This window comes from Rhinopithecus roxellana, chromosome 12 (assembly GCF_007565055.1).
Source record: "Rhinopithecus roxellana isolate Shanxi Qingling chromosome 12, ASM756505v1, whole genome shotgun sequence".
Taxonomy (NCBI): domain Eukaryota; kingdom Metazoa; phylum Chordata; class Mammalia; order Primates; family Cercopithecidae; genus Rhinopithecus; species Rhinopithecus roxellana.
The window spans coordinates 55586426-55863158 of record NC_044560.1 but is presented as its reverse complement, the minus strand read 5'-3'; the positions used below and the strand labels follow the sequence as shown (position 1 = coordinate 55863158).

At 49.3% G+C, this 276733-nt stretch overlaps 6 protein-coding genes and 1 pseudogene across 19 annotated transcripts; 2 read left to right on the top strand and 5 right to left on the bottom strand.

Moving 5' to 3' along the window:
* The first annotated feature begins 10472 nt into the window (after positions 1-10472).
* Positions 10473-34191, top strand: PODN (podocan). The gene is made up of 11 exons (XM_010372208.2): positions 10473-10672; positions 18591-18957; positions 20311-20404; positions 23364-23428; positions 24620-24729; positions 25958-26114; positions 26332-26447; positions 27006-27663; positions 29403-29551; positions 30653-30863; positions 33206-34191. The coding sequence occupies exons 1-10, from the start codon at positions 10584-10586 to the stop codon at positions 30834-30836; spliced, it is 1989 nt and encodes a 662-aa protein (XP_010370510.1). The 5' UTR covers positions 10473-10583; the 3' UTR covers positions 30837-30863; positions 33206-34191.
* On the bottom strand, positions 21865-22781 carry LOC104669669 (annotated as a pseudogene).
* A 1711-nt stretch (positions 34192-35902) lies between the features above and the next one.
* SLC1A7 (solute carrier family 1 member 7) lies at positions 35903-86430 on the bottom strand. 4 transcript variants are annotated; one of them, XR_748968.2, is made up of 11 exons: positions 86107-86430; positions 78200-78279; positions 58653-58868; positions 49900-49942; positions 47488-47710; positions 42198-42297; positions 41293-41526; positions 39332-39498; positions 38520-38654; positions 37618-37720; positions 35908-36950 (listed from the first exon to the last, which is right to left on the bottom strand). XR_748968.2 is itself a non-coding variant. In XM_010372215.2 (11 exons), exons 1-11 carry the CDS (start codon positions 86281-86283, stop codon positions 36732-36734), a joined length of 1902 nt encoding a protein of 633 aa, XP_010370517.2. In that variant the 5' UTR covers positions 86284-86430; the 3' UTR covers positions 35908-36731. The 4 variants fall into 4 exon arrangements, 3 of the variants coding, with proteins under 3 accessions (XP_010370530.2, XP_010370517.2, XP_010370525.2); XM_010372215.2 differs by having other exon boundaries at positions 39332-39703; XM_010372223.2 differs by having other exon boundaries at positions 39332-39526.
* A 57778-nt stretch (positions 86431-144208) lies between these two features.
* Positions 144209-161704, top strand: CPT2 (carnitine palmitoyltransferase 2). The gene is made up of 5 exons (XM_010372251.2): positions 144209-144894; positions 148513-148593; positions 150111-150217; positions 157551-158855; positions 160766-161704. Exons 1-5 carry the CDS (start codon positions 144740-144742, stop codon positions 161095-161097), a joined length of 1980 nt encoding a protein of 659 aa, XP_010370553.1. The 5' UTR covers positions 144209-144739; the 3' UTR covers positions 161098-161704.
* On the bottom strand, positions 161605-168265 carry CZIB (CXXC motif containing zinc binding protein). 3 transcript variants are annotated; one of them, XM_010372245.2, is made up of 8 exons: positions 168203-168260; positions 167894-167977; positions 166503-166559; positions 166057-166138; positions 165815-165846; positions 164338-164415; positions 163545-163610; positions 161605-162242 (listed from the first exon to the last, which is right to left on the bottom strand). In XM_010372245.2, exons 1-8 carry the CDS (start codon positions 168206-168208, stop codon positions 162165-162167), a joined length of 483 nt encoding a protein of 160 aa, XP_010370547.1. In that variant the 5' UTR covers positions 168209-168260; the 3' UTR covers positions 161605-162164. The 3 variants fall into 3 exon arrangements, with proteins under 3 accessions (XP_010370547.1, XP_030797770.1, XP_030797769.1); XM_030941910.1 differs by lacking the exon at positions 167894-167977 and having other exon boundaries at positions 161609-162242; positions 168203-168265; XM_030941909.1 differs by lacking the exon at positions 164338-164415 and having other exon boundaries at positions 161982-162242.
* A 7012-nt stretch (positions 168266-175277) lies between these two features.
* Positions 175278-187571, bottom strand: MAGOH (mago homolog, exon junction complex subunit). The gene is made up of 5 exons (XM_010372257.2): positions 186685-187571; positions 183896-183954; positions 181913-182023; positions 177021-177103; positions 175278-175531 (listed from the first exon to the last, which is right to left on the bottom strand). Exons 1-5 carry the CDS (start codon positions 187181-187183, stop codon positions 175432-175434), a joined length of 852 nt encoding a protein of 283 aa, XP_010370559.2. The 5' UTR covers positions 187184-187571; the 3' UTR covers positions 175278-175431.
* Positions 187572-191158: 3587 nt separating this feature from the next.
* Positions 191159-276326, bottom strand: LRP8 (LDL receptor related protein 8). Of its 9 annotated transcripts, XM_030941900.1 has the most exons (20): positions 276051-276200; positions 275128-275247; positions 238068-238190; positions 229976-230104; positions 226087-226476; positions 225027-225149; positions 222011-222049; positions 220636-220755; positions 220437-220562; positions 215880-216054; positions 213560-213787; positions 211840-211958; positions 211461-211600; positions 209857-209998; positions 207777-207929; positions 206700-206924; positions 204492-204560; positions 199710-199882; positions 198162-198338; positions 191159-195834 (listed from the first exon to the last, which is right to left on the bottom strand). In XM_030941900.1, the coding sequence occupies exons 1-20, from the start codon at positions 276163-276165 to the stop codon at positions 195796-195798; spliced, it is 2925 nt and encodes a 974-aa protein (XP_030797760.1). In that variant the 5' UTR covers positions 276166-276200; the 3' UTR covers positions 191159-195795. The 9 variants fall into 9 exon arrangements, with proteins under 9 accessions (XP_030797760.1, XP_030797762.1, XP_030797767.1 ...); XM_030941902.1 differs by lacking the exon at positions 198162-198338; XM_030941907.1 differs by lacking the exons at positions 222011-222049; positions 226087-226476 and adding an exon at positions 224087-224207 and having other exon boundaries at positions 220636-220772.
* Between the last annotated feature and the right edge of the window lie 407 nt (positions 276327-276733).

The following is a 276733-nucleotide window of genomic DNA, read 5'->3' as shown; positions in this document are numbered from 1 at the left end:
CTGTTTGCTAAACTGTTAGGAGATTTAAGTAGATGATCCAAAGGTACCTTCTGCTCCGAATCCTGTGAGTTTCCTCAGAGCCCAGTAGAATGGGTTGGGAATTATCCAGGCCCCACCTTGCTGTTGTTGTCATTACTTCACCCAAAGGTGGGCAGAGGTAGAAAACAAGCTGGTTTCATTTGTTTAGGTGATTGGAGCCCTTGCTAATATAGTCAGGACTATGGATCAGGTCTCCTAAGACCATTTAGCTTTGCATGTTCTGTGACCAGCAGAACAGCATTTGGTGGTAGGGCAAGAGGTTACGTTAAGCCAATAGAAGTTGATCCCAAGTTCCATAAAATGAATTCAGAACACAGACCTACTTCCTAATCATAGTAGTTTCTTACTCTGAGAAGAAAAAGACTTCAAGAAAAGAGTTTCAACAAAATGTCTGATTTCTCTGTAGTTTGGATTCGCTGCTTCATTCTGTCCTCACTTGTCCCACGTAACAAGAGATACCTGAAATAAGCTTTAGGATAAACCTCAAAAACAAAAAGGAAAAACAAAAACTGGTTCTCAGGGTAGGAATATGTTCATATAGGATGTAATTTGTGTGCATGATAGAAAAGTACTTAGTGATAAAATAGTTTGATTTTTTTCCCCTTCTGGTATTACGGTTTGGAGGAAGGAGATTAAGTTTTAATTTGAGTTAAAACTGCCGTTACTAGTTGTGCTGCTTGAAAAGATCAAGTCTCAGTTGCCTGATTGATAAAGTGGAGATACTAATATTGGCCTCCTAGGATTACGAGACGCTAGAGAGATAACACGTAAAGTACCTACAGCAGTTGCTGGTTGAGGGTCGTCATTCAGTACATGCGAGTTCCCCTGCTCTTCTCACCATTAGCAGCACCACTTGCTCCTGGGATATGTGGCTCCTGGGATATGTGATTCCTGGGGTATGTGATTCCTGGGATATGTGATTCCTGGGATATGTGATTCCTGGGGTATGTGATTCCTGGGATATGTGATTCCTGGGATATGTGATAATGATGTTTATAGTGTTATGTCCCACTTCTAGAGTCTTTCGTTTGTTCATTTAACGGGTATTTATTGAGTGCCTACCATATACAGAGTGCTATATAGAAGGTATAATCTCACCGGAGATACTAGTCAGCTCTTTTTCTCAAGGTGCTTACATTCTAACGGGGGAGACAGTCAGTCAAAGAGACAATTACTATTGACTATGAAGTGCCCAGCAGGAAATGGTTAGGGTGCTGTGATAAGCAGTCATAGTGAGGGACCTTGATAAAGTAGTTAAAAGAGAGGTCTTCGAGGAAGTAATTTTTAAGCTAGGATCTGAAGGTTAAGAAGGAGCAAACCATGCAAAGAACATTGCATGAAAGGGTAGAAACAGGCTTGACTTGTTCCAAAAACTGCGAGGGGACCAGTGTGAGTGGAATAGTGAGCAGGAAGGACAGGCCCGAGATCAGATCAGATAGATACACAGAAGCTAGTTTCATTGGGATTTGTTCATTATGGTAAGGCTTTTTTTGTATTTCATTCTTAGTGAAGTCAGGAGCTGTTGACAATACGCTTTACAGGTGTTTATTTCTTAGGGTACATATTCATCTTGCCATCATATCCTAGGTCTGGAACGCAGACTAATGGAGTAGCCACTACCTGGAATATCATGACCATCATGGCAGATGAAGAGAAAAAGGTGAAGTGCATGTTGGCTCTTAAAGCTTCTGCCTGAAGTGATACATACCACTTTTGCTCCCATCTCCTTGACCAAAGAAAGTCACATGCCCCACCTAACTTCAGAAACTTAACATGTACCAGAAGGAGAAAGTAGAGTTGGAATATTGGTGAAGAGAACTGATGACCACCAGAAGGACTGCAAACGGGAATGAAATAATTTAACACTGTAGCTGGTGTATGGAGAATGTACTGGTGGCAGAGGGCTAGAGAATGGATGTTGGGGTACAAGAAGATGGCGTCCTGGACTAGGGTGTCAGCAGTAGAGATAGATGTGGGAAAACAGGCAGAGGTAGAGCTGACAGAACTTGGTAACTGAATGTCGGGGGCCAGGGGGAGGGGGGCGGTGACAAGAATGACTTCTAGTGACGGGCCAGCCGAATGGTGGATTGTGACTGGACTGGCAGTGAGACAAGCAAGTTTCAGGGGGAGTAGTTGAAATAAGCTCTGCTTTTGAAATTTTAACTTGGAAATGCCTGGGAGATTTGCAATTAGAGATATTGAGGAGACAGTTGGATTTGACGAGCTTAGAGGTGAGGTCAGCTTGGAGATACACACTTGGAAGTCATGACTATATGGGTTGAATTTAAAGCTACAGGAATGGATATTACCTGGGTTGGGGAAAAGGAAGGTTGGGGTAATCCTTGAGAACTTCAGCTTTTTGAGGTCTAGTAGAGGAGGACAAGGGGCCAGAGAGGTAGAGGGAGAACTCCAAAAAGAGAGTATGGCCAAAATGGGAATGGTCAACTATGTCACTTGACCTCAATAGAGAGGTCAAGTAGGATGATCTCTGAAAAGTGTCTACTTGGTTAAATTTGGCAACACGAAAGTCACTGGTGACCACTGCAAAATCAGTTTCAAAACAAAAAAACCAGTAGAGCAGTAGGGATAAAACTATATTGGAATTGGTTTCATAAAGTTCTACGAAAAATAGGAACAGAAGAGTTCCATTTGGTAGCGATATGCTCAGTTTCCAAGTGACAAATATAGAGCAAGCACATTAGCTAACTCAGGTCTAAGCTGGGTCATCTTGCACACGCTGTTCTCTGCGCCTACCCTCACCACTCTGTCCCTCCCCACTCTTCCCCCCCACCACACAGTTCACTTGGCAAATTCTCTTCATCCTTCAAGACTTAACTTAGGTACCTTCGCTTTCAGGAAGCTGTCCCCGTTTGTTACCCTGTAGAGCATCATTCCTTCCTGGTCATTTGTTTCTGTCTCCCAGCCAGTAGAGAGGTTCTTAAAGGAAAGGACTGCCTCTCATGCATCCATTTTGAGATCTCCAGCATAGTCTTGGCTGACTGTTGTTAAATGAATGAAGGAGATAGATGAATAACAATTTTATATTCACAGAGGGAGCATTTCTGAGGATGAGAGCCTAGTCACAGAATTGCATTCTCCATTACAAAGACTTTTTGTAGCCCTGATGATGAAAGAGAACATTAAACATTTTTCCCTTAGCCTAACTTTTCCTAATTTTTCTTTGAAAATATTTGCAGCTTCCCATAACAATCTTTCAATTTCAGACTGAAACAATTGGAAGTAGTAAGAAAAATCTGTTTATTAATGTCTTACTATGTTTTTAAAAACTAAGTGGCAGCTGGGCGCTGTGGCTCACACCTGTAATCCCAGCACTTTGGGAGCCCGAGGTGGGTGGATCATATGAGGACAGGAATTCAAGACTAGCCTAGCCAACATGGTGAAACCCCGTCTTAATTAAAAATTTAAAAATTAGCCGGGTGTGGTGGCACACACCTGTAATCCTAGCTACTTGGGAGGCTGAGGCATGAGAATCTCTTGAGCTGGGAGATCGCTGCCACTGCACTCCAGCCTGGGCAACAGAGTGAGACCCTGTCTTAAATAAATAAATAAATAAATAAAAAGTTGCCTGGTGGGTTCTTTCTGCATTAAAATTGTTAGTCTTGTTGCTGTACTTTTTCAGATGAATTCACACTCTCAGATTTCTACAATTTTTGTTGGATGTGTAAAGGAAAAATAGTGGAAAGCTTTACTAGCATGTCAAGTCCATGTAGAGGTGGGGGTATGACAAAGGAGTCACTGAGGAATTTCAGGTCAAAGAGTCCTGTCTCTGCCTCCTGGAAGCTAAGTTAGGGTAAGGCATTCAAGCCTCACCAGCATTTAGTTTTCGTTTCTTCCTCTGCAAAGGAGGGACACTGTTGAATTTTTTTTCTTTTTTCTTTTTTTTTTTTACAGTCACTCTCATTAGACTGTATACATCTTGAATGTAGTACCTCTGTTACTCATCTCTGTGTCTCTAGTATTAATGCAATGTCCACCAGAGTAGCATCAGTAACTGTTTCTTGGACAAATAAGGGTTAGACAACGATCATTAATGTTATTTTTAAATTATAAAATACTTTGTGAAAGGTTCAATCACATATAAATATAAGTTCCCTCTGTTTTCCCCCTATATGTCATCTTAGGAAAAAATATGAAATTAAATCCTACAATTAACAGCTTTATCTTCTGAAACTTTAGCAGTCTCAGAAAATGGTACATTTGGCCAGGCTCAGTGGCTCACGCCTGTAATCCCAGCACTCTGGGAGGCCGAGGCAGGTAGATCACGAGGTCAGGACATCGAGACCATCCAGGCTAACATTATGAAACCCCGTCTCTACTAAAAATACAAAACATTCACTAGGTATGGTGGTGCGTCCCTGTAGTCCCAGCTACTCGGGAGGCTGAGGCAGGAGAATCGCTTGTTCCCGGAAGGTGGAGGTTGCAGTGAGCCGAGATTGTGCCACTGCACTCCAACTTGGGCGACAAAGCGAGACTCTGTCTCAAAAACAAAAAAGAAAAGAAAAGAAAGAAAATAGTACATTTAGAACAGCCTGGTATAATGAGAAAACTTTGGGGCCCATCAGATGTGGGTTTTGGTTCTACCTGTGGCACACACACAACTTTGGGACCACCTTGAGCTAATAATAAGGGAAGACTCTGAGACGGTTTCTTCCTCTGTGAAAAGGGACTCATAACATCTGCCTTCCTGGTTGTTAGGAGGATGAGCAATTGTAGCTGTAATATGTCAAGCACATAGTAGGTTCTGAGTAGATGCTGCAAAATGTTATTTAAGGAATTTTTTTAACATGAAATTTATTCATTGGAACATTTTGTGATAATCATTTTTTTTTTTTTTTTTTTTTTTTTTTTGAGATGGAGTCTCGCTCTGTCACCAGGCTGGAGTGCAGTGGCGTGATCACTGCTCACTGCAACCTCCACCTCCCTGGTTCAAGCAATTCCCCTGCCTCAGCCTCCCAAGTAGCTGGGACTACAGGCATGCACCACCACACTCAGCTGATTTTTTTGTATTTTTTTAGTAGAGATGGGGTTTCACCATGTTGGCCAGGATGGTCTCGATCTCCTGATCTTGTGATCTTCCCGCCTTCTGCCTCCCCAAAGTGCTGGGATTACAGGCGTGAGCCACCATGCCCGGCCAGTGATAATCTTTTGAGTTCACATAATCAGCTGGCTTCAGAATGAGGACAATTTGCTTTTATTAACTGTTTACATCCTTATATTTTCCTCAAGAAACATTAAAATTTAATGGTCTCTATACTTAAGTGAATGGATATAGAATTAATTTAGTTTGACTTTCAGAAGGTTTGCATTTTAGCCAAAGATTAAATTCTAGCTGCCCATGCCATGATTACTTTGTGAACAGAAAGAAGTCACTGATGTTATTGACCAGGAAAAAAAGTGGTAATCAGCCAGATTGTACCTCTGGGCAAATTACCCTGTGGGAGTAAGCTTGTTTAGAGACCACACTGATACGAATTAGGAATGTTGGGTATGGTACTAAATAGCTAATGAGGGGCCTGAAATATTTACGAGCTATTAGGAACCACAGCCACGTCTGGCCAAATTTTAGAGTTTTTCTCAATAGAGAGTTACAAAATCTTCTGGAACAGTCTCATATTATATCTATCTGGAGACTGCTGCAAACAAACAGCTCTTTAGTTCTTGGTAAGAACAAAGAATATTGGACCAGATTTCTGGCCCTTAAGAAATGTGGAGTCTGATTCCATCTGGCTGGAAATTTAATTTGGTATGGAATTTTAGCCAGACTTCTAGGGGAAATAATTTTTTTAAAATGTAACCAAAATTTATTGCAAAAAGTCATGGGCATTTGGTCTATCTATTCTATTCGTGCTCATTTAAATATTTTGTAAATATTCACAGTACTGTTTCCAGCAGCATGTAGTAAGTGCTTGACCTTTTGGTTTCTGAATTTATGGCCATAAACTTTTATGTAGAATTGGGGGAAATTGATTGTAGTCTGCTGTTTATTTAAATTTCAGGTAGTTGTCTAACCAACTACCAGTGATGGTTTTTCTCTCTCTGGAAGTTGTTGTGTGATTCACCTTTTAGAATATGGCACCTTCTGTTGTGTACAGAGCACTCCGTTCAAGATTAGACACTTTATTAGAACAGAAATAGAAAATAATTAGACATGAAGACACAGTATAGGAACAACTGACTATGCAGGCTGAAAGAAGCCTTAAGCTTGGCAAAATGATACCCAGACGCAGGGTGTGATATCAGTTCACGAATATTCAAGAGATGGAAAGACCAAAGAGGGAGAAGAATTATTTGCTTGGTTATTAGAAGTAAGGGGAAGAAATATAGAAAGATAAATTTCAGACTGAATACCATTGAATTTCCAGACAGTAAAAATCGGTCATGAGTGGACTAGAAGCTCCAACCGCAGAGATGTTCCTAGACCCAGATGGCAAAAATGGGGCATTTCATTGTGGGAGATATACCTTAATAGTGGCTGAAAGATCATCTGAACAAGAGAAAGTGGTATTTCATTGACAGCTGCTCTTGAGGATTTCTCCTTTTGCAGTTGATCAAAATCTTTTTTTCTTCTATATGCTAGAGAGAAGACTTAAGATCTTTTTGCTTACTTGTTTATACCCTGACTGGTTCATAACTTACTTTGGAAGAAACATGACATACCTTTGGAAGAAACAGTCTTCAAAAGAAATGAGAATTCAAAAGCTTCAAGTTTTTGTAGTATGAAAGCAGTCTGAGTTTGTTTTTTGTCTTTTTTTCATCCACTTTTATTTAGCTTAAGGTAATAGCTAGTTGGCTGGCTACAGTGTGGGAGACAACTCTCACTGGAGTTGGAACCTGAAGACTGAGTTTGAATTCTGACCCAAGCACTCATTAGCTGGGTCACCTGAGCAAGTTGCATATCCTCCCTGAGCATCCCTTTTCTAAAATAAGGGGGCAGTAATACCATCATGCTTGCCGTGAAGATCAAGTGAAACGGTGTGTGGGAAAGTGTGTACCAGTTTTAGTTATTCATGTTTGTTTTATTTTCTATTGTGGCTGAAACAAATGATCACAAAGTAGTGATCACAAATTTATTATCTCACAGTTCTGTAGCCTAGAAGTCTGGTTGGGTTTGACTGGTTTCTTTGCTCTGGGTCTCACAAGGCTGAAGTCAAGGTGTTGCTGCCCAGGGCTCCTATCTGGAGGCTCCAGGTTAGAAGATGGCTCTGCTCCCGTGTTCATTCAGATGCTGGCAGAGTTCAGTTTCATGCTGCTACAGGACTGAAGTCCCTGTACCCTTCCTGGCAGCCTATGGGTGTTTCACCTTCTAGAGGCTACCTTATTCCCTAGCTTATGACCCCCTTCATCTTTAAAGCTAGTCAAGTCCTTTTCATGTTTCAAATGTCTCTGACCTCTTCTGCTTCATCTCCTCTCTCTCCAGCTAGAGAAAGTTCTCTGTTTTTTAGGGCTCATGTGATTAGGCCCATCAGGATAATCCAGAATAAACTCCCTATTTTGAAGTCCATAATGTTAGTTACATCTGCAAAGTCCCTTTCACCATGTAACATATTCAAAGGTTTTAGGGATTAAGGTGTGGATATATTTGGGGCGGGGTAGGGTGGTATTCTGCCTATCACAGTGGTATTTTATGGTGAGAGAGGAGAGCTTACAGAACATGAGATTCTTGCCCTGGAGGACTCACAATCCAGTGGGAGAAAGAGGAAAAACAGCAAGAAAGTTCCAATAATAAAGAGTCTGTATGAGATGTTATAGGAGCCCAGGAGACTCCTTGTGTACTTGACTTGGACTGAAGTTTTTTTCATTATTTTCTTCTTGTTCCCTGATGAGTCTTGCCTTTCATCAAAGTTCTTCAGATGGAATTCATATACCCCAAACACCACCATGTAATTGGATTCCTTAAATGTCCAGAAAATCAAGCTGCTGCCATAGCTATTTGGGACTCTACTGCTTAATAAGGTCTTCAGCCCTCAGCTCAAAGTAGGAGGAATTATTTTCTTCTCTGATGATGAGGCATAACAAGAGCTCATTGTTCCTCGTCTCCTGTTTCCCATCATCAAACCCCACTGAGTCTTCTAGAACGTTCTTTACTCCTAGCTCTCTCTACCGTATCTATGTATGTCTTTCCTCCCTCCTCTTTGGAGTGTTCTTGTTTCTTACTGTTTTGATTTAGAAGACACTTGTCCTGGGCAGTGCAGAGGTTACTGTTTAATTCTTGCCACTTGCCATTTGTATTTTAATAATGTTCCCTGGCTATTTGGTCAGGTCTGGGTGATAGTTTTGCAGTAATAGCTACCATTTACCGAGCACTTACCATGTGCCAGGTACTATGTAAAGTTCTATGCTTGCATTTTCCAATTTAGACATACTGTGAGGTGTAGGCACTATTTTTATATTCATTTGAACCTAGCTAGGATTTGAACCCAGCTCCAAGCTTAAAGCCTTGTACTTGACACTGTGTACTTCAGTAATATCAAACAGGAGCTGAAATTGAGGGGCAGCATGAAGGAACTGAAGCAGCACAAGTAGATTCAGGGAACCTCAATTTCAAACTCTACCTTTAAAATCCTTCTGAAAGAGGATTTGCTTCTAGAGCACCAAGATTGCCTCCATTTTTCCACCAGAGGCACTCAAAATGATTCCTCCTGCAGCTTGTGTCTATAGTAGCAGCCAACCACAAAGCACACGTGGGCATTGGCTCAGCATTCCACAGAAGAGCCTATTTCTCTGGGAGGTGGTGGGGACTGGATGTGTGATGTGCCGTGTAGCTGGCCCCTGAAACACCCTGGCCTTAGCAGTTAAAGGTATAGAGAATATCTTCCTCACAGGGTTAGGATGATTAAAATATTTTAAGGATTTAGGATGCTGCCTATCACTTATTGGGCACCCAATATGTGCTGGCTCTCATTGTCCTAAAAAATTTTTAGTTCATAAGTATTCAAGCTGGTAGAATCCTGTCCTTTTAGCTCTACTTGAATCTAGGCTCAATGTTCAGGAGAAGACACGAGATGTATCTCTGTGTTGGTCCAGGTCCAATTCTGTGAATCATACCAACTCTTATAAGTTTCAGCTCTGAAAGGACTGGAATTTGAGGCCAAAGAAGGCAAAATATTTTCCCTCCCCATTCTTGCTAAGTGCTTGAGTTATTGGTGTAATGGAAACAGAGAGTCCTGGGTTCAAATCTAGGCTACATTTGCCTGCTCAAGTTACCTGCCTGTTTCCATCATAGGAAGAATTTGGGCTGTGGAGAAGGGTAAACCTGGGTTCAAAACCCCAGCTCTGCCAGTGAATGGGCATTTTACTCAGTCAAGTATCCTTTCTGAGGCCATCTCTTTTCTATGAAGTGGAGCAGCAGCAGTTCTTCCTTTGCAGAGTTGTGAAGCAGAGCATCATGCATGTGGTATAAGCACAGCATCATGCGTATGGTATAAGCAGGGCGTCATGCATGTGGTATAAGCAGAGGCTGCCATGGGGGCGCCAGCCAGTGAAAGGTCTGGAGCTGCTTTACAGGGGCCATTCATTCATTCATTCATTCAGGGTAAGGTTGAGCAAGAGGTCCCATGTGTGACTTATGTATCCTTCTTCCTCTCCAGTGGGAGGGCAGCCAGGTGAGGCAGGTGTGGGTGCCCTGCCCACAGGCCAGAGCAGGTAAGGGGAAGAGGCTTGCTACACAGTGGAGGTGCCAAGTACCACCTAAGCCCAGCCCCATTGCCTGTTCCACCGCCGAAGCCCCTGGCGCCAAACAGTGTTGCTTCAGCTGGTAGTAGTTAATGCTCCTTTACTTGGAAACATTTGCAGCTCCTGGGAGCAATATGGTGGCGTGAGGTCTCACTGTTCACCCGCCCTATTTTTCTGTGACTGGGATCTGCATGCCCCCGACTCCGGCCCAATTTACCATTCTTCAAGGCTCACCAGGCTGTGGGCCCAGGGCCAACAGGGATGGGAGTGGAGGGTGGGGTGGAGCGTGGAGAACTTTTCCGGGAAGAGGCCCAGCAGGGTCTTGGCTGACGGCCCCATTAGCCACGGCCCAGGACCCCAGGGTGGGAGAGTGAACGGAAAGGTACTCGTGCCTGGAGCGTTGCAACATCCTCTGTAATGAGGCAGATACAGCTCAGAGGCACTGGCTCGAAGGACCCCTCTTCCCAGCCCTCCTTTCAGGTGTCGGGGCCTAAAGGGGGTCCAGTTCCAGTGCGGAAGGCTGGGAACTAGGAAGCGTCGTGGACTAGACAGCCCGCCTTCCCGGTCTCCCGGGTGGGGGTTCGGGGGGCGTGGTGCGGCTGCCGGGGCTAAGAGGGGTCGGTGAGACTGCTCTGCCTCCCCGGAAAGTGGGGCTAGGCCAAGTCCCGCGCGGGTAGGGGGCAGGCCTTCTCTTGCCCGCGCCTGGGGGGACCCTACGCTTGTGTCCGAAGGAGGCCGGCGTCCAGCAGATGCTCGCAGGGGGTGGGGAGTGGGGGAGGGGGGCGGGAGAGAGGCGGGGAGGAGAAAACCCACAACAAAACTTGCGTCGCGGAGCGCCCTGCTTGACTTGAATGGAAGGAGCCCGAGCCCGCGTAGCGCAGCTGAGACTGGGGGAGAGCGTTCGGCCGGCTGGGCGCGGCTCGGCGCTGGGGCGCAGCAGGTACAGGGCGCTGGCGGCCAGGGTGGGCCGGGGGGCCGGGGGCTGAGCCCGGGCAGCGCACTCAGACTTCCTCGCCTCTCCGGATGGCTCCAGCAGCTGCCTGGGGCGGAGCCGCCGCATCTCACCCCCTCTGTAGGACCCTGCACTGAGGGCACGGCCGGAGATCTCCTCCTCTGGAGTGCGACCCCTGCGCAGTCAGGACCCAGGCAGGGGCCTTCTCCTCTCTGAGCAGAAGCAGGTCCCCGTCCCCAGGCCCCTCCCGCTGCGCACATCTGGAAAGAATCTGAGGGCGGATGGGGGCGGGGGCTGGAGTGGGAGGACTCCGGCGGGCGACAGGGAATGTGGGGGGCAGGTGGAACTGTGTAGGGGCGGGGACCCCTGTCAGGAGAGCCTGGGCCCGGAGTAGCCCGCGTCTTTCCACGTTGACTCTTCAGGCCCCCTAGCGAGTCCAACCTCCACCTCTTTATAGATAGAGAAACTGAGGCCCGGAGAGGGGCAAAGATCTGGCTCCAGGGCGCGTCGGCCGCCGGATGGGTCCCCTCCGGGGCTCGGCTTCCCCGGCCACTGTGCCGCCCCAGCTTGGTGCCAACCACTGGCGGCCTGGAGTCCGTCTGTCTGTCTGTCTACTCGGCTGCTTCCCAGCCGGTACAACTGGACGGAGGAGGGGGTGGGGGTCCGCGAAGCGCTAGGAGCAAGGTCCGCGCCTTTCTGCTAATGCAGCGGAAGCCCCAGGTTCCAGGTCCCCGAGCCACAGCCCGGCCTGGGGCGGGGGATGAGATCGTGGCGTTGGAATACCTGACGTGCCGTCAGGTGGAAGAGGAGGTGGTGGCGGGACGGCGAGGCTCCTGGCAGCCTCGGGGGCTGGGGTTAGGAGAGGGCGCCGCAGCCTTCTGGAGAGGAGCAGGCGCGGCAGCAAGAGGCGAGCACCCTGGCCCGAGTGCGCGCGGCACTGACTGACCTGGTCCGGGAGGCGCGGAGGATGCGCCCCCAGCGCTTGGAGTGAATTACTGACCTGTCTGCCCTTTCGATTACCGGCTGGCCAGGGAAGGGGAAGCTGTGGTCTCCTCCACTCCAAGAGGCGCCACTGGTGTGAACCGGGAGAGCCCCTGGGTGGTCCCGTCCCCTATCCCTCCTTTGTATAGAAACCTTCCACAGTGGGAAGGCAGCGGTGAGGCAGGAGGGCTCATGGTGAGCAAGGAGGCTGGCTGGCCTGCAGGTGCACAGCATTCCGAGGTAGGTCACTCAGAAGAGCCTGGGGACTGCCCTGGGAAAGACCCGTGGGGACTGGTCTGGGGGTTCTGCTCCCTCATGTCCACTCTTAGGGCCCAGGACCCAGTCTACTCTAGCCTCAAGTGCAAGTTAAGAAGTGTCAGAGTCACACGACTGTGTTTCATGTCATCTGTGGGCACACACTTTATCCCTTCTGCCTGAGTCTAGGGTAAGGGATTACTAATGGTGGCACTTTTAGGCTTGGTGTAGTCATACATGAAAGTGCTGATCGTGTCCTGCTTGGAACCCTTAATGAGTCCCTGTCACCAACGCTAGCATGGTGGTGGAGGCCCTTGGCCACCTGGGCCTCCCACCCTGTCCACCCTTCCTTAAACACACATCCCTCTCCTCTAGCCCCACCCCTGCCTTTTGATCACACCCTGCCTCTGCCTAGAGGGCTGTTTCTCCCACTTTGTCCACTTGGAGAACTCCTGCTCAGCCTTCAAGACCAACTCAAGCCTCTGGGCAGGAGTCAGAAGACCCACATTTTACTCTTGGCCTTGGCTTTAACACACTAATTTGCAAACTGGGGGAGTCAGAGCAGATCATATTGCAGATCTTAAGATCTTTTCCAACTCTGCCTTTCACAAAGTCATTCATTCAGCAAACATTTCCCCAGCATCCACTCCAGGCTTGGGGAGACAGGGGAGGCCCAGCTGAGACTTGAAGGATAAAGCTGGCCAAGGTTGCTGTGGAAGCACCCAGAAACACCCTAACCCAGCCAAGGGGGCAGGAGAGGCTTCCCTGAGCAGGGGCATTTGAGTAGGAGCTTTCTAGGGATGGGCAACAATGCCAGACCTTTTTGCTTGAGCTCCAAATCTGCAGAATGGGAAGACAAACATGTAGTCCCAGGATTTCTATTAGAGTCAGTAAGATGCAGCTGTTTGGGGCCCAGCACAGAGCAGGTGGTCAGTCGATTTGTACTGAATTTGGGTGTAGAAGGAAGGTAGTGCTGGGGGCTGAGGATCCGCCTCTTGATTTGGGTCTCCCTTTCCCTTCCTTCTTCTAGTCGTACCTTAACCTCACACTTTGGGCCTTGAGGTTTCGTTCCCTGGTGGGGGTTGGAGGAGACGGTGGGTCCCGCTTACTTTCTCAGTAATAGTAACCCCTGCTATGTCACACCTACTTGGTGCCAACGGTGACAGGCTGAGCCTACCATTTCATTTAATTCTCACAAGTAGCTCCCAACTCCGTTTCTTAGACTAGTGAACAGAGGCTCTGAGCAGTAAAGTGACTCATCCAGGCTTACACAGCAGTCAGAATTGGAACCCATGCCCTTCTATCTCTAAAGCTCTCCACATGAGAAACACTCACTGCTGGCTGAGCTGCCCCTCTGTCCAGGGGTCTGAGTTCTTCCTCACTAGGTGGACTTGAAACTCCTGGAGACCAGGGAGCTCCCCTGCTCTTCCCCACACACCTCCCACACGGCTGGGTACACACAAGGGGCTTTAGGGGGCTTATCTTGCTCCATTCTTAGAAGAGCAAGGCTGGGTACAGTGGCTCATGCCTGTAATCCCAGCACTTTGGGAGGCCGAGGCAGGAGTCCAGAAGTTCAAGAACAGCCTGGGCAACATAGTGAGACCCCATTTCTAAAAATAAAAAATTAGCCAGGTGCCAGATGTGGTGGCACATGCCCATAATTTCAGCTACTTGGGAGGCTGAGGTGGGAGGATCACTTGAGTCCAGGAGCCCAAGGCTGCATTAGCTGTGATTGTGCTACTGCAGTCCAGCCTGGGTAACAGAGTGAGACTCTGTCTCAAAACAAAAACAAAAACAAAAACAAAAACCACAAGTAGGAAAATTTAGATGCAGATGGGTCAGTGGTATGGCCAAGGTCACACAGCTAGTAGGGCTGGACCTGCCCAGGGCCTCACAGCCCTGAGAGTGGCTGGCCAGGCTGGAGGGACCACACTCCATGCCCTGTCTGTCCTTCCTACCTCTCCCTCCATTCCTGCAGCCCAGCACCTCTCTGCCAGGGTGAGGCCCCCTTAGCCCTCACCCACCCCAATTGCACAGCCTCACGTCCACCCTGTGTCATGCTCCTGCCCTTCAGTGGTCCTCATCTTCCAGTGATAAGGCTCACACTCCCTAACCGGGCCTTCACATCTCTCCTTTGTGGCCTGGGCTTGTTGTGGCAACTGTACCTGTTTGTATCACTCCCAGTCCCTATCCCCCACCAGACACCCCACGGGTACTTGGCTAATTTTTTATTTTTAGAAATGGGGTCTCACTATGTTGCCCAGGCTGTTCTTGAACTTCTGGCCTCCTGCCTCGGCCTCCCAAAGTGCTGGGATTACAGGCATGAGCCACTGTACTCAGCCTTGCCCTTCTAAGAATGGAGCAAGATAAGCCCCCTAAAGCCCCTTGTGTGTACCCAGCCGTGTGGGAGGTGTGTGGGGAAGAGCAGGGGAGCTCCCTGGTCTCCAGGAGTTTCAAGTCCACCTGGTGAGGAAGAACTCAGACCCCTGGACAGAGGGGCAGCTCAGCCAGCAGTGAGTGTTTCTCATGTGGAGAGCTTTAGAGATAGAAGGGCATGGGTTCCAATTCTGACTGCTGTGTAAGCCTGGATGAGTCACTTTACTGCTCCGAGCCTCTGTTCACTAGTCTAAGAAACGGAGTTGGGAGCTACTTGTGAGAATTAAATGAAGTAGCAGGCTCGTGAGTGTGAACTGTCTTGCTTCTGGGCCTTCGCACACACCGACCCCCTTGCTTGTATGACCCTTTCCCTTTTGCCTGGTAGTCACCTCTTAGAATGGGATTATAATACTCAGCTTATGCATAAAGCTGCAGACCAGCACTGTCCAATAGAAATATAATGTGAGCCACAAATGCAAGTCACATATGCAATGCAACATTTTCTAGAGGGGCCATTTTTTTTTTCTTTTTTGAGACAGGGCCTCACTCTGTTACCCAGGCTAGAGTGCAGGGGTGCGATCACGGCTCACTGCAGCCTCAACCTCCTGGGCTCAGGTGATCTTCCCGCCTCAGCCTCCTGAGTAGCTGAGACTACAGGTGCATGCTACCTCACCTGGCTAATTTTTTGCATTTTTTGGAGAGATGAGGTTTCACCATCTTGCCCAGGCTGGTCTCAAACTCCTGGGCTCAAGTGATCTACCTGTCTCAGCCTCCCAAAGTGCTGAGATTACAGGCATGATCCACCTTGTCTAGCCAGAAGCCACATTTTAAAAAGTAAAATGAAACTGGTAACATTTATTTCACCTGTTCAAAATATTATCATGTAATCAATATAACAATAAATGGGATTTGATGTCATTAATATTAATATTAATGAGGCATCCTACATTATTTTTTGTACTATGTCTTTGAAATCCATGGACACTACATTTTATACTTGCATCTCTATGTGGACCAGCCACATTTCAAGTACCCAGTAGCCACGTGTGGCCCGTGGCTAATGGAGTGGCCGGTGCAGCTGTGGGTCTCTGGAGGGCAGAAGCCACGCTGAGTCCTCTGTCTGGGTCCCCTGCTCCCCGTCGTGCTTGGCCTAGGGGAGAGCAGCATAGCATTGTTGATGTGATGTGGGCTGGGAGCTCAGCTTTGCCACTTAACAGCTGTTCACTGGCTGACCCCACTGGGCCTCAGCTCCCTCAGTTGTAAAGTGGTGATGATAACATTTTCAGTATGGTGCACAATGTTAATATAAATTCAATATTTTTATGGATACAGTTTACAGATTTTTACAGACACCAAACAGAAGGCGAGGAGGCAGAACAGCCTGCCTGGTGTGTGCACAGGATATGTGAGACCAGAGTTCCTTCCCCTGGATTCTTCTCCTTGGCCTTCTGCCCTGATTGAATTTGGGGCCTGGGCCTGTGCCCACACTCCCACTCTCAGAACACCAGACTGCAGTGGGGTCAGATGGGCAAGGGGCTTCCGGCTGTTGAGCTGGCTGTGGAGTTTATAATGTGCTGTGGGAATGATGGTCTGTAGACCGGTGTTGGGTCAGGGGGCAGGGGCAGCAGGGGTGTGGTGGAGCCAGCGTAGGGCTGGGCTGCTGTGGGTGCTACTCGCTGCTACCGACTGATCCCTGGAGCCTGGAAGCTGCAGGTGTGCCGGGCTCCCTGGTTCTCTGCTGGGCCAGTGGCTGAGACCTGAGTCTCCATAAACCATGTGGATCTGTAGGGTCAAGCAAGTCTGGCTGCCACCCCTCCTGTCTCCTCTAGGACCTCCTACTCCTTGGGACCCCTTTTATGCTGCTCCGCCCACCCCCAGTCTGGGTGGGGAGTGGTTGTTGGGACCAGGGTCTGCTGCCCCCTCCAGATGGAGGACAAGGATCTTTTCCACCTCACCTGTGTCCCAGTGCCCAGTACAGGCCCAGGCACAAATGGGCCCTTACTTCAGATAACTGGCTGAGCCACCAAGTGAGGCAAAGTGGTATCTGAAATCCCACGGCCACACAGGGCAGCAGGAACTCAGACGCTGCTACAATGTCTGCAACATCTTCTGGGAGGAGGTGGGCCTGAGATTGGGTCAGAAAGCACAAACGAAGGGCCAGGCGAAGTGACTCATGCCTGTAATCTCAGCATTTTGGGAGGATCACTTGAGGTCATGAGTTTGAGACCACCTGGGCAACATAGAGAGACCCCATCTTTACATAAAATTAAAAAATTTGGCTGGCATGGTGGTATACCCCTGTAGTCCCAGTTGCTTGAGAGGCTGAGGCTGGAGGATCATTTCAGCCCAGGAGCTCAAGGTTACAGTGAGCTATGATTGCACCACTGCACTCCAGCCTAGGTGACAGAGTGAGGTCTTGTCTCAAAAAAAAAAACCCAGCAAGATCTACAAGATCTAGACAAAGGAAGGAAAAGGAGCAGGAGCAGAGGATTCTGGAGTGAGCAGTGGTATGGCAGGGGTGCAGACCATGCCCATGGAACAGACAATTAGTGAGTGGCAGGAAAAGCTAACGTTTATTGAGCACTTACTGTGTGCAGTACATGCATTTCACTGACCCCTCCCAGTCTTCCCACAAGGACAGTGCTGTTATCATACCCAAGGATGGGGGAGAAAGCTGAGGTTTAGACGATTATAGTCACGTAAGAGCCAGAGCTGAGGCCAGAGCCAAGGTTGCAGCTGTGGCCGCTAGCTCCAGACATTAACATCATTGTCAAGCTCCCCATTTACAAAACCCTGTTAGGCCCAGGGTCTTGCCAGACCCTTCTAGCTGCTTTATGGTCATGGTTTCTGATCTGGTGGTGGGGAACGAGGCTCAGCCTGAGCCAGGCCACTCAGCTCAGGAGTGAATGTCCCCCGTGCTGGAGGCGTCCCTAGCAGGTCCTTGCCGCTGTCCCTGCTGCTCACTTAGTGCGGCATGTTCCTGTGCATGATTGCTGCAGTGGTGACAGCAGCTCCTCATCACCTAATAGCATCACCTTATCACCTCGTCACCTAAAAGCCAGGTGCTTTGTGTCTTATCTTACTCCACAGAAGCTGTGTGTTTAGATGTATTATATGCATTGTACAGACAAGGAAACTGAGGCTCAGCAAGTCAGAGGTGGGACTCAAACTGGGATTTGTGGGACCTGAGAGTCAGTGAACCTGAGCTACTAGCATGTCTTATCACAGCCCAGAGATGTCTGAGTCCCGGTAAAGAGAACCCAGGAACCCACCAAGAGCTAAGCGTACGCCATGGGACTGCTGGGACAATGGCATCTTCTAGCATCTTCCTCTGTGGGCTTGAGATCATCCCCCGTACCTCATCCTTGCTGGACCCGGGGGCCATGCCTGGGAGTGGTCTCTGGCAGGCAGTGGTCACTGAGTACATCAAGCCCTGGTGAGGGCAGCTGAGGGGATACCCATCAGGAATGGGACTTGGGAGGCCATGAGGGCAGCAGCAGCTGTAGTCACTGATGTTTTCTCTGTGCCGGGCACTGGGCTTGACCTAGTGACACAGAGAGTTGCTCACAGCTCTCTGTGGGAAAGACACCTTTGCTATTCAAAACCCAACCCAACTAATGCTAAGCTCTGGGTGAACGCAGTCACGGGGAGCCCCAGGGCATCGCAGCGTCCTGCTGCTCCCCCTCTTCCCATGTCCATAGCACTGAAGTTGGTTCCTAGAAAAGAAAATGCTGATTGCACAAGAGAGAGGAAGGGCACTCTAGGCAGAAGGAACAGCATGTGCAAAGGCCTGGAGGGAGGAGCTATCCAATAGTCCTGTAGAACTGGGGGCAGTTGAGGGGACAGTTGGAAGAGAGTCAGGACCAAGTCAGGAAGACCTGAGAATGGCAATCTGGAGAGCTGGGACGCACCTTGCCGGCGCTGGCTTACCATGGCCTGTGGCTGCTGGAGGAGGCACGGGGTCTTCCCACACCACCAGTGCCAGGATAGCAAGGGCTCAGCACAGTCCAGCTCGTGTCTCAGCTTCCCCTTCTAGGAAATAGGGGTACAGACTCCTTAGGGTCAAGCCTGCTGAATGAAGGCTGCAGAAGGTTTTGCAGACCTGCCAGAGGACAGGGCTTTACCTCGTCCCCCGCCTCTGGAGGGCAGCCTGGTGGGGGTTGGGCAGGTGCGGAGAGTGGCAGTCAGTCATCGGCTGGGCTCTGAGGACGGTCCAGAGTGGGCCCTGCTTTGTGCTCGGGAGGGCCCCATCATGACTTTCGAGGGCCCCAATTGTGTCCACTGTGTCTCACAGGTTCCCTCAGCCCTGGCGCCCAGGCGCATCTGACTCGGCACTCCCTGCAGGCACCATGGCCCAGAGCCGGGTGCTGCTGCTCCTGCTGCTGCTGCCGCCACAGCTGCACCTGGGACCTGTGCTTGCCATGAGAGCCCCAGGATTTGGTCGAAGCGGCGGCCACAGCCTGAGCCCTGAAGAGAACGAATTTGCCGAGGAGGAGCCCGTGCTGGTCCTGAGCCCTGAGGAGCCCGGGCCTGGCCCAGCCGTGATCAGCTGTCCCCGAGACTGTGCCTGTTCCCAGGAGGGCGTCGTGGACTGTGGCGGCATCGACCTGCGTGAGTTCCCAGGGGACCTGCCTGAACACACCAACCACCTGTCTCTGCAGGTGAGGTCGGCGTTGCACCCGTGGTCACGGGGGCTGCCCACACACCCTTGGCTCCCATCCCAGAACCCCGATATTCCCAGCAACCTGTTCACCCAGAACCTCCAATATGTGCCGCTCTCCACTCCCAACCACAGGGTCAGATTCCTGGGGCCCTGGCTGCACCAGGTGACACCCCTCCTGATGTCCCAGTCATGGAGCACTGTGTTAGTACAATAAAACCCCCTTTGCTCACTTAGCGTCCTGGCTGGGCCCAGTAAGTTGAGCCAGGCTCTGTCTGAAAATGGACACAGACCTGCCTAGCAGCTGACCCTTTGAATGCACAGCCACTATTACAGGGCCAGGAAAACCAGAGCAAAGTAGACCTGACAGAATACGGAGGGGCCTGGGAGGATGGAGTGCTGTCTCCAGCCAAGGGGCAGGCTAGAATTTGGAACCTTGAGAGGTGGGACACAGTGTCCAGACCGGGAGCACCCTGGAGTGCAGGCGCACCCATCCTTGCCTTGTGTGGCCCAGCAGCCCTTGGGAGATGGAGGGGCTGCAGCACCCATTCCCAGAGGCGATCAGGCCCAGTGCAGGAGAGCGACTTGCCTTCCGTCATCCACACTGGTGGGTCTGAGCTGGCGGCCGTGGTAGCCCAAGGCCAGGGCAGCTACTAAGAAAAAGGGCCATGCTGAGCACAGCTCTTACTGTCACTTTCTTTCATCCACACACCAGCTCTCTCAGGCGCCTGCATTGGGCCTGTGGTCGTGTGTGGGGGCTGGGCATGGAGGCAGGGCTCAGCGTTCCCTGCCCTTTGGGTGCTTACAGTCAGTGGGCGAGGCAGAGACTTAAACAGATAGAGGCACCAGATGGAGATGGAAGGACTGTGTGTGGGGCCCAGAGCAGCCTCCTAATCCAGCCCCAACCCAATCCAGGAAGGCTTCTGGAGGAGGTGGTACCTGCCCCAGCTTTCCATGTGTTCCAAGGGAAAAGGGGACTGCAGGGCCAAGGAGGGGAAGGAAAAGTGATTTCTGGCTTGGGGAGCAGCTGTGGCTGCCTGTCACGAGGTGGGAAGGCTCCAGGAGCAGGTCTGGAGGAGATAGCATGTCTAGTTTGAACTGCCCATAGATGTCCATGTGTGGGCTCCCTGAAGGCCGGACCCACACAGCTGTTGTGGTCACTGCTGTGCCCCAGAGCCCATATCCAGACCTGGCCCAGAGCTGGCACTGGGGGTCTGCTGCCATGGGGGAGAATTCCAAGGGAGGCACCCAGCAGGTGGACTGGATTCTAGGACTGGAGCTACGGGTAGCGAATGGAGTCCAGGGCACACTCCACTAGGCTGATGCTGCCTCCTCGCAACCCCCTACCCCCTAGAACAACCAGCTGGAAAAGATCTACCCTGAGGAGCTCTCCCGTCTGCACCGGCTGGAGACGCTGAACCTGCAAAACAACCGCCTGACTTCCCGAGGTGAGGGGCCACCCAGAGCCCAGGGTCAGGGACACCGAGTGGGGCCTTGGGGGCCTGAACAAGGCTGGGTGCCCAGGGGGAGAGCTTGGCCCTGTGGATCTTGGGGTGTGGATGGAAGAGAGCAGGCCTGGGCCGGTCTAGCAGTGGGGCTGCATGAGAACCAGCTCCACATGGGCAAGGGGCTCCCTCTTCTTGCCTGAATACCACACGGGTATTTCTCTTCTTCTTCTTCTTTTTTTTTTTTTTTTTTTTTTTTTGACATAGTCCCTTACTTTAATAATACATACACCATGTTATCACCATGGAATGTAAATTCAGGTTAGACAAGAGAATTTCACAAGTGTAATAACATTCTGTAGTACATGAAAGTTTGTGTATACTGTCTGGCCAAACCAGCATGCTCATAAGTCATTCATCAATTCCATTACAGGTCATTTGTTTAGTTAAATGTTTATAATTCTTAAGGAGAAAATAAGCAACACACACATTTTTAAAGTGTTCACTTACCTTTGCATGAGTTAAAATACATGATTCTGTTTCAAGATGACATTTCAAAATGATTCTAATACAACAGCAGCAAAAATATAATTCTGCAATTACAAAAGAACTAAACTAGAATCCATAAGTTATTTTCATGTTTACAATTGTGATTCTTTAATAAATATTATTATTGTGCAATTCTATCGCAAGCTTTCTAAATTTGGTTTAAACACACACATAGGTAATATCAGTTGTGGGAGACTTTACAAGTTATATTCCATGCACTTTTGGACAGAGTTCTAAAAGAGCCAGCCAGTCCACAAGACAGATAGAAAAAAGATAAATTAACTGGGGAAAATAGGACCCTTATATAACATCCAAAACATGAGATTCTGCAGCAAACTGGGAATACATCAGGGTTGGCCTGGACAACCCCGGTGCCCTCCGATCCTTGTGTCTCCAACCCTTTCTATTCCTTGCACTTGAGACTCAAAGGTCTGCCTGCCTCCTTGACATATCCCCTAGACGTCCCTGTCTTCTTTACAACTAATTTCATCTGAACAGTTTAAGAAGGTGGACATCATCAAGTGCATTCAGGTGACGTGTTTCAAGATGTCTAACTAGGCCAGGTGTGGTGGCTCATGCCTGTAATCCCAACACTTTGGGAGGCCAAGGCAGGTGGATCACCTGAGGTCAGGAGTTCGAGACCAGCCTGGCCAACATGGTGAAACTCCGTTTCTATTAAAAATACAAAAAATTATCCTGGTGTGCTGACGGGCGCTTACTCAGCAGCCTCCGAGCTACTCAGGAGGCTGAGGCAGGAGAATCGTTTGAACCCCGGAGGTGGAGGGTGCAGTGAGCTGAGAGCTTGCTGTTGCACTCCAGTCTGGGCAATAAGAGTGAGGCTCCATCTCAAAAAAGAAAAAAGCTGTCTAACTAAAGCAAGCTCCTCCAACAAGACCAAGAGAGGCTCTCTCCTTCTAAGGCTTAGGATTTGCCCAGAATTCCTGATACATGGACTAGCCCATACCAACAGTCATGGCTCCTACAACAAAGCCTTGGGCTGCCACATGCATGTGGATCAGATGAAGGGACATTTTCATATTTCCTCTGCTCTTCAATTTGTGTAATCCCTATGCAACAATGGCTGCAAAGTCTGCCATTCCAATGGGACACATGGTGCCTCTTTAGCTTTCTGAAGAAGTTTGGATCCCTGATCTTCATTATGTGAAAACTGGGAAACCTCTGTGTCTGTTGATATAGTGATTGCTTGAAGAATCTCCCTAGAGTGAGAAAACCTCTTACACGCCAACCAGCTTCTGATCCCTCCTGTGCGCCCCAGGCGGGTGTTTCTAAGACCTGGGGGATGCACAGGAGAGACGCTTCAGAGAAGCTGAGCTTCCAGAACCTTGTCGCAGGTTCTTCGGTTCCGAGGGCCTTTAGAACCCAAGAGTTGTAGAGTCCTCACATTTTAAAAAGATTTTGTTTTTCCTGATCATGAAAATAACATCTGATTGGGATAGAAACTTTGTAAAACAAAATAGAAAGAGAAAATTTCTCCTAATTTTGCCACTTGGAATTAACTACTATTGACATTTTGGTGTATCTGTTTCCAATTTTTAAAAGGCAGCTTTCTTGAAGTATCATTTATATGCCATACGATTTACCCAATTCAAAGGTACAATTGGCTGAGTTGTAGTTAGTGGGGCAGCCATCACCACAGTCCAGTGGTCTTTTTTCCTTTGTGTTTTAAACTCGTGGCTGAACACATGCTATGATATCACAGCCTGCTCTGTTTCTCTTCGCCGTTCAGCTCGGCCGCCTCTCTCGTGTTGCTCAAGCCTCTCATTGACCATCCTCTTACACAGCGGCAGCAGGGTGTTCCGTGGAGAGACATGCCAGTTTATATAACTGTTCCCTCTTGTTAGATATGTGGGTGAGGTCCAGCATCTGGGGGTCTTGCAGCCGGGAAACGAGGGTCAGAGGCCAGCCTGGCAGGGCTCCCGGCAGCAGTCGAGTCCTGACTCATCTGCCAGATGGAGCTGGGGTGAGCCAGGTGGTGAGGAGGCCCAGAGCTGCAGCCCCACCCTGCGTGGAGCCATTCCTAGCCCAGCCCACCTGCCTGTGGACGGGGCTCTGACCTTCTGGGGCTCTCCCAGAGGGGAGCACTTCTTCCTGGCAGAAAAGGGTCAGGCTGGGTGCTCTGCCGCTGGCCTGACCTCTCAGGGGTCATCCCCACTCAGAGCGAGGAGTCAGTCTCTCAGTAGATAGTAACTGCCTGCTCCTCTGAGCCTGGGCTCCTGTGAGCAAGGAGAAAGAACAGGGCTGGGCGGGCCCTGCCAACTGCTTGGGAGGGGATCTGAGCTGCCTCTGCCTCCCCAGTCCTGGCAGGCGGCTGGCGGAGGAGGGTGGGTGCTTGCTATGCTTCCCTGTAGCGTCTCCTTCATCCAGGGCTCTGACCGATGCCTGTCCTTTGAAGGGCTCCCAGAGAAGGCGTTTGAGCATCTGACCAACCTCAATTACCTGTACTTGGCCAATAACAAGGTGAGGGGCTCAAGGCAGGGTGGGGGGTATGCTGCCCTGTCCTCCAGGCACTGTCTTCCCTGAGTTCCATGAACTTTCACCAGGGCCTTTCTGGACTGGCTGCTGGGTCCCTGTTGCTGCTCAGACATGGCCCCGGGTCAGGGGTGGGGAAGACCCTGACCCCATGCCTATCACTCAGGGCATCAGAGTGTGTCAGGTTATGAAGACAGAAGCCAAGGCCCACAGGAGTGTAGAAGGGGAAGAGCTTGTCCCCACTGGGGAATTCATACCTGGAGGGCTTCCTGGAGGAGATGGCATTTGAGCAGGGGCATGGAGGGTAATAGGATTCTAGGCAGGGGCCCCAGGGTAGGGGGGCACTGCAGTACAAGGAACGTCATGAGTGAAGGCACAAAGATATTCATGTTCAAAATATTTGGTATGCTCCAGAGCTCTGTCCCAGCCCCTCCTCTCTCTCCACTCTCTGGAGGTTACCTGTGCCCTCCCAGACTCTGTCTCCCATCTGCATCATGGCCATGTCCAGTGGCTGTCTCCAACCCTTTCTACTCCTTGGACTTGAGACTCAGAGATCTGCCTGCCTCCTTGGCATTTCCCCTAGACATCCAGTGGAAGGAAGCTACAGCTTCCTGCCCATAGTCCCCAGACCCAGTCCTCCTCTGTCTTCCCAGCTCTGTAAGGGGCATCTCCAGCCACCTACGACCTCACTGGTCCAAGCCACAAATGGTGCCTCTGGGCCCTGAGCTTCCTCACCATGTCTAGTCCCATTGAGGTCCTCAGCTCTTACCGCACTGGCCCCCATCCCTCACCTGGACGCTTGCCTCTTCACTTGCTCCCCATTCTTCGAGCAGCCAGAGCAACCTTAAAGTCACACCCATTGCTTCTTGGCCTTTTGGCTAAGATCAGGTATAAAAGTCACACCCGCCTCTACCCCTTATCCACTCGGGATGAACCCAGGAGGACGGGCAGGGCAGGGGACAAGTCCTGAGGGCTTTGAATGCCAAGCTGAGTGCTGAGGAGATCCAGAGAGGTTTGGGTTTTGTTTCTGCAGGGGGGTGGGACAGGTTTCAATTTGAAAAAGATGGCCTGGTTGCAGGGAGACACAGTGAAGGGGCCCCGGTGGTCAGCAGGCAGCGGGACCCACAGCTGGCCTCTGCTCCTCCATTGCTCTTTCGGCCCCAACTCTTCCCTTCCCAGCTGACCTTGGCACCCCGCTTCCTGCCAAACGCCCTGATCAGTGTGGACTTTGCTGCCAACTATCTCACCAAGATCTATGGGCTCACCTTTGGCCAGAAGCCAAACTTGAGGTCAGAGGTCGGGGGTGGTCTGGGCTTGGGCTGGGGCAAGGGGAGGGGCTGAGGTGGAGGCTGCCATCCTGTGTGAGGCAGAGACAGGCCTGGAAGGCGGCCCTGTGCTCAGGGCTGTGGTGAAGGGACACCCAGGGGCCCTAACAGAGGAGGACAACTTGGGCCAGGAGGCGAGGACAGAGAGTGTGGTCTACAGGAATTGTGGGGAACCAGTGAGGATGTCCCCACTTTCCCAGCCCTGGGGGGAGGGGAGCATCTTTCAACAGGCAGAACTGCCCTTCGCTGAGCTGCACTGGGAGGAGCGACCGCCCCGTGGCATAGGTGTGCGAGAGAGCAGGGTGGTGCGGGCAGGGTGGGGGGGCTGCTGGGGAGCCACCCCCAGGACAGTTTGGGGGCTAGACAACCCCAGTGCCCTTCCGTCCCTGCGTCTGCCGTCTCACTGACTCTCCATCTGGCTAAGGACCCCAGGGCCACTGTGCATGGCCCCATCCCACACATGGAGGTGCAAGAGAGGCCACACAGCAAAACTGAGCTGTGTCTGTCACAGATGACCCTTGTTCCTTGTCTTCCCTCCTTCTAGTATGTTGGCTGCACGAAGGCAGGGTCTGTCTCATTGGTTGTGTCCACTATAACAGTGGACACAGCCCTCAGTCTAGATCAGCTCTGGCATCTCGTATATATATTTATTTATATACCTCATATATGTGTATGTGTATATCTATAGTTAATATATTATATTACATAATATATTCACTATATATTTGCTGAATGGATGAGGGTCACCTCCTCTGAGACAGACCCTGTGCTGGCACTAGGGCCAAAGAGGCAGGCAGAGATAGGCCCTGTGTTTAGGAAGTCCTAGGAAGTCAGAACCAGGCTGCGTGGGGTTGGCAGGCAGGGATGAATGGGCCGCAAGTCAGGCAAGGACTCCAGGGCTGAAAGGGTCAGGGGTCGACTGAGACCTTGAAAGGTGTGGGGAGCCTCTGCCAGGGGTCAGGAAATCCTATTTCTCCCACTAGCTTATGGGACCACCTGTGGTGGGGCACGGCCCCCTTCTGGTCCTTGGTTCCGTCAGCTGTGTAGGCAACATCTGAGGTCCTTCTAACTCTCTACTCTTGAGTTTGGATGGAAGGAGAGCAGCCTGGGCAAGGGTTTGGAGGCTCACCAGGTTAGCTGGCGCAGGGCCTGGGGAGCCCAGGTGGGTGAGGACCTGTGCCTCGACCCGCAGGTCTGTGTACCTGCACAACAACAAGCTGGCGGACGCCGGGCTGCCAGACAACATGTTCAACGGCTCCAGCAACGTCGAGGTCCTCATCCTGTCCAGCAACTTCCTGCGCCACGTGCCCAAGCACCTGCCGCCTGCCCTGTACAAGCTGCACCTTAAGGTGGGCAGGGGAGGGGTAAGGAGGGGCACAGCAGACCCCACGGCCAGGGCACTGGGGCAGGGGCCTGTGGGGGAAGAGCTTAGGCCCACATGGGTACAGGTGCCCACATGGGTCCCTTCCTGGTGGCTTCCCAGACTCCTCTCCACACCTCATCCCGAGGCCCTGACCTTGCCCTCAGTCCTCCCTCACATTCTCCTCCCTTCCCTTCATCCCCCAGAACAACAAGCTGGAGAAGATTCCCCCAGGGGCCTTCAGCGAGCTGAGCAGCCTGCGCGAGCTGTACCTGCAGAACAACTACCTGACTGACGAGGGTCTGGACAATGAGACCTTCTGGTGAGTCCTTGTCTCACCAGGTTCTTGGCGTGACCACGGGGCCGTGAAGCTCCTTCAGGGCCAACCACCCAGCCCAGCCCCTCACACATGTCCCCTGTCCACCTTCCCTGGAGAAGGAACTTTAAGCCTTGTGCTTCTGTTGACATCTCTGTCCCTGGGAACAAGAACTATGTAGAAGTAAGGACTTCCAAGATTCCAGTGAGATAAAGAAGCATTGGCAGAGGCTGGCTTCTTGGTACGAAATATAGACTTAAGCATTCTTGTTGAAGGCAAATACATTTTCATTTTTATAAGGGATCAAGGTAGCCATAAAAGGCTATCAAAAGGTTAAACAGTGGTCTTCAAGTAAGCTCCTGTATGTCAGAAAATGCTGGATCCTTCCTACACCAGAATATCATTGAGTAAACCCAAGGAGCGAGGACTGAGGGCCCACAGTCAGTGAGTGGCAGAGCTGGGAGGAGCTAGTGGCAATTCCCCAGCCACTTCTCTTGGGAATCGTGGTGGAAACGAGCACAATGTGGGCTCCTGCCAACCGTCTTAATTCCCTCCCTGCCCCAGGAAGCTCTCCAGCCTGGAGTACTTGGATCTGTCCAGCAACAACCTGTCTCGGGTCCCAGCTGGGCTGCCGCGCAGCCTGGTGCTGCTGCACTTGGAGAAGAACGCAATCCGGAGCGTGGACGCGGACGTGCTGACCCCCATTCGCAGCCTGGAGTACCTGCTGCTGCACAGCAACCAGCTGCAGGCGCAGGGCATCCACCCGCGGGCCTTCCAGGGCCTCAAGCGGCTGCACACGGTGCACCTGTACAACAATGCGCTGGAGCGCGTGCCCAGTGGCCTGCCTCGCCGCGTGCGCACCCTCATGATCCTGCACAACCAGATCACAGGCATCGGCCGCGAAGACTTTGCCACCACTTACTTCCTGGAGGAGCTCAACCTCAGCTACAACCGCATCACCAGCCCGCAGGTGCACCGCGACGCCTTCCGCAAGCTGCGCCTGCTGCGCTCGCTGGACCTGTCGGGCAACCGGCTGCACACGCTGCCACCTGGGCTGCCTCGAAATGTCCATGTGCTGAAGGTCAAGCGCAATGAGCTGGCTGCCCTGGCACGAGGGGCACTGGCGGGCATGGCCCAGCTGCGTGAGCTGTACCTCACCAGCAACCGACTGCGCAGCCGGGCCCTGGGCCCACGCGCCTGGGTGGACCTTGCCCATCTGCAGGTAAGCGGAAGGGAGGATGCTGGGCCATGTCCATGGAGGGGGGTACTGGCATGGCTGCCCAGAGCCCACCTGTCTGAAGGGTGAGGAGAAGGGCTGGGTGGTAAGGGAGGTTCCTCTGGTATGGCCAGACTGAGCTCATTCACCTTCAGGTATCTGCTGGGTGTGCTGGCTAGGGCGAAGCTAGGTCTTAGGGGAGGCAGGAGGTGGGTCAGGCAGAGGGTGTGGCTGGCCTGCTAGGGTGAGCCCAGCCCACCTGCAGGTACAAGAGTGAGGGGCAGAGTACAGCTGGTATGGCCAAGCTGAACTCACCACCTGGAGATACAGGTTTGAGAAGGGCTGCGGAGGCAAGGAAGGTCATGGCTGCAGGTAGGGGCCCCAGGCTCAGGGGGACCAGGGGCCAGTTTAGGTGGTATATATGGGAGAGTCAAGCTCACCCCTTTGCAGGCACAGGAGTAGGTGTGTGGAGAAGTCTGGGCTTTGGGATGGGAGGTAGAGGGGCCAGCTTGAGCTGTGGGCCCACCTCACCAGTCTGCAGAGGGCTGGAGGTGGGGATCTACTCATGCTTTCTGGGGCTGGCCAGTCAATGTGGCTGCTGTGACCACATGGTCAGAATTAGGCAGGGATGCCTGGGCACATAGTTCACTTTGGTAACAAAACCCCCAACTCAACCAGTGTGGGTGAAAGAGAAATCCACTGTGTACGCTGGCTCATGCCTGAATCTCAGCAGTTAGAGAGGCTGAGGAAGGAGGATCACTTGAGCCCAGGAGTTCAAGGCCTGCCCGGGCAACATAGTGAGACCTCGTCTCCACAAAAAATAAATTAAAAAAATAATTAGCCCGGTGCAGTGGCATGCACCTGTATTCCATTACCCTGGGAGGCTGAGGTGGGAGGATCACTTGAGCCCAGGGAAAATGGAGCTGGCAGTGAGCTGTGATCACGCTACTGCATTCAATCCTGGACCACAGAGAGCTGTGATCGTGCTACTGCACTCGATCCCGGACCACAGAACGAGACCCTGTCTCAAATTAAAAAAAAAAAGGAAACTCATCAGAGAACCTGGGTGGGAAGGTGGGGTGCTTCCAGGTTAGGGGCCGCCCAGTGGCTTCAGCAGCTCCCTGTGGGAACCCACTTCCCTGACTGTCCTCCCCCGGATGCCAGGAATGTGATGATTGGAGAACGGCCTGGGGCCTGGCTGTTGTGCTGGGGTCGCTGTGGGTCTTACACCCTTGCTCCTGGCCTCTGTACATGTGGCCCCTGAGGTCCATAAATGGGCAGTCCCACCCAAGCACCTGCTGTGGCCCCCATCCAGGGCCAGTGGGGTGAGATTCAGAGTCTGGAGGATCCCTGGGCTCTGCCCACTTGAGATCTTTGGGAATGACAAAGTCTAATGGGAATGACAAGTGTGTCAGGAGGTAGGACTGTGACACCCAAACATCTTGTCTGTGAGTTTATGTGGGAAGGCACAAGAAGCTGGGTAGGACATTCATCAATTAGAATACCGGTTTGGAGTCAGGCACACCCGGCTACAGCCTTTTACAGGTTATGTGATCTTGGAAAATCACTGAACCTCTCTGAGCCTCTATTTCCCAATCTGGTAAGTGGGGATAGTTATAGACACTCCCTCCTCCACACAGGGTTGTTGTTAGATTTAGATAGGCTGGGGGCTTGGTGGGAGTTTTATAAGCTGTTAAGTGCTTTGCACAGGTGGGAGTCCCTGACTCCCTTGGTCGCCCCTGCAGCTGCTGGACATTGCCGGGAATCAGCTCACAGAGATCCCCGAGGGGCTCCCCGAGTCACTTGAGTACCTGTACCTGCAGAACAACAAGATTACTGCGGTGCCCGCCAATGCCTTTGACTCCACACCCAACCTCAAGGGGATCTTTCTCAGGTAGGAGGCCACTCGAGGCCCTGTACACACCCCTGTGGGGCCTGCCCCAGCTCCAACGGGACAGCTGATGCACGTGGGAACAGCTTGGCTCCACTGCTGACTGTGTAACCACGGCTCAGCTCTCAAGGGTGGGGACAGTCTGGCCAGGCCTGATGTGGTTCCTAGGATTGTCAAAGGGCTTTGGAAACGTTAGAAACCAGTGTTCACGGGTGTTGTGAATGTTACTGTGGCAGAAAGGGTGCCGGACAGCATCTTCCTGGTTTGCAGCTGAGAGAGCTGAGGCCCTGAGAGCGCAGGTGACTGCTGTGTCTGCAGCCATCCAGGCTAGGCCCGGGCCTCACACTCAGGGATAGATGTTCAGGTCCTCCCTGGGTTCTGGGGATGGAGATTTGGAGTGATTCAGGGGATGCAGCTCCCTGAGGATATGAGGGGCTTCCATGCAGCAGAGCCAGGATGGTTCTTCCCAGCACTTCCCATAATCCCTGCCCCCAAATCAGAGAGAAGGAGACGGGGCAGAGAAGAGCAGTGTGTGCTCCCAGGAGCTCAGTTGCCCAGAAGGCCCAGGGCTTGATGACATCAGGATGGCTTGATGTGTGCCTCAGGCATCTACAGGGGAGCTGAAGCACAGAGAGTGAGGGGCCTGAGATCAGAGCCACAGCCTCCACCTTCCCACCCCTGAGTATGGCCCTGGCCCGGCTCAGCACTGGCCTTGCCTGTGTGCCACTCCACATCAGGCACTGCGGTGACCCCTGGCTACCGCAGCCCAGGAGCCTCAGGCCTTGGGGTTAATGCCAGGGACGGCATAGAGACAGCTCCCAAAGATGTGGCTTCCAAAATAACAGTGAGAGTGTGCACAGAGAGAGACCCCTCACTTTGCAGACTGGCCCAGTGCCAGTCCCACCACAGGCTGCGGCTGCGCTGACCAGCCTGTACCTTCCATCATGCACCGCGCTCTCAGCCCCTGGCCTTTCCAGCCTGCTGCACCACTTTCCAGGAGGGCCGTTCTCTCCCCTGTTACCTTCTGGAGAGGCCACTTGGGGGAAGGGAGGGTTCCTTGGGGGTTGGGCTCCTGGCACTGACTCCGCCTTGATGCTCGCACAGGTTTAACAAGCTGGCTGTGGGCTCTGTGGTGGACAGCGCCTTCCGGAGGCTGAAGCACCTGCAGGTCTTGGACATTGAAGGCAACTTTGAGTTTGGTGACGTTTCCAAGGACCGTGGCCGCTTGGGGAAGGAAAAGGAGGAGGAGGAAGAGGAGGAGGAGGAAGAGGAAGAGGAAACAAGATAGTGACAAGGTGACCCAGATGTGACCTAGGTATGTGGCCTGTGTGGGGCAGCACACACTTCTGCTCACTGCTCTTTCCCCTTCCTGATCCCGATATAGAGTCTTTCTGTCCATTCTTCACCCTCCGGCCTCTGCTTCATCTGCCCATTTAGCAAATTTATAAGAGCACTTGGGATGTACCAGCCCTGAGTGAAAGGTTGAAGCCTATGGGAGGCCCACACCTTCCAGAAGATTCTCACCCAGGGTGTGGGTGCTGTCACGGGAGTGCCCGGGGGGCACTGAACATGTGGGTCTGGGCTCAGGAGTGAGGTCTGGTCAGGAGAGAGGGCTCCAGGCATTGTCAGCCTTGAAACAATCACTGAAGCTGCAGGGAGCTGGGGAAGCTTGCCGTGAGAGAGTGAGTGAGGGGGTCAGGCAACGTGGGAGAGGAGACTGAGACAGAGCAGTTAGGAAAAGAGGTAGGAAAACCCCAGACTGCCATGGCCAGAGGGCATTTGCACATGTATGTAAAACAGTGCACATATGCACATGCACACAAATGCACACAGATACACCAACACACATACATTCATGTGCACACACATCTCAACATGTACACACATCCACAAACCATGCACAGGCAGAATACACACACCACACTCATGCACCCAGACACACATGCATGCTTGTACTCCATGGCATACTTGCAGGCCTAGACTATGTACATACTTGCACACACATGTGTACATGCATGTGAGTACATGCACACAAAACACCCACGCATACCCACACACACAGGCCCTTACGTACACACCTGCATGCCCACATGTACACATGATGCATGCATGCACAGGCCTGTCTAGAAGTGGGGGACTTGGCTGTGTCAGTGCTGCTGAGGGGTTGAGGGAGCTGAGCACTGAGGGAGCTGAGCACTGTGGAGTGCCCACTGGAGTTTTCCACCTGGAGGTTGTCTGTGACTTTGTAGCCACAGGGGAAGCTGGGGTGAGGAGAGTGGCTGGAAAGGAAGTGGGTCCAGGCACTGCAGACAAGCCTTTTGAGAAGTTTGGCTGTGAGAGATGAGAGAGGGCAGAGGTGGGAATGGGGTGTGAGGTTCAGGAAACGCTCATTTTCTGAGCCTCACAGGAAGCAAAGGCCTCTCGAGGCAAGCCCTGTGTGAGGGGCTCTGGGAAGATGCCCCAACACACACATGCATCTTCCACATGCATCCATCCTCTTAACGGAGGGGGCCGGCTTGGGCGCTGGTGGGAAGAGGCTGGCCTGAAGGGGGAGTTACCAATGTAGGAAAGAGCTGACTGTGAGGCCCCCTGTGGGAATGGTAGAAGTTGCAGGCTTTAGCAGGAGGGACAGAGGGCAGGGTGCTGCTGTCACAGGCAGGTTGGTAGCTTCGTGGCCGGATGTGAAGCCATGTCAGCCGGGTGCCTCCAGTCTTCCGTTTTCTCTGTGCAGCAGGGAGGTGCTCCGCAGACCACAGGTATGGAGAAGACGGACAGGTGGATCCACCCACAGCTGGGTTTTCAGCTAAGAGTTCAGGACAGGAGGGCAAGGAACAAGGGAGTGTGTTGGCTGGAGGCTGGCTGCAGGCGTGGGTCCCAGGATCAGGCTGGGTAAGGAAGGAGGTGCAGACAGGAGGGCTGGTGGGCAGGGACTCAGAGAAGGATGTTGGAGAGGAGCCAGGAACGATGGTGTGGTCTGAGGACAGAGGAGAGGTGGTGACGAGTGAGCCAGGCTGAGGGTCACAGGGCCAGGGCGTAGCTGTGGGAGGGGCTGCTGGGCCACTGTTGAGTGTTGACTGAAGTAGGGCCTGGGGCAAAGAGGAACCAGAGGGGGCTGTTGAGGGCCCCTTGGGTGGGTGACAGAGGGAGCTGGGAGAGGGGCGCAAGTTGATGGCGAGAGAAGAGTGTACACAGGGGTGGGTATCCACATGTGTGGAGGGGCTGGCAAGAGGCTGAGCTTGGGGGTCACCTTCTTCAGCTCCCAGAGCCCGGGAGTATGAAGGTGGAGCCGTTCTCTGAGGCATTGTCCTCACACAGAGTTGGGGTTGGCGACAAGATGACGGGCCATTCAGTGAGGACACCACAGCCCTCATGAGAGGGGCTGTGGAGTCCTGGGGTGGGTGAGAATCTGCCCCATCTCAGGTCAGTTAGTGGGGCTCTGGGAGAGGCCCCGGGGAGTGGCTGGTGGCACCCAAGGGCCTTCTGGCATGAGCACCCCACTGGTTTTGGGCTCCCAGGGCCAACGCTCCCTCCCTTCTCACAGTAGCCTGGCCTGTCCAAAGCCCCTCCAGCTAGGCTCACACAGCAGGCCCCCCTCAGGCTGCTTGGGGTGGTGGGTTTCCCCTGAGCTAGCCCCTGACTCTCTTTCTTGTTCTGCAGGACGATGAACCGCCGGACTCCTTTCTGCAGCACACACCTGTGTGCTGAGCCCCCCACTCGGCCGTGCTCACACAGGCACACCCAGCTGGACACACGGGGCATCCCACATGACACAGGCTGACACAGTCTCATATCCCCACCCCTTCCCGCAGCATGTCCCACGACCAGACACGTGCACACATGTCACACCCGCACACACCCAGCTCAGCCACACACAGCCCGTTACACACTGCCCTCCAAACCACCACAGTCTCTGCCACTACCACTGCCACACCCTCTGAATCATGCAGGGAAGGGTCTGCCCCTACCCTAGCACACACAGGCACCCACTCCCTCCCCCTGCTGACATGTGTATGTGTGTACACACCACGCACACACACATGCACAAGTCATATGCAAACAGCCCTCCAAAGCCTACGCCACAGACAGCTCTTGCCCCAGCCAGAATCAGCCACAGCAGCTTGCCGTCTGCCCTGTCCATCTGTCCGTCCGTTCCCTGGAGAAGACACAAGGGTATCTCCATGCTCTGTGGCCAGGCGCCTGCCACCCTCTGGAACTCACAAAAGCTGGCTTTTATTCCTTTCCTACCCTTTGGGGACAGGAGCTTTCAGGACTGCTGGCCTGGCCTGGCCCATCCTGCTCCTCCAGGAGCTGGGCAGTCACTCTGCTAAGAGTCCTTCCCTGCCATGCCCTGGCAGGACACAGGCACTTTTCCAATAGGTAAGCCCAGTGGAGGCAGGACGGGAGAGCCCCTTGGGTGCTACTGGGGCCTTGGAGCAGGAGTGAAGCAGAGGCGATGGGGCTGGGCTGAGCCAGGGAGGAAGGGCCCAGCTGCACCTAGGAGACACCTTTATTCTTCAGGCCCGTGGGGGAAGTTCCGGGTGCCTTTATTTTTTATTCTTTTCTAAGGAAAAAAATGATAAAAATCTCAAAGCTGATTTTTCTTGTTATAGAAAAACTAATATAAAAGCATTATCCCTATCCCTACAGCCTGTGGCTATGTCTGTGCGTGCTTCCTGCCAGGTGCTGGGCTGGTGCCGGGTGGAGGGGGCAGGGTACAAGCCCCTCAGCGCCCCGGCCAGACCAGCAGGCATCAGTGGAAAGTTCAGTTATCGGGGCCCGCAGAGTAGCTGCACAGGCAGGCATCCCGGAAGAAGAGGGCATAGCCCCCGGTGAGGGGGCCTGGAGATGTGTGCAGATGGCCCAATTGGGAATAGCAGGTGAGGCCTGAACCAGCACACACGGCAAGGGAGCTCACTGTGCATTCCCAGAGGTGGAGCATCCAAGCAAAGGACCTCCTGGGCTTTGGGCCTGTTAAGGGCTCACCTGGAGGGTCATGGGTCATCTTCACTGAGGGGGCATTACCAGTGGGTTCTGTCCCTTAGAGGACAGCAGGGGACTGGAGGCAGGCCTGGGAGCTGGAGCAGAGCTGACGTGGGGGCCCAGGTCTCTGCAGACCTTACCAGGAAAGAGCTAACAGATGTATTCAGTGTGCTCCCCACCCCAGTGGGGGGCAGAGCTGGGAGTGGGAGAGGAAGCCACTGGGAGGTGGTACCCAGCTCTGAGCTAAGAAGAGCCTCTGATGGGCAGAGCTGCCCCACGGTGGATTCAGATGCCCGGGAAGTGGTGACCTCCCTGCTGCTGGAGGAGTGTGAGGATGCGCCTATCAAGTCCACTAAAGAGCAGACTCCTGCCTTGTGCTGGGACAGACTCGATTGCTCAAGGGGTCTCAGAGATGTGACACCAAGAAGGGGCTGGTAAGCCTGTCCGCATGAAGGTGGAATGACTCATTGGATGACATCTAACCTCTCCCAGGTGAGGAGGCCTCAGCAAAGGAAGGATGCTCTCATGGAGGCCTACAGCCCCCAGCCCTGCAGTGGGAGGAGGTGTCCTGGGGTCATGCTCTTCCCAGACTCCTCAGACTCTGCCCCTGGGAGGAGGGCGGAAGGCGTTCAGGAGTGGGGCGCTGGGAGCAGGTGCCCTCCTGACGCTGGTGAACTGGAGGAGGCCTGTCCCCTCCCTGGGCCTCAGTGTCTTCATGGGCATCATGGTGCAAGCCCCTCCAGACCCAGGAGCTGTATCTTCTCCCCAAGGCGTATCTGGAACAGGCTGTGTGGCCAGGGCCCTTCTGAGTGCCCTGCAGGCCTTCTGGAGGCAGCCTGGGGTGGGAGAATGAGGGAGACCATCTGGAAATGTCCCTGGGCACGTCCCTCTCTAAAGCAAAGCATTCACCACAAGGAGCCAGACTGGGAAGGAAATGTGTTTCTTCTTTGGGGACCGATCTCAAGGCCCTGCCGGCAGAGCAGAGCCTAGACCACAGCAGAGAGGTCTGTCCACACTGGACAATGCCCTGCTGCCCTGTGGTTATTGAGATAGGCTCCTGGGTAGGCTAGCTTGTACTCTGTCTTCTGCATGTGACAGCTCAGACAGGACTGTCCTTACTGCAGCCACCAGGACAGACTCCTCTGCACTCTGGCTGCCCATACACTGGCAGGCCTGTCCACACACTGGCAGCCTGGATAGACCTGTCTATACTCCAGTTACATGGACAAGCCTGTTAGATTCTGGCCACCTGCATAGGCCTGTCCATATCCTGGCTGCCCAGACAGGCCCGTCTGCACTCTGGCTGCCTGTATTAATTAGCCCAGTAGCTAATATCATATTCACTGGCTAGCATAAGGTGTTGAAGCCCACAATAAGTAAAAAACAAAATAACTTTATTTAGTCAACACTGAATTTGCAAACACAGAAAGGAATAGAAAACCTGACTCCACTTGGATGCACAGGCCTTTGGGGAGTTCTGACACCAGGGCTCCATCGGCAGGTCCACCAGAGCATCCTGGCTGCACCTCCCTCCCGGAGTCCTGGTTTGCCTACCTATCCCGTGGGAGGCTGACCCGGATGTGTCACGGGGGCCTTTCAACTCTAGTAAAGACATCTATCTCCACATCCAAGGAGCTTTGCAAGAGACACGTGGAGGGACAGGAGACTGGATGCACTGTGGCCTGGGGAAGGCAGTGGGGCTCGGCCCTGGGCTGCTCCCCATGGGGAGAGCTATGTGGCTGAGGCCACCTGTTACGGGGTGTGGCCTGGGTCTGGACACAGCTACAGGCTGCCCTGTCCTCCAAGAGGAGAGGCGAGGCTTGAAAGATTTGAGTTAGTGTCTTGACCTTAACGTGAGACCTTGGACAAGTGTTTTCGGCTCTCAGGGCCTCAGCTCTGTCATCCAGAAAGTGGGGCCGGATAACCCCTGCCAGCTGCCCTCACCGGGCTCACACCGGGGAAACTGTCACAGCGGGGCCTCGGGCAATGCCGGGCCCATCACTCCCTGGTTGGGGCTCCCCAGTGCGGCCTTTCCCTTCTCTGAGATCCATTTTCTGTCAAGCGGGGTAAATTCCAGCCTCTCAAGGGTGAGAAGAATGTGTGGTCCTGGCCCCTGCCGGCTGCTCAGGAGGGTTGGAGAGTTGAGTTTCTGCCTCAGGACCCTGCCCCTGGAGGCCTCACCTGCCCCTGCAGCTCCGCAGGCTCAGACATTGGTCTCCAGCTCACTGATCTGGATGGTGCAGTGGTCCAGACTCACAGCGGGCGGCTCCTCGTCCTGCTCCACTTGAACGGGGATGTGGTGGGGGCAGGTGGGGCCCAGGGTAAGCTCGGAGGCCTCGGCCACACTCTTCACACAGCCATTCTGCTGGGCTGCCACAATCTCCTGGAGGCTCACTGGCTTGGTCTCGCAGGGCAGCAGTTTCTGGTGAAGGGAAACAGGCCTTGGTAGCAGCAGGAGGGAACAAGGTTAGACACTAGGGAGGACTGAGGGCCAGTGGGGCAGAATGAGCTCAGGGCTAGGAACCACAAGATGGATTTTCCTACAGACATGCCGTGTGACCTTGGCAGGTCACAGCCTCCCTGGGCTCCTGTTCCCAAGCTGTCCTGCCTCCCACTAGAGCTGCCTTAGTAGAGGAGGGGACTTAATCCACAGGGTCCAGCTGGGGAATCAGTGGCTCCCCTGCCTGACCTCAGCTTCTTCCCCATGATGCGGGGACAGCCTTCTCCATTTGCCTGTAGAAGGAGCCTGAAGCCCACACAGCCTGCACAAACCTACAAATGCTCACATCGTGGCTAAACGGGACAGACCATCCCTACACTAGAGTGTAAGTTCCATGAGGGCGGGGAATTTTATCATATTTTGTTCCAGTGTTCCTCCTGTGTCTGTATCAGCACCAGCCACAGCGGGTGCTCAATAAATAGATGTTAGAGGAATTAGTCACCCTGTAACAGATGAGGAGACCGAGGCCCAGAGGCATGAAGGGAGGGATTGGCTGGAGGCTGCCCAGCTGGTTGGTGGAAGATCTAGTGCCCTGCCCACCCCGCCTGGCTCCACCCTCCTGGCGGCCTCTGGACCTCACTGCGCTCACCTCAGTGCCCGTGTCCCGAGCAAAATCCTTCCGACATATGTGGGCCATGATCCCCGCTGCCAGCGCATCACCCAGCACGTTAATCATGGTGCGGAAACGGTCCCTGGTGAGCCAAGGTGGGGGATGAGTGGTGGGCACTTGAAGGGGAGCTGGAAGAGGGCAGTGCTCAACCCACCACAGCACAGCACAGCCGGTGATCAGCTGTCATGCAGAGCCTGCAGCCAGATGGCTTCCTGGCTCCTCCCAAGCCCACCCTTTGGCATCATTGAAGCAGTTTCTTGTGGCTGTGGGTTCGACAGGTCCCCATGCTTAGAAGTGTCAGGCTTGGTTTAATCCTCTGCTGTTTCTGTCCTGACATTCTTTATAGGTTTTTTTGCTGTTTGTTTTTTGAGACAGAGTCTTACTCTGTCACTCAGGCCGGAGTGCAGTGGCGCCATCTCGGCTCGTTGAAACCTCCATCTCCCGGGTTCAGGCAATTCTTTTGCCTCAGCCACCCAAGTAGCTGGGATTACAGACACATGTCACCACGCCCAGATAATTTTTTTTTCTAATTTTTAGTAGAGATGGGGATCTTGCTATGTTGCCCAGGCTGGTCTTGAATTCCTGGGCTCAAGGAATCCTCCTGCCTTGGCCTCTAAAAGTGCTGGGACATATAGGCGTGAGTCATCATGCCTGGCCTTTACAGTTTTTGAACTGGGTTCCACATTTTCATTTTTGAACACTGGACTCCTCAAACTATGCAGCCAGGCCTGTGCTGATGAGTCGCACACTCCCATGGTGCCAAGCAGGGCAGTCCCCAGCCTTCTACCCTGGGGAAGACACTCAGCCCCTCACCCTGATCCCTGCCGACCCTGAAGTCAGCCTCTCCCAAAGCGCTAGAGCTGGAGATAAAGTCCACTCACAGAGCCCAGTCAACGGCAATGATGAGGGTGATGTCATCGGTGGGCAGTCCCACGGAGGTGAGCACGATGACCATGGTGACGAGGCCGGCCTGGGGGATGCCGGCTGCCCCAATGCTGGCTGCAGTGGCTGTGATACTGCAGGGGGTGGGAAGGGGAAGAGGAGCAGCAGGAGGGGCGGGGTGCATTGTCAGGGTCTGGCTCCAAGGAAGAGGTGGAGTGTCAGGGCCTCTGGGACAGCCATTTGGGGTGGGGGGTGGGTAGGAATGCCACACCAGGAAGCTCTCAGGGACAAGTCCCTCCTCACAGTCCTGCAGCCCCATGGACCCCCATTCCTAGCCTCAGGAGAACCCCTGGGGGATGTGCAAACACCTGTGTCTGGAGCTGTGTCTCTGTGGGTTCCGGGAAGCTATATTGCTATGGAGCTGCCCAGGGACTCTGATTGACCACCACGTGGCTCTGCCTGCCTCCCTCTGGGGCCTGGCCTCCAGGGTCAGACCTGTGTGCTTGGCTAGCCTGTGAGGGCTCCGTCAGCCTCAGCCCCACCCCAGCACCCCTTCCTCAGCTCCTGCAGCACCGGCTTCCTCTCCGAGGCCCTGAATCCTGTCCCTGGCCTCTGCTTGCCCTGTGCCCACCAGCAATGCCCTCCCTCTCAGCCTGTCCTCCAGGCTCGGAGCTCCCAGCCCTGGTCCTCTGCCTACCATGCCCCAAGCCCAGGTTTGCTCATCTCAGAGACCCCTCAGGCGTCGGAGCCTGGGAATCCTCAAGGCCTCCAGCCCCCGCCCCATCCACACAGGTGCAGTGTCAGGGTGCACCTGATGGTGATGATCTGGCCAAAATCCAGCTCGTAGTTGTTGACCTGGGCGATGAAGATGGCGGCCACGGCCTCATAGAGCGCAGTGCCGTCCATGTTGATGGTGGCACCCACGGGCAGCACGAAGCGTGCGATGCGCCGGTCAATGTGGTTGTTCTCCAGCAGGCACTTGAAGGTGATGGGCAGTGTGGCTGAGCTACGGTTAGAGGGGCCGGTGTCTGCCCAGCACCCTCTTCCAGGATGGCCAGGGCCTCCGTTGGGAAGCTCACCCCACCCTACGCAGCCACCCCGCCAGGAGTGTTTGTGCTCCTGTGACACTGCTCCGGCAGGAGGGAAGGACCACTGGCACTGCAGTGCTCTCACTTGGTTCTTCCTATGAGGGAGGTGTTTGGGTGCATTTTACAGATGAGGAAGCGGACGCCCAGAGGGCGGGGCTGACTCGTGTCACACTGCTGTGCCAAGGGATATGGAAGTCTGAGCAGCAGGGCCCTGGGCCAGGCTGCCTGGGCTTAGATTCCAGCCTCCTGTCAAGTGGCCCTGGCAAGTTCCTGAACCCTGTGCCTTAGCATCTTTGTCCCAAAAAGACCGGGGTCACAGAGCTACTAGGAGGATTAAATGACTACAGGCTTGGACAGCACCTGGCCCGTTGAGCCCACTCAGTCGATGGTGACCATGGCTATTATTGTTACTATGTTTATCATGAGAGTTCCTAGTGGCAGTGCTGGGACTAAAACACAGGCTGGTGTGGCCCCCGAGTCTTCCTCTCTCCTGGGCCTCTGCCTGGAAGGCCAGTTCTACTCGTCAGAGCCTCTCAGGAGCTCCAGACCTGTTGGGCTTGAGGCTGCGGTTCCTGCTGGCGGGAGATGGCCAGGGGGCTGCTGGCTCTGGCAGGCTTGGCCCCTGGCATGAGAACTGGCATGTTTGGGGCTTTGTCCTGCCCCCGACCCCCTATCCTCAGGAAGGTGTTCCTGGCAATGGCTCCTGGGCTTTTCTTCACTGGAATCTGCTCCTCCTGAGTCCTGCAGGAGGTGAGTCTGCTGCCAAGGGTGGGTGTCATATGACTGCCGCGTACAGAGGCCTGCAGGGCATTTTACAGATGGAGAAGCTGAGGCCCAAGTGAGGGCTGGAGGGAAGAGTGAGGACTTCAGTGCCAGAAAGATGTGGGGTAAGTTCCTGTGACTCCCTTAATGTGGAGCTCAGACACTTGCCATGGGGAGAGCCACCCTGCCTTCACAGCACTAAATGCTCCATGAGGGACCACTTCCTTCCTGTCCCCTCTACCAACGACGTGGTTTGCACAACTCTAAATTCCCGAGGTCTCTGCATTGGGCTGTGGTTTGGGATCCTCGAGGCCAAGTGCTGGCTCACCTGGCCCAGCCTGGCAAGGAGGAGCTCAACCTCCACAGCAAACCCGTGAGCTGGAAGCTGGAATCTCCCCCAGTTTGTGCATGAGGAAAGCAATGCCCAGGCACAGCAAGTGTATGACAGAGCCATGGCTCAAATCAAGTCCCTGAGGTCTAGCAACACTGCCAAGGTTGTGACAGGGCACCCAGCCAGGACATCCCAGCAGCAGTGGACAGGCCCAGCTCCTAGAGCAACACAGGGCCCAACTGCAGGAGAAGCACCCTGTGGGGCAAAAGGCAGCATTGCTGATGTGATTTCCCACAGAATCCACTGCACTGTGTGTCTGCCCTGGCGCGGAAGCTGCCCCCACAGGGACTCAGTGAGCTTGAGGACTGGGGCCATCGGGGACGGGGAGGCCTCGAGAGAGGCCGAAAGTATCCCCTCCCCACCCCCCGCCCCGTCGGTCTTGTTACCCTAGCCCCAGCCATCCCCGTGTTTGTGAGGTGGGCCACACTGGTGCTTTGGTGGTTCTGTGGCTATGAACACATGATGACTGGCCAGACGGACAGGACTCAGCCCCTCCCAGCTCCCCATCGTCCTGTCCGTCCCTGGGGCTACCTGGAGGAGGTGGCCAGCGCGATGAGCAGGGCCTGCAGGATGCCGCGGATGAAGATGATGGGGTTCTTCTTGGTGATGAAGAAGTAGAGCAGGGGCAGGATGAAGAGCCCGTGGAGCACCAGCCCGCACACAACGGTGACTGAGTAGAAGCCCAGCTTCTTGCCGACGGCCCTGGGGTCATCCATCTCCAGGATCTTGCCGGCGATGAGGAACACAATGCCGAAGGGGAAATACCTGGGGGCGGCGGGGCAGCCAGACTCAGGAACCAGGCAGGCAGGCACACCTCAGCCCCAGCCCTACATCGCTGTGCGGCCTTCTCCCTGAGCCTCCTTGGGCTCCTGCGAGGACAGAGCGAGACTGTGCCAAGGTGCCCGGCCCAGGCTCAGCATATGGCGTCCTTCATACCGTTACCTCCACCGCCCCAGCCCCGGACAACCTCTGCCACTCCTTCCCCTGCCCTGCCTTCAGGAGGCCCCCATTTTAGGCCCAACAACACCAGAGCCTACACAGTGAGCCTGGGCAGGCCTACCTCTGTGTTCCCCACTGAGCTCCTGAACTCTGAACTCTGGACCAAGGAATAGCAGCTGGTTCTCACCGCCAGCTTTCCTTTCTGCAGAAGCTGAGCTGATAAGTCTCCACGTGATGGAGAAACTGAGCCCAGGAGAGCAGCAGAGCCGGGCTGAGCTCTTAGACCAGGCTGGAAGGGGCAGGGGGCCCAGGGCTGGAGCCAGGCCTGGCTGGGGCTGGGGGACCCATGGAAACACATGTAGCTCCGGAGGCCCTGGCCCAGGGCTGAGCCTGGGCGCAGCTTTCTGCTCACTTTAGGGGAGAAGAGGGTGGGGTCATGTCTTCCCTCCATCCACCCAGGGTTGGCTGGGGTGAGGTGGGTAAATGAGGAGGCTTACCACACAGCCACTGCCACAATCTTCATGACCGACTCATTGAGGCACTGGCAGAAGCTGACCAGGGGGGCCCCGCTGTCACCCATGCGGCCCAGCATGATGCCTGCGGGTCACAGACACAAGAGCATGTCACGGTTGCCCCATGCGGGGGTGCAGACACACTGTGGTAAAGCGGGGACAGACCCACAGGCCCACATGGGTCTCAGCATGGCTGGCTTCCCAGCAGCCTTGATGCTCCAACATCCCCCTCTCTCCTTCTCTCCCTCTCTCCTCCTCCACTCCACCATCGACCCCACAGTGCTCTCACGTCTTCCTCCTCTCTCACCTTCCTCCACGAAGCAGCCAATGTCATCTCCTCGAGATAAAAATGCTCCCTGCCAAGCGCGCCCCGGCTTTGCTGTGCACTTAGGCCATGACAAGCTCCCCACTGCCTCACCCAGCTTGATGCCTCAGCCCCACTCGAGTGGGCCCTGCCTGCCCCTCCCTCCTTCTCCTGCCCATCTCACTGTGCCCTGGCACCACTGGCCTTCTTTAAGTTTCTGGAAGGAGGGAGTCCAGCTCTTCACTGCCGCAGGGCCTTTGCACAGGCTGTTTACAATGCCCCAGGCACTGGCTGCCCGCTCTCCAAACAGCTTGGAAGCCATCCCCACTCCCCGTTGCAAACACCCACTTATTCTTCAGTATCTCACCTCTTAGGGCCTCTTACAACATAACTGTCTGGGTTCTTCCCCGTCTCCTCTGCGAGGTTAGCTCAGCGAGAGCAAGAACTGCATCTCCTTAGCTGGAGCATGTTAGATGCACAGTGATCAATGGTGAGTGAGGACTAAAAGCCCTCCCTGATGCTCCTGGTACCTCCCCCGGCATTCCAGGCCTTCCTCCCCAGCTCGCACACACCAGGAAAGGGTGGTGTGGGAACAGCTCCGTGGGGTGAGCTCCATCAGGCCAGTCCTGAAACACGGACTGAGTGGCTGCCCTGGCTCCTGGTGAGAACGACGAGGGGAGCAGGGCACCCTCTGCAGCTGCCGTCTGAGGCCCACTGTCATGGTGCTGGGGCTCAGCCAGGGAGGCAGGGTGGGATTCAAACCATGGACTGTGGGACACCAGAGAAGGGCTCTTTCCCTGTCCTGAGAAGCCTGAGCCACACAGTCCTTGGAGCAGCTACCCTGTGGTAATGGGGTGAGGTGGGGGCCCTGCCAGGGTGGGTAAGAGAGGCTGGAGTTGGAGGTGACCCTGGGCCTACCCCTGTCCACCTGTCTTCCTGCCACCTGGCTGATGTGGAGCCAGATTCCCCTGCCGGCTCCACCTTCCCCAGGCTCCACCACCACCACGCACCGGCTTCCTGCCCCTCCTCAGGCCGATTTGGATTTTCTCAGGGGCATCCAAGGACTGGCTGCTGGGAGCCAGTGTGCATGGAACCCTGATGTGGTGAGGCGGCTCCCTCACGGCAGGGCCAGCAGGACCTTAGCACCAGCCATATCCCAGGGATAGCGTGGGGAAAGGAGGCTGGGTTGTGGGAACCAAAGAAAGCCCTGCTCAGAGCCGCTCTACAAGTGTGCTCACTCATACACATGGGCAGACACTGGTATCTGTGCCAACAGGCACAGGCACCGGCACATGTGGGCATTGACAGGCACAGGCACACACAGAAGCAGGTGCACACAGACACAGGCACAGAAAGACCAGGCACATGCTGATGCAGGGACGCAGGGATGCAGCTGCACACAGACGTGAGCACAGGCAGATGTGGGCACACGCAGGCATGAGCACACACAGACACAGGTGCACATAGACACAGGCACACATAAGCCAGGCGCACGCTGATGGGGGAACACAGGGATGCAGGTGCACACGCACAGACACAGGCACAGACAGGCCAGGCACACGCTGATGCAGGGACACAGAGACACACGTGCACACAGACACAGGCACTGGCAGATGTGGACACACAAAGGCATGAGCACACACAAAGCCACACACTGCCTTGGTACACTCACACCACCTTGGTACACTCACACACTCTGCCTCGTTACACTCACACTACCTCGGTGCACTCACACAACCCGCCTCGGTACACTCACCCTGTCTCAGTACACTCACCCTGCCTCAATACACTCAAGACACCCCGCCTCGTTACACACAACCTGCCTCGCTACACTCACATGGCCCACCTCAGTACACTCACACACCCCACCTTGGTACACACATACACACTGCCTTGGTACACTCACACATACCGCCTCAGTATACTCACACACACCACCTCGGTACACTCACTCTGCTTTGGTACACTCATACCGCCTCAGTACACTCACATAACTGGCCTTGGTACACTCACACATACCGCCTTGGTACACTCACATTGCCTTGGTACACTCACTCAACTTTCTTCGGTACAGTCACACAACCTGCCTCGGTACACTCACACACCCTGCCTCAGTACACTCACACACCCCGCCTTGGTACACTCACACCGCCTTGGTACACTTACACACTCCACCTCAATACACTCACATACACTGCCTCGGTACACCTACACCACCTTGATACACTCACTCTGCCTCATTACATTCACACTGCCTTGGTACACTCACACACTCTGCCTCGGTACACTCACCCAACCTCGATGCACTCACACACCACCTCTCATTACACTCACACTGCCTCGAAACACACACCCTGCCTTGGTACACTCACACAAACTGCCTCAGTACACTCACACACCCCGCCTCGGTACACTCACCCCTCCCTCGATGCACTCACACACCTCGCCTCAGTACACTCAACTGCCTTGGTACACTCACTCACACCACCTTGGTATACTCATACACCTCGCCTTGATACACTCACACACCCCGCCATTATACCCTCACTTTGCCTTGGTACACTGACACATACTACCTCAGTACACTCATACCCATTGCCTCTGTATACTCACACTGCCTCAGTACACTCACACCACCTTGGTACACTCATACACCTTGCCTTGGTACACTAACACCACCTCGGTACACTCACACACATTGCCTCGGTACACTCAACCGCCTTGGTACATTCACACACACCACCTCGGTACGCTCACACCCCTCGTTACACTCACACACCTCACCTTGGCACACACCCTGTCTCAGTACTGAGGCACTGCCTCAGTACACTTACCTTACCTCAGTACACTCACATATCCTTCCTCGGTACACTCACACACACCACCTTGGTACACTCACACCACCTTGGTATACTCACACACCCCAACTCAGTACACTCAGAAACCACGCCTCTGTACATTCACACACCTCACCACCTCGTTATACTCACACCATCTCAGTACACTCACACACCCCATCTGAGTACACTCACACACCTTGTCTCGGTACACTCACACTGCCTTGATACACACACATCCTGCCTCGGTACACTCACATACCCCCACCTTGGTACACTCACATACACCACCTCAGCACACTCATACACCCCACCTCAGAACACTCACACATCCACACACACCCACCCACACCGCCTTGTACACTCACACACACTGCCTCAGTATACTCACACAACCCACCTCAGTACACTCACACAACCTGCCTTGCTACACTCACACACACTTCCTCGGTATGCTCACACACCTGACCTTGGTACACTCACACACACCACCTCGGAACACATACACACCCCGCCTGCGTACACTCACACGCCCGCCACAGTACACTCACACTCTTTGTCTTGGTACACTCACACTCTGTCTTGGTACACTCACACACCCCGCCTCGGTACCCTCATACGCCCCACCTTGGTACACTCACACACCCCGCCTTGGTACCCTCGTACGCCCCACCTTGGTACACTCACACACCCCGCCTCGGTACCCTCATACGCCCCACCTTGGTACACTCACACAAATGCTCATGGATGCACGGACAGTTACACGTGCACAGTGAACACTCAGTGAGTTAAGTCCAAGGGTCTCCAGTTCTTTTGCTCTGCCAGTAGATGCCCTTTTCTTGTGCTCCTGGCCCTGAGAAAGGCTGTGTTTGGGGATTGCTTGTCAGATGTGCTGAAAGGCACTTTCAGACATTGTCGTTTCACACACTTGGCTCACTGAGGCCCTGGCCCCTCTTCACGCCTGGCATTTTGGCCCAGATGAGAAGAACTCCATTACCCATTGTCACCCAGCCACCCACCCATCTCCCCACCAGGTCTGCTGAGTGCCTGCTCTGGCCATGGCAGCAGTGGGCTCTGGGGTGGATGGAGACAAGCCCATCTGCCTGCGTGGGGCTGGTAGTGGCTGTGCAGACAGCAAGCAATGATATCCTCGCAATCTAGTCTAGTGCTCACGGAATAACCAGGCAGTGTAGCCTGGGGCACTCGGCCTAGTCTGGGGAGGACCCTCCTGAGGGCATGGCACTTGTGGGGAGCACCCTGAAGATGACAAACGTGGAGGGGGAGTGGCAAAAGCAGTCGGGCTCAGGGAGGCAGTGGCCGTGAGTAGCGGGGCTGTGCTGAGAGAACACGGGCCAGTCTCACAGGGCTCTTCAGCTGGCACTAGGGGTTCAGTCCCTTTCCAGGGGCAATGGGCAGAGCACGATCAGACTTGTGACCTCCTGAATAGGAGACACCAGCAGGGACAGCCTTGGAAGCTTTCTAGGCAGCTTTCACTGGAACCAGGCAAGAGACCACACGGCCTTGACCCAGGCAGTGATGCCGAGAGGAGGGAAACATGTGGCTTGGAGAGGACCTTGGGGGCAGACCCGACAGGATGCAAAAGTGGGGGCCAAGGCATAGGATGAGGTAGAAAGTCACTCCCAGAGTTTTTGCACGAACGAGGACGGTAAGGTCTTTTCCTTGACAAGAAAACCTAGTGGAGGAGTCGGGGATGGCAGGCAGGACATCTCCACAGGCTTTGTGGGGTCTGAAGCTTGTATAATTTGGGACCCCTCTTTAAGAAAAATAACACAAAATTTAAAAACCAAGGTGTGGGCCTCCAAGTTGCTTGCATAGGTGAGGGACTTGGCATCCCAGAGGAGGGCAGCAAAGGGAAGGGTGTGGCAGGGATGCCAGCTGTGGGCCTAAGAAATGGCCCAGACAGGTCTGAGCGGGAGGTGCCAGGGAGAAGTCTCTGGGGTGGGGTGGGGAGGTGCGGGATTTAAATAAACAGGGCTGATCAGTATTTCCAGTTTTTCACAGTAAACCTCTCTAGCATTCTCCCCAGACCTCAGTAAGAGGTGGAGGAGCAGGCTGCTAGGAGGGGCTGGGGGCCCGGCTCCATGGCACCACCGGGCAGGTGGGCAGCACGTACCCATGGTGGCGGAGAAGAAGACGATGCCCAGCACGTTCATGCCATCGCTGGTGCCCGGCTCTGACTTGTAAATGACCTCGGGCGGTGGGGTCAGGTCCAGGGCGAAGTTCTGCACACGAGAGCCATTCTCCTCCTGGACCCCGTAGATGAGGATCCGCCGAGGAGGGGTCTCCTCTGGTGCCACCTTGGGGGACTTGACAACTGGGGTGGTCTTCGTGCGGTACTGGTGGGTGACACCCCACCCAGAGAGAAGTCAGGGCCAAGGGTTGTTAGTAATATTAACAACAAGAATAATAGCATCTTGAAGGCACATTTGTATCCATTCCTATCCTACTTGATTGACAGTAACCCTGTGAGGCAGGCAGAGCAGGGATTGCTATTGATATTTTATCCAAAGAGAGCTGCAACTCCTTCCTCTACCACCACACCACCCAGCCACCTTGCCTCCTGCCTTCATTCCTCTTCTTCCTTCTACACCTCATCACCCCATCTGAGTCCCTCTTAACTGCCCACCCAGCCCCTTATCCACCCAGGTAACCCTTCATCCACCCATCTGTCCCCTCCCAATCATCCAGTATCCATCCACCTGGTGGCCCACTGGCCTTGCCGCCCACCAGGTGGAAACTTGGACCTTCTCTTTGAAGAAGCATAGCCTGCCCCAAGCCTTGTTGATGAGATGAAGCCCATGCACGAGAAAATGACCCTCCTGAGCCACGTACCTTTCCCTCTCTGCCCCCAGAGCATTCATGGGTCTCACCCCCTCATCCCTCAGGTACTGGGAGCCCAACAAGGGAGCTTCCTCTCTCTTCAAACATCACTGCATCGATAAGACCAACCACCCAGGAAACACATGAGACCTGAAGTCTCTGCTTTCTTTTCCTCCTCTGTAAAATAGCATCGTGATAGCATCTACCGCGTGAAATGAAATGAGACGATGTATATAAAGTGCTTGCAACAGTTCCTGGCACATGTTAAGCCCCATGGAAGCATTACTGCTACCATTATCATCATCATCATCATTATCATCATCATCATCATCATCATCCTGTTGAACACTCTGTGCTGGTTGCTGGAGATACACAATGAACCTGACATGATTTCTGCCTTGGGGAGGGAGTGACTAATTGGCTGAAAGAGATAGACAGCTTCACGAAGAAGGGGACATTTGACCTGAGTCCTGAAGGATGGGTAGGAGTTTGCCAAAAGAAAAAGGCCATTCCAGATAGTTACAAAGTAGAGTAGTTACAATGATAGTTACAACATTGTTTCTCTTTATTTCTCATACCCTCAATGATTCCCAATCACAGTAGAAACTCCCTAGCCTAGGATTCGGTCCCCTTCACAATCTGGCTTATTTCATACATGTCAGGAGAGACGCAGCGACTTGCCGAAGCTTTCACAGCTCCCTATTCAGAAGCCTTCTCTCTACCCCTCAGCCACTTCCTTGTGTCCCCAGGCTCAACGTAGGGCCCAGCCCAGGAAAGGGGTTCAGGAAACTCTGGATTAAGTCAACCAACAGCTGACAGTTTAGAAAGGGAAACAGAATTGGAAATTATTCAAAGGGCAGGCAAAGACTGATGCACAAGGACATTCACCACAATTTCAACAAAGGAAAAACTTTGAAAACAACCTAAGGGAACACTGAAAGGGGGAATGGGCAATAAATGGCAGCCTAGCCTTATCACAGGCCATTATAGTACCACTAAACATTATACTTTTAAGAAATATTTCATATCTGGGCAAAATGCTCATGATATAATGGAAGTGAAAAAAAGCAAGATGAAAACTGTATATGCACTATGATTATAATATTATCTTAAAATATATAGAGGAAAAAGACTAGAAATATGCTGTCTGCCACCAGGGACTATGTACTAGAACTACAGATGATTTTTGTTTTCTACTTTGTATTGTTCAGTATTTTCCTATTTTCTACAGTGAACATCATTATTATTCTTGTTGGGGGGAAATGATTACTTTAAAAAGAAAGAGAAGACAGGCTCAGAAGATAGGCCTGGGTTTACCTACTGGCTTTGTTATTTACTAGTGGTATAACATTGGGCAAATCATTGAAATCCTCGGAGCCTCAGTTTCCTCATCAGGAAGTGGGGCTAGTGCCGAGTTACTGTGAGGATGGGCGAGAGGGTGTATGTGTAAGCAGAGCAGGCACTCAGTGAAGGCTTCTCTCCACCCCCACACTTTTTCATCATGAAAACCGGAACCCAGGACAGGGATGTGGCCATGGGGGGCTCTAAGGATCCCCAACGTGCCCTCCCCTCTAGCATCCCACCTCCAGGAGACAGCGTGACTGACCGGCACACCTGTCACATCCCAGCCATGCCACTAGCCCTGCTGCCTGCCCTCCTGCCGGCTGCCCCTTCCCTCCCGTCCACCGCCCATGGACTCACTCACCTGTTTGAATGTGGCTTCTACTAGGTTGGCTGGGAACATGTTCCTGGGAAGAGAATCAGCAACTGAAAAATTCCAGAGCCCTGGACAGGAGGGCCCTGGGGGTCGTGTCCTTGGGGTCATCTGAACATCTCCCTTGGTGGTCGGGCCTTCCTCAGGCCAGCCTCCTCTTAGGTCTCACCCCCTACATCATGGACACTCCACACCACCAGCACCTGCCGCCCCCAGACTGTACCACATACTTTCCAGAGCCAGGCATTTGTCTATACTGTTCCCTCTGCCTGAATACCCTGCCTGCCTCTCTGTCTGGTGAACTCCTCAAATCTACCACAGATCAAGCACCTCTTCCTCTGTCCAGCCCTCCCTGACTGCCCCACAAGACTCTGTGGCCCTTCTGTGTGTGGGTCACTGCCACTCCGCAAACCACCGTGCGGTCGCTGGCTCACCTGTCTGCCTCCCCCACACAGTGGCCGCCTTGCAGGTGGGACTTGGTTGTTCATGTCCTATCTGTGGGGTCCAACACGGGACCTCTCACATAGGTGGGCTCATTATTCTTAGTAACATATTTTGTTATAAAACTAAAGGTGGAGGAGTCTTTCCTACCAGATAAAAAACTGTAAAGATATAACTGTCAAAACTGTGATACTGACACAGCAGTCAATGGAATAGTCCTTGTAATGGAAGCTGTAGCCCAGAAACAGAACCTAGCACATCTAAGTGTTTCGTACTTGATAAAAGTTGTTTCACAAATCAGTGAGGAAATGAAGGATTCTTTATAGAATACTGTGCAGCTGACCCACTGTTTGGAAAAATAGATGTCAGATCCTTACACCAAAATGAATTCCAAATGGTTTAAAGAAATAAATCATTCTTTGAAAAATGAAACCAGCCGGGCACGGTGGTTCACGCCTGTAATCCCAGCACTTTGGGAGGCCAAGGCAGGCAAATCACCTGAGGTCAGGAGTTTGAGACCAGCCTGGCCAATATGGCGAAACCCCATCTCTACTAAAAAATACAATAATTAGCTGAGCGTCATGGTGCTTGCTGTAGTCTCAGCCACTCAAGAGGCTGAGGCGGGAGAATTGCTTGAACCCGGGAGGTGGAGGTCGTAGGGAGCTGAGCTTACGCCACTGCATTCCAGCCTGGGGACAGAGTGAGACTCTGTCAAAAAAAAAAGAAAGAAAGAAAAAAGAAAAAGAAACCATAAAAAGCTAGAAGAAATACGGGTTGAGATCTTATCAGGTCTCAGTATAGGAAATGACTCTCTAAGAACAAAACGAGCAATAAATTAATAGATTTTACTACATGAAAATAAAGAAATCCCGAAGCGCAACATAGCATCCTGGATTGGATCCTGCAACAGAGAAAAAGGACATTCGTGGAAAAACTGATGAAATCCAAACGAGATCCGTAACTTAGTTAATAATGTTGTACCAATTTAATTTCTTAGTTTTGACAAACGTACCCGCGTTATGTAAGCCGCTAACATCAGGGGAGGCCAGGTGAAGGGCGTGTGGGATCTCTCTGTATTGTCTACAACTTTTCCGTAAACCTAAAACTAGGCTAAAATGGAAAGCTGAATGCTTGAGAAGCTCTCTAAGACATATTGCAATACAGCTGAAACCACAAAGTGAGTGACGAGCTGGACAGACTGTGTGACCAAGCACTTCCATCTTAAATCTACTAAGAGCTTTTACAAATCTTGGCCTGGTTTCTACCTTCACTAGCTCCTCTCATCAGAATATCAGCTCCCTGGAGGGTGGAAACTCTGTGTTTGTTCACTGCTGTGTCTCCAGCCCTGGGAAGAGTTCCCAGCACATACCAAGCACTCGGTAAATATTTGCTGCGTAAACCAATAGACCACAAAAACCCGACAGGAAAATGATGGAAAGATACGACCAGGCAATTCGTGTTACAAAAGAAGGAAAGTCAATGGCCAAAAATGCTTTTTAAAATGTTTAGTTTCATCAACAAATTCAAGATATTTCCACCTGTCAAACTGACAAAGTATTTTTAAAACGACAATGCACAGTGTGGGAGGTTTGGTGAGATGGGCACCCTCACATGGTCCCGGCAGCAGCCTTTCTCTAAAAGCATTTATATCTTTGTCTTCACAGTCCCCTTCTAGGAGTGTGTCCTGTGAGAAATGCCACCTCCGAGGTTAGCATCTGCTAAGAGGTTTCTGTTGCATGCCTGCTCTTCCTCCAGCCTGCGGCCCCACACCCACACACTGCCTCCACCTGGGTTGCCTCCTACTCACTCTTGTCCTCAGTTCCTCTCTTCCCATCTTTCAAGACTCAGCTCACACGCACATGGAGAACATTTGGAAGGTCATAAGAAGCCAAATGGAACTTGTACCTGTATAGACATTTATTTACAACTTCCTTTACAGTTACAATCATTTTAAATGTGGGCCCTGGCAGGGTTAGCTAGTTGCCTACGCAGTCTCCCTTCTCCCATCCTTCCTTAATAGAAGTCCTGTTATGTCATGGGGACCAAATGGGACTGCCATCAAACCCTGATTCTCTTGCTAATAGGGTGGCCATCAAGAAGTGAGTGAAAGTTGTTGGGTGGTGATTCCTGGAAAACTCTTAAGGAGGTGCCCATTCAGCCAGGACCCTTTGATCCGTTCCTCCAACTTTCTTCTTTTATGCCTTGAACATGGAGATAACAGCTAAAGCTTGAGCAACCTTCGTGGACCATGAGACTCAGATGAAAGCCAGGTGCTAAGCATGGCACAGCACACGGGTGGGCGGGGCACGGGACCCTGGCGACTGCCAGCTGCCCACCTCCCATTTCTGGACTGCTCTTCAGGAACAAATGCAAGCTTTTACCTTACTTAAGCCTCTGCTGATCTGGCAGCCAAAAGCAAGTCCTGACTTGTGTGTTCTCATACTAATAACCAATGAATTTATCCTGCAGATTTTAATCAAGAATTATACCTTTGATTATTAAATGGGGAAATATACTTTTTTTTTTGGCTTTGAGCCTTCACGGGAAGACTTTTCTGCTTGTCCCATGAGGTCTGTGCTCCTGGTGGCAGCTACATAAAACACAGAACGTGCCTGGGGACATTAATAGCCATGCCTATCAAATACCCACACACTCTGCCCTGTGCCTCCCTGCACATTTTCCAGGCAGAGCCAGTGTGCATCTCTCAGCTCCCCTCTTCACTTGCTACTTGCAAATTCTCACCGAGATGCTTCCAAACCCACCCCTAATAACATGTCCCCAAACCAAGTTCTAAAGGTGGGAATTGTCCTTCCCAAGCACAGCTCCTGGAAGCTTCTTCCAATCCCTGAGAGGGTAGTTGGAAGCTATAAATAGAGCCCAGTCATTACTTAATCTCCGTGGTGTTTTAATAAGATTGGAAAAAAAAAAAAAAAAGAGAAGGGGCCAGCCGTGATTAGTGCTCTGCTTGGGTTTCTGTTTTGCGCGCTGCACTGGGAGCAGGCGCCAGCGTTCTGGAGTCCCCGCTGGAGCCCTGGAAAATGAATTCCTGTCTTGGCGGGTCATTCAGGGACATGGCCCATTGTGTTCCTCTGGAATCATCTTTGAGACATAGATGCAGATCTTTGCCCCTGAGGTGTGCCTTATGTCCCCACGCAGTGGGCTCCCACTTTTCATTTGTCCCACTTGCCCTGGTTCTCAGTTCTCTGCCTGGTCATCTGTGCTTCTGTTCAGTCTTCAGTGCCTGGTAGACACCTGCTCTGGGCCCGGGCAAGGGTCAGGAGGCCCCTGGTCCCTCACTGCCAGTGTCCCCATCTCCTTCACAGCCTCTCAAAGCATCAGGAGTGGCCATCAGTGCACCCACTTGTCCATCTGTCCTGAGATGGTGGGCAGCCCTGGGGTGGGGGTGTGAGGGGCACTTGTGCTTGCTTCCCAGCTCCCAGAACAATGTCTTCACCCAGAGCAGCAGCTAAATACAGGGGGGCTGAATGGAATGGAAGTGACTGTGCCCCTCCCAGGGCACCCCATCCACGCCTCTGCTCACCTTCTGTCCACTCCACCCTGCTCTAATCCATCCTTCCCAAACCCACCAGCTTCCCATTCTGAAAGCCTAACAGCCAGCCCCTCAACCTGGGCTTCCTGTCTTCGAGGTTGGACTCTGCCCAGCCCTCCCAACCTCATCTCCCAGAACCCTCCTCCAGAAGCTTCGGTTCACGCCCTGCAGCCTCCTCACTGGCCTTTGAGTTTCAGAACCACAGAGCTAGGTGGGATCTTGAAAATCACTGGGGAAACTGAGGCCTGGAGCAGGGAACTGGCCTGCCCAGGGCCACACAGTGACTTATTATTGTCAGAGTGGCGATGAGGCCACAGGTCTCCTAGGTTCTGGTTTCCTGTCCCAGGACACCTGTGTTCTCTCCCTGCAGCCCCGCTCTCTGACCAAGAAACTGTGAGAGCGAGGCCCAACACCCAGCTTTGCAGAACAACTTGCCTCAGGGTTGAAAGCGGGTGGGGTAGGGCTGGGGGGTAGGGGGTGCGGTTCTAAGCAGCAGGATCAATTTTCTGTTCTAAGCAGCAGGATCCATTTTCACCATGTGAAAAGCAACCCAAGAGCAGGAAACACTCTGGAACATTTGACTGTGGCACGTGTGTTTGATCCGGAGCCCCGGAGCCCCTGAGCAGGGGCAGGCAGCGGTGAGGCAGCAGCACCGACACCTCCTTCCACCACGTGGAGAAGCCATTCTGAATCATTAAGATCCAAGAAACCATGAATCACCACATCCTAGAAATAACAGATCTTAGAAACAAGGTTTCTTGAAGTTCCTCTTTCCTCGGTTTCCAGGATATCCACTCGCCCAGTTCTCCTCCTGTCTCTCTGCTTGCCCCTGCTCTGTTTGCTGTGCAAAGCCCACAGTGCGGCCGTGAGCCAAGGCCTGTCCTAGGCCTCTGCACCTGCTTGCTGGGCACGTTCTCCCTGGACCATTCCAGCTCCTCCTGGGGGTCAGACCCCAATGCCACTGATGACCTGAAACCCATATGTGCATTCAGCAAACTCTGTGCACCCACTCGGTGCCAGGTGCTGTTCTCGACTCCACGATACAGCGGGAACAGAGGTTAAAGAGCCAGGCTTCACAGGGCGTGTTACATTCCAGGGGAGGCGGGAAGAAAAGAAACACATCGATGTGGTCATGTTGGGTACTAAGAAAGGCTATGAGGAAAAGTGACGCAAGAGAAGACAACAGAGAGACAGAGCCTCGGAGGCCCCAGAAGAGGCAACACCCAGGAGAGATGTAAACGGAGTGAGGGAAGGAGCTGCATGCTTTCTGCAGGGAGGGCCATCCAGAGAGGCGGCAATGGCACCCAGATGGGAAGGACAGCGAGGCGGGCGGGGCTGGAGCCAGGGCAGGGAAGGGGAGAGTCGGGGCAGAGGTCAGAGGCTGACGTGTGTCAGCAGGTGCCTGTAAGCCGCAGTGCAGGCTACGATTTTGTTGCCATGTGCTGGGTTGAGAGCAGGTTTTGAAAAGGATGCCTCTAGCTGCAGTGCTGAGAACAGACCACAGGAAGCAGAGAGGAAGCGGAGGCCAGGCCGGACACTGGAGGGAGCGGCAATGGCGGCAGTGGCAGGGGAGGTGGAAGGTCCATGGCTTGGGATTTCATTTTCAAGGTGAAATTTGCTGAAGAACTGGCTGCAGGGTATGAGAGAATGAGAGATGTCAGACCAGACAGGCAGGGTGAGAAAAGGGCAGATTTATGGAAAAATCAAGAGTTGAGCTTGGGCCTGTTAATTTTGAGATGCCTCTAGACACTTTATGTGAGAATCTGGAACTCAGGTGAGAGGTTTCCCGGCTGGAGACTGAATTCGGAAGTGCCGGAGTCCAGAAGGTGTTCAAAGCGCTGGTATTGGATGAAGTCTCGCTGGCCAGGTAAGCACTCACAGAACAGACCCTGCCTGGATCTCTTTCTGGCTCCAGATTCTATAGGTGACAGCCATGCGATAGGAACAGCATGGCAAGCATTTCATGATCCTTAGTTCATCACACACTCTCAAGGGTAAAGAAGAAGCTGAAGATTTTCCTGGAGTAATGAAGGCAGTGGTAGACTGATTGCATTGATGGCCTTGGTTTGTAGACTCCATTTCCCTTATAACATTGTGGTTCCTTCCCACCTTGAGTCTGGACTTGGCCACCTGACTTGCTTTGGCCAAGAGGATATTAGTGGACTTGCTGAAAGCAGAGGATTGAGAAACATTTGCATGTTTTGATTTCCTCTCTTGCTCCTCCACCTTTGTTATTAAAAAAAAAATGCCTGGGCTAGCTCTCTCCTGGAATCCTGTCACCACCATGAAATAAATCTAGGCTGGCCCGCTGGAGTACAAAGACCACAAAGAGTGCAGCTGAATCATCTCAGCCAAGACTCCCCTAGACCAACTGTTCCCCAGTTGAGCCACCAGCTGCCTGCAGACATGTGAGTGAGCTCAGTCCAAATCAGCAGAACTTTCCAGCTGACCTGTAGACTTGTGGCTGTCATTTTAAGCTGATACATGTTGGGTTGGTTTGTTATGCAGCAGTAACTAGCTGATACAGGGAATGAGAGTTTCTTTAGAGAGCGGGTGGGAGCCTGTGTATGGGCATCTATCCCCACGGGGGAGGAAAGGAATGCTTCTCCACAACCTTAAGCCAAGAGAACTTCAGAGACCTTGGCTTGAGTCTCTTAGGATTTGAGGAATGTAGTGGCTGGTGCCTGACTCATGTCCAAAGGCCCTGGGAAAGGCCAGCACTTCCAACAGGGATATGTATGCTTCCCATGGGCCAGATATGACCCAACAGGGTCACCCAGAGGGGTGAGGTGACCCCAGTAGAGGAGTCAACCAGAGCCCCATCTAGGGAGGACATTGTAAGTAGCCAGATGGAATAGACTGCCTGAGCCCGGGGACAGCAGGTGAGAGATGCGAGAGAGAGAAGAGGCTCCAGAGGACCCACAGAAGTACTCTTGGAGAGACATGACCAGGGAGCACCTGCTCCAGCTCACCCCACTCCCAGTCTGGGCAACCCTTCCTGGCCAACTCCCTCACCTCTCACCAGGGAGCAGGCAGAGCAGGAAAGAGAAACAAACACCATGACCCTCTTCCCACTGCAGCTTTCCCAGTCTGAGTCAGATCCAAAAGACTAGGATGGGGTTAAACTGCATGAGTTTGGGGTTTTAATGTTAGGCCTAGACTTCTTAGATCTGAAACTGATCGGAAAGTGAGAAGTCCTAGAAGGTGTTCCCTGAGCGCGTTTAGTGGGGTAGCCTGTGGAGCCCAGCAGACCATTCCTGGGTGGGGCTTCCCAGGCTCCATCCCAGTCCCTGCTCTCTCACCACCTGTCCTGCAAGAGCCCCTCTGCCACTAGGGTTGCACCTAACACCTCTCCCTGGTGATTTCCAAACCTCTGTCTCCAGCTTAGACTCCCCCATGAGAGTTACAACCACTGGCCAACCATCAGTGGACACCTACCCCGGGATGCCTGCTCCTGCTCCAGACCATCCATCGCTTGGCGACCACACCACCAATCACCTGGATGCATGGGCCAGAAACCTTCTTGCTGGGTGATCAGCAGACCTCACCTCTGTTTCACCCACCTCCTGCTGAGGGTCCCTCCTGAGCAGCCCTGCCATCTGTCTCTTTTTCCATCCCCAGAGCCACCACTTGGCCCTGTCCCTGGCTCTGCCTTCCCCTCCAACCTCTCCCGCAACTCTGACCCCTGGTCAGAGTGAAACTTCTGAATTGGATCATGCCGCTCCTTTGTGTAAAACCCATTTCCTGTGGCCTTTAGGATAAAACTTAACTTTTGGCCTGGTTCACGGTGCCCTTTGAGGTCTGCCCCACCTGGATTCTCCCGCAGGAGTTTCTGCCTGCCTCTCACCCCTTCTGCTCTGTCACACTGATTGTGCGATGCCTTCTCCCCCACACGGTTCCCTGCAGCTCAGGACCTTTGCACAGCTGTCGCCCCCAGGCCTGCCCTCCTTGCCTCCCCATCTTCCCCTCCCTTAGAAGGGCAGTGGCTTCCTGCTCTCAGCGGCAGCCCCAGCTTCCCCATTGCAGCCCCAGGCCCCCACGTTGTCCCTGTCTGCTCCAGGGTCTGATCACTCCTGCAGGGCAAGGGCTGGCTCTGAGTCCCCTGGTTCAGGGCCAGGCACAGAGCTCCATTGGTGAGGGAGCGAATGCATGAAGGAGAGGAGCAGGGGTGGCCTGCAGGGGACCCAGGGAGAGGGAGTGGAAGGTGGCTGTGCCGCTGGGTCTGCAGTGCTTCCCTGGAGAGGGAGCCTAGGAGTGAGAAGCAAGGTCAGCTGTACTGCCGTGGCTAGGGGCTGGCACCGCAGGGCAAATGGCACCGTCCTTGGAGTCAGACAGGCCTAGGTTGAATCCTGTCTCCATTACCTACCTACTGGTGACTCTGGAAAAGTCATGGCACCTTTTTGAGCCCCATTTCCTCATCTGTGAAAAGAGGACCAATAAAGAAAGGGAGGGGCCAACAACTGCCAGCCTCCCATCCTATAGGCTGGGCATCAGCAAATGCTCACAGACGCCTGCTCTGCGCCCAGCCACAGGCAGAGAGGGGCAGACCCCGTCCTGCCTGCAAGGTGCTTCCAGCCTGGTGGGGCAGATGATGCAGCATGATCTCGGTGGGCAGCCCAGAGCTCAACCCCCAAGGATGATCATGGCCTCCATGATCACCCCCATCCCTATACCCCGTTCTGGCCTCTGGGGGCCCTGGCAGGGCAGGCTTGGGCCTGGCGTTCCCGAGCGGGGTGTGGGTGGCAATGGTTACCGGATGAGGTCCAGCAGGGCATCAGCTGAGCTCATGATGGGCTTCCCGCTCTGCTCCGTGGTCTCCTTCTGGGCCGCGCCGCCTGGGTGGATGATGGAGACCATGAAGATGCCCACGATGACAGCCATGAAGGTGGTCCACAGGTAGTACGCCACAGTAAGGACGCCCAGGCGGCTGGAGGTCTTGGCATCGAGAGAGGCAAGTCCGGACATCAAGCTGGGAGGGCGAGGGGGTCAGGGACTGTGGTGGGGAGGCCAGGGCCTGGCCAGGCACTCAGTGCTCACTCGGCCCCACCTGGCCATGCTCAGCTGCCTCACAGTGCTCCAGGGAACCCCGTTCCTCCAACAATCCAGTCCTGTGCTCCTTCCAGCCTCTCTTTCTGCTCTGCCCTCTGCCCTCTGCCCCACGCCCTGGGGTGCAGGCCCCGCGCCTTGAGACCGCTGCACCTGCCGTTTTCCATGCTTGGTGTCCTCTTAGAAGCTTCCTTCACTCTCCTAACACCTGCCCACCAGGCAGGATCAAGCTCGGGCTACCTCTGAGGTCTACCTGCCTCTCCCCCAAAGTGAGGAGCCCATTCCAGGACTCCCACAGCCCCTGGTTGCTCCATCAGGACCCTGCCTGTCTGTCTGTGAAAGGAGGGATGGGTCTGACTTCCCTGTGGGTCCCGAGAGGACGGCACTGCAGGCAGTTCCTGCAGGCTCCTGGACCAGCTAATGAGGGAGGGAGTGAGAGCGCTGAGCTGGGGACTGGTGACCCTGGTCCTAGTCCCAGCTCTGCCAACTGGCTGTGTGGCCTCAGCAAGCAAGTCACTCCTCCATCTTTGGGCCTTAGGATCTCCATCTGTAAAATGAGGCCATCTTGGGTTTGTGCCTGGGCCCAGGTTCCCTGTCATAGGTGGCTGTGTTGAGAGGGCTGTGGGTCTCTCTCCTCTCGGCTCCTCTCCACCCCCATCCACCCTGGCCTGGGTCTCTGCCTACCAGTGCAGGTCAGCCCCAAAGTCCTGGAGCCCCGGAGCCCCAGAGTGACTCTTCTTGCAGCTGTTGTGGGGGTGTGGGATGGTGAGAGGCATGGAGGAAGTGAGAGATTAATTAAGGAAATGCTTGTGCTTTGCTTTGTTGCCAAAAGGATTTTTCCCCAAAGCCCTTTCATTCTTTCAGATAAAGAAGTATTTGTCTGGTTTTAATCATGTAAACAAGAGCAGATAATCCCCAGCCACGCTCCTCTTATCATTAGATTCGGTGCAGCAGCATCCAGCCCCAGGCTGAGCGTGAACACCGGCCCCCTCCCACAACGGGAGCCACTGCCTGTGAGGGCCCTGCCCTGCCTGCTCCCTGGCACAATGGCTTACTCTTCTGGTAAGACAGAGTTTGAGCGTCCCCTCCTCCAGGAAGCCTTCTCTGAGCACCAAGCTGAGTGAAGCCTCCTTCTCTGGTTCCACAGTCCCTGTGCCTCCCACTGTCCCTGCCCCCACCCCACTGAACTGTGAACTGTTTACCGGAAGCACCTCCAGGGTTGGGCCAGGTTCTGATTGAATGCTGGGTCTGCAGTTTAGTAGCAGACATGCTGAGTGAAGGAGTGAATGAATGAATGAATGAATGAGTGTTTACAATCTCTGCTTATCCTCATCTGCCAGGATGCCATATGTTAGTGATGGGCTTAGGGTGGGTCTTAGACATAAATCCTGAAGGGCTCATAATGGGATTGTGCAGCCAGAGGAAATGGGGGGCTGCCCTGCAATCATTATCCAAGAGAGATTATCCCAGGCAGGGTCGGTGCATCAACCCCAGGGCCAAACAGTCCTCCCACCATGACAGAACCCCCACAGTGGGGTCCAGCTGTCTCAGGCCACAGGGAAGCCATGTCCCCGAGAGCAGGCCCTGCCTGAGGTCACACAGGACAGCAGTGCCCGGCTGGGCCAGAACTCAGGGCCAGACCCAGGCCTGTCCTCCTTCATTCATATGTGTTCAAACCTTTCTCACATGCCCACTCTGTGCCATGCCCTGTGCCCACAGAAATAAATCAGAACCTGTCCCTGACCTCAAGGAGCTCCTAGTCTGCCAGGGAATGGGGAGGGAGATGGAAACGACACTGGGCCACAAGTGCACTCAAATGGCCCCTGGACTATGTGGGAGCATCAGAACCACAAGGGAAGGGGGGACAAGGAAATGCTGTCTTTATTCAGAGAAGGGGGAATCACTTCAAACTAGGGAAGTCAAGAAGGGCTCCCTGGAGGAGGTGGCATTTGAGCTGGCTCTTGGAAATGGGAGAGGATTCGGAGATGGGGCAGACATGCCCAACAGTGAGACAGCACAAGGCAGAAGGGAGGCTGGAAAGTGTGAGACACCGTGCTGTTCGCTGTGGTCTGAGCTCAGGTAATATCTGAGGATTGGTGACAGATTGGTGATAGAAGGGATAGAGAAGATAGGCTGAGCTCAGGAATAGGGTGGCCTTGTGGCATTCAGCACAACTCAGGCGGCAGAATTTGCTGAATGTCTAGAACGGAGAACTAACAATTCCTTAGATTTGAGAAGATCAACGTAAACATGGTGTACTGGGAGGGTCACTGAAGTAGTATTTGTAAGATCAAAAACTCCACCTAAGAACTCACCAATGCAGATTAGATAGAAAGGGATGGCATAGCAACCATCAGGAGTGATCATGTCCCTGGAAGGATGTTCCTAAATCAACGCTAAGTGGAAAAGCAAGTTACCAGATCGTTTGCATCTCTGCAGTGAGCCCTGGAACCTCCTGGGACGGAGGACCCCCCTCTGGATTTGCGGTCTAGGCACATAGATGTGTCTGAGGGATTGCGTGGAGTGGGGCGCAGGTGAGGACTGGATTTCAGAAAAGGATAAAGGCCTCTCAGAAGGCCCCTCCGGGGAAGAAGAGGCCTAACACAGGGGTGGCGCCAACTCAGGGACAGAATGAGATGTGGGAGGGAGTATAGGTTCTAGACAGAGCAAGAGGGACCCCTGACGGCACCCTGGGGCCCCCATTGGCTCTGGACAGGAGAGCACCCATGGACGAAATGGAGAGAATCCTGGGACCCAAGTCGTTCTGTGTGGAGCCTCCCTCCTTCCCCACATATGGCGGAAGGGAGAGGTGAACAGCCGTGGAAACTGCTGGTGACAGCTGGCAGCATAGGTCAGCCTCCCCCAGAGTGCCAGGGCCATGGCAGGTGAGGGCAGAGGCCAAGAAGAATGGGGGCTGGGCATGCAGAGGGCGTGGCTTCCACAGCCCTCACAGGCACAGAAAGGAGGTGTAAGGCCCTGCCCTTTGGCTTTTTGAGGAGTTCCTCCCTGCTGAGGCTCCTCAAGGTCCCAGGCTTCAGGGCCAAGCTGTTAAAGGTGACTTTTCTGAGAACTTGCAGCTGGTGCCCAGTGGTGGTGGGAGACCAGGTCGCACGGACGGGCACGGAAACAAGCAAACTCTATAGGAAATGTAACCGTTATCTTTGGGTGTTATAAATAATTTTTGTTTTATTTTGAATAGTCCTTCACATTCTCTGTTCTTTCTAGATTGAGCCCGTCTTCTTGTGTGATGGAGAGGACACCTCCTGGAGGACCCAGCAGCCTCAGAAGCCATCATCTCTCTGGGACTTTACTGTTCCCCAGACACCTGAACACCCAGCTCACTGGATCCTTAAACAACCTTCTGAGTGAGGCGCTGTGGATTTCCACTGCGAGCCACATTTGTAATTTAGAATTTTCTAGTAGTGACATTAAAAAGTGAAAAGAAATAGGTGAAATTAGTTTTTTGGTGAAATTAAGTTTAATACATTATTTAACCTAGTTTATCCCAAATATTATCATTTCAATGTGTCATCAATATAAAAATGTTTAGGCCAGGAGCGGTGGCTCACGCCTATAATCCCAACACTTTGGGAGGCTGAGGCGGGTGGATCACCTGAGGTCAGGAGTTCAAGACCAGCCTGACCCACATGGTGAAATCCCATCTCTACTAAAAATACAAAATTAGCTGGGTGTGGTGGCACATGCCTGTAATCCTAGTTACTCGGGAGGCTGAGGCAGGAGAATAGCTTGAACCCACGAGGCAGAGGTTGCAGTGAGCCGAGGCCATGCTGTTGCACTCCAGCCTGAGCAACAAGAATGAAACTCTGTTAAAAAAAAAAAAAAAAAATTATACTGCTTCAGGTTTTAAATTTTAACTTAAATTAATTAAATAAAATTAAAAGTTCAGTTCCTCAGTTGCACTGCCTGCATTTTGGGTCTCAGTAGCCTCCTCTGACTCATGGCTGTTGTATTGGACAGCCCAATACAATAGTTCTGAGTTACAGACGCGGAAAATGGAGCACAGGGAGGTGGAGGCAAGTGGCGAGGCCCCCCAGTTGGTGAACCATAGCGTCAAGATTGGAACAGGGATTTCTGATTCAGAACCTTGTGGGGTTCCCCCTCCCACAGTGCCTCTCTGTGGTACAGACCTGGTTTAACTCTGGTGGTGGGGGAAAAGATCTGGTTTGGGCTATGATTTTATTTTTTATTAATTCTTTGAGACAGGGTTTCACTCTGTTGCCCAGGCTAGGGCTCAGTGGCACGATCACGGCTCACTGCAGCCTTGACCTCCTAGGCTCAAATGATTCTCCCACCTCAGCCTCCCAAGTAACTGGGACTACAGGCACTCAACACCATGCCCGGCTAATTTTTAAAAATTTTTAGTAGAGATGGTGTCTCTTGATGATGCCCAATCTGGTCTTGAACTCCTGAGCCCAAATGATCTTCCTGTCTTGACCTCCCAAAGTGCTGGGATTACAGGTGTGAGCCACCCAGCCCAGCCAACTATGATTTTAATGTGATCCAGCCCATGTAAAACCTTTGTAGTTCAATCTCAGAGTTCACAGCCTGCCTGTGGTAATGAGCCTCAGATTTGTGGTGGGGAGTTTCCCATTGTTGGAGGCACCTAAGTGGATCCTTGATGGCCACCTGTTGAGATACTGGATGGAGGCTTCCAGATAGAGTGGGAGGTTCCATGAGGATGACTTCAAACATTCCTTGTGGCTCTGTGATTTATGGTGAGGGGAGAATAGGCAACCACCTCTCTCCCACTCCAGGCTTGGCTGGGTGCTCCTGGGAGCACCTGAGGTGTTTGAGGGCCCCAGGGAAGAGCCTCTGGGAGTCTGGAGGCCGGGAACTCCCTCCTAAACCATCTGGCCACCACTCAGAGCCCAGGGATTGTGGATCAAGAGATTGTGGTGATTAGAGACATTAACCGGCAGAGGCAGTGGGGAGGCCCAGCCTGTCTCAATCTGGTAATTGTTCCCCTTGCAGGGGTGGGGGAAGGGAGGCGGTGGCTGCCAGGCTCCCCATGGAGGGAGAAAAAGGCCGCTGACTGATCCTCCCCTGGTTCTCGCACCAACCCCCGAGGTGGGACTCCTGACCCCATCTCACACTGGGAGGTGCTGAGCAGCTCTGCCATTTGCCAAGAGCTGGTTACAAAGGTGAGGGATTAGAAACCACGCCCCACGAAGTCGAAGTTGAAGTCGCACCTCCCTGCAGAGAGAGCCAAGAGAGCCTGCAGGCTGCCCGGCTGCCGGGTGCCCCTCCCCCAGTTTTAAGTCCTCCAGTGACTCCCCATTGCCCTCCGCAACCATCCCAGCTCCTTCCCTCCCCTGGGTCCAGTGTGGCTGGGCCATTCTCCTCCTCGTCCACTCTGCTCCTGGAAGTACCTTTGCACCGGATTTTCCTCCTGCCTGGAACTCTCCATCCACCATCCCTTCCCCGACCCCAGCCCAATGTCCCCAACCCTGGGTCAGCTTAGACATCACTGCCTCTGGGAAGCCTTCCCTGACTGCAGTCATCTCACCCACTTCCCCAGGGCAACCTGTGCTTCCCAGTTTGTTATGGACCACCCTGCCAGTGGGCTCAACCCGAATCCCCAGGGCCTGACACAGTGCCTGGCACAGGACGGGCTGGCAGGGAGTGCCGGGAGCCCAGTCCCCACCTGCTTCTCCTTTCCTGTCCTCTAGACGCAGCTCAGCTCTGAAGTCTCCACTTAGGCACCACCGCCCTCTGAAGGCCTCCCTGAGCCCCTAGGCAAGACAAGGAAGCTCTCGTGAGTAAGCATCCCTCACTCGCTGGAAGACCCTGGGCATGTGACTGAGCCTTGGTGTGCCTCTGTTTCCACTGAGGATGAATGGGGATGATGCTGGTTTGCTGTGAGGTTGAATCTTGGTTTGGAGTGGCGCCTAGCATGTGATAAGTATGCACTGCATTTCAATTGTTAGAATTTCCTCTGTCGTCTGTGACCACCTGCCCCAGCAGACTAGAACTCCTCCAAGGCAAGGCTAAGTCTAGTTTGGCTCTAGGTCCTCAGAACCCAAGGTCTTATACAGGCCTGAGTGCAGGGTTGCTGATGTGTGTGATGCTAAACTAGGGTGACATTCTAGATCAGACTTGAAAAGGACGGCTTGTGTGCCCTGGTGACTGAGCAGCCATTGAAGGTTTCCTGAGAACAGATCACCAGTACCAGCCTTGGTCCCCCTGATGGGCTTAGGGGAATGCCTGTGGCGTTGTGTGTCTGTGTGACATCGAGACAGTTAGCACCAGAAATCTGGGAAGAGATGGGAGCTTGGTGAAGGGACAAGGAGCCAAATGACTGTCCTGGGCAGTAGAAATGGGTGTCTAGAGGTGGGCCTCAGGACTCTGCTTTCGGCCCTCTCCTTTCTGGTCATTTTAATCAATGGCTTGGCCAAGGCCCCCGACAGCATGTGGAGCAGATTTGTAGAGGACGGGAAGCTGGGAGGAACAGCTAATGTGTTGGATGAGGGAGCTGGGAATCCAAGCAGACCCCAGCAGGCTAGGGACCATGGGCCAATTCTGCCACAATGAGCCTGAACACAGACATGTGTTGGGCCACACTTGGCTTCCACAGCTTGGAGTGCACAAACACCGGGGTGGGAGGGGGAGGCTGAGCCGTGGCTGCACACGTGGGGAGGGGACTTTGGGTTTTGCTTGCTGCCAGCTAGTGAGTCACCTGGGACGCAGGGCTGCCAAAGGGCTGGCGGGCCCCCCGCCTGTGGCTTCAGAAGCCCGGGGGCTGGTGGAGGCTGCTGCAGACCTGCCTTGACTCACTGGGAAAGAGACAGGGTGGGGTGTGTGTGTCCTGTAAAGGGCAGCTGGGGTAGGTAGCAGGTGACAGAGGCACGTGCCTGGTTGTGGGGAGCAGATGGGAGGCTGGAGGGCAGGTGCTATGTGGTCCAGAGCACAGCAGACCTGGGAATGCTGTGAACGACAGGAAAAGCCCTAGGGCTGTCAGCTCGGCACCAGGAATAACTTTCTGGCAGAGCTGTCCTGCTCTGGCAGGAACTACCTTGAAAAGTGGTGACCTCCCAGTCACTGGAGGTGTGCAAGCAACTTGCTAAAGTCACACAGTAAGTGGGTTCAAGCCCTACTCTGCTAGCATGACAGCATCCAGTCACAACCTCCTGGCACTGGGAAGACCTGAGGGACAGTGAGGAGCCCCAAGCCCTGCAGTCAAGTCCTTGGGCTCTGGCCTCGGCTGACCCAGCCGCACAGGCTCTCCCCAGCTGGCCCTGGGATGCAGCTGCAGGAAGTCCACCAGACAGGCCGCAGGAAGGAGGCTTTGGGGGTTTGTGGGCAAGAGGGGTCCCTTCAGTCCACCTGAGCATCATGGCTTACTCTTCCTTTCCCCCGAGAAGAAAGCAGGCCTAGCAGCTGACAGCCAGTACCATGCCCATTAGCGCCAGCTCCAAGTCATGCTTCCCAGACGGCTCTGCCAAAGCCCCACGCTCAAGCCGACTCCTCCTGAGGTCTGAGGCAGCGTGCCCAGACTCCCACTTAGCTAAAGTCTGGGCCATCTGGTCCCAGCACCCCCTCCCAAGGGCAGAAATTCCTCCACCACCTCTGCTTGCATATCTCAGAGGACAGAGAACTCACTACCTTCTGAGTCAGCCCCTCCACTATGAGCTGGTGATGCTTATTAGGAAGTCCTTCCTGGTGTCACAATGAAATCTGCCTCCGAGGAAGAGCATTGGGCCACATTGGGCCCAGCCAGCCCTCTGGAGCCACATGGACCAAACCTCTTTGCCTCCACCTTGAAATCCATGGAGGGAAGGTGGGAGCGAGGGCGAGGCTCAGAGTGTGGGCAGTGGGTGCTGCTACCCCGGCATGCCCTGCTGTCCTCTGAAGGTCCCTCCTTCCCAGGCCTGGGTGCCAAGAGGGCACTCCACTGGGACCTGTGCAAATGACAAACTTGAACTGGATCAAAAGCAAAAGCTGGAGGAGCCACAGCTGCAGCCCTCAGAGCTCACCATCAGACTTCCAGCCATTCTCAACCATTCCCCACCAAGAAGGCTGCATTCCCTAAGGTAATCAGGGCCAGGGCCAGTTTCCAACTCCACGTGAGCTGAACCTCTCACTCCTTCCTTGCCCATGGGGCAAAGACCGTCAGGAGTCAGGGGAATTCAGGTCTCCTACCTCCCCTCCCTGCACCAGCAGGGTCCCTGGAGTCTGCCCTGCACAGGGCTCAGGCGGGACCATCCTGTGGGCCTCTCTCCAGCACAGTGGTTCCCCACAGAGAAGGGCGGCAGCACAACAAAACCTCACCCACCTCCCCAGGTTCTGAGACATGTGCCCACCCTGCCCGGCGTTGAACATTTGCTCTGGGTGCTGTGGGGCTCAGAAGTGAATGAGGTGGGTCTGTGTTCCTCATGGAGCTCTGGCCAGCAGGTGGGGAGACCTGCAGCAGAGCAACAGCAACCCGGGGGTGGGGGTGGCTGTGACTGAGCGGCCAGAGCAGGGCCAGTCCCCCGGGCATCGGGCTGGGCCTCCCAGAGGAGGGCATAGCTGGACGGAGCCTCGAAGGCCAAGTAGGAATTCTCTAACTGGAAGGGAGTGAGAGCCTGGAAGTCTGTGGTGCAGGATAAAGCCTGGGAGTTTTTCGGAGTCACCAGGCTAGAGGTCTGACCCCACCCGCAGCCCACAGCGGGCCACGTTTCCCCTCTTGATGAGTAAGGCAAATCATCTGACTGGGCAGGAGGGCCAAAGGCAGGTCCCAGGGCTCACACCAGAAGGTTCCGTGGAGCTCGCCGAACTGTGGCTGCCCCGTGACTTGGGGGGCAGCGTCTGAAGCACAGGCTGTGCCGGTTTGGCCCTCTGGCCACCCGCTCCTCTGCCTCCTCCCGCTCACGGCCTGTCCTAGGGAGTCCAGGCAGCCCCCTGCACACTGGCTCCCAAACCAGACTTTGACGGCTGCTTGGCCCAGGCCCATTTCCAATAAGTTAGAATGTGGGTGTTGGGGAATTTTCTGCCAAACTAGAGTTCCTCAGGAAGGGGAGAAGGGAGTGTTGAGTTTCTTTGGCCAAACATGATTTCCTGATTCTAAGAAAAATCAGTTTAAAGTCCTTACAAGAAATAGGAAGGAAAACAATACACACACAATACAACACACACACACACACACAACACAGCTTCACAGACAACCCACACCCACACTTGGCTGTCTTTGCTGTGATGTGGAGCTCACAGAACACTCTACCATGCGCAGCCCTAGTGAATCACAAACACATGGATTCAGTTTCCCCGGAACGACGCCTGGTTTAAGAAACTGAAGAATGAGGGGAGAGAAGGGTTTGGCAAAAAGCAAGCGGACAATTGGAGGCTCTAGCTGGATCCAGATGCTGGTCTGACCTACCCCTAATTCCTTGTGTCAAGCTTGTCTGAGGATGTGTGAAAACAAGGCTGAGTTGACTTCCCAAGGTTAGGTGCAAACTCTAGCCTCAGTGGAATGGGGCCATAAAGGGCCACACACACACACACACACAAACACACACGCACGCAAACACACACATGTAGCACCTGCCGGGACCTGCTTTGTAAATTAGCAGACAGCACTGTGCCTATTTTATGGCTGAGTCTAACAGGGTGAACTCAAGATGAACCCACAGTTCTGGGGCAGAGCAGCTCCCCCAAGAGTCTAGCGGCCTCCCAAGTGTCTTATGACAAGAAAAGGGCTTTGCAAACTCTGTGCCTCCCGAGTGGGAGAGTGACACAGGATCACCAAGGTGAAGGTGCAGTGTGGAAATTATTATGGTATCATGTTGGGGGAAAACCAAAGCAAGCAGGCTACAGATTTATTTTTGTGGAAGATACTTTGTGGGTTACACTGTAAGTTGAAAGCAAAAAGGATTGGGGTAGTGACAAGTGGCCTGCTGGGGGGAGAATGGGAAAGTAAGGCTCCCAGGCCCTAAAGGCTTGACTTTTCTAAATGAAGATGTAATTGGCACGACGTTAGTGAACTGTGGCAGCACATGGAAGAGAGCTGAGGAGGGCAAACCCATGGCGGGGGGCCCAATGCAGGTCCTGTCTAGACGATTCGTTCCTATACTAATGTAATGTGAGGCAGAATTTTCTAATTTTTGTCCAAGGCTTCTCTGTTCATGGGTGGACAGAGCAAGTTCCCCTGCAGGCAATTTTATTTTGCAAAGAATCTTTTGAGCAGCAAATGTCAGATGAGAAGGCAGCACTGTCCAGGCAAGGGAGGTGCTGTTGTGGTTTGATGGAAACCCCCTCCTTGAGAACTTGACATCTGCAGAGTTATGGAAAACTGTCCCATTTGCACCAGAGGATCAGGGTCTTCGGAGAGGAAAAAGACTAAGACCTGAGCCCCAGTTCCCTGTGATTTGAAGTTAGCACCAGGGTTCGCTAGAGTCCCCCAGCCGAGATGGCCTGGCACTCAAGGCCCCCAAAATGAACCCAGTAGGAGGGAAAAGGGAATTGGGGCTCGACTCCCAGGAAGCTGATCTCAGGAAATGACTCAGGCTGCTTTAGGAACAATTATCGGGCACTTTGGGGTGACTTGGGGTGACCTAGGGGTCTGGAGGCATCTGTGGCCTGAGCAGCGTTGTGCACATGCAAGGGGCAGTGTGCAGACGTCCACCAGGCCACGCAGGACCTGCGTTCCACAGGGCCACCACATGGAGGGAACCAGAGCAGCAGAGCTGGTGGCAGGACCCCATGTTCCAGCTCTGTTTACACCAGAAGCTACCACTGAATGAAATAAGCTGACTGTGGCCATGGAGTGGAGGCCTCCAGAGGGAGACACTGGGCTTCCTGCTTGTACAGGGGAGTAGGACCATATTCAGTGTATTCAGTTTCAATAAAGCAAAAACCAAGTATGATTAATTTTGCCCTTGAAAATCTCTTAAGTTGCCCATGGAGTCCAGGAGGTATGGTTTTGTGTAAGTTCATTCAAGACAGTTTTCCTTCCAGCCTTGGAGTGGGTTGCTGTTTCTTTAAGCAAACACCAGATGAGACCGTCAGCATACACTTAGAGGCCTGATGTAAAACACTGCCCCTCTGCAGGCCCTAGAAACTCCCTGGCTTCAGGGAGGTGCTCACTGTTTGGCAGGTTCTTGGGCACTGAGGCCAGTGGAAGCAATTCAGGCCCTCCTCTCTCATGGCCCTCACCTGGGGCAGAGCCCTTGGAAGGAGGAGTCTCTTGTCTCATTTAAATGATTTTCTCCCTTTTTCAGAGCACATGTAATTGAATTCACTTAAGTTAAATGCACACGTGATGGGGCTCCACTATAAGGCGGGGGTGGTGGGGAGGGCTGACATAAACTGAAAATGGCAAACCTGGAGTTACACTGGGTTATACCATTCAATGATTAAATGGACCCACCAGCAAGCAGATTTAACCAGTGGGTTCCCTGCACGGTGAGCCCATAGAGAGCCTCTAGCCAGACCCTGCATATGACTGTCCTCGCTGGCAAGTGTCTTGATCTCTGGGAATGAATAAATCAGTATTTGTCATATTTGATTGCCCCTTATAGCATCGGGGGACAGACCCAACCAGCTCTGAGGCCCAGACAGTTGGGCTTCTGATCCCATCAGCCAAGGACCTCACCCGGCATCTGGTGAATTCACCAGAAAGAATAAGAACAAACTTTATGGAGAAGAAATCACAGTGGCAGAATTAGCAATATGGAGAGGATGATTTCTTCTCTGTGATCCAAAATGTTTGTAATTTGTTTATCTAATTTTTTTTTTTTTTTTTTTTTTTTTTTTTTTATGAGACAAGGTCTTGCTTTGTTGCCCAGGCTGGAGTACAATGGCATTAACATGGCTCACTGCAGCCTCAACCTTCTGGACTCAAACAATCCTCCCACCTCAGCCTCCCAAGTAGACAGGACTACAGGCAGGTGCCCACCATCATGCCTGGCTAATATTTAAAGTTTTTTGTTTTTTTTTTTTTGTAGAGATGGGGTCTGTCTCACTATGTTGCCAGGGCTTTATCTAATTTTTTAAAACATGAAAACATTTTTAAAGGTCAGCTCCTAACTGTCTTCCAGGGCCCATTCAAATGCTGGTGGTGAGGCTTTCCCTGAACTCTGCTGCCACTGCCCTCCGCTGCTTCTTATTCATTGAAAATGTATTGATCAGGCACCGGCAGTAGCAGGCCCTGTACGGGGCAATGAGAAATCAGATGAAAGGGAGAGAGTTATATTGTTCAGAATTACTTTTACAGTAAGGGAGCAGTCCTTGTTCAGAAATTTCTTGATGAGCTACTTGGACAGAAGCTGAGCAGAGGCTCCACCCAACCCAAGCCGGCTCTAGGGAGAGAGGTGAGCAGAAGTGACTTCTGAAAGACATCCGGCTGCTCTGGGGACAGAGGAAGAGAGTAGGAAGATTCCGGGAGAGAGAAGGAGGTGGACACGCACTCAGGCGACCCTGACGACCCGAGCCCTGGCATATCCTCCTCCCCCAGTGTGGCCGTGCCTGTGACTTCTATGAGAACATGGCAAGGTGGTGGGATGTCTCCCTGTGGTTATGTGGTAGAAGACTTTGACTCAGAAGAGTGGCGAGGACAGGGCTTCCCGCTGGCCTCGATGACCTATAGTGCTACGCTGTGAGCCGCCTGTGGAGACGGCTGGGGCGGGGAGCTGCAGGCAGCCTCTAGGACCTGAGTGGCTCCACAGCACAGCTGTCAATGCTGGGCCCTCAGGCAGCAGCCACGGGGAACCACTTCTGTCCATACCTGAGGGAGCATGGAGGCAGATTCTCCCTGGTTGGGCCTTCGGATGAGAGCGGAGCCAGAGGACACCTCGATTGCAGCCTGAGACTCTGAGTTAAGGACTCAGCCAAGTCCGCCCAGACTGCTGACCTAGGGACTGAGGCAACCATGAAGTATGTTTACGTCACTAAGTTTGTGATAATTTGTTACACAGCAATGGTAACGAATACACAGATACACAGAGGACCAGGAGACAGCTGAAGGTACTACTTGGAGCAAGGAATGCTCGTGTGAATGGGAAGCTGATGAAGGCCGCTTGGTTGTAGGAGTGAAGGGCAGAGAAAAGCAAGAGGCAGTAAGAATAGGAATTGGGCCGGGTGTGGTGGCTCACGCCTGTAATCCCAGCATTTTCAAAGGCCAAGGCAGGAGGATTCCTCGAGCCCAGGAATTCGAGACCAGCCTTGGCAACATAGTGAGATCCCCATCTCTACCCACAATTTAAAAAAATTAGCTGGGCATGGTGGCGTGTGCCTGTAGTCCTAGCTCCTTGGGAGGCTAAGTCGGGAGGATCGATTGAGGCCAGGAGTTCAAAGTTACAGTGAGCCGTGGTCATGCTACTGCACTCCAGCCTGAGGACAGAGCGAGACCCTGTCTCAATTTAAAAAAAAAGAAAAAGAAAAAGAATAGGAATTCATGACAGATAAGGAGGCTTTGACTGCCATGGCACAAGCAATGGCTCTGGGCGTCAGGTGAGTGCATCATGGAGAGGCGCCGGACCTGGCCAGTGCCCCCACGGAGGCCCTGTGGATGTGCAGGTGTGCGCGACTCCGGTGAAGCAGGGCATGCTGCACGGCCTGTACTGGTGTTGAGGGAGCACCTGGGTGTGCCTCAGTCAAGGGTGGCTTTCCAGGGCAGGGGACAGGTGAGCTGCAGCTGCTAATTAGAACCATGAAGATGGAAGAGGCCATCCAAGGGGCTTCCTGCTGAGAGCAGGGACAGAGGTGGCCACGGGCTGGGGGAGCATTCATGACACATCTGAGGAGCCTGGTGATGCTTTAATAAGTTAGAAAAACATGGGACATCTGCCAGGCATGGTGGCTCATGCATGTAATCCTAGCACTTTGGGAGGCCGAGGTGGGTAGATCACCTGAGGTCAGGAGTGTGAGACCAGCCTGGCCAACATGGTGAAACCCTGTCTCTACTAAGAAATGAAAAATTTGCCAGTCGTGGTGGTGCGCGCCTGTAATCCCAGCTACTTGGGCGGCTGAGGCAGGAGAATTGCTTGAACCTGGGAGGCGGAGATGGCAGTGAGCTGAGATCATGCCACTGCACTCCAGCCTAGGCAACAGCGTGAGACTGTCTCAAAAAAAAAAAAAAAAAGAAAAGAAAAGAAAAGAAAAAGAAAAGGAAAAAGAAGAAAGAAAAACATGGGACATCCATAATGTACCAGGAGCCATGCTGGGTCTTCATGTACATTCTCTTATTTACTTTTCATAATAACCCTGTGAGGGAGGTATTCTTCCCACTTTATAGGTAAGGACACTGAGGCTCAGATGCTAAAAGGCTTGTTTACGTTTGCACGTCTAGAGAGTGACTCCAAAGCCCTGTTCCTGCCCTGTAGCCTTTGCAGATTTCAGCCACCCTCGCCCATGCTGCCTGCTCTCCTGCCACACTGTGACAGATGAAGCCACCACTGGTCAAGCGTGGGCTGCACTCAGCTGGACTGAAGCACACCTGTCTGAGGAAGGACTTGGCCCAGGGGCCGGGCCAGAGAAATTCTAGAAAAAAGGAGCCCACAGCTGGAAGATGCCAGATTATGGGAAGAGTGACTGAACTTGGCTCCAACCCTCCTGGCCCCATTGCCCTCCCACTGGGCCTCCCTTCTCCAGAGCAAGGTGTGTCTGTGACCGCTCCATGGCAGTCCAGGGGCCTTTCAGCCCTCACGTCCACCCTTGCAGTCACCCACACTTCTTTACACCTCACCACCTCCCTTTGCTTGTCGTTTAGCTCTCCAGCCTCTGAACGAATCTGTCACGCTGAGTACCTGGCAGAGGTCAGTGTGAAAGACAGGGGGTCAATGACCTGATCCCCTCCTGGGATCTCAGACAAAAACAAAGATGCACATGACCCTGCCCACAGAGGGGGCCACGCCCCCCCGGCCTGACCCCTCAACAGGGGCACTTCTTGTTCAGTGAGATGAGTGGCTCTTCCACATAGGGATGCTAGTTTGTTTGCTCGCATAGACGTCACTAGTGGACTAAAAGATGCCTGTCTCCCATTGTGTGGCATGCCAGCTGCAACCGCGAGGTCACTGAGCTAACGACACTCAGCTCATGCAGGTCACACACAGCGTCAGCACTGGAGACAGGTCATCATTCATTTTACCAACCAACGGGGAGGTGGAAGGACTTCCCACACAGAACCTTGAGACAGGCCTTGAATACAGAGTGAGACTTTAAATTAAAAGAGGGTGTGCATGGCAGGGGCTGGGCAGGAACAGGAGTGTGGAGACAGACCCTGTGGCATGCTGCGGGACTAATGGGTGACCAGCCTCGTTCCAGGGCTTGGTGTGGGGAAAGGGTGGCTGTTTGTCCTGGAGAGAAGGTGGGAACAGATGTCATGGGAGCCAGGCTTGGAGGCCCAGACCTGCAGGTGGTTAGAACTGGAAGCTGGTGAGCCCAAATGTAACCCCTGCCCTCCCGCCACTGCCCTGTAGCCAGGTCACACTGCAGAAAACCTTGCCTTCCTGGGTCACAGCTTGGAGCCCCTGGGGATGGGAGTACCACAGCCTCCTGCTGGGCTCCGAAGATGTGGAGCCAGAAGGTCTGACCCCAGGACAATCAGGAGGTTTCAAATCCTCAGAACACTTTTGGAGCTCTGAAAGCAAACCTCTGCTTGGACACTTTGGGGTTCTGGTTCAGTCAGCTCAGGGTCAGGCCTGACATCTAAATTTTTCAAAGCAGCTCTGGTGATTTTGCTTTGCCCTGAGTAACAACCTCACACCAGAGTGGCTGTTCCTCAAGCATAGGGACACCCAGCCCTGGGCTGGCCAAGAGCAAGAGCTCAGGGGACAGTGTGGATGGACTCCTGGCCAGCATGGATAGTAGGCCATTTTGAGGCCAAAGGAGGGAGAGTTCAGGAACGAGGGGTTTTAGGGCTCAGAAATGTGTCATATTTCCCCCACGAAGGTTTAATTCTCCCTTCGTAGGAAAATGTGAAAGCAGTTCCATTTCTCAGTGACACGGTTGCTCTGCACCAGTCCAAACTCTATAACAAACAAATGAAATGTATGAACACATCCTGGCTTTTCTCAACTTAATACCACATGCATTTCCAGCCAAGAGAACACTGAGTCTGGTGGAGGGAGACCAGGCATTTGAGAGCCAGAAAGTGGAGAGCTGGACGGGCCTTTGTTGCTGGGTAAAGAAGCCCAGGGTTGGGGCCTCACCTCAGATCGCATGATCGCTTGTGGAGGAGGCAGGTTGAGGACCCAGGCCTCTGACTTCTGAACAGGATTTTTGTGTTTTGTTTTGAGTGACTTGTCCAAGGCCACACAGGTAATACATAGCAAGGCCAGGCTGTGTGACTCCAGGGTCCACACAACGGCCTCTAAGGTGCCTCTGTTCTGAGAGAGGGGCAATGCCCAGGCAGTTAGGACAGTCAGCAGGAAAGGGCAGACAGAGCTGCTGCCAAGGGTCCCAGCTTCCTCTACCAGTGCACTTACTTAGCTGTTCAGTGATTGTCTATGTTCCTGTCAGTCTTCCCAGCAGTCTGTGAACACCACGAGATAGTCTCTCCAGAGACAGAGACAATCTCTCCATCATCTCTATGTCTGCAGCACCCAGCACAGGGCCAAGTGTCCAGAAAGCACAATGCATGATTGCTGGATCCATTAATTAATTCACTTGACCAGTATTAATAAGCACCTACTATGTGCCTGGCACTTGGCTAGGTGCTGACAACACAGAGTTGAATCTAGGCAGAGTAGCCTCGTTAACTTTGCAAAGCTGACAGCCCAATGGGAGATAAAGAAAGAAACTAATCAACAAGTGAATGCATGTAGAATGACAATATATGATACGGGAACAAGGTACAGTGAGGGAGAGCCAGGGTGGTGTGAAGGGGTCAGTGGGCAGGGCCTTCCTAAGAAGATGATGTGCAAGTTGAGATGGGAAAAAAGAGGAGGAAGAAGAGGTGTAAGATGTTGGGGAAGCGTGTTCCAGAGGAAGGAGCAGCATGTGTGGAGGCTCTGAGGTGGTAAGGGCTTGGTCAGCTTAGGGAACTCGAGGCTGGTGGGGACTGGAGTGTGTGACACGGGATGAGGTGGGGCGGGCAGGGCAGATCACGCAGGGCCTCCTAGACCAGGTTAATGGTCTGCAGATTGAGTCTACATGTCATGGAAGCCGTTGAAGTTAAATGAGGGGCAGGGCCCAATCTACTTTTCTCGAGATCCTTCTAGCCACTGGGTGGAATGGATGGGAGGGAACAAGAAGTGAGGCGAGGAGACCAGTGAGGTGGCGGTGGAGTCCGGATGTGAGAAGAGAGTGCCTGGGCCTGTAGGGTGGGGAGGAAGCTCCATTCTTCGACCGAGTAGGCAGAATCTGCTGGAGCTGCAGATGGGGCTGTGGGGTTGAGAGAAAGGGGATAGCCAACGACAGGCCTGATGGAAGACCTGGGTGATGGAGCTGCCATTTGTGGACAAGAAGAAAACAGGAAAAGGAGGCAGTTTGCTGGGTAAAACTTCAAGTTGGTGACATTAAACTTGAAGTGTGGCTGGGCACAGTGGCTCATGCCTGTAATCCCAGCACTTTGGGAGGCTGAGGCAGGTGGATTGCTGGAGCTCAGGAGTTTGAGACTAGCCTGGGCAACATGGTGAGACCCAGCCTCTACAAAAAATACAAAAAAATCACCAGGTGTGGTGGTGCACGCCTGTGGTCCCAGTTACTTGGGGGCTGAGGTGGGAGGACCACTTGAACCCAGGAAGCCGAGGCTGCAGTAAGCTGAGATTGTGCCACTGCACTCTAGCCTGGGCAACAGAGCAAGATCCTGTCTCAAACAAAACAAAACTTGAAATGTTTGTGAAACATCCAAGTGGAGATGTCAAATAGGCAGTTGGCTAATGACGTGTGGAGCTCAGAGGAGAGGTCTGGGAAGATCTCCATCTGGGGGCACTGGGCTTGTAGGTGGTACATTAAAGCTATGAAATTAGATGAGAAAAGGCTGGAGAAACTGAATATTTGGAGGTTGAGTAGAAGGAGAGAGACCAGGATGGATGGACAGAAAGCAGGCAAAAAGTTAGGAGAGTGTGAGTCCACAGGGAAGGGCATTTCATGAGGGCAAGAGTAATCAGCTGCACCCATGGCTGTGGAGAGGCCATGTGGAAGAACTGGACGTGTCGTACAGATTCAGCAACATAGAGGACTACTGACCCTGAGAGATTCACTGGCTCAGTGAATGACTCCAAAGATGTAGTAAGAGGAGACGTCACTAGAGTGAGTTGAGGAGTAAGGGAAGGCTTCCTGAGGGAGGTAGCATTTCAGCAGAGCCTTGAAGGCTGAGTCCTGAGAGATTTAAATGCTGCTTGCAAAGGCCTCTGTGCAGAAAATATAAAGCGCCCTTGGCCTGGGGATTATCTCCACTTCACAAAGGGGAGAGGGCCGAGGAGCTGGCTCACTGCTCAGCAGCAGGGAGGCCGGGAGGCAGAGCCCATGCAGAGGCTCATCCTCTTTCCTCTCTGCAGAAGAGTCCTGGAAGATGAAGCTTTCTCATGGCCTCAGAGCAGAAGGTTCTTAGACACCACCTGGAGCAGCCACTCATTATACATCTGGAAAACTCAAGGCCTGGACAGGGATAGGGTTGCTCAAGGTCACCCTAGCATATCAGTGAAAGGGACCAAGTGATCTCCCATGATTTCTGTGGCCCACACCCTACTGGGTGAGGTCTGAATTCTTCAGCCTGGTGTTCAACGTCTCTCATGACTGGGCAAGAGCTCACCCTCCAAATTCATCTCCCACCGTCCCTCTCCTGTCCCAAGTCCCAGCCACCTGAGTGCTCAGCATACTCAAGCACTTAGTCTTCATGAAAACCCTTCAAAGTAGGTGTTGTTATTCCCATTTTACAGATGAGGAAACTGAGGCGTAGAGAGGTGAGGTAATGTGTCCAAAGTTACACAGCCGAGCCAGGATATTATCACTGGAATATCATCAGAGTTAGTTCTCTTTTCTCCAGGCCTTGCTGCGTCACCATGAACAGCCCCTCCTCTGGGAAGTCATCCCTCAATTCCCTGGCCTTGAGTTATCTTGGAGTCAGGTCATGTCCTTTGACTCCAAATCACCTGTTCTGCCCACTAAAAATTCTACTGGATGGAACCAACAATTGGGGCCACTAAATGACTCAGAAGCCAGCAGCCCACAGCACTGTTCATAAAGGCCCTGAAGTCACACTCCTCCCACGGCCTGTGGTTGCTGTCCAGCCACCCACAGCAGGAGCAGGGCAGCAACAGAAGCCATCCTCTCCCCTCCTGGTTCCAGACCGCCTGGCCGAAACTCCACTCTCACCTGGAGACCACCAGTGGCAGGATCATCATCTTCAGCATCCTCATCAGGAGCTCTCCAGGGAACTGGAAGTAACTAATTTCCTGAAAACACAGTAAGAACTGGGGTTATAGCAAGAGATGTAGACTGCACAGTGGTTCCATTCTTCACAATCTTTGAAGCACTATCCCATCTGACTCCCCTGTCTAGCACATGGCAGTGGAGTCCATGGAGAAAGAAATGGCTTTGGAGCCACAGAACTGGGTTCCAATCCTGGTAAACATCCCCCCACCACCACCACCACCAATCCACCACAAGCTGTGTGGCCTTAAGCATCTTCTGTGACCACTCTGAGTTTTTGCGTTTTTCTCGTCTATAACATGAGGGTAATAGCTACAGTAGTCCCTGCTTATTCTCAGGGGACATGTTCCGAGACCGCCAGTAGATGCCTGAAACCACAGAGACTAAACCTATGGATGTTGTTTTTTGCCTATATGTACATACCTGTGATAAAATGTAATTCATAAATTAGACACAGTAAGAGATTAACAGTAACTAATAATCAAATGGAGCGATTAGAAGATACTGTAATAAAAGTTATGTGAATGTGGTCTCTCTTAAAATCGCTTACAGTACTGTTCTCACCCATTTTCAGACCAATGGTAACTGAAATCATAGAAAGTGAAATAGCGGATAAGGGGGGACTACTCTGCCTCACTGGGTCATTGAGGGGCTTAAACAGGAGAATGCACGCAAGCACTTAGCACAGCGCCTGGATGACAGTAAATGTTCAGTAATCCTGTAAATAACAGCTCTCCTCCCATCTGTACCACGCATCTGCCTAGCCATGGAATAAAATCTCTCTCATGTAGCAGATGGCAAGTGACGAGAGGAGAGAGCCGAGTACTGCTCACGCGTTCATTCAACGCGCATCACGCCAGGCATCATGGTGGGCACCCCAACATGAACTAGGCAGGGTTCCTGCCCCGAGAAATCCCCAGCCTAGCTGGTGAGGAGACCCACTCCTAAGCAGACCATGGCCTTCTTGCAAGTCAGTTTCTCCATCTGTTTTGGGTCCATTCTCTAGCGCTTCTCCCCGAAAATGCTGAGAGAGAGGATCAGATTGAATGGGTGTGACACCATGCAGTAGAAACAGCCCCCTTTAGCAGAGTTCTTAGGCCTGACTCCTTCCTAGGCCGCTGGCTCCAGCCCGTCCACGGATCTTTGACTAAGGAGCCAATTCCTTGCCCAATAAGCTGTCTCCCCAGTAACAGTCACGTGACCAGGACCTGACACCTGAAGCAGAAGGGCTGCTAAGCCCAGTTAAATCTGACTTTCAGATAACAACGTGTAATTCATTCTTATACTAAAAAAAAAAAAAAAGTGCTGTTTATCTGAAACTCCAGTTTATCTGGGTGTGCTGTTTTTAAAAATTTTTTAACTTAATTCAGTTTTGCTACTCTGGCAACTCTGGCGTGGGGCCACTTTCTTCAGAGGGTGAGGTTGTGGGCGAGGCAGGCAAATGGACTTTCAAACATCATCCAAGTTAAATTGTTGTACTTGCAACTTTTTTTTTTTTTTTTTTTTTTTTAACCAAAGCCAAACATACTTGGTTAATGATCTGATGCTTTAAAAACCTCCAGATCATCGAATGTTGGTGCTGTGAGGGGACTCTTGAGATCTTCTAGCCCAGCCCACTCATGTGATAGATGAGGAAGCTGAACCGCAAAAGGGAGGTGACGGGCCCACCCAATGTTAACTGCAGCACAGGACCAGGAATCAGGCCTCCTATTCCTGTACTGCTACCATTTCCAGTGCACCAGAGAATCTGCTTTTTAAAGAAATATGCCCATCATGACTCTCTCTCTCTCTCTCTCTCTCTCTCTCTCTCTCTCTCTCTCTATATATATATATATATATATATATATATAATTTTTTTTTTTTTTTTTTAGACAGAGTCTTGCTCTGTTGCCAGGCTGGAGTGCAGTGCAGTGGTACCATCTTGGCTCACTGCAACCTCTGCCTCCCGGGTTCAAGCAATTCCCCGGCCTCAGCCTCCCAAGTAGCTGGGACTACACGTGCCACCATGCCCGGCTAATTTTTTGTATCTTTTTTAGTAGAGACGGGGTTTCACCATGTTGACCAGGATGGTCTCAATCTCCTGACCTTGTGATCCGCCCTCCTCAGCCTCCCAAAGTTCTGGGATTACAGGTGTGAACCATGCACTCTGCCAACGATATATTTTTAATTAACTTTAGTCCACATATATATATATTTTTCTTTTATTTTTTGACACAGGGCCTCGTTCTGTCACCCAGGCAGGAGTGCAGTGGTGCGATCTTGCCTCACTGCAACCTCCACCTCCTGGGCTCAAGCAATCTTCACACCTCAGGCTCCCGAGTAGCTGAGACCACAGATGTGTGCCACCAAGCCCAGCTAATTTTTGCATTCTTTGTAGAGACAGGGTCTCACTATGTTGCCGAGACTGGTCTCAAACTCCTGGACTCAAGCAGTCCTCCCAGCTCAGCCTCCCAAAGTGCTGGGATTATAGGCGTGAGCCACTGCACCTGGCACCCACATGTATTCTTTACGTTAAAAGTGCTCTAATAGTCAGGCTTGGTGGCTCATGCCTGTAATCCCAGCACTTTGAGAGGCCAAGGTAGGTGGATTACTTGAGGTTAAGAGTTTGAGACCAGCCCAGCCAACATGGCAAAACCCCGTCTCTACTAAAAATACGAAAATTAGCTGGGCATGGTGGTGTGTGTCTGTAGTCCCAGCTACTCAGGAGGCTGAGGCACAAGATTCGCTTGAACCCGGGAGGCAGGGGTTGCAGTGAGCTGAGATTGGGCCACTGCACTCCAGCCTGGATGACAGAGGGAGACTCTATCTTAAAAAAAATAAAAATAAAAATAAATAAATAAATAAATAAATAAATAGAACAGTGCTCTACTGATAAAAAGGCAGCTCTTTCCTCATCTCTCTCTATCCCTATCTCACAACTTACCAGTAGTGAACATGCTCAATTCTTCTAGCTGTTTCCCATAGTATCAGTATTTCTAGATAATATGGTCATAATGCTATTTCTTGATTCATCATTTTGACATCTATCAACTTCCCTGCCATGATTGATGAAAACTTAGTTCTTACTCCCTTTCTCTCCACCTATTTCACCATTATATTTATATCAATTTTTAGGTAAATCAATAGTCAAGATTTACAATGTTTTGATCATCAAACAGTGTTTACCGTTGAGCCAAGTAATGTACTACAACCATGCCTCCTTGCTTGTAGCCTAAAGTTAATTGACTGATTTTTATTTGTCTTGCTTTCTGGGAATCACCCACTAATTTCTTCCAAACATTTTAACATGTCTACTAAACTACCTAATGATAGTATTTTCTGCTCTCTCAAGCACATTGGTTCTCTTTTATCCTGCCTGGGACCTTGGTCCGTGAGCTCTGCACCTTCCTGCTCCAGTTTGGACTGACTGCTCTCTAGGCCCAGTGCTTGTCATGGTTCCCTTCTTGAGTGTCATTCTGGGACTTATCCTTTAGAGGGCCCCCTGTTTCTGGGATCCCTTGTCTTCTTGGTTTACTTCCTTGTTTTGCTGAAACATATCCTTTGGGAGCTTTCTGAGTAATAGTGGATGGGAGATAAACTTTTCTGAGTCCTTACGTGAGTAAAAATGCCTTTATTCTACCTTTACCTCTGATAATAGCATATGTGAGATATTTCATTGGAAATAATTTCCCCTCAGGTTTGGAAGATGTTTCTCCTTTGTTTTCTAGCTTCCAGTTAGCTTAAGGTGTTCAAAGTCATTCCGATTTCCTGTTCCTTAAATGATGTTGGTTTTATTCCACCAGAACCATCCAAAGATCATCTGTTTATCTCCACTTTTTGGTAATTTCATGGTGATGGGCCATAATATGGGGTTTTCTTTCTTTTTTAAACAAAATTGACAGTGCTATGCTTACCTTTCACATCTGAGAAACTGCTTAGATTCTCTGCAAACTGTTTCTCCTCTATTTTTCTTCTCTTAGCTCTCTTTCTAAAAGTGTCATTAGGTAGCTGGGCATTGAACATTCTAATTTTCTTATGTTTTCTTTTCTATTTTCATTTCTTTTTGTTCTAGTTTCTGGGAGATTTCTACAACTTTATCCCAGTTATTGACATTAATGGTTTTTTTTTTTTTGGAGATGGGGTCTCATGCCATGTTTCCCAGGCTGGTCTTGAACTCCTGGGCTCAGGCAATCCACCCGCCTTGGCCTCCCAAAGTGTTAGGATTACAGGTGTGAGCCACCAGGTCTAGCCAAAGTTTTTCTATTAATATATAATATTTGTACATATTTATGGGGTACAGTTGGTATATTGTTACATACACTGTGTAATGTTCAAATCAGGGTATTCAGGGTCTCCAACACTTTGAGTATTTATCCTTTCTATGTGTTGGGCAGCTACTCACGTTTTTATCTTAGTTCTTCTATTTTTAATTTCCCCAGATTCTTTTTTGTTCTCTGATTGTTCCTTCTTTTTGCATCCCCTCTGTTATACGGTAACTGTATCTTCACTCTGGAAAGCTTAAGAGGAGATTTACAGAGCTTCCTTCTCCTCCCCGCCTTGTCTCTGCTTCATTAGAGACCCCCTTTTCTCTTTGTTTCTCTCATTAGAGACCCCTTTTCTCTTCGTTTACTCTGTTTCACGTTAGCAGTCTCCTCACGTTGCTGGTGGCGTGGCTTTCAGCTCATATGTAAGTTTGAAGCGCTAAACTTCTGCGTGTGTGAGTGGGGCTTGTCAGCTGACGGTCCTCAGGGCAGGGCGACAGGTACTGATCTGGCTTTTTCACTGAGACTGTGTGGGATGGTAGAGGAGTCTCCTTTATAGCAGAATTTAGACATCTTTTCTCTGAGGCTTCAGTGAGAGAAGTCTCTTCCTGCCTTTGCCTGAGGAATGACATGGTGCCTAAGCTCAGCTGACAGCAATCTGAAACTGTGCTGGGGACCCCACTCAGATGAAAATGTCTGCTAATTAGTTTGAAGTAGGTGCCTCAGCATGGCTGTCTCCCCAACACACACAGGGGTGGCCCAGTACCCCCAAGTCCAGCTTCTCTGGTTCTTTGGGGCAGGCAGGGGGGTGGAGATGGGTGGATGAGTCCCCCAACTGAACTGGAAGGTCCCTAGGGGTCTAACTGCTCTGGTTACAAAATTCCAAACCATGCCTGGGCTTTCAACCCCAGCCTCACCCTGCCTAGTGCAGCATCTTGCTCTTTTATGTTCTGGAGTCTACAAGGCAAACTGACTTGGTATCGACTTCCACAGACTGACTAAGATGCCAGCTTTCTGTGAACAAGGTCATAAGCTCCATCCACCTCCATATTGTCTAATTTGTCAATTTCTCTTCTCAACTGTCTCCTTTTATATTCTCTTTATTCTTGGTGATTTTATCTTTTAAAAATCCCATTACTAAAATGTTAGTGGAATTCTAGGAAGGAGGGAAAAAAATGAATACAACTGTAATGCACCATGGTTTAACTGAGGTCTCAAAATGCTCAGTATTTTTAAATGAGATACTCATATCCCAAGACAAAAATCCTGTGATTTTGTAAATTCTTTTCACAAATAGAACATTCTACCATTTTCCAAATTATTTATGATTTTTGCCTGTTGCATAAGCTTACAAAACAAGAAGGGTTTAGTTTCTGAGTCACAGGCAAAGAGATCAAACAGAGAAATCCCAGATTTCAAAGTAAGATGCTGAGAAAGCCAGTTCCTGCCAAATAATTGTTCTAAGCCTCTACATCCTTCCTTCAATTTATCTGGCAGGTTAATCCAGACCGGAATACATTTGCATTTCCAAACAGATGGGAAAGGCAGCTTTGGCAAAGGAGGCCCCAGATGAGTTTGGCTTTTAATAATAGGCATTCCAATTTGTTTTCACAAAATAATCTTCCTGCAGGAGATATATTTTTGTTGCTGAGGAAAATTAAAGAGAACAGATTGCAGATTTTTTGTTCCATTGCCAGTTTAATGCAGCAAATAGTTGAGCGTTCTCTCGGTGCCTGACACAGGGCTAGGCTCAGGTTTTGGTTAAAAAAAAACAAACAAACCCATATGTTGTTCAGCAGTGTGCAGCTTGGTGGGAGAAAGAGACACCCACATAGCCAGCTCTGAAGCCAGGTGGCCAGCAGTGGGGTTACAGTTACTTTTCATCAGCTATGGGAGATGAGATGGTTCCTGATGTAGACAGGACTTTAACAGGTAGATAAGGGAGAGAGGGGGAAGTAACATGTAGTAAGCACCTACTGTATGCTGGGCACTAATGAATCCTTGGTTTATTCCTCATAACAATTGCAGTAGACATATACTGCCCCATATCCCATTTTACAGATAAGGAAACTGAGGCCCAGGGAGGAGAGAGGATACTGCCCAGCCATTTGCTAGCAGAGTCAAAGTTCAGGGTTTCTCTGCCTCCAGAGTCCACACCTCTTCCTAAATAACTGCTCGAGGCTTAACAGGGTCACCATAGTCGTGGCTCAGTTCTCCAGGAGTGGGTGTTTTCCTTTCAATGGAAGACAAAGTCTAATGCCTGAGCCCCATTGTAGAGATAGCATTAGACCTTAGTGAGCAGGGAAGAGGACTTTCTGGGAATAGGGACTCTTCCAGGAGCCCATTGACAAAGACTCTCTCCTTGACCACACTTTAGATAGTCTCCTCTGAACCCTCTTTTCCACTGGGCTTTGTCCTTGGGCCTTGTCTTTGGCCTGCATAGTCCAGCTATAGCAAAAGTCCTGCCGAGTCAGTTTAGTGAGGATCCTTCACCCTTCAGCACCCCGACACTGGATCAGATTCCCCATCCCAGATCAATGTCTGGTCGCCCTGGCCTGCCTTCAGCAAGAATCCCCCTACCCTGATGTCTCCTGCAGCCATTTGCTGTCCCCGACCCCCTCCCTCTGCTCACTGGCTGTAAATCTGCAGCCGGCTTTGTTATCTTTGTGGTTGGGTCCCATCTCTCTCCCCAGGAGGTCTTGACACCTACCCCCACCACAGTAGTCCTGCATACAGCCTTCCTTACCAGTTTCACAAGTGGCAGAAGGATTTTTTCTTTAACACCATGGGAATGTCGCTCCCTCTTCTGTAAGAGATGGGGGCTGACAGGGAAAGGGGCTCTTTCCCAGGCAAGGCAGCTTCCCCATGGCAGTTACACAGGCTGGAAACCCGGGACCTGGCTCCCCTTCCTGTCCCCCAGCCTACATCCAATCAGCCCCCACATCCTGAAGCTTCTCCTTTTGAAAACAGTTCTCACGTCTGTCCCTTTTATCTGCACTACCAGGTCTCCCTCAAGCTGCCCCTTACTCAGCCCCCTCCCTGCCTCGATACCATCCCCTCTCCACTCAGCACCTGAGGGGTCTCCCAAGCTCCAACTGGCCTGTCGCTCTTCTGCCCAAAAGCATCTCATGGTTGTTGCAAGCCCACGCATGGCAATGGGACCTATGGGCCAGCTCCCCTCTGTGTCCGGCCCCTGCACCTGGCACCTGCTGTCACCTCTGCCTAGAGCGCCCTTCCTGGATCTCTTGTCATTTGAGCAGCCTTTAGGTGGTGTTCTCTGGTGCCTGTTTGAACTCACACATGACCCCCCTCTTTCCCCGCCACAACTCTTGGCCCTGTGTTTGTCATCATGAGGCACCCTTGCCTCTTCTCACCTGGTGGTGCTAGGTTTGTAATCACTCCCCAGCCACGTGACTGGTTCCTCCCTCTAGTCCTGCAAAGTGTTTATCACACCCATGTTACAGATGAGAAAACCGGGACCCAGAGGGGCAGAGGGACTTACACACTGTCATGGCACCAGGGAGCTGTGACACGAGACTGTGACCCCAGATCCCTCAGGCCCACACACCCCTCCTGGACGGGTACCCCGAGATGCTCCGGGTGGCTGACCTGTGGTGAGAGGTGCCGGGTCCTCAGGAAGAAGCCGAGGAGGCAGCCCACAATGACAGACAGCACAGACAGGATGAGTAGTCCATTCCGCCTGCACACATCCCTCCCCCGCGCCAAGATGGCATGCAGCACCATGGCAAGCCTGGCCTGCTGGCAAGGGGCACAGCACCATTCCATGCACAAGAGGCCGGTCGGGGGCACAGGGTCTGGGCTGAGGGCTCTAGCCCCTCAGTAGGCAGGTGGTCAGAGTTGCTTAACACCAGTCGCCAGCCCCACGGCCAGGCCTGTGTGGCCGCCCTAGAAGGAAGCCACAATCCTATTACCAGCTGCATCATTAGAAGCTGGGAGCAGATTAGGGCCTGGGAAATTAGAGCAGACCACGTGGTCTGGGAGTTCAGCCCTCAAAGCCAAGCGTTCCTTTTAAACAGTTGAGTGGACCAGGTACTGGGAGGAACAAGAGGAACATGCGTTTGCTTGGTTTGATCTTTACCCCACTTCCTTCCAGAAAGAATCGAAAACAAGACAGTAAGACATCAGTTATCCTCAACATTAATTAAGCATTTGCTGTGCCCCAGGTGCCATTCTAGAAGAATGTTACATGTACCGGCATATTTAATCCTAACACCAATCCCAAGAAATAAGTACTATCAACATCACCATTTTACACATAAAGAAACTGAGGTGAGTGAGTGCATGTGCTGTGGGCCAGGCCTGTGCTGGCTGCCTTACCTATGCTAATCACAGGGAATTGTCCCAAAGACCCCGGGGTTCCCACCTTCATTTTTCAGAAAGGGAGGCTAAGACCCCAGGAGCCAGTCCCTTGGCCATGGTCACAGAGGTCAGAAATCGGGGCTAGGCCAGTCTGTTTCCACCACATGAACAGGCAGATAGGTTCATGGGTGCTTGGCACTATTGCGGGGAATGTAGATTCAAGTCCAGGGGACCTGAGTTCAAAGGTGGGCTGTGCCACTCACCGGGAAACAGGACATAGATGCTTCAGGGCTGTTTCAAGCCTGGTGCTGGGCACCCTGCAGGCTCTCTGGACCTATTATTTTTTAAAGATGACAGAGCCCAAGAGACTTACATTCAGGTCCCAGCTCTGCCACTTACTGGCTGTGTGACCTCAGACAAGCATTTCATCTCACTGTGCCTCAGTTTCTCCATCTGTAAAATAGAGATGATAACAGCATCTACTTTGTTAGAGCTGGTACAAGATTCCACCCAGAGGGTATTTGGAAGTGCAGTGTGAACCCTGGCGTGCTGAACAGGGGAACAGACTCTTAGGGTCATTATCTCACTTAGTGCTTTGGAGAAAGGGTGTCTTTTTCCTATTTCTCGTGGCCTGGCCTGCCTTGTCCTGTAAAGCCAGGGGGAATTAACCCTCGTCTATTTCACCAGAGATCTGCAATCTCATTAGGGGCAGTCAGGCGGCAGGCAGCAGGGAGAGGGAAGTGCAGTCTGCAGTGAGGGTGGGAGGTAAAGGGTGGGGTGCGCACAGGGGCTTCCTACTCCTGACATAGGAGACAGGGGCAGAGGATAAAGAGGACAGGGCCAAGGCAGGGCATGGGGGAGAGGTGGTGAGAGGGGACTGGGGCACAGGCTCTGAAGTCATGGACGGTGCTCCCAACTGGGAAGATTCTGATTCCAAATTAATCAGCTCTGTGACCTTGCCGTCTCTGAATCTCAGTCTTGTCTTTTTCAGAATGAGAGAAATGGGCCCAGGTACATTCATCTAAGGAACTTCATTTCAACAAACCAAGCTTCCAAAGCCCCTGCTCTTTGCAGTAGCTTGGGGGTGGGGGGTGGGGATGAATACAAGTCTGAGAGGTTTTTTTTCTCTGACTTTGACTCTTAAAACCAAAAGTTTCTTGCTACACCTTCAACTCCAACAAATGCCTCATTTTCCAAATAATCAGGTGGTTAGTTACTTCCTAGAAGAGAAAACAAACATTTGGATTTGTGTTTTTCTCAACTCCTGGGCTCAAAGAATCCTCCCATCCTGGCCTCCTAAAGTGTTGGGACTGCAGGCATGAGCCACCACACCCAGCCCAGACCTGGCCTTTACCTGTGCCATGATATAGGTGAGTCTTGCTTTCTACTCCAGCTCCATGACTCCAATTCCCAGGACATGCCCCACAGCCACCACTGACTCCTCTCTCCCACATGCTGACACTACCACTACCTGCCTACCAGACTACAACCTTTCTTTCCACTGTTCCTACGGTCTTCAACAGGAGAATTCCAACTCATTCTCGCAAATGTTCTTATAGCACCATTTAGTGCCACACCTCCTGGGTACTAGGAACACAGCAGTGAATCAAACAGTACCTGCCCTGCCCTCAGGGAGCTTATAAGAAAGTGGAGAGACCCCAAGAAAGGACTAATTCACACTAAAATGTAAGTGACTGATAATGAGTTTACTAAGAATATTTGCAAATCAAATCAAGTCTCCTGGGTCAGAACCCTATAATAGCTTACCATTGACAAAGAATCAACTGCCTTTTACAATGTCACTAGATGTGCAAAACAATTTTTCCATAATTACATGAAAAGGAAGTTTGGGAAATGCTGGATGAAACAAAAAGTTCAGCAGGTTATTTCCTCTGAGACAGCTCAAAGCCAGATTGCTAGAGTTAAAACCTCAGCTCTACCATCAACTAGCTGTGTGACCTTGGGAACACTTCTTAACTTCCCTGTAAAATGGGGATAATGCAATAGTACCTAGATTATAGGGTCGTGATGTGGGTCATACAGTGCTGCATGCACCATGGTTACAGCATGGCCTGGTGCCTTGCAGATAGCCCCAGGTCGTTACTGTGAAAGCATTTGCAGCAGCAGCCATGTCAGAGGAAGTCTCCACGTGGAGAACAGAGAATCCCACCCCTCCTTTGGAGCAGAGAACTCCCTGGGCCTGGTGTTTGCAGGACAAGCCTGGGAAACCCCAGCCTCCAGCACTGAGTCTATGCTCCCCTGCAAGGCACTTTCACCCTTTTCCTCACCCCTTCAGCATTACCTCCTACTCCTTCCGTCACCCCTCCAGCTCCTATGACACCAAACCACTGCAGGGTCCTGGAATGCTGCATCCTGTCTCAGGCTTCCGCACCTTTGCCCGGACTATTTCCTCGGCCTAGAATGTCCTTGCTTGTCACTAAAGTCACAGGTTAAATCCCCCTCTTCTTCGAAGCCTTCTCTGATTACCCTAGATATAATACCCTCTCTTTTTCTCCCTCTAACTCAGGCCCTGCATAGTCGCCAGCTGAGGATTCTCCTAGCTCCCTTTTAAGTGGCTCTGACAAGGAAATAAGAGTCTATGAAAATAAAATCAAATCTCTGTTTGTTACCATGTCATTTGAAAACACCTCAATGGAGAATCCTCAAAGTTGGAGGGTATATTGGCAGGGGCAGGGGGGTGCTAGGGATAGCCTGAGGAGCAAGGAGTTGTCTAATGGGCAGTAGGTGGCCTGAGAGATGCCTCTGGGGAAGCTTGAGCTGCACAGACTGAGATGCTATGGCAGAGAAGAGACATTGTGGTGGCAAAAATGAGCGCCAAGTCACAGGTGCAGCTGCCTCACCCTGTGGAAGTGGCGTGCAGTTGAGCTGTCCTTCATGGGGCCCTCTGCTCGGGTTATGCTGTGGGGAGAGCGGCAGGGGTTGACTTATTTGCTAATGATTAATGATTAATGATTCGCCAGGGCTACAGGCGGGGCCAACTCAGCCTGGGAATGCGGGGATAGGAAGGCTTCCCAGAGGAGATGAGATGTGGTTTAGTCAGAGGCCTCAATAAGCCAGGGAAGGGGGTGCTTGCTGGTCAAGGGAGAGGGGAGAGGACAGCCTGATTTAGGCCGGAGGTGTGACAGTAAGACCTCCCAGGGCTAGCAGTGTATCATCGGCAGGCTGCAGTGGCCATCCGGGCTGGGGCCTCACACCTTCCACCATGTATCAGAACGATTTAGTTCTGGCCGGGTGAGCTCCCATCTGGGTCTGTCATGACAACAGCTCGGGGTATGTTGGCTGCTTTCCAGAGACATACCAGAGGCGCCTTAATCTCCCTGACACGTCTTCCCAGTTCGCTGGAAGCTGGGCCCTTCTGGGAAGGTTTTCTCTGGGCAACAAATCCAGCTGGGTGTGGATTCCTGTGAGCTTTAGTCACCAAGGGGCTGCCCTGACCTCGCTGAGGGCTAGTCCTTTCCCACATTTGCCTCAGAGGATGGGGGAAAGTGATTCTGTGATGGCAGCTCACACACACACCTTCCTTCTTCCCTTCCATCCCCCCGTTTAGATCTGTCACTTAATGGAAAGGAGGCCTGGGTGCCCATAAGCCCCTCAGCCGCTCTGTGTTGAGCACTAACTGTGTACCAGGCTCTGGCTGGGTACCCTGACACCTTCACCTAGAAGGGCCCTGACCAGAGGGAGCCAGGGAGCCCTCCACATTCACTGGGTCAGTCAAGCCTGGGCGTTCTAAGTCTGTGCAGTACAATTACATAGCATCAGTTACACTACTTAAATTGAAATTAATCAAAATTAAATAGGACCAGGCCCAGAGGTTCATGCCTGTAATCCCAGCACTTTGGGAGCCTGAGGTGGGAGGATGGCTTGAGCCCAGGAGTTTGAGACCAGCCTGGGCAACATGGAGAGACTCTGCCTATACAAAGAATTTTAAAAATTCACTGGGCATGGTGGTGTGTGCCTGTGGTCTCAGGTGCTTCAGAGGCTGAAGTGGAAGGATCATTTGAAGCCTGGGAATTTGAAGTTGCAGTGAGCTATGATGGAACTACACTCTAGTCTGGGCAACAGTGTGAGATCCTGTCTCAAAAAAAATATTTAGATAGTTTAGAATTCAGTCCCTCAGTTGCACTAACCACATTTCAAGGGCTCAATAGCCGTATGTGGCCAGTAGCGGCCATGTTGGACAGCATAGTTACAGAACGTTTCCATGATCACAGAAAGTTCTACTGAACTCTCTACAGTCACCCCGAACCAAATGCAAAGCTCAGCCCTTTTGCTTGGAAGCTGTGCGACTTTGCCCAAGTTAGTGAACCTCTTGGAGCCTCTTTTCTGTGCCTGTAAAAGCCCGTGCCCTTTACATTGCATCATACTTCCTCTCATTTGCATATAAAAGTTAGGACAAAGTATAAAGTTAAACCCTCCAGCCAGTTCAGATTAGGTTTCCAAATTAGTTAGGACTTTTGTTAATAAATACTAGGAAACTAAATCAAGCTGGCTTTGGTAAAAAGGGAATTTATAAGCAGGACTGACTATATAATTTGTGGGGCCCACTGCAGAATGAGCACGTGGGGATCTTCTTTCAAAAAGCAGGAAAAAAGTGCATCAAAAGCACTAAAATACATAGCTTTGTTTCCTCCACAATTTTTCTCTCTCAACTTATCATGATGCTTTTTATTTGTGATTTTGTCATTCTTAAGTAAATAAAAATAACAATTTTAAATTACTAGCATTAACTTTACCACTCATCTTTTTTTTTTTTTTTTTTTGAGACGGAGCCTTACTCTGTCACCCAGGCTGGAGTGCAGTGGCGTGATCTCAGCTCACTGCAACCTCCGTCTCCCAGGTTAAAGAGAATCTCCTGCCTCAGACTCCTAAGTAGCTGGAATTACAGGTGCACACCACCACGCCCGGCTAATTTTTGTATTTTTAGTAGAGATGGGGTTTTGCCATGTTGGTCAGGCTGGTCTCGAACTCCTGACTTCAAGTTATCCGCCCACCTCGGCCTCCCAAAGTGCTGTGATTACAAGCATCAGCCACCGTGTCCAGCCCCTGATTTTTACATTCACTGTGCAATGCCAGTTTTAAATGCAAATATAAGAGCATTTAACTTACATGCAGAGTCACCAAAGTTATACAGTTTGTATTTTGCAGCTCATACATGCATATGTGTTTCATTTTTACCAGATGGTGGAAATGCTGCACAAAACTAATCCAACTGTTTTTATTTCACTTCTCAATGCATATCCATTCCGTCCGTCCTCTCTACCTTTGACTCACTGATGAGTAAGGAAGAACGGAAAAGAAAAGGAACTCTGGTGGTCCCCTCATTCCCTTGCTGTCGATGTTATCATTTTCAGTGTTTAAGTAGTTGGCTAATGCAGGTGAGTAACACTAGTAAGAAAGGATATCATAAGATTCCTTGGTCGTTTGCATTTTTAGAATGCAATTTTTTGTTCTTCCTGTGTTCGAAACAAGTTCTGGTTTGAAGAAAGTGAGGCTTCTCATGAGTGTTAGTGCCTCTGCTTACTTAGTTGTAGACAGAACACGCTTACCTGACACCTATTTGAGTCTTGCTGAACTCCCCTGTGTTGCCAGTTTACTGGAATTCTGTGCTCATGGGGCATCACACATGCTGTATGAGGATGGAGTGGCAAGGACCAGTGGCAGCATGTGTATTGGACGTGTTTTCTCTGTTTGCGTGCATGCTCCATTGTCCCATCATACTTTGTTTATAAGACACAAGTTCAAAGATAAAATTATTAAGAATTTAGTGATGGTAACAACAGAGCATTAAACCAAGCACAGGGGCCCTTCTGAGCATAGAACCATGAAACCGGTCCAATTTATAAGACCAGGTGAGCATGAGTTTCACAGAACCCAAGGACAAGAGCAGAACTGAGCTGCAAAGACCCTCTGAACAAGGTACTTGATTGTTAATGGAATTATCTCTCGCACCAGCTCTCCTTTCTGCATATCTGATTTGTCCGTTCATTCTTCATTCAACACATATATATTGAGAGGTGGCATAAGGAATTGATTCAGAGCACAAACTCAGGAACCAAATGACTTGATTTGACTCTTAGGTCTTTCACCTACTCCTTTTGGAACTGTAGGCAAGTTACTCTGTGTCCCAGGTTTAGTTTTCTCAAATGGAGTGTGGGGATAATAATATTCTACCTTATAGGGTTATTATAAGGAGCAAATGAATTACATGTATGAAGCTTAGGACGGTTCTCTGATCGTAGTAGGCACTATCTATCTATCCATCATCTATCTATCTATCTATCTATCTATCTATCTATCTATCTATCATCTATCTATGTTACTATTATTATTACTATATCCAGGCATATTCTAGACACTTGGAATACTGTAATAAACAGAAATAGACAACAATCCCTGCTTTTATAGAGCCTACATTTGGTGATGATATTTGTGTTACATTATTCTTTCTCTAATGAACCCATCTCCACTACTGCTGTGGTCCACAGGGAGGAAGCATGGCCACCGGCAGCTCTGTTTCACTCCAGTGCCACAGTTCTCAGGGAAGGTTCTGATTGGCCCAGTTTAGACCAATCACCTGCAGCAGTAGGAGCAGGGGGCAGGGTCACATTATTTACAGTTGCTGCTTCTATGGTAACTCTGTAGATGTCTGTAGTAGCAATTAGAAAAGTGGATACACGGGGCAGACACAGCAAAATATCTAGTACATTGTCCCAGGCACTCAGCTCTTGGCATGGCTTGCTTAGTAAAACCTTGGTTTTCTGTTCTTTCTTGTGTAAAATGCCTAATATCTTATCTCCAGTGAGGTTGCTCTAGAACTTAGGGTCAGCGGCTCAAGGTTCCTTGTTGCTTGTCTTCTCTGATGTCTGTCTCGCCCCTTTATGGCAGCAGGCACCTGGGGCCTCACCCTTAGAGCGCACAGAACAGACTGTGGTGCAGGTGATTTCTCACTGCTTCTCAGCCCACTGCTTCTCTCTTGTTTGGGCTCTCACAGCCACCAAAGCTCTTGGGAAGTCAACCTCTCAGAGCTTCAGTTTTCTCAGCTCAAAGACTCCTTCCTTCATGAAGCTACAATGAGGCTGCAAGGCCAAAAAAGTACATGGTCAAGACCCCATCTCTAAAAAGAAAAGCCAGTTGTCACTGAACTGTAATTAAATCTCATCTTTACTCCTTAAGTCTAGGGCTTGTTAATGCATTGATTGATTGATGGTGAATGTGGTACCTGAGGAAGACAATTTGGCAACAGTCCTGAGAATCTTTAGCCATTAGCTCTGGAGTCCAGAGGTCAAGGTCAGGGTCTGACTCCTGTTAGGGTGAGTAAGGCTGGCTTTGCCCCTTCCTCCTGACAGCATACAGACTCTTGGGAGGGGGTTAGGTCAGGGCAATTTCACTCTGGTGGGGGGCCATGTGCTTCCCTTGGCCCCGACCCCAGACTATAATCAATTTGAGAGAATCAACATCTTTATGATATTGACTCTTCCAATTTGTGAACATATCTTTCAATTTATTTAGATCTTGTTTCTATAGTTTTATTTTGCTCCATGAAAGTGTTGAATATCTTTTAAAAGATCTATTCTCATATATCTTATTTTTTATGCTACTATAAATAGTGTTCTGGTTTATTGCATTTTCTGTTTTTTGCTAGTGTATACACATAAAATTGATTATTGCACCTTGATTTTTTTCTTTTCTTTTCTTTTCTTTTCTTTTTTTTTTGAGACAGAGTCTTGCTCTATTACCCAGGCTGGAGTGCAGTGGCTTGACCTCGGCTCGGTGCAAACTCCACCTCCTGGGTTCAAGCGATTCTTCTGCCTCAGTCTCCCGAGTAACTGGGACTACAGGCATGCACCAACATGCCCTGCTAATTTTTGTACTATTAGTAGAGATGGGGTTTCACCATATTGGCCAGGCTGGTCTTGAACTCCTGACCTCGTGATCCGCCCACATTGGCCTCCCAGAGTGCTGGGATTACAGGTGTGAGCAACCGCGCCTTGCCTGCACCTTAATTTTGTATTCTGTTGACTGACTATATTCTCTTAATCTTTGGGGTTTTCTATGTAAATAAGCATATCATCAGCAAACAATAATAGCTTTACTTCTTCCATTTCAATCCTTACACCATATTTTATATATATATATATATATAATACATATATAAAAATAAATAAAATATATAAATATATATGTATATATTTTATTTATTTTTTATTTATTGCTTGCTTGCTTGTTTGTTTGTTCACGTTACAGCCCTGGCTGAGTCCTCTAGTACAAAACTGAATAAAAATCATGATGTGAGGCACTCAGGTCTTGGTCTTGATCTTAAGAGGAATGCTTTCAACATTTTACCATTAGTATTGTCATTGCTATAGGGGTTTTTGCCCATGCCCTTTATCAGAATAAGAATGTTCTCTTTTATTCATACTTTGTTAAAAAGGGGTTTTGCTTTTTGGTTTTTTGATGTTGAATTTTATTTTATTTATTTTTATTTTTTAAGACAGGGTCTCGTTCTGTCACCCAGGCTGGAGTACAATGGCATGATCATAGCTCACTGCAATCTCCCACTCCTGGGCTCAACTATCCTCCCACCTCATCCTCCCAAGTAGCTGGAACTACAGGCATGCACCACAACGCCTGGCTAATTTTTGTAGAGACAAGTTTCACTATGTTGCCCAGGCTACTTTCACACTCCTGGCCTCAAGTGATCTACCCACCTTAGACTCCCAACGTTCTGGGATTATAGGCATGAGCTACCGTGCCCTGCCAGATGTTAAATTTTTGACAAATTATTTTTCTCTTTTAATTTATTAATGTGGTGAATTATACTAAATAACTGTAAAACATTGTAACAATCTTGTATAACAGAAATAAACACAACTTGGCCATGATTTCTTCTTAATATTATTATCATTATTTTTATTTAAGCGTGGTTGCTTTATATTGCACTTTTAAAATTGACAAAAAGTTTTACAATATCTGCATTCCTCTAGTTAATCATCAAAGCTTTATGTAAGACAACGAAAATTTTATTTCATCAATTGGGCATACTAAGAAACAGTGGAAAACTAACAAATCTTGTTTTTCCTCTTTCACCCCTCAATGTTGTCCTCTTCCCTAAATATTCTAGTCCCAGGATTCAATTCTTTTCTTCCCTTGGGACAGCCCAAGGGAAGAATCAGGGGAGAAGGGACGCAAGACCCCAGAGGCATGCCAAAATGTACAACCCCAAGTCAAAGGTGAAATGGCACACTTGATCTCTCAAGTTGCCCAGGTGGCTCTTTCCCGAGTGTACTTTACTTCCTTTCATTCCTGCCCTAAAGCTTTTTAATAAACGTTCACTCCTACTCGAAAACTTGCCTCAGTCTCTCCCTCTGCCTTATGCCCCTCGGCCAAATTCTTTCTTCTGAGGACGCAAGAATTGAGGTTGCTGCACACCTGTACAGATTCGCCGTCACTAACAATTTTAGAAAGAAAAAAAGATGAGCATGGATTAGGAGGTCTACATGTGGGGAAAAAATTACAACTAAGATATTTTAGAGAAGCCATCTCTAGTACAAAATAAAAAATGGGCCCGGCAATCTCAGCACTTTGGGAGGCTGAGGTGGGTGGATCCTGAGGCCTCCCCAGAAACAGATGCTGCCATGCTTCCTGTACAGCCTGCAGAACTGTGAGCCAATTCAACCTCTTTTCCTTGTAAATTACCCAGTCTCAGGTATTTCTTCATAGCATTGAGAGAACGGCTAATACAGTAGCCATCCCTGGGGGGATGTCGAGGAGGCTGTCATTCTCCTGGAAGTCTTTCCAATACATATTATCCTCAGACCATAGTTCATCTCTTCTATAAGCCACAACTCTGGGCCACCAGGAACCCCAGTACATGTAGCTGTCTGCTCGCCACCGCTCAATTTTTTATTTTTATGCATTATGTATAACTATGTATGTTTTGTAACTTCCCAACATAGGCTTTTTTGTTCCTTTTATAAACAAGCTTTATTGGGGTATGATTTACATACCATATAATTTACCCATTCAAAGTGTACACTTCAATAGTTTTTAGTAGGTTTACTGAGTGGTGCAATCATCATGACAGTCCAATTTTAGAACACTTCCACATCACCAAGAGCCCCTCATGCCCACATTTAGTCAATCCCCATTCCCATCCCCAACCCCAGGCAATCACTAATATGCTTTCCATCTCCATAGATTTGCCTCTTCTGTTCATTTTATAAAAATGCAGTCACACAGTCTGTGTTCTTTTTTTTCCCTCATTTTACGCTGCATATGTTCTAGGCTCATCCATGTTTGCAGCATGGATCAGTAGTTACTCCATCTTAGCGTTGAACGGTAGGTACCACATTGTATGGACGTGCCCCATTTTTTTTCTATTCGCCGATTGATGGACATTTGTACTCACATTTTGGCTTTTATGAAAATGCTGCTATGAACGTTCATGCAAAAGCTTTTCTGTAGACATATTTCATTTATCTTGAGTAGCTACCCATGAGTCCCATTACTAGGTTGCTTGATACATTTATGTTTACCTTTTTAAGAAACTGCCAAGCTGTTTTCCAAAGTGGCCGCACCATTTTACCCTCCTGCCACCAGTGTATGAGGATTCTGATTTCTCCACAGCGTTGCCCACAGGTATTATTGTCTGTGTTCTTTATTACAGCTGTCCTAATGGGCATGAAGGGGTACCTCATTTTGGTTTTAATTTGTATGTTACTGATGACTAATAATGTTGAGCATCTTTTCATGTGCATATTAACCATTCATATATCTTCTTTGGTGAAGTGTTTACTCAAATATGTTTCCTATTTTAAAAATTGGGGACTGGGCATGGTGGCTCATGCCTGTAATCCCAAGACTTTGGGAGGCTGAGGTGGGTGGCTCATGAGGTCAGGAGATCGAGACCATCCTGGCTAACACGGTGAAACCCCATCTTTAATAAAAATACAAAAAATTAGGTGGGAATGGTGGCACACGGCTGTAGTCCCCGCTGCTCAGAAGGTTGAGGCAGGAGAATTGCTTGAACCTGGGCAGCAGAGGTTGCAGTGAGCCGAGATCATGCCACTGCACTCCAGCCTGGGTGACAGAGCAAGACTCCATCTCAAAAAAAAAAAAAAAAGAAAAAAAAAAAGTTGGGTTGCCTTCTTCTTATTGAATTGTAGGAGTTCCATATATTCTGGATATGAAAGCTTTTTTGTTGTTTGTTTTGTGTTTTTGTTTTTTGGAGACAGGGTCTCACTCTGTCACCCAGGCTGGAATGCCAGTCATGTGATGATAGTTCACTGAGGCCTCAAATCAGTTCCTGGGCTCAAGCAATCCTCCTGCCTCAGCCTTCCAAGTAACAGGGACTACAGGTGCATGCCACCACGCTCGACTAAAAGCCAGGCGCAGTGGCTCACACCTGTAATCCCACACTTTGGGAGTCCGAGACCAGCGAATCACCTGAGATTAGAGGTTTAAGACCAGCCTGGCCAGCATGGTGAAACCCCGTCTCTACTGAAAATGCAAAAATTAGCCAGATGTGGTGGTAGGCGCCTCTAATCCCAGCTACTCAGGAGGCTGAGGCAGGAGAATCACTTGAACTCCGGAGGGGGAGGTTGTAAGTGAGCCAAGATCATGCCACTGCCCTTCAGCCTGGGAAACAGAGCAAGATTCTGTCTCAAAAAAATAAAATAAAATAAAATAAAAAACCTTTATCAGAATTAAGATTTGCAAATATTTACTCCCAGTCTGTGGCTTATCATTCTCATTTACTTAATAGTGACTTTTAAAGTATAAAAGTGTGTTAATTTTTATTAACTCCAATTTATTGATTTTTTTATTTATGAATTATACTTTTAATGTCATATTTGAGAACTCTGCTTAATTGGAGGTCAGGAAGAGTTTCTCTTGCACTTTCTTCTAAAAGTTTTATAGTTTTAGCACTTAAATTTAGGTCTACAATCCATTTTGAATTAATTTTTCTGTGTTGTATAAGTTAAGGATCTAAATTCACCTTTGTGGTTGGGTGTGATGGCTCACACCTATAATTCTAGCACCTTGGGAGTTGAGGCAGGAAGATGACTTGAGGCCAGGAGTTTGAGACCAGCCTGGGCAACATAGTAAGACCCCCATCTCTACAAAAAAATTTTTGAAATTTAGCCTGGTGTAGTTGTGCATGCTGGCAGTTCTAACTATTCAGGAGGCTGAAGCAGGAGGATCGCTTGAGCCCAAGAGTTCAAGGTCGCAGTGAGCTATGATCATGCTACTGCATTCCAGCGTGGGTGACAGAGTAAAACCTCATCTCAAGCAATAAATCAATCAGCTCATCTTTTTTATGAGGATAACCAATTGTTCCAGCACAATTTTTGGAAAACCTTGTGTTATGGTTTGGATATTTGTCCCCTCCAAATCTCATGTTTGAAATGTGATCCCGAATGTTGGAGTTGGAGGTGGGCCTAGTGGGAGCTGTCTGGGTCATGGGGATGGGTACCTCATGAATGGCTTGGTGCCATCCTCCGTCTCAAAAAAAAAAAAAAAAAATCGACCATTCTGAAAGTGGATTTGTCTTTTTCTATTTGTAGTCCTCTTGAGCTGTAATTTATATACTTTAAGGTCATGTAATTGAGTTTCATACCTGCTTTCCTTGTGATTTGATCATTTTATCATTATGTAGTGAACCTCTTTATCTCTAACAATACTTTTTCCCTTGAGGTCTATTCTGGGCCAGTTGCGTTGGCTCATGCCTATAATCCTAGCACTTTTGGAGGCCAAGGCAGGAGGATGGCTTGAGCCCAGGAGTTTGAGACGAGCCTGGGCAACATGGCAAAACCCCCTCTCTACAAAAAATACAACACTGAGCTGGGCGTGGTAGTAGTGTGCGACTGTGGTCCCAGCTACTCAGGAGGCTGAGGTAAGAGGATTGCTTCAGCCCAGAAAGTCAAGGCTTCAGTGAGCTGTGCTGTGATCTTGCCACTGTACTCCAGCCCAGAGTGAGATCCTGTCTCAATAAAATAAAATTTAAAATTTAAAAAGTCTGTTCTGCCTGATAGTAGTATCTTTCAGAGAGAAAGTCCAGGGACTGTATACTTGGAAGAGTTGACCTGGTGAGGTAATAAATACTGTCTAAAACCTAGTGTCTCTGCATAGCACCTCTCCTTCCCCTGCCTTCCCAGCGAGGCTCACGTCCTTACATGAATCTGAAGACTTCCTAATCGAGCAGGCAGCATCTTTTTCTTGGAATGCCAGAGAATACTACCAATTTTTAGTATGTTAGTAAAACCAGTTGATGTTTGGTATAAGAAAGCAAAAACATGACAGAATGATCTTCCATTCAAAGCCAGGCACATCTAGGAAACTTCTGTATTCAAATAGAAGTATTTCTGTGTACCAGAGGAATGTGAAATGTCTTGGGGCTTAGATCTCCTGTTTAAGGTACTCTACCTCCAGATATGTGGAATGTAAATCATAGAAACTGGTGCCCCTGCCAGCTTCTCCTGCAATTTCACCTGAACGCCGTAGAAAAGCATATACAGCCCATATTCAGAACAGACTCAGAGGCAGTTGGACCTGTCAGGTAAATGCCGGTGAGATCTTCTCCCTGCCCAGACACCCAAGGGAAGGGCACCTCCTCCTCCCTACTGGTTGATGCTCAGTAACTTTCTTGGGCTAGGAGAGGAGACACCTGCAACCTGACAGTAACAGTCTCCTCCAGTGTGGATGAAGGCTGTGGTCTCAACCATACACCAAGAGAAAACCCACATATTCAGCACCTATTCTGTGGCAAGTCCTTTGACTCCATGAGGAAGGTATTATTGTCATCATTTTATAGAAGAGAACACTCAGGCCTAGAAAAACTGGCTTGCCTGTGGGCACTCAGCTAATAAGCAGCAGAGCCAGGATTTGAACCCTGTTCTTTTTACCCTCCTTGTTTGAGGGAAAACCAGAGAACTTGACCTCTGTAGAGAAGAGTTTTTGACCCACATAGTGCAGCTGGGAGAGCTGGTGGGGGCAGGAGGAGGAGGTGCGGCCACCTTGTCTCCTACTCTCCTCTGAACCCTGGTAATTGGCAGAGGGGACATTGAGGTGGCACAGTGGGCTCAGGAGAAATGGAGACCCACATATGAATCCTGCTCCACCATTCTACCAGAGGGCAACATTGGGCAAGCCCCTTAACCTCCCAGGAGCTCAGTTTCCTCATCAGTAACTAGCGGGGCTGGTGCAGATAATTCCTCCTTCACAGGGAAATCGCAAGCATGAGGCAGCATCACACATGAAAAACACTGAGCGGTTTCTGGCCTTAGGAGGCTTTCAAGAATTGCTAGCCATTACGGTTACTATGATTGTTCTTCTAGGCCTGGGCGCCTACTAACGATGTGACCATCAGCAAATTCCTTTTCCTTTCTGCGCCTTTGTTTCCTCATCCTTCAATAAGGATTCATGTGACCCCAGCTTCAATGGGATGAGTTTGAAGATCAAATATGTAAAATGTAAATATTAGTTTATTTTCTCTTTTCTTTCTCTATCCCTTTCTAGAAGGTCCAAAGTGTAAAGATTATCTTGGCCTCATGGTGGGTGTCATGGTCAAAGGGGGCTTCCTAGCCGAAGGGGGTGCGGGAACTCTAATGGTGAAGAACTCTGGATGCCCCAGGACTGACAGTGCAGAGAGGCCATGATCTGGACGTGAAAAGGCCCTCAGCCTGGGGCCCTGCCGCAAGGATGTGGCTCCGGGCCCAGGCTTCTGAGAATGAGTTCAGAGAGGGGCTCCAGACCAAGGGACCAGAATGTGCACATACATGGGCACTGAAGGACAAAAAGCGTTGGATTAGGTCACCTTCTCCATGATTCCTTCATTAGTGAGTTGTCCCCAGAAGTATTTTGTGAGCACTGTGGGGACTTGGCCTCTGCCTTCTCAGAGCTTAGCATTGAGCAGCAGATGGAAAATGTACCACCAACCCAGTTACAAATCTGCAAATGGGCTGCCTTCTAGAATTTTACTTGTAAATCAATATTTGGCTATTAGAATAATTTATTCTTTTGGGAAATAAAAAAGTTATACACTCTTCTGTATATTGGATTCTTAGCTCCATTGTGGAAAAACATTTCTTCCTTTAGACATAATTATTTACAGCTACTTATGATGGGGTTATGGCTCAGCAAATCCATCATAAAGTCAAAGAATGGTTTCATCAAGCCATCCTAGGTTGAGAACTACCTATATAGTGATATATATTAATATTTATATTGAAAAAGTATAGGAGAAAACATGTAGCTCAAAAAAAATACTACTTTATTTGTGTCTGACACAGAGTGGATACTACATAAATATATGTATACAAACATTACAGATAAAACTAACTTTCTTTCAGTATCTGTTACCTTCTCTAATCTTCAAAGTGGATGCATAAGGTGGATTAAAGGAAGAAAAGGTAGTTGAGGGCCACAGGCAGGAGAAGCTGGTTCCCTCCCTCAAGTCCAAGTGGAGGGCTCAGGCCAGAGATTGGAGATGAGGCCAAAGAGGTCTGCTGGACCCTGAAGCAGAATCAGAACATCTGAATGACTTCTGAGCAGGGCAGGGCCCAGGCATCGTTGCTGCCAGTCACATGGGGTGTGGGAAGCCTGGCCTGGGCCAAAGGTCCAGGGCCAGAGAGTATTGTCCTGTGAAGGCAAGAAGGCACCTAGCCCTGAGCCACAGTGGGGTTGTGCACATGCTCACTTGGATTCCACAGGGCAGAGGTCACATAGCTGAGGCCATAAAGCTAGTGTGGGGAGAGCCTGGTGTTCCCCCAGCCACCTGACTATTTCCACTCCCTGTGGCTGGTCCACAGGGAACCATGGCATCCTGGTTGCAGGTGCCCACTCAGAGAGGAGTAGAGGGGAAAGGAAAAAGGGATGCCTTTTCCTTGAGGGAAGGGGCCTGGTCATTTGCTTCTGATAGGCCCTCATCAGCCCTGTAATAAATTTTGAATAAGTTACTAAATTCTCATTTTCAAGAACTAAATTCTAGGTAGAAAACAATATTAAAAATTAAAAGTCAAACCAAAATTAAAAAAACTACTTAAGCAGCCAGGCATGGTGGCTCATGCCTGTAATCCCAGCACTTTGGGAGGCCAAGGTGGGCGGATCACGAGGTCAGGAGTTTGAGACCAGCCTGACCAACATGGTGAAACCCCGTCTCTACTAAAAATACAAAAATTAGCTGGGTGTGGTGGCGCACACCTGTAATCCCAGCTCCTTGGGAGGCTCAGGTAGGAGAATTGCTTGAACCTGAGAGGCAGAGGTTGCAGTGAGCCAAGATCATGCCACTGCACTCCAGCCTGGGCAACAGAGTGAGACTCCATCTCAAAAAACAAAACAAAAACTACTTAAGCAGAAGTCAAAAAACAAGAGACAAACTGGGAAAAATTCTTTCCAGCTCATATCACCAAGGATTAATTCCTTTAGTACATAAAAAACTTCTAGAAATAGAGAAATACAAGATTATTAATTACTGTGGTTTGGCTGTGTCCCCACCCAAATCTCATCTTGAATTGTATTATAGTTCCCATAATCCCCATGTGTTGTGGGAGGTAATTTAATCAAGCGGGTGGTCACCCTCATGCTGTTCTCATGACAGTGAATGAGTTCTCATGAGATCTGATGGTTTTATAAGGGGCTTTTCCCCCTTTTGCTCGGCACTTCTCCTTGCTACTGCCTTGTGAAGAAGGACATGTTTGCTTCCTCTTCTGCCATGATTGTAAGTTTCCTGAGGCTTCCCCCACCATGCTGGACTATGAGTCAATTAAACCTCTTTCCTTTATAAATTACCCAGTCTCAGGTATGTCTTTATTAGCAGCATGACAATGAACTAATACATCAATCTAACAGAAAAAAGAGCAAAAGACACAAAAGGGCAGTTTACAGTCAAAGAAATACAGATGGCTTTAAACATATGCAAAGGTGGGCAACTTCATTCAATAAATATAGATCAAAACTATACTAGGTGGCTGGGCAAGGTGGCTCACACCTGTAATCCCAACACTTTGGGATGCCAAAGTGGTAGGATTGCTTTAATCCAGCAGTGCAAGACCAGCCTGGGTAACATAGAGAGACTTCATCTTCACAAAAATAAAAAATTAACCAGGCACAGTGACTTGTGCTCGCAATCCCAGCTACTCGGCAGGCTAAGGTGAAAGGATCTCTTGAGCCTGGAATGTCGAGGCTGCAGTGAGCAGTGATCATGCCACTGCACTCCAGTGGGGACAAAATGAGACCCTGTCTCAAAAACAAAACAAAACAAAACAAAGTATACTAGGCTACAACTTTTCACCTCACAGATTGGCAAAATCCCAACACAGTGTGTCGGTAAGTTTGTGGTGAAACAAAATGCTCTTATTCATTGCAGATGGGAATCCTTAAGGAGCAACAATTTGACAACATCGATGACATTTCCAAGTTTATTTACCCTTTGATCCTACATCTCACATCTAGGACTTCATCCTCTGATATGCGCAAGCAGGAAATGACACATATGCAAGGTTAGCAACTGCCATAATAGCAAATAGTAGCAGCAAAAGATGGAAATAAGCTACGATCACTCAGTGGGAATTGGTTAGTCTGTGATACATCCACACGATGACGTGATAGGGATGTATAGAAAATAATAAACTTTGTACTTAAATGGAAAGATCTCCAGCATACATTAAATAATAAAACTACGGTGCAGATTAGTAATTGTGTAAGAAAAGAGAAAACAAGAATGAACATCTTTGTGACCGGTATTTATGAAAGAGACACTGGAAAGACACATAAGAAACTAAGAGGAATCTGTGTTTATTAGACGAGCAGCGGTTCTCAAACTTCAGCGTGGATTAGCACCACAGTGGGGGCTTGTTAAAATGCAAACCACTGGTCCCACTCCTACAGCTTCTGATTCAGTAGGTCTGGAGTGGAGCCCCAAAACCTGCATTTCTTTTCTTTTTTCCTTTTTCTTTCTTTCTTTCTTTTTTTTTTTTTTTTTTTTTTTTTTTTTTTTTTTTTTTTTTTTTTTTTTGAGACGGAGTCTCGCTCTGTCGTCCAGGCTGGAGTGCAGTGGCCGGATCTCAGCTCACTGCAAGCTCCACCTCTCGGGTTTACGCCATTCTCCTGCCTCAGCCTCCCGGGTAGCTGGGACTACAGGCGCCCGCCACCTCGCCCGGCTAGTTTTTTGTATTTTTTAGTAGAGATGGGGTTTCACGGTGTTAGCCAGGATGGTCTCGATCTCCTGACCTCGTGATCCACCCGTCTCGGCCTCCCAAAGTGCTGGGATTTTTTTTTTTTTTTAAGACAGAATCTTGTTCTGTCACCCGGGCTGGAGTGCAGTGGCGCAATCATAGCCCGATGCAGGCTCAAACTCCTGGGCTCAAGCAATCTTTCCTCTCTGGCCTCCCAAAGCTCTGGGATTGCAGGCGTGAACCACCATGGCCTGCCTCAAAATGTGCATTTCTAACAAGTTCACAGGGGTGCTGACGCTGCCAGTCAGGGAACCAAGTTTGGGTCAGAAAATGGAATGGAGTTAGAGGCTGGAGCAGGTCTTCTCAGGGTACATGTTTTCTATTTTGATTTGTTTAAAACTTGCAAATCTATTACCTACTCAAAAATAAGATTAATTCAAAAAACATTAAAAATGTTCAATGAAATAAGCTGCTCCTCAGTCATTCCCTAGTTCCTTATTTTATTTTTCTTTATAACAATTAATGTTATACCTAAAATTATGCTATTTTTTTTTTACTTTCTCCCCCAACTAGAATAGGGTAAGGACATTGTCTTATATTCCCCTCTATTTCCAACACTAATATTGTGCCTGGCACATAGTAGGTACTCAAGAAATAGCTGTTTGGCCAGGCATGGCGGCTCACACCTGTAACCTTTGGGAGGCCGAGGTGGGCGAATCACTTGAGGTCATGAATTCGAGACCAGCCTGGCCAACATGTATTTTTCTCTACTAAAAATACAAAAATTAGTTGGACATGGTGGTGCATGCCTGTAATCCCAACTACTCAGGAGGCTGAGGCAGAGGAATCTCTTGAACCCGGGAGGTGGAGGTTGCAGTGAGCCGAGATCGCGTCACTGCACTCCAGTTTCAGTGACAGAGCAAGACTCTGTCTCGAAAAAAGAAAGAGAGAAAGAAAGGAAGGAAGAGAAGGGAGGGGAAGGGAAGGAAAGAAGGAAGGAAGGGCTGTTGAATGAATAAAGTGAATGAATGAATTATCTCAGTCTTTAGTAGATCAGTGATCTCTGTAAGTCACTGGAGAGCTTTTAAAACATACCCATAGCCCCATCAAATCCCCAGTTTTGAGCGAATTGTTTGGGGGTGGGGCCCAGTATTGAGTTGAGGGTGATGGGAGCCCCTGGACTAAACCACAGCTATGTAGAGACTTATGGTTTGGATTATGCATATAAAATGAGTGTATTAGTATATAGACCTTGCTGTGTTTTGTACATTGCTTTGGGGACTGGTTCTGAGGCTCTTTTTGATCTGGAGACCCTAACATCCTTTCCCTCTCTTTTCTCTTTCAGTTGCCTACAGATCTGGAAGCCTTGCTGAAAAGACACCTTAATAGCCTACCAGTTCTTTTAGGCAAGGACCAATTCAGATGTTGAATGATGGAACACAAATACCCGTAGCAGGCACGGTGGCTCACGCTTGTAATCCCAGCAATTCGTGAGGTTGAAGTAGGGGGATTGCTTGAGCTCAGAAGTTTAAGACCAACTTAGGTAACATAGTGAGACCCCATCCCTACAAAAAATCAAAAAATTAGCTGGGAATGGTGGTGCATATCTGTAGTCCCAGCTTCCTGGAAGGCCGAGGCAGGAGGATCTCTTAAGCCCGGGAGGTCAAGCCTGTGGTGAGTTGTGATTTTGCCACGGCATTCCAACCTGGGTGACAGAGCAAGACCTTATCTCAAAAAAAAAAAAAAAAAAAAAAAATGCATTGGTGTTGGTGTTAATGGTCTTCATGTAGGTTTTTCCCATTGTGGAGGAGGGCAGGACAATGAGTCTGGATGCTGGCCCCACGGCATTTTAGTTCTGCAGTGAAGTTGTGGGGCCTGTGGGCTCAGGTGACAGTGTGCTGCGATCATGCTGTGTAGTCAGAGTGGAAAAAGATTGGGTTAGGGAGTCACAGAGTCACAGCATCCAGCCCCATTGGTCATTCAGCAATTCTGTGACCTTCCATCTCCGGTCAGTTACCTCATCTGTAAAATGGGGATGCTAATGCCTGTCTCTTAGGGCTACTGGAAGAATCACATGTTAGTTATTTCTCAGCTTTTCAGTTGAGTTATTGCATCAGCTACATCCATAGTTTTCCCCCTTGGTTTACTAAGTAATAGCTGTAAAAGTTTTTAACAGGTCACGAATTGGCAACACCCTTGTTTTGATTGGCACTCGAAGTGACTTACAAAAACTTGACTTAGTTGCCAACTTTAAAAAACTAGGGATCTTATATAAAAATCTGGATTTGTGGCTTCATTGGAAACATCTGCATGACCACAACTGCTGGAGCTGAGAGTCAGCTGCTTGTTCCTGATCCCAAACCTCATGACTCCTGGCCACCTTCTGCCTCCCACCCCTCATCTATCTGGATTCCCTCAGTGGCTTGCTGCTGGAGGCTTTGAATCCCTAGTTTATACCCCTAGTTGATAAACTGCTTTCACCTGCTTCATCTCATTAGCCTTTTACCTGTGAGGGAAGGTGTTAGTATTGTTCCCGTTACAGGAGAAGAAACTAAAGCTGAGATATTACAGGACCTACTCTGGGTTAGTAATAACAGCAACTGCAATAAATAGTAATTTGTACTAAGTGTTTACTATGTGCCAGGCATTATTCTAAGCACTTTACATGTTTAATTTAATCCTCTCAATCTCATTAGATATTATCCTTATTCCTAGTTTACGAATAAGGAAATTGAGGTAGTGACAGGTCAAGTAGATTTCCCAAAGTCACACAGCTGGAAAGCTCAAAATAAACTGAAGAATTCTGGGTCCTAATCCATACTTGTTCAGAGTCCTGCAGTGCAGCCTTTCCCACCTTTCTCTCTTTCTCTTCTTTAAAATGGGTGAATCCATGGGCCCAGCTTCAGGTGAGGGATTGTAAGTGTTGTTTGGTGGGAAAGGTTGGCTCGTATTTTGCAGGATTTGTTCCCTGCTGCCTCCTCAGTACCTACAACAATGCCTGGCATGTGGCAAGAGCACAAGAAAGAGTGAAAGCCAATGGCAACAGGGCAACATCGGCAGCTTTCAGGACCCCAGTGTCTCTAATAATTGGCACACAGGTGAAGACCTACTACGTGGTGTGCAGTGGGTGAGCTCCCAGCTCTTGAGCAGCTGAAGTCCAGGTAAGAAACACTGACAAGTGAAATTCAAATATGGGGTGTGTGTGGATATGAGTCATTTGCCAAAAAGTTACCTTTCCCCTTAAAAACAATCAATGACCCACTTGTGATATTAGCATTAAAGGCTAAAAATTGAATCAGGGAGGTCAAGGCTGCAGTGAGCTGTGTTTGTACCACTGCACTCCGGCCTGGGTGACAAGACAGAGCAAGACCCTGTCTCAAAAAGGAAAACAAAGAAAGAAAGAAAAAGTCCGCCAAACAAAAACCACTCAGATTTATGATTCACCTTTTTGCTTTAGGAAAACAAATTATTGGCCATAATTCTCAAAATGAAGTTGGAAACTGAGCTGCTAGCACTGGATGACCTCCATCAAGAAACTAGCTACATCTCAGGAACAAGATAGTTTCTGTTCAGCTCAGCCAACCCAAGCTCCTGCCTGGGCTGGGCGTTGGGCTGGGCACTAAGGCTGCATAGCTGCTGAACTCTGGGCCTGCCTCCAGGAGCTCAGTCTGTGGGATATGTTCTGCACAGAGAGAGCTCGGGACTCTAGACATAGCTCGGAGGGTCAGGGAAGGCTTCCTGGGGGAGGTGTCAGCTGGGCTGAGTTTCTATGAATGAATGTTGTCCAGGTGAATAAGGGAGAGAATGGGTAGAAAAAGAGCAAGGCAGTAGTGAGACTTATGAGAGATCTGGAAACTTCACAGCTTCTGTGGTTCTCCATGGACTTGCTGTTGTCTTGAGTGTCCACACGAGTGAAGGTGGAAGAATGGGTGTGGGCTCTCTGTCCAGGCAGGTGGGGTCCCATCAGGGATAATCAGTGTCTGCCCAGTAATGAAGGTTGTTTTGACACATGCAGGTGGTGCTGCACTCTTCTCTCCAACCACTGCCCATTAGGGGACAGGCTGAGTCAGTTTGTGCCTATCTTGCCCTATCTCCTTCAATGAAGAAAGAAAATACTGCAAGTAATACATGTTCATTGTTAAAAACTAAGAAAAATGTAAATGAAAATACCCCATAGGCTGGGTGCGGTGGCTCACACCTGTAATCCCAGCACTGTGGGAGGCACAGGTGGGTGAATCGCCTGAGGTCAGGAGTTTGAGACCAGGCCGGCCAACATAGTGAAACCCCATCTCTACTAAAAATACAAAAAAAAATTAGCTGGGTGTGGTGGTGGGCGCCTGTAATCCCAGCTACTCAGGAGACTGAGGCAGGAGAATCGCTTGAACAGGAGGTGGAGGTTGCAGTGAGCTGAGATGGCACCATTGCACTCCAACCTGGGCAACAAGAGCAAAACTCCATCTCAGAAAAAAAAAAAGAAAGAAAAAAAGAAAATACCCCATAATCCAACCCCAGGAAATAACTTTTTAGTTCATATTCCCAAATATTTTTCTATGTCTAAATTTTTTGTTTTGGAGAAACATACATATTGGTTTTTTTCTTTTCTGTTGGGGTAGAATAAACATTTACAAAAATAGCAAAGTCATGGAACCAACCCAAGTGTCTACCAGTGGTTGATTGGATAAAGAAAATATAGTATATACCCTGTAGAATACTATGCAGCCATGAAAAGAATGAAATCATGTCCTATGTCGCAACATGGATGGAACTGGAGGCCATTATCCTAAGGAACTAACTGAGAAGCAGAAAGTCAAATATTCCATGTTCTCACTTATACATGGGAGCTAAACAATGGGTACACATGGACATACAGATGTAGATAACAGACAGCAGGAACTCCAAAGTTGGGGAGGATTGACAAATTCCCTGTTGTGTACAATGTTCAACATCTGGGCAAAACTCAATATGGTGGGGATTGGGCTTCTAGTGTACCCATCACTAATAAAAATAAAAATAAGAAGCAAATTCACACTACACACATACAAATTTGTGACATGATGGATATGTTAATTAGGTTGATTTAATCATTCTGTAATGTATACATATATCAAAACATTACATTGTACCCTGTAAATATATACAGTTATTGCCAATTTGAAAAATACATTGTGGGCCAGGCATGGTGGCTCACACCTGTAATCCCAGCAGTTTGGGAGGTCGAGGCAGGTGAATCACCTGAGGTCAGGAGTTCGAAACCAGCCTGGCCAACATGGTGAAACCCTGTACCTACTGAAAAATACAAAAATTAGCGGGGCGTGATGGTACATGCCTGTAATTCCTGCTACTGAGGAGGCTAGGCAGGAGAATTGCTTGAACCCAGGAGGCAGAGGTTTCAGTGAGCCGAGATCATGCCATTGCATTCCAGCCTGGGCAACAGAGCGACTTCCTCTCAAAAAAAAAAAAAAAAAAGGACATTGTGAAATTAAAAAAAAAAACTTTCCCGTAAAATTTACAATCTACAATTTTATCCATTTTTTTTCTTTTTTCTTTTATTATTATACTTTAAGTTCTAGGGTACATATGCATAACATGCAGGTTTGTTACATATATATACTTGTGCCATGTTGGTGTGCTGCACCCATCAACTCGTCAGCACCCATCAATTCGTCATTTATATCAGGTATAACTCCCAATGCAATCCCTCCCCCCTCCCCCCTCCCCATGATAGGCCCTGGTGTGTGATGTTCCCTTTCCCGAGTCCAGTGATCTCATTGTTCAGTTCCCACCTATGAGTGAGAACATGCAGTGTTTGGTTTTCTGTTCTTGTGATAGTTTGCTAAAAATGATGGTTTCCAGCTGCATCCATGTCCCTACAAAGGACGCAAACTCATCGTTTTTTATGGCTGCATAGTATTCCATGGTGTATATGTACCACATTTTCTTAATCCAGTCTGTCACAGATGGACATTTGGGTTGATTCCAAGTCTTTGCTATTGTGAATAGTGCCGCAATAAACATACGTGTGCATGTGTCTTTATAGCAGCATGATTTATAATTCTTTGGGTATATACCCAGTAGTGGGATGGCTGGGTCATATGGTACATCTAGTTCTAGATCCTTGAGGAATCGCCATACTGTTTTCCATAATGGTTGAACTAGTTTACAATCCCACCAACAGTGTAAAAGTGTTCCTATTTCTCCACATCCTCTCCAGCACCTGTTGTTTCCTGACTTTTTAATGATTGCCATTCTAACTGGTGTGAGATGGTATCTCATTGTGGTTTTGATTTGCATTTCTCTGATGGCGAGTGATGATGAGCATTTTTTCATGTGTCTGTTGGCTGTATGAATGTCTTCTTTTGAGAAATGTCTGTTCATATCCTTTGCCCACTTTTTGATGGGGTTGTTTGTTTTTTTCTTGTAAATTTGTTTGACTTCTTTGTAGATTCTGGATATTAGCCCTTTGTCAGATGAGTAGATTGCAAAAATTTTCTCCCATTCTGTAGGTTGCCTGTTCACTCTGATGGTAGTTTCTTTTGCTGTGCAGAAGCTCTTTAGTTTAATTAGATCCCATTTGTCAATTTTGGCTTTTGCTGCCGCTGCTTTTGGTGTTTTAGACATGAAGTCCTTGCCCATGCCTATGTCCTGAATGGTACTACCTAGGTTTTCTTCTAGGGTTTTTATGGTATTAGGTCTAACATTTAAGTCTCTAATCCATCTTGAATTAATTTTCGTATAAGGAGTAAGGAAAGGATCCAGTTTCAGCTTTCTACTTATGGCTAGCCAATTTTCCCAGCACCATTTATTAAATAGGGAATCCTTTCCCTATTTCTTGTTTCTCTCAGGTTTGTCAAAGATCAGATAGCTGTAGACGTGTGGTATTATTTCTGAGGACTCTGTTCTGTTCCATTGGTCTATATCTCTGTTTTGGTACCAGTACCATGCTGTTTTGGTTACTGCAGCCTTGTAGTATAGTTTGAAGTCAGGTAGCGTGATGCCTCCAGCTTTGTTCTTTTGACTTAGGATTGTCTTGGCAATGCGGGCTCTTTTTTGGTTCCATATGAACTTTAAAGCCGTTTTTTCCAATTCTGTGAAGAAACTCATTGGTAGCTTGATGGGGATGGCATTGAATCTATAAATAACCTTGGGCAGTATGGCCATTTTCACGATATTGATTCTTCCTATCCATGAGCATGGTATGTTCTTCCATTTGTTTGTGTCCTCTTTTATTTCACTGAGCAGTGGTTTGTAGTTCTCCTTGAAGAGGTCCTTTACATCCCTTGTAAGTTGGATTCCTAGGTATTTTATTCTCTTTGAAGCAATTGTGAATGGAAGTTCATTCATGATTTGGCTCTCTGTTTGTGTGTTACTGGTGTATAAGAATGCTTGTGATTTTTGCACATTAATTTTGTATCCTGAGACTTTGCTGAAGTTGCTTATCAGCTTAAGGAGATTTTGGGCTGAGACAATGGGGTTTTCTAAATATACAATCATGTCATCTACAAACAGGGACAGTTTGACTTCTTCTTTTCCTAACTGAATACGCTTTATTTCTTTCTCTTGCCTGATTGCCCTGGCCAGAACTTCCAACACTATGTTGAATAGGAGTGGTGAGAGAGGGCATCCCTGTCTTGTGCCAGTTTTCAAAGGGAATTTTTCCAGTTTTTGCCCATTCAGTATGATATTGGCTGTGGGTTTGTCATAAATAGCTCTTATTATTTTGAGGTACGTTCCATCAATACCGAATTTATTGAGCGTTTTTAGCATGAAGGGCTGTTGAATTTTGTCAAAAGCCTTTTCTGCATCTATTGAGATAATCATGTGGTTCTTGTCTTTGGTTCTGTTTATATGCTGGATTACGTTTATTTGCAAATGTTGAACCAGCCTTGCATCCCAGGGATGAGCCCACTTGATCATGGTGGATAAGCTTTTTGATGTGCTGCTGAATCCGGTTTGCCAGTATTTTATTGAGGATTTTTGCATCGATGTTCATCAGGGATATTGGTCTAAAATTCTCTTTTTTTGTTGTGTCTCTGCCAGGCTTTGGTATCAGGATGATGTTGGCCTCATAAAATGAGTTAGGGAGGATTCCCTCTTTTTCTATTGATTGGAATACTTTCAGAAGGAATGGTACCAGCTCCTCCTTGTACCTCTCATAGAATTCAGCTGTGAATCCATCTGGTCCTGGACTTTTTTTGGTTGGTAGGCTATTAATTATTGCCTCAATTTCAGAGCCTGCTATTGGTCTATTCAGGGATTCAACTTCTTCCTGGTTTAGTCTTGGAAGAGTGTAAGTGTCCAGGAAATTATCCATTTCTTCTAGATTTTCTAGTTTATTTGCATAGAGGTGTTTATAGTATTCTCTGATGGTAGTTTGTATTTCTGTGGGGTCGGTGGTGATATCCCCTTTATCATTTTTTATTGCATCTATTTGATTCTTCTCTCTTTTCTTCTTTATTAGTCTTGCTAGCGGTCTGTCAATTTTGTTGATCTTTTCAAAAAACCAACTCCTGGATTCATTGATTTTTTGGAGGGTTTTTTGTGTCTCTATCTCCTTCAGTTCTGCTCTGATCTTAGTTATTTCTTGCCTTCTGCTAGCTTTTGAATGTGTTTGCTCTTGCCTCTCTAGTTCTTTTAATTGTGATGTTAGAGTGTCAATTTTAGATCTTTCCAGCTTTCTCTTGTGGGCATTTAGTGCTATAAATTTCCCTCTACACACTGCTTTAAATGTGTCCCAGAGATTCTGGTATGTTGTATCTTTGTTCTCATTGGTTTCAAAGAACATCTTTATTTCTGCCTTCATTTTGTTATGTACCCAGTAGTCATTGAGGAGCAGGTTGTTCAGTTTCCATGTAGTTGAGCGGTTTTGATTGAGTTTCTTAGTCCTGAGATCTAGTTTGATTGCACTGTGGTCTGAGAGATAGTTTGTTATAATTTCTGTTCTTTTACATTTGCTGAGGAGTGCTTTACTTCCAATTACGTGGTCAATTTTGGAATAAGTGCGATGTGGTGCTGAGAAGAATGTATATTCTGTTGATTTGGGGTGGAGAGTTCTATAGATGTCTATTAGGTCCGCTTGGTGTAGAGCTGAGTTCAATTCCTGGATATCCTTTTTAACTTTCTGTCTCGTTGATCTGTCTAATGTTGACAGTGGAGTGTTGAAGTCTCCCATTATTATTGTATGGGAGTCTAAGTCTCTTTGTAAGTCTCTAAGGACTTGCTTTATGAATCTGGGTGCTTCTGTATTGGGTGCATATATATTTAGGATAGTTAGCTCTTCTTGTTGAATTGATCCCTTTACCATTATGTAATGGCCTTCTTTGTCTCTTTGATCTTTGATGGTTTAAAGTCTGTTTTATCAGAGACTAGTATTGCAACCCCTGCTTTTTTTTTGTTCTCCATTTGCTTGGTAGATCTTCCTCCATCCCTTTATTTTGAGCCTATGTATGTCTCTGCATGTGAGATGGGTCTCCTGAATACAGCAGACTGATGGGTCTTGACTCTTTATCCAGTTTGCCAGTCTGTGTCTTTTAATTGGAGCATTTAGTCCATTTACATTTAAGGTTAATATTGTTATGTGTGAACTTGATCCTGCCTTTATGATATTAACTGGTTATTTTGCTCGTTAGTTGATGCAGTTTCTTCCTAGCCTCGATGGTCTTTACATTTTGGCATGTTTTTGCAATGGCTGGTACCGGTTGTTCCTTTCCATGTTTAGGGCTTCCTTCAGGGTCTCTTGTAAGGCTGGCCTGGTGGTGACAAAATCTCTAAGCATTTGCTTATCTGTAAAGGATTTTATTTCTCCTTCACTTATGAAACTTAGTTTGGCTGGATATAAAATTCTGGGTTTAAAATTCTTTTATTTAAGAATGTTGAATAATGGCCCCCACTCTCTTCTGGCTTGTAGAGTTTCTGCTGTTAGTCTGATGGGCTTCCCTTTGTGGGTAACCCGACCTTTCTCTCTGGCTGCCCTTAAGATTTTTTCCTTCATTTCAACTTTGGTGAATCTGGCAATTATGTGTCTTGGAGTTGCTCTTCTCGAGGAGTATCTTTGTGGCATTCTCTGTATTTCCTGAATTTGAATGTTGGCCTGCCCTATTCGGTTGGGGAAGTTCTCCTGGATGATATCCTGAAGAGTGTTTTCCAACTTGGTTCCATTTTCCCCCTCACTTTCAGGCACCCCAATCAGACGTAGATTTGGTCTTTTTACATAATCCCATACTTCTTGCAGGCTTTGTTCATTTCTTTTTCTTCTTTTTCTTTTGGTTTCTCTTCTCGCTTCATTTCATTCATTTGATCCTCAATCGCTGATACTCTTTCTTCCAGTTGATTGAGTCAGTTACTGAAGCTTGTGCATTTGTCACGTATTTCTCGTGTCATGGTTTTCATCTCTGTCATTTCGTTTATGACCTTCTCTGCATTAATTATTCTAGCTATCAATTCTTCCACTCTTTTTTCAAGATTTTTAGTTTCTTTGCGCTGGGTACGTAATTCCTCCTTTAGCTCTGAGAAGTTTGATGGACTGAAGCCTTCTTCTCTCATCTCGTCAAAGTCATTCTCTGACCAGCTTTGATCCATTGCTGGCGATGAGCTGCGCTCCTTTGCAGAGGGAGATGCACTCTTATTTTTTGAATTTCCAGCTTTTCTGCCCTGCTTTTTCCCCATCTTTGTGGTTTTATCTGCCTCTGGTCTTTGATGATGGCGACATACCGATGGGGTTTTGGTATAGGTGTCCTTCCTGTTTGATAGTTTTCCTTCTAACAGTCAGGACCCTCGGCTGTAGGTCTGTTGGAGATTGCTTGAGGTCCACTCCAGACCCTGTTTGCCTGGGTATCAGCAGCAGAGGTTGCAGAAGATAGAATATTGCTGAACAGCGAGTGTACCTGTCTGATTCTTACTTTGGAAGCTTCCTCTCAGGGGTGTAATCCACCCTGTGAGGTGTGGGGTGTCAGACTGCCCCTAGTGGGGGATGTCTCCCAGTTAGGCTACTCAGGGGTCAGGGACCCACTTGAGCAGGCAGTCTGTCCCTTCTCAGATCTCAACCTCCGTGTTGGGAGATCCACTGCTCTCTTCAAAGCTGTCAGACAGAGTCGGTTGCGTCTGCAGAGGTTTCTGCTGCTTTTTTTGTTGTTGTTGTTTAGCTGTGCCCTGTCCCCAGAGGTGGAGTCTACGACAGGCAGGTTTCCTTGAGCTGCTGTGAGTTCCACCCAGTTCCAGCTTCCCAGCGGCTTTGTTTACCTACTTAAGCCTCAGCAGTGGCGGGCGCCCCTCCCCCAGCCTCGCTGCTGCCTTGCAGTTAGATCGCAGACTGCTGTGCTAGCAATGAGGGAGGCTCCGTGGGCGTGGGACCCTCCCGGCCAGGTGTGGGTTATAATCTCCTCGTGTGCCTGTTTGCTTAAAGCGCAGTATTGGGGTGGGAGTTACTGATTTTCCAGGTGTTGTGTGTCTCAGTTCCCCTGGCTAGGAAAAGGGATTCCCTTCCCCCTTGCACTTCCCAGGTGAGGCGATGCCTCGCCCTGCTTCAGCTCTTGCTGGTCGGGCTGCAGCAGCTGACCAGCACCGATTGTCCAGCACTCCCTAGTGAGATGACCCCAGTACCTCAGTTGAAAATGCAGAAATCACCTGTCTTCTGTGTCGCTCGCGCTGGGAGTTGGAGACTGGAGCTGTTCCTATTCGGCCATCTTGCTCTGCCCCCAATTTTATCCATTTTTAAGCATGCAGTTCTGTGTCACTGAATGCATTCAAATTGTTATGCAACGATCACCATTATGCATCTCCAGAACTTTATTATTATTATTTTTTTTTTTTGAGACAAAGTCTCACTCTGTTGCCCAGGCTAGAGTGCCATGGCACAATCTCGGCCCACTGCAAACTCCGCCTCCCAGGTTCAGGCGATTCTCCTGTTTCAGCCTCCCAGGGAGCTGAGATTACAGGTGTGCACCATCATGCCTGGCAAATTTCTGTAATTTTAGTAGAGATGGGGTTTCACCATGTTGGCCAGGCTGGTTTCAAACTCCTGACCTCAAGTGATCCACCCACCTCAACCTTCCAAAGTGCTGGGATTACGGGCGTGAGCCACCGTGCCTGGCCCAGAACTTTAAAAATATTCTCCATGGAAACTCTGCATCTATTAAACAATAACTCCCCATTTTCCCTCCTCCCAGCCCCTGGCAACTATCATTCTACTTTCACTGAATTCCACCACTCTACTTAGCTCATATAAGTAGAATCATAAAATATTTGTCCTTATGTGGCTGGAGTATTTCACTTAGCACAATGTCCTCAAAGTTCTCCCATGTGGTAGCATATATCAAGATTTCCTTCCTTTTAGGCTGCAGTGAATTACGATCACGCCACTGCACTCCAGCTTGGGTGACCGAGTGAAAATCTGTCTCTTAATTTAAAAAAAAAAAAAAAAAAAAAAAAAAGAGGCCAGGCATGGTGGTTCACTCCTGTAATCCGACCACTTTGGGAGGCCAAGGTAGGAGGATCCCGTGAGTCCAAGAGTTTGAGATCAGCCTGGGCAACATGCTGAAACTCCCATCTCTACAAAACCCACAAAAATTATCTGGGTGTGGTGGCACACACCTGTGGTCTCACCTGTGGTCTCCTATTCAGGAGACTGAGGTGGGAGGATAACTTGAGCCTGAGAGGCTGAGGCTGCAGTGAACTGAGATCACACCACTGCACTCTATCCTGTGTAACAGAATAAGACCTTGTCTAAAAAAAAAAAAAAAAGAATTTCCTTCCTTTTTAAGTCTGAATAATATTCTACTGTATGTATAGATCACATTTTGCTTACCCATTCACCTGTCAATGGACACTTGGATTGCGTCTACATTCTAGCTATTGTATATACTGCTTTTTAACTTAACCTATTACGAACATGTTTTCAGATGAATAATTAAATTTTCCCAACACCTTTTTTAGTGATTGCTTTATAGTACATTACCCAACTGTTCCACAGTTTAGTTGACTAATCCTTGAGGGTTGGAAATTTAGTTTGTTTCTGATTTTTTGCTCTAATATATAAGGCTGGAATAAATCCCTTATGAACAACATCTTTGCATGCCTGGCTGATTATGACTTTCAGATGAAAGAATGGCACAGGTTTCAGCCTCCAGCACCCATTGCTGGGCCCTTGTTACAAGCAGCCTGCGCAACCCAGGGGGCCTAAGCCTGAGCTGCCGCACACAACCCCATCCCTGAAGACCAGAGAACATGGTGATGCCGGGGGTTGCTGTGCCTCCCGGAAGTGAAGAACGTTGCTGCAGCTCCACGCTCGTAAGGTAAGTCCATGGGAATAAATCCAGAAGGACTTTCGCAGAGATTCCAATGAACTCCTGGTTATTCTGAATTCTTTGGAAAATGGAATTTTCTGGATAATTGAACTTTCTGGCTGGCTGAATCCGGTCTAAATACCTTCAAATAGACCCCTCCCTGGCACACCATCATGCTTCTCTTTTATTTGGTTAGTTAGTTTGTTTTAAAATAGGAGTCTCTCTCTGTCGTCCAGGCTATAGTGTAGTGGCACTATCCCAGCTCACTGTGGCCTCCAACTCCTGGACTCAAGTGATCGTCTTGCCTCAGCCTCCCAAATAGCTGGGATTGCAGGCTTGTGCCACCACACTCAGCTGATTTAAAAGAAAAAAAATTTAGTAGAGATGGAGTATGGCTCTGTTGCCTGGGCTGGCCTGGAACGCCTGGCCTCAAGTGATCCTCCTGCTTCAGCCTCCCAAAGCACAGCCCCCCAAAGCACTCCCAGCACCACTCCTGGTCCATAATGCATCTTAAAAATGCAGATGGCATGTTATAATTTCACAGATATTGTTGTGAAATGTCTTGAGTGCCCAGAACAGGGCTAGCGACACAAAAGATGCAGAAGTCGAACAGTGCTGGTTGTGGGGCTACATGCAACCTGGGAGCTGTTGTTGAACTAAGTGCCCGACAGGAGCTTGTTATCTTATTATTTACTGATCACAAAATTGAGTACAGACTGTTCTCATCCTCCCACCGTGGGGTTCCTTGATTCTCTTGGTTGTTTAGACTGTGGATAAATGGGCTGTTGGTGGTTGCTGGGGAGAAAGGTCAGCAGCAGCAGTGATGAGAAAGCAGCATGCCCACAGGAGGAAGCCTCCGAAGGGGCTCCTGAGAGGCTGCTCTGCCTGTGAGGTGCAGGAAGCGCAGGGTCCTCCAGCTCAGTTAACCATGCAAGGCGGCAGGCACCGCTCCTAAAACACAGAGCAGTCAATCTTCCTAGAAACTGCAAAAGGCTCTTCTGACTCCACTTTTTTTTTTTTAACTATTCAAAACATGCTTTTCAAGCCCTGTTTAGCTCTTTTTATAGCTGTGTTTGGACAGACTGAACAGATGAAATTTACTTAACACTTGCAGTGTGGGTCTTTGGTTGATCCCTATAGAGCCTATGTTTTGAATAAAATTTTGAATTTGCACATCAGCAAGAATTCTGCAATGAGAATTTATTTTAACATAAAAGGCCAAGACTGTTCTCCTTGCCTCCATCCCTTGGCTTTTCCTCCCTTCTTCCCTCTTCCCCCTGCTCCATCCACAATGGAATTCTCACCATTTTCCCAGAACACCATGCCCTTTCTTATCTGAGTCTTTGCACGCTCTTCCCATTGCCTGGAGTGCCCTCTGGGTCCATCTAGTGACCCAAATAAGACTTTAAGCCTAAACACAAATGTCCCCTCTTTTGTGATGTCCTCATGGACATACCCCGGTATAAAATTGTTCCCTCCTCTGTGCATGGAATGGCATCTCACCCATCCATGACAGCACTTACCACACTGCGCACCTGCTCACCTGCTCACCGTCTGTCTCCCCAGAAAGACTGCCGGCTCCTCAAGGGCAGGGACCATGTCTCCTTCACTCACAGCTTTGGCTCAAGAACACTAAGATATCTGGACTCTTGAAGTCAGTTTCCTCTTCTGTAAAGTAGGAAACAAATAACATCACTGATGGAGATAGGAGAGGGCTGAAGGAGCTGTGCTGGGCTTGGTGCACAGCAAAAATTCAGTAAACATTCACCATTTTCGGGATTCGTTATTTTAGAAGCTTACCAGAATGCTCCCTCTCCTCTCCCCCTGCTTCCTCTTCCCTCCCCTCCCTCTCCGCCCCCTCTCCTCCCCTCCCTCTCCGCCCCCCTCTCCTCCCCTCCCCTGCCTTTCCCTCCCCTCTCCTCCTCTCTCTTTCTCTCACACACACACACTCACGCACACTATCACTCACACACACTCACACACACTCTAACACCCACATACACACTCACACCCACATGCGTGCGTGCACGCGCATACACATACACACACACACTTGAGATGCTGACCTGGAGGCCACCGTTTGCCCCAGGGGTAGATGCCAGAAATGGGCCAGCTTGAAACAGATGGCAAATCCTCAGCTCTGAAGGGCAAGCTGCCTGGTCTAGGCCTATAGGTACAAGAAAGAAGATATTTCAAGGAGGAAATGAAAAGGCAGAACAAGTTCCCCATCCCCTGTCACTAGGCTCGACTCTGTGCTGGAGACAGGTGGGAGGGTTTGGAAAAGGAGCAAGAACTCTAGATGTGAGTGTGAAGGGACCTCTACCCTGCCTGCCCAGATAGCTTCAAGGTCGCCTTCCACATTCCCTCTTCACCCTCTCCACTTGGCTCTCTGTCCCGGGAAGCTGAGCTATAAACACACCAATGGGCCCCTGAGACCCATGCCTCTGGTTGGATTCAGATGATGGGGAACAGTAACAGGACAAAGAAGGCAGGAGGAAAGTGAGGGTGGGTTATTTATTCCAGGGCTTCCTTCTGCCAAGGTCCCATGGCTCTGGTCATGGCGGTCGCGGGTGGTAACAGAACCTACATTACTAGCTAGCTCAGGGATACTGTATTGGACATGGATTTCCCTGCACCCTATCCACACCTTCATAAATAATCTCTGTATTTAATTCTCTTTAAACCACACCATTTGAACATACCGTTGGCTCCCTGCCCCTGCCCCTGCCCTTCCATCTCTGGCCAAGGAGACACATGTTAATGTTCCCCTGGAACTTGAGGGGACCCAGGAGTGGAGAGGATTTGCTCCCTGCATACTCTTAGGAGTTTTTCGTGAGTTGTTGCCTTACTGATGTGTCTGACTCTGGGAATGTGAGGAGAATGATAAATGGGGTGGCATGGCTCATGTGGGCAAAACATGGCTTGACATGGTGTGAATTTATAAAGGAAAAAGTTTTTTTTTTTTTTTTTTTTTTTTTTGGAGGCAGAGTCTCGCTTTATCCTCCAGACTGGAGTGCAGTGGCACAATCTCGGCTCACTGCAACCTCCACCTCCCAGGTTCAAACAATTCTCCTGCCTCAGTCTCCCGAGTAGCTGGGATTACAGGCATCTGCCACCAAGTCCGGATGATTTTTGTATTTTTAGTAGAAACAGGGTTTCTCCATGTTGGTCAGGCTGGTCTCGAACTCCTGATTTCGGGTGATCCGCCTGCCTCAGCCTTTCAAAGTGCTGGGATTACAGGTGTGAGCCACAGCGCCCAGCCAGGAAAAAGATTTAATTGACTCAGTTCTGTATTGCTGGGAAGGCCTCAGGAAACTTACAATCATGGCAGAAGGAAAAGGAAAAGCAGGCACCTTCTTCACAGGGTGGCAGGAAGAAGTGCCAAGCAAAGGGGGAAAGCCCCTTATAAAACCATCAGATCTCGTGAGAAATCACTCACTATCACAAGAATAGCATGGGGGTAACCACCCCCATGATTCAATTACCTCCCACCAGCTCCCCCCATGACATGTGGGGATTATGGGAACTATAATTCAAGATGAGAATTGGATAGGGACACAGCCAAACCATATCAGGTGGTCCCCTGATTTTCCCTATAGTGGCTCTGTTGGGTTATAGAGATATTAGAGAGAGAGAGAGAGAGAGAGAGAGAGAGAGAGAGAGAGAGAAAGAGAAAGCACGCTTGCAGATCAGCTGCAGATGAACTGACTGTGTGAGGGATGTGGCTGAATTCTTAGAGTGCTGTGATGGTTAATTTTATATGTCAGCTTGCCTGGGCCATGGTGCCTAGATCTTTGGTTAAACATTCTAACATTTTTCTGGATGTTTCTGTCAAAGTGTTTTTTGGAAGAGATTAATATTTAAATGGGTGGATTTTGAGTCAACCAGATTGCTTTCCATGACGTGGGCGAGTGTCATCTAATAAGCTGAAGAACAAAGACTGACCTCCTCCTAGCAAGAAGAGTGCTGCCAGCAGGCTGACTGTGGGCTCGATCTGCAGCTCTTCCCTGGGTCTCCAGCTGCTGGCTTGTCCTGCAGACTTTGGACTTGCACCTCCACAATCACACGAGCCAATTCCTTAAAATAGACCTCTCTCTTTCTAGGTATAGATACACATCCTGTTGGCTCTGTTTCCCTGCCAAGATGAGAGCCAATCAATTCCAGCAGAATGTGTGGGGCCTCATTGGAATGAATGTTTGTGCCCTCTTGGCAGACATGGCAAATTATTCAAGAGCAGGAAGCCAATTCAGGATGGAGCAAAGTGTTATCCTTGACTTCTTCCTCCAGCTTCTGTCCCCATCAATCTGTGTCGTGGCCCACCCTTCCCACTTTCCACATTTACTCTCTCTCTCACTGCTATTCCTTAATCCGAGCCATCCATGGAAATCCCCAGCCCATCACATGGGACCCTTGACAGTCTAACTCTCAGCATTCATTCCTCTCATTCCCAGCATTTACTCTATGCATCAGGCATGCAGACCCTTCCCCACTACTTGTGGAGCCCATGCTCTGTTATACCTCTGTTCATTCACCAAAAAATCTCTAATAAGGGCTGACTGTGTACAATCCTGTGCTAAGGGCAGAACACGTGGTCCCAGGTTTCAAGGAGCTCAGAATCTAGGGGAAAGAGAGGCTTGGAAACAGATTAAGTGCAACCACATCCAGGTTACAGAGGGGAGGAAAGAAGCCCTGGTGAAGGCTCTTTGCAGAGGGAGGGAACATCTTAATTTTATGCATGTTCTTCCTTCTGCTGCCTTGCACCTCTGCCCCAGGGAGCATCTCATCCTGCAGCTGAATACTGCCTCTCTACTCAGTGGTATCTGCTGCCACCTCCATGCTCTGTCCAGAGCTAGTTCATTGTTCCCTTCCCAGTGCTCCTTCATATTTTCTATTTACCACTTTCTTCCTTTATTACATCAAGTAATACTACCAAATACCGCTCCTCTAGCATCTGCACTGTGCTGCGCATGTGTTTACCCTGCAATCATCTTTGGGGCAGGTACCATCGTATCATCATTGGCTCAGGGTGTAAGTATCTTGCTTAGTAACTCATGGTTCGTGAAATTAGTCATTTCACAATCTCAAGTTGCTGAACACTTGTCTGGCACGGAGTAGAGAGCTAATATTTGTCTAATGGAATTGTGTTTGTAAAATGCTGGGCTGTGTAAGCTGAACAGAATGGAATAAAATCAACTTGAGGGATTTGCCAGGGAAGACTTTAAAAGCAGAGGGCATTGGTTTCTCTCTTGCCACCACTAATGTTTCTCAGTGTGTGGGGCGAGAGCCAGGAGAGAGAAGTCAGGTAGTCCCATCGTTGGAAAAGGCCACAGCACCTTGCTGCCACCCACTGACAGCAGCATGGAGCTCTGTAGCTCTGGGACTGCCTGTGCAGGGGGCCATCCCTGGTACCATGCCCGTCTCCCTTCTGTGTGCCAGCTGGGCTCTCTCCCTTTCCTGGCCAGAGCTGTCCCTGCAGAATGCCAAACATCTGCAGACAGGGTTTGCAAACAGCTGGCTCAAAGTTCTGAGCTTTTGTGATCTCATCCAAGTGCCTGGCTATGGGGAACAGGTTTATTTTCCTGGGCTACCAGCTCTGGAGTGGTGGAAATTACATTAGACTTGGATTCAGAGGCCTGCATTTGATTCTCAGCCCTGCCACTTTACAGCTGAACAAATGATACTGAACCTCTGTTTCCTTCGCTGTAAAATGGAAATGATCATTCCTACATCATAGGGTTGGTAGGGGAGTAAGACAATAGACATGGGGCATGCTTGTAACTGTGTTCTGCTGAAAACATGTGAGAGTGGCAATAATTCAAAGAAGCAAGAGTTCCTGAAGTCACAGTCATGCCAAGATGTCTAGACAATCCCTTCAGTTTATCTCAGTTCATTATTGAGATGTGAGGTCTATATAGCAAGGAAATTAAGTGTTGCACTGAATGGACCAGATTTAGTTATTCATAGAGGCGGGCTGACACCTTGGGACTAGCACAGATTCTGGAGGCGGAAATTCTGGAAATGAATCCCCAAGTGCTGTTTGTGTAATCTAAGCATCATTTCTCCAGTTCTAAAATTGGGGTCATAATCTCCACATTGTACATGCCCTTGGACCCAGCAATCTTGCTCTTGGATTATATCCCAGAAGGCGTGTACGGTGATGTGTAGAAGGATATTCTTCGTGGTGGTGTTTATGGTAGCAGACAGGGGGGATACTGGAGGTTTTCACCACCAGGGAGTGGAAAAATCAACCACAGTGGATGCGCCTGTGGAATTCTGGACAGCAGGCAGAAGCAATGGACTTCTTCCATTCTGTGTAGATGCACACAGAGTAGCATGTAGAATTCTTCAAAACAGTGTTGGGTATGCCTGCCCTGGTGGCTCACACCTGTGATCCCAGCGCTTTGGGAGGCCGAGGTGGGCAGATCACGAGGTCAGGAGATCAACACCATCCTGGCTAACACAGTGAAACCCTGTCTCTACTAAAAAAAAAATACAAAAAAAAAAAAAAAAAGCCAGATGTGGTGGCGGGTGCCTGTAGTCCCAGCTACTTGGGAGGCTGAGGCAGGAGAATGGAGTGAACCCAGGTGGCAGAGCTTGCAGTGAGCCAAGATCGTGCCACTGCACTCTAACCTGGGCAACAGAGCAAGACTCTATCTCAAAACAAGCAAACAAACAAAAAAAAAGAGTCACCTAATTAGAACAAAAGACACTCCTATCACCCAGAAAATTCCAAGAGATTAGGAGTTATGTGTCAGAAACTGGAGTCAAAGACAAAATATTAGAACAAAAGATGCACCTAGGCCGGGCACGGTGGCTCAAGCCTGTAATCCCAGCACTTTGGGAGGCCGAGACGGGCGGATCACGAGGTCAGGAGATCGAGACCATCCTGGCTAACACGGTGAAACCCCGTCTCTACTAAAAAATACAAAAAACTAGCGGGCGAGGTGGCGGGCGCCTGTAGTCCCAGCTACTCGGGAGACTGAGGCAGGAGAATGGCGTAAACCCAGGAGGCGGAGCTTGCAGTGAGCTGAGATCCGGCCACTGCGCTCCAGCCTGGGCGGCAGAGCGAGACTCCATCTCAAAAAAAAAAAAAAAAAAAGGATGCACCTAGCACTCTTATTGCAAATTACAAGTATTTTAGGAGCTCTGTGTCAGGAACCATGGATGAGGAACAAAAAAAAAAATCTTACTATAAATCATAATGTTGGGGGTATAGATTAAAACAAGAAAAGAAAAGAGCATTGCATAGATCAGTGATAATAGTAGACTGTTAACCTAGATATAAAACCAACTCAATTTCCTGCAGCAGAAAATGTTTTAAATGCCTATCCTGAGGTGTTGTAAGAATTAGACATAATATTCATAAAGGTTCCTGGTACAGTGCTTGGCCCATGGAAGATGCTGCAGAAATGGAAGCTCCTTTTATCATTCCCTCATTGATCAAATAATGTACCAAGTGCCCACTTTGTGCAGGATGCTGTGCAAGGAGCCATGGGAGAGACACAGACTGGGTGTCTCTCAGGAACTTGAGCATAGCAGACAGGACAGAATGGCAGTGGGAGGGGAGAACCCTCATCTGAAGCTGCAGAGATGATGCTATCAGACCTCCTCAGCTTCCAAATTGAGGCTGAAAGAAGTGACTTGCTCAAGGTCACACAGCCAGTTACGGGCTGAGTTAAGGGCAACTGACTAGGTCTCCAGGGCCCTTTCCAGAGCATCACCCAAGTTGGTGTCACTGGTGGGACAACTGAGATTCTTGAATTCACCGCACAAAAGAATTTGGGGTTGGGTCCAAAGTAAGAGGAGTCTAAGAAGTTTACTGCAAAGTGAAAGTACACTCTGAGAGGCAGAGCGGGCTGCTCAGAGGCAGAGACAGCCCCCAGTGTCCCAAGGGAATTCCCTTTATGAGAGCTGTACATACCTATGCCTGAAATCCGGATGAGGTCAAGTGCAAAGGCTGACCTGTGGTTGGTGTATGCACTCAGCATCTACATGCTCTCACATGCATTGCATGTTATCACTAGCACAGAAAATCACCCAGAGGTGTGTTTATTAAAATGAGGAAAAATCACTAAGCTAAACCTTGAGCCTAGTTGCTTATATGAGACCCTGGAGAAGTCCTTAGTCCACCCCCATAAGCCTGGAATTTGTAGCTAATAGTTTCTTGGGGTTTTAGTGCTGATTAGCTAGAGACTGGGGAAGGTACATCACATCATGAACAAGGGGCTTTTGTTCTCTTTCCCCGGTGGTACTAGGTATCAGAAACTTGCAGCTGTCTGGCGCTCTGCCGGTAGCCTGTAGGACTCCTTACAGGTAGGTGCTGATGCACAAGTGGGGCCTGCTTTGAAAGGAGCCCACGGGACTTCACACCAGGGGACAAGTCCGTGTGGCCTCCTAACCTTCCTTATCCTGCCTCACCAGTACCTCTGAATCTGAGAGCAGTGGAAGGCTGGTACCTCCTGTCTCACCTTCTGCTCTGACAGTCCTCCCTCACACTCCTCTCCAGTTTACCCACTCACCCGTGTGCATGTGTGCAATGGAGAAATGAAATTAGGAGATTATTTTAAAAATACAATTTGGTAGCTAAAATCTTTCTGGACAGGGGGTCCATGGGAAAAAAGTGAAAAGGTTCTGAACCCTGGCAGAGATGAAGCTCTAAGGAATAAACCTCCTTGGGATGGTTAATTTTACATGTCAACTTGACTGGGCCATGGGGTGCCCAGATAGTTGGCTTACTTCTGGGTGCATCTGTGAGGATGCTTTGGGATGACGTTGGTGTTTGAATTGGTGGCTGAGTAAAGCAGACAACCCTTGCCAATGTGAGTGGCACCATCCAATTTGTTGGGGCCTGAATAGAACAAACAGGCAGAGGAAGGCAGAGTTTGTCCTCTGCCTGGCTGCCTGAGTTGGGACATTTGCCTTCTCCTGCCCTCAGACTGGGATCATAGGCTCCCCTGGTCCTTAGGTCTTCAGACTTGGACTGAGTGACACCACTGACTCTCCCAGGTCTCCAGCTTGCAGATGGCAGGAAGAGGGACTTCCCAGCCTCCACAGTCATGTGAGCCAGTTCCTTATAATAAATCTCTTCATATCTACACATGCTATTGCTTCTGTTTCTCTGGAGAAGCCTGACTAATCCGTTCCTGTTCTCCCTTTTCCAGGCCTTCCCAGCTGTTTTAGTGATTCTGGGTCAGAGTCTTGCAATCAGAAGCAACTCCCACCCTCAGCCCTCAAAATCGGCCATCTCAAATCTTACTAGCCAATGGCACTCCAAGGAGAGGGAGGAGCAGTGTCCGCATAAGCCCCTTCCAGCCTTTATCATCCTTTTACTTGTCCCTAAAATATCCTATTCCCCAAAGATGGCGAGAGCACCTCCCGAAGAGGAGGAGCAAAGGCGTTTCCAGGGCATCCCACTCTCTGAGCTCTGACTGGGGGTAGGGGGAAGAGAGAACTCTGAGTCTGGCTCATGGGGTGCCATGTGTCAGGCAGCAGGTCCTTGTGAAGTCTCCAGAGATGTGAGGAGTTGGTCATAACAGCCCAGGGAAGGAGAGGTGGACATGGCAAAGGGGAGAGACAGGTCCCCAAAGGCTTTGCCGACATCTTGCCAGCCTTGATTCACCAGAGCTATAATGGCCTTTCCTACTATTTCAGAAAAATGCAAAACTTTCCCCACAGAGTTCAAAATGAGATTGGCAAGCAGCTGAATACCATATTGGTTTTCTGAGATGAGCACAGTCAGCACACTAGCTCCGAGTCAGAAAGGACAAGAGAGGAGGGCGAGACAATTCTCTAGGTGATGGGAACCCTCCCTGTCTGGGGGTTTGGCTCAGCTGTGAGCTGCGTTAATGTGACTGCGGAAGGGAAGCATGGCTCACGCCCAGCCAGCATGGACACTGTCCCAGCGCTGCACTGAGCCCTCATAGACTGGCTCCATTTACCTCTCATGCAGCACCCCATGAGCTGAGTGCAGTTCTGTGGCCATGTTACACATAAGGAAATAAGATGCAGAGCTGATGACTTGCCCAAGATCACACTACTGGAAGTGGTTGAATTAGAATTTGAACCCAGATTGCCTTACTCTAGCCCATAACCCTAACCACTAATCAAAACAGCAGCTCAACTGTAGCCAGGTCATTAGGAATCTCCCAGCTTATGGCTGAGAAAGCAAGAAAAATGAATCTTTACCATGCAGGGCTGGAGTCAAAGTGCATGTCATTCAGTGCACGTTTCTTCTGAAGAATATTTCTTATGGAAATGCATTTTGGGGGGGCACAATGGCTCACGCCTGTTATCCCAGCACTTTGGGAGGCTGAGGTGGGCAGATCGCTTGAGCCCAGAAGTTCAGGCCAGCCTGGGCATATTAGGGAGACCTTGTCTCTACAAAAAATAAAAAAATTAGCCCAGCATGGTGGCATGTGCCTGTGGACCTAGCTACTCAGGAGGCTGAGGCGGGAGGGTCACTTGAGTCAGGGAAGTCCAGGCTACAGTGAGCCGTGATCGCACCACTGCACTCCAGCCTGGGTAACAGAGAGAGACCCTGTCCCCTTTGCTGACAAAAAAAGAGATAAATATATTCTAGGGAAACATCAATCTATAATCGTGCTTCCTATATTCTCAGTATTATCTCTTGTTTTGTGGGGGGTTGCCTGTTTATTGAACAGCAGAACATGGCATGAGGTTTCATCACATCCAACATACAACCTCCCTTCCATCCTAACTGATCTTCCGCAGTGTTTCTCAGCACTGTCATAGAACCTACTGCTTATGGTATGTATGAATGACATTATTACAAGATATTTAAAGAGATTTAAAAGCATAAAACCTGACTAAAAGCCACCACAATCACTCAGTGTGTGTAAACAACACCCCCGTTCAGACAACACTGACTGGAGTGTTGGGTTCTACTTACCGGCTGAAGTGGCGCTACTGTGTGGCAAGAATGTAAACGCTCTTTGCGATGGACTTGGATAGGAGGCTTTGAAATTATGTGAGCCTTAATTTCTTTTTATTTAATTGGTGAGAGTTGCATTGTTCCAAAGTTGTAGGCGTCAAGTCAGACTTTATTAGTATCGTGTATCACACGATTTCTAATTCCTATGATTTAAATTGGGCCGATAGGGACCCCTCCATGCCATGTGGTGAGTGCTGGGATTTGGGCATATGCTGGTCATCTGGACATGACAGGGCCCAGGGGAGGAGGTAAAGTGTAGGGAGGCTCCCAGAGGAGGTGACCTGTGAGTCAGATTTTGAGAGTTTTCCAAAGGAATGCACAGAAGTGGATAGCAGAGAAAAGGGAAGACGATGTTCCAGGCACAGAGAGCAGTGTAGAGAATGCCAAAAACATCACAGAAGGACACGAGGTATTGGTGAAAGGTTGGGTGTTTAGCTGCTGTTTTGATTGGTGGTTAGGCTCATGGACTAGGGAGTAAGACAGTCTGGGTACAAATTCTAATTCCATCATTTCCCAGTAGTGTGATCTTGGGGTAGTCATCAGCTCTGCATCTTCTTTCCTTTTGTCCTGAGAGGGGAGTGGAGGTGGAGCTGGGGCTAGAGAGGAGGGTCAGGGCCGGGTGGAAAATGCCATACATGCCATGAGAAGGAGCTTTTTTCCTGCAGGGGTGGAGGTCACTGAAGGACAGGCAGGTCTGTGTTTAGACAGATTACCAGTAGCAGGGTGGATGTTGGACTAGAAGAAAGAAGGAACCAAAGACAGGGAAACTAGTTAGCAGACTGTTGAAGACGGCTCCTATCCTTTCATGAATTCTACAAATACTTACTGAATGCCCACACTGTGCCAGCGACTGTTCTGGGCCTTAGAGATCTATAGGACAGCAAAACAAAGACTGCTGCCCTCTGGGAGCCTACACTCTACTAGGGGGAGACAGGCAACAAACACATAAATAATACGATATATAGTGTTTCAGATAATATGAAAAGCAACGGGAAAAAAATAAAGCAGGGAAGGATAGAGAACGTGGGCAGGGGTGCAATTTTGGATAAGGTGATCAGTGAAGGCTCTGGTGAGAAGAGGATTAAAATGCCTAAAGGGAGTGAAGGAAGAAAGCATTCCAGGTCCCAGGGAAGGCCTTCCAGGCAGAGAGAACAGTGAGGGCAGAGGCTGAGGTCAGAGCGGGTACCTGGTGAGATCTTGGAAAAATAAGGAGGCCAGCGTGGCTGGAGCAGAATCAAGGCAGGCAGGGTGGGGGCCGGGGCAACATCAGAGACATGGGCAGGGGGCAAACTGTGTAGGATGGGGTTGGCAAAGCTTATCTGTAGAGGGCCGGACAGCAAACATAATATTTCAAACTTTGTGCACCACATGATCTCTCTTGCAACTGCTGAACTCTGCCCTTGTAGTGTGAAAACAGCCACAGCCCAAATGTAAAAGAATAAGCATGGCTGCGTTTCAACAAAACTTTACTTACAAAAATGGGTGATGAGTCAGAATGGCCTGCAAATCATAGTTTGTCAACCCCGGTGTAGGACATTAGAGGCACTGAAGTTCTTAGTTTTACTTGAAAACTGAAGTTCTTAGTTTTACTTGAAGTTCTCCATTACTTGAATAAGATGGAGAGCTATCACAGGGTTTTGAGTAAAGAAGGAGCACACTGTAACTGATGTTGCGTTCAGATTTTTCTGGCTGCTGTGTGAGAATAGACTGCATGGGGGCCCAGGGTGGAAGTAGGGAGACCAACTCTATTATTTATTCTCTGAGTGACCTTGGGCAAGTCACACAGCCTCCTTGGCCTTCAGTTTCCTCTTTTGTAAATTGTGGGGGGTAATAGTGTAATGATACCTAGCTTACGGAGCTATTGTGAAGAGTAAATGAATCAATATATGCAAAGCACATGGGAAGTGCCTGGCACACAGTAACCACTATATATGGTAGCCATTTTTATTAATGCAGTCATTTAGACAGATACAATGATGGTTTGAACCAGGTTATGCTGGTAGAAGTAATAAAAAGTGATCTGATTCTGGACGTATTTTGAAGGTAGAGCAAACAATTTTCGGATGATTTGTATACGGGGTGGAGAGAAAGAGAGAAATTCAGGAAGATTTTAACTTTTTTGTCTGAGTAACTGGAAAAATGGAGTTGTTCTTTACCTAGAGGAGAAAAGCTGTGGAAGAGTGAGTTTTCAGGGGAGCATGAAGAATTCAGTATTAGACAGTAGGATCTGTAAGCCTCATTCAGAGGAGAGCTCATTGAAAGTTAAGGAGAGGAGAAAGAACCAACAAAGATAATGGACAGGAGGTGGACAGCGAGGTAGGCAGAAAACCAGAAGGACATGGCATCCTGGAGTTCAAGGGAGGAAGGCATTGAAGGAGGGAGGTGTGCATCAAATTTTGATAGGTCAGGTAAGCTGAAGATAAGAATCACTGGGTTTAGCAATGTAGAAGACTGGAGCAGTTTTGGTGGAGTGATGGGTGTGCAAGGCTGAGGGAGCAGATTTAACAGAGAATGAGACGGGCGGATCACGAGGTCAGGAGATCGAGACCATCCTGGCTAACACGGTGAAACCCTGTCTCTACTAAAAAATACAAAAAACTAGCCGGGCGAGGTGGCAAGCGCCTGTAGTCCCAGCTACTCGGGAGGCTGAGGCAGGAGAATGGCGTAAACCCGGGAGGCGGGGCTTGCAGTGAGCCGAGATCCGGTCACAGCACTCTAGCCCAGGCGACAGAGCGAGACTCCGTCTCAAAAAAAAAAAAAAAAAAAAAAAAAAAAAAACAGAGAATGGAAATTAAGTGTTTGCAGACAGCAAGTACAAACAGTTGTTGGGGGAAATTGGCTGAAAGGAGAAGATGGGAAATGAGGCCGTAACTGGGGCAAGCCATGAGGTCCAGACAGAGTTGACAAGTGATAATAGAGCAATAGACATGAAGGGCCTTGGAAGATGGGATGAAGAGTCCAAAGGCATTTCTGATAAAGAGGACCTGGAGACTGTCAAGGGGTGTGGAGCGAGGGAGAAGTCTAGGCTGGCTCCTGGGTTCCTGGCATGCATAACTGAGGGGGTTGTTGGGAGCAGCATCCCTTCTCTGTGCTTTGGTAGCATCTTGGGCATGCTGCTATTGCTGCATAAATTGCACTGTCATATAATTGTTTACAAGTCTGCCTGCTATTTGAGGACCGTGCCACGTTCCATATTTATCTCTGTGCAACTGACACAGAGCGAGTGCTTGGAAGTGAAGCAGCAGCTCCGGGAAGGCCACAGTTTCAGTGGTCTGGTCTTGACAAGACAGCGATTTATTTCTTCCATGCCCCACGTTAGAGCACATTTCTCCTGTTCTGTATACATCTCTGTAGGGTCCAGTCCTACCTGGCCTGTGGGTTTTTCTCTTCATGTGCAGAGACGAGAGATCGTAGAAATAAAGACACAAGACAGAGATAGAAGAAAAGACAGCTAGGCCCAGGGGACCACTACCACCAAGGTGCGGAGACCGGTAGTGGCTCCGAATGCCTGGTCGCGCTGTTATTTATTGTATACAAGGCAAGAGGGCAGGGTAAGGCGTGTGAGTCGTCTCCAATGATGGGTATGGTCGCACGAGTCACGTGTCCACCGGACAGGGGGCCCCTCCCTATTTGGCAGCCGAGGCGGAGAGAGAGAGGGGACAGTTTACGTCGCTATTTCTTCTATGTATTTCTCAGAGAGATCAAAGGCTTTCATACTGTCACTATTTCTGCTACTGCTATCTAGAAGGTGGAGCCAGGTGTACAGGGTGGAACATGAAGGTGGACCAGGAGCGTGACCGCTGAAGCACAGCATCAGAAGCACAGAAGGAGATGTTTAGGCCTCTGGATGGCTGTGGGCAGTCTTGGCTGATGTCAGGTCTTCCACAAGAGGTGGTGGAGCAGAGTCTTCTCTGACTTTCCCAGGGAAAGGCAGACTCCTTTCCAAGTCTGCTAAGTAATGGGCGCCTTCCCAGGCACTGGCATTACCGCTAGGCCAAGGAGCCCTCTAGTGGCCCTGTCCGGGTGTAACAGAGGGCTCACACTTGTCTTCCGGTCACTTCTCAACGTGTCCCTTCAGCTCTTATCTCTGCATGGCCTGGTTTTTCCTAGGTTATAATTGTAGAACAAAGATTATTATAATATTGGAATAAAGAGTAATGCTACAAACTAATGATTAATATTCATATATAATCGTATCTATAATCTATTTCTAGTGTAACTATTCTTATTCTATATATTTTCTTTATTATACTGGAACAGCTTGTGCCGTCGGGCTCCTGCCTTGGCACCTGGGTGACTTGCCGCCCACACATCTCCACTGTCCTTCCTTTCCAGAGATGCAGATGGATTCTTATCTAAGATGCCATAACTCAACCATATTTTATAGAGAAGCATGGCTGGCATTCCATCAGGATCCCAGAGCTGAGTATGACAACCAGGGCTACAACCCAACTGTTTCTAGTTGAGTTTCTGGAACCCCATTAGGTGTGGTTGTCTGGAATCTGAGCTGTTGCATCCCTATCCCCATATGACTGACCTTTTAGAAGTTAATCCAGTGGTTCCCTAACATTGGTGTGGCCCACTGAGCCTCCATGCCCAGAATCTTCCCCATGGATGACTCCATTTTCTGCTTTTTAACATAAGCCAGCAATCCAAGCTCTAGCAAGACAAACTTTACACTGATGAAATGACTCAACACCTCTTGGTGCTGGTGAAGGGCTATTTTTACATTTCCAATGCTTTATGGACTGTTGTGAGGCCTCAGAAATCCAGGCTCCTCTGAAGTACATACTCTTGGACAACAGCCCCACCCACAGTCCCCTGTCCTACCTGACAATAAAAAACTGAGACGCGTGGGCAAGGCTGAGGGAGAAGTTGGTGAGCAACAGCAACACGAGGCAGTGAAGAGAGGGGACTTGGGAATGTGGCAGTGAAAAAAGTCAGCCTGTGTCTCAGTGATGTGCGTGTGAGGGACCCAAACACTTAACTCAGATCACATTCTATGGGAAAGATGAGGATTAAATGAAATGACATAGATACAGCGAAGAGCACAGAGTGGGCAGTTAATAATTTTTAGCTGCTTTTTCTTTTACTATTTGAAATGTGTATTGTAAATTACAAAGTGACAGATGCTAGTTGCTAGGATGAGGCAGGTACCAGTCCAATGGACTAGACCAGTGTTTCTCAAACTCTAATGTACCTAAGAAACAGCTGGGGATCTTGTTGATCTGTGGATTCTGTTTCAGCGGGTCTAGGATGATGGTTGAGATCCTACAGTTCTAACAAGCTCCCAGGTGATTCCAATTCATTGAACTCTTCGAATAGCAAAGGTCTGGAACAGTGGTCTTACCCAGGCTACACATTCAAAAGATCTAGTGAGGTTTATAAAGTATGGGCTTTCTGCTCTTGCACTCCATCTACTGAATCAGAATTTCCAGTGGTGGAGCTCAGGCATTTACAGTTTTAATAGGCAAGCCAGATGACTCTAGTGTTCAGCCAGGACTGAAGACCACTGGCCTAAGGCACTGTATTCTTTTTAATTCTGCTCTCCAGCTAATTCTGATTCATTCAGTCAGTGATATTTTTTGAGCTTCTATTCTCTGCCAGGCAGTGAATTTGGCAAGGAGAACGAACAAAAAAAAAACCAGCAATGACAGGGCATATGCTAAATGTTGGGCAGGGGATGCCTTGCATGGGAGCCCGGGACAGCGGGTGTGGTGATTTAGCCAGCTTGATTGGTCACAGTCAAGGGAGGCTTCTCTGTGGGAGGTAAGGGTAGGACTGAGTTTAAAGAAGGAACAGAACCAAGTTAGAACAATAAGAAGAGCCATAAAATAATATAACATGCTGGAAAAGACTTGAGTTCACTCAAGGGAAGGGTAAGTAACTAGGCTGGAGAAGACATTAGGAACAAGATCATGAAGGGTTGCTAAGTTAGGAGTTTGACTTTCATCCCGAATGCTAGGATTTTAAGAAGACTGAATGTTGGAAAATAGCAAACACAAAACAAATGTTCAGCCTCAACATTATCATTATTATGTTACTATTATTATTATTCCCAGGTTTGTGTTTTAGAAATATTATACTGACAGTAGGATGGAGAATGGGATACAGGAGACCTAGGCTAGAAACAAGGAAAGTGGTCACAAACTATTATAGTAACCCAGTCAAGGAATGAGACAGAGATGCAGGAGGTAGATTTGGCAGGACTTGGAAGACATGGTTCTTGCAATAATTTAAACACTCTCATGTGCACGTAGCAGTTTGCACATTCCTTTCATATAACAAACTTGAACAGGAGTCAGCATAAACATTAGTCCAATGTTACTAATAAAGGAAACTGAGGCTCAGAAATGAACTGACTTATTTACAGTCACATGACAAGCATGTGAGCAATTCTGGTTTATCTGACTCAACACCAGGCATTCCTTTTGCTGTGTTGGGCCGCCTCCTGTAAGGTAGACATCCTATATGAACACTGGGAAGGACGGGGTAACCCCTCCTGGTTGGCATGTGGGGTGTACTGGTGTGGCCTTAAAGGGACCCTGAGGCTGGGCACGGTGGCTCATCCCTATAACCCGAGCACTTTGGGAGGCTGAAGTAGATGTATTGCCTTGGCTCAGGAGTTTGAGACCAGCCTGGGCAAGAAGGCAAAAACCTGTCTCTACCAAAAATACAAAAAATTAGCTGGGCGTGGTGGCACGCACCTGTGATCCAAGCTGTAGAGGCTGAGGTGGGAGGATGGCTTGAGCCTGGGAGGCAGAGGTTGTGGTGTGCTGAGATTGGGCCACTGCACTCCAGCCTGCATGACAGAGTGAGAACCCCTCCCAAGTAAATAAATACATTTAAAATAAATAAAGGGATGCTGAGTTCAACAACTCTGTTACCATTAACTCGACATTCCCAGATATGGAAATAGGAGCCAGAGTCTCAACACTGGAATTTTCAGACAGTTTTGAGAAGAACCCTTCAAGGGCTCCCAGCTTTTCCCAACACAATCTTAGAGCTGATAGGTTACGAATGCGAAGTAGCAATGGAAGTACAGATATTGGAGCAGTCGGCAGGGGTGGGGGAAGTTATCCTAATCCATCCTTGCCTTCATCTCTGTTTCAAAGGCATGTCCCTTTCTCCATTCATTCCCCTCATTTCCCTCTTCTCCATCAATTAATTTCCACCTCTCTCTAATATCTGCCTTCCCCTTGGCTCCTCCTCTCAGGCTTCAAGTTTGCTCCAACCTCACTCATCCTTAAAGGACTACCTCATCTTAGTCCTGCCATATTCTCAAGCTACTGCCCTGCAGAGCTAATAAACAACTCCACCCACGCTTCACAAAGGAACGGGAAGGTTTAATCTGATTTTTACCTCTGTAGTCTGACAACTGTCTCTGATTATCTCAAGTTCAAAGTTGGCCTTCTGATTACTGTGACTCTCTTTGAGAACTGATAATGGCTTACAAATGGATTCCTTTACCACACTTTGGTTTGTCTGATGTTTCATGGGCTGTCTCTGTGTAAACTTAGTTATTTAATATCTCATACTTTGGGGGATAGTGCATCAGTGAGGAATCTGTTTGGCTACTATTAACTTTGGCTTAAACATATAACATAGACAGAGATGATACACATCAAATAATTTGTCTCACAGGCAAGAAGGCAGGGGAAGATACTTGTAGGCTAGAGCAGCAGCCCCTTTACACAATTGTCAGTGTTCTAGGCCCCTCTGTCTTTTCACACTGTCACCTTTGACATGTTGGTTTGTGGCCCAAAGGCTGCAAGATGGCAATGCATCACCAAGCATCCTCCAGGTAGGCAGAAGAAAGAAGGGCAAAGAGGGGAAAACTGGACCTTGCCAGCCAACTCTGCCACTCTCTATCAAGAAGACAAAAGCTTTCCTGGAGTCCACACCCAGCGGAACTCTGTGTCCATCTCATTTCACACAGCCGCCTACAGCTGGAAGGTAGCTAAGGAGAAGTGTTTTGGATGGGCTGGGTCAGTCAACCAGCAGCATCGTTCATATATCCTCATATATATGGGGAAGACTTTGCTTATGGTTTAGCTGTGTGAAAAACAAGTTACAGTGACTGGTGTTTCAGATGTCAGGACCTGTGTTAGGTGTAGCATAAATTCTGTCAAGTGAAGACTACCATCTCCCTTTTACAGATAAGGAAGCTGAAGATCAGAGAGGTGGAATAACTTATTGAAGCTCATATAACCTGAGGAAAAGTATTTTTCTGTTAAAACAAACATAGACATGTTATGACATAAAACCAAAAAAGCCTCACTAATTTTAGAGATAAAAATTGGTGACTGCACAGACATTCCAAATGGCAGAGGTCCTTAACCCCTGGGCTGCAGACCCCTGTCAGTGGTGTGTTAGGATCTGGGTCACACAGCAGGAGGTGAGCCATGAGCCAGCATTACCGCCTGAGCTCCGCCTCCTGGTTCAAGCTCCTTGTGAGAATCTAACGCCTGATGACCTGAGGCAAAACGGCTTCATCCTGAAACCACCCCCCACCCACCACCCCCGTCTATGGAAAAATTGTCCCTCGTGCCAAAAAGGTCGGGGACCACTGCCATATGGACTACGCCCTTGACCCTCCCAAAGGAGCATTTCCCCTTTCCTCACTCACTGGGGGTACATCGCTGGGAAAGTATGAGAAGCCCCAGCGACTGCCCTCAAGTGGGGATAACAAGATATACACACAAAAAGTGAGCTTCCGCCGCGGGAATTCAGGCCTGATGCACTCTGTGATGTGAGGATGTCTCAGAAACTGCTATGCAGATGAGTGGGAAATGAAGGTGACTGATGGGAAGTGCCCTGAGATGACAGAAGCGAGCAGTTCCTGAGGGAGCCACAATGGTCAGGGAGGGCTCGGGGGATTAGCAGATAGAAGGAGGCCTTGACAGGAAAGTAAGAGTTGTAAGAGCAAGAAGGAGATAGAAAGGGTATTCCAGGGGATGAGAAAAGTATGCCCACATTTTGGAAGCCAGAAAGAGTTTGTGACACTCCACGGAGAGTGAAAAGACAGCCTGGCTAGAGGAAATGGGTCCTGAAGGAGAGAAATGATAAATCATCCTGGAAAGGAAGTCTGGGGCTGGTTCCTGAGGGAAGTCCCCGGAGATTCAACATCTTCTTCTGTTCTTTCTACCCACAGGTCAGGAATTACACAGATATTGTTTGCTCCGCAGACTTGAGCTGGCTCTAAAGGGTGCTGATTACACAGCCTTCTTCATCTCAGCCTACGTCCAGATGGATCACAGAATCCTCACCACAAGGGAGCTGGCCAGCCCAACCTGGAAGGTGGGGGCTTTCCTGTCATTGGTGCCTATGGGTTTGGGCTTGCATACTTAGTACAGGATGACACCTAACTGTAATGCCACCTGCTATGCCAACAGGACCATCCAGAAACTCAACCAAGGCACCACAGACTGCTGGGGAAAGGTTCTTGTTGTTTTAAATAACATGTCCTGGCCGAGCACAATGGCTCACACCTGTAATCCCAGCACTTTGGGAGGCCGAGGAAGGCAGATCACCTGAGGTCAAGAGTTCAAGACCAGCCAAAATTAGCTGGGTTGGTGGCACATGCCTGTAGTCCCAGCTATTCAGGAGGCTGAGGCACGAGAATCGCTTGAACCTGGGTGGTGAAGGTTGCAGTGAGCCGAGATCACACTACTGCACTCCAGCCTGGGTGATAGACCGAGACTCTGTCTTAATAAAAATAAATAAATAAATAACAAGTCCATCACCAGTTAGTCCCTGACCAAATGGGCTAGGGGACATGAGGAGGGATAGGGATGGGGAAAAATGGGGCAGATACCTCAGCCCTGATCCTCATCCCCAGCTGGGTTCCCTTCTCCTCCAAGGAGCGCTTTCCAGGAGTGTAGAAAGAGGCATCTCAGTCAGGCAGCCAGGGTCCCTGGAGGCCAGACTTTTTCATCCCCTTTCATATGTGAAGAGGCTGAATAATCATCTTGTCCCCTTGTATTAGCCCATTCTCACATTGCTGTAAAGAACTACCTGAGACATGGTAATTTATAAAGAAAAGAGAGAGCCAGGCATGGTGGCTCATGCCTATAATCTCAGCACTTTGGGAGGCTGAGGTGGGCAGATCATCTGAGGTCAGGAGTTCGAGACCAGCCTGGCCAACATGGTGAAACCCAGTTTCTACTAAAAACACAAAAATTAGCCAGATGTGGTGACCTGCGCCTGCAATCCCAGCTACTCAGGAGGCTGAGGCAAGAGAATCACTTGAACCTGGGAGGCAGAGGTTGCAGTGAGCCAAGATCACACCACTGCACTCCAGCCTGGGCAAGACAGCAAGACCATATCAAAAAAAAAAAAAAAAAAAGAAAGAAAGAAGAAAAGAAAAGAAAAAGTGACTCACGATTCCACAGGCTGTACAGGAAGCATGGCTGAGGAGGCCTCAGGAAACTTACAATCACAGCAAAAGATGAAGGGGAAGCAGGCATGTCTTACGTGACTGGAGGAGGAAGAAGAAAGAGTGAAGGAGGAGATGTTAAACACTTTTAAACAACCAGATCTCATGATAACTCACTCACTATCAAGAGAATAGCAAGGGGGAAATCTGCCCCCATGATCCAAACCATATCACCTGCCTGTATTCTGTGTGTGTGTGTGTGTGTGTGTGTGTGTGTGTGTGATGGGGTCTCACTCTGTCACCCGGGCTAGAGGAGCATGATCATAGCTCACTCACTGCAGCCTTAAATTTGAGGGATCCTCCTGGGCTCAAGAGATCCTCCTGCCTTAGCCTCCCAAGTAACTAGCACCGTGCCTAGCTAAAATACCAAACTCTTGACTTCAGCTCCTTTTGTCATCATTTGTCCATTTCTCCTACAATCTTAAATTTTTTTTGACTGGGGTTTCTATGTGGCTGAATTTGGTGAAGTTTTCACTAACCCAGAACACACACACACACACACACACACACACACACGGCCCCATTAAAGTTCTTTCCTTCAATGAAATTGGCAAAGGGGCATAAAGAAAACTGGAACCTAAGGACCCAGTGAGGAAGCAATGTTTCACTTTCCACTGGAAACTGGTTTTTTTTTTTTTTTTTTTGAGGCGGAGTCTTGCTCTGTCGCCCAGGCTGGAGTGCAGTGGCCGGATCTCAGCTCACTGCAAGCTCCGCCTCCTGGGTTTTTACGCCATTCTCCTGCCTCAGCCTCCTGAGTAGCTGGGATTACAGGCGCCCGCCACCTCGCCTGGCTAGTTTTTTGTATTTTTCAGTAGAGATGGGGTTTCACCGTGTTAGCCAGGATGGTCTCGATCTCCTGACCTCGTGATCCGCCCGTCTCGGCCTCCCAAAGTGCTGGGATTACAGGCTTGAGCCACCGCACCCGGCCGGTCTTTTACAATAATCCCATCATACCTAGGAGGCTGGACCAGATTGTTATTTTAGAGTTTTGAAAGTTGTCCTCCCTTTTTCTACCTGGCTACTGGCTTGGGACTTTAGGTGGGTGAGGCCTGCCTCCACAAGAAAAATCCATAGTGAAAATGGTGACAGTTGGAGGGTGCTGGAGTTAAGCTTAGCCTTCCTCAATTCAGAAGAGCTAAATGCACACAAGAGTGCAGCAGAAGTCAGGAATCTGCTGCCAGACGGGCCAGAGAGGGGTAGGGCCTTCCTGCTCTAGGGCCCTTCCCCAGAAGATGTTAGCTATGGATGAAGTCTGTACCTCCTCCCCAACCCCTATTCTCCATTGCATTCTTGGAACCAGGAGCCCAGAAACTTGCCAGCTCAGATAATCAGGACCATGTTTGAGATGCATACATTTGGTCCTCTGGATCCTTCAAAAGTACACTGTGTCACTCCCCGTAGACCCTTCAAGCAATAAGCTCTTCATGCTCTGTCCATTGGTTCTTTTTCTCCAGCAGTTCTGAGCAATACTTCAAAAAGGAAACATCAGATTCATTGTAAAGTTAAAAGGAACAGATTTTTTTCCCCACATACCATGAATTTATCATTGATTAGTTAAATATTTAAAAATAATTAATATTTAATATTTAAATAGTTAAATAGTTAAATTAGTTAAATAGTTAAAATATCTAATGTGTCCACAGGTAAATTTTAAAAGTTCCTTTATGAGGCAGGGAGAGCATTTTTTTTTTAATACTCTGGTTTCACTTTTTTGCATTTAAATACTTTCTCACATACTCAATATTTATAAAAGGGTTAGAGTTCATTTTAACAAATCCCATTAAATAGGCAGGGCTTTTCAAGGTCTTGCCTATGAATTTCCTCATTTCAAGCACTGTTTAGTCCAGGTAAGCTGCAATAGAACCTGAGAACTTGGGACTGCCAGGCCAACTCTAGGTACCAGTTCCTGACATTTCTTTGAATATTTGGGTGTTCACATTTGTTCTCTTTGGTCATACTTACTGCACTGGACCTCTTTTTTGTTGAAATGTGAACTCTACTGCTAGCCAGTTAAAGTTCATTATTCTTCAGAACTTTGATTTTAAAGATGAATATTACTTTAACCTGGCCATGAGATACTGCTTTTTCGTAGTTAACTCAAAACAAAGCAGAACTCTGGGGATTAGTTCAATACAAACAATGTATTCTTCAGGATCTTTCTCTAAGTAGAGGAATTTTCTTGACCCTTACACAGCAATATATGGTCTTTTTGGACTACCAGCTCATGGCTATTCTTAACGTGGTCCAGACCCCAGGGCCATCCCTAGGAAAAGAAAGCAAAGCACCTCCCCACAGTAGGCCTGTGCCAGACACAATGGACACACAGTGGAAACAAGGTCCCTGCCTGAAGACCTCAAGATTTATTGTGGGAGATGAATTGGTAATTAAATAGCTAATCATTTTAAAAGCCCTAATACAGTTGTGTTTTGTGTACATAACTGTAAATGAATGTAAAAAGTGCTGTAAAATCACAGTGGGAGGGATTCATTCTTGCAGTGAGGAAGATGGATGAGGATTGAGGAAGACTTCATAGAGGCTGTGTTTTGAAATAGGGTTTGAAGGATGAGTAAGAGTTTACTAGGCAGAGATGCATGGAAAGAACATTCCAGGCAGCAGAGACAGCTAAAATAAATAAATAAATAAATAAAGTCACAGAGTAAGGAAAAGGATGGGAATGAGAAGTGGTTCAGTGTTACTACAGCATAGAGCAATATTGTCCAACCCACGGTTCAGGACAACTTTGAATGAGGCCAACACAAATTAGTAAACTTTCTTAAAATATGAGATATTTTTATAATTTTTCTTTTTTTTTTTTTTTTTTGCTTATTAGCTATCATTAGTGTTAGTGTATTTTATGTGTGGCCCAAGACAATTCTTCTTTCAGTGTGGCTCAGGGAAGCCAAAAGATTAGACACCCCTGGCATAGAGTATTTTGGGGTGACATGATGGGAGCTGGAGAAGTAGGTGGGGGCCAGAATTCAGAAGGCCTTGGACACCAGCCTAAAGGCTTAGAGTTGCTCCTATTGGCCATGCACACAGCAAAGGTGTTCGAGTCCTTCTTTTGACTGTTAGATTGGATGGGCTCAATTTTTTGGCCCTCTGTCTCTAGAACAGAGCTGCTGCTTTTCTACTGGGCCCACTATTTCTTCCTGGTCCTCTGATTCCCTTGGCGCTACACAGATCTTGATATTTGCCTCAGGTATCAAGGCTCTGAAAATGATCAGGATTTAGAGCAGACTGCTCTTTTTCAGAAAGAGTTTTATATTCTCCCTCTGGTCTTATACACTACAGGCAAATGGCACCGGTGTTTTGGACTTGGGCCAGTTGGGCCTTTTCTCCCCTCAAGAGAGAAGGATTCGATATTCAGTATTTCTGAATTTCATGCTTAGTTCTTAAGACATTTCCCATTTGCCCTGAAAAATAAGTGCTGGCAGTAAGCTGCACTGTTTTTTTCTAAACGGGAAATGAGTTAAACATTTGTGATCACCACTGAATGAGTGCCAGAGCTGGTTAGTGATCTTCTTGTTCAATCTGAGGTCACCTAACTAGATAAGAAAGAGCTGAAACTAAAAGTCTGGTCTCCTGACTCCCAATCCAGTACTCTTTCTGGTGTGCTCCAGCTTCTGGCTCTGCTCAGCCAATTATGGAACAGACAGAATGTACTTGGCTGCCCCAAACAGGGCTAAAGGGCAGTTCTGTTCCCAAAATGGAATTCTGTTGTGTTTAAGCCAGGCAGCATAATTGCGTGTCTTTTGGTAACTTCCTGTCTTCTTCTGTAAAATGGGAGTCACTGGGTCCTTAGGTTCCAGTTTTCTTTATGTCCCTTTGCCAATTTCATTGAAGGAAAGAACTTTAATGGGGTTTTGTGTGTGTGTGTGTGTGTGTGTGTGTGTGTGTGTGTGTTCTAGGTTAGTGAAAACTTCACCAAATTCAGCCACATAGAAACCCTAGTCGAAAAAAATTTAAGATTGTAGGAGAAATGGACAAATGATGAAAAAAATTAATCCTTCAGCTGCTTCTAAGATCAAGGACTGGGGCGTGGTGGGCTGTTCTGCAGCTGTTTTGTGATGGATGAGGGATGATGGATCTATGTTCAAGTAGCGGAATTTTAAAGTCAGGAGTTGGAAGGAATCTTGGAGGTGGTCTGTGGTGACAGGAAGCCTCTTCCAATAGACTGAACATGGAAGACTTCCTAGAGCCGGAGGACAAGGGTTTCCTCTTAGCAATGAGCTTCCTGTTTTCGGAAATGCTCAAGCTGAGAATGGATGTTCAAGCAGAGGAGATTCCGCTTGGAAGGGGCGTTCTGCACTGAAGTGGTGGCCAGCGGGAAACGCCAGGTTTCCAGCTCCTGCACAAATCCTTTCTAATATCCATCTACTCAGGTGAGCTGGCAGGGCAGTAGCTGTGCAGTGTTCAGAGTCATTTTATGTCAATGATCTTCACCTCGGTTTACTAACAACAGTAACAGCCGTTACCGTTTACTGCTTTCCTATTAAGCACCATGCACTGTGCATAACATGTTATCTTTATTTCATATCTAGAATTTTGGGAGGTACGTTGAATCATTAAGATCTATCTACTTCTTAGGTGAGGAAATAGAGGTTTAAAATTTAGTCCACAGTTTCGCAGGGATGGAGCCTGGATCAAATTTTGGGTTATCAGATTCCACACACACTTCTTAGCTTTTCTTTTTTTTTTCAGCTCCAATTTCTGTCTTGCTCCAGAAAAGGGGAAGGAGCGGCTGCGGATCTCTGTCTCCCGCCTCCTAGGGAAGGGAAGGGAGACCAGCGGTGTGGAGGCTGGGGCCCCCTTCTGGGTGGGGCCTAGTGGTAGGCGGGGCCTGGCAGTGGGCGGAGCCTGGCAGTGGGCGACCCCTGTCCGGAAGGGGCCAGTCCGGGGCGGAGCCGACGGCCTTACAGGGGCCGGAAGTGGCCTGCGGGAGGAGGAGAAGTGGGTTCAGAGTCCTGAAGCAGTGTCCCGGGCCCTAAGGGGCGACAGCGGTCTTGTCTTTAAACTCCAGAACTACCCATTTGCCGCGTTCTCGCCGCCGCAGGCTCCCGGGATGATGGTGCCCCGTCTGCTGCTGCGTGCCTGGCCCCGGGGCCCTGCGGTTGGTCCGGGAGCCCCCAGTCGGCCCCTCAGCGCCGGCTCCGGTCCCGGCCAGTACCTGCAGCACAGCATCGTGCCCACCATGCATTACCAGGACAGCCTGCCCAGGTGAGCCCGGCTTCCGGGTCCCCGCCGCCCGCTGCCATCCTAGGATCGGCCCCAACCTGACTGCAGTCACTCATGAGTCTTCTAGTGAACCCGCTTCCGCCCCCAAGCCCCTACCATGGAGGCTGCCACATCCCCTAATCTGGAAGTCTTGGGACTTTCAGAATCTCCTAGCACAGGAACCTCAGAACCCTCAAATTGTCTTCCAGAACCCCTCGATGCTATCTCATTCTCCATCTTGAACCCTTCTCAGATTTCCTCTCCATTAACCTGACTTCCAGCCAGCTAAACTAAGTCCTTCTCTTCTCCCTGAAAAATGCCAGACCTGCGTATTTCCAGCACCGCTGTAACCCCTCGACTGTAGTGTCTCCTGAAGTACTTTAATGACTGCCTCACATTCCTGCCCGGAATGTGGGTAGGCTGATTCCTAATACATCATGGTTACCATTCCTCAACTTCTCCCAGCACCGCCTTCACCCCTGTCACTCAGGACCCTCAGTCCCACCTCCCGTTTCTCCAGTACTCTGTTCTTTCACCCCCCCCATCAGCCCCCACAAGCACAGCCCTCAAGTGTTCACCCTTGCCCTCAACTGACCCTCCCCCATGTTTTTAAATCTTTAATCTCCTAAGTCCAGTGTTGACCCGGAAACCTTTCCCTCTCTCCAAGCCCTCCTCAACAGGTTCCTTCCCTTAAAATATCCTACCTCATCCACAGTACCCCTTGTAAGTGCAGCTCACCCTCACAGAATTCTAGATACCACCCTCAGTACCCCGTCCACACTCCATCATACTCAGATCCAGGGCCCACCCAAATTTCTCTTCTCCTCCTCACCGTGGGCTACCCTGCCTTCGAAACACTTCACCCAGAATCGACTTCCCGTCTGAAAATAGCCCTAGTAAATCCTCTCCCCTTCCCTCCCCCAGTACTTTCTTAAATCCGGCTTCCGATTCTCCCAGCCTTCGAACTCCGCCTTCGCCTGAGCTGCCAGGTCTCCTTCTTCAATATTAGATATTTTCTTCACCCTCTAAACCAAACCTAAACTAACTTCTAACTTACTGAGCGAGTAACTCCGTTCCTGGAGCCAAGTTCAAAATTTGTCTCAAAGACCCTTCTCACTTTATTTCTCACCAAACTGTCCTCAGGGATTCCCCGTAGTCCAGGAGCTAGAGGCCAGGCTCCTTCCCCGTGTGTGAAACAAACATTATGTCACAGGCCTCACCCGAGCTGCTAGGTTGCTGTTTTTCTCCGCATCCGGGACCATTTAACCCAGCGTCATCACTACATACCCCCACCCTCTCAGGAGGATCGAGTGATTCTTGTGAAATTACATTTTATGCAAACATCTAAGACAAATGAAAATGAGATTATCTACGCGTAGCAGGAGGGAGGAAGAAAAAGGGGCTTTGTGCCTGTAGGATAAGCCTGTGTGTATGAGCTGGGCCAGTATGTGGGTGAAAGGTGAGGACGGACAGAACCTGTCTTCACTTGCCAAGTTCAGAGTCAGATGGTCACTGACTTTCAGGCAGGCCTGGGCCCCACCCAGGTTTAAGATCAGAGGGATTTTCTGCACTTTAGAATTGGAAAGCTGAGAAGAATATTCAAGATCATTTATTCCAGCCCCATCCACAGCACAGTCTGTCGGAATCTGGAGGTACCAATTCAAACTCCAGTTCAAATAGTACCACTAGTCACCTGTGCATAACCTTAAGCAGCCAACCTCTCCCAGACCTCCATTACCTTATTTGTAAATTGGGAGTTAGATGAGAGATAAGATTCCTTCTCTCTCTCAGATTATAGACTGATTACATGTATAATCTTTCACACTCACTCATTGATGTCATACTTGGTGAAAAGCCCTAACTTTGAGGTCTGATAGAATGTAGTTTCAGATTCTGGATCTGCAAGTCTTTAGCTATAATTTTGGGCAATTCTGTTAACTTCATTGAGCCAATTTTATTTTGTTTTTTTTGAGACAGAGTTTCTCTCTGTTGCCCAGGCTGGAGTGCAGTGGCCCTATCTCGGCTCACTGCAACTTCTGCCTCCCGGGTTCAAAGGATCCTCCCACCTCAGCCTCCCAAGTAGCTGGGATTACAAGCATGCACCACCACGCCCGGCTAATTTTTGTATTTGTAGTAGAGATGGGGTTTCACCATGTTGGCCAGGCTGGTCTCAAACTCCTGACCTCAAGTGATCTGCCCTTGGCCTCCCAGGTAGCTGGGACCACAGGCGTACACCATCATGCCTGGCTGATTTCTTGTATTTTTTGTATCTTTTGTAGAGACAGGGTTTCACCATGTTGCCCAGGCTGGTCTTGAACTCCTGGACTCAAGCAGTCTGCCTGCCTCGGCCTCCCAAAGTGCTGGGATTACAGGTGTGAACCACCAGGCCCAGCTTCACTCCAGAAATTTTTAAGTAGGACTTCTTTTTTAATCAAATTGCCATTGTCTCTAATGTAGAATTTTGTTTAAAAGGAAGAAGGTAAACTTTCATGAATATCCCTACTGTAATAAAACCAAATCTTAAGAAACATATGTAGGCAACTCTGGATTTATGAGGTAGCTGAGACAGTATTTGGAATTTTTCTGAGTAAGTCAGTGAATGTAAGGGGATCTATGGTGTTAAAGTGTTGTAAATGGGTACTTAGTGCAGTCTAAGTCCATAATGGCAATAAATAATTGATTTATTTTTGTCATATTGTGGATAAACATTCATTAAAAATAAACTGATGAACCACAGTATATCTTATATTAGGCTTTTAAACTGCTTCATGTATCATGTTTCATTTCCTATATGACTGATACATTTCAGTATTTTGCATATCAGTGTTAATTTTTAGTTGGTAGAGGCAACCTAACAAACTCTGTTTTGCTGTTAGGGGATATTTCTTTCAATAAAACCAATGAATTGGAAGAGAAAATACACCTCACTTTACTGTCCATGTGTTTTAATTTCACAATCAGCCAGTAACTTCATCACCACAGCCATCTTTGGGAATCTCTAGCAGAGAGAATGATGAGTAGGCAAATTGCTGTTCCTGTTATTTAAGCACATGGGACTATTTGGTTCTTCCTAATGGCGTTCCTGGTGTCTGGACATGGCTAACTGGTTGATTCCTACCTTTCAGTGACTGTAGCCCCCATATAACTGGCCCTTGGACAGATCTGTGTTTCACTCTTATATAATTATCTGTTGTAAAATGCAGAAGAAAATTTAAAAAATAGAACCTTTTCATTTTATCCTAGGGGAGAAAAATGCAGTTGTTCAAACTAAGGCTAGAATTAAATCAGGGCAATACAGTGTTAGCACAGGTGTTGTCATTTTGACCAGAAAACAGGAATGCTTGGGGCAGCTTCTGCTTCCCCATTTTGAATCTATTATTATTATTTAAGATATTATATTCATATTTTATGTAAATATTTAGTTGTTATTTTACTTAAAGGTAGAGTTACCATTGATATACTTGGCATTAGTAAACCCACAGATTCTGATTTGTCTGTGGCTTCCAATTACTGGTTTTGGGGGAGGAAATTAATGATCTAGTAATCAGTCCATTAGCTTATAAAGCTAATTAACCTCTTCCACATACTGTCAGCCTTACACTGACCCTCCTTTCTCCCCAGGCTGCCTATTCCCAAACTTGAAGACACCATTAGGAGATACCTCAGTGCACAGAAGCCTCTCTTGGATGATGGCCAGTTCAGGTAAACACTGAGAACCTTGGGTGAGCATAGTTGGGGTGGTTCAAGACAGGCTGGCAAGTAGTGGTGGACCAAGCTTCAGGGAATGTTTGTGACTTGACTGGGTCTCCAGGAACCCAGAACCTAGTTGTGCTTTCACAAGTTCAGGAAATAGATTTTCATTCATGAAGGACTGACCGAGCCCTGAGAGTTCCTCTAAACAGGCTCAAGAGAAGATAGTTTATAAGCCAGAATGCCAAATGTGTACTTTCCCTTAGCAGGTGTACCTGGGAGGCTTGCTGGTCCTGGTCATTTATAGAGAGCATGTACCCTTGGAAGGGAGGTCCACTGAGGAGACCATACAGCAGACCAGAAGTCTGCGTTGTAAGCATGTTTATTGAGTTGGATAGCACACCTCCAAAATGTATGCCCTTTTTCATGAAATTTAGTATATGATCTTATTTGGAATTAGGATTGTGGCAGATGTAATTAGTTAAGATGAGGTCCTACTGGAGTAGTGTGGGTCCTTAATTAAATATGACTGGTGTCCTTGTAAGAAGAAGGCACAGAGACAGCCATGTGAGGACACAGGCAGAGATTGGAGTGATGTGTCAGCAAGCCAAGGCATGCCAGGGATTGCTGGCAACACCAGAATCTAAAAGAAAGCCATGCAACAGATTCTTCCCCAGTCTTCAGAGAAGATATAGTCCTGTTGACACCTGGATTTTGTCCATAAAGCTTCCAGAACTGTGAGAGAATAAATTTCTGTTGTTTTAAGCCACCCAGTTTGTGGTGTTTTGTTATAGCAGTCCTAGGAAGCAAATACGGCATGGAATTGGAAAATAATATCAAATTTTGTCAAAAAGTGAATTGCATTAAGCTCTTGTAGCCTAGTGTAGTACTCTTTTTTCATAATGGAAATTTTTCTGTACAGGTAACTGGCATTGTTGGAATCACAGAACTCTTCACTGGACAGTGATGGAGAAACAGATGAATTATCCATAATCTAGTCCTCTGTTTTCAAGTATTCCTTATTAGTCATTTAAAGTTTCTCTTGATATGGTAATAGCTACCAGTTATTGAGTATTATGTTTTAGGATATTCTGAATCCTTAGCTTTATAAATATTTTTAATCTTGTAAAGTGGTATTATTGTCATTTTACACATCAAGAAACTGAGACTCAGATCAAGTAACTTATCCAAGATCACACAGTTTGAAAAGTGACAGAGCTAGGATTCAGACTTAACTTCTGTTGACTCCAGAGCTTGTGTCCTTTTCTCTGTGCCAAACTGCCTCCTAGGGTATGGATTATTTTGTGAGATGTTGATTGATTTTCCTAATCGTTCATTTTAAGAAGGTAGTCTAGATTATCAATTTTAGATTGATTCCTGTTCTGGTTAGAGGTACTTTCTGATCTCATTCTGGGTTTTAGGGCTATGCTGTTGGGGACCCAAAATTCTATTATGAGTTCCTTGCCATGAACCTAAAAATCACGCATTCCCTACCATGGTTTGATTTTGTCTTTTCTTGAATGTTTTAGGAAAACAGAACAATTTTGCAAGAGTTTTGAAAATGGGATTGGAAAAGAACTGCATGAGCAGCTGGTTGCTCAGGACAAACAGAATAAACATACCAGCTACATTTCGGGTAGGTAGGCTGGGCTGTGGGTATGATTTCTCCCAGAGCCCTCCATAATGAAAAGTAAGGCATATTCTCTCCTGTTTTGGTCTCAGAGATATTTTTGGTGAGACCAGCAAATGAAGTAACATCTCATCCTCCCTTCCTGAGGTAAATGTTAAGGCCGAGTGTGTTCCTCCTCTGCTGAGGTGTTGACTGCAGCCCATGCTCAAGAATGATGGCCGGCCTTCTCTGTAGATGGGATTGAGGCAGAACCTAATCAATGGTCCTGTCTGAAAAGGATGCAGGATTAAGTCCTGTGTCCTGTATCATTCTGGGTCCTTCACTGTCAGGCAGAACTGTCCTCTCCAGCCTCTTCTCTCACCACCCACCCTGACACACTTCCTGCTGAACAATTCATTGATCCCTGAACCCTTAGTCTTTCATTCTTCTGTGCCTTTATCCATACTGTTCCCTCTACCATTTTTTTTGCCTGGCAAATTCTTCTTTTAAGATCCAGGGAGGATGGTTTTCTGTGCAACCTCAGTCCTTTTTCCACTCCATTCAGAGTTGGTTGCTTCCACCTCTGTTCCTACAGCACTTCTTTTAGTTTATACATTTACCAAGGTTATACATGCACATAGTTTAAAGAATCAGACAGTTCTATACGGCTTGTTAGGAAAAAGAGCAACTTCCTTATCATTACCTTATTTCCCACTTCTCACTTTCAGCTCCTAAATCTTTTGTTATATACCTCATATCTCTAAATTAGATACTTACATTAGTGCACCTTGATTTTTTCGCTTTAGTCATTAGCTATTGACATCTTACTGTAGAAGATTAGAATTCAGCAGTATTTTACATCCCACCACATATGTGGGATGTGTATATACGTACTTCCTGTCCCCTCATTTTCACAGCATAGGGATTTGTAATTTTGGATAACTCAGTATCTAGTGTTTATGCTATTATGATCATATAAACATTATTGTCAGCTGACTCATATAGCATATTGGGATTGTTTTTCCTTTCCAGTACAAAGTTTTTGTTTTCTCTGAAGTTAATAATTATTCCATCCTTTCTTTTGTTTAGTTTCCTATGTGCTTACTAATTTACACCCAGACTCTTCACAAGCTATCTGAATCTCCTCTCAACACATGAAAGCAGATTGGACATTCTATCCATTTTGGTCTTCTTGACGAAACTTCTTCCAGAACTTGCAACATGCTGTAGTCTGGATTTGTGAACCTCTTGGCCTACTGTGAAGCTGCTCTCCTGTGCTCTTTCACCATCAGCCGGGACATCTATCATCACTTTCTCATGTTGGGACTCATGTTTCTTGTCTTTCATATTTTCTTATTTCTTGGCTTTTCTTTTTTTCTTTTTTTTTTTTTTTTAATCAAAGCACATATTCCCTTTACTATCTGGAAACAGAACATGGGAAGCAAAAATTTTAAAATGGCCCTTATACTTCATTGATAATTTGGCCAGGTTTGAAATCATTTTTCCACAGAATTTTGGAGCCTTTGCTTCATTGTCTTTTAGCATCCGGTGTTGCTGTTGGTAAATCTAACATTATTCTGAGATTTAATCTTTTGACTATTTCTTCTCACTGCCTTTGGAAGCTTTTTAGAATTTTCTCTTTGTCCCCAGTGTTTTGAAATTTCAGGTAATGTGTTTTAGTATGAGTCTATTCTTACCCATTTTGTTGGGCCACTCTGTGAGTCCTTTGAATCTGGAATCTCATCCTTCAGGTCTGGGATATTTTCTTGTTTTATTTCTTTGGATTTCTTCCTCTCCATTTTTTTTCTCTGTTTTTTCTTTGTGGAACTATTATCATTCAGGTGTAGAATTTCCGTGTCTCATCCTCTAATTTTCTTATCTTTTCTCTCACAGTTTTCATCTCTTACTCTTTTTGTTCCATTGTCTTGGGGGACTTTACTTAATTTTAATCTCTCAACCTGTCTGTTTTTAAAACTCCTGTTTTCCTATTTTTTAATTCCACAAGCTCTTTTTTCTTCTTATGGTGTTTTTAAAAATAATTTATCTCTGAGAATTTTTTTAAAGATCTCATCTCTCTTCATAGTCTGTTGCCTCCAAGTTGCTTTTCTCCTGTTTGCTTTGCCCTTTCTTCAGATGCTTCATAATCCTGTGTTGTCTTAGATATGAATGAGATATTAAAAAGCTCTTGGAAGCTATGTGGATGAGGGTGAGGCTTGTCAGTTACAGATTTGCTCTAATGTGATTGATATGGCTTGGCTCTATGTCCCCACCCAAATCTCATCTTTGAATTGTAATCCCCACGTGTTGAGGGAGGGACCTGGAGGGAGGTGATTGGATCATGGGGGCGGTTTTCCCCATGTTGTTCTCATGATAGTGAGTGGTTTCTCACTAGTTCTGATAGTTAAAAAGTATTCAGCAGTTCCCCCACTTGTTCTCTTTCTCTCCTGCTGCCACGTAAGATGTGCCTTGCTTCCCCTTCACCTTGTGCTGTGATTGTAAGTTTCCTGAGGCTTCCCCAGCCACAAGGAACTGTGAGTCAATTAGGCCTCTTTTCTTTATAAATTACCCCAGTCTCAGGTAGTTCTTTATAGCAGTGTGAAAATGGACTAATATGGAAAATTGGTACCAGGAGGGGTGTATTGCTACAAAGATACCTGAAAATGTGGAAGCAACTTTGGAACTGGTTAATAGGCAGAGGTTGGAACAGTTTGGAGGGGTCAGAAGAAGACAGGAAGATGTCAGACAGTTTGAAACTTCTTAGAGAGTTGTTGAATGGTTTTGACCAAAATGCTGATAGAGATATGGACAATGAAGTCCAGGCTGAGGTGCTCTCAGATGGAGATGAGGAACTTATTGGGAACTAGAGCAAAGGTCACTCCTTACTATGCTTTAGCAGAGAGACTGGTGGCATTTTGTCCCTGTCCTAGAGATCTGCAGAACTTTGAACTTGAGAGAGATGATTTAGGGTGTCAGAAGAAATTTCTAAGCAACAAAGCATTCAAGATGGCTTTTTCTGAAAGCATATGGTCATATGCATTCACAAAGAGATGATCTGAAATTGGAACTTATGTTTAAAAGGGAAGCAGAGCATAAAAGTTTGGAAAATTTGCAGCCTGACCATGCAGTAGAAAAGAAAAACCCATTTTCTGGGGAGAAATTCCAGCCACCAGCTGCAGAAACCTGCATAAGTAATGAGAAACCAAATGTTAATAGCCAAGACAATGGGGAAAATGTCTTGAGGGCATTTCAGAGATCTTTACAGTAGCCCCTCCCAGCATAGGCCCAGAGGCCTAAGAGGGAAAAATGGTTTCCTGGGCCCTGCTGCTCCTTGCAGCCTTGGGACATGGTGCCCTGTGTCCCAGGCACTCCAGCTCCAGCCATGGCTAAAAGGGGCTAAGGCACAGCTCTGGCCATTGCTTCAGAGGGTGCAAGCCCCAAGCACTGGAGGCTTTCCTGTGGTGTTGGGCATTCAGGTGTGCAGAAAACAAGAGTTGAGGTTTGAAAACCTCCTCCTAGATTTCAGAGGCTATAGGGAAACACCTGGATGTCCAGGCAGAAGTCTGCTGCAGGGGTGAAGTCCTTATGGAGATCCTCTACTAGGGCAATGCAGATGAGAAATATGAGGTTAGAGCCCCCACACAGAGTTCCCAATGGAGAACCTAGTGGAACTGTGAGAAGAGGGCCACTGCCCTTCAGACCCCAGAATGGTAGATCCACTGACAGTTTGCACCATGTGCCTGGAAAAGCCACAGGCATTCAACACCAGCCTGTAAAAGCAACCATGGGGGCTGTACTCTGCAGAGCCACAGGGGCAGGGATGCCAAAGGCCTTGGGAGCCCACCCCTTATATCAGCATGCCCTGGATGTGAGACATGGAGTCAAAGATCATTTTGGAGCTTTAAGATTTAATGGCTGCCCTGCTGGATTTCAGGCTCGCATGGGGCCTGTAGCCCCTCTGTTTGGGCCAATTTCTCCCTTTTAGAATGGGAGCATTTACCCAATGCCTGTAACCCCATTGTATCTTGAAAATAATTAACTTGTTTTTGATTTTACAGACTCATAGGCAGAAGGAACTTGCCTTGACTCAGATGAGACTTTGGACTTGTAATCTTGAGTTAATGCTGGAATGAGTTAAGACTCTGGGGGACTGTTGGGAAGACATGGTTGTGTTTTGAAATGTTAGAAGTACATGAGATTTGGGAGAGGCCAGGGCGGAATGATGTAGTTTGGCTCTGTGTCCCCAACCAAATCTGATCTTGAATTGTAATAATCCCCAAGTGTCAAGGGAGGGACCTAGTGGGAGGTGATTGGATCACAGGGCAGTTTCTCCCATGCGTTTCTTGTGATAGTGAGTTCTCATGAGATCTGATGGTTTAGAAGTGTTTGGCAGTTCCTACTCCTCACTTACTCTCTCTTCTGCTGCCATATAAGATGTGGCTTGCTTCCCCTTCGCCTTTCACCAGGATTGTAAGTTTCCTAAGGCTTTCCCAGCAGTGCGGAATTAAGTCAGTTAAGCTTCTCTTCTTTATAAATTACCCAGTCTCAGGTAGTTCTTTATAGCAGTGTGAAAACAGACTAATACAGTGATCCAGCTAAACTGCTTCCCTGGGTTGTCCCTAATGGTAGTGTCATTGGGTTAGATTCCCTAGGGAGGCTTTTCTAGTAAACTGCCAAAAGGTTGCTAGTGTTGTAGAAGGTAGGGTAAGTAAGGGAAGAAGATTTGAGATCTCAACGGTGATTCAGGTCTCCCAGTTTTATTTTATTTATTTATTTTATTAGACAGAGTCTCATTCTGTCACCCAAGCTGGAGTGCAGTGGTGCGATCTCGGCTCACTGCAACCTCTGCCTCCTGGGTTCAAGCGATTCTCCTGCCTCAGCCTTCCGAGTAGCTGGGACTACAGGCATGTGCCACTATGCCTGGCTAATTTTTTGTATTTTTTAGTAGAGACGGTGTTTCACCATCTTAACCGGGATAGACTTGATCTCCTGACTTCGTGATACACCCACCTTGCCCTCCCAAAAGTGCTGGGATTACCAGCATGAGCCACCACACCCAGCCCCCAGTTTTATTTTTTCCAGAGAGTAAAACTTAAGTCTTCTACCAGAGTGTGGAGGGAATCTCAGGTTGTGGTAGTGGTGATATAATTAAACAGTCCTTCAACCAGATGTATCTAGGTTGCCAATTACTGAGCCCTCTGGGGGTTCTGCTGTGCAAATCATATGATTTCTTGGATTTCTCTCCTGCCAATTTAGGATTGGCTTTCTCCAGTCTGCTTTAGTCATTACCAGTTGCATAAGTGCTTTCCAGCTTCTAGTATTTGTTTTCTCATCTCCCATTCTCTTGGCCTGACTGGTTTATGTCTCTTTGAAATTCTTTTGCTAAGGGGGGGGGGGGGTCAGAGGCATGAATTTATGTCTTCTTTCATCAAATATATCTTATCCACCAGTACTTTTCTCTCATCATTTTAGTATTATCTCCCATCATTTAGCATTGCATTATGTTTTAAATATTTGCCTCCTTCACCAGAGTTTTTCAGAATCAAAGACCATGTCCTATTCCTCTCTAAATCCCCTGGACCAAGGCCTGGCACAGCACTGATTCTCAAGGGATGGAATGAGTGGATGGACCAACAAATGAGTAATAGACAAATCTGCATCTATTAATCCTTTTCCCAGTGCTATACATGTAAACGTTACTTGCCCGAATGAAAGATGGTCCTTATTTATAGAGTTTATTCATGCTTACTAATCCAAGCAGGAACTTTCCCTGACATATTTTCTGATAAAATATTGCTTTTGGAATTTTTACAGGTAAAACATCTACAAGAACTCAGAGGGCTAGTCTCAGTGATCCATGCACTAATAGTTCTAATAGCTTTTTGAGTACTTTCTAAACAGGGAGTGCACAAATGTACACTGTACACAGAAGGACAATGAAGACATTCCCCCCTTGTCGGGGGTGGGCAGTCAAGTATGATTGTTGCCCCTGAAAGGAGATGAAGCAAGAGAAACCTAAAGAGATGGGGTGGGAATTAACTATTCTGTTCCAACATGAATGCAAGTGGAGTGTTACCATATTTTATTCCTTTAAACCAAGAAAGGAAACCAAAGAGGAAGAAAAAGCAAGTAATAAACATTAGGAAAATGCAAACCAAATCTGCAGTGCTATACTACTTTACACCTACCAGAATATCTCCACGTAACAAGACATATGATAACAAGTGCTGCTGAGGATGTGGAAAAATTGAAACCCTCATAGACAGCTGGTGGGAATGGTGCAGCAACTTTGGAAAACATCCTGGCAGTTCCTCAAAGGTTAAACAGAGACTTACCATGTGATAGCAATTCCACTCCTGGCTATGTCCATATAAAAACATGTATAAGAATGTTCATAACAACATAATTCTTAATAGCTAGGCACAGGCGCTAATACCTATAATTCTAGCACTTTAAGAGGCTGAGGTGAGAGGATTGCTTGAGGCCAGGAGCTTGAAACCAGCCTAAGCAACATAGTAACACCCCATCTCTACAAAAAATAAAAAAATTAGCCAGGCTGGTGGTGTGCATCTGTAGTCCTGGCTACTTGGGAGGGTGAGGTGGGAGGATCGCTTGAGCCCAGGGTTCAAGGCTGCAGTGAGCCATGATCACACCACTGCAATCCAGCCTGGACAACAGAAATCCTGTGTGTCTTAAAAAAAAAAAAAAAAAAAAAAAAAAGGCAATATAATTCATAATAAAGAGTGGAAACAGTTCAAATGTCCATTAACTGATGAGTGGATAAACAAAATACAGTATATCCATATAATGGAACATTATTCAGCCATAAGAAGAAATGAAGAACTTACATGCTACAACATGGATGAATCTTAAAAACATTATTAGGAGGCCAAGGCGGGTGGATTGCCTGAGGTCAGGAGTTTGAGCCAGCCTGCCCAACATGGTGAAACCCCATCTCTATTAAAAATCCAAAAATTAGCTGGGCATGGTGGAGGGTGCTTGTAATCCCAGCTACTCGGGAGACTGAGGCAGGAGCATCGCTTCGATCCGGGAGGCGGAGGTTGCAGTGAGCCAAGATTGCGGCACTGTACTCCAGCCTGGGTGACAGGAGCAAGACTCCGTCCCAAAAAAACAAAACAAAAACATTATTATAAGTGATAGAAGCTAGATGCAAAACACCATATATTGTATGACCCCATTTATATGTCTTGAATTATTGCAGAGCAAAAACATTCAGGGAATTCTCCTCTCTGGAGGTTGATGCCATTTCCTTTGCCTATGCTTGAATTTTTTTTCTTCTTCAAATTTTATTTTTAGGAACAGCATTAACATTTTATGTTATTTTTTTCTTTTTATTTTTTAGGACCCTGGTTTGATATGTACCTATCTGCTCGAGACTCCGTTGTTCTGAACTTTAATCCATTTATGGCTTTCAATCCTGACCCAAAATCTGAGTATAACGACCAGCTCACCCGGGCAACCAACATGACTGTTTCTGCCATCCGGTTTCTGAAGACACTCCGGGCTGGCCTTCTGGAGCCAGAAGTGTTCCATTTGAACCCTGCAAAAAGTGACACGGACACCTTCAAGAGACTCATACGCTTTGTGCCTTCCTCTCTGTCCTGGTATGGGGCCTACCTAGTCAATGCATATCCCCTGGATATGTCCCAGTATTTTCGGCTTTTCAACTCAACTCGTTTACCCAAACCCAGTCGGGATGAACTCTTCACTGATGACAAGGCCAGACACCTCCTGGTCCTAAGGAAAGGAAATTTTTATATCTTTGATGTCCTGGATCAAGATGGGAACATTGTGAGCCCCTCAGAAATCCAGGCGCATCTGAAGTACATTCTCTCAGACAGCAGCCCCGCCGCCGAGTTTCCTCTGGCATACCTGACCAGTGAGAACCGAGACATCTGGGCAGAGCTCAGGCAGAAGCTGATGAGTAGTGGCAATGAGGAGAGCCTGAGGAAAGTGGACTCGGCTGTGTTCTGCCTCTGCCTAGATGACTTCCCCATTAAGGACCTTGTCCACTTGTCCCACAACATGCTGCATGGGGATGGCACAAACCGCTGGTTTGATAAATCCTTTAACCTCATTATCACCAAGGATGGCTCTGCTGCCGTCAACTTTGAGCACTCTTGGGGTGATGGTGTGGCAGTGCTCAGATTTTTTAATGAAGTATTTAAAGACAGCACTCAGATCCCTGCCATCACTCCACAGAGCCAGCCAGCCACTGCTGACTCTACTGTCACTGTGCAGAAACTCAACTTCAAGCTGACTGATGCCTTAAAGACTGGCATCACGGCTGCTAAGGAAAAGTTTGATGCCACCATGAAAACCCTCACTATCGACTGCCTCCAGTTTCAGAGAGGAGGCAAAGAATTCCTAAAGAAGCAGAAGCTGAGTCCTGATGCAGTTGCCCAGCTGGCCTTCCAGATGGCCTTCCTGCGGCAGTACGGGCAGACAGTGGCCACCTACGAGTCCTGTAGCACTGCCGCATTCAAGCATGGCCGCACTGAGACCATCCGCCCAGCCTCCATCTATACAAAGAGGTGCTCTGAGGCCTTTGTCAGGGAGCCCTCCAGGCACAGTGCTGGCGAACTTCAACAGATGATGGTTGAATGTTCCAAGTACCATGGCCAGCTGACCAAAGAAGCAGCAATGGGTGAGGCAGGGGTGGGGAGCATGCCCTTGGGTCTTGTCCTCAGTGCTTGGGTAAGCAAGCCTAAGTCATATTCTACTCCAAATCTGATTCCTACCCCTTCACTAGGTTTAATCCATCGCCAACTCCCCAAATGAGTTTTCTTTTCTACCCTAGCAGTCTGAACAGCCACACTAGCCACTAGGGATCAGAATGTTCTTGCCTCCTAAGCAGGCGTGGGGGAATGCATGTGACTTTGTGCTCATTTAAGGTCACTTTCAGCTGTGACGTGTCATTCTTTTTCTTTTTTTTGGAGACAGAGTTTCCCTCCTTCATCCAGGCTGGAGTGCAATGGCATGATCTTGGCTCACTGCAACCTCTGCCCCTAGGTTCAAGTGATTCTCCTGCCTCTACCTCCCGAGTAGCTGGGATAATAGGCACCCACCACAATGCCTGGCTAATTTTTGTAGTTTTAGTAGAGATGGGGTTTTGCCATTTTGGCCAGGCTGGTCTTGAACTCCTGACCTCAGGTGATCCCACCATCTTGGCTTCCCAAAGTGCTAGGATTACAGACATGAGCCACCGCGCCTGGCCTTTTTTGGAGACACAGTCTCATTCTGTCACCCAGGCTGGGGTGCAGTGGCGCAATCATGGCTCACTGCAGCGTCAACTTCCTTGGCTCAAACAATCTTCCTGCCTCAGTCTCCCAAGTGGCTGGGACTATAGGCATGCACCACCATGCCTGGCTAATAATTTTTTTTTTTTTTTTTTTGATGGACTCTGTCGCCCAGGCTGGAATGCAATGGCACAATCTTGGCTCACTGCAACCTCCGCCTCCTGGGTTCAGATAATTCTCCCGCCTCAGCCTCCTGAGTCGCTGGGACTACAGGCTCATGGCACCACACCCAGCTAATTTTTATATTTTCAGTAGAGACGGGGTTTCACTGTTTTGGCCAGGCTGGTCTCAAACTCCTGACCTCGTGATCCACCTGCCTCGCCCTCCCCAAGTGCTGGGATTACAGGTGTGAGCCACCACGCCGGGCCTAATTTTTAAAATTCTTTGTAGAGATGAGGTCCCACTGCATTGCCCAGGCTGGTCTCAAACTCCTGGGCTCAAGCAATCCTCCTGCCTCGGCCTCCCAAAGCACTAAGATTATAGGCGTGCACCACTGCACCCAGTCTCCTTTTTCTGTTACTCATTGGTTATCAGACTGACTTTTGAAAATGTAGGATTTCTAAACTTGCGGCCCCACTGACTTCACCTCAGTTGTAGTGTGTCTGCTCTCTGTAAACAGGTCATCTCAGAAACTTCCCAGTTGTCATCCATCATTACCTTTTTTTGATAAAATTCAAGACCTGGAAAGCACCTGGAGGGTCATAGTTGTCCTTTCATGTTGCTATGAAGTGCTGGAAGTGAAAGGGACCTCCAAGACATTCTAGTCTTCTCTTCCTCCATTTTATAAGGAAAAGACCAAGCCCGGTTACACAGCAAATTAGTAAGACTGAGATTAGAACCCTGGTCAAACAGACTTTCCATTTTGTTCCACTGACTCAATCTTCTCTTTACACTTGAATCAGACTTAGTTTTATCGTAGTTTTTGAGTCCATGGCTCTCTTCGTGTACTGTCTTGACTCTGACTAAACTGATTTCAAATCTTTAAAATTATGCTTTCCTTTTAGGCTCATTTTTAGCTCAGCTGTTGACAGCTATTTTTAAATATAACATGACATAATACATTTTCTAAATAATTTGAAATATTCTAGCTTGAGCTGCTCTGAAGGTTAGTCAGCTGGTGGTGGGCATAGAGGTAGACAGAGCCTTCCCCACTTTCAAGGATGCTGTGATAGGTATTCCTACCATGTGGTAAGTGGGGAAGTTTTCCTGAGGTCCTTTTCTGTCCTTGGACTCGGGTTTTCCATTTTGTTTCTCACAGGCCAGGGCTTTGACCGACACTTGTTTGCTCTGCGGCACCTGGCAGCAGCCAAAGGGATCATCTTGCCTGAGCTCTACCTGGACCCTGCATACGGGCAGATAAACCACAATGTCCTGTCCACGAGCACACTGAGCAGCCCAGCAGTGAACCTTGGGGGCTTTGCCCCCGTGGTCTCTGATGGCTTTGGTGTTGGATATGCGGTTCATGGCAACTGGATAGGCTGCAATGTCTCTTCCTACCCAGGCCGCAATGCCCGGGAGTTTCTCCAGTGTGTGGAGAAGGCCTTAGAAGACATGTTTGATGCCTTAGAAGGCAAATCCATCAAAAGTTAACTTCTTGGCAGATGAAAAGCTACCATCACTTCCTCGTCATGAAACCTGGGAGGCTGGGCATGGTGGCGTATGCCTGTAATCCCAGCACTTTGGGAGGCTGAGATGGGTGGATCACTTGAGGTCAGGAGTTTGAGACCAACCTGGCCAACACGGTGAAACCTCATCTCTACTAAAAATACAAAAACTAGCTGGGCATGGTGGCACGTGCCTATGATCCCAGCTACTTGGGAGGTTGAAGCAAAATTGATTGAACCCAGGAAGTGGAGGTTGCAGTGAGCTGAGATTGCACCACTGCACTCCGGCCTGGGCAACAGAGCGAGACTCTGTCTCAAAAAAACAAAAAAGAAAAAAAAATTGGGGCCTGTGTAGCCAGTGGGTGCTATTCTGTGAAACTAATCATAAGCTGCCTAGGCAGCCAGCTACAGGCTTGAGCTTTAAAATCATGGTTTTAAAGCTAAACGTGTAATTTCCACGTGGGACTAGATCACAACTAAAGATAACACGAGATTTCAGTTTTAAGGGCATTTAATCAGGAGGAAAAGTTTGAAAAACTAACTCAGGTGTATTTATTGTTTAAGCCAGAAATAAAGTTTAATTTTTGCTTGAAGATGGTTCTTAATTTTTTTTAACCTAATTCCTAATCCTCACAAAGATCTTTCCAACAGCAAGTTCAGTAAGTTCGGGTAATAGTACGTCACCATTGGCTTCTGGCTCATTGAGTGATGGTGGGATCGCAGTTTCCTCTCTGTATACTTGCCCTTGACTGGGGAGATACCATCTCCTTAAAAATACTCTTCATATTCCTAAGGAGTGAACTGCTGCTGCACGAATTCTTATTTGCAGAGGGAGTAGCTACTTCCTTACTTCACCTTCATACACCAGTGCAGCATGAACAGGGGCTTTATTGATGGGGCTTGGGAAGCTGTAATCAAGTCCAGCATGCAGACTGTGAAGGTTTGGTATAGCCGCCAGGAGACAAGGGGCAAAGGAACCAGCCTCTGTGGGCTCTGCTGCTTGGGTACATTGTCCTTTCTCAGTTTGTAAGGGCAACTGTGCAGGAAGAGGGATCAGCACTTCACAAACTGGTGGGTGACCTCGTAGATTCCCACAGACTCCTGGGCCTTTTCATCATAGTCAGTCCAGTCCTGGGAAACAAAATGGCAATGTGAGCCTCACAAGGCAGAACGCAGCAGTGTGCAGAGCAGAGAACTGGCAATGTGAGCCTCACAAGGCAGAACGCAGCAGTGTGCAGAGCAGAGAACTGGGACTTAAAAGGCCCAGCTCAGGCTCTGACGCAAATAATCATGAACATGTATGACCCTGAACAGAGCCAGATAACTCAGGCCTGAATTCTAGCTCCTTCAGTTGTGTGACTGGGCAAACCACTTAACTTCTCTGAGCGTCTTCTCTGAGTCCTGTCTTCTATTTAAAAAAAACAAAAAAAGGACAACAATGGAGTTCATATTGAATGTTGAAAGAATCAAATGAAGTAACACATTTAAAAGAACTCAGCAGCTGGGCGTGGTGGCTCATGCCTGTAATCCCACACTTTGGGAGGCCAAGGCAGGTGGATCATTTGAGGTCAGGGGTCCAAGACCATCCTGCCCAACAAGGTGAAACCCCATCTCTACTAAAAATACAAAAAATAGCCAGGAATGGTGGTAGGCACCTGTAATCCCAGCTACTTGGGAGGCTGACGCAGGAGGATCACTTGAGCCCAGGAGGCAGAAGTTGCAGTGAGCTGACACTGTGTCACTGCACTCCAGCCTGGGCAACAGAGTGAGACTGTCTCAAAAAATAAAATAAAATAAAACAAAATAAAAGCACTCAGCATAGTGAGTGCCTGGTACATATAAGAGCTCAGTAAACGCTAGCTGCTGTTACTAGGTGCTATGCAAATGAAATGAAGTTTTTGTCCTTCAAGGCCTGAGCACAAGGCTTTTCTATCTGCAGGGTAGTAATACGTCCAGTAATACAGACTCTTTCTTGTTCTTCACGGTAGTTAGGTGCAATAAAGCCGCCACAAACACTGAATTAGGGAATACTGAATGAATACTCCCTGGGGAAATACAGGGTTAGCTTCCTATGAGCCTCTGGTCACATTTTCATCAACCAATCAATAATCTATCTTTATGTGTTTCTGTTTAAAGATACCTTACTTAATATATATTGTTGATTCATGAACTCACAGCCAGCAGCACTATAGCTCATGCCTGAATAAAGCTTATCTAACACGTATTCTCTCTGTAAGGGGCATCATAGCTTTTCCATATGTAGGAACATTAGAAAGCACTTTAGCACTATACCTGTGGCCATTTCAACAGCAAAATCACTAACAAAAAGCACAAAAATACAAAGTTGGCTTTCCATTGATAAGCCTTGTCTACCAAAAAAATATTTCCCACCAGGTGCCCTATAATACCTCACAGAGCCCCCAAGTCTCATACCTTCTCCTGCAAATTAATGTCACTGAAGACTGTCCCTGACTCCACACCTTCAGCAGCAAACCCAGCCTGCAGGGGACAAGAAGGTACCAGTTAGTCTTGGCAAAAGGAGGCATTGGGCTATAAGTGAGGGCTGGCCAGGTTGCTGGCTCTTCTCACACTTTTGGGATGGAGGACAGAGATGCGGTATGAGCACCTGTCTTGGAATAACTGCTGATCTTCCAGGACCCAGCAGCTGCCTCAGAACTAGAGTGATGGTTTCTCTGAATTACAGCCCTGGACCAGAAGGCAGCAGGCGCAGCACAATCCCTTCCACTACCCCTGGTTTGCTGAAGGCCCCTGGGCATGTCATTTCCCAGGTTGGACCTTAGTTATTTATAAAATGGGGATGAGGTATTTGCTCTTCTGCCTACCTCACAGATTTGTTGTGAGGTGAAACATGCACAAATAAAGGGGGATAAGCACTAGCTCAAGTCAGATAGACCTGGGTTGAAACTATAGCTCGATTGCTTACTGTGTGACCCTGAGCAAGGTGCAAAATCTCTTCAGTTCCTTACTCATCTGAAGAACAGGATGAATAAATTCATAGGGTTACCAGGAGGATCAAATGTGGTAACGTGAAAATGACGGCATGGGTGCCCAAGCATACGGCAGCCACTTAATAAGGGACAATTATTACTACCGCTAGAAAGGAGAAATGTCTAGTCCATGGTCTCTGTAGGTAGCAAAGTTCTGGCTGTCACTTCATGCATCCCCTCCCCAAAGACAGAGATTCCACAGAAAGACACACACACACCTGGGGCTGGAAATCAACTGGTTCAAGGCCCCTGCACTCAAACTCCACTATTGTCTTGAAGTTTTCATTGTCTTCAGCCTAGAAAGGAAGTGTGTTGAAGAGGTAGGCCCAAAAGAGCTCTCAAGATGACCTCATGGCCCCTCTCCTTCCCGCCAAATGGGCACTTACTGCCCCTGGAGGCCTACCATGAGACCCAAGAACAACTGGTCCCCTTCTTAGAGGAAGCCTGCCTTGGGCACCTGCTCCCTATGAGGCTTTCTGTAGACAGTAGACATGGAGGCTGCAGAAGAGTGTGGATGCTGGAGTCAGCCTGCCTGGATGTAAGGTAAGCTCTGCCTCTCTTCCCCTCTGGGCCCAAGATTCCTAAACTGTCAAATACAGCCGAGGAAACCTCTACAATTTTATTGTCAGATTTTGAAATGCATATAAAGTGCCCAGCACAGTGCTCAATAAATAGCAAATAAAATTATCAACACCAAAAATATGAACAAGAATGTTAAGCTCCAAAGTCTCTAGATCATCCAAACAGAACCAGTACACTAAGCCATAGCCTTTTGCTCACTATCTACCATTAAGGAAGGGAGAGGGCTGACTTACAGCAGTCGAAATGGTTATGTATGTGAAGAGGACACCTCTTGCGGGGTATGTGGCCAGGAAATTCATGCCTACCTGACCTATGGGCTTAGGGACCACAAGTGCCATGCCCACATATTCAGTCTCATCCTGTCATTCACTGTAAAAATAATTTCCTGCACACTGACTGGATTTTGACCAGGAGGAAAACAGAGCAGAAGCTCTGGGATCTGGAACAGTGAAGAGCCTCAGACTCTGGCACTGGTAAGGCATTTCTCTGTTAGGGCCCTAGTTCGATTCTTGTTTGTCTGTAGTTTCCACTAGACTATTATGTACTTGAGGGCAAGTCCTCATTTAATTTCTCTTTAACTTCAGGACAAAGCCAAGAATTTGGCACAACTCAAGATACTTTAAATAAATACCAAATAAGGAATAGGTGAATACAAATAACTGGCTTTCTTTAAACAAAGAGACCCAAAGCACACACTCCCTCCCTCACCTTTGGGCTAACTTGTTCCGTAGTAACATATAACTATTTAATAACACTGATGCTATAAAGGATGGGATGCACCAAAGGACTACCCCACTTATGGTTTCAGAGAAAGCTTGCTACTCCCCTAAAATGAAGACAAGGCAAGTGCTCTCAGTGATGCAAACTGAACAGCTAGATTGTGTCAGAGATCCCCTGAGATCCCACAGCCCCTCATAAGAAGGCACTGCAAGAGGCAATATACCAAGCACTCAGTGTACAGTGAATAAATGACTGAGGGAAAGAAGAATTAAGTTCATGAGTGAATGTCCTATGGCAGGTCACTCTGATGCAGGCATGACTCTAGAACCCAGACCTACTAACTCCAGTTAGGATTTAACCCCACCATCCCTGCCACTACAGCAACAAACTTACATTGTAAGGCTTGATGGTGCTGCTTAATATCTCTGAAATAGAAAAGAGAACACAAAGTTGACTTGAGTCCATGCCCTGGCCCCAGCCAGGTGCCCAGATGTGGCCCTGAAAAAGATCGTGCTGCACAGGTGTCAGCATCTTAGGCTTGACTCCACCCTCAGGTAACATGAGTCTACTTTCAGCCTGGTGTCAGGAAGCTGTGGGCCACCCTGGCAGAACTCAGTACGGACAGCCTGACCTACCGATGGAATTTTCTCTTGCACACAGCTTGCACTTCTGGACCATGGAAGCACTGCCACGGCCCCCCTTCAGTGCCACACTGTCCTGGCAAAAAGCAAACAGAACTTTCAGTCACATATGAATTAGATGTACAGTCCTGAGGAGATTGAGCCCACCATTTATTGTCCACTGAAAAAGACCAAGACCCAGAAAGGGTAACTTACTAGGACAAGACTCCTGGGAACGCTTCCTGAGGAAAACAAAAAACAGAGCTTCTCCTTGATTTTGAACTCTGCCTCATATCTCAAAGATGTCTGTTGGACCCAGTGCTCATCATACTGACACCTGCCCTCCCAAACCACAAAAAGTAGGGAGCAAAGAACTGGAGAGATGAAGGCCAGTTTCCCCAAATCCCTGCCCAGAAATGTATGTGTGTTTGTGAGTGTTTATGATGGGGGGAAACAGTTACCATCAGCCGGATGTACTGCCACTTGTCCGAAATCTCACCACAGTTGCCACATTTCATCTGTGGGGGAAAAAGAATGTTAGTAAAGCAGCTGGCTCAGCTGGGCAGACACCAAGGAAGGGGTAAGAACAGTGGGAGGTGGGCAGGCTCATGGCCTACCTTCTCGTTGGCAATCTCACTCCATCCCTAACACCAGCCCCAACAAGGACAAAACTAGACCTATCTCTGGGCAAAGGGTAGGTAGGTAAGGCTGTTCAATATGCCGGCATGCCCATCCTCCTCTATGAAGTGCTCAGTGTGGCCGGGGATTCAAGGCATCTGTGGTGCAGAAATGGCTTCAATGGGGGTGGGGGGAAATAGGGAGAGATTTGTTAAAAGATACAAAATTACAGCTATATGGGAGGAATAAGTTCTAGTGTTCTACAGCACTGTAGGATGACTATAGCTAACAATAATATATAGTTTCAAATAGCTAGGATATTAAATGCTCCCAACACAAAGAAACGATACATGTTTGAGGTGAATATGCTAACTACCTTGATCTGATCACTATATATTACATATATCGGAACATCACTATATACCCCATAAATATGTACAATTCTTATGTGTCGATTAAGAAGAAAAAAGAGAAATGGCCTCAGCAGGCCCCCCACCCACTCTGCTTGGTTGGCTTTATGGTCCCACAGGCCCTGTACTTCACTGGTGTATTTATCACTCTGTTGTGACTCTATTTTTCTGTCTCCTTCACTCGATTCAGCTTCTTGAAGCCAAAGAACAGATTCTCCCAAGTAAGCCCTGGTATTCAGGCTTCAAAATCCTGGGAAATAAAAGTAGTCCGGAGGCAGCTTCCTGAAGAACAGGGCTTTTGAGAGGTAGAGAAGGATGCTGGGATTTTGACCAGGAGGAAAACAGAGCAGAAGCTCTGGGATCTGGAACAGTGAAGAGCCTCGGACGGCTGGAGAAGGGGAGGCCTCTGTAGACCCTGCCGCTAGGGTACCAGCTTTACCAGTGTGGGAGGGGAAAGGAAGGGTGGATTACGCACAAAATTAAACTATTTCACAATAAAGAAAACCAAATCAATAAACGAAAGGCGAACTATTCACCGTATTAAATATTCACAACGTCCCTTCAAGTAGCATTTCGTTTAGTGTCCGTTTACAGACCACGAAATATTTAACACAGGGAAAAACTACAAAATGAAGCTTTCCAAGACTGCCAATTAGAGATAAACCAATACACTTTAATAAAAAGCAAACGTAAAATTCTAACTAGGAAAACCCCGAACACTTAATGTGCCTGGTTAAATATTTTCTCATACTGCCGGAGAAGGCTCCGGTTCAGCACTGAGATCAGGACTGGCCGCCACTCCCCGGGCCCCGCCCCGGCCGCACCTTCAGGTACCACCGGAAGTCCTCGCCCAAGGGCCGGAGATTGGTGATGTTCTCCAGCGTGGCTTTGAGTTGCAGGGCGATTTTCTGAGAGGGAGGGCCAGAGTAACTGCGTCAGCCGTGCCTGCACAGCTTCACGCCGGCCCGACCCGCCCGCATTCCCAGCCATGGGTGCCACAGGGAGACATTCCTTCTGCCTCCTGCTCCTTCAGCGCGAACCCACTCGCTTCATCTCCTACTGGCGCGAGCTCTTGCCTCCCAGACCCTCGCCACCTCCCCTCCGTGTCCCCGCGGCGGGCGGCCACCCCTCACCCCCATGGTGACCCGCTCCACTCGGTGCTGGCTGCGGCCGTTGCTTTCCGGCGCGTCGTAAAAGGTGAGTGCCGTCTGCGCACCCTCAGTAGGGCCTGAGGGGGCGGGGCCGCGGGGCAGGGAGTTCGGCCTGCGGCTGCTTGCCTGGCCCATGGGCTTTTCGCATCTGGGGATCCGGGGCCAGTGAAGGTCAGCCAGGTCCGCGAGCAACCCGTGCTCAGACCGGCGGAAGCCTGACTCCGGGATTCGGTGGTGCCACAGACACTTACTGAACGCCGATTTTGTGCCTGCTCTAAGCGAACAAGACAGTTGCTGCCCCTCAGTTCTTTTCAGGGGCTTCACTACTCTGCTAGCCCTCGAACTTCTCAGATCACGTCAGCTCCCTCTGCCCAGGGGAAAAACTACAAAAGGAAGAGTTCCAAGACTACCAAATAAAGATAAACCAATACACTTTAAAAAGCAGAGTGTATTGGTTTATCAGATTTGGGGATGATGCCTCTCTTTAAACTGCTCTTTCCTGTTTCACCCTAGACCTGGTTTCTAGGCCCCTCTCCAGAGGTTGCCCTGTGTCCACATCCTTCTCATTGTGGTCCCTGCGACTGGACATTCCCCTTCAGGTGGCTCTTCTCTGGGAGCCTACCTGGTTTATACTTCTGTCATACGTTTATTGAACTTTGTTTTATCTGGCCTCCCGTCCAGGCTACATTGAGACCATGCAGGAGCTGTGGAGATTAACGTTAAAAGGAACAGCACATTCAAGACTCTTCTAGGAGGTAGAGCAAGATAGCCAAATAGAACCCTCCAGTGATCCTCCTCCTCCTCTTCCCTGGCAGGAACACCAAACTAAACAACTATCCATACAAGAAAGCACCTTCATGAGGACCAAAACTCAGGTAGCAGTCACAGTTACCTGGTTTTAACATCAAATGGAGATATAAGGCAATGGCCAGGCATGGTGGCTCACACCTGTAATCCCAGTGCTTTGGGAGGCTGAGGTGGGTAGATCACCTGAGGTCAGGAGTTTGAGACCTGGCTGGCCAACATAGTGAAACCCTGTCTTTACTTAAAATACAAAAATTAGCCGAGTATGGTGGTGCACACCTGTAGTCCCAGCTACTCCGGAGGCTAAGGCAAGAGAATTGTTTGAACCCGGGAGGTGGAGGTTGTAGTGAGCCAAGCTCGTGCCATTGCACTCCAGCCTGGGTGACAGAGTGAGACTCTATCTCAAAAAAGAAGAAGAAAGAAGAAAGAAGAAAGAAGGAGAAGGAGGAGGAGGAGGAGGAGGAGGAGGAGAAGGAGGAAGGAGGGAGGAGGAGAAGGAGGAGGAGGAGGAGGAGAAGAAGAAGGGAGAAGGAGGAGGAGGAGGAGAAGGAGAAGAAGGAGAAGGAGGAGGAGGAGGAGGAGGAGAAGAAGGGAGAAGGAGAGGGAGGAGGAGGAGGGGAGGAGGGAGGATAAGAGGAGGGAGGAGGAGGAGAAGAAGGAGGGGATGAAGGAGGGAAGAGAAGGAGGAGAAGGAGGAGGAGGAGGAGAAGAGAGGAGGAGGAGGAGGAGAAGGAGAAGGAGGAGGAGGAGGAGAAGAGGAGAAGGAGGAGGAGGAGGAGGAGAAGGAGAAGAAGGAGGAGGAGGAGGAGGAGGAAGGAGAAGAAGGAGGAGGAAGGAGGAGGAGGAGAGGAGGAGAAGGAGAAGAAGAAGGTGAGAGGATGGAGGAGGAGAGATGAGGAGAGGAGAAGGAGAAGGAGGAGGAGAGAGAGAAGGAGAAGGAGGAGGGGAGAAGAGGAGAAGAGAGGAGGAGGAGTTCTGATGAAGGAGAAGAGGAAGAGGAGGAGGCGAAGGAGTTTCTAGGAGGAGGAAGGAGAAGGAGGAAGGAGGAGGTAGACAAGAAAGAGTTCTCAGGCGGAAAAGAAAGAAGGAGAAGAGAGGAGAGAGAAGGAGGCCTTGGAGGAAGGGAAATACGGGTAGGAGGAGAAAAGAGAAGAAGGAGAAGGAGAAGAGAGGAGGAGGAGGAGACTCCGGAAGTAAGGAGAAGGAGAAGGAGAGGAGAGGTTGGAGAGTTGAAAAATAGGCAGTGAGGGGTAGGAAAGACAGTCTTGAATTGCTACCACCACCCCTCCCTCATCCTCTGGCAGCAGCTGGCTGCCTGGCACAGAGAGAGAATGTGCTTATGGGACTTTGCATTGGAACCAAGTGCTGCCCTGCCACCATGGAAAGCAACTCAGCGCAGAATTCAGCTAGTGCCCACAGAGGAAGCACTTAGAGAAACCCTAGCCAGAGGGGAATCATCCATCCCAGTGGTCAGGTTCTGGCGAGCTGCACCACCACTGGCTAAAGTGATCCAGGGTCCTAAATAAATCTGAAAGGCAGTCTAGGCCACAAAGACAGCAGTTCCTGGGCAAGTCCTGGTGCTGTGCTGAGTTCAGAGCTGGTGGAGTTGGGGTGCACACAGCCTAGTGAGATACCAGCTGGGGAGCCAAAGGAGTGCTTATGTCATCAGTACCCCAACCCCAGGCAGCACAGTTCACAGCTCCAGGAGAGACTCCTTTCCCTTAGAGGAAAGGAGAGGGGAAAGTAAAGAGGACTTTGTCTTACAGCTTGGATACCATCCCAGCCACAGTAGAATAAAACACCACACAGAGTCCCGAAGTCCCCCTTGCCAGCCAGGCTCTATCTCCCAGATATTTCTGGAGCTACTATGGGCCAGAAGGGAACCTGCTGCTTTGAAGGAGAGGACCCACTCCTGGTAGAATTCATCACACGCTGACTAAAGAGCTGTTGGGCCTTGCATAAACATTAGTAACACCTAGTACTGTGCTGCCTTCAGGTGCGACCCAGTGCATTCCCAGCAATGGTTGCTATAGGGAGAGACTCCTTCTGCTTAAGGAAAAGAGAGGAAAGAGTAAAAAGGACTTGGTCTTGCAACTTGGGTACCAGCTCAGCTACAGTAAAATAAAGAACCAAGTAGGTTTCTACAGCCCGGACTCCATGCCCTAGCTCCTGGATAGCAATTCTAAACCCACCCTGGGCCAGAAGGGAACCTGCCACCCCAAAGGGTAAGACACAAGCCTGGTTGGATTCACCACCTGCTGACTAAAGAGCCTTTGGGCTTTGAATAAAGATCAGCAATAATCAGGCAATAGTAACCATGGGCCTTGGGCAAGACCCACTACTGTGCTGGCTTCAGGTTTGACACAGCACAGTTCCAGCAGTGGTGGCCACAGGGGTGCCTGTGTCACTCCTCTCCCAACTCCAGGCAGCTCAGCATGGAGAGAGACACCATTTATTTGAAAGTAAGGGAAGAGAACAAGAGACTCTGCCTGGTAATCCAGGGAATTCTCTCAGATCTTACCCAAGACCATCAAGGTAGTACCTCTGCATCTACAAGAGTCACAGCATCACTGGGTTTGGGGTGCCCCCTACTGCAGTTACAGCTGCAGTGACCAAATATTTACATCACAACACTCATTTCCCTTTGAGTACTTGGAAAAGCCTTTTGAAGAAGGATGGGTACAAATAAGCCCAAACTGTGAAAATTACAATAAATACCTAATTTTCAGTGCTCTGCATTGACCAACACTCACAAACATCAATACCATCCAAGAAAACATGACTGAACCAAATGAACTAAATAAGGCACCAGTGACCAATCCCAGAGTGACAGAGATATGTGACCTTTCAGACAGAGAATTCACTGTCACTGAGGAAGTTCAGTGAAATTCAAGATAGCACAGAGAAGGAACTCAGAATCCTGCCAGATAAATTTAACAAAGAGATGGAGATAATTTTCAAAATCAAATAGAAATTCTGGAGCTGATAAATTCAACTGATATACCAAAGAATGCACCAGGGTCTCTCAACATGAGAACTGATCAAGCAGAAGAAAGAATTAGTGAGCTTGAAGACAGGCTATTTGAAAATACACAGAAGAATTGAAAGAAAAAATAATAAAAAAGGATGGAGCACGCCTACAATAGCCACGAATGGACAAATCTAAGAGTTACTGGTCTTAAAGAGAAGGTAGAGAGAAATTAGGATAGAAAGTTTATTCAAAGGAATAATAACAGAACTTTCCAAACCTAGAGAAATATATAAATATTCAAGTACAGAAAGTTATAGAACACCAAGCAGATTTAACCCAAATAAGACTACCTCATGTCATTTAATAATCAAACTCCCAAACGTCAAAGATAAACAAAGGATCCTAAAAGCAGCAAGAAAGAAGAAACAACACACAAAGAAGCTCCAATGCATCTGGCAGCAGGCTTCTCAGTGGAAAGCTTACAGGCCAGGAGAGTGTGGCATGACATTTAAAGTGCTGAAAGACAAAAAACCTTTATCCTAGAATAGTATTTCCAGCAAAAATATCCTTTAGACATGAAGGAAAAATAAAGACTTCCTAGACAAACAAAAGCTGAGGGATTTTGTCAACACACCAGACCTGTCCTTCAAGAAATGCTAAAGAGGGTTCTTCAGTCTAAAAGAAAAGGATGTTAACAAGCAATGAGAAATCATCTGATGGCACAAAACTCATTGGGAATAGCAACTACGCAGACAAATGCAAAAGATTTTAAAACTAATTATGTGTAAACTACTACTCATATCTTGAGTAGCAAGACTAAAAGATGAACCTATCAAAAATAATAACTTTTCAAAACATAGACAGTATAAGATATAAATAGGGGCCAGGCATGGTGGCTTATGCCCATAATCCCAGCACTTTGGGAGGCCAAGGCCGGTGGATCGCTTGAGCTCAGGAGTTCAAGACCAGCTGGGGCAACATGGTGAAACCACATTTCTACTAAAAATACAAAAAATTAGTGGGGCATGGTGGCACATGCCTATGGTCCCAGCTTCCCGGGAGCCTGAGGTGGGAGGATCACTTGAGCCTGGGAGGCGGAGGTTGCAGTCAGCCAAGATTGCACCACTAAACTCCAGCTTGGTGAGATATACATAGATATATACATATATATAGAGAGAGAGAGACACACACACACACACACACACACACACACACACACACACACACACACACACACACACTGGGCACAGTGGCTCACTCCTGTAATTCCAGCACTTTGGGAGGCTGAAGTAGGATGGTTTCGGCACAGGAGTTTGAGACCAGTCAGACCCTGTTTTTTTTTTTTTTCTTGCTGCTGCTGTTGTTTTTGAGACAATAAATATCTAATATTGCTCTTGTTGCCCAGGCTGGATTGCAATGGCGTGATCTCGGCTCACGGCAACCTCTGCCTCCCAGATTCAAGCGATTCTCCTGTCTTAGCCTCCTGAGTAGCTGAGATTACAGGCATGCACCACCATGCCAGGCTAATTTTGTATTTTTAGGAGAGATGGGGTTTCTCCATGTTGGTCAGGCTGGTCTCAAACTCCTGACGTCAGGTGATCCGCCTGCCTTGGCCTCCCAAAGTGCTGGGATTACAGGCATGAGCCACCATGCCTGGTCTTTTTTTTTTTTTTTTTGAGACCAGTTTCACTCTTGTCACCCAGGCTGGAGTGCAGTGGCAAAATCTCGTCTCACGGTAACCTCCACCTCCCGGATTCAAGTGATTCTCCTGCCTCAGCCTCCCGAGTAGCTGGGATTACAGGCGTGTGCCACCATACCCAGCTAATCTTTTATTTTTAGTAGAGATGGGGTTTCACCATGTTGGCCAAGATGGTCTCAAACTCCTGACCTCAGGTGATCCATCCGCCTCAGACTCCCAAAGTGCTGGGATTACAGGGTGAGCCACCGCACCCAGCCAAGAATACTTTTCTACACTGAAGTTCCTTTTTGCCTCAGAAAACAAAACAAAAAAGACTCATCACCTGAGGTCCCGTCAGTTCTTTAGAGTGTCATTTTTTGATGTCTACTTTACTACCAACTTGCTTCATTGCCCCAAGTGCCCTTATAGGAGGAGGTGCACTGGAGTCAGGAACCCTGACATCTCAGTGCAGTTCTTAACTTGCCCCAGTCTTTGAAGGAGTGTGGTGGAAAAAGAATGGGTCCAGGAGTCAGGACACTTGGGACCTTGTCCCAGGCTGGCCTGCTTTTAGCGGGGTGAGTTTAGGCTAATCACTTCCCTTCAAATGAGGCTTAGTAAGACCTAGTTCCTTTCAGCAGGTGCAATCCGTTCAACCAGTACTGTGCTTAAGCCACACAATTTAGCAGAAAGAAAAAGTTGTCTACAGGTCTACCTGCTGAACAAATTCCCACACTATCTATACAACTTGGCCTTGGTCCTGAATGGCTGTTGGTATTCTGATTTTAAAATGGATTAATGGAAAACTTTTCTGAGACCAGACATTTTATCGTGTATCATGTAAGAAACCAAAGCATTTTCCCCCACACTGAAATACCTGTGAAAACCTAAAATATTTATATCTATAAAAGTTGATTTTAAAAACTCCAACCACCATACTATTTCATACCTAAATCATCAAACCAGTGTTAAATTTCTTTAATGATATTAATCCTACTTTTTTTTTTTTTTTTTTTTTGACATGGAGTCTCGCTCTGTCGCCCAGGCTGGAGTGCAGTGGTACGATCTTGGCTCACTGAAGCCTCTGCCTCCCAGGTCCAAGCAACTTTCCTGACTCAGCTTCCTAAGTAACTGGGATTACAGGCTCACGCCACCACGCCCAGCTCATGTTTGTATTTTTAGTAGAGACAGGGTTTCACCATGTTAGCCAGGCTGGTCTTGAACTCCTGACCTCAGGTGATCTGCCCGCCTCGGCCTCCCAAAAGTGTTGGGATTACAGGTGTAAGCCACCACATCTGGTCTAACTTTACATTTTTTTGAATCATTATCCAAATAGGGTCCAAACACTGTATTACATGTCTCTTCAGTCTCCTTTATAAGCTCCCATTCCATCTGTTTCCCTTGTAATTTATTGAAGAAACCATGTCATTTGCCTTGGAATTTCTTCTCAATATGGCTGATTGAAGTCCCACTGTATTTTTAAAACATGTTCCTGTATTCTCTTATTTCCTATAAAATGGTAGTTATATCTAGAGAGTTGATTAAACTTGACTTTGGGTCAATACTTCACATAGAATGTTAGTGTTTTACAAAGTAATTGAGAAGAGTTCACATGTTCAGGTCTTTATAAAATAATAAAAATTGGATTTTATCACATATTTATTAAAGACAATCATTTATAGTTTATAAAAAAATACTGCCCTGATATACACAAAATTTTCTACTCCCACCCACTCCCCCATGTCCACACCAATATTCAGTCTAGATTGGTTTAATCTTGAAGTGTAATCCAATAAGACTGAAGACCAAACACTTCAGGTCCTGGACAAGATAATAAAATACTCGTAAGCCTTCTGGATCCCTAAAATGCAAAAGGGAAAAAAAAAGTTTAAAACATTGAGATAAAACTGGCAAAAGATACCATTTAATAATCCCAATTATTTCTCTATCAAGATGTTGCAAAGCAACATTAAAACTTTGCATTAGGGCATTAAAACTTTGACCAATCAAGTGTCCCTAAAAAAGGAAAAGACTATATATTAAAAGGGTATATTATGAAGTAATTTAAATATGCTGAGTTTTTAATATAGGGAAATGCTTACATTAAGTGAAAAAATATAATTAAAATAATCAACTGTATTTTTTATGCTTCTTAAAAAGTATATATTCTATTAATGCACAGAAAAAAAGACTAAAAAGAAACACTGGAAGATATTAATAAGGGTTGTCTGATTGATAAGATTGTGGATGACTTTCCCCTTTCTACTTTTCTACCTTTCCTGTATTTTCTACAATGAGCATGAATTACTTTCAGAGTTAGGAAAACTTTTTTAAAAAGTAGTAGTACTACGCAGGACCAAGAGGTTGAAGATTACTGTGGCATTACTGGCTAAGAAGAAGGAAGAGTGTCCAAAGGAAGACAATCATGCCCAACATTTGCTAAAAGTGAGCCGTATCTAATCCTGAGTCCTCAAAACTTAACAGCCAAAGAAGTTGCCAAATTCTAAGGATTCTTTGTAGTATACAGGTTCATGCCTCAACTTGATAATCTACCCCACTGACAACATGAATTTTAAAGTTTTTATCCCTTTTCACCAAACCAATGCTTTTGTAAAAAATAATAAATTTAAGGCCAGGCATGGTGGCTCACGCCTGTAATTCTAGCACTTTGGGAGGCCAAGGCAGGCAGATCACCTGAGGTTGGGAGTTCGAGACCAGCCTGGCCAACATGGTGAAACCCCGTTTCTACTAAAAATACAAAAAAGTTAGCCAGGTGTGGTGCCAGGTGCCTGTAGTCCAAGCTACTTGGGAGGCTGAGGCAGGAGAATCACTTGAACCCAGGAGGCGGAGGTTGCAGTGAGCTGAGATTGCGCCACTGCACTCCAGCCCAGGCGACAGTGCAAAACTCCATCTCAAAATAATAATAATAAATTTAAAATCAAATAAAATTTAGATCCTAAAAAAATGTCGTTTCACTGAAGTCAGATTTTAAGATGTGCCAGTCTGAACAGTCACACTGAGAAAGCTATTCAGACTCAGTAACTCTATGGTTTATCATGAGCACTCTTTAGGCATATTCCAATTTTTGTTCTGGCTGCTCCTATGCATTAATCTGTATGTGTGTGTCAACAAGAAGGTCACAGTAGCAATGGCTGAATGAAACACCAAAAGTAATAGGAGCAAGTTTTCAAAAATAATTTGGGGTGCCTCCCTAACAAGGAGGACAAAGCTGCCCACCTGCATTTTGCATTTGCCCCAGATCTTCCCATGATGGTCCCAATTTGGTTAAGGTTTCTCACCAAACTGCTCCCAAACAGACACAGCTGGATATAAGGATCATGCACACTTACTTGGATTGATTGACATCAATAAGGGAACCAATTTTTGATGTTGTGAAAGAAATGTGTTCATCTCCAATGACGATTTCAAGCTCCTAAAAACATTTTAGAAAATCTAAGTAGAATTGGGTTTTCATCAAACACACAGAAGGATTAATCATTTGCCAAATCACACAAACTTGACTACAGACGGTCACAAAAACAAGGGCAATTCACTCTGAGCACTGAACTGTGCTGGACACTAGAAACAAGAGATAAATACAGCTCATATTTAAAAGAAGCTGTACCCTCAAGACTCTACCATTTCTCAGATTTGGAAAAATCTACGTAGGTCTTTTTTTTTTTCCTGAGATAGTCTCGTCCTTTTGCCCAGGCTGGAGTGCACTGGCATGATCTCGGGTCACTGCAACCTCTGCCTCCCAGGTTCAAGCGATTTTCCTGCCTCAGCCTCCTGAGTGGCTGGGACTACAGGCGCCTGCCACCACGCCCAGCTAATTTTTTTTGTATTTTTAGTAGAGACGGGGTTTCACCGTGTTAGCCAGGATGGATTTTTTTGTATTTTTAATAGAGACAGGGTTTCACCATGTTGGCCAGGCTGGTCTCGAACTCCTGACCTCAGATGATCCGCCTGCCTCGGCCTCCCAAGTGCTGGGACTACAGGCATGAGTCACTGCGCCCAGCCTATGTAGTACTTTGTATGAGTTTTCATCGTCAACAATGTGGAGTAACATGAATATATCTGTTTTAAAAATACCAAACGATTGGACTGGGTATGGTGACTCACACCTGTAATCCCAGCACTTTGGGAGGCCAATGCAGGAGAATCACTTGAGCCCAGGAATTTAAGGCCAGTCTGGGCAACTTGGTAAAACCTCCTCTCTACAAAAAAATACAAAAACTCGCTGGATGTGGTGGCGTGCATCTGTGGTCCCAGCTGCTAGAGAGGCTGAGGTGGGAGGATCCCTTTACCCCAGGAGGTCAAGGCTGCAGTGAGCTGTGATCTCATCACTGTACTCCAGCCTAGGAAACAGAGTGAGACCCTGTCTCCAACAACAACAAACAAAAACAAAAACCAAAGGATCTAACCTATCTAGGCAACTTCTAGACCTTAGGTTTGATCCCCACTTTGTCACTCCTTACCTGTATGATGGTGGGTCTCAATTTCCAAACAATGACATGAGTACCACAAACCTTCAAAAAGTATCTATGTGTAGCCTGCTAGGTGCTTGGTATTGTTCTCAGTGCTCAGGACAGATAAGTAAAACCAAGCAAACCAAAGATCTCTGCCCTGTGGAATTTATATTCTTGTGAGCCCTACTTACTTTTTCTTCTTTTTGATTCATATATACTTTTTGTTATAATTCAATCAGAAAATAGAAAAAACTGAGATGTTTCCAATACTCAGATTTATAAATTATTGCCATACTTGTGTCAGATTTTTTTTAAAAAGAAATAAAATATTACAAAATTTATGTCTATCTCCCATTCTGTTCTCCCTCCTATATCCCCTGATTTGTTCCATTCTTGTTTCAGATTTGGTAGTATGTTTTCAGTTACTTCTTTTTAGATACAGGGTCTCACTCTGTCACTGAAGCTGAAGTGCAGTGCTAGGATCATAGCTCACTGTAACCCTGAGTTCCTGGGCTCATGCCATCCTGCACCTTTAGCCTCCCGAATAGCTAAGACTACAGGTATGCGCCACCATGCCCAGTTAATTTTTAGCGCTTTTTTTCTTTTGTAGAAAAAAGGTCTCACTGTGCTGCTCAGGCTGGTCTTGAGCTCCTGGCCTCAAGCCATCCTCCCACCTTGGCCTCCCAATTAAAAAAAAAAGTGCTGGGAATGTAGGCATGCGTCACTGCGCCTGGCCTAGACGTGGTAGTGTGTTTTAAAATTTTTACAAAAATGGTCATATTATACATACTTTTTGCATTTTTCTTTCCACATTGTTTTTGAGACTTATCAATGTTGAGTTATACAGATCTAGCTCATTAGTTTTAAATGCTATAGTATTCCATTTCCCTACTGAAATAAATTTAAGTTCTGAATTTTTGTTCCTATAAACAATGTAGCAAGAATATTCTTCTATACATCTCCTTGTACATATGTGAAAATGTCTCCATATAATTCCAAGTATTTTAAATGTTCCCAGATACCACAAAATTACTCCCTAACGCGGTTATACTAATTTTACTCTTACTCTTTTCTCGTATCATTTTTCAAACTCGGCAGATTTTTTCTGTTGTTATTCTAATGGGTCTGAAATGGTATCTCACTGTTGTTCTTTCATTTTACAAATGAAGCTGTAAATCTTTTCACATTTATTAGCCACTTGTTTGATCTTGTAAGTTATTCATAACTTTTGCACATTCTGCCACGGGACTGTCTTTTTATTACTTTCTAATTCCTTATATATTCTGGATAGAAAACTCTTGCCAGTTTTATGTTTTGCAGATATCTTCTTCCAGTCTATGGCTTATCTTTCAACTTTATCTTGCCATCTTTTGTCAAACCTAAGTTGTAAAGAAGTCAAATTTACCAATCTTACCCCTTAAGGTGTTTTAAAAACTCCTTCTCTACCCAGAAATAATAAGATAGTCTATATTCTGTTTAAAATTTTTGATTTCTATAGCCTAATTTAAAAACATTCCATAAATATATTGTCAGCTATCCTGGTACAATTTGTTAAATAACTCATTCTTTTCCCATTAATGTGAAAGTCCACCTCTGTAGTATGCTGTTCCAAGTTTCCATATACTCATAAGTTGGTTTCTGGGCTCTTTATGCTGTTCCATTGGTTTAGCTGTCAATTCCTGAGGCAATATCATACTATAAATGACCAGAGTTTTATAAGAAATCTCCAGTATTATTTTGGCTACTCTTGCCTCTGATTTTCCACGAATTTAATGCTTATTCTATTTGATTTTAAGGGGAAAAAACCCTACTGCGATTTTTATTTGAATTAAGAGTGAACTTATAAATTACTTTGTTGAAAACTGACATCTATATGATACTGAATCTTCCCATCCACAAAAACGATACATAATTTTGTCCTTCTATAACGCCCTTTCAAGTTTTGTACATCTTGTTAAATGCATTCCCAAGTTCTTTATTAACTTTTCTTGTAATTATTAATGGGATTGATTTTAATTACAGTATCCAATGGCTTATTGCTGGTATAAAGGAATATGCTCTTCCCTCCTCACAGAATTGTTGTGATGGTTGAACGAGTTAACAGAAATAAAAATTTTATAAATGGTAAAGCAAAATACATATATATGATATTACTGAGATTCCTTGAACATAAATTAAAGTTAACTTTAGTAAGTACTGAGGGTAGGATTTTTAAAAAAATTCTTCTTGAAGGGTTGGTTGGTCCATCATTTTGAGATTATTAGGCATGAGTTTATATGGGTTTTCATATTAGTTTAACAAATTATTATTGAGCTTTTACTATATATGGGCACTATTTTAGTCACTGGAGATACAGCAGTGAAAAAATTGAAAAGCAAGTAAGACAATTTTAGACAATAAGTGCTACAAAGACAACACATATTGTGATGAAATTGAAAGCAAAAAGAAAACACACACACACACACACACACACACACACACACACACAGAAAAAGACAGCACAACAGATCTTTTTCTTAATGATGGGAAGAGACTTCTTAGATTGAATGGACAGGCAAGACATCACTGAGGAACCGACTTTTGAAGACCTCAATAATAGAGACAGTCTTGTACAGAGTTAAAGGAAGAATATTTTAGGCAGACTGTGGCAAGTGCAAAGGCCCTGAAGTAAGAACCACCTAGGTATTTCTGAGGAACAGAAATGAAGCTAGTAAGGTTTGAACACCATGAGACTGGAAGCATGGTAAAAGATAAGGTGGGAGTTTAAATTTTAAGTACAGTGGGAAGCCATTGGAGTTTAAATCAGTGGAATACATAAGCAAATTTACATTTTTAAAGATCACACCAGTCAGGCGCGGCGGCTCATGCCTGTAATCACAGCACTTTGGGAGGGCAAGGTAGGCGGATCACCTGAGGTCAGGAGTTCAAGACCAGCCTGGCCAACATGGTGAAACCCTATCTCTACTAAAAATACAAAAATTAGCTGGGCATGGTGGTGTGTGCCTGTAAGCTACTCGGGAGGCTGAGGCAGGAGAATCACTTGAACCCAGGAGGCGGAGGTTGCAGTGAGCTGAGATCACGCCACTGCACTCCAGTCTGGGTGACATAGCGAGACTCCGTCTCAAAAAAAAAAAAAAATTACATTGGCTTTCAGGATGGAAAAATGGATGGTATGGAACAAGAGGAAAAACAAGGGAACCTATTAGAAGTCCAGAAGTCTGGATTAGGATGGTAGCAGTCAGAGTGAAAATACCTTTTCTATTAATTCAGTTCAATATGACAGTGGCTTTTATTTTTTAGTTACCAAAAATGGTGCTCGGAATGAATATATAATGTATATAAATACACATGAATTTAAATACATATACTGAATTATTTGCATGATTTTCCTTTCATTAGATTGGTGAAATAATCATGTTCTATTTCTCTTTGTATCTCCACAATGCTTTGTCCATAGTAGTTAGTAAATGATACAGGCAGCAAAAGCTTTAAGTGGAGGAGGGAGTGTGCGGGGTCCTAAGAAGAAATTCAAGGCTGGGTTCTTGGTGGCCAGCAGCACTTGTTCTCTCTGTTCCTTCCTATGGGATTAATGCTTCCCTAGACCAAGGTGCTTGCAATCTGCTTTCTGCAGGGCTGACCACCATCATCACCACCACCACCACCACCACCACCACCACCACACACACGCACACAGTTTCACTATCATATGCAGAGCACTAAACCTCATCTTATTTGTAAGATTTCTGCACTACAAGATAACCAATAAAACATACCTGCCGGCCCACTCGGTCAGGAGGAGGCCACAATGCATCATCCTCTTTGGTAATTTCACTGTCATCAATTATTCTCTTCAGTTCCTCCATTACGCTTTTATGTACGTAAGCCTGAAAGCAAGTTAAAAGACAAAATGTATGTTGTATCCTTAAGCAGTGCTTTGACTCAGATAGTGATGGAAGATAAAAATAACTGTTTCTGCAGACTTATTTCTGGCAACTCCTTAAGTGGGAAGACATTCATGCTCAACCTCGGCATGATGCAGGTGAGGGACAGGGTCAGAAGTATACAATAAACTGCACCTCAGTCCCCCATCTAGCTGTTACTACCTCCTGGTACATCCTGTTCACATGGCCCTTCTGCCTGTCCACATAGCCAACTCACAAAGAAACCCAAAATAGATCTGTGAATGCCCCCTGCTATGGTTTGAATGTTTGTGTCTGCTCCAAAATTCATGTTGAAATTAATCCCCAATGCAACAGTGTTAATGGATAGGGCCTTTAAGAGCTGATTGGGCCTTGAGGGCAGAGCCCCCATGGATAGGATTAGTGCCTTAGGAGACAGCTTAAGAGAACTAGCTGGCCCCTTTCTTGTTCTTTCACCATATGAGAACACTGCATTCATCCCTTCTGGAGGATGCAAAAACAAGGCACAGTTGTGGAAGCAGAGACTGGGCCCTCACTAGACACTGAACATGCCAGCGCCTTGATCTTGGACTTCCCAGTCTCCAAAACTGTGAGAAATATATTTTTACGGCTTAAAAATTATCCAGTCTCAGGTATTTTGTTATAGCAAAACAAAAGAGACAGCAACACCTACATGCCCTGGTTTATTTTTTTTTTGAGACGGAGTCTCACTCTGTGGCCCAGGCTGGGGTGCAGTGGCGCAATCTCGACTCACTGCAAGCTCTGCCTCCCAAGTAGCTGGGACTACAGGCACCCACCACCACGGCTATATTTTTTTGTATTTTCAGTACAGACGGGGTTTCACCGTGTTAGCCAGGATGGTTTCGATCTCATGACCTCGTGATCTGCCCGCCTTGGCCTCCCAAAGTGCTGGGATTACAGGCGTGAGCCACTGTGCCCGGCCAGTTATTCTTAACTAGGTAATACGCTCCTGAGGAGCAAAATGTATTTGAAAAGATATGCCTGTGTAAAAAAATAGTGAGGATGTTGACATGTGTGAATAAGCATAAAACTGATAGCTAAAACAACAGTATGAAAAATATATGCTAAGACATTTTCAAAGGTGGCAGAGTGGTTAAAAGAGTAGCTTTGATGAAGCCTTAATGATGTAGTAGAAATCACAGAAAGGAGAATACAAACTTTACTGGGGTAGGATTGGGAATTCCTGCTGTATCTCTTACTAGCAGGGGTAACTCTGAACAAGTCTCGTAATTAATATCTGGGCCTTTATTTTCTTATTTGTAAGGGGGCTATAATACCCTCCCCCATCACATGGGCTTATAATCAGGGTTAAATAAGATGCCATGCCTGACATCTAACATGCATTCAATGATATCAACTGCTTTCCCATGCTCCCTTTCCCACTCAGATGCAAATTAAATAGCTCTCCATTGTGTACTATGTGCCAGGGAATACACAGAACACTTTAAGTATAACATATTTAATTTTATGACAGCACTTGGGAGTGGGAGGTAGCTTTTATTTTCCCTGTTTTTGCAGGTGAAGAAACAGAGACTTAATCAAGTTCAGCCAGGAACTTGCCCACGGTCACATGGGGTAGTAAGCAGCAGACTCAGAGTTCAAACCAAGGTATGTCAATGGTTACCAGTAACTGATTCCACATTGTAAAATAAAAAAAATCCCAACTAAAAGATGATTTGGGAAATAATCCAGAAGCTGTCTACAGACATGTGTCTCTCTCCCTGTTCTTTACCTTTCAATACTACTAGATACAACAAAAACAATGCAAGACAAAAAGCTGAAATGTAGAAAATGAAGGACTCTCAGAAGGCATACCTCTTTTCTGATCATGACATCATTCTTGTAATTGCTGTTGTTGGCATATCTTAACTTCCCTGTGGGGACAAAAACCAAATTCAACATATAATAAAAACATGAATAAAGCATCAATGCCATACCAAGACTATCGGCAGTTGCCTAAAATGTATCTAACTTGCTCAAAGTGTCTAAGAGATTTATTATTTACTCTTAAGGTAGTTCAACAATACTAGTCTTTCAGTTCTTCACTTCAGGCTTAAACAGCTAATTATACAGCTGACACTCAACTACTGTAAAAAGCAGCTCAGGTGAGGTATAAACACAGGCAGGCTCTTTTCTGACTTTGTCGAATCACATTTTTGCAGGTGAATGTCCTGAAAACAGGCATAGTAAATGATAACTTACCAGCACATAGGACCTCCTGAGGCTCAAATGAGTTGTGAAAACATTTTGAAAACTGTAGGATGCTGTTTACATATATTATCATGTGACTGTGCCACACACAATTTCTGTGATGGAAAAGCTGTTGCTTTTATCACTGAGCACATTTGGTACACAAGACCCTTTGTCCATGTGTGCATCTAACAGGTTAATGTGAGTACATGGTGGGGATGAGAAGATAGAAGGAACCAGAAGACATGTAGACTAGAAGACATACATGTGAGATGAGCCCAGTGAATTTATTCCAACAGCCTCTGTGCCGTCTCTCTGCCTCAAGTTTCTTCACATTCAGTTCACTGTCCATACAGTGGACAAGGTGATGTGGTAACAGATCTATCAGATTAGGTTACACTCCATCTCAAAAAAAAAAAAAAAAAAAAAAAAAAAAAAAAAAAAAAAAATCCAAACTCCTCAACATAGCATATGGCTAAGCAAAGCCCCTGCCTGCTTTTCCAGCCTCACTCCTGCAATATTCTTCTCTCACACAGCTGGAGTCGAACTACTTGGTTTCTGCCTGAAACATCCCAAGCACTTTTTGGTTTTCAGCCTCTTTGCATGCTGTCTAAAATGCCTTCTTGACTCTTCTTGGTCTCCTAACCAATACCTCACATCCCCTCCTCCCATCATTTTATGTAGGAAGCCTCCTCTGATCCTCAGGCTTGGCTAGCTGCCCCTTCTCTGCTGCAAGTCTCCTCTGTTTCTTTTTACCACAACACCTTAATACTCTGTTTGGTCCCTGCTTACAAATCCATCTCCCTCACAGTCAGGGCCTGTCAGATACATCTTTGTGGCCCACTGAATGGATGTTTTCTGTCATCTTTGATTCCTCTTTCCTTCACCACAGTGCCTCCGCCAAAAAAATCCTATCAACGATCAAAGTCCAGTTAGTTCTGCCTCCAACAGTTTCCTAAATCTTTCTCTCCATTTCTACTATCTCTGTAGTCCCAATCAACATCCTTTTTTTTTTTTTTTTTTGGTGACACAGTCTTGCTCTGTCACCCAGACTAGAGTACACTGGCACTATCTCAGCTCACTGCAACCTCCGCCCCAGGTTCAAGCGATTCTCCTGTCTCAGCCTCCCGAACAGCTGGGATTACAGGCGTCTGCCACCACGCCCGGCTAATTTTTGTATTTTTAGTAGAGGCGGGGTTTCACCATGTTGGCCAGGCTGGTCTCGAACTCCTGACCTCAAGTTATCCGCACACCTCGGCCTCCCAAAGTGCTGGGATTACAGGCATGAGCCACCGCGCCTGGCCCCCAACATCTTTCTTGTCTTGACAACAGTCTCCTAATCAATAGCCCTGTTTTCACTCTTGCCCATTCCGCACCCAATAACCAGAATGCTTTTTCAAGAACAGATCACATTTCTTCTCTGCTTAAAACCTTCCAAGCCCGACCGGGCGCGGTGGCTCACGCCTGTAATCGCAGCACTTTGGGACGCCGAGGCAGGCGGATCGCCCGAGGTCAGAAGTTCGAGACCAGCCTGGCCAACCTGGTGAAACCCTGTCTCTACTAAAAATTACAAAATTAGCCGGGCGTGGTGGTGGGTGCCTGTAATTCCAGCTACTCGGGAGGCTGAGGCAGGAGAATCGCTTGAACTCGGGAGGCGGAGGTTGCAATGAGCCGAGATCGCGCCATAGCATTACAGCCTGGGCAAAAAGAGCGAAACCCGTCTCAAAAAAAACAAAAAACAAACAACAACAACAAAAAAGCCTTCCAAGTCCAAACTCTTTACCATGGTCTATAAAGATCTACAGGGTGCGGCTCCTACCTACCTATCCGACATCATCTCCTGCCATCTCCCAGCTCACCACTCTTCAATCACACTGACCACCTGAGACATGCCTAAGCTCATTCCCGCCCTGCAGCCTTGACTTCTGGTATTCCCTTTGGGTAGAATGGTCTTCCTTGTGAGCTTCACAAGGCTGGGTCCTTCTTGCTAATTAGGGCTCGGCTGCAATATACCATTAGAGCTCTCTAATGGCCAACCTATCTAAAAACAGCCCATCCAGCGATTATTCTACTATGTTATTTTCTGACCACTCACTGCTATCTGGAATCATCTTTTCATGATCTCTCTCCCAGCAGTAAAACACAAGTTCCACGAGAGAGGAAGTTTGTCTACCTTCGCTGCCGTATCCCCAGAGTGGAACAGAGACTGGCACACAGTGGGCGTTCAGCCAACGTTTGTTGTATGGATAAAAAGACGCCGTGGAGCAGACACAGTGGCGCTCCTTTCAGATCCGCACTGCACAGGTTTCAGCCCCTTCCTCCTCTAGTTCCCCACAGATTTCCGACCCTCGGCCTCCCCACTCGCCCGCCCCCAGGCCTGGTCCCGCTCCCGGCGGGCGGCAGGCTGCTTTTACCGTCCGGTCGGAACTCAAATTCCAGGAACTCGTGGCCGAACTTGCCCTTGTGCCCCACGTAGTAACGCAGATAAAAGTCACTCTCCATGGCTCCCAAAAGACAACCGAGCCCGAACCTCAACGGCAGGCCGCACTGCCGCAGTCTGCGCCCGACACTGACGTTTGCGGCGGCGCGCGGAAGTGACGCCAGGTCACGCCGTCGCGTAGTGGAGGGGTTCTTTCTCGCTAACCTGTTCGCCCGGAAGTGGCAACAAGACTGCCACACCCCCTCACGCCTAGGAGGTAACGAACTTTGTTTAACCCGGAGGCGGGGCCAACCAGCTCCGCCCCTCCAGCTGGACTCGGGAGCGAGGTTGAGGTTGGTACCCGCGGAGTTCTCTCCAGGCCTGAGGCCGCCAGCCAGCCCCCTGCCTACCTCTGGGCTTTGAACGCGGGGTCTGGTGACTTCGCTTAAAGATCTCGGGCCGAACACCCTGAGCCTTGCGCCCGCCAGGCTCATCCTCAGTTCACAGGACCCCCGACTTGTGTGAGTCGTACACCGCTCTTTACCGTCTCTGGACCTAGGTCATCTCGGCAGTAAAATGGGGTGAAATGACCCGACCTCCCCGGAGGATGCCGCGCACGATGTGTGTGCCTCAAGATGGCTTCCATTGACCTGAACTGTTAAGAAAGCCCTCCTCAGTGACGCCTTCCCTGAATCCACAGTGGAGATTGCCGTTTCCCTGGAACTAGTTCACCCACACTTACCCATTTCGTCCTTTTCCAGCTTTTATTTCTATCTTTCTGCCCCACTGATCTCTAGAATAGGTGCTGTGAGAAGTTAGAGTATTTGATCTCCCACTCCCCAGTCATCCCACTTACCGAGCAGTGATTCTCAGTCTGGCTGCACATTGGAATTACCTGGGGAGCCTCTAAAAATACTGATGCCAGGGCTCTACCCCAAGCCAATTAAAATCTCCAGCGCTGGAACTGGGCATTGGTACTCTTTGTAAAGCTCTCAGTTGAGTCAGAGTTGCGGACCACTGACCGAAGAGACTCTTTTCAGGGCAAAGTTGTCCTCTGTGAAGCCATTCTGGCTCTGGAAAAAATTTACAGTTGAATAGGGCCAGAGCAATCAAGATCATAATTATTTAATAGGAGCCTGCTTTCACTCATCTAAGTTCCAGGCTTAGAGAGAATGAATGGTTCTAGAGACAGTGCTGAGATGACATTCTTGGGGCCTGGCAACTAGAACTGTATAAGATTCTGTAAGTCGGGACAGCAGTCTCTGATTTCTATCCCCTTTTTTTTTTTTTTTTTTTTTTTTTTTTTTTTTTTTTTTTGAGACAGAGTTTCGCTCTTGTTGCCCAGGCTGGAGTGCAACGGCTGGTTCTCAGTTCACCGCAACCTCCACCCCCAGCTTCCCAAGTAGCTGGGATTACAGGCACGTGCCACCACATCCAGCTAATTTTTGTATTTTTAGTAGAGACAGGGTTTCACCATGTTGACCAGGCTGGTCTCAAACTCCCGACCTCAGGCGATCCATCCGCCTCGGCCTTCCAAAGTGCTGGGATTACAGGCATGAGCCACCGCGCATGGCCCCCAGTCTTAACAATGAGTCCTTTTCTCCCTGAAAAAGCATTAGCAGCAGAGTGTGGAGTAGGTGTGGTGGGGGAAAAAATCATTGGACACTGGTTAAAATAATCTTTTGTGTAACAATGACTCATTGTAACCAAAGGTGAACTGACTCAACTTTTTAGACTTCAGTTTCCTTCTCTTTAAAATGAGCATAAAAATGTACACCTAGCAGAACTGTTATAAGAAACAATGTCTCAGAAACTGTAAATTGCTATAAAACCATAAGATATTTTTATTACAAAACGCTGCATATTGGTGGTAACAAGGGAACTGTATAAAAGAGAAGGGGGCTAGACACGGTGGCTCACACTTGTAATCCCAGCACTTTGGGAGGCTGAGGCAGAAGGAACACTTCAGCCCAGAAGTTTGAGACCAGCTTGGGTAACATAGGGAGACTTTGTCTCTATAAAAAATTTAAAAATTAGGTAGGTGTGGTGGTGCACACCTGTAGTCCCAACTACTTGGGAGGCTGAGGTAGGAGGATAATTTGAGCCTGGGAGGTTGAGGCTGCAGCAAACCATGATCACACCACTACACTCCAGCCTGGGTGATGAAGCAAGACCCTATCTCAAAAAAAAAAAAAAAAAAAAAAAAAAGAGAAAAGGGAACCACCAGGTATCAAGCACCTAATAAATGTCAGCTCCTAGGCTGAATGGGATTACCTGTGCTTGTTTTTCGAATCATCACAACAATTTTGAGGTGGTAATTAGAGTTAAGTGTGTAGAGGGATTAAGCAATTGCTACAAGGTTATTTTCCAGGAGTAAAATTACAAAAATCATAAATCAATCTGGGGATCTTCAGATGTGGCAAATAACAAAAGTGTTGAGAAATTTAAAGGATACACAACTCCAGTCAGGCTGTAAAGTAATCTAGGTTTCTGGATATGGGACATGGTGTAACTGAAAGAGCATAGTCTGTGTGTGTCTGCCGTGCCTGCATTCAGCGTCATTTATTGAGCATCCACTGAGTGTCATGTGCAGGGAGGATACAATGTTGAGCAAGACAGTTCTTTACAGAGCTTGCAGAGGAGGAAGTTAAGGAGCATACAAGCAATTACAATGTAAGGATAAGATTACCAATAAAGGAAGCACAGAGTACTACTATGGAAGTACATGAGGTGACTCCTAATACAGTGTAGGGTCCTTAGGGAAATGTTCCTGAAGGAAATGTTCCAGAGGAGCCCCAGAACTGTATGATTAGAATATAGAGAAGTGATGAGGCTGGAGATGGGGCAGAAGCTGAATCATGAAGGGCTTTATAAACCATATTGAAAGAGTTTGGGCACACCCAAGAATATTGAATTTTAGTGCCAGCAAAGCAGTTGAAGGGCTTTAAACAGGAAAGTGGAAATAAGTGGTGGTGATACATCTATGGCACTTTAGAAAGACTCTTTGGCTGCAGTGTTGTGGATTAGATTGGAAAATGAAAAGACTAGACGTATGACATTCAGATAAGTAGTTAAAGTAATCTATTAGCTGGGCAGGGTGGCGTGTGCCTGTAGCCCCAGCTACTCGGGAGGCTGAGACAGGATAATTGCTTGAGCTCAAGAGGTGGAGGTTGCAGTGAGCTGAGATCGTGCCGTTGTACTCCAGCCTGGGCAACAGAGAACGATACCTTGTCAAAAAAAAAAAAAAGAAAAAAAAAAAAGGCAAGCAAAATAATTAGCCAGGCATTGTGGCATGTGCCTGTAGTCCCAGCTACTCAGGAGGCTGAGGCAGGAGGATTGCTTTAAGCCCAGGAGTTTAAGGTTGCAGTGAGCTATGATCCTACCACTGTACTCCAGCCTGGGTAACAGAGTGCGACCCTGTCTCTTAAAAAAAAAAAAAAAAAAGTAAAGGAGATAGAAAAGTGGATGGATTTGAAATAGAATACCATAATTTAAAGGGTGGGCAAAGGAGATGAAGATGTGGCCAGAAAGATAGGAGAAAAACCACGAACATGGTATCATGGAAGCCAAAATAAAAGTATTCCAAGAAAAGAGTGGCTAACAGTATTAACTACTGCTTCCAGGTCAAGAAGGATTAAGACTGAAAATGTTTACCAGGTTTATAATCGAGGAGGTCCTGGATGACCTTGGCAAAAGCAACCCCAATGGCATGGGAATGAATGGTAGGGCAGAAGTATTGGGATGCAAGTAGGCAAAAATTGTTATGGAAGTACAGAGGTGAGTTATCTAACCTAGCCTTAGAGAGAAGGGAAGGCTTCCTGCAGGAGGCATTACCTAAGTGGAGTACTCAAGGACAAATAGGAGTTAGTCATATAGAGGCAGAGGAGGAAAATTTAGGCAGAGAATGCTGCGTTACAATTGATTGTAGGGGGCACTAAAAATAACTGTGACTTTGGGCAGTTACTTCACCCATTTTCTCATCTATAAAATGGGAGTGGAGCTGGGTGCGGTGGCTCACGCCTGTAATCCCAGCACTTTGGGAGGCCGAGGCGGGTGGATCGTGAGGTCAGGAGATCGAGACCATCCTGGCTAACACGGTGAAACCCCATCTCTACTAAAAATACAAAAAAAAAATTAGCCGGGTATAGTGGCGGGGACCTGTAGTCCCAGCTACTTGGGAGGCTGAGGCAGGAGAATGGCTTGAACCCGGGAGGCGGAGCTTTCAGTGAGCCGAGATCGCGCTACTACACTCCAGCCTGGGAGACAGAGTGAGACTCTGTCTCAAAAAAATAAATAAATAAATAAAATAAAAAAATAAAATGGGAGTGGATAGTATTGACAGTATTTACCTCACCAAATTGTTGACAAAGATTGAGATAATGTATGTAGAATACTGGTACACATTAGGGACTCAGTTCACTCCCCCTCATTAAAGTATTACAATGAAACAATACTTAAAGATTTTTTAAAAATGAATTTAATCTCTCTCTAGAAACAGTGCACTGATTTTACAAATGTCCACATTTGGTTTTCAGTTTACCAAGATGATGTTAGTACAGCGAGTGAGATGCAGCACGCCATCTTCAGCCCCCTCGCCTCTGGAAGAGACACCAGACTGCAAAGGGCACTGCATACAGAAGCTAATGGAACTTGAATGGCAAGACAAAAAGAGCAGAACCGGTTAGTGTGACACAACATTCTAACATGCCTGATTCTTACATCGAATATGGTAACTTGAGGGTTGGTGGGGGAAGACAAATAAGGAAAATCCACTTGGGAACAATTTGATGAAGTTTGCAAACCAGCACTTTACCTCCAAATTAACAACAGCTTGTATGGAAAAAAAAAAACGCTATTTTAAAATTATATGGTTTGGACAGGTATCTGTTTTCTCTTGTAGTTTTTGTAAAAAAGTATCAAAACCTTGGCTTTAAATATATATATATATACACACACAAGTGGCTTTTTAAAAATTACTTTTTATAGCACAAAGTGTTTGTAAATGCAGAGGGTTTCTGCTAATTCTTGACTGTGCACATGGTGCATAGCCTGAATGAACAGAGCTTCCTGATTTTTTTTAACTGAAAAATTGAAGCAGTAATTCTTTAACCTTCTAAATTTTCCATACCCTAAAAATACAGTGTGAGAAGACTGTTACTCTATCTTCATGCATTTCGGGAAAAGGAATTATTTACTCTGAAATGTTTAATGCTAACTCATTTATATTTTGTGACATGATGAGTGTATGGCTGGAGTTTCAGGGGTAGGGTGGAGAGGCTTGCATTCCTGTGCCATTTCCCCATTCCCACCAACGCCTGACTGGACAGTGATTGGTATCCCCTCTCCAGACTCAATGTCTTCAAAATTTTCAGTTTTCTCTCTCACAGTTGAGAAAATCTAAGAGGCTCTCAACATGGCATGCTTCTGTGAAAATCCCACTGCCCTTATATTAGTCTTCGTTGACCATATAAAAAAATCTTTGACTCAAATATGTGAAAAGCAGTCAGCATTTTCCTTTGGCCACTGGAAAGCTTGAGGCTGAATAATATCAGGTCTGCAAAGTGCTGGTAATGCATCCTAATGAATTTTCCATGATGAATTTAGTGCCTTGTACACAATGATCAAGAAATGCTTCATTGAATCAGAAATTAATCTAACTATTTTATAAAGTGCTTACATTGAACCTCTTTCCATACAGCCTCATTTCTTGACCCCTTGAGCCTTTTGTTCCTGTTAGAATGAACTGTGCAGTTCCTAAAGTCCCCATGCTGTTTCATACCTCTGTGTTTTAGCTCGGTGTGTCTCTGCCTGAAGCAGCTTGGAATCCCCTTCTTAATTTTAAGACTTAAAGTCACTTCTATGATGACCCTATTCCTCATCTTCTTAGGTAGAAAGACCCCTCTCTCCATTGTGCCCTAACAGTGCTCTGAATAGAATCGATGCCTTTTTTGTTTCCACATATATCTTCCTCCACTGCTACTGTGAACTCTGTAAAGTCAGAACATGTGTGACTGACCTTTACATCTGCAGTGCCAGGTGTGTAGTTGGTATCTAATGAGTGGTTTTAGTGAATGAATATACTACAGTCATACTGAGATAACTGGAGGGATCAATAGGACTTACTGCCATACATTGAAATCCGATCTCATTCTCTTTTTGCCAGTTAATGGGTTACTTCAATCTGTTTTATAAATAATCCGTGCTATCAAGAGTAGATAAGTACAGTTTTCATTTTCTCTGTTTCTAGAAGGCATTTCAACTAGTGCCTTTGTAATTCCACTGGAGGAGAGGTAGACCATAGTATAGGTAGCAGGTCTGATACAATGTTCAGGCAGCCCAAAATAGTCTTCCTGCAGATGGAAATGGAGGAATAGCACTGGGACTGGCTTCTGATACATTTTCTGCCCTCTTGGCATTATCTCTGAGCTTCCTTCCATCTCTATAGTCCAGTGACTCTGTGATCTGTGATTGGCTGTAGATACCTATGCACAGGGGGCAAAAGGCAAAAGATATGTAACTACACCTCAAAATGAGGCTGAAAAGCCTCTGCGAATGGGGGAAGGTGGATCTGACTCCTCAGGTTTCATCTATTTACTGCTGTCCAACAAATGAGTATTTCACAATTTGTTTCTTGTAAAGGGTTGCTCCCATAGCTGCCTCTTTCAAACTTCAGTTATAGCATATGCAAGAAACATGGATGTCTCTGAGAAAGTTGTGAATTTCATCATCATTTTGAGATCTCAGGCTGTATGTTCAGACCCCATTCATTATTTTTTTCTGTGAATGCCAGGATCTGACTGAAAGTTTAGAAACTATGCCTTATCCACTGTTATCATTTAATTCCTTGGAAAATTCAGTTTCTTTGGAAGAAGGTTACAGAAAAAGTCACTTGTTTTGAGTAAATTTCCATGTTTTTCACTGTCATCATTTTTCTTCAGTCAAAAATAATTTTACTCTCCGTTCTTAAAAGAATAGTAATGTGAGTAAGCTCCATAGGAGTTGGCCACGTGTTCTTAAAATTCTGTTTGGTATTGGTCATTCTAGGTCAACTGCATTTACCCTCTCAATGAATGTTTCAGGACTATCAACACACGCATGTCATGAGGAGATTGCTGGATTATGCAAAACACAGTGCCCAAGCTCCAGAATATAGTTATTTTCTTAGAGTTTAGGAGGCCAAGAGTGATGCAGAGGAAGGTCCTAGGTACAGGATGCTAGAACTCCAGAATGTCTGACTGAAAATTCAAAGGGTATCAAGCTGGTGAGACATCCAACCTTCATTGAGTTGGGGACATCTGGCAGGTAGGGATGGGAAGGCATTTGCTTAAGTGTGTCAAGTTCCAGGTATGATGAGATTAGATGCATCTCCTCTGCTCCTACTTAAGTCAAACACTTCATGTTGCACCTTGTCCCTGGTTGTCTACTGGGAGTAAGTGGCAGAACAACAGAGTTAAGAAACTCAAACTCTTTCTTTTTGGATGGGAAAGCCAGTGGGGACTGAATCCTTCTGGGACTATAGGATTATGTTTCCAATGGGAGACCCCACAAATAGAAAAGAGCACTGCTCCCTTCCTCCCGCAAGGCCAGGAAAAGCAAAGAAGGTGTCTATAATGAAGAACATCTATACATATACCCAGAGATTTTTCTTTTATTTACAAAGCAGTAAACCAAATTCCTGTGTGAACATAAATATCCAATATACTATAATATTGTGTATGCCATTTCCCCCCTCAAATATGACTTCAGTTTTGGCCAGTTGTTCTGACTTAAGCCAAAAATTAGTTTCATCTATATGAACATATGATGGTAAGTAACCTATTTATTACTTTAAAATGTTTCCCCACATAAAGGAAATGGTAGAGAGTAAGGGGAAAAGAGAAATAAGAGATGTAATAAAACCTGTTCCACCATCTTTATTCTCAACCACAGCATGTCCCAGATGTTCAGTGCCTGGGCCAGTCTCTATAGTAAACTTGGGCTGTTCTGGAAATGTCTCCACTTAGCTCTGTAAGAATGGCACCCTTCAGGGTGCTTCAAAGGAAACTTACTGAATTCAACCCAAGTGTCCTGAAAGAAATTGAAGAAGTTACTCAAAGAGCTGAATTTTAAAACAAGGAGTAGCTGAGGGTGAGGCATATTCTATCTTGAGTTTCTGAGCACTCTGGTACCATGCAATGTCTGTACACTGACCTTTGCCAAAGCCAAGAAAGCCCCAGTAGGAGTCATAGCAGCCATGTGTGAGCTGAAAGGCTTTTCCTGACTTCCTAGGGTTGCAGGAATGGCCAGAGGTGAAAAGATTGCCTTTTTTACTACATAATTGCACAAACCATGGTATCTATTTTCTGAGCCAAATTTCCAAAGGCTTTTCTGAAAACTACAAGATATACCCCTTGTGGACTGTGTTAAAATAAATTTATCTTTATGTATTTGAACAGTAGCCATAGATGTGCCTCTTCTCTACAGATTTTTCTGTCACACACATACACATATAAACACACACATATACACACACAGAGTCTGCGTGGTGGGCCAAACATGCCAAAAATAAATACTCTCACTTCTCTAAATTATTTATAGAACTCATCTGATTTTTAAAATATGTTAATAAATAATCTAAATGGGGGAGGGAGTTGAAGTTTTTTTTTTTTTTTTTTTTACTTATGTTGATGGATAGCCACAAAGCATAATCATCTTATTTACAAAAAACAAACCCCCCAAAACCTAAAAAAGTCCCCCCAGCAACCAAACATCTTCTGTAAATATATTTTTTAAATGATGAGTAAGGTACTGTGCCATTGGCCCCCATTTGGTTATGTGCATCATGTTAGTCAGCAGTAGCCATTCCACGAATTCCTCATGGGTAGTGCAACCAGTTAAAAAGTGTATAAAACATTATACATAGAAAAACTCTCACATCCTTTGGATGTTTGCAGTTCATCATAACTTTGTGGTTACCTTTCCGCAACATAAATTTAAAAAAAAAATCACACACACACATACACTCACACAGACCCATATATAGAAACCCATTCATCCAGTCATACGCCATCCAGAGTGTAGTGGGTGGGACTGAATTCCATGAGGCACGAAGTGGGTGATCCCATCCTCAGGGTAGTCCATCATCTTCAAGGCTTAATGCCACTCGCTGGGGAGACAAACCAAAGAATTCATCATTAGATCCATAAGAGTTACTCTTTATTGAGTATTGACAAAGTACAGACTTATGTTACTTTAACAGGTATTAGCTCACATAATCTTCAAACTATCCCAAGAGACAAGATTTATCCTATTTATTTTACAGATGAGAAAACAAACTCAATGAGCTTAAGTAGGGTTTGTTCTGGATTACATAGCAAGTGGCTGAACTAAAATTTGATCCCAGGTCTGTATGAATACAAAGCTGTGGATTTTTTCACCATTCTGTTTTGTATCTTTGTAAAGAAGAGTTGCACAGATCTAAATTTTCTCAATCCTCCCTTATAGGATTTTAGGTTTGGTCAATTTCAGTGGGTGAGCTTTGGCAAATGTTAAATTTCAAGCTATGGGGTTACTTGTCTCTAGCATGCTAATCACATTTAGGAAGGTAATATACTGCACCTTCCCAACAGATTAAACAGAATTGGGAGGCAATGCAGGTTAATTAAATTCCATCCCTCTCTCCCTCACCTCTACTTTCTAGTCATTAGGTAGATGCTAGACTCCTGTCTGCCAAAAATGGCTGACCATGAGACGGTGAGCCCACTAACCCCTGAGGCAGTCTATTCCATTGTGGACAATAGATTTAAATTCTTTTCTATATTAATGTGAAATTTGTTTGTTTATATCTTCTGACATTCCCTGATTCCATCTCTCAGACTCAGAGACAGTTCTACATAGGACAACCCTTGAAATTTATAAATGGTGTTTGAATTCCCTTCCTTTCATTCTGAGTGTTTTCTTCTCCAGAATACACATCTAACTTTCTCCATCTAGTCCTGATGTAATCTTGTTTGCCTCTTTTCCATTTCCCAGATACCCTCCTTTGGAAAGATTCTCCCCAGCTTCAGTATTTTTCTCACAGTTACGTGAATTTGGGCCAGCCACTTTACTTCTCTGAGACTTAGTTTTATCATCTATCAAATGGGAATAGTAATAGGACCTACCTCACAGGGTTGTTGAGGAATCAAATGAGATAATGCACGGAGAGTGTTTAATATAGTACCTAACAACACATAGGGCCCAGAATATCCTAGGTCAATGTAACCAGCATAAAATAGAATCAGACTCCCATCTCTGAACATTCTACATATGATAAAAAGTAACTCTACTGCCTTTCAAGTCATCTTTGGGTTATCTGTAGTTTTTTAATGAATGCAGTGGCCATCCTCCACTAGTGTAGATAATTGAGGCTACCTTATTCTAGTCCAGCCACCCTCCTACTCTCTCCAAGACAGATCTCTAGGCCAAAGATAGGCCCCAGTAGTGATGGTACAGTTACCCGAGAAATGGACAGAGGAGAGACAGGTTGTTGAGAATATTGATTTCCAGAGCTTCAAGGCTATTTACCTCATGATATAAAGGAAAGAGCATGGGCTTTTGTGTATATACAGACTGGAGTTTGAATTCTGGTTCTGCCACTTCCTGGCTATGACCTTAGGCAAGTTATTCAATTTCTATGAGTCTCAGTTTCCTCATCTGCAAAATGGGGCTAATAATATTGGCTTGATAAAGTTATTATGAAGATTAAATGAGATAATGTATGTAAAACACTGAGAACAGTGTCTGACACACAGTAGGTGCTCAATAAATGTTGATTTCCCCATTCTACTATATTTCTCTGCAACTGGCAGAAGCTTATTACTCGGTCCTTAGACTCATCAGGAGTAACTCCCCCTGAGTCATTTCTTTCTCTGGAAATAATGTCATTTTACATGTGCAGAGTGCTTTGTAAGTCACAAAGTGCTCTCACAAGTGCTATCTCACTTGTACTTTATAAACTCAGGAGGCAGGTAGAATGCGGGTTATTATTCTCATTTTACAAATAACAGTGAGCAGAAAGAAGTGACTGAGATCACAGGGCTGTGGAAGGATGGAACTGGGAATTTTCTTACTCCAAGTTCAGTGCTTCTTCCACTGTGCCCCCTCTGATCTTCAAAAATTGGTCAAGCAACTATTTTTTTTGGACTGGCCGAGGTTAAGGATCCTCAAGGCCGTCTGCTAACCCTCCTCATTTGCTCCATCTCATTTCCCATGTCTCCCCTTCATGAACAATTTGCCTCAGCAGCAATTCTGTCTGCTCTGCCCCAAACTTGATCGCTTTCTTCCACATGCCATTCATTGGTCTGTGACTAACCCATTTTTCTTCTTTGCTCCAACACCCAGCTTACAATTTGCAGCCTTCCCAAACCAGAAAGCCTTCTAGGATTGGCTGCGCCTGCCTTGGTTCATGCCCTCACTCACCAGCCCCTCAGACTTAGAGTGGCACTGCCCTACCTTGGACTTGACGACAGGCAGCTCGGAAAGAGGGTTCTTCGGGAGTTGGTGCAGCTGTGACCTTGGTTCCCCCGGCAAGACAAAAAGCTCCTTGAGGGCAGGGGCTGGGTCTTCCAGTTCTCTGGTCTCCCCAAGACAGGGCTCTGCCCACAGTGGGCGATCAAAGCTGCTGATTGCCTGACAGGGGGATGGCACTGTGGATGACCTCTGAGGTCACACTCAGCCCCCTGACTCTGCTGTATAACAGTGACACCTGTTGTGCCACTTCGTGGTCCTCATTCCCCCAAAAAGCCATGCTGTGTTGTGCCTTTAAGCCTTTGCACATGCCTCTATCTGGAATGCCATTTCCCTCCTTCTCTCCCGGGAAAACTGCTATTAATCTTTCAAGGACATAGTCCATCTGTCACCTTCTCTGTGAGGCATTCCTTGCCTGATTCTCCAGACAGAATTAATAGCTCCCTTGTTGATGTTTCCATAGCATCTATTCAACAAATATTTGTTGGGAGTCAGCCGTACTGTGCCAGACATCAGGAAAACAGATTAATCAGACATTTCTGCCCTCAAGGATCTTAGGGTTTAGTGAGGAGACCACTGAGTAAAAGACAAGTGGACTACAGTGTGACAGGGGCTGTGAGGTAGAGAGGCCCAGAGGACTGTGGGAGAACAAAGCAAGCCAAGGATAGCTTTCTAGAAGAGGGAACTCCTGAGCTTCCACCATGGCACTCAGCACACAATTATACCACTGTATGTTAGTATCTCTAACTCCCTACCAACTTCTTGGGAGCAAGCACATTCCTTATTTTTTGAATACTTTTGAATACTTGATATCTAATGTGCTTGGCACATAACTGGCATACAGTATTGAAATGAATACATTTGAATTAAATGGCCACAGTTACCCTTCCAGGCCAAAGGTTCTGAAAATTTACTGAGCAGAAAGAGACATTTGGCTTTTTTACTGCCAGGAAAAGCCTCTAGGTACAAGGTGGTCCTGATACCTTTTTACCTTAACCACCTACCCCAGCATTTCTGTGTTCCCCAAGGCCTAGAACAGTGCCTGATACATGGTACGTTCTCGATAAATGTTTCAGGAAGGGAGGAAGGAGGAAGGGAAGGAGGGAGGAAAGGAAGGAAAGAAGGAAAGAAAAAAGACAGGGAGGGAGGGAAGGACAGAAGGAAGGAAGGGAGGGAGGGAAGGACGGAAGGAAGGGAGGGAGGGAAGAAAGGATGGGAAGGAAGAAAGGATGGGAAGGAAGGTAGGGAGGGAAGGACGGAAGGAAGGGAGGGAGGGAAGAAAGGATGGGAAGGAAGAAAGGATGGGAAGGAAGGTAGGGAGGGAAGGACGGAAGGAAGGGAGGGAGGGAAGAAAGGATGGGAAGGAAGAAAGGATGGGAAGGAAGGTAGGGAGGGAAGGACGGAAGGAAGGGAGGGAGGGAAGAAAGGATGGGAAGGAAGAAAGGATGGGAAGGAAGAAAGGATGGGAGGAGAAGAAAGGATGGAAGGGAAGACGGTCAGAAGGTAGGAATTCTCTCAGTGAGAAATACTTACTGCAGGATAGACATGGCCAATCTGAGCAGTCCTCCCTATATGGAGCTCATCTTCATCTTCTTCTTCTGTTGTTTTCCTATAGACTGGGTTGTCAAAATTCATGCTTTTGGTGTTCTTCCGCTTCCAGTTTCTCCAGATCAGGTATCCACTCATGCACAGCAGGGCTATCACCACTGGAGGAAGGACACAAGACACTGGACCTCCAGCAGGCTCTAGCCCACTGCTCAGACATCAGTGCAAGGCTTGTCACCACTCCACCTTTACTGCCCCTTGCTCCTCACGCTCTGTTTCTGCATGTTCATTTTCTGCTGTTTGAAAGCCCATCTCTCATCCCTTCTTTCCTTTATTAACTATTCATCCTTAAAGATCCTGCTCAAATGTGAAGTCTTCCCCAACTGTGGGCAGAGTCAGTTGCTCTCTCATGTGTGCTCCCAAATCACACACAGTATCTTACTTCATGTATCTGTACTCCCAACTAGATAGCTCTTTCAAGGCAGGAACTGTGTCTTTTTTTTCTTTTTTCTTTTTCTTTTTTTTTAACTCTTTACACCCAGTTCCTAGCACTGAGTAGGTGCCTAGTAACGTGCTGAATGAATGAGTGAATTTTACCGCACCTTTGCCCTAATGCTGCTGCTTCCCTACATTTCTCTAGGAAAACCATTCTCTCCCAAAACTGGGGGGTGGAGAGTGGGATGGGGCCAGGTACAGTGTTTATTTCCAGAGGTGAAGCTCCACCTGAAGAAGAACATCTCTAGAAGGAGACACAGAGGGCAACATAAGCTCTGATTTAGAATAAATATGTTAATGATTAAAGGAGGAAGCTCTGTCCAACAGAGCTGGGTAAAAATGGAGCAAGTAGCTTCGTAAGGTGGTTAGCAGTCACTCAGTATTCCAGTGGAGGCTGAATGATCACCTATCTAGGATGGTATAGAAGGGGTTTCCGTTTTAGTAAGATTACAATAATTGATATGCACTAAAGACAGGAACAAGGCAGTTACCACTGGTAATATTTATTGTCCTAGAGATCTAGCTATGCAGTAAGGCCAGAAAAAAATTTAAGAGTATAAATATGGGAAAGGAAGCCAGGTGCAGTGGCTCACGCCTGTAATCCCAACACTTTGGGAGGCTGAGGCAGGCAGATTACTTGAGGCCAGGAGTTCGAGACAGGCCTGGCCAACATGGCGAAAACTCATTTCTACAAAAAATACAAAGTAGCTGGGCATGGTGGCGGGCACCTGTAGTCCCAGCTACTCAGAAGGCTAAGGTGGGAGGATTGCTTGAACCTGGGAGGTCGAGACTGCAGTGAGCCATAGTCGTGCCACTGCACTCCAGCCTGGGCAACAGAGTGAGACCTTGTCTCAAAATAAATAAATAAATAAATAAATAAATAAATAAATAAATAAGAGAAAGGAGGAAATCAAACTCTTATTAACAGCTATTTATATTTTTAGGAACTCTGAAGCTGGTGAAAAACTATCAGAAATAATTTTAGTTAATCAAGAATCAACATAAAAGATCATTAGCCTTCTTTTTTAATCAGCAAGAACCAATTAGAAAATGTAACGAAGGCCAGACATGGTGGCCTACACATGTAATACCAACATTTTGGGAGGCTGAGGCAGGAGGATTGCTTGAACCCACGAGTTCAAGACCAGCCTGGGCAAGATGGTGAGTGAGCCCTGGTCTTTACAAAAAAAAAATTTAAAAAATTAGCCAGGTGTGGTGGTACATGCCTGTAGTCCCAGCTACTCTAGTCCCAGCTACTCGGGATGCTGACATGGGAGAATCCCTTGAGCCCAGGAGTTCAAGGATGCAGTGAACTGTGATTGCACCACTGCACTCCAGCCTGGGCAAGAGTGCAAGATCTTCTTGTCTCTTAAAAAAAAAAAAAGAAAAGAAAAAGAACATGTAATGGAATAAAAATACATTCATAATAGCCCATCAAAAAGCTATAAAATATAAAATGCCTAGCAAAACCTAGGAAGAAATATGCAAGTCCTATGTGATCTATAAAGTTCTGCTGAAGGACATAAAAGAAGACTGAAATAAATAGATATGCCACATTTCTGGCTGGGAAGATTTTAATATAATAAAAATGTATATTCTCCTCACATAAACTCATATATCTAAAGCAATCTTGATAACAATTTCACCAAAATTTTTATAGAATTGATAAGATAATTCTGAAGTTCACTTAGAAGAGAAACTGACTAAAAATAACTGAGAAGATGTTGTGAGTATATCATGAAGTTCTGCTAATAGTATGTAGGAATATATAAATCGGTGGAGGAAGATAAACTGCTTAGACACAAATCAAAGTATGTATGGGATGTAGTTTATAATAAAGATGACAGTGCAAGTCAGGAGAGAAGTATGGATTATTCAGTGATGATTTTGGGGAAACTAGACAGGTATATAGAGAAAAAACAAGTGAATTTCTACCTCATCCCATATTCTAAAATTTAAATTCCAAATAGGTTAATATCTAAATACTAAAAAAAGTTTAAAGTAGAAAAGAAAAACATCAGAAGATGTTTTAATAATTTAGAGTGAGGCAGGCCATCTTAAGTGAAACACAAAACCCAGAAATCTTAAAAGATTGACAGATCTGATACTTAAAAGTTTTATATTTATGCATGGCAAAAGATACCATAAACAAACTTTAAAACCAAACGTCAGACTGGAAGAAAATATTTGTAACATGTATTTTAAAGGTTTAATATTCATCGTGTATAAATATTTCTATAAATAAGAAAAAAATAGCCAATAGAAAAATGAGAAGAGACTGTGAGTAGGTGGTTCATAACAATAAAATATAAGTAAAGGGACTGATAAGCTTATGAAAAGATACTCTACCTCACAGGGACACGTCAGGGAAATAATACTCATCTTTCATTCCTCAGATTAGCAGAAATTAAAAATATTGATTATTTCAGAGTGAGTTATGTCAGCAAAACAGCATACATCTGCCTCTTTCTATAGGGCAAAGGATGGCAAGAAAGGGGTATATTTATCTTTCTCCACTCCAGTCAAAATAATCCTGGAATAATCATCTCACTATCATCTTTCCTGGTGAAGCCTTTCAAGGCCAATTCAAATGCCGTCTTCTCCAGCAGCGCCACTTTTACTCTGGAATTACCTTTCTTTCAACCATCCCTTCATAAGAGTATCATGCCACTGTTACATTGTTCCTCTGTATTTATATCCAAAATGCCCCTATTATAGCACATTATGACATGTATTAACATCTACCTTAAAGGACTTTATTTTTGCCTGATTAAAGACTGAAAGCTCTTAAAGTCTTTATCTTTTTCTTCCCTGGATCCTTGGCACTTGGCACAGTGTCTCACACAGGGGAGAAGTTTTTAAAACATTTGCTGACTAACTCACCATACTGAAGATTCCCAGGATAAAAGGACAAAGTTCTTGTCCTTGAAGTACTCATAGCCAAGTAAGGGAGATAAAGCTCTGAACGGACAATCAGAATGCAAAGATACTGCTAAGAGATGAGACTGCTAAGAGAGGGATGTACAGGATACTGTGTGGACTTCAGGGTGGAAGAGAATGAATCAGCCCCCATGATTCTCTGTGAGGTCTTAACCAAGTGTTATACTCTGGCCGTACTCATCTCCTTCTAGCTCTAAAACCACCCCACCCTGACCCTTCCAGGCCATTTCCTACTCCTGGCTTTACTCATGCTGTCTTCACTGCTTGGACTGCTCTTGATCCTCCTTCACTTGGCTGACCCAGCTCAAATGTCACTTCCGTTAGGAAACCTCCTCTGCCCTCTTCCCCTCTCCCTCAGCCCAAGCTAAGTGTATCCTCAGCACTGTCTCTGAAGTCAGTGCATGCAGCTTAACCTTAGGACCCACCAGGTCATAACGAACTTATCTGTGTTATGTGGGTCTCTCCAACAAGACTATAAACTTTTGTAGGACAGAACCATGTCTTATTCATCTTTAACTGCCTTTCCTCCTGTTATCACAGAGTTTGACACATAGTAGCTGCTTAATAAATACTTGTTGAAAACCAAACAGAAAGAAAACAAGACAGTATGACCTATTAAAGGAATGGTAAGCAACTCTATTCATTAATTCAACAAATCCTTGATTTCCTACCATGTGCCAGACATTGCTAGGAGCTGGGGAGAATGGTGAGCAAGATACCAGCCCTGTTCCTAGGGATCATATAGTTGCACTTCACGTGGCTGGAGTATAGAGTGTGAATTGAGGGGTGGGGAGATGGGGGATGCACCTGGAAGGTCACCTGGGGCCAGATCCTGAAGAGCCTTGTGTGCTAGGCTAAAAAACAAAATTAGGCCGGGCGCGGTGGCTCAAGCCTGTAATCCCAGCACTTTGGGAGGCCGAGACGGGCGGATCACGAGGTCAGGAGATTGAGACCATCCTGGCTAACACGGTGAAACCCTGTCTCTACTAAAAACTACAAAAAAAAAAAAAAAAAACTAGCCGGGCGACGTGGCGGCGCCTGTAGTCCCAGCTACCCGGGAGGCGAGACAGGAGAATGGCGTGAACCCGGGAGGCGGAGCTTGCAGTGAGCTGAGATCCGGCCACAGCACTCCAGCCTGGGTGACAGAGCGAGACTCCGTCTCAAAAAAACAAAAAACAAAAAAAAAAAACAAAATTAAATCAGGACTGGGAGGTGGGCAGGAAGGCTATAAGGGCAGAACAAGTCAACAGGGCAGGCCAAGTTCTCTACCCTGCTAGCGCATTTCCCTAGGCCTGAGCAGGGTCTCTCTTTTCAGTGACTGGGAGCCACACTCACCTATGGGCACGATGATCCCGATAACAGCGGCAGTGACTGTCGAGCCCATCTTACTGTCTTCATTCCCATCTGTAAAACACAAACATTTGCAGAATGATGCTCTGTCACTGTGTGTCCAAGCCCCTACTGGCCTCAAGTGGTAAGAACTACCCAACTGCTTCTCATCCTCATTCTAAAATGATGATCCTGGCTGTTGCCTAATAATTCAGTCTTTCCAGATCCTATCACAACTCCTGTGAGGCAAGCAGGACAGAGGTTATCTCCATTTTACAGGCGAGGAAACTGAGTCTTAACTGAGGGGTTTGGGGACTCACAGAAAAGTGGCAGAGCTGGGACTCGAACCCAGGACTCTTGCCCCAAGTCCCATAACCTTTCCACAGCATCATGGTGGTAGGAAGCTGGGGGCTGTGCATGGCAGGGTGAGCACTTGGGTCTTTATGTTGCTGACAGACTAGGTCATTGTTTTTTTCCATCAGTATCTGTTGCTTTGCCAGTATTGTTTTTGGTGAGCTGTCTGTCCATCTGCATTATCAGATTATTTTTCATAAGTAATTGAAATGGGACATAGTATAGTGTAGAGGAATCAAGAGCACAGTCTTCTGTGTCAGACTTCTGGGTTCAAGTCCCAGCTCTACTACTCACTACCCATGTGACCTTGGGCAAATTATTATATATTATAAATACAGCACATGATATTATACTTTTATATCTTTCAAATGGTGATACTACCTACCTCCTAGGGATATGGTAAGGATTAAATGAAATAATTTATCTAAAATGAATATAAAATGCTTGGCACAACTTTGCCTAGTTCTAGGAGTGGGATAGGGGTTGTTGTAGGGTCTAAATTTTAAAAAGATATGTAAAAGCACATTTTAAACTGAAAACTGCTTGGAAAATTTACTGTCTTTTTGAAAAACTATGCCATGCCATCTTTCTCACTCTTACAACCATCTTCATTGTAACATTTGTGAAGCACTTTATAGTTCAGAAAGCATTTTTCCCTTAGATCTTCCTGACAGCTCCCTGTGGTGTGAAAAGGAGCTATCATCTACATTTGCTGCAGGTGAGGAGATGACTGGCCCTGGCAATGGCCCAAGGCCCATCCTCTCTCAGTGTGACTGTTTATCCATGTTACTCCAAGAGAATCTAACAGTTAAGGGGAGAAAAAACTGCACTGCTTGCTTCCAGAGATAACTGTGGAAATGCTGCTGTCCTCCCCTGTCTGGTCCACAGCGAACACTGGACAGTGATATTAAAACCTAGAGCATGAGGAAGCCAGTGAGGAGAAGCTGGTGAGAGGCTCTGCCCTCGGATGAGAGGAACTGGAATTCACACATGCTCCGTCTGCCTCTGCAAACTTCGGAGTAAGTGCTCCACTCCAAAAAGCCAGCTTCCGCTGGCAAAATAGGACCAATTAGGAAGATGCTGCCAAGTAGCTTGGTTTCTGGGCTGTCCATGTAGGGGAAAAAATTAAAAAGATAGTTTATCCTTTTAAACGAACTCCCTCTGGCAGGTGACTCAATTAAAAAGGTATTTGCTGATTAATGAGATAGAACGTTTCTAGCAGTGACAATTACTGCTCCCAATGATTTAATAAGTGGTGAACTTAATTATTTTCATCCCAGGGTTGGAAAGAGGTATGAGGAGACCATGATTGTAGATATTACTATCTGGGGACCTGCTGGGAACTGAGATCAGAGCTTTCCAAACACAAGGGACACCTCCTCATATACACACCAGAACTTTGTGAAACATAGACACACACACCCTCGCAGAGTCAGCAACGGCTGTGTGTGAGCACCTCCGGTTACACCGGTTACGTCTTTGTCTATCATGGCAATCTTGTGAAGCAGGTTGTGGAAGGGTGGTTATTTCCACTTTGTAAGAGAAGCAACTTTGTTCTTCTTTTTAAGAGAACAACTTCTTTGTAAGAGAAGCAACTTTGTTCTACAAGTGAGAAACAGCTTTGGAAGGACCCTGAGGTTCACAGGGTCTCAGCTTCCTGCCAGACCCTCTGTAAGTTAGGGGCACCTAGGAGTCCTAAATAGCAGGTTGGTACTCTACCTCCCTCTCAGATATGCAGTAACCTCCTCAAAGATATGCAGTATTCAGCTCTGGTAGGTTCTCTCTTATCACATACCCGCCATCCTGGCTTCCCTAGGAGCCCTCTCATGTCATGAAAGAATGCAGAACTCATTTCCTTACAGTGCTGGGAGTGGTTGCTGGTTGCAGGACTTAGGGTAGACAGGCTGATGCTGGGAGCCCTGGGGACACTAACTGAGCTTGGGACTGCAGCTGCCAGGTTTGGTGTCTCTGTGCTGTGGTTCTGGTCGGTGGATCTGTGGACGGTGGTCCCAGGGGCTCTTGTGGTGGCAGGTCCTGTCCTCGTCGTGGTAGAGGCTAACATCGTAGTTGAGGTAGATTGAGGTGCTGGAGGGGAAATACCATGGAGGTCACTTGGACAGATAATTTTGTTGCCTAAGTTATTGCCTCTGAGTTATACTTAGGAACTTATCTTCATGGTGTAGCTCAAATGCCACTTCTGTGAAGCCTTTCCTAATCTCCCGGGTGGGCTATGATCTTTTCTTTAGCTGAATGCTAAGCACTTCACTTTGATTCAATAAAGATGAGTCATTCAAACATTGCCGTGGAATTAGTTGTAAGACCAGCAATAAAAAGACTGCAGGGAGGGGAAATCAGATAAATCTAGAAGGATTTTACACTCATATTGTTATACCAATAGATTTAAAGTCTTATTCCACTTTAAACAATTGAACCTGTAAATTAGTAATAATGCAGTAGACTTAGGCTCAAATGAAAGGTCTTGGCTATACATCAAGGTTGGGACATGAATCTGTGTATGCAGTTGAAGTATTAACTATTAGTCCCAATCATATTGCAAAAGGGCTTCTGTGTAGTGTTTGTTAAGTTCTAGGTGAGAAATAGGCAAGTACATAGTTATCTGCATGTATCCGAAGCCATGGAGATTAAGGGTTCTTAATTTGAGGCTTTTAAAGGGTTCCAGAAACTCCCTGAAACTGAATTTAAAATATTTTATGTATACATGCATTTTTTCCTTGGGAGTGAGAAAAAGCTTTGGAAGGATCCTGGGGGCATGAGCATTCAAGGAAGGTAAAAAAGAGAAACCCCCAAAAGGCAACAAGCAGCCAGGGAAGTTGGAAGAAAACCAGCAGCATACTGTGTCCCAGAAGCCAAGGGAAGATTTCAGCAGGGTAGGGTCTGACACTGCCAGGGGCCATCCCTCCTGGAAGGTCTGCTTACCTCGGTAGCACCTCTTCATGTCTGGACCCAGCCACATTGTGTCAGGACAGGCACACGTGTAGTTGGGAGAGTGGCTGGAGATCTGAGGAGCAGGAAGGCACAGGTACTCACAGCCTCCATTAGGCTGGACACTCAGCTTACAGGCATCTGCAGCTGATGGCAGAGAGGGAGACAGCTGGGGCACAGACAGGACATGCCAGGTATTCCTGCCTCCTGAGGATGAGGCCTCTCCCACCTGGCTTGCTCAGAAAGCTTGCCCTACTACTTTTTTTTCATATATTTTTTTCTTTTTCTTTCTTTTTTTCCCCCAAAGCTTTTGGGGTACACGTTTTTTGTTACATGGATGATTATATAGTGGTGAATTCTGGGGCTTTAGTGCACCTGTAACCCAAGTGTAGTGTACATTGTACCTAATGTGTAGTTTTTTTCTTTTTTTAATGTCTAGCCCCCCTCTTACCTTCCCCCTTTTTAGTCTTAAAGTCCATTATATCACTCTGTATGCCCCGTGTATTCATAGCTTATTTCCTGCTTATAAATGAGAGCATATAGTTTTTGGTTTTCCACTCCTATCATACTTTACTTAGAATAATGGCCTCCAGCTCCATGTAGGTTGCTGCAAAATACATTATTTTGTTCCTTTTTATGGCTGAGTAGTATTCCAAGGTGTATATATGCAATATTTTTTTTATTCACTCATTAGTCGATGGATACTTAGGTTGGTTCCACATCTCTGCAATTGTGAAGCCCTTCTACTTTTTAAATGTTTTTTATTTTTTATTTTTTGAGACAGGGTCTCACTCTGTTGCCTAGGCTAAGTACAGCAGTGCGATCATAGCTCACTGCAGCCTCAAACTCCTGGGCTTAAGAAATCCTCCCACCTCAGCCTCCCCAGTAGCTGGAACTGTAGGTGCATGCCACCACACACCAGGGTAATTTTTATAGTTTTTGTAGTGATAGAGTCTTGCCTTCTTGCCCAGGCTGGTCCCAAACTCCTGGGCTCAAGTGATCCTCCTGCCTTGGCCTCCCAAAGTGCTGGAATTGCAGGTGCGAGCCACCATGCTCGGCCTCCCTACTACTGTTATTGGGTACTTTCCAGCACCGTACCTAGTGTTTTATCCCCACACTCTCATTTAATCCTTGCAACAATTCTGAGAGGTGGGGACGTTACATCCCAGACTGACAGATAAAGACACCCAGGCTCAAAGCTATCCTCTAGGAATTTTTTTTTTTTTTTAAGAGTTGGGGGTCTTGCTCTGTCACCCAGGCCAGAGTGCAGTAATGCAATCATAGCCCACTGCTGCCTGGAGCTCCTGGGCTCAAGGGATCCTTCTGCCTCAGCCTCTCAGTGTTGGGATTACAGGCATGAGCCACCATGTCTGGACTAGAGATAGAACTTAAATTGAGGTCTGCTGGGCTCCAAAGCCCATAAGCCCGTGGTTTTTGTTTTTCCATGTGCCACATACTATGTCTGTCATTTAAATTTCTAGGTCTAGAATCAGGCACCAATCTTACCTCCTTACACTCCCTTGCTTTCCCACTTTCACCCTGGCAGCCAACACTTCAGTTACAGTTAGAATTAGTATATCCTAGTGATAGAGGAGGGGCAACCTACTAGTAGGATTCCTAGATTCTATTCCCAACCAATAAGCTGACTTATTATATGGCCCTTGGATACATTAGCTTATACTACTGCAAAATGGCTCCAAATAGCAAGTTAGATGCAATGTGTCATGGTGAAAGCAGCTTTGGAACCAGACAGACCTGGGTTTAGGTTTCAGTTCTGCCACCTGTTAACATTATTTTACCTCTCTGAGCTTCCGTTAAAAGAGTAATACCCACACTTTGTAGGACTGGCAAAAACAGGACATTTATGTATTAATTTATACCCAGCCTTATTTCACAAAGAACTTGAGGTAAAATGAGACAAAATATATGATGAAAAAGTACTCTACCAACGAGAGGGATTGTTGTTATTATTTCTGGGGTTGCTGAGTTGTGACCTGAATGTGAACACAGCCTGCCTGGTGAAAGGAGAGGACACAGACAGGAGACCTGGGACCTAGGACCAGAGACAACTCACCTCTTGGCTGCTTCAGCTCATGGAAGATGACAATGTCATGTGGGTTATTGAGGTTCTCAGCCAGGATGGAGATTTCCAGGCCATTGAGCCGATTTGCACTGAAAATGGCCTCGTTCTCTAGGTCTGTCCAGAACACCTTGTCCTGTGGGGTATAGATGCAGAGGATGGGAGGCCTGGAGTCTAAATCCATGACCTGAGTCTGAGGGGTTGGCCCCAAACCATAGTCACAAGAACTGCCCTGAAATCTCCCCTGATCTGTCCTGTCCATGGATTCACGGTGGGGCTCTCAGTCTCTAATCTGTGATGTACCTCTCCTCGTTCCCTTCTATCTTAGAGGATTATTCGGTGATTCTGTGCTTTGAACTGACAGCCACAATATTACTCATTCATGCTGGACTAAGCCTGCTTGCTAGAGCCCAGCAGAAACCCAAGATTAAATCTCTATAGCATTATCATTACTGGGGCCTGGGACCAAGACTGGAAGGGATGTGTGAGCTATGAGGGTTATGCCCTGCTGGGCTTCCTGTAGCCTCTGGATATCCACACGAGTCCACATGGTTAGTCCATATAAGCCTAGATGTGCATCTGTCAGTAAATCCACATGTACAGGTACAACTGTGCGTCCTCATACAAAGATCTAAACACATACCCAGTGTTCATCCACACACAGAAAGCTACATTTGCCCCTAAATATGCAGTCTAAATACATCTTGGTATATGTATGTACACACATAGGCACCAGCACTTAGAGGAACGCACACCTTTATTCTGATGCATTTATATTTACCCATGCACATACACATACTTTACAAGTACATGCCATGTATATATACAAGCACATACACTTGTGTCCCAATACACCTGTCCTTTAAAGCAGCGGTTGGACTTAAGAGGTGGAGCTTTGCCCACAACTTCAGAGCAGTGCTGAGTAACTTTGGTGCAAGCAAATCCTGCCAATGCCCGCCACAGACCATCATCCCCTTGCTTTCCCTCCCCTTGATGGTGGAGTTAGTTTTGGGGAAGAGGTGAATGTGTGAGACCTTGGTTGGTTCTGGCTTCTTTATTTCCAGAGAAGAAAAGTCATTAGGATCAGGGCACAGGAGAGTCTTGGCTCCTCACTTTCCCAGGAGCTTCTTGAGACGAGGATAGTGTCTGATTCACTTCTATGACCCCAGGGTCTGGCAGAGGTCAATAAAAGTGTGCAGAGCTGAACAGCATCTCTCAGGCCATTTCATCCAGTAAATGATTCTAAGGATAGGTATGTTCCTTCTTCCTTTCCTCCCTTTACTGGGTACCTTTTGTATATGGATTACAGTGCTGGGTGCTGAGGGCACAGAGAGGAAACATACATGCCTAGCAACTCACCTGTGAGAAGTGCTCTGAGAGAGGGGTCTTGGGAAGACAGCATGGGAAAGGCTGCCAGGTGGAGAGTGGGCTGCAGAGCCTTTGTGTGCAGGCAGCTCACAGATTGTATACAAACAAATCAGCTGGTTTCCCTGTTCCTGTTTTCATTTGAACAAGTCTCAGGGACTCATCCTATTTGAACAAGCATTTTCTAGGCTTCAGCTTCCTAGTTGGCCCATGCCTCTCCTTACAGCACTCACCTCAAACACAGCTATCCCAAAAGGGTGGCTCAGGAAGTCAGTGGAGGAGATCAGCATCTTTCTGTTGCCTCCACTGAAGTCAATGCTGGACAGTTGGTGTAGCTTGGAGTCTACCCAGTACAAGCGTTGGCTCAGCAGATCTTGGGAAGGAAGCAGGATCAGGTCTTGAACCTGGGACCCCAATGTGGAGCTCTGTTCCTTTGTACCCCTCCCTGCCCACATTTCTAGGCCTCACACTGAGGCCAGCCTAGGGCAACCATCAGGAAACAAAGTCACTGGCACCATGAGAGGACCCAGAAACAAGACTCATAAGAGTTCCAGACAGTGATCAGGACAAGGCACTAGAATAGGCCCCCAACCCAGGAAAGGCAGGGCTCACCCAGGGTGATTCCGTTGGGCCATTCAATATTGTCTGACACCAGTGTTTGCCGGTCCACACCGTTGAGCCCAGATTTCTCAATTTTGGCCTGGTTCCCCCAGTCAGACCAATACATGAACCTAAAAGACAAAATAACTCAATTTGGCTTCTTGTTGGGGACATGACTGGGGTAGTCTGAGTCACAAGAGCTCAATAACCCATTGAATAGTTGAGGGTTATGTTTAGTAGGGACTGAGAAGACCTCTAAAGTTCTTTTGAACCATCAAATCTTAGAATTGGCAGGCACTTTAGCCTTCACCTCATTTGAGAACTTGAGGAAAACTGTATTCTCCGAGATTGCACCCAGACTCAGCTGAATAGCCTGTGACCCCATCTCTCCCACTTCTGGCAGTGCTAACTAGAGCCTTAGGGTGTCAGTGTGGGGAAGGCCCTAGTAAGCCCTCTCTTTTCTGGTTTCAGAGGAAAAAGTGGATGAGCTTCCTGACTCAGGTAACCCTCCCTGCTCTGTCTCCTCAGGCCTACTAGGGCGGGTAGCAGCCCACTGTTACTAATCCAAGGTAGTAAATTAGACCTTACCCACTCCTTTGTAAATAGTCCCTTTGTTAACCCTCCTCCAATTATCTTGAGTATGCAGTGGGTTTCCTGCTGGGACCCTGACAGATCCACAATGGATTGGGGTTGGGCTGGGTGTAACTCTATGATGTGAGGGACAGGATGTGGCAGGTGCAACACAAGGTCTGCATGAGAACAGACAGAGAACAGGGTTGAAGAGAGGGTGAGAGGAGAGGCTCCATATCTGTCAGAGTGCCTAGTTCTGTGCTGGGAGCACCTGACCTATGCTTAGTGAATGGCAGCTATCAGTCACTTCCCAAGGCCTCACATAACCTCCCATGTGGTACTCCCCTCACCAGCTGCCCTTGCTCGAAGAAGAGGGTTTTCTTATCCCTGTTTAACAAGGAAACAGCAGTAGGAGCAGATGTTGATTCTGGTAAACTTAACATGATACAACACTAAAAAAAACCATCTCAAGATATCCCCACTGAGGGAGAGAGGGAGTCCTGTTCTGTTCAGAATCCCTAAATTCCAAAATTGAGGGGTGGCCACAGCAGGGCAGCCTTGGTGGTGAGGGCGCAGAGACCATAGGCAACAGGGGTGGGGATCGAGGTGGGCAGTCTGAAGCAGAATAGACCAGTGATCTTGGTCCTCAAATCTTGCTGGCTGTCCCACAGGGCAGGGAATAGACATGTTTTATGTAACTCCAGAGGCCAATGGAGGAAGTTGTAGGGAGATAGATTTGGGATTATGAGGGGAAAAGACCCACTTTCTAATGGGCAGAGCTGCCCCACAGTGAAACAGGCCCTATGGGAGGTAATGAGCTACCTGTCTTTGGAAGTATGTGAGCAGCTGCCAGATGCCCACCTACAGCAGCCTGAGGAAAGGCTTCCTCCCCTAGGAGCTTCTATCAGGCCATCTCTAGAGCCCTGCTCTGCTCTGAGACGCTCCAATTCTACGATATAATGAGTGGGTGGGAGAGTCCAGGGAGAGCTTTGGTGACCAATGCCCAGAGAACCTTGGTTGGGGATTAACAAGACTTTCTTCCCCATGGCCTGTGTCTGAGTGGGCCAGAGCTTTCCAGAGCCCTCAAGATACCTCTTGTGACAGACACAAGAGGACTGAGCACCTATGGTGGGAGAATGGGAAGTTAAGTTGAGACACTCACCCTCGAAGGGGGTCAACAGCGATGGCCCGGGGTTCACTGAGGTTACGGCTGAAGAGAGTGCATCGGCGGCCACCATCAACTGTGGCCACTGAGATGGTCTTATTGCCCGAGTCGGTCCAGTAGATGTGCTTGTGGACCCAGTCCACCGCCAGGCCCTCTGGAGAGTGCAGCTGCTCGTCAATGAGGACCTCCTGCTCTTTCGGGTCACTGGCCTTGTCCATGTAGGCACTTAAGAGAAAACAGAGATGACCATGGGGCAGATATTCCACGCATGGGCCCATCTGGAGCTACCTGTGCACCCTTCCCCTCTGTCTCTTCCATCTGGGCCATGGCAATAGATTTTTAGAGAAATGTGGATAATTTCCACTCTACACATTCCCTGGGGTACCAGGCTAGGGGTACAGACTTACATGGGCCACAGTCTCTCTCTGGCTTTCTAAGGTGGGGCTGCCCCACAGCTCTGCCCATTAGAGTGAGCCAGATATAATACAATGTGATTATGGCAAGCATTAGAGGCTGTGGCAGCAGAGGCATGGAGACTACATCATCCCAGAGGGTGGGAGAAGCCTTTATAGTTGAGTCCTGAAGGACAAGTTCACCAGGAGCACAAATTCACCAGGACAGAAAGCCGTTAGGGAAAAAGAAAGGCTTGTGCAAATGGCCAGAGGTGAGTCTGCTCTGGAACAGTGAGATACTTAGGGGAGCTACTTATGTGGGTGTTAGACTGCAAGCAGGTATAGGCAGGAACCCCATCCTGATGGGCTTTGAGTAGCATGCCAAGGAATTAGGGTTTATCCCCAGTGGTAACTGGACAGGCCAGAGGACATAGTCCAATAAGCATGTTAGTTCACTATGGCATCTATGTAGTGGGTGGGTTGGAAGGAGAGGGAATGAAGCAGGGAAATTGATTAGGAGGATGTTACAGCATCTGAGTGGGAGATTAAGAGAGTCTGAAGAATGACCGTGCCCGTGAGAATGGAGAGAAGGGCTAAGAATACAGTAGATACTCAGGAGGCAACATTAGCAGGACTTTCTTTCTCAAATGCTGTTTCCCCAAAGGTTTTCTTCTTCTTGCTCTCTCTCTGGGTGATTAGTTCCTTAGTGTCCACTGCCATCAATAACTAAGTCTTTAATCCCAACAGCTCTCTTACGATCCAGACTGCAAAACCAACTAGCTCCCCTTGGATGTCCCATGGACACCTTGAACTCAATATATCCAAAACTGTTCATCCCCATTCCCCTCCCCTCGGCCAACCAGACGATCCAACCCCTGAGCCCTGATCCACCTCCACTGCTTCACACATCAGAGAACAGCACCACCATTCATGAAACCTCCCAAGCCAAAAATCCGGAACTCCCAAAATTCACTCTGAAGGAGTAAATTTCCTCCTTCAGCCCCATATCTAGTCTGTCACCAAATCCTGCCTCTTTCAGTTACAACTCTTGGACAGGCATTGTTCTAGTTTTGTTTTTGGGTGTGTGTGAACTGAGTGTCTGTGTGCTGCAGGGAGGCAGGAATCTAGTTGTCAGTGAGTGGCACTTGCTATATTTGCTTCCATCCACTCATCTACCCATCTATCCATCATTCTTTCATCAGTGACTCAGTGTCTACCCAGGCCCTGGTCATTGGCACTCCTGCCAAGTGGATCTCAGGACAAAGAAAGGACATGACTGCCTAAAGGGGTCCCAGACATGCAGGGAGGCAGGCTGCTGGCAGCTGAGAAAGTCCTAGGAGAGAACCTTCTCCAGTGTGTGAAGAGCTTCGCCAAGTCAGGTCCACTGACGGTGGCGTCAAAGACACAGTGAAAAGCTGGCCTTGGGGTGATGCCATCCGGGAAGGCATGCCAGATCAGATGCCCAGGTGGGTTTGGAGGCCTCCTCTGTACTTTCTCATGATCATCACATATGGATGTCACTGTGTTGTGACTGGGATCCTCTGGGCAGGGACCAGGTCTAAGTCCCCAGGGTCCAATACACAGGGATGTGAGCTGCTTGGAAAGTCCTCCCCAAAGCCAGGATTTCTTCCTTTCTGCCCTGGCCAAACAGTTCCTGTGTCTTCTGCTTCCATATTAGGCCTCCAGAGGTCAGACAAATCCCAAGTGTTTGGGGCTTGAAGCTGCTAACCCAAGGGAGCCCTCAGCCTACTCTAGCCCCAGTAAATTCCCAGAAGTTCCATATCCACTGTGATCCTGCATCTCTTCCCAAGCCCCAACTCTGTCCTGAGGAACTCTAGAGGCAGAGGCCACTACTCCCCTCCTCATCTGTCACTACCCCTCACCCCCATTCTTCAGGTCTTGCTGCAGAGGATGTGGCCGCTCACCTATAGATCTTACGGTAGGAGAGGTCACACCAGTAGATGCGATTGGTGGCAACTTCCACATCTAGTGCCACGACATTCTTGAGCATGGGGATGAGGCGTGAATAGTTCCGCTTCACCAGGTCGATCCTCCGCACCTCATGCCGGTTGGTGAAGATTAGGGATGGGCTCTTGCCAGCTGCCATGCAGGGAGGTTGAAAGAGAAAGAGTCAGTGCAAGAGGCAGGGAGCCTGGAGACCAAGACTCTGCCACTGGCTTGCTGGGCGACACACCCATTTTCCTTAAAATAGTAGTGACAATTCCTACTTTACAGGTTGCAGGAGCAGATGAAATAATGAGTACAGAAATCTGAAGATGCAGAGCACCATGCATAGCAGGAGGATTTTTATTCTTTTTATTAGATACAAACTTCTCCAAAATATTTTATGGCTACCCATTTTCTCCTTAGGTCTGCACTGAAAGCCTTTCACAGTGTGACCCCAAGCTCCCTGTCCAGTCTCATTATTTGCCCTTCCAACATAGCTTGATTCCAGCTACCAGTTACCATTACCTAGCCATGGATGGGCTTCCTGCTTCAGGGCCTTTGCTCAGGTTGTCCCTTCCACCTACCATGTATTTCTTTCCAGCAACTACCACCTTCTCTGCTTGGGCCCTACTGCTGTGGTTCAAGAAGGAACTACCTGAGCAAGTAAGTGTCTTAGAATGATAACTAGGAGCTGGGCACAGTGGCTCACACCTGTAATCTCAGCACTTTGGGAGGCTGAGGCTGGCACATCACTTGAGGCCAGGAGTTTGAGACTAGCCTGGGCAATATGGCAAAATCTCATCTCTAAAAATTAAAAAAAAAAAAAATTAGCTAGGCATGGTGGCACACACCTGTAGTCCCAGCTACTCAGGAGGCTGAAGTGGGAGAATCATTTCAGCCCAGGAGGTCAAGGCTGCAGTGAGCCATGATTGTGCCACGCACTCCAGCCTGGGTGAGAGAGACCCTGTCTCAAAGGAAAAAAAAAGATAACTCAGGATAGAAAGTGTTGGGGACATAGCAAGAGATGAGCTTCAGAGATTGGCAGGGGCCAGATCACAAAGGGTCCTGTGAGCTGGGTGAGTTTGTTCTCTAACCTGAGCCAATGGCAGAGATGGGACATATATGATATACAGCACAGATTATATATATGCAGTAGAGACAACATATAACTGCTCATATATACACAAAGCCTGTTTTTTTTCTTAGATTTAGGGTTAGATTTTAAGATGATAAACAAGTGACCTAGACTTTCCTGGCTACTCCATATGGGAGGTCACTGTCCCACAGGCCTCTGAGGGCCTAGCACCAGCTCCCACAGGCTGTTTCTAGATGTACTGGGTCACTCTCAGGCACCAACACTGTCTGAGGGGCTGCTCCTAGTAACACCTGCCCCTCAAGCTCCCTGTGCCTCCTCCTCTTGTTTTCCAGCTGACACTTCTGCCAGCCACCAGTCCCTATCACTGTGCATCTTTGCCAAGCTAATGTGCTCCCTGGAGGGTGGGACCAGCACAGAGTCATGTAGGGCCTGGGGCTGGTGTGTGACCTGTGTGTAGTGATGGAGACTAATTCAAAGCAGGGTGGGAGTGAGACAGAAGTGTGGTACAAATAGAGAGCATGGAGAATGGGCTGAAGGTGCAGGAAGGGGCAAGGATGAAAGCTGAGTTCCAGGCCAGCTCTGCCACGGACAAGCTGTGATTTCCCTCACACCAAAATGACAGCAATGACACTTCACCTCCCTGAAGGCAGGAGCCAGGTTAAAGGGGCATGTTGGAGTGATTTTAAATGATAGCTGTGACTGTGACAGGAACCCCGTGTGTTTATGATTTGAGATTTTATGTAATTGCACTTGAAATATTCATGTGTGTGGATTTTGTATATGAATGGGTAGTTGCGTGTTGTCTCCAGTGCATGTACATAATCTGTGTCATGTATTACATGTGTTCTATGTGGGGGCAAGAACAGGTTACATGTTATATGTGATATACTAATGTATGTGTTATATATTGTACAGTTTGGGTGGTTTACTTTTTGGGTTTATGGGCTACCTGTCAGTATTATGGCTGCTGTATTGTTATAATTTATATGTTGTATATTGTGTTTAACTTGCATATGAACTGCAGACTCATATATCCAACTGCCTTCTCAATATCTCTATTTGGACACCTAACCAGTTTTCTTAAACTTAACATGTCCAAAACAGCCTAATATTACTCCAAACCTGCTTCCCTCACTGTCTTTCCCAAACCCGTGCGTAGCAATATTATTGTTTCAGTTGCTGTAACACTTTTTTTTTCCCAGATTCCACATTCAATTCATAAGCAAATCCTGTTGGCTGGCCTTTGCACTATATCTGTAGTCTGTCCACTTCTCATTATTCCCATAGTAATAATGTGGGAATAAGCGTTCAGCCACCGTCACCTTGCTTCTGGATTATTGCAATGACCTCTTAAGTGGTTTCCCTGCCTCCTCCCTTGTCCTCTACAGTCTGTTCTCAACACTGCAGTCAGAAGGACCTTCTTAAAATGTCACACCATGTCCCTTCCCTACTCTGAGCCCTCAATGGCTTCCCCCTAATTGGAGTGAAATCCAGAGCTGGCTCTTACGATGGTGTAGAAGGCCCTTTGCGCTGCCCCAAGCCACCTCTCTGGCTTCATCTCTTCCTAGTTTCCTTGCTCCAACTGTACCAGCTTCCTTGCTATTCCTTGAACATATTAAGCATGCTCCTGCATTAGGGCTTTTGCAGTTTCTGTCTCTTCAGCCTGAAATGCTTGTTCCTACAGATAACTGCATGGTAGCTCATTGTCTCACCTCCCTCACTCCCCCGTTTTTTTTTTTTTTAGAAAAGGTCTCACTCTGTCACCCAGGCTGGAGTGCAGTGGCATCATAACTCACTGCGACCTCAAACTCCTGGGCTCAAGAGATCTTCCTGCCTCAGCCTCCTGAGTAGCTTGGGACTATAGGTGCATGGTACTATACCTGGCTAATTTTTAAATTTTTTTAAGATATAGGGTCTTGCTACATTGCCCAGTCTTGAACTCCTGGCCTCAAGTGATCTTCCTGCCTAGGCCTCCCAAAGTGTTGGGATTACAAGCGTGAGCCACCACACCTGCCCCACTTCATCTTCTTTACTCAGATACCTTCTCAATGAGGGCTTCCCTGACCATTCCATTTAAAACTAGAACCCCCTGCTCACCTGGACTTCCCTAGTCCCATTCTCTACTTTCTATTTCTCCTTAGCCCTTATCGCCATCTGCCATGCACTATATTTTATTTATTTACCTGATTTCTAGCCTGGCTCACCCATTAGAATGTAAGTCCCTTGAGGGCAGACAGGGATTTGCATCCATTTTGTTTACTGCTGAATTCCCAGTGTCTACTACAGTGTAAGGTGTTCACTATAAACAACTGAATACAATGAATTAATTCTGCTGGCTGAACTGATCAATGTGTAGGTCTGCCCAGGTCATGCTCTTTGTGTAGACTCCCTATGCTGTGTGTGTAGTCTCTGTGTGGTTCAATTTTGTGTCTATATATTCTGTTGTATGAGTGTCATCTCTGTGGGCTGTATTGGGTGGCTCTATACAGTGTCTTTGTGGGTGTTAGTGTGCAGTGCATTGTGTGTGTGATGTATATGTACACTTTTGAGCACTGTGCGTGCAGCTGTTAGAGTAGGCAGACAGCTGGACATGAGTAGAAGGGGGAGTCCCTGAGAAAAGGGAAGCCTAGAAAATCTCACACCTAGAGACCACCCAAAACATGCATGCTAGATATGAGCAGAGAGGAGGGGAAATACCTGTGCAGAAAGGAATGCCCCTTAAGATGCCCAGTAACTGCTCACTCTGCAGTTCACCCATCAGAATGTAGCTAGCCGTATGCTGAGGAGGAAGGGGAGGGCAAAGGGGAAATTCCTAAGAAATATGCAGGCCTAATAAGATTTGACTGCTATACAACCTTCCTGGGGTGGTGGTAATGAGTGATGCCGCCATTAGGTAGTATTTGTGCCCAGAGCTGGGCATGCACAAGAGCTAATAGTAAGGGAGGTCCCACAAGCCTGGGTGGAAACTAGGTGAGGAACAGGCAGGGACTCAAAGCAGGAATGGGAAAACTAGACAAAGAAAAAGGCAGAGATTTAGGACAGAGACAGGAACTTCAAGAAAAAGACCCAATGCAGCACTCTCAGGGCTGCCGCCGGTTCATTCTCTTTCAGCAGCCTGCCCCGCTCTGCCTCACCTTTCAGAGTGCACTGTCCCTTTAAAGAAACACGGCTATTGCTGCTGTTCCTAGTTGGGTCAGCAAGCTCCTGTCTTGGACTGTACTCTTATCTCCTTAATAAACCTTTGGCTTATGTTACTAATTGTCTCGGCTGAATTCTTTCTCCCAAGCTAGACAAGGGACCGAAGATTCCTGTACTTCTCAGTAACACAAACTGCCTTCTTGTGTGTGCGCACATGTACACATCCACTCCTCACATGTGGAAGCATGCTGCTTCCTATATCCCTTTCAGAGCTGCCCCTCTGCCCTTGGGGTGTCCGTACCAGCAGCCTTGCAGTTCTTGGTCAGCAGGTCCATCTCGTAGCCAGGGTAGCACTCGCACTTAAAATAGCCCTTGTAATTGACACAGATCTGGCTGCAGGCATCTGGGTCCTTGCATTCATCAATGTCTGTGGGGAGGAGCAGGGGTCAGAACTGGCAGGAGGATCTGCTTCTGCTTGGGGGTGTGGGAGAAGGTCTCACCGCCACAGGTCTTCTGGTCCAGGAGCTGGAAGCCTGCTGGGCACGTGCATTCAAAGCCAATCTTGAGGTCAGTGCAGATGTGTGAGCAGCCGCCATTGTTGTGCAGACACTCGTTTAGCCCTGGGGAGGGACATGGACTCCTGAAGGTCCAGGAGCCCAGGAGGAGTGGGGGCAGGGAAGGGGTGGGACCTAGAGCAGAAGCAGAGCCTCAGGCAGTGGGACTCCCACAGAGGCAGGAGGGCTCCACAACCTCACTGAGCCTCAGCCTCATCTACAGGTGTTCTGGGCAGGAGGTGGCACAGAGAGGGCAGGTCCCTACTCAAGGCCAGACACACAGACAGGGTAGAGTGGAACCAGAACTCAGGTCCCCAGCCTCCCAGCTGGGGCTCTGTCCACCACCAAGCTGCAGGCAGCTAGGCCTTCCCCAGTGGCCCAAGGTCTTTCCTTTCACAAACATGTTTCTTGCAGTGCCTCCTTCCTTGTGACCTCAGAGTTGAAGGGGCCTGTATGTGTCACATCCAACCCTCAGGATACCCTAAGAATCCCTTCCAAAATGCTCCGCTTAAATATCTCCAACCTCAGGGAGCCCACTTCCCTCCTGAGGCAGCCGGCTCCACTGTGGATTAACACTGCCTGCTGAGGCTTCTGCTTCTGCTCCCAGCTCTGCTGTGTGGGGTTAGCCAGGGTGCACAGGCTCCCTCAGAGCCTCCTTAAAGCACTGATATCTGGTCTCCTGCCATCTGGGTGCCTTTCTCTGGACTCACTCCATCTGTCGATGTCCCTCTCTGGACAGGGCCCAGAGCTAGTTTGCCACCCAGAAGGAACCTGAACAACACAGGATGCCCCCTAATGTGCTTGTGGTTATTTAAGACTCCTGGGCCTTTTTTTTACATGGAGCCATTGCTAAATCAATTCTCTCCTATCATGAACTAATATGATGGGTTTTTTCAACTCCTCTCCTCTCAGCACCTGTCCCTGTTCCTCCATCTTGTCATGGGCCTGGTCCCAGGATTACCACCTGCTCCAAGAAGTGAAGGGATGCCCGGAGATCATCTGTTCTGGCTCCCCATTCTCCACTCCCTCACTACCTTCTGGCAGGGTCTTAGGGGAGGTCAGCGAGTCCAGGACCAATGCTCTCACAGCATCTCCTGAGCTTTAGAGTCACAGAAGGTTAATTCCACAAGCCAAGGGGAGGTGCCGCACCCCTCTGCCCCCCAGGCTCATGCACTGCCACTCCAGCCAAGCCAAGCAGTGCTGAGCTGAGCCAGCCATGGCCATGCATGTAGCTGGTCTGAGCTGCCCACCCCAGGCCATGCACAGCTATGGGGCGCCCCCACTTCCAGCCTGAGCCATGCTTAGGGAATAACCCCTTTACCCCTGGGCCTCCTCCTGTTTCCCAGGAATGTTGGCGGAACTGAAAGAACAAGACCACAGCAACCCCATGACTGGGAGACCCAGGGATGACTCAGCCAGACCCAGCCCTGGGAAGCCCCCGACCTTTGGAGGTGGGCTGAGCCATGGCAGCTCCCACCTCCAGGAATCTTTCAGTCGCTCGGAGCCCTCCCTGACCTCTCCTTTCCTGTATTATTCCCTGAGCACCATCCATTCAACTGTCCTCCCACTCACCCACTGCCCCCATCATGCATCCACTCGCCTCCTTCCTCTCCTTTTGCAGGTAGCAGCAACCCAACAATTCTATTTACTGAGCACTTGATGAAGTGGCATGTGTAGGTGGGATGGCCCTGAAAGGGGAAAGGGGAAAGGAGAGAGCTCAAAGTGACTGGCTTCTGATGAAGGAAGGCACAGAGTCCTCCAGGACTCAGGTAGGTGAGGGGAAGAGAAAGGAGAGCAGGTCTGCCCCTGTAGCCTTTACCCAAATGCCTGCAGGGAAGTCTCCAGTCCTTCTTAATTCTACCTAGCCTGGGTGTGATTCCGCTGGGGAGCCAGGAGAGGAGGGGGATGAGGTAGAGTGGTGCAGAGAGGCCAGAGTAGTATTTGCGGCTTCCTTCCATGGAAGGAAGAAGTGGTGTCACTGCACACACCTACATGCACACACCTGCATGCACACAACTACATGCACACATACCAGCTTATGTGCAGAGCACAGACAGTCCCATGGACTCCATAAATACATTCACACATACTTGGGGTCACACACATAGATGCATGAATGCAGTTCCCCTGCTTTACTCAGAGAAGAAGACATGGATACAGACACCGGCCTCTCACCAACACAGAGACAGAGGCCACACGCAGACACAAGCTCGTGTGTACATACTCCTCTTTGGTGTGTCATGCAAATGATGGGAGAGAAGAGAGGGTTTAGTAGGATAGTAGTCCCTGGCTACTCCACGTCTGGGTGTGGGGGGAGCTAGGCTTAGTAGCTCTGGCTTCCCTGTCTCTTTTTCCACAAGTTCCTTCTTCTGGGACTTCTCTTGGCAGGGCCTGGAGGCAGAGGGAGTGTCTGCCTCCTGCCAGCTCAGGTAGAAGCTGAGTCACTTTCATTCAGCTACTGATTCCTTTCACAATCAGTTTTTTAATCTTCAAAAGGGGGAGGAAATATGCTTTTCCTGGGAAGCTCCAGAGGAGGAACCTCCTCTATGCACCCAGGAGGGAGGTGCTGAGGAAACCGTCTGCCAGGAGGCAGGGGAGGGAGGGACTGACCTAGGCTCTGTCCTCCCAGGGCTTCTCTGTCAAATCTCCCTCAAGCCCTGACCTGGGAACAGTTAAAAAAAAAAGACTCATGAACCTTCCTGGAGTCCACACTGGGTTTCCAGCATGTTCTCTGGGATGCCCACCTTACCTAGAGCCTGGAGCCTGTTCTTTTTAGCCTGAAACCCACCCTGACAGCTGTAGCCGACATCAGGGCAGCTGCTTCCATCCAGGTCTCGCTTTAGTCTGGCCTACAAGTCTGGTCTCCCCATCAGGTCCGAACTCCTCAGGGCTTAGGATGATGCCAGCTCCTGCTGCAAGGCCTGCCCTACTCCCATGCAGGTATGGCCTGAGCAGTGGCCCTGGGATGTGCTTCAACTGGCTGCCTGCCTGCTGTGCCCACCTCTTCCTCTGCTGGGTCTTCTGCAAGGGGCTAGAAGACCTCAGAGCCCAGGGCCCTGGCTAGGTCAGCAGGGCAGGAACACCGAGGAAGAGAGAAAGTTCCAGAAGGTCTCAGAGGTCTGAATGGGGAAGGAATGAGGAGAGGCCAAGTTTGTGAGAAAAAACATAATTTTTTAGTACCTGGGATGGACAAGTGCTTAGCACTTTGTAGAGATGTAGACCAGAGGCCTGGGGGCGAAAAGCCCCACGTGAAGCCATAGGACAGCACGTGAGTCCAAAGAGAGGGTCAGAGCAGAAATTGTCAGGGCAGGGGGCACTGGAGGGCCTCGAGCCCAGATACCAGGAGAGGGACCGCAGGAGACTGAGTTCAGCCAGTGGGCGTAGACAGGCACTGCACCACACTTTCAGAAGCTCATCCGACCAATCCCGGCAGTCCCTCTGCACATCACACACTTTCCTGCCGTCCACGCGCTCGCCACTCTTACACTGAAATCTGCGGGGACCCTCACAAGGTGACTCTGTTGGGCCGGACAAGAGAGTGGACAGTGCCTGTGAGACCTTGGACAAGAAGGGCTGGGCTGGGCTGGGGCCCACAGGAGGCAAGTAGAGCTCCAGTTCTAACCCCTCACAGGTCTCTGGAGGGTGGCCCAGGATAGACAGGTAAATCCAGGACCTGAGGAAGCTCTGCTCACAGGACAGGATCCCAGGGATGATTAGGAGGCTAAGCCTCATGTAGCTGGGCAGGGCTGTGGGGATCTGCGTCTCATCTTGCAGAACTCAGGTGTTGGGAGGGACCAGGCAGCAGCTCTAGAGAGACCTTAGAGGCTGGACTGACCATCTCCTGGAGGGACCTTTGCCCCATGGACCCCAGAGAGGGGAAGCTGCCACACTGCCCAACCTGTTATCCATTCCCCCAGATGACTAGTGAATGAGGGTCCCTGCTCCTGCAGAGGGCAGGTGGGGGCCAGAAGAACCATCTGAGAATTAAAGGGGGTCCCTGGGGAGCAAGACTCAGCCTCTGCTCAGCCTGGGAACTAGTGGGGGAAGCCACTCAGCAGCTGGGACCTGGACAAGTGGTGGGGGCTGGACTTCCCAAATGCCCTGTCATGTCGCCCTAGGCGTCTTTCAGCTTTGGCAAAGTCCTTGCAAATCCAATTCTGGTGCCACTAGGACCCCATGGGAAGGGAGCCAGGTGATTTAGGGGCAAGTGGTGCTTTGGGGGGGAAAATGCTTCTTGGAGACCAAGGGAAAAGTCCTCCCAACTCTGCTCTCTGGAGAGTCACCAGAGCCCAGGGCATCCTCACAGAAGATGTGTTCTGTGCCCTGACCACACGCACCCTGTAGGCAGCCAGCTTCATCACTCCCATCCGGACAGTCCTGTTCCTGGTTGCAGCGCTTGATTGCAAGGACACATGTCCCATCCCCACACTGGAACTCGTTCCCATGGCAGGTGCCCAGTGCTGCCAGGAGAGGGCAAGGGGAGAGGATCAGAGTCAGTGTGGTGCTAGGACAGTTTCCCCACCACCCCCATCCCCATGCCATAGCCACCCCTGGCAAAAACCGAACCAGTGGCTGAACTTAGGAGTCCTCAAAGGACACCTGGCCAAGGCACCTCAGTGTACAGATGGGGAGACTGAAGCTCAGAGAGGGGGAAGGCCTTGCCCAGGGTCACACAGCACTCTGGCTGGCAGATTCAGGACTAAACCCGGGTCTCTTGTTTCCCTGTCCCTGCCTCTCTCCAGGGCCACTCCTCAGAACAGACACACGGCCTTCTTTTGAGTCTTGGTGCTCATTACTTAATGACTTCATCCATTTGGCAAACCTTCCTGTGCCAGGTGCTGTGCTGGAAGGGGTGGAAGTGGGGATGGGAGCCCAGAGACTCCTGAGAGCCTCCTCATCCTCTAGGAGCTCAGGGTGCAGAGCGGGGCTGAGGAATGCTCAGATGGGGACATAAGTGTGAGATAAGCTGTAAGAGAAGGCTGCTGGAGACCTGCCCAGCAGAGGGACCCAGCCCAGCTGGGAAGGTCAGATGAGTCTAGGCCAGGCCTTGAGGAATGAGCAGGCCTAGCGGGTAAAGAGATGGGAGGAGCTCCTGAGCCTGCCAGGTTTCTGGGTAGAGGGGTTGGGGGATGGGGGTGGGAAGTACAAGTGGGAGGGCTCACAGCAGGGACACAGGTACCAGTGGAGACTTCTGGAGTTCGACCTGAGCTCCGCAGCCCGGCAGCTGCGTGAACTCAAACAAGTCACTTCACTTCTCCCAGCCTCGGTCTCCTCTGTAGTAAACCCGGGTAATGTATTCAGGTAAGGCAATGAAAGGAAGCCTGCACCTGGCGGATCGGGATCGGGTAGCGGATCCGCAATCCCTGGGCGGGGCTGGGCGGTATGGAGGGGGCTTACGGCAGTCGGCCTCGTCGGATTTGTCTTTGCAGTCGCGGTCGCCGTCGCAGCGCCAGCCCAGGTGCACGCACTCGCCGCTGCGGCAGGCGAACTGGGCGGCGGTGGCGCAGGCGGCGGGCGCGGACGTGGCCCCGGGGCCCGGGCGGCCGCAGAGCTCGGCTGCCTCGTCCGAGCGGTCCTCGCAGTCAAACTGGCGGTCGCAGACCCAGCGCTCCGGGATGCAGGCGCCGCCGCCGCCATCGCGGCCGCAGCGGAACTCGCGGGGCCCGCAGGCCGGGTCTGCACAGCCGCGCTCATCGCTGCCGTCACCGCAGTCGTCGTCGCCGTCGCACACGAACACGGCGGCCAGGCACGAGCGGTTGCCGCACTGGAACTCGTGCGGGGCGCACACTGCGCGGGACAGAGAGCAGGTCGGCCCGCCGACCCCCTCCCCGGTTGACCTGGGGCCCCGCTGGTCCAGCTACAGGGGTTCCGACCCTCACCCGGGGGCCAGATCAAGTCCCTTTAGGGGGCTGAATGGTGGACGTACAGTTAGGCACAGCGAAGGCGGGCTTCCAACACGGACATGCTAGGTGACAGGCAACACACCTGCCCTTCGTGAGCCCCCCAGGCCTCACTGGCTAAATGAGCATGAGCATGGTGGAACTTGGAGGGGCATTCTGAAACCTTACAGCACTGCCTGTCTTGAAGGACCTTGTGATGGGCCCAGGACATGATCTGTTAAATGACACTGACCCTTCCCAGGGACCAGGGTCTGGGGTTGGCTCTTCATAGCATAGCGATGCATAGCATAACCTGCACTGTTCCACCTGAGTCCCCTGGCCTGGTATCCAAGGCGTCTCTTGGGTCAGTACTGTGGCTCCATCACCTCACTCCTGAATGTTCACAGCTCCGGCCACGCTAGACCATTTGCTGGGCCCAGTGCATAGGCTCCCACCTCCAAGTCTTTGCTCAAGTTGCTACATCTACTGGGAACCTACTTCTTGCCCACCACTGTCTCTACATTTTGCAATGATGAGTTCTTACCTTCCAAGGGCCCAAATTCCACCTCTTCCGTGACACCCTGGTGTTTCCCTGCTTGGGAAATCTCTGCCTCTGCCCTCGTTTCTGAGCCCCTCAGTTGCGCAGGCATCTGACTTTCATGTTCTTTTCCATCTGCCCCATGAATCCACACTGCCTAGGGGTGTCCCTCCTTTGTCCTGAGGGCCTAGTACAGAGCTCCCTGCAATGAGTGGGTGTGGAGTGGATGAAACTGGTCTGGCCCAGGTATGAGGTGTAATTATGGGATGTGCAGTAATTAAGCATCATAGCTCTGCCTGGGGCTCTGGGCTTCTCTCTGATAAGCTAGTCTGAGCTCAGCGGCCGGGAGGAACTTAGAGACCAGCCAGCCCTATTGCCAGATGGGGAAACTGAGGCCCAGAGAGAGGAGCAGCTTGCCCAGGGTCACACAGTCCATGGCAACAAGAGAACCAGAACTCAAGTTTGGGGCTTTTCTTTCCTACTCTGTCTCCTCCTTTTGGCTTTTCTGGTTTTCTCCTCCCTTCCTGGAGTTTTTCCAGCTGTTTTTCAGGGCAGTGACCTCCTCACTTCCCTCCCTCCTGTGTATCCACACACAGGCCAAGACCTGGCCCTGGGCCGCCCTGCTGGGGCATGGCTGTGGCCAAAGGTGATGTGGTGGTGGCAGCACCAGATCTTTCCACGTGGGGGCGCCCAGAGTCTGTGTTTTCATTTTCTGATGGAAAAATGTGAATTTTCATTGTTATTGAAGATAAAGAGTGATGTCTTCAGTTTCACCAGGTAGGTAGCTCGTGTCATGTGTTTCTGACAGCTCTAGCAAGTGTCTGACAGTTGCGTTTTTTTTCCCCTCCGGGACTTTTGAGACACTGCGGCATTGGTGGAAAAAGCACATGCTGCCAGTGCCACTGCCCCTCAAGATTACAGACACCTAGATGAGCTCCCTTCCTGCCTGTCCCCACACAGCTTGTGCATGTGCAGGGAGGGCGGACTCACTGCTTTCTGGGAGTTCCAATGGGAAGTGCTTTTTTTTTTTTTTTTTTTTTTTTTTAATTTTCTTTTTTGAGACGGAGTCTCGCTCTGTCACCTAGGCTGGAGTGCAGTGGTACACTCTCAGCTCACTGCAACCCCACCTCCTGGGTTCACGTGATTCTCCTGCCTCAGCCTCCCGAGTAGCTGTTGCTACAGGCACGTGCCACCATGCTCAGCTAAATTTTTTTTCTGTATTTTTAGTAGAGGTGGGGTTTCACCCTGTTAGCCAGGATAGTCTCAATCTCCTGACCTCATGATCCACCTGCCTCGACCTCCCAAAGTACTGGGATTACAGGCGTGAGCCACCGCGCCCAGCCCTAATTTTTAATTTTACTTGAAGACTTTGATGGCAAGGAAGTGCTCTTTCATACTGAGTTTTCTCTGAGGTTTTGGAGCCAACAGTAACTTTAAGATCCATATTCTCAGGCCTACATAGCCCCAGAGACCCTACTCCTAGCATTCACAAATGGAAGAAGCTCTGAGAGATGAGGGGTGGGAGGACTCTTTCTCCTCTGCCTAGGAGGGTGGGAGCTGTAGCACAGAAGCCCAGTAAGACCTGACACCCCTGTCTCCCATAATTAATGGGGAATGTTCCTATTCCAACATGCCCTAGTTGGAGAAACTCCCATCCCTTGCAGTAGCGGCCTTCATATTGGAGGAATCATCTGATTATGGGGGTTGGTAAAGAGGAAAGAGGATTCTCATTGGCCAGTGAGTCCCAGCAAAATTATCACAGCTGAGGAAGTGAGCCAGTGCCATCACTGGAACTTTGAAACTACTGTTCCCAGCCAGGATCTCCCTCCATACCCAGATGCTTCCTGCTTCAGACACATCACATTCCAGACTTAGAATCTTAAAGTGCGACTACTCAGACACCTCTGGAGGAGATGGCATTTTCCCTGGGCCAGGAAAGATGGATAGGATGCAAATATAGAGGCTGGCAGAGGAGAGTAGGCAGCAGTGACGGGCAAGTGCCTGGCAAGCCCTCCAGGGTGACCGCCCATATCTCAGCCCAGCCGCACAGCCCAGTAGCGACAGCCAGTCTGTCTCCCCCATTGATCATGTGTTCCCAGAGGGACGACTGTGTAGGATTCACCTCACTGTCCCTTTCAGAGCCTGGCTTCAGGCCTGGCACACAGTAGGTGCCCCTCGAATTGAAAAAGTAAGGCCTGGCCATGCTCCTCACTGGCCTAGGCCCTGCTGGCCTGCTCCCTGGGAAGGAGATAATCCTGTGTTTGAAGCTCAGTGATGTGGAACTGTCCCAGTGGCCACTTCCATCTGTCCCTGCCGAGGCTGCTGAGAATATCTTCTCTGCCCTGTGACGTTTGTGCTCAAATCTGATATTTCAGCAACAGTCGTCCTTGACACCTCAGGAATCCGTCCCCCTCTCCCCAGCACTGCTGGCACTCTGGCTCAGGCCACCACCATTTCTCCATACAGTACCCTCCCTGGTCCCCCTGCCCTTGCTCGAAGATTGGCAGACTTGTGGGATGGATGAGCAGATGTCAGACATGGTAAAAAAGCTCATGGGCTTTGCTGTCCAGTCCTGAATCTGAATCTTGGTTTCATCACTCAGCCCTGGGTACTTTTCCTCCCTTGTCTGAGCCTCAGTTTCCTCACCTATAAAATGGGGATGATAATGGCTGCTCATGAGGTGCTTGTGAAGATGAAAGAAGACAATGTCTCCATAGTATCTAGCCATTACTAATGTCCTGATCATTATCCTTTCCTCTCCACCTACCAAGCCCCACGGGGAACTGGGCCCCTCCCCAGAAGTGGCTATCACTCCCTGAGGCTGCCTGACCATGCTTGGCAGACCCTGGGGATCTGACCCCAGACTCACAGGTAGCACAGCCGGCCTCATCCGCTCCACCCTCGCAGTCCTTCTCCCCGTCGCAGCGCCATGAGGCAGGTACACACTTGTGGCTGGTGGGTCCACAGCTCAGCTTCTCTGCAGGACACACCTGCTTGGCTGTGGAGACAGACGTCCATGCATAGCTTAGCCAAGGGGGACACAGGGCATGGTGCCAACCAGTCCTACCACCCTGTTCCAGCCACCTGGTCCAAGGCCCTAGGAGTCCATCAGGGCTCTCCTGGCCCATGTCTCAGTTTCATCAGCTGAGAAGAAGCCTCTGTCTGTCCCAGGAGTTTCCAGATCCTAAATCTGACCCCACCGCTTCTCTGCAGAACATCTTTCATGGCCCCCTGGTCCCTGGCCCTCAAGTCCCTCTTTAATCCATTGACTCCTGCCTGCCTCTCCTGGCCACACCTCCCATCCCTCCAAACCTCCTCTTTAAGTTCTGGCAACATGGAGCCACCATGCCCTGCACTCGTCTCTGTCATTTCCCAGCTGTGTGCTCTTAGGTGAGATAATGTCCCAGCTGGGCCTCAGTTTGCCTTCCAGATCAGTGACTCCATGATTGGAACCTGTAAATTTGGAGGGTTCACCAAGGCCCCAACGGCTCCAATTGGCCCACCTCTAAGCCCCCTCCCCGAGTGATGGTGCTGAGCCTACTGCTGAGAACAGCTGCTGCATAGCAGGGCCCAGCGGGACTGCATAGCTATAATTACTGCAGCCGCAATCAGAGGCTGACTCAATCAGGGGCCTGAAGCCCCAGGGTTGAATCTCAATTTGGAAGAAAGAATGAGAACCCTATTCAAGGCTGGGGACAGCTCTTATCATGAGTTTCTGCCGGACCCATGTGACAGGCTCAGCCAAGGCAGATGCATCTCAGACCTCCGTGGTTGGCTTCCTACAGCCTTCCAGAGTGTGCAGGAGGCCCGATTTCTGTGGTCTCTAGGATGTGCCAGGCATGGTGCTAGACGCTTCCATTTAATTTTCACAATAAGCCAGCGGGGTGAGAGGATTATGTGCTGGCCTCCAGCATGGAGGTGGAGAACATGGGCTCTGGAGTCTGGCTGCCTGGGTTCAAATCCTAGTTCACTCACTCACTGACTATGTGACCTTGGCCAACAATCCTTATCTCTGTGCCAATAAAGTGGGGATAATACTATCCCTCATAGGATTGTTATGATGACTGAGTTAATGTCTGTAAAGCAAGCACCTAGAAGAATACCCAGCCCAGTGCTCACTAAATGTTACCTATTGTGATTACCCACACATAACAGATGACTCTGAATTTTGCTTATTCATTGAGTATTTGAGCACTGCTGTGTGACAAACATGGTGGTAAGCACTAAGTTCTGGTCACAGAGCTGGTAAAGAACAGTGTTAGGATTGACTGAAAGTCAGCTGTGTCTGATGCCAGAGACCTGGCACAATCCATTTCCCCCCGGAGGCAGTGGGCTACTCATGCCTCACCCTCCATTTTGCTCTCTGATCTCAGACCAGTTTCTCCTCTTCCTATTTCTACAGCTGGGATGAGAGACCACAAGGGATATAGAAAAGGGCACAGATGAGTTGGGGAGGGGAGCAGGTATCTGCGTCAAGGTCCCCAGACACCACTACTGCCATGGGAGAAGAGTACCTTAGGCCCCTGAAAGTGAGGTCCCCAAGGTTATCCCTAGGAATGCTTTCATGAGTACAGGGCAATTCCTTGGGAATACAGGATTCCTGGGATTCATTTTCACAGAAATTTCCCTTGCTCGAGGATTGGCAGACTTGTGGGATGGATGAGCAAATAACTGTCAGGTTGAGCTCTGGAAAGTACTGACACTCAAAGGCCTCTTATAAAGGCCACCTTGGGGCTGCAGTGCAGGGCGGTGAAGCGAAACTGGGAGTTGGGAGATGGGGTCCTTCCAGGGTACCTCTATCACCAACACTGCAGGACCCCAGGTAAGCACCTCCCCTCTGGGCCCCACTGGAACACAGGAAGCTGAAGCTGACCAGTGCCTCGCTGGGGGTCCTCTCATCAAAGGATGGGGGGTGAGGGAGCTACTAAAAGTGCAGGTTCCTGGCCTCAGCTCATACCGGCTGAATCTAGACTTCTAGGGCAGAGCCTAGGGATCTGCATTTTCGTAACTCCCCACCAAAACCCAGGTGATTCCCTTGCACCTCTATTTGGGAACCCCTGGGTTGGTTTAACATTCTGCAAGCATAAAAGACACAGGATGTTTCATCTCTTTTCAATTCACTACCATAAAAGCGATACAGATGTTCCATATACTTGCAAGCCCCTAAGACAGCAATGGGAAGGAAGGTCAAAGCAACTACTTATCCCTAAGCCAGGCCTCAGGAAACAGAACCTCTCAAGGAAGTAGGAGGGGACTCCCAGTTTTTGAACACCTACAGTGTGTCAGGCTACATTGTGTCAGGCTGCTCTGTGATGAGAATTTTCTATGTTTTCATTTCATTCTGTCATGGTCTGATCATCGGTATCCCCTGAAAATCCATGTTGGAACTTAATCCTCAATGTGATAGCATTAAGAGGTGAGGCCTTTAGGAGGTGATTAAGCCATAATGGTACAGCTCTCATTAATGAGATTAGTACCCTCAGAAAAGAGGCCAGGGGGAGCCTCCTTGCCCTTCCACCATGTGAGGATGAAGCAAGGAGGTGCTGTCTATGAGGAATGGGCCCTCACCAGACACCGAAACTGCCGGTGCCTTGATCTTGGTCTTCCTAGCCTCCAGAACCGTAAGCAATAAATGTCTGTTGTAAGGTAAGCAGGCCCTGTGGGCTGCCAGTGCAAATTCCAGGGGTGCCATTTACAAAGGTCGCCACAGAAGTGGCATACCCAGAGTACAGCAGGGCAGCAGTCCTGCATGTAAGCACTCCATTTTATAGATGAGGAAACTGAGGCTCAGCAAGACCAAGTAACTGGCCCAAAGATGCACAGCAGGCGAGAGACTGAGCCTGGGTTCCTATGACTAGAGCCTTGCCTGTCCGTCAAACCCTGCATGCTCCAAAACTATCCCCAAACTCTCCTCCAAAAAGCCCAGGTGACTGAAAGGGCCCTTGGCTGTATGCTTCACCTCCAGGGTCCTGGGTTCTACAGACCCCAGTGCAGCAAGCAGCTGCTTGAACTTTTAATGAATATTTATATAGTTAATTGCATAACCTTTCAGCAAGGACAATGATTAAACAATCTGTCTGCTTCCTTTCTTTATAATTAATAAGACATTTGCTGTGTCCCTAAATAGACAGCTCTAATTATAGGCTCTCGAGGATTCAGCAGTGCCTGATAACAGCCCTTCACCCTCAAAGAGCCAAGGCTCTTGGAATGCCAGGACTTGAGAGACCTCAGAGGTCACATTGATGAACACCCTTGGAGTGGCAGGAGACCAAGGCCCAGAGAGGGGAAGGGACCTGCCTAGGGTCACACAGCTATTGGCAGTTGGGTATTCCAATTCCTGTCTCTCCTGGAACCTCACTGTCTCTCCTGTGTTGTAGCTTTCCCCCAAAGGTAGGACTGGAGCCTGGCTCGCAGGGTCCTATGTCAGGCCTCTCCACTCCACAGTCCTGGGAAGTTGGTCTGGGTAATTACTGACACATGGTATCACCCTATGAGTGGATATTATTACCTCTATTTTATGAATGAAGAAAGTAAAGCCCAGAGAGAGTAAGTTGTTTGTTCAAAGTCTAGTGGTGAGAGGCAGATCTGGACTTCCATCCCAGGTCCAAACACACTGCTTAACTTACTGTACCTAATGACTGCACAAGAGAAAAGCAGATCCTGTTGGTCTCCCTGGCACCTCTGGCCTCGAGAGAGGTCACTGGAGGAAGGGGGCTCACTGACCTTTGGGCAGGTTCTGCACGATGGCCATCTGATGTCCTATCTCAGGACGACTGAAGCCCAAGGGCTCCCAGCAGCATGATGTAGGAGAAAGAGCCTGGGTTTTAGAGACACACAGACCTGGGCCCAAATTTCATTTACTGATACTAAGGTCCTTAGGCAACTCACTGAACCTCTCTGCACTCTGGCTCCCCTCATCTGAAAATGGGGTTGAATAATCTCCTAGGGTTGGTGGATGGCTTAAATGAGGAAACATATGGAAATCCTACACTCAGAGCCTAGAACAAACTAGGAGCTCAGAAAACACTTGCCCTTGTTTAATTTCATGAAGTGCAAATGCCAATGGCTGGGGAGGGGCCTGGTGTCACCACTGGGGAATGCACATTATGAGTCCACATGGTCCACCACGATGCAGACCCCATCCCAGGATAGCCACTCCCTCTGTGACAGATGCCCCCTGAGGGGACCATATGCCTTTGGCCTGCTCTCCAAGTACCCCAGGTTCTGAGAGGCAGGAATGAAGAATCCCACTGTCTCCCAGACAACAGGAACCCTCCAAAGCTGGCAAGGGGGCTTTTCATGAAACTCTGTATCCTGTAGTGACTCAAGGCATTTAAAGGCATTTAAATTCCCAGAGAATCCTGCCCCAGAAATTCAAATCCATTGGTACTTTCTCCAATTCATAAATTCACAAATTAACAAAAAGGGAAATGTCTGTTAAATTAAAGAATGAAAGTACTTGGCGGCTGCTCATTGAGGGAGCACATCTATAGTGTCAACCCACGTGAGTTTTAGGGGCAGATAACCTCCAAATGGGGACTGCCAGCTCTAAGGGACCAGAGGCTCAGGTGGTGAGAACTGCTAGTGTCACTCAGTACAGCTCCTGCCACAGGAAACACAGCATGGGGCCACCCAAGGTGCATGACAGGGAGTTACACCAAGTTCCTTCAGTCGAGGCCAGGCAAAATGCTGCTAGCTGGGTCAGTCTCTAACTTACTGAGTGAGCTCAGAAAATCTCTGGGCCTCCATTTTCTAATCTGTAATAGGAAGATAATCCTGGTTAATCAGAGAGGCCCCCCTTCCAGGTGGAAAGGTTCTAAGATGCATGAAAAAGCCTCTATATTCAAATAAATAGCATCCAGAACTGTAACTCACCTTGAACCATCCTTCCCTCCCCCACCCTCACCCCTCCCAACAGAAGCTTGAAGGTGGGTCAGAAGCCATCCCCAATTGAGTGAGCTATAATTAGAGCTGAAATGCTATTGCCACTAGGCAAGTGTTCTGGGCTTTTCCATTGTGAGTCCTGGCTACATTTGAAGGTAAAGAACCCAGAACCAGAGGGAAACAGCTGGGAGAAACCCCAGCCAGCTAGGTCAGACAACATAATGGGGGAAAACACAAGAATTGGGACCTTCTCTCAAATCCCTTTCCCGCTCAGTGCAACCCCCTTCACTGACACTATTTTAATACTATAAGAATCTAACATCTTAATATCTAACCAACTGTTGTGTTGGGGAGAGAGGGCTTGCAGCCAAAATATAATAATACAAATAACACTGCCATTTACTCCAGCAATGACACTTGCATTCTTTCATTTGATTCTCACAATCCCTCTAAGGCAGGTCCATTACCACATTTTACAGATGAATAAACTGAGGCTCAGGATGACTGGGCAGCTTGCCTGAGGTCTGACAGGTTAAAAGACCTGAACCCAACTATATCCGATTCCAAACTCACTACACTTTACTGCCTATAATCCTTCTTTTAGGGGTAGGGAATGGGGCTCCATCCTAGGAGCTGGCATAGCCCCAGGAACCTGGTAGGCCGTGGAGGTTGCTATGGCAACACCAATTAAATGGATAGTAGGTTGGCTGCTAGGTTCTCATTCAGTTGGGAAGGAGTGAGCAAGCCTGCTATCAGGTCCTGCTGCCCCAAATTCTGCCTGACCCTGACGGGTGCTCCCACTCTGGCCAACGTCCTCCAGGCAGTCTTCTGCCTTGCCTCCACCCGACCAATGTAATACAGGAAGTGGGCATCATGGCTCTTGCACCCCAGCTAGCACAAGCGAGGGAGAAAGGGGGTCTCGGAATACTAAGAGTTTAGGAATCTAGGAATGGAGAAGATTCTGGAATTCTGGAATGTTACTGATCAGGACCCAGAGGGAGGTGGGAAGGTATGCAGGGCTTCACGGTGAGTAGCTGGGAGAGCCCACAGGAGAGCTGGGCTTCTGTCTCCTGGGGTGCTGCTTTGGCTACTGCTCCTACAGGTGCCTTGTGAAACCTCAGAGAGCTCAAAGAGCCTTTTTTCATAAAAGGGAGACCTGCCATGAATAAGCTGTGTGTCTCTGAAGGAAGTCTATCAACTTCTCTGGGTCTCTAGTTGTCCCTCAACTGTGAAAAGCAGGCCTGGGAGGCAGGAAGAGTGAGGCAGGAGGGCCCCTGCCCAGCCCGGGGGATGGGAAGGCAGCAGGTGCTGGGATGGGCAAGAGGGAGAAAGACAGAGGGACACATGGGTAGGGCAGGGGGGAGAGATGGTGAGAGGGAGGGTGAGGATAGGAGATGAGCAGGGAAGGGAGGCAGCCCAAGAGGGCAGGGGTAGGTAGGACCCCAAAGGGGACAGAAAGGAAGATGAAAAGGGACATCCACACAAAGAGATAGAGATGGGAGTGTGGAGGCGGGGGGAGAAGGGGAGCCCGGCCCTCAGGTAGCAAGGCAGTCCCCTCTAATAACCACGATGAGGCTCCTCTCCCTTCCCTTTCCATCCCCAGTGTCGGAGTATCTGCTGGAGTGAGGTACGGATGGAGGAGCTGGCTGACTGCAGTGAAGGAAAAGCCCCCTGTAGCCACAACCCCTCCCCAAGCACGCACTCCAGGCTGCACATGACTCTTGTTAGCTGGGCAGCCTTGGGCAAGGGGGAGAACTGACTCCAGCCTCAGTTTCTTTCTTTTTACATGGGGATCCCTCTCCTTCCTTAGGTCGCCAAGAGGATGAAAGTCACAAGTGGGCGTGGCGGGGCTTTGTTCCTTCTGAAGCTCAGGACAAAGCACTGCGCTTCCCTCCTGCCTGGGAGCCTCCAGTATGGCATGGAGTTTGGCCACGTGATGGGTGAGGAAAGGATGGGGCCTGTGGCATGGCTGGGGAGGCCAGGAGCAGCTGTACGAGGAAATGAGGGCTCCTTGTCTCGGGTGGGGGCCGCTCTTGCTCTGTTCTCTCTCTCTCTCCCTTTCTCTTTCTCTTATGTGGAGACTGGTAGCTCTGTTGCTAGGAGACAAGGAAACCCAGTTATCACCAGCCACAGCATTAGATGGGACTCCGGTCTCCATTGTCCCCACCTCTGCCTCTGGGGCGACTGTTACCCCTAAAGAGGGGCTCTCGGGTCCCCGCCAGCCCCACCATCCTCCACATGCTTTCGCCTGAGCCTTTTGTCTCAGGCTCACGCTGCAGAAGCTCTGCCTCTGGACTGCGGGGTCCTTCCCCGCCCCCTTCTCATCTCCTTTTTAATTTAACAAATGTCACGGAATGACCTGCCGGGTGTAAGTTTGCTTTGAGGATTAGGGCCTGGAAAATAAATCATGGAGAGACAAAGCCCTGAGTGTAGGGGGCAGGCCTGGGGCTCAGCTCTGGCCTCCACCTCCCCCCGCCTGCCTCTGCCACCACCCAGCTGGTGATGGAGGCAGGAGCTCCAAGGCTCAGCCCACCCAGGATAGAGGAATGGGCCAGGGCCTCAGAGTCTTGGCTGGGTAGCCTTGGGCAAGTCACTCAACCTCTTTGAGCTTCAGTGTTCTCCTTTACAAAACTCAGAAAATGACAGTATCTGCTTCATGAGGCTGCTGTGGGGGTAAAAAGCATCAATGCACACAGAGAGCTTAGCACATGCTAAAGGCTTAAGAAGCGCCAGCTGTCATTGGCGCTCCTGGAGTGATGGGCGGAGCTCTCAAGAACAGCAGCAGGGAGGCCTGCAGGGCACGCTAGGGCTCCTTCTGGGCAGAAGGGCTTGACAAGACTGTTTCTAGCTGCTGCTGCCACAGAAACAGGGTCCAATCTGCAAGAGGGCTGTGAAGAAAGCCCAGAAACAGGACAGTAGAAACCGGCAACTAAACACACCTGTTTACCAGGAGCGCCCTGAGGGCGTGGCACAGTGTTCAACTGGTCACCTCTTCTGGGCCTCACAGCTTCTCAATAAGGAAGATCTGAGGAGGAAACTGAGGCCCACCCCCACCCAGCCTGAGGGGCAGGACTCACTGCAAGTGGCCTCGGACTCATCGGAGCCGTCAGGACACTCCTCCTCGCCATCACACTTCCACCGCTCGCGGATGCAGTGGCCGTTGTCACAGGTGAAGTCACTGTCCGCACAGGTCTTCTTGGCTGCAGGGTAAGGAGGAGAGCGTAGTGAGTCTGGGAGCAGTCAGGAGGGCGGTGGGGCAACCGGGATGTGCTTGGTCTGCAAGCCGGACCACAGGGCTTCCCACAGCCCCACCAGGCCACGAACTGCCTTGCTGACCAAGGGCAGAGGACAGGAGAGACAAGCTTCTTCATTCCTTAGGCATCTGAACACTGCGTGAAGACAGGTGACATTTTGCTCTGCCCTCCAAGTCCAAGAGCTCAAATCCAGAAAGCATGACAAGACTTATCATACCCCTGTCACTCTCCTGCTTCCCTTCAATGTCTAGTTCCACTGCCACTGCCTCCAGGAAGCCTGATACCCTACAGCAGCTACCTTAGCTCCTTCAGCTAGTTCTCAGTCTCTTTACCTGCCTGTCCCACTTTCCCCAACTGGACTGGAAGTCAAAGTCCCTTCTGCAGGCACCAGGCAGTTTGTGACCATGAATCCTACACGTAGATGATTCCTTTGTGGCAAGATGAATGAGGTATTTTGTGTTCAGAGCAATGGAAGGAGGATCTACTGGGCAAGACACCCGAATCAGTCCCTGCCCCCAGGTGTCTACAGCCTGCGGGGTGATCTCCACACTGCTCTGGGGATTTCAATCCCAGTTCCTCCTCCTCCTCCTATCTGTGTGACCTTGAGGATGTTCCTTAACCTCCGAGTGTACATTTTCTTATCTATAGAATAGGGAGAGGAAGACAAAAGGCGGTGAGGAGGAGCAACAAGAAGTTATAATGTATGAAGAACCTGCAGCAGACTCAGGCACATGGCAGATGCTGGAGAAGTGGCAGCTACTGTTGTTTTCAGGGCTCGAGTCTCAATTAGAAGCTGAAGGAATGGGGTTCTGTGCCCACACAGGGGATATAGCAGGCTGAGAGCTCACAGCTGGTAACAGAGCTGAGATAAGAATACGGGTACCATCCCCAGACTGGTTCTTTGCTGCTTTCTGTGTCTTGTCCTAAGAGGAACTACAGTTTCCAGATCAAGGAGAGGAAAAGAGATGGCTGCCCCTGTCACAAGGTGCCCCAGCTTCTTCCCAAGCAGCAGCACAGCACTGGGCACATCTAGCAGGCCCGGGGGAGAGCAGTTGCCCTGTCAGGCCTTCTGTGGTGGAACTGAGGCTGCCTGGGTACCCCCAGTAGCGGGGGGTGTTGGAGACCAGAAGGAGCCTTAAGCGCTCCACCCCTGACACCCTGCACCCTCCATAGCAGCCCTAGGCCTCTGAATTATTGGGGGCTCATCTGCATCAAACTCACACATGCCCTGTTCCAGCTGGACCAAGTGTCCAGGATCCGCTACAGAACAAGATGAGGAAGAGAGCACTGGGCAGGGAGTCCGGAGGTCTGGATTCAAGTCACTGCTGTGCTATTTTGCTCTGTACCCTCAAGCACATCATGGTCCTTTTCTGGCCCACAGTTTCTTCATCAGGAAAAGGGAGGGTGATCTGGTGAGAGATAAGCTTTCAGGTGTGGTAGTTCCAGATCAGGAGGCCCAGAAATGAAGGCGGCAGGGGGCGGCGGTGCGGGTCTCTTTTCAGCCTAAAAGAGGATACCTCAGCACAGCAGTGACTTACCCCAGGCCTTGGGGCGCTCAGACCACCAAAGTCCCCCCCTGGAATGAGCCTGGGATGGATTTAACATCAGGGGCCATAGCATGCGGCCCCTCCCCAGGGGCTGAGAAGTCCCGTGGCCCCAGCCTGCCCCACTCCCTCATCTTCCCCTCCTCATACTTCCCAATCTAGCCCCACCTCAACTGCAGGTAGGTCCCTACATACCCCATGCTTTTTATACCATCATGCCTTGTCCAAGCTGTCTTTAGTCTGAAAGCCCTTTCCCCCACCTCCTGCCTTGTTTCCATTACACACTGGGCTTAAGTATCACCTCCATTCTTGATGTGGGAGCCTCCTGAGCTCCCACAATCCACTGAATGTCCTTCTAGGGCAGAGGTTGGCAAACTTTTTCTGTGAAGGGCCAGATAGTAGCTATTTAGGCTTTGAGGGACAAATGGTCTCTGTCACACCACTCGACCCTGCCACTATGGGGCAGAAGCAGTCAGAGACATTAGATAAAGAAGTGAGCATGGTTATGTTTCAATAAAACTATATTGACAAAAACTAGGGACAGGCGAGGCCTGTGGCCTGTATTTCGATGATCTCTGTTCTAGATCATCACTGATCACGAGTCCAACATAGTTTGCTTTCTTCCCTGTCCCTGCAGCACAGGGACTGTCAAATTCACAAGAATCCAGCTTGGGGTAGGTCTCAGTGGGGGACACTGAGCCAAATGCGAGCACAGCTGCCCAGCCTCTGCTCCATACTTGCAGCTCTGGGACTTGCCTTCTCCCGAGGAAGCTACTTCCATGGACCACCTTTATTCAAATCTACCCACAGGCCCTCTGGGTGCTTCTGGGGCTGCAGGCCTGCTCCCCATCCTCTGGATAGCCTGGCACAGATTTGGTGAGAGAGACTGGGTCTCTGAATCTGTTCCATGTCTGTCCTTTTCCGTGGAATCTTTGCAGTACATCTGCATTCTAAGATGAATTTTCTTCACACTTTGCTTAGAAGAATGCCTCTGTATGTGCAGAACTAGAAGAAACCTGAGGAATCAGAGTCCACCTTCAGATGTGTGGATTGAGGCCCAGAAAGGGAAAGGGGCTGGCTTAGGGAAATACAGCACGGCAGGGATAAGAACAGCTCTCCTGCCTCTCAGCCCAGGGCCCTGAAGCAGCCCTCCCTGTTTCCTGCACTGAGAGGTCATTGTCAGTGATAGATACGAATACCACCTATTGGTAAATCATAGTCCGTAATCATCTTAAAGTAAATACCGATATGAACCACAGCACCTGGGGAATTTCCTAATGTGAACACCAGTGGTTTTTCCCTCACAAGAAGCTCAGCATCCAAAAAAAATAAGTGTATATCCTAGTTTCTTCTTTTTCTCATTCTAACACTCACTGGGTGCTTCCCCTGTGCCAGTCTCTGCCAGGTGTTTTTACCCAAGAAACCTCATGGCAAGGGGCCTGCTATGTACTCATTTGACGTATGAGGAAATCCAGGCCCAGAGATGTTAAGTTACATGTCCAAGGTCACATACTGGGGGAGCAGGGTCACAATCTGAACCCACAGTCAGATGCCTGCTCATCCCCACCATGGCTCCCCAAACAGACATTCAGCAGTATCAGATGTGGGAGAAAAACCTTACAGTAGGTGAGCAAGCCCCGTGCCAGCTTCAGTTCCACATTCAATGGACCTTGCTTCTGTTCTACGTCCTGCACTGAGAACACAGAATCAGCCCAGCCCAGTCTCTGGGAATTAAAAGCAAGTGGGCAAGTCTGGCAAGGATGTATGGTCAGACGTGCCCAAAACATCAGGGCAGGCTTGAAGAAGGTGATGATGGGGCTCTGTCACTGGGCACAGGACAACCAGATACCCTGCAAAAACCCTGCCCTGCCTGGGATTCTGAAAGCCTGGGGGTGAGCTTGTCCTCCCTCCATGTGCCAAGCCCTGCAGGCACTGGGCAAGGAGGCCAGAGCAGCCAAATACACCACTGCTGTCCCAGAGGGCAGCTTTGAGGTCAGGCCCCGGCTGGGAAATGGCAGCTGCAGGGAGAGTGCCCTGTGGTGGTGTTTTTGGGAACAGATTTGTTCACTGGCTGGACCGGCTTGGAGATTTTCCACTCTGGCTCTGGCCTGTCACCTTTTGGCTCTGGCCTGGCACCTTTCACCCAATATCCCAGTGACTTCTCACAGCTATCTTGGTAGCTGTTGTTAATCCCATTGTACAGAAGAGGATATTAAGGCTTAGAGGTGAGGGTGTTAGGTGGCAGAAGTGTGATTTCAACTCTGTGTGGCAGCTGCCAAAGCTTGATCTCTTTCCATTCAGACCCTCAGCCACCTCAGTGTTACCAGGCTAAGAATGAGGACCCGAGAGTCCTCAAATGTATTGAAACACCTCTCAGGTCTCCTGGAATGTGCCCAGAAGTGTGCAGCAGAATAAACCTGGGCCTGGGACGGCTTTTGCTCTGCTAATGGATGGCCAGGAGTAGGGACTAGAGTAAAGCACGCTGGAGGGCCCCATCGGAAGTGTGACCACATGGAAGGATCTGGAGTCAGAGTGGAGACTGACTCCTGGCATAGCCACCTCGGGGTGAACCTGGGCAAGTGGGGATGTGGCTTTCCCATGCAGCTTTGTCACAAGGACAAAAGGCAAAAAGACTCTTCTGGGAGATCCTAGTGAACACCCCGTGTCGGGCCGTTCAGTGCAATGAGCCCAATAGTCCCTCGTGAAGAGACCATATCAGCCCTGCCATGAGATGAGGGCTGTGCTGCCGTTCTAAGGCTGTCAGAGCAAGCCATGCCAGACCCCTACTCTGCTGGCCTTGGCTCTGGTTCCCAAGGTAATTCCACAGCTGGGCTCAAGGCCTGGCTCCCTGTTTCCAGGGATGTACGTCCCCCCATGCCAGTCTGCCCCTTGGACAATGCCCACCTCTGTGAGTCCCTCAGCCCAGGAGTGATACATAGTCAACCAGGGTCTGCGACATCATAATCTGGTGCCATGGCAACAGATGGGCTGCCACAAAGGACTAGGGGATCCTAGGGGCAGTGAGGAGGGGTTGACCCCAGGGTAGAGTGGGGGAGAGTGGGAAATGCTATTTATAACAAGAACATGGGCCAAGGAAAGCACCAGACAGTCCTTGGTCTATCAAACTGTGCCCTGCCACTTGTAGGCTGTGTGACTTCTTCGTCTGCACTCAAGGATACCATCCCTGCTTCACGGGACACACAGGGTCATTGTGAGAAGCAAAAAAGCTAAGGATGGCCCCAAAGCTTCATGAATTGAAAAGCAAAATGGCGCAAGTTAGAGGTGTGTGAAGTCACAGCCCTGGCCCCAGCTGCTGTGTGTGTAACACTGGGCCCATCCCTCAAACCTTCTGAGCCTGCCTCCTCCTCATTAGGAAATGGAGGTGTGGCGCTGACTAAGTCTTAAGGCCCTCTCCACACTCTCTCCACACACACTGTCTGTGATCCTATGAAATTATTAGAATCACTCAGCACCTCCTGGCTTCCCCCGCCTCCAGAGACATCCTTCCCATGCTGCTCCCCACCCACACACATCCTGGAGCCCCAGTGCAGAGAGGAGGCTTCAAAATAAAGATCAGTCTGGGCTGCCCAGGGGCACTGCTCCGTGTGGCTTCCTCTTGGCAATCCAAATGTCCTGCCGTGTTGGACTCCAGAGTCTTGAGGCCCCCTACATGGGTCTCCCATGTTACATGCCTGGAAGCCAAGGCCTAGTGAGAAGTGACTGCTCAAGGTCACAGCACATGTCGGTGGGAGGGCTGCACTTGAACCCAGGTAATGACTCCCAATCCCACTTTGTGGCCAGCAAGCCAGGCGAGGGCCACCTGACCTCGCCCAGGGGTCAGGGAAGGCTTCCTGGAGGAGGGGCACTGTGTTCAAAGAAGAGGAGTCAGCCAAACTGTGGGAGTGAAGAGAGCAGTGAAGAGCATTCCAGGAAGAAGGATAATGGGGCTTGGGGGCATGGAGGAGTGAGCAGACCATTAGGGGCTGGGACGAGGTGAGTGGCAAGGGACCTGGAGATCCACCAGGCCAGGGAACAACTTGCCCTGGTGAAGTTGTTCACCAAGTTGTGCACCAAGCTGCCCTGCAGAGGCCTGGCATAGGGGCCTGGCTTTCCTTGAGCTCACCCAGGGACCCATCCAGCCTCTTGCTAAACACAGGACTGCTCTCCAGCAGCCAAAAACAGCCCAAGGCTCCAGGCTGCCAGAGCTTCCTTTGGGATTTTGTGAAGCTGTGCAAGACAGAAAATCGGCCCCTAGCAGAGGAGAGGGGTATGGGGCAGGACAGAACCCAGGGGTGGCCATGCACCAGGATATTTGGGATAGACACTAGTTTCCCCCTTGAAGATGCATGATGCCCACTGGTTTATAAAGGCCCTGAGAAGGACTGCAGTGAGGATATCTGATTGTTTCCTCCAGTCTTCCAAGCTTGTTTAACCACGGAACTCCTTTTTCAGATGCCACATCTGTTTATTCCCCCAAGAAACCAGTGGTCCAATGAACCACACCTTGGAAAACACTGCTAGGGTGTAAGCCTCTCATCCTATAAATGATTAGATGACGTGCAGAGAAGGGAGGGACTGGCCCATGTCAGGGACCAGCAGCCTGGTACTTGTACTTAGCCGTCTGCCTCTGGGCCAGCCCCACTAGGCCATAAAAAATAGAACAAGGTGTTCACAGAGCATAGAGCCCAGAGTGAAGCTGCAGGGACCCCACTGGAGACCCCAATCCTCAGAGCAGGGACATGTCTAGAGAAGGGCCCAGGAAAGGACAGAGAGAATGTATACCCAGCCACCTAGAACAGGGAGATGAGAGAGCTGTCAGCCTTACAGGCTCTGACCTCTGGTTTCTGTGGACAGGTCTTGGGCTCTAGAGAATGTTCTCTGAAGGCAGAGCAGCGACCCCTAAGAAAGGTGGATTCCAGCTCAACATTGTTGCTCAGCAACCTGGGGCAGGTTCTTTCCCCTCCTAGGGCAGTTGAGAGGCAGAGAGCAAAGGTAAAGCCCCCACATTGGAGAGCTGGGTGCACAGAAGGGACTCGGCTGTTCCCACTTCCTCTCTCAGGCCTGGGCCAATGCAGGGTGGCTGGCTTTGGCCCTGCAGCCCAGCCCTAAGGCAGCTGGGCCACTTGTATCGGGGTCGGGGAGATGAAAGGGCTGCTCCCACCAACAGTTACCCTTCCACAGAGCTCAGCAGGCCCCGGCGTTGCCAGGACAACCGCTTCCAGCAGAATGAAGATCCAGGGTCGGGGCAGGGGGTGTGCCAGCCCACCCCTGGCCTACTAACCTGGCAGGCAGATTTAAATGACAGTCCAGGAAGCTACTATTAAACTGTCACCCCAGTCAACAGGACGACAGACCCGGAGTGTTCTCTGGCTGCAGCAACGACACAACAGTAATGAGAGGGGGAGGAGACTGCGGCCCAGAGGAACCTGTACCCCACCCGGGGACCCTGGCCTGCTGGCTGTCCCACTGCCAGAGCCACCCTCTCAGGCTGTGGCGGGTCCTGGCATGGAGCTGGGGCTCAGCACAGGGCCTCGCAAACTATTTTTAAGCAGAGGAACCCTTTTCCCAAGTGAACCCCCAACATATAAAACAGATTAAAATGGAGCTGCATGGTTGGAAGTGGGGGTGGGGGTGACACCCACAGCCCATCGCCAGCAGATCTGGGGTCCAGCAGCACTGGATTCAAATCCTAACCCCTCCCTGGACATGTGATGTTCCCAAATCCCTCAGTTTAAAGATCCCGTGGGTCCATTATAACATTGCAAATAGCTTCCACCTGGCTGTGCTGCTGAAACTCTAGGGACCTACAGTTCTAAGGCTGTAACACTCTGATCTGCACCCTAAGCCCCTGTGACAAGACTTCATGACAGCTACCGCCAGAGTCCGAGATGTAGATAAGCTGTGGATGGCAGCCTCTGATGCCTTCCTTGCAAGGAACTGTTTATCTGAGTCCAGAAGTCCACATGCGAACAGTCTCTGACTACTCAAGGCCCGCGGTTCCCAGGAGGCAAACGGTTCCCACAGTCTCCTGACAGTAGGGTGCAGGCAGCCAGGACCCACATGTGGTGGGCAGGACATGGTGCGTGGCTTTGTGCTGCCCAGCGGGCTCTGGGGCTCGAGCCACCATCATCCAACATTAGGCGACATCTAAATTCACCCTTTCCCCCACGCTCCCATCCACCTGGGGAGACTGAGAAGCTGCAGGTGCTGAGGAGGAGGGAGACACATGAAGGGCTTGAGCCAAAGGATTCACCCCATTCGGAATAAAGAGGCTGTGGCGGAAGGAGCACTTTTTGTTGAGGGCGGTTTTGCTTTTAAATCGGGAAGTTTCCCTCAAAATTTTCTGGGTTCTCTCCTCCAACCCATTCCACTAAGGAGTTACACAATTCTAACCAAGCCAGATCCTAAGACCGTAAATCTATTTATTTCCCAAGAAACAAGTGGTCTACCTTCGCCCCAAAACACCAAGGCATGAAAATGAGGTTGTAAGGGTCGGGAGGCCTGAGGAAAGACGAAATGGGAGGCAGCGGCAGGGCCCCCTGCGGTGGAAGGAGTGTCACCCCTTCCCATTCTGGGCCTCAGTCTCCTCATGTGAACACATCTCTAAGGGCCCCCTCCAGATGACCCCATGACACGGAGGGGTTGTGGTTCTTGGTGCTGTTGCGAGCTCCTCCAAAGGGCTCACCTGGGGCTTCCCACAGCCAAGCACCTCCTCCAGGCTCCAGTACATCCCAGCTGCTCTCAGATACTGCCAGACCCTGGCCCCACTGTCACCAAGGGAGGCCCAAGCCCTTGCTGGGGTATGTAGGCCTCCCTGTCACCACAGGGAAGAAGAGCGTCTCCGAGGGACAGACCGACAAAGGCATCTTCCTGTCCCAGTGATTTGTGCATGCAGGAGGTATTGAACGAGTTACAGCTGAGGGGCCGGGAGGAGGTGGGTATGGGGGAGAGGAGGTGGGTATGGGGGAGAGGTGGGTGGGATGGGATCAGCAGGGGTCCCTGGCTGGCGCCTGCAAGGTGCTGCTGAGAGCAGGCAGCATGCTGAGAAGATGACCACGTTCCTGGCCTCTCCCAGGCTCCAGCCAGCCCCACCCCAGATTTTGGCACGGGGATTGTGGGTCCCAGAGAAACAGCTAGAAGAAAACTCATGGCATTCTTAAAGTAGAAGCTTCCAGAGGCCAGAAGGCAAGACCATGAAACCGTATAGGCCCTCTAGCCAGAGTCATTGCCAGGTTCCCAACCTCATATTCCCCTTCCACTCCTACCCCAGTGGAAATGTGGTCTCCTCTGACCAGGGGACCTTTCTGGCTAACCCCAGCTAGGCCCCCTGGGGCTGACCAATCCATGGCTCTGCCTCCCTTGGGTAGGCTGACCTTGGAGCTTGCCAAGGACCCCTGCATTCCAGGCTCTGTTCTTGCCACCAGCCTCCTGAGGGAAAGAGCGGCAGCTCTTCTGCTTCTTCTTTTGCAGTCGAGGAGAAGGTTCTAGATCTCATTCCAGCCCTGCTCTGCCACCAACATGCTGTGTGACACGGGGCAGGCCTCTCTGGGCTCTCAGCCCCCACTAACTGCAAGTGGGAAGCTCAGGGCTCCCAGAGCAGAACTCTGCAGCCAGGGCCAAGGAGGCCAGGCCGGAGGGACTCAAGAACCCACGAGGCACAGATACTCCTCTGATGGAGCGAATGATTGAGTGATGACTCCTGCCTGTGTGGGGAGGGGTGGTGGGTCCCTCGCTGCTACCCACAGGCAGGCAGGGCACTCGGGCCTCGGATGTCAGCAGTGGGTTGCTGCAGCACCCTCCCCTCTGCCTACTAGGTAGAGACTGCACTCACTAGGAAGCAGCCTTGGCTAAGTGAAAAACGCGAATACTTTCACCAATTAGGCTGGTAGGAGAAGCTTTTCCTAAGATGAGCCCCACTGGCCCATCCCGGTGATAAACGGGCAGCACCTGTTATTGGGAAATCCATCTCCTGGTGCGGGACTGCTGCCTCTCTGGAGTGCTCCTCTGTGCTCCTCACCAGGGAGTGTGGGGCAGGCTGTACCCAGGAGGCTGGTGTGAGCTCTGTGCCACCCCCAGCCTCATGCTGCTCATCCAGGGAGCCTCTGCCCACCTGTGCCCACCTGTGTGTCCAGCAGAATGTCTGCAGGTTAAAGTATCACTCTGTGACATCGCTGAGGCCTGTGCAGGGAGTCTGCTAGCTTTTCTGGAGAGAGGTTAAGAATATCTCACTGAGAATGGGGTTAGCAATGGGCCGTCTGCCACCCCGGCCTGGAGGGCCTGGCTCTGCTCTGTGGCCTTGATGTAAGTCTCTGGCCTTCTCTGTGCCTTGCTCTCTTCCGTCATGGCATGGTGAGTTGGATGAGACAAGCTCTAAGTTCCTCTCCTTTTTAGATAGGTGTTACCCACCACCAGGCCTAGAGTGAGGCTGACAGAGGGAGGGAACTGTGGCTTGGTCCCCAGCCCCTCACAGTCCACTCCTGTGGCTCCAGGGGCTACAAATCCAGACCCAGTAGTCACTGTCCTCCCAAAGGCCTCTCCATAATCAAAGAGCCATCTTTCCTTGCTTACTGACTTCCCATCTCCCCTTGAATATGACCGACTGCCTTAGCAGGACACTCAGGAACAGTTCAAGCTGCACTGCTACTGCTCTGGCCCATCCCTGGCCATCACCTGCCTCCAGTAACCACTCAATGGTTATGGACAAGCCATCAGCCTTCATACCAGGTGCTTTTGCTCACATAGCCCCACCAGGCCAGAAGCCCTTCTTCTACCTCCATGGGCAAAACTCTCCCACCCCTGAAGGCCAGCTCAAGCATCAGCTGTTCATTGGTCTGACGAGGCCCCCATCCAAATCCTCCCACCTCTGACAGAGCAGAAATGAGTAGAGCCCAGCCCGGGGCCAGCCAGGGCCCACAACACCAAAGTAGGACGTTAGCAAGCTCAAGTCTCCACGGGGTGCTTATTTTGCTGCTGTATTTTTGGCAAGCCAGACCCAGGCAGTGCCTACAGGAAGCCCCTTCCAGGCTGTGCCCACCCTGGCCGTCAGTGCTGAGATGAAGATCTGTGGCCCCACTGGCCAGGGGAGACCTCAGGAGCCGTCCACCAGACCAGACTGGACTCAGAAGTCATCCCAGCAGCTCAGTAAGCCAGTGACACATGGCTCGGCCACTGTCATAGAATGGGGCTCAGGGAGATGCAAACCCTTCCCAGTCTACCTAGTGACAGCTGGGCCCTCGGCTGTGAGAAAGGCCTTCGCAGGGCTTCTCTGGGGAGTTCTACAAAGCCCTGCCTGGGTTCCAGAGCCTTTCAGTGATCTGGGCCTCAGGAACCCTGGGCACCCCTCCAGGCTGCCCTTGACCTCTGGGGTGACATTGGACACGCCCCTTACCCTCCTGTGCCTCAGTCTCCTCACCTAGACACTAGAGGAATCAGGTTTTCATGTGTACCATTCAAAGGCCTGCCTGGGTTACCTCACAAGGTAAGAGTGAACGGGACAGAAGGCGGGTGCTCAAGGTGTGGGGGTGGGGCTGGGTGGTGTTGGCCAGTGTGGTCTGCACCTACTCACAGAGGGGAGACAGGTGTGCTGCTGGCTGATGCAGACAGCAGAGCACGTGGCTCAGGGCAAGGGCTCAATGGAGAGACTGGAAGGGCCCTGAAGCCAGGGGCTACTGAGGACCTTTGGCTCAGAGGTGGGGATCATGGGGGCGTTGGGGAACAAGGAAATTGTCTGATTGGGATATACTCCTTGAGCCCAAGAGAAATCTAGCAGACTGGTCCCGGGTCCTTAGCAGGTGTGGAGTTGAGTGACAAGTTTGAGACTCCATCCCCAGTCCCTGGGCCTGGCTCCTCAGGGCCAGCCGTGTGGTGGGAGGCCGCCACCTACTTTGAGAAATTAGGAAGTAAAGACCTTAAAAGGCATGAATTGGCCAGGCATGGTGGCGCATGCCTGTAATGCCAGCACTTTGGGAGGCCAAGGCAGGCAGATTACTTGAGCCCAGGAGTTCCATACCAGCCTGGGCAACATGGCAAAACCCCGTCTCTACAAAAACAAAAATACAAAAAAAATTAGCTGGGCATGGTGGTACACACCTGTAGTCCAAGCTACTTGAAAGGCTGGGGTGGTCGGGTGGCTTGAGCCCGGGAGGTTGAGGCTGCAGTGAGCCATGATCATGCTATTGCACTCCAGCCTGGGCAACAGAGGGAAACCCTGTCTTAAAGAAAAAAAAAAAAAGGCATTGATTGTCCCAAGGTCATATAGCTTGAGGCAAGACCAGATCCCAGGTTGTTTCATCCCTAATGCTGTGCAAGCAAAGGAAAAAGTGAGAGGTGGACCTTCCTTCAGAGAGTCTATGGCCAAACCGAGCAATGGAGAACCCCAGGTGTAACAGCCACAACCCAGAACAAAAGGAGATGCATCTTGGTTAGACTCCAGGGTGTTGACATCACTCATCTCCCCTCTCTGGACCCCAGTGCCTCAGCTGTAAAACAAGGACGCTGACCTTGGTGGTCTCCAAGCCCGCATCTCCCTTGCCTGTGAGTAAGGTCTGCTGGAAGGAGAGGAGGCAGGCCTGGGGAGGGTTTACTGCCTGGAAGAGAGACATTTTAAGTTGGTCCTCAAAGAAAGGGGTGATTTTGGCTGGCAGTAGTAGGGGCTAAGGAAGCCTGCTCCGAGGAACTATGTTTTTCCAGAAGGAAAAGGTGGATTCTGAAAGCAGATGGAGAAGGCTGCTTCTGGCTTCTCAGTGCATTTGGAGGGAAATGGGGTCCATTCTCTGAAGCTCTTTAGAGATTCAGGATTGGTTCCAACAGGGAGGTGTGAGCGTGTGGTCCACAACCCCTACCTAACAAGCAGATTCCCGGCCTTGGGCTCATGTTAAGCTGGAACCTAACATGATGTGAGCTTGGAGACCACCAAGGTCGGCGTCCTTGTTTTACAGCCGGGGCACTGAGGCCCAGAGAGGGGAGATGAGTGACGTCACCACCCTGGAGTCTAACCAAGACCCATCTCTTTTTGTTCTGGGTTGTGGCTGTTACACCTGGGGTTCTTGTTTCTCGGTTTGGCTATAGACTCTATGATGAATGTCCACCTCTCACTTTTTCCTTTGCTTGCACTGCATTAGGAATGAGATGACCTGGGTTCTGGTCCTGCCTCAAGCCATATGACCTTGGGCCAATCAGTGCCTTTTTTGTTTTGTTTTCTGAGACAGTGTTTCCTTCTGTTGGCCAGGCTGGAGTGCACTGGTATTTCAGTGCAGCCTCAACCTGGCAGGTTCAAGCCATCCTCCCACCCCAGCTTCCCACGTAGCTGGGACTACAGGTGTGCACCACCACACCCAGCTAATTTTAAAAAAAATTTTTTTATTTTTGTTGTTGTAGAGACAGAGTTTCGCCATGCTGCTCGGGCACCCTAGGGTCGTACTACAGCAGGTGATCCAGAGTCAGGGCCTGGGAACAACCTGTATGATTATAGGTGAGTGACTTAACCTCTCAGAGCCTCAGCTTCCCATCAATAAAATGCGGCTAACCACCTCAGGGGGTGGGAATTAAGAGAGGCTGTAATGTTGAAATTCATGGTAAATTGCACATCCCCACCAAAGCAGGCAGAGCTCTTGTCAATCATGCAGCTTATTTCTTACAACCACCACTCACCCACTGCTCCAGCTTTCCTGCAGGGACTTTGGGGAGAGCTGGGTTGCCTCCCTGTTGAAATGGGAGAGGGCCGGGGGCAGATAGGCAAGGGGCATGGCTCAGCTGGAAAAGCATTTGGGTCCAGTGAGGTGCTGGGGAGCGGCCAGTCCTCATAGGGCCTGTGGGAGGCTCCGGTAGAGCCAAGGGGGCTGCAGGCAGAACATACCTGGCACCCGGGCCCCGAGGCCATGTGGCCCAGCCCTTGGATTTCCTACATGAGAAAAGGGGCCACAGCAGCCTCGAGCTCCCATGGCAACTTCAGCAAAGCAATTCCACTCCTCCCAAGACCCAGTCAGGAACAGAACTGCCACTGAAGAGACTTAAGGAATCATAAGATAGTCTTTGAATCACAGAACAGAATCTCCTTGTCTCAGAGAGGATCTGAGAATCGTAAAACACAGTTTACAAGTACCTAGGCTTATTCCGCTGAACGTCAGGACCAATGAGTCACGGAATCTTTCCAGTTTTAAATCACACATCCTAGACTCACAAACAGAACAAAACCTCAGAAGCTTCTAATCTAATCCAGGCGCCAGGAGTGGCAGAGGCCTGTCCCTTTCCCCCAACCCCTACCAGTACAGGAATCCTCTGTTCCCACCGCTGACATATGGCCATTCGCCTTCTTGAATGCTCTCAGCGACAGGGGACTCAGTCAGCCGTGCTGGCTGGAGGCTGAACACGTTCCTTCCTCTTGAACAGGGAGGGAAATAAGCTCTCAACAGGAGATCCCCACTTTGTACAAATGGATTTTTCACCCCTCCTTGTTCTTTGGCTCTGGTCAGAAAGATTCCCAGGGAAGTGGAAAGGAGCCAAGAGCTGCCACGAAATGACTTTACCCAGCAGACAGGCTGGTGATAGGTTTCGGTGGGAAAAAGAAAGGAAAGGGGCGATGAATTCTAACTTGCTGAGCGATGAAGGAAATTAAGGCATAATACCGAGGAGGCAGCAGTTCTATTAACCTGGGCGGAATACCAATTACTCCAGCCTCCTCAGCATTGCTCCAAGTGAAGAGAAAACCCCCAAAGAGAGTGTGATTGGGGCCCAGGGCTCATCTGGATTAGACTGTTTGTTTGCCCTGGCACTCTAATGATGGGAATGAGAGAAAATTCCCCGTTTCCTGGGAGACAACCATACCAAAGTGGGGGAGGACAGGCAGGCCCACGCGCAGCCACTGGACTGCTTGGCAAATGCGCACGGCAGAGGGGGTCCCCGGGCCCACTGCAGAAAGGCTCAGTGAGGGGCCACCAGCAGCCTCCCCTCACCCGGCCCTGTCCAGGGCACCTTCTCTGTCCCATGTTCTGGGAAGGCCAAGCTTTCTGCTGACTCCTGTGCTACCTGGAAAGTCTCAGGTCTCTGCTGCTGGAAGCCAAAATAATCAAGCAGCAGGTCTACTGTGTGTCAGGGACCCTGCTAGATGCTGGCATGCCCTGCAGTTAGGTAAGGCCTTCGGAGGTGGCCATGCCTCCAGGTGTTGGTTCTGGCAGGGCCGGGGCTAGGGGCTCTGGTCAGGACCACCCACCCATCTGAGGCCAGCCACGGGGCGAGCAGTATGGGGATAGTTCATGGCCACAAGCCCCAGCTCAGTGCCTCCAGCCAGAGCTGGGCAGAAGGGGGCAGACATGGCTGTGGGAGGCAAGAAGAAGAAAGGAGCGGGGTCATGTGCCCAGCAAACCCTCACTGCCCACTGGCATCCTGGCCCATACCTCAGCCACACCGGCTACTTCTCAGAGCCCCTTACAGAGTGGTGCCCATCAGCCTAGGGGTTCTGAGCTGGCATGGCTCCCCCAATAAGACAGGTCCCACTACAGCTTGAAGAGGAAGCCACTTTGAAACAGCCCTCCCAGTGAGCACTGCCGGCTGCCTGAAGATGATTCCACTCACCTTGGTCTTTCCTGCAAGTGAACCCTCCTCCCAGAACTAAGGGTTGGAAGATCCCAATCTGCTGCCTGACATGGCCATTCTCCCACCAAAACAGGTGAAGGAACGCAGGACTCAAATCACGCCTTTGTCCCTTACTAGCTAAGCGACCTCAGGCAGGCTACTGGACCGCGCTGAGCCCATGTTTCCTCATTTAAAAATGTGGTGGTAGATCCTGACTCGGAGGGCAGTTGGTTGCTAGATCACATCTATCAGTGCCCGACATAAGGGATGGCACACAGAAAATATTCAGTGACCGAAGTTCCTCCTCCCTTTTTCTCAGCCCTGTGGCAGCCCCACCACCAGGCTTTGTACACATTGAGTCCTGAAGAAGTTTTTGCTGCAACGTTTTTAAAAGGGCATCTGGAGGCCTAGCCTCTGTCATCCTGGGCCACCTGGTTCTTCTGTGACTTGTTTTCTCCATGTATAAAGTAGAAGGGCTGTTCCTTGGAGAAAAAGGTCAAGGTGGGTGGAATTATCACCTGGCAGCCAGCTGGGCTCAGTGCAGGCTACTTCAGAAGCCTCGTCCCTGGCTAACACCACAGTGGTTATAACGCCAAGCGGGGCAGCCAAGACTGGCCCACCTGGACACACAGGCAATGAGTGGAGGTCACAGGAGGTCCTGCGGCCACCTTCCCTGCCCCTCCGCCCCTGCTCCTATACTAGTCTCTCCTAAGCCCCACAGGGAGCCAGGAGCCTCTAGAATGGCCTCTCCTCCACCCACGTGCATGGGCTCTGGCACAGGAGAGGAGCTGGGGAGGAAGCTAGAAGGTACCCAGCCACTCATTCCAGGGTGAATGGTGAGCCTGCCCAAGCATGAGCTCTTATGAGGCCCAGACTGCTGGGGGACCAGGGTGTCTGAGGCACACACGTTCCTCACTCTCTGGGAGTTGGGAGTGGAGGACCCTCCTCCCCCTCTCTATTCTATTGGGAAGCTTTCCATGACCCCATGTGGGATCAGAGACCTCTTCTGACCCACAGCTTCATCATCCTGCATCGGTGTCACTCAACCATCTTTCTCTATACCAGACTAGCAGCTCAGTGGAGGCAGGCACTGAGGGAGCATGTGCTAAAGGCATCGCATGCAAGCAATCTGGAAGCCTGGGGCTTTTCCATCTATACAGAATGTACAGCCCCAGACACAAACCCTGTTTACCCTCCAGCATTCTGCATACATAGGAAAAGCAGTAATCATTGAAGTCTTGCTTCAGCTCTTCTATTCATGCAGGAAGTGGGGCTCTGGTCTGTTCCAGTGCTCTCCAGTTGGGTGGCACTCCCACATCCTTTTCTCCAGGCATGTGAACTAGCTCTTGTGTCCTCTTTATCTCGCCAAAGACAGTGGTGTGGTACCAAGGCAAACAGAGCCAGGGGCCAGGAGGCCTGGGTTTTGGTCCCAGCTCTACCCCCAAGCTGCTGCATGGCTTTGAGTAAGCCACTCTCCCTCTCTGGGCCTCAGCGTCAACACCAGTTGGATGAGGGGTTGGGTCCCACTGCTCTCTGGGTCTGTTCCTGCTCTACTTCACTGCCATGAGCCACGTGTCTGGGGCTGGAGTTGGAGGAGAGTGCTCACACCAGGCAGATGGTTCTGGGGACAGGTTCAGAGTCTGCAAGGCTGGGAGGGCACCTGCCTCTGTCCTGGGTCCCACCTCCTGGCCTGCTCCTCAGGAAACCCTGGGACACATGAACTTGGGCCTCAGCTTTGGCCCTGATCATAGTGTGATGCCATCTCTGGGCCAGGCTTCATCTGTCTACATCACCTCACCTCATCTCGTGGTTTATGAAGTCCTTTGTATACGTCTCCTCATTTAGTTCTTACAATCACCCCTGAAGCTCAGACAGGGACAGGATGAGCCCAGATCACACCACAGTCAGAGGACTATCAGGCCCAGCATTCTCCAGCAGCCCTGATATCTCCTCCATGAAACAGGAAGATTCCTGTTTCATCCTGTTTCAAGATTCCTGCACAGGATGTACAGTGGGAATCCTGACCTTGCCCCCTGAGCAATACTGAGTAGTGGGGGTGGTACTCTCTCAGGAACCACTTCGAGCCACCATGAAAATCCAACAGCATAAAGATGCCAAAGCACAGGTGCCAGCCAGGGCCGCAGCCCGCTGGAACAGAAAGAGCACCATGCAAGGGAGTCCCAGAGCCCAGGCTCCAGTTTTGGGTTTTCCCATCTGTCAAATGAGGGCAAGGATGCCTGCCCTGCTTCACCCACTCAAGGCCAGCTGTGCACTTGCCACACTTACCCCGTCCCACCTTCCACACAGCTGTCTGTGCCCACCACCTCAGCCAGGAGGAGTCATGAGCCCCTTCCCTATATGCACACGGCCCAGCCTGGCTCACTGCACCAAAAAGGCAGGCCTGGGCACAGACCACACACACAGAGGTGTGTTCAGACAGACGTGCAGACACTCGGGCACATGCACATAGCACGGGTACTTGCAGATGGGCACCTGTGCATACAGCAAGGCACACATCGCCACTTGCACACTCAGGTGTGCACCACATACTGAACATACTCAGACACGCATGTCATGCTGGGCACACACTGCAGCACACAGACTGCACAGCCACACATGCACAGCTGGCTTCATATGATGCTCACACACTGCAGACAAATATGCATAGATTTTCTTGCCTCTCCCGTGACAGCCAGATGGCAGGATTCTCCCAGAGGGCTGCCATTTAATGCTCTAATTAATTTTTTTCAATTCTAGGTACCCAAAGCCTAGGTTTGCTCAATTGGGCCAGGCATGACCCAGTCTGAGGCCAAGGCAGGAAGCAGGACCTAGGACGAGGGGGTCCCACTACACCTAGGAGAGGCTTCGCCCTCACCTGGTGAGTAGATACCTAGCCTAGCAAGGGGCTGGGGTCACAGGCCCAGAATGTGGGTCTGATCCTGGTTCCAACAGTGCTCCTATGACCCAGGACAGGGAGAGACCCCTTCCCAGCAGCCCCGGCAGAGCGGTCTGGCCCTGGCTGCACACCTCACGATGCAGGGCACTCAGTCCCTGCGGAGGCCGCTGACTCTCCTATCAGACTGCCCTGCAGCGAGGCTTTCCTGACATGGAGGTAGGCTCGGGGCTGCACATCCAAATCCAAACACACCTTTGCTGATCCCTACTGTGTGCAGGGCACGCTTCAAGGCACTGTGGGAGGACAGCGAAGGGAACGGGATGTTCACAGAGCGCAGAGCTAGCAGATAGTCAGTGCTGAGACAGTGCTCACCGCATCTCCAGGCAGTCTGCTCTGAGCAGGCCAGAGTTCATCCTCACCCAGTTCTTCGGGGAGCCCCACCTTGTTCTCTAAGCCATGAGGATCCTGGGGGGTTCAGGCTAGCAGGAACCAAGCATCACTGGCCCTCCAGGTCTCTTCTCTGCCTTTCCCGGGGCACCATCTTTGCTGCTAAATGTTTGGAAAAAGCAGTGATAAATGTACTGCCTCACTTATGAGTAATTTGCTGTCAGGAGCTGTGTGTAAGCAGAGGGCTGAATTAACAAGGTTTAATTAACATTAATGTTGTGACGGATCTCAAGTGAGTCGGGAAATCCCCCATCCTCACCGCCCGGACCTTGCCTGCTGATTCCCTGCTCATGTGGGAGGTGAGAGGCCCAGGGAGGGCTCTCAGAGCTGCTGACAGACGTGACTGGGGGCTGGCGGCTTGCAGGAGATCAGCACAGGAAGCCAGCGCCTCTGCAACTCCAGTTCCAAAGAAGCTCTCAGACTAAGTCCTTCATCCCTTGCCTGGTGCACTGGCTAACACGTGGACCCTGGAGTGCAAAAGACCAGCGTTTAAATCCTGCTGCTGCCACTCCTATGCTATGTGATCCTGGGTGAGTCTCCCCACCTCTCTGTGCCTCACCATCTCTATCAGTAAAGGGACAGGACAGATCCCCCCTCACAGGGCTCTTAAAGGATCCATGGGCCAGGCACAGTGGCTCACGCCTGTAATCCCAGCACTTTGGAAGGCTGAAATGGGCGGATCACGAGGTCAGGAGCTCGAGACCAGCCTGGCCAACATGATGAAACTCTGTCTCTACTAAAAATAGAAAAATTAGCTGGGTATGGTCGCAGGAGTCTATAATCCCAGCTACTCGGGAGGCTGAGGCAAGAGAATCGCTTGAACCCAGGAGGCAGAGGTTGCAGTGAGCCGAGACTGTGCCATTGCACTCCAGGCTGGGTGACAGAGTGAGACTCCATCTTTAAAAAAAAAAAAAAAAGGATTCATGAAGTCATGCATGGAGAGCAGAGGTGCTTCCCACCCCGCTCCCCATAAGCATAAGCATCACTGGTGATGGTGCGCGGGGCTCATCATCTCATTTAATCCTCCCAACCAACAGCCCTTTGAGGTAGGGCCTGCCATGACACCACTGTGCAGAAGAGGAAACCAAGGCACTGAGAGGGGAGGTGGCTCCCCCAGCTCACATGCTGTGTGAGGTTGGGGGAGGAGATTCCAGCCACCCACCACAGTCGCTGGCAGGAGCCCCTCGAAGGATCCAGAGAGCCAAGGTGAAGGGAGAGGTCAGGCTGCGGGGCCATGCTGGGGACCAGTGTGCCCTTGGGCAGTGGGCATCCCGTCAGAGAGGCTAGGTCACTGTTTTTCAATGACTAAGGCGTTACTAAGCTGCCCCCCGAGGGCCCAGCCTATGTCAGGCTCCAGGGATAAGATAAAGGTGGTGAAAGCTGTGCCCCTGCCCTCGGGATGGATTCCACCTCCGACTCCTGTCAGCTGTCCCCAGGGCACCCAGCCCAGCCCTGGCACGGGGCAGGCACACCGTCATTTATCATCAGTGATTGCCATTATTCATATGAATTGGAGGATGCTTCTGAGCAGAACCAACTTTGAGCAGCAGCAGAAAGGAAGCCCAGCCCCACCCACCTACCCCAACGCCTCACCAGAGATGGGAATCCCCATGTCCCCAGCTGTTACCCTGCATGTCTCGGGTCACTGGACAGGGCAGTGACCTCTCCTGTCAGTTTAGTGGCCTTGAGCTCTGCCCCGGAACATACCCACACCCTGGCCTCCAGGGGACAGGAAGGGCTCTGGGCCCCAGGTCCCCAGGTCTCACCTCTGGGACTACCCAGTTGGAGTCTTGGTGTCAGGGATCCATTTGGGGACAGCATGGGGAGAAGGGAAGAGACAGGGGCTGGGGCAGGGGCAGATTCCACCTCCAGAAAAGCCCTCAGGCCCCTCCTCAGCCTTGCCCCCTCCTGCTAAGCCCCCAGTACCCCCAAGCCCTGCCACAATCCCATGCTCCAGGAGGTCTTCCTCCAGCCCACCCCAGCCCATCTCCCACCCTCCTGACTCAGACATTCTGTGTCCTGCTAAGCCGTGTGACCTGGAAGAAGTCATTTTTCTCCTCTGTAAATGCGGGATGAGAACTACCCGCCTTACAGGCTGATGTGAATGGAATGAGATGCTGCCTGGATGAGGGCTCAATATATGACACCTATGATTACTGACAACCCAGAGGTTAGTGCAGTGGAGACCCAGCCCTGCAGGAGCCTGTGAGGAGCTGGGCTGGCTCAGAGGTCTCTGGTCTTTTCCGGGCTGCTCCGAGGCAGCAGGATCAGCCAGGGTCTCTGTGTGGCCCCTGTGGCAGGCCTGGGAGCCATGGAGCCTCTCAGGAAGAACCAGAAAGAACTTCATTTCTGAAAATCTTAGAAAGAATTGCTGTATAAAGGAGTGAAGCCTCCATCCCAGGAGGTATGCAAGCAGGGTGATCCATTCATTCGTGCAACAAGCTACAATGGGCCCCTCCTCTGTGCTGGGCCCTGTGTTGGGCACTGGGGGTTGGGAAAGAGCATGAAAGCCAGTCCTGCCTGAAGAAAGCCATACTATAAAGACACAAGAGATGACAAGGGTGCCAAATCGCCCCCGGGTCATGCCTGCTCAGCCCTGCACATGCTTCAGAGCCTGGAGGAAATGCAGGAGGCCCTATGCCATGAAAAGGGGCTCGGGAAACACCCAGAGCAGCACAGTGGGGGCTGAGCTCCAGCCAGCAGATGCGAGACCCAGGCCCCAGCCTGCTCTGAGCTGCCATGCCCTCCAGTATCCCAGGACCTCCCTGCCCTGGTCCACCTCCATCACAGCTCAGGGCCAGTCCCCAGGCCCTGCCCACCCCCAACACCCAGTGAAGGGTACGCGGGAGGAATCCGTGGTTTACAGGGAGGGCCCTGCTGGCAGCAGGGTGTGAGGAGGGGGCGAGGGGTAGCTGTCTCTGCCTGAACAAGGGCATGGGCACAGCCAGTTCCAGGCAGGTGGCAGGCTTACCCTTTGCCCACTTTCTTGTCCCCCGGCAGTTCCTGGGGTGTGGGCTCCAAGGAGGCCCAGCAGCCAGACCACCAGCTGCTTCCCCTCCCCACACAAACCCTGGCCACAAAGCGCCCTCCCCCAGCTCTGCCCGCCTGTGGTGACAGCCTCTTGGCACCAGCTCTCCCCTCCCTCCATCTGTCAGGAATCGGTGCAGACAGACTGTGAGAACCACAGAGGAAGGAGCGACGCTGCGTGGACCCTCCCTGCCCCCAGCCTCCCCAGCGTGCTCCCCACCCCACCCCGTCTCTCTCTCCCCACTCCTGTGTCTCTGCCTTCTCTTCCATCTGTCTCCATCTCTCCCTACTGATGAAGACATTGACAGAGTGGGCGTAGGGAGGGGAAGAGGACCAGCCAACCGGTGACCCCACTTGTAACTGCCACACACCATGACCACAGTCCGGCCACTCATGTGGCTTCCCTTCTCCCCAACATTAAGGAGTCAGACACTGTGGGACTATGGGCTCAGTGTCCCCATCTGTACAATGGGTAAAGTCATTCCTGCGGGCCCACCTCCCAAGGGCCACCATGAGCCTGGAGGCAGCACGTGGGAAGGGCCTTGTCCACTGTAGAGCTTCGTACAAGGCACGTGGCCAGCGCCTCCAGCTTCTTTCTATTCATCACGAGAACGGCGATCTCAGTACTGCCCTCCACTTGGGAGGAGTGAGGCCAGTGTAGGACATGGACAGACAGCCACATGCCTGGAAGAATAGAAATGGCAGTGGTAACACAGGCAGGCCCGTGAATGTTATGATTCTCACCACAGTCATACGAGGTGAGCAGGGCAGAGATGGGGAAACAGGCCAGAGAGGGGAGTCACACAGCTGGGCTAGAGGCAGTCTGTAACAGTGGCCAGGTCTCCTGGCCCTATCCACACAGCTACCCACTCAGGATGCTTGGCCCTGCTCTTCCAGACCTTCCAAGAGCCTATGTTTCTTTCTTGAATTCTCCCAAAAGGTGAGGAAGAAATCAGTCTTTTCTTTTGGCAGGGAGGGGTTGAGACAGAGTCTGGCTCCCTCACCCAGGCCAGAGTGCAGTGGCATGACTATAGCCCACTGCAACCTCAAACTCCTGGGCTCAAGCAATCCTCCTGCTTCAGCCTCCCAAGTAGCTATAGGCATGGACCACGACACCTGGATATATATATTTTTTCTTTTTTGGAGAGATAGAGTCTCACTATATTGCCCAGGCTGGTCTTGAACTCCCAGCCTTCAGTGATCCTCCCATCTCAGCCTCCCCAAAATTCTGGGATTACAGGTGTGAGCCACTATGCCTGGCCTTTTTCTTTGTTTTCAATTAAGTGAGCCATGCCCAGCTAGCAGAGTCCACAAGGGATGGGGAGGACCTGCTGGGGTCCTGAGGGGGCAGTGGCCAGGGCTTGGGGGTGCAGCTAGACTGGTCAAGTGTCCCAGTTTGCTCACAACTGAAGGGGTCCCTGAGATGCAAGATGTTGAGTTTTAAAACTGGGATAGTTCTGAGCAGCCGAGGAGGCGTGGTCACTTTATGCATGGTAAGCACATGGCAATGCTGACATGCTGGGCAAATGAAGTGGACGTTTTCGCTGAAGAGAGAGCAAAACCTCTGCTCACCCCCTGCTCCTGTGAAGCTTGGACCAGGGCTCCAGAGGCCCAGTGGAGAGGAAGTTCTGGTCTAGCTGCAGCCTCAGGGTCATGTGGGGCCATGTCTGACCCCAGCCACAGCATAGATATGCCCAAGGTAACAGGGAAGGGTCTTGGGTCCTCATCTCTTTCACAGCGGAGGAAGCTGAGGTTCAGAAAAGGTCACACATTGAGTTAGGGGCTGGCGCTCCCAGGGCATGACCTGCTTTCCCATCTGTGGATCCTCCCCAGGTCCTGGCAGGGCACCTGGTACAGAACAAACCCTCAGTGAATGTTGGAGCTGGGACCCAAAGGCTCCAGTCCACAGCAGGCGCTTCCCAGGGACTCACAGAAAACCATATACAGTCATGTGTGGCAAGCGGGACTGGAAATCTAGCAAGGGGTCGGTGGCACAGGGCACACTCAGAGTCCAGAGGCACCCTCCACCCCTTTCCTCTGCCATCCTCCACAGGTCCCTGTCCCCCTGAGGCTTGTGGTCTGCATTGTGAACCACAGACTCTAAATCAGGCCATCATGGTATCGAGTGTGGGGAAACACAAGGATGGGGGAGTCCAGAGGACACTGACCCACCCAGGGGAGGAAGTACCCTGGAAATGGTGACTCCAGAGGTCAGGTGAGGCTGGACAAGCAGATGTGGGGCCTTCCAGGCTAGGGACCTGCATGCAAAAGGGCCTGAGGCTTCTCCCGGGGGTGTGGCTGGAGAGGAGACGCCTGGGGCTTGGGGTCAGTGCCAGATGAGACCTGGAGAGGAGACAGGTGCATGTCGGGTCTTGAAGGGCTCTGAATGTCAGTTAAGAAGACTTGGTCCTATGAGGGGGTGGGCGTCACTGCAGAAGCTGAGCGAGGAAAGGGTGTAGCTTTGCAACTCTCAGAGCACTCAGCTGCAGAGCGAAGATAGGTTTGGAGGAAAGAACAGAAACTAGGTAGGGGTTGCTACTGAGATCCAGGAAGGGTATGGCAGTGCGGGCGCGGGGAGAGGCCCAGACTGGCAGGTAGGCAGGTAGGCAGGTTGGGACTTTCCTCCTTCCTCTATTTGAGGTGAGGGCTCAGGGGAAGGAAGGGAGGAGTTGTGATGACTCCCAGGTTCCTGCCCAAGGCCCAGGCAATGCCTGCGCTCTGGACTAGTCCAAGAGGTGGAAGAGGTTCAGACACAGCCCCCTAGTGCTATGTGCTGTGCCACAGTCATTGCAGGATCTGGGCACTGCCGCCCTGCTACCCAGGAGAGCAAGTTTTCCGTAATGATGTCACCTTTGCCTTCAGGCACGGCACTTCTGTCCTCACCCTCCACTTCTCAAAGCCCTGGGAGGTAAGCCACAGGACGCAGCTAACATTTATAGAGCCTGTGAATGTACAGGCCACCAGGCCCCATGCTAGGGGAGCCAGAGAAGCAGTGGCCCCAGAGAGGATGGTCCTTATCCGAGCCCACACCACAAGTCAGCTGTCACAGGCTGGGCCTCCCTAAGCCTGGGGGCTGTGGCAGGAATGCAGGTAGGAAGGGACACAGCGCAGGCTTGCAGTGAAGCTGGGGGCAGACTCTGTGAGCAGAGGCCCCATTAACAGAGCTGGGATCAGAGAGGGCAGAAGAGCTGTAGGAGACAGATATGGGATTGACAGAAGAGCAGGTTTTGTAACAGGAAGAGCAGTCCGGGGCGGGGAGCTGCTTGGTCAGTGAGTGAGCGCCCAGTCCCCGGACGCATTGGACCCCCGACCTCCACCCCACCAGGCTGCTGAGGAAACTCCTGCATAGGATGGAAGGGGGAGGCTGCTTTGGCTTAATAAAGATGCTGCCCCGGCCCACAGATCAGGCATCCATTCACTCAACACCTTCACCAGGGCCTGCTCTGAGCCAGGCTGGGGACAGTGGGCACCAGGGCTGGGTGGAGCAGAACCAGATACGCCTCCTCTGTCACCCTTCTCCACCCTGATCCAGCAGGTGAGGCCAGAGCCCAGCGGGAGTAGGAGATAGAGGTATGGGTTCCTTCAGCCCTGGCTGACCATGCACCATGTCACAGGCCTGTGTCCTGGCCACTAAAGGACCAAGTGTCTGTAACTTCCTGGGCATATTTAGGGCACAAGGCCAGGGGCCAGGCAGGGCCAACCACAATGTAATCTCCTTCTGCACCCCACCCCTCCTGAAGGTCCCTGAGGCTCTGGACTCATTTCCTAATGAGGTCCCCTAGAAGGCCTCTCCCTAATTAAACTGGGCCAGCAAGTGACAGCCTGGAGCGGCAGGGGAGAAGGGGAGATAAAGGAGTCTTTCTAGGGGCTCCCTGGCTCCTCCTATTCCACCCCACAGTGCAACAGTCCAGTAAGGATGGGGATTCCTGAAGGACAGATGGGAGAGGGAGGTTCAGAGAAGGAGGTCAAAAGAAGCCCAGGCAATCTTGAATTGAGCACTGCGCGTGCACCATGCACCGCTCTTAGTGTGCCTCACAAGTGAACTCACCGATCAATCCCACAGCCACCTTGAGGGGCGGCTCCATCCTCCAGATGAGGCAGGTGCTCAGACAGGTGAAGTCATTTGCTTGGGGCCCCACATCTGGGAAGCAGTGAAGTGTGGACTTGACCCTAGGCGGCCTGGTAGGGCCCTGCTGTTATCCATGTCATGATACATCCTCTCATGGATGAGGTAGGGGCCTGTCCTGGGGACTTGCACATCTACACCTCCCAGCTGGCTTCGCACCAAGTGGGCCTGGAAGTGGCTGGGGCGGAATTTCAAAAGCTGCCCCAAGTGATGCAAACCACTGATTTAATCCTCAGTCTTTCAGAGCCCCAGAGCAGGAATATACCCAGGTCACATGGCATGTTGGGGACAAGGCCAGGCTGACAGCCTGGAGGGCAGCCAGCCAGGTAGGTCAGTTAGCCAGCAGCAGCAAGGGATCAGGTCTCTGTCACACAGGGAAGACATCAGCACAGGACCTTCAAGGATGGGAGAGACCAAGGGCCAGAGGGGAGGGCAAGGCATGGTGGGGGAGGTGGCAGAGAGAACAGGGGCTTAAGCCACATGGGCTGCCAGACCACTCTGCCCTCGTTGGGTCCAATTCAGTGGTGTAAGAAGAACCAATTGGCTCATGGGACTCGCACGCTGAGGGCCAAGGAGGTTTCTGGTACTTTACATAGGCCAGGAATTATTACCCACGTTGTACAGAGCGGGAGTCTGGGGTTCCATTCAAGGGACTTGCCCCGGGGTCTCTCAACCAGGAAGTGGGAGAGCTGCAGCTGGAAGCCAGATCTAGCTGCTGCTGGAGAGACCATGCTGGCCGCTGTGCCACTTGGCCCCTACGCTGGAGAAGCAGGCAGTAGAGGCAGGGAATGGGGAGGGGAGGGAGACAGAAGAGCGTCGCGTAGGCAGCTGATGTCGAGTCTGCTCTCACTGGCTCATAGGTATTAAAAAATCAGCCCCATCAGAGCTCGGCACAAAAATAAGCAGACAGAAAAAGCCTCCAGTAGATGCAGGCTCTAACAAACAGTTGTATGGTTTAGGCCATGTCTCCTGTGTGAGGGGCTGGGGCGGGGTCCCTGGGGCCCCATAGGGTTGGATTTCACAGCTCCTGCCCCCCTGCTTCCAGCCCTGGGCCTCAGAGAAAAGGGTCAGCTCCTTGGAGCACCCCGTACCTGGGGCCTGGCCGTGGCAGACTCCTGCCACATGAATCCCTGACTCTTAGGGGAAAACAAAAGAATTCCACAGAACGGGACTGAGAGGGACTGGAGATGCCCCACTCCCAAGGGGCAGAGACCCCACGAGGGGCAAGCATCTGCCAAACGGCCACTTGGCAAGGCGGGAGCCAAGGAGGAAGGCTGCCATTTATAACAAGCAGCCCTCCGGGTGGGGCCAGAGCACACGTGGCCTGGGGAGGAGAGGCTGCTGTGGCAGGGGGCAGGCTGGGAAGACAGACTGCTGGCGCCTCTCCAGCTACAAATCATTCCCCACCACAACGGCCCGGTGGGGCAGGCGGGGTCTCTGGCTTGGTTTGGGCAGACTTAGTGGGTATGGGAGAAGAGTGTCTTCTTGGCCCCATAGCCTCCACGGGTCCAGAATAGTCACCTCCTTCCTGGTACACACCCCCTCCTCTGAAGCACACCCCCCAAGCACACGCACATGTGCCCATGCCCATGGCCGAGAAAGGGCTCTGAGAGTGTAAGGAAGGCAGCAGATGGCAGCTCAGGGTCCAGGAAGTGGGGGAGGGAGGGAGGGGAGGAGTGCTGGCTTGAATGTCCCTGGATTCAGGCCACTAGGAAAGTCCACCCTTGGCCTCCAGCTATTCAGTCGGGCAGCTTAACCTGGGCCTGATGGGACCTTCCTGCCTCTCATCAGCTGCCAAGTCTCTGATGTTAGCCCCGACCCAATGGGGAACCAAGGCCCCGCGTGGCTAACTACCGTGGCAGGCCCGGCTGGCTAACCAGCCCCCCTGGGCCACTCAGGAAGCAGCCACCCTGGGTCCCCAGTGCAGATGGGGTGGAATGAGATGGCTCCAACAGTCCCTCCTAGCCCGAGAAGCTGCTGTTCTCTCAGGCAGCCAAGTCCTCCCAACTGGCCGGTTGACCTAAATCTCTCCTGCTGCTATTTCACCGCTGCCCTCTTGTTGTGTCCTTGGTGGAGGAGGAGGAAAGCTGAGGACGGTTCCTTTTACTCAGCCATTCCCTGTGCAGGAATCACAGGCTCAGGAAGGGAAAGCAAATGCTCATTTTTAGGGCCAGGCTCTGGGCAAAGTGCACACATCAGTCCGCACACCTCTGGAATATGGGGTCATTTTCCCCCTTTCGGAACGTCTCATGAAGCTGGTGGGCCTCACTCCATTTTTCTCCATCACTGCACTGCATCTGGCCCAATTGTGAGTGCAGGAAGAAGGCAGAAGGGAAAGTCACCCAAGGAACCTGGGCCTCAGGGTGGAGCTCTGGAAGTGGAGCTAAGGAGTCCAGCTGCCCTGTTTCCCTGCCCAGAATCCAACCCACCAAGCCAGCTATACTCCCCGCACTGTCACCAGGTAGTAAGGCACAGATCCCCGCCCTAGGCCAGGACTGGCCAGCTCCAGCCCTGAACCCAGCTCCAGGTACAGGAGTCTGCTCCAAGTGCTGGGGGCAGAGCAGGTGGAATAAGGACCAATGAGTGAAGGGAAAATGAAGTTCAGAGAGGGAGAGCCATTCGCCCAAGGTCACACAGCAAGTTAGGGGCATAGATAGAGGAATTAGAATGCTATGGAGGAGATGCCTTCTACCAATATCCGAGAAGAATGAAGGAACAGTTTTGTACTCTTCTGCTTTTTTTTTTGGTGGGGGTGAAAGCCCTTGGGGCCAGAACACCATTATCCTCTCTCCTGGCTTTGCTTTTTGTGGCCTGGATATGGCTACTTTGTCCCGTGGGACCAGGATGAGGTGGCCCTGTGCTCAGAGAAGAGGGAAGTCCTTCAGCTGTCTGCCTCACTGGAAAGGAGGGCCGTGGGGCCGTGGAGGGACAGGGTTGTGAGATGGGAAAGAGTCTCCCCTCTAGGGAGCAGCATGGCAATGAGGAAAATGCACACACTCCTTTCCTAAGAACTTATCTTAAGGAAAAGACCAGGCCAACGCACAAGGATGGAGTTCAAGGACGTCCATCCTGGCACTGCATAGAGCAGGGAAAAACATGGAAGAACCAAACACACATCTATCAACGGGAGATAATGTCATTAAATTATGAAAAAGCCACACAATAGAATACTATCTAGCCCTTTAAAACAAGGATGTGGACTACTGTTATTGCCATAGAAAGCCATATGTGAAAACAAGCGGCATAACATGGCCTCATTTTTATTAAAAAAAATACATACGTTCATGCCCAAGAGCTCACATGGAGAGAAAAATCTCTAGAAGGCTATGCTGCTTAAACAGTGGTACTAGCAAGGGTGGGGACTGCCTTCACCTAACCTGGAGTGCAGTGGTGCAATCTCGGCTCACTGCAACCTTCATCTCCTGTTCTTTATTAACTGTGTTTTTCATTGCCAGTATAAAATTACTTCCAGCTAACCAGAAGTTACTCACCCAGGCAAACTAAATTAGTAAAATCAGTTGAAATGAGTTTTAGCTCCAGAGCTACCAATAACTGGGCAAGTCTCTTATCCTCTCTGAGCCTCATTTTCCTCATCAGAGAATGGGGATCATAATGAGCTCCTGCACTGCCTGCCCCGCAGGAGCACACCTGTAAGGCACCAACTGGAAAAGCCATCCAAGGATTATGGCAGGTTGAGAGGGGTGGAAACTGAGATGCTCTCCAGAGTGGCTGGGATGAAGTCCCCTGTGGCACCTCAAGGCCAGTGACCAGGGGAGGATGAGGGCCCCATGACCACTCCCATGGACTCCTAGACAGACTGGCAGACGGCTTTGGGCTGTCTGCTGCTGCGTGCCACATTCCAAGGGGCAGGCGTGTGGAGGCCATGAGGTGTCATGGGAACTGTGTGCACCACACGAGCCCCACAGCCCTGGGCTTGCTGGGTGACTCTCAGTTACCTGAGACACTCCATGGCACCTGAGAGTACGCCGTGTTCTATGCCCCCAAAGCAGTTAGGCCCGGCTCTCCCATTGTGGGTACCCAGGCTGGGCCCCACCAGAGATACAGAGGTCAGAGCAGGTACAGTCAGTGAGAAGATCGGTCAGGACTGAGCAGGATTCCCCCGAAGGCCCTCAGCCCCTCCCATGCCACTCCGGCTGCGGGATGATTACTGGAGTCTATGACATATGGCAGCTTGTGAGAGGAGCTGGGGTGAGCAGGGCTGATAATTAAAACTGCTGCCTGGGGACCCAGCTCATGCTGGAGGGTGCCCCAGGGGCCGGGCTGCTCAGGAGGGAGCTGGCACACCCACTGGAAGATGCTGGCAAAGAGGGACGCCTGGAAAGGAAGAGAGGCCCCAAGCCACACTTTACTGTCGTCGTGACTGGGATGTGTGAATTCATATCCCCTTTCGGCTGCCTCAGACTTGCAGCCAGACAGGCACGGCCCAGTCCTGCCACTGACCAGTGGGGCCACCCGGGGGACAAGTGACTTCATCTCTCAGAGTCTCGGCTCTCTCCTCTGTGAAATGCAGTCATGACACCTCAAGGCACCGGCTGAAGGAGGTCTTGCATGAGGAAGTCCCCTCACTAGCTCACTCCCTAACTCTTCTTAGTATTAACGTGAGTATTTTAGATGACTTCTTGGCAATCCAGAGGTGGGCAAGCAGGGCCCAGTAGGGGCAGTGGTGCACCTGAGGTCCCCAGTCAGGAGCCCAAAGCCCTTCGGTACTGAGTCCACCCCTCAGCCTGAGAGCACCTGGTTCCCGGATCCAGCAGGGAACAGAGAGGGTGGGGATGGGAGGGGGAAGCACATACAGTTCTGACTCCAGTCCTGCCCAGAAATGAGGACACCTGAGTTCTGAGAATGGGACCCTACTGACAATGGAGCCAATTCGACCATCAGAGCCTTGGTTTCACCTTTCTAAGCCTGGGTGCGAGGAGGCAGCCAGGCCCTGTGTTACTACAGAGTAAAAGACAATCCCTGAGGTCATCTGCAACACTAATATATCATCGGGTCCTCAGTTTCCCCTTCCATACAGTCAGAAGGGGAATCAGCATCTAACAGGCAAAGGCTGAGAGAAGCCTATGGAAACTGGAATGTCATCCCCACAGGAGCTGGAAAAGGGAGGCCTATGTGAGGGCTCTGTGGGGTCTCCAGAGAACAGGGTCTCTCCCCAGTCCCACTCCCCAGGTCACAAACAGGTAGCCCAGGGAGGCACTGCTGAGTCCTGCAGCTGCTCCGTACTTCCTCCCATACCCTCCAAGCACCAGCCTCTGACCCACCAGGGTAGACAGCGCTCAGCAGGGAACAGCTTAAGAAGAGTCTGGGCTCCAGACCAGACAGACCTGGGTCAGATCCTGGCTCCACCACTTAACGGTCATGACATGGGCCAACTCCTGTCTCCTTTCTGAGCCTCAGTTTCATCATCTTCGAAATTAGAATAATGAAAAACTGGCCCTCACAGGGTTGTGAGTAGTGAAGCTAAAGGATGCGAATTGTCCAACATGGTCCCAGGCATGGGATGTAGGCAGCCAATAGCTGTTATTAGCTACTCCCTTGAGGAAATGACTTTGGAGTCCCTAGTGCCCAGCACAAGGCTGGCAGAGCGCACGATGTGGAGAAGGATCTGCAACTGCGGGAAGAACAAGGACACACTGTGGGAGCTCAGGACCTGAGGAACTGGAGGACAGGGGTCTAAAAAGGCATCTCTGGAGGAGGTTGCATCCCTCCCAGGCCTTCAGAGCCTGGGTGATCTGGATGTGTGGTCACTTTGGGGGTAGGTGCTACCAATGTTACTTAGGCCTGGAGCTGTAAGGCCTGGCTCCACAACCCTAAGGACACAACCCCACACCCTCCCACAGACCCCAGAGCTGGCCCCCTGGGACAGCATGGGCCTGGGAGTAGACCACTAACGGGGTGCTGGGAGAGCATGCATGCGTTTACATCCCTTGAGGGGGTGCCTGTTCCATTCGCCCTCTGGGCTCTCACTCCTCACTCCCCCTGGGGATCTCCCTCTCTCTGGCTTCACCTGCTACCAGCATTTCCCCAAGGAGGAAAGCTGTCAAGTCGGCCACCAGCAGACAATTGGGGAGGAAGAAGCCAACCATCCCTGAGGCCCAAGGGACTCACACAGGGGAACACTGACCTGGGAGGGCCCAAGGGAAAGTCTTCAGCAAACACTCCCAAGGCCTGCTAGGGCCTGCTGGGCAGTGCCATGGGGGATGCAGGCCCTCCACTCCTCCCTAGGCACAGCCAAGAGGAAAGGAGCAGACAGGACAGAAGCCAGCCTCTAGGACCAGCACACAGCCAGAGGGAAGCCAGCCCTTGCCCCTCCTAGGGCCCTAGGCCTGTTTGACTCATTTCTTCCCCCAGCTCCTTTCCAAGCAGCTTTCTGTCACCTCCACGGTGGCTGGGCAACTCCCTGGCTGAGGCCAGCACCAGCTGTAGGAGCCTCAGACATGTGGCTAAGCAGACAGGGGCAGGGGAAGCAGGGGGTCCGGGGTGGCCTGCAAAGACCAGAGTCGGGTACCTAGAGACCTCAGTGAAACCCCTCCCACCAAGAACAACCTCACCCACTGCCACTCACTGAACACCTCCTGCTCACCAGGCATGTGACCTCATTTAATCCTCACATTTAATCTCTGTAAAGGAGGGCCTAGTATCACCCTCACAGCCATTCATCCAGGAGGTGACAGCTGGGATGTAAAAACCAGGTGTGTCTGGGTTGTGATTTTGACATGGGTCTCTAAGTCCCTTATCTCAACTCCTGTATCTCAGCCTGGAAGCAATGGGGTGTCAGGGAAGGTTTCCTAGAGGAGGTGACACCTGCACCGAATCTCCTAAGATGATAAAATGAATCTAGCCAGTGAGGGAGCAGGGTGTCCGGCAGACGGAATGGCACACACAAAGGCCTCGAGGTGAGAAGCAGCAGGAAGGTGAGAGTGTGGCAGAAGCTAGTTTGGTGTCACAGGCTCACGGGAAGAGGTGGGAAGAGGCTGCAGGGAAGTGGGTAACAGGAGCAGGTCACAGAGGGCCAAATACAGAGGAGTCTATACTGACTTTATCCTCCGGATAGTTGGGAGCCCCAGGAGGACTCTGGATGGTGGAGTTGCCTGGGATGAAGACGGGGAGGTTCAGAAAGGAGCCGCACTGTCATCACATGGCTCCATCCATAAAGGAGATGAGGCTGGGTCCAGTGTCAGGAGCACATGTCCAGGACACACACTGGGGGCCAGATGCGGACTACAGCACAGGCCGGGAGCTGTGGCCGAGCTTTAATTATTTACAAGGCTGTTTCCCAGCAAGCCTCAGCACTCCTGCAGCCTGGCCTTGCCCAGCTAATGAACTCTCAGCCATGGGAGACCTCCCTGTGGCCACTCTTTATTAAACCTGGGATGGAGGGGTGACGGGCGCTGGGATAACAAAAGAGTCCAAAGAAGCCTGAACAAAGTGAGGTCAGAGAGCACAAAACTGATCTATCTGTCCACCCAGCCTTTCCACGAGAAGCACAGAACTTCCTAGAGGAGAAAGCGAGGTGGAGTAGCCTTAAGATGCCATCTCAAGACAGGGAAATGAAGGCCTGGGAAGGACCTCCCTAAGGTCACCAGCCAGTACTTGAGACAGTACAAGTTCCATAGCTGGTCACCTGCATTCACACCCCAGCAGTTCTGCACCCTTGGGCCAGTTACATAAGCCGTCTGTGCCTCGATGAGATGGGACTAATTCAGGTCTTCATAGTGTTGTCCCATTTTATAGAATAGAGGAACGAGGGGCGATGCGTGGACAATCTCAGCACGATGCTCGGTCCACAGCAAGTGCTTAGTCAGCGTCATCGGCGCTATGGTTACTGTTGTTGTGACTGGGAGTAAAGGCCGGGCCAGAGACGAGAATCTCTGCCTCTGCCCCTGCCCCCAGACACTAGGGAGCAACAGGAAACTGAGGCCAAGGGGCCAGCTGGCCTACGTGACCCAGGTCCACAGCCAGGAATCCCACCCGATTTCTCCTGGCTAGGCTTCCTTGGGCCTGGCTCTCTGGCTTCCAGCTCCTTCCTCCACTTTGAAGGTTCTTTGAGCTAGGAACTAAAGCCCCAGGAGCTTTTCCCTCTTCCATCCTGCAAGTTCCTGCTGTGTCTCCAAAGAGCCAAGTCCCAGTCACTGTGGATGAGGCTCAGGACTTAGAAGACCTCAGTTTGAGTTCCAGCTCCAACCCTGAGGAGCTCTGTGACTTTGGGGGAGTCACTTCACCTCTCCAAGTCTATGTCCTGTATAATATAGGAACCACACCACCTGTTTTTAAATGGTAACCTCTGGGGGAATGCTATTAGTTACCATCTTTCAAGGCCTAGTTCAGCTGTCTCCTCCTCCAGGAAGCCTTCCTTGGCCTCCTTAAAAGTCCCTTCCTTCCAGCCTCTTGGTATTCAGGGGCTGCATTCTGGCCCCTTTGGGAATTTGGACTCATTTTGCCTCACGCAGACTCTATCTACAAATTCACCCCCCATTTTGCAGGCCCAGAGATGTACAAAGGTGGGCTAGCTCAGGCCCTCTTGCAGGGTGGTGTGCCAAAGAGGTGGTGAGGGGTAAGGCACGGAGACTGCTCAGGGAGGAGCAGCTTTTGTTATCCCAGCACCCATCACCCCTCCATCCCAGGTTTAATAAAGAGCTCCTCAGGGAGGAGCCAACAGCTCTCTCTCCTGTGGGGAGAACAGTTCAAAGAAATTCAGTCTGGGCAGGTGGCCTAGAATGCGAGAAACCCTCAGATGGGGAAGGAAGGGCTGAGGAAAGAACATTTTCCAGCACCTGGCCCCAATACGGCCACGGAAGCCCCACTCCATTTCTTCAGTTTATCTTTGTGGCTACCAGGAGTCCGTTTCTAAAGGCCGTGGAGGTGGGAACACTCATCCATCTGTTCCCTTCTTGCCAGCCCTGTGTGTCTATGTGCACAGCTAGCATTGGAGGGACAGCTGCCCCTGTTTGGCAGATGAGGAAACAAGCTCAGACAAGCCACGTGTGATTGCTACTTGGTACTATCAGCAGCGCCACCACCCTTTCCACTCCAAGCTTGATGTCGTTCACTTTTGTTTAATAACTCCCTGCCTGTGACTCTACCCCATGCATCTCAGAGCCATGTAGGAGCCCAGCTTGGCCATTGGAGCGCTCTTGGCTCACCTGGGCGTCACTCAGCCCCCAGCTACTTCACTCCTCCATCTTGTCCAAAGCCTCACATGGAGCTGAAATGCACCAGGCCTAACATTTACAGTCTGTCTTTCCAGCTCCTAGATCACACTCCTGGTGCTTTCCGCACCACATTCCCCACCGCGGCAGACAGTGCCCTGAAGTAGAGGCAGGCGGAGATCCTGACCAAGTTCTGTCATCCTGAGCTGTGTGACCTTTCATAAGTCACTCAACTTCTCTGAGGTGGCATCCTTATCTAGAAAGTAGAATGACAAGAGAATTGCTGCTCTCTGCAGCCATCCTCACAAGGACAGTTGTTATAAAGAGCCAGGGAGATAAGGCGCAACCAGCCCAGAAACATTTTCTATTCCTTGCCTCGCCCTCACTACTCCCACTCTAAGGAGACCACAGAACAACTCCCAGTGAGGAAACTCACAGCAATATTTTAGCAAGGCACAGCCATTTTCATAACCTCAGCAGCACTGGGAAATGGTGCAGGGTCATGATTAGACTAGGAACTCTGGAGTCAGATGCTTAAGTTCAGGCTCCTACTTAACAACTCCGTAACTGCTAAGCAGGTAACTTAACGGTTCAGTGCCTCAGGTTTTTTGTTTTGTTTTGTTTTTTAATCTCTAAAATAGGACTATTGTGAAGATTAAAGGAGTTTATACAAGATAAGTACTTACTGCAGTGCTTGGCACAGTTAATGGTCAGCACACATTAGTCTCATTACTTCCAATTTCACTTCTGGAACTGGTCCTCAAAACAGTCCCATGAGGTTGCTGGGGCAGGAATTATGTGAACCCAACTGGTCAGGTGAGGAAACTGAGGCAGGAGATATAGACTCAGGCAGTCTAGTTCTACCATGCACAAGTCACAAAGCCAACTTTGGCTTAGGTCTGAAAGTGAATGGGAGGGAGACTGACAAACACAGTAAAAAACCAAAAGGATTCAACAGAGAGGGTGCCTGTCCACCTGTCCCGCTACCCTTCCTGTGCAGTGTGGGGCTGTGGGCCTGTCCACCTGAGGCCCTCCTCCCTCAGACCCTGTCAGTGCTCCCTGCCAGGGCTGGCCTGTCTTGGAGGACGCCCCAGCGCCTGGCACACAGCAGATGCTCGCGAATGATGAATGAATGACTGCCTGGGTCTATGTCTCCGGGAGAGCCCTGTTTTTCTGTTCCTGGAACTACATTTCTTCCACTGTGGCAACTGCCTGCTAATTAGCTCGCGGTCCCACAGACACTCTGAAACCCTATGAACTCTGAGAAGAAACTTCAAAATCAGTCGCGCACGCCCAGCAAAGGCAGCCGGCAGCCGTTTCACGCGTGGCCTCGGGCTTCTCGGGCCCCTTCCGGGAAAAAACTCTCCCTCCTGGTACTCTCCTTCCTGGTGTGCCACATGACTCAGAGCCGAACAGGGCTAGCAGGAAAGCACGGTCTGCTAACCAGGGTGGCTCAAAAAGGTCTTCACTGTGACTCGGCAGAAAAGCGGCGCCCAAGCCCCGCCTGCACCTACCACCCTGAGGATGTGCGCGGGGGTGTGGCCGGGGCGGGGCCAGGGCAGGGCCCCCGCGCCCAAGGAACCCGAATACCACACATCCGTCTGCTCCGCGATTGGCCGCTCCGGCCACGGGGGCCTATGGGGTGGTCCTCGCCCAGCCAATCAGGGGCCCTGGGGAGCCCATTCATTCACAAAAACTGAGCAGGAATAGGAGCGCAGTGCGGCCCAGAGCTGCGTGGAACTTTGAAACACGCGCGCGTTCCGCGGGGCCGAGGCAGGAGTCCGAGAGGGCAGTGTTTCGGGAATCCAGACTTTGCAGGGACTGCCACGTCCCCGCCCACAGCTCCGGTCTAGCCTCCCCAGCTTGGTGCGCCCTCCTCCCCCGGCCCCACCAGGACACGCTAGCTTTCCTGCCCTCTCCGGGTCGCTAAGAGCCACCCGGCCCCGAGGGAGGCGGCGCCCAGGCGGTTTCCCGGTCGCAGGCTCCAGCGGCAAGGCCCGCGCAGGTGGCAGCGCCGCGGCTGCAGCCAAGTGCGCGCCAAGCATGGTTTCCCCCACCGTTCCTCTTCTCTCCCCGGGTCTGAGCTCCCCGGCTCGCCACTCACGGCAGTCGTCTTCGTCGCTGTGGTCTGAGCAGTCATCGTCCTCGTCGCATCTCCACACAGAGGGGATGCAGCGCTCGTTCCGGCACTGGAATTGATCCTTTTCGCACTCCTTGGCCGGTCCTGCGGAGGGAGGGAGCGTGAGCTGGATCAGCGGGCTCGGCCCTGCTCCCCACCATGCGGCCCGGGCTACCCGGAAGGGGGCCCGCGGGGGAGGAGGAAAGGGGGTGATTATGGAGACCCCGGGGCTTCGGGCACACTCCTTCCAAAGGGAGGGTACGATGGCAGGGGTTCCGTGGATGTCGGGCCTCTCGGTGGCACGGCGAGACCAGGCACCTACTTACAGTGTCACACGACCTGGGTGTACCCTCCATTCAGACCCATTCACCCGCACACCCGACCCATAGAGATCCGCGCAGACACAGCCCATAGGGAGTCCCAGCACTCGCGCGCCACGCGCACTGGAAGCCGCGGGCACATCACCCTGGCAGGCAGCCCCCTCTCTCCGCCGCGCGCAGGGGTCTGCGGAAACGCATTGTCAAGCGCAGAAGCCGCCTGGCTCCGCTCATTACCGCCGCGGAGCGCGCGTGTCAAATAAACCCCAACGGCGAGAATCACACAGCTCATCCGGAACCATGAATGGCCTCCCCTTCGGCAAAGTTCCCCGCTGGCCAAGGCCCCCTGCACCCCTCCCCCAAGAGCCGCTGCCCAGAGGGCAGAGCCCTCAACACGGAGGCCCGCGGGGGCGGGGGGCAGAGGCCAAATTCAGGAATAGCCGCGTCGCGGGGAGCCTGTCCATCCCGGCGCCCCCGATAGCCCCCTGGTTCGGGAACCTCCCCCCACTCTGACCCTCCCCCGGCCTCTAGGCCGCGCTTTGTTGGTGGCTAGGGCGGCGCAGAGCCGAGGCAGGAACCGGCCGCACGCACCTTGGCCGCCGAGCAGCGGATCAGCCGCTGCCGACGCGAGATGCTGAAGCCGCAGCAGCAACAGCAGCAGCAGCAGCGCCAGCGGCCGGAGCGCGCCCCGCTCGGGGCGGCCCATGGCGGGCCCGGGGCTCCGGCCGCCGCGCCCCGCGCTCCCCGCGCCGCCGCCGCCGCGTCTCAGTCCTCAGAGTCCTTGCCGCGGCGCCGGGGCTGCCGCTGCCCCCGCCGCCGCCGCCGCCGCCGCCGCTGCCGCCCGCCCCGGCTCCTCGGCTGCATTTCAAGCAGGTTCCGTGACGCTCGGCGGCGGGGCGGGCTCAGGCTGGGCGCGCGGCCCCGGCCCTGTGCTGCCGCCGGCGCGCGCGCTCCCTCCAGCTGCTGCCTCCGCCCCACGCTCCCCCTGCCGCCGCCTCCTCGCCCTCCTCCTTCTTGTCCTTCGTCCACTCTTCTCAGCGGGCGCTCCACGGCCCTGCTCCGGGCTCGCCTGAGTGCTGCGCTCTGCAGACGCAGGGATGGGCCAGGGGAGCCCCTGACCCCGGAGGTAGCAGGTCCAGAGGAGGCAGCAGAGGCTTCCTGGAGGAGGTGACAGGCCGATGAGAGGCTGAGGGATGTCTAGGAGTGAGCCTGGGCGGGAGGGGAAACGATGTTCCAGTGTGAATAGGCCTGTGCAGTGTGCGCATGGGGCGGGG

Bases quoted from the DNA above. Each gene is read 5' to 3' on its own strand.
- PODN (XM_010372208.2), top strand. From the start codon at position 10,584: ATGGAAGGAGCCCGAGCCCGCGTAGCGCAGCTGAGACTGGGGGAGAGC. The intron at 10,673-18,590 runs GTACAGGGCGCT...TGTGTCTCACAG, and splicing joins TCGGCGCTGGGGCGCAGCAG to GTTCCCTCAGCCCTGGCGCC. The intron at 27,664-29,402 runs GTAAGCGGAAGG...TCGCCCCTGCAG, and splicing joins TGGACCTTGCCCATCTGCAG to CTGCTGGACATTGCCGGGAA.
- SLC1A7 (XM_010372215.2), bottom strand. From the start codon at position 86,283: ATGGAATGGTGCTGTGCCCCTTGCCAGCAGGCCAGGCTTGCCATGGTG. The intron at 41,527-42,197 runs GTAAGCCTCCTC...CGCCGCCCCCAG, and splicing joins ATTGTGGCAGTGGCTGTGTG to GTATTTCCCCTTCGGCATTG. The intron at 36,951-37,617 runs GTGAGCGCAGTG...TCCCTTCACCAG, and splicing joins CTCGGGACACGGGCACTGAG to AAACTGCTGCCCTGCGAGAC.
- CPT2 (XM_010372251.2), top strand. From the start codon at position 144,740: ATGATGGTGCCCCGTCTGCTGCTGCGTGCCTGGCCCCGGGGCCCTGCG. The intron at 150,218-157,550 runs GTAGGTAGGCTG...TTTATTTTTTAG, and splicing joins ACATACCAGCTACATTTCGG to GACCCTGGTTTGATATGTAC. The intron at 158,856-160,765 runs GTGAGGCAGGGG...TGTTTCTCACAG, and splicing joins GACCAAAGAAGCAGCAATGG to GCCAGGGCTTTGACCGACAC.
- CZIB (XM_010372245.2), bottom strand. The intron at 166,139-166,502 runs GTAACTGTTTCC...GCTTTTTGCCAG, and splicing joins GGCAGTACATCCGGCTGATG to GACAGTGTGGCACTGAAGGG. The intron at 165,847-166,056 runs GTAGGTCAGGCT...TTTCTATTTCAG, and splicing joins TGCAAGAGAAAATTCCATCG to AGATATTAAGCAGCACCATC.
- MAGOH (XM_010372257.2), bottom strand. From the start codon at position 187,183: ATGAGCCTGGCGGGCGCAAGGCTCAGGGTGTTCGGCCCGAGATCTTTA. The intron at 183,955-186,684 runs GTAAAAGCAGCC...TTGTCCCCACAG, and splicing joins ATTTGAGTTCCGACCGGACG to GGAAGTTAAGATATGCCAAC. The intron at 182,024-183,895 runs GTATGCCTTCTG...ACTTGCTTTCAG, and splicing joins ATGTCATGATCAGAAAAGAG to GCTTACGTACATAAAAGCGT.
- LRP8 (XM_030941900.1), bottom strand. From the start codon at position 276,165: ATGGGCCGCCCCGAGCGGGGCGCGCTCCGGCCGCTGGCGCTGCTGCTG. The intron at 213,788-215,879 runs GTGAGCGGCCAC...TTTTCTCTTAAG, and splicing joins TCCTACCGTAAGATCTATAG to TGCCTACATGGACAAGGCCA. The intron at 209,999-211,460 runs GTGAGTGCTGTA...TATACCCCACAG, and splicing joins TTGGGATAGCTGTGTTTGAG to GACAAGGTGTTCTGGACAGA.